The sequence below is a fragment of the Calonectris borealis genome, chromosome 22, assembly GCF_964195595.1.
Source record: "Calonectris borealis chromosome 22, bCalBor7.hap1.2, whole genome shotgun sequence".
NCBI classification, from domain to species: Eukaryota; Metazoa; Chordata; class Aves; order Procellariiformes; family Procellariidae; genus Calonectris; species Calonectris borealis.
In genome coordinates, this window is record NC_134333.1 from 9,230,875 (window position 1) to 9,490,562 (window position 259,688).

The 259,688-nt window shown below is 58.6% G+C and overlaps 18 protein-coding genes, 1 long non-coding RNA gene and 2 other non-coding genes across 39 annotated transcripts; 12 read left to right on the forward strand and 9 right to left on the reverse strand.

Annotated features, from left to right (window-relative positions):
* The first annotated feature begins 3,543 nt into the window (after positions 1-3,543).
* On the forward strand, positions 3,544-11,306 carry LOC142091943 (uncharacterized). The gene is made up of 4 exons (XR_012676919.1): positions 3,544-3,864; positions 6,000-6,104; positions 6,355-6,470; positions 8,165-11,306. It is a non-coding gene; the product is annotated as an uncharacterized LOC142091943 (long non-coding RNA).
* On the reverse strand, positions 11,033-29,628 carry PLXDC1 (plexin domain containing 1). Its single transcript, XM_075171549.1, has 14 exons — positions 29,541-29,628; positions 27,706-27,854; positions 24,437-24,580; positions 23,994-24,063; positions 23,472-23,594; positions 22,994-23,112; positions 22,687-22,786; positions 20,774-20,869; positions 18,666-18,747; positions 16,318-16,375; positions 15,268-15,403; positions 13,645-13,680; positions 12,338-12,498; positions 11,033-11,169 (listed from the first exon to the last, which is right to left on the reverse strand). The coding sequence occupies exons 1-14, from the start codon at positions 29,611-29,613 to the stop codon at positions 11,050-11,052; spliced, it is 1,467 nt and encodes a 488-aa protein (XP_075027650.1). The 5' UTR covers positions 29,614-29,628; the 3' UTR covers positions 11,033-11,049.
* A 1,359-nt stretch (positions 29,629-30,987) lies between these two features.
* Positions 30,988-31,059, reverse strand: TRNAC-GCA (transfer RNA cysteine (anticodon GCA)). The gene has a single exon. It is a non-coding gene; the product is annotated as a tRNA-Cys (tRNA).
* Positions 31,060-33,375: 2,316 nt separating this feature from the next.
* Positions 33,376-33,466, forward strand: TRNAI-UAU (transfer RNA isoleucine (anticodon UAU)). Its single transcript is given in 2 exon segments — positions 33,376-33,413; positions 33,431-33,466. It is a non-coding gene; the product is annotated as a tRNA-Ile (tRNA).
* A 2,901-nt stretch (positions 33,467-36,367) lies between these two features.
* CACNB1 (calcium voltage-gated channel auxiliary subunit beta 1) lies at positions 36,368-47,792 on the reverse strand. The gene is made up of 15 exons (XM_075171872.1): positions 47,691-47,792; positions 45,920-46,006; positions 44,145-44,264; positions 43,479-43,601; positions 43,227-43,363; positions 43,060-43,136; positions 42,604-42,749; positions 40,966-41,046; positions 40,824-40,882; positions 40,146-40,255; positions 39,766-39,774; positions 39,147-39,298; positions 38,929-39,024; positions 38,244-38,429; positions 36,368-37,013 (listed from the first exon to the last, which is right to left on the reverse strand). The coding sequence occupies exons 1-15, from the start codon at positions 47,775-47,777 to the stop codon at positions 36,561-36,563; spliced, it is 1,923 nt and encodes a 640-aa protein (XP_075027973.1). The 5' UTR covers positions 47,778-47,792; the 3' UTR covers positions 36,368-36,560.
* Positions 47,793-51,476: 3,684 nt separating this feature from the next.
* Positions 51,477-54,548, forward strand: RPL19 (ribosomal protein L19). The gene is made up of 6 exons (XM_075171550.1): positions 51,477-51,725; positions 52,169-52,275; positions 52,725-52,847; positions 53,087-53,207; positions 53,545-53,655; positions 54,358-54,548. The coding sequence occupies exons 1-6, from the start codon at positions 51,721-51,723 to the stop codon at positions 54,479-54,481; spliced, it is 591 nt and encodes a 196-aa protein (XP_075027651.1). The 5' UTR covers positions 51,477-51,720; the 3' UTR covers positions 54,482-54,548.
* Positions 54,549-56,424: 1,876 nt separating this feature from the next.
* Positions 56,425-59,882, reverse strand: STAC2 (SH3 and cysteine rich domain 2). Its single transcript, XM_075171873.1, has 11 exons — positions 59,799-59,882; positions 59,124-59,316; positions 58,938-59,035; positions 58,545-58,626; positions 58,334-58,431; positions 58,188-58,257; positions 58,046-58,095; positions 57,677-57,774; positions 57,527-57,578; positions 57,231-57,368; positions 56,425-57,104 (listed from the first exon to the last, which is right to left on the reverse strand). The coding sequence occupies exons 1-11, from the start codon at positions 59,880-59,882 to the stop codon at positions 57,009-57,011; spliced, it is 1,059 nt and encodes a 352-aa protein (XP_075027974.1). The 3' UTR covers positions 56,425-57,008.
* A 1,032-nt stretch (positions 59,883-60,914) lies between these two features.
* LOC142091801 (transcription factor CP2-like protein 1) lies at positions 60,915-64,757 on the forward strand. The gene is made up of 15 exons (XM_075171155.1): positions 60,915-60,997; positions 61,090-61,241; positions 61,322-61,395; positions 61,894-62,119; positions 62,197-62,303; positions 62,413-62,565; positions 62,848-62,958; positions 63,045-63,142; positions 63,215-63,269; positions 63,401-63,494; positions 63,581-63,671; positions 63,796-63,875; positions 63,950-64,095; positions 64,289-64,340; positions 64,414-64,757. Exons 1-15 carry the CDS (start codon positions 60,915-60,917, stop codon positions 64,449-64,451), a joined length of 1,560 nt encoding a protein of 519 aa, XP_075027256.1. The 3' UTR covers positions 64,452-64,757.
* A 3,224-nt stretch (positions 64,758-67,981) lies between these two features.
* On the reverse strand, positions 67,982-111,153 carry FBXL20 (F-box and leucine rich repeat protein 20). Of its 6 annotated transcripts, XM_075171551.1 has the most exons (17): positions 110,928-111,153; positions 104,045-104,142; positions 100,919-100,973; positions 94,345-94,406; positions 87,020-87,074; positions 84,585-84,659; positions 82,063-82,157; positions 81,586-81,654; positions 81,299-81,394; positions 79,872-79,998; positions 77,790-77,864; positions 75,946-76,076; positions 74,451-74,511; positions 73,868-73,912; positions 72,719-72,775; positions 71,463-71,675; positions 67,982-70,573 (listed from the first exon to the last, which is right to left on the reverse strand). In XM_075171551.1, the coding sequence occupies exons 1-17, from the start codon at positions 110,967-110,969 to the stop codon at positions 70,466-70,468; spliced, it is 1,464 nt and encodes a 487-aa protein (XP_075027652.1). In that variant the 5' UTR covers positions 110,970-111,153; the 3' UTR covers positions 67,982-70,465. The 6 variants fall into 6 exon arrangements, with proteins under 6 accessions (XP_075027652.1, XP_075027655.1, XP_075027653.1 ...); XM_075171554.1 differs by lacking the exon at positions 100,919-100,973; XM_075171552.1 differs by lacking the exon at positions 84,585-84,659.
* Positions 111,154-111,770: 617 nt separating this feature from the next.
* MED1 (mediator complex subunit 1) lies at positions 111,771-128,581 on the reverse strand. Of its 5 annotated transcripts, XM_075171561.1 has the most exons (18): positions 128,402-128,581; positions 126,361-126,467; positions 125,440-125,518; positions 124,930-124,984; positions 124,669-124,801; positions 123,884-123,912; positions 123,430-123,501; positions 123,049-123,123; positions 122,397-122,470; positions 121,956-122,045; positions 121,112-121,223; positions 120,664-120,788; positions 120,332-120,450; positions 119,487-119,688; positions 119,189-119,284; positions 118,976-119,081; positions 117,989-118,129; positions 111,771-117,811 (listed from the first exon to the last, which is right to left on the reverse strand). In XM_075171561.1, the coding sequence occupies exons 1-18, from the start codon at positions 128,427-128,429 to the stop codon at positions 114,880-114,882; spliced, it is 4,575 nt and encodes a 1,524-aa protein (XP_075027662.1). In that variant the 5' UTR covers positions 128,430-128,581; the 3' UTR covers positions 111,771-114,879. The 5 variants fall into 5 exon arrangements, with proteins under 5 accessions (XP_075027662.1, XP_075027659.1, XP_075027661.1 ...); XM_075171558.1 differs by having other exon boundaries at positions 111,771-118,129; XM_075171560.1 differs by having other exon boundaries at positions 111,771-118,129; positions 127,740-128,459.
* A 750-nt stretch (positions 128,582-129,331) lies between these two features.
* CDK12 (cyclin dependent kinase 12) lies at positions 129,332-159,432 on the forward strand. 3 transcript variants are annotated; one of them, XM_075171563.1, is made up of 14 exons: positions 129,332-130,755; positions 136,907-137,791; positions 141,738-141,914; positions 143,463-143,602; positions 144,258-144,428; positions 145,269-145,458; positions 146,363-146,419; positions 146,982-147,083; positions 148,435-148,512; positions 149,004-149,120; positions 149,733-149,864; positions 150,661-150,875; positions 152,657-153,106; positions 155,639-159,432. In XM_075171563.1, the coding sequence occupies exons 1-14, from the start codon at positions 129,704-129,706 to the stop codon at positions 156,325-156,327; spliced, it is 4,455 nt and encodes a 1,484-aa protein (XP_075027664.1). In that variant the 5' UTR covers positions 129,332-129,703; the 3' UTR covers positions 156,328-159,432. The 3 variants fall into 3 exon arrangements, with proteins under 3 accessions (XP_075027664.1, XP_075027665.1, XP_075027667.1); XM_075171564.1 differs by having other exon boundaries at positions 155,666-159,432; XM_075171566.1 differs by lacking the exon at positions 155,639-159,432 and adding an exon at positions 153,998-154,436 and having other exon boundaries at positions 129,334-130,755.
* A 17,771-nt stretch (positions 159,433-177,203) lies between these two features.
* On the reverse strand, positions 177,204-178,277 carry NEUROD2 (neuronal differentiation 2). The gene has a single exon (XM_075171874.1). The coding sequence runs from the start codon at positions 178,275-178,277 to the stop codon at positions 177,204-177,206; it is 1,074 nt and encodes a 357-aa protein (XP_075027975.1).
* A 13,085-nt stretch (positions 178,278-191,362) lies between these two features.
* Positions 191,363-195,838, forward strand: PPP1R1B (protein phosphatase 1 regulatory inhibitor subunit 1B). The gene is made up of 8 exons (XM_075171876.1): positions 191,363-191,552; positions 192,482-192,542; positions 193,033-193,055; positions 193,592-193,667; positions 193,814-193,942; positions 194,867-194,935; positions 195,148-195,297; positions 195,381-195,838. The coding sequence occupies exons 1-8, from the start codon at positions 191,472-191,474 to the stop codon at positions 195,467-195,469; spliced, it is 678 nt and encodes a 225-aa protein (XP_075027977.1). The 5' UTR covers positions 191,363-191,471; the 3' UTR covers positions 195,470-195,838.
* A 650-nt stretch (positions 195,839-196,488) lies between these two features.
* On the forward strand, positions 196,489-217,740 carry STARD3 (StAR related lipid transfer domain containing 3). The gene is made up of 15 exons (XM_075171567.1): positions 196,489-196,590; positions 202,690-202,969; positions 205,894-205,971; positions 206,258-206,335; positions 206,425-206,478; positions 206,581-206,698; positions 207,803-207,901; positions 208,641-208,696; positions 209,512-209,604; positions 211,055-211,117; positions 212,182-212,277; positions 212,838-212,917; positions 213,322-213,426; positions 214,762-214,855; positions 216,704-217,740. The coding sequence occupies exons 2-15, from the start codon at positions 202,754-202,756 to the stop codon at positions 216,806-216,808; spliced, it is 1,335 nt and encodes a 444-aa protein (XP_075027668.1). The 5' UTR covers positions 196,489-196,590; positions 202,690-202,753; the 3' UTR covers positions 216,809-217,740.
* A 972-nt stretch (positions 217,741-218,712) lies between these two features.
* On the forward strand, positions 218,713-219,771 carry TCAP (titin-cap). Its single transcript, XM_075171877.1, has 2 exons — positions 218,713-218,861; positions 219,503-219,771. Exons 1-2 carry the CDS (start codon positions 218,713-218,715, stop codon positions 219,756-219,758), a joined length of 405 nt encoding a protein of 134 aa, XP_075027978.1. The 3' UTR covers positions 219,759-219,771.
* Positions 219,772-221,073: 1,302 nt separating this feature from the next.
* PNMT (phenylethanolamine N-methyltransferase) lies at positions 221,074-223,508 on the forward strand. The gene is given in 4 exon segments (XM_075171878.1): positions 221,074-221,190; positions 221,192-221,384; positions 221,608-221,815; positions 222,953-223,508. Coding segments are annotated over 4 exon segments (915 nt in total). The 5' UTR covers positions 221,074-221,112; the 3' UTR covers positions 223,389-223,508.
* Positions 223,509-223,873: 365 nt separating this feature from the next.
* On the reverse strand, positions 223,874-227,892 carry PGAP3 (post-GPI attachment to proteins phospholipase 3). Of its 8 annotated transcripts, none has more exons than XM_075171570.1 (8): positions 227,694-227,892; positions 226,698-226,795; positions 226,474-226,596; positions 225,950-226,012; positions 225,743-225,804; positions 225,473-225,609; positions 225,177-225,381; positions 223,874-224,516 (listed from the first exon to the last, which is right to left on the reverse strand). In XM_075171570.1, the coding sequence occupies exons 1-8, from the start codon at positions 227,890-227,892 to the stop codon at positions 224,453-224,455; spliced, it is 951 nt and encodes a 316-aa protein (XP_075027671.1). In that variant the 3' UTR covers positions 223,874-224,452. The 8 variants fall into 8 exon arrangements, 5 of the variants coding, with proteins under 5 accessions (XP_075027671.1, XP_075027669.1, XP_075027670.1 ...); XM_075171568.1 differs by having other exon boundaries at positions 226,474-226,626; XR_012676922.1 differs by having other exon boundaries at positions 223,875-224,516; positions 225,743-225,818; positions 226,474-226,626.
* A 1,486-nt stretch (positions 227,893-229,378) lies between these two features.
* Positions 229,379-239,827, forward strand: ERBB2 (erb-b2 receptor tyrosine kinase 2). The gene is made up of 27 exons (XM_075171574.1): positions 229,379-229,486; positions 232,282-232,433; positions 232,509-232,695; positions 232,970-233,107; positions 233,214-233,282; positions 233,828-233,940; positions 234,024-234,165; positions 234,237-234,353; positions 234,523-234,649; positions 234,736-234,809; positions 234,882-234,972; positions 235,062-235,261; positions 235,346-235,478; positions 235,832-235,922; positions 235,996-236,156; positions 236,247-236,294; positions 236,416-236,554; positions 236,660-236,782; positions 236,860-236,958; positions 237,040-237,225; positions 237,302-237,457; positions 237,558-237,633; positions 237,728-237,874; positions 237,954-238,051; positions 238,127-238,297; positions 238,501-238,774; positions 238,898-239,827. Exons 1-27 carry the CDS (start codon positions 229,414-229,416, stop codon positions 239,239-239,241), a joined length of 3,729 nt encoding a protein of 1,242 aa, XP_075027675.1. The 5' UTR covers positions 229,379-229,413; the 3' UTR covers positions 239,242-239,827.
* Positions 239,828-240,128: 301 nt separating this feature from the next.
* MIEN1 (migration and invasion enhancer 1) lies at positions 240,129-242,842 on the reverse strand. Its single transcript, XM_075171575.1, has 4 exons — positions 242,712-242,842; positions 242,010-242,107; positions 241,433-241,509; positions 240,129-240,991 (listed from the first exon to the last, which is right to left on the reverse strand). Exons 1-4 carry the CDS (start codon positions 242,795-242,797, stop codon positions 240,908-240,910), a joined length of 345 nt encoding a protein of 114 aa, XP_075027676.1. The 5' UTR covers positions 242,798-242,842; the 3' UTR covers positions 240,129-240,907.
* A 4,500-nt stretch (positions 242,843-247,342) lies between these two features.
* On the forward strand, positions 247,343-251,747 carry GRB7 (growth factor receptor bound protein 7). The gene is made up of 14 exons (XM_075171881.1): positions 247,343-247,488; positions 247,626-247,770; positions 247,875-248,031; positions 248,115-248,236; positions 248,354-248,428; positions 249,012-249,149; positions 249,219-249,329; positions 249,461-249,559; positions 249,896-249,976; positions 250,052-250,168; positions 250,248-250,308; positions 250,420-250,507; positions 250,872-250,965; positions 251,037-251,747. Exons 1-14 carry the CDS (start codon positions 247,343-247,345, stop codon positions 251,181-251,183), a joined length of 1,581 nt encoding a protein of 526 aa, XP_075027982.1. The 3' UTR covers positions 251,184-251,747.
* A 307-nt stretch (positions 251,748-252,054) lies between these two features.
* On the forward strand, positions 252,055-255,028 carry LOC142092144 (retinol dehydrogenase 8-like). Its single transcript, XM_075171882.1, has 6 exons — positions 252,055-252,151; positions 252,222-252,383; positions 253,577-253,756; positions 253,831-253,924; positions 254,006-254,189; positions 254,789-255,028. Exons 1-6 carry the CDS (start codon positions 252,055-252,057, stop codon positions 255,026-255,028), a joined length of 957 nt encoding a protein of 318 aa, XP_075027983.1.
* The last annotated feature ends 4,660 nt before the right edge of the window (positions 255,029-259,688 follow it).

Here is a 259,688-nt window from a genome sequence, read left to right on the forward strand (position 1 = left end):
AGGAATGCCAGAATAAAGAATTTCAGACTGCCATACTTGTTCATTTACGCCAATATCAATGTTTCTAGTAGTTACCAGGTGCCATTACTTGGGGAAAAAATATAATAAAACAGGGCGTATATAGAGTATCGTTCTTCTGGTACAGCTTTCTGGAGCCTGACAGCAGTTTAAGGATTTCCTGAGTCTGCAGCTACATCCAGGCTCCCATGTTTAATATGCGGTGGTGGACCTACATAAATACGTCTAACTACATAGTGGTTGGCATAATTAACGATAGCAACAGTGACACAGAGTTCTGCAATTTAATTGTCTTGTGGGGAAAAGTATTATCTTGTGTTTGTTTTAAATTGGTTGAATGAGTCACAGGGTGGTTTTTTTTTCATTTGAGGCTCTGTAATCTAGTCAATGTTTGTAAACTGTTCTGAGATGACAGGATGAAAGCTAATAAGAAAAAAAGTACAATTGAGTTGTTATAAAGTATGGTGATGGTTCTGCTAGAGCGCTAACTGCTTATTCTATGCATGAGTGGCCTTGTCTTGTGTACCTAATTTAACTTTGCCCTGCCTACGCCGAACGCGTGAGCAACATTATGTAACTGGTAAAAATACCAGCGGTGTCTCTGGTGCTCTGCTACTGTCAGTGGCAGGAACGGTGGCAACATTTAAATGACAAGAGCAGGACTGCGACGGAGCCAGTTTTTCAAATACCTCGGGTTTAGACGGCAGACAGTTGCTAGTGAGATTTTTCCAAAGAGCCCAAGCACGTCAGGCATCTAAAACCCATAGGAAGCCAGGAGGTAGCTGTAAATGTGCTGAAGCCGTGTTTAAGCATGTCATTAAATTCCTCTGCAACGGCCGTGTAGACAAGATCTAAATCTTTCGTGCTATTAAAACAGCACAGTTTTCAGTCATTATTTCATTAATCACATGTGTGATTTTTAGGAAAAACATGGGAGAGCCCTGCAACAGGAGCAGCACCTGTATGTAAATGTAGAGCTAGGTGCAAGTAGGAAATAAGAGTGGTTTAACAGAAAAACGAGGAAGCTTTTGTGCGTTGGGGTGGGGAACTGGGGAGGCCCCTTCCAGCCCAAATGGTTCCAGGGTCAGGGAAGGGGCTCTGCAGTCTGTCATGCCTGGACAAACTGCATCTGTTTTTGCAAGGGAAGGATTGTGTCTCGCTCCCCTCCGTCCTGCTCCAGCGAGCCTTTTGCATTTTCGACTCTGGGGGCAGGAGGTATGTGCCAAACCAGTATGTTCAGCCTCCCAAAACTAGCCTTATATATTACTAATTTAAGGTGTTCTTTTTACCTTTATTTTCGAGCATGCGTTCTTTGTGTCTTCAGATATTCCCTACCACAAGGGCTAGATGTAAATAACTAGAAAGCTATTGAGCAACAGGCAGAAAGCTTGCAGTTTCTTGAATTGAGCTGGGGCATTAAAAGAAATCACCAAATGTGGTGGGAGTCAAAAGAGCATGCTGGAAAAATTGCACCACTAGGACCAGCACTAATAAGAACAGCATCTAGTGCATGTAAACATTACAAAATGGAAATAATAATAAACTGCAGAAGAAGGACATAATGCTTCCAAGTTTCGTGTCACTTCATATGCAGTCTTAGGCAGTAAAATTTCTTCAGTACTTACTCTGTTTAAATCAAATTTTCCCTCATTTGCCAAATGTTTATTCTCTCCCGAGGTTTCACTGAAACTCTGAAATGTTATTAAGGAGCTCAGATGCAGCCTTTCATTTATACCTGAAGAAGCAGTTTAAGGCTTGTTAGAAAATGATAGAAGTATACAATTAGTGGGGATTGTTGACTCATCCAGCACAGGCTCTGCTATGCATTGTGCAAGGATATGGAGCGAATTAAGGGGCTGTTTTGTATCATCCTTCTTAATGAATTCTCAGGATAAAATCACCATGCCCTCCTTGGCTGGCACTTCTATTTAAGGACTGCTGGCAGAGTGTGGAAGTGATATATGGTACAGGGCTAAGAAGGGGCAGGAATGTATACCTCCAACGTCCTGGCCCAGACCTCGGAAACGGTTTGATCTGCTGAGAAGCTGATCAGAATTTTGATAACACAAAGTCCAATTTTAATCTTGCTTGCGGAACTGTAGAGCAATAGTAGTAGTAAGAGTAGTAATCACTTAACACGTTGCATGCACTGAAGGGCTGGGGTTAATCCGTGGCTGGCTGCTCTGATCCTCGCTGCAGTTTTGTGATGCTGCATCATCCATGTCCTCACTGCAATATCAAAACAAAGCGGCATCCTGTTGAAACTTAGGACTGCAGAAAACCACGGCAGGATCTTTGCTAATACACAGAATTTCCAGGTGTCCTCGTTGCTCTTAGGATCGTAAGTGTCTTGGTTTGGGGCATGTGGGGCAGAAGCGGATTTAATGCCAGGATTTGCCATTTTCTCCTTGCCTTTTCCACCTCATTTTGGACAGTGATCATGGCCGAGACTAATTAACAATGCTTTGACCTTCTACTCTGCCTTTCAACCAAGGATCTTAAAACGCTTTGTGTGCATTAAATCACAGAGCTGTGTAACGTGCCCTGTGGAGGAGGTGAGCCTTATCTACCCACGCTGAAGCAGGGGGAGCCGAGGGACTTCCTCAAGGTGGTTTGGAAGATACCGGAGGCAGAATCCAGAATCCTGACTCTTGCTTCCTGCCTCTGACGATGGCATTAAACGTTTGGATGGAGGAAATGTAAGACTGAAAGAGGCGAGGCAAGGAAGCAGGTGGATGAGGTGGATGCAAACGTAGTACAGGTTGGCACCCTGTGTATCTTGTTCATCCTTCATCAGATTAATTAAAGATTTACCTCGCATCAGAGCCGTTGCTCTGTGGTTTCCAAATCCTAGCTGAGGATCTGGCCTCTGGGTTTTCCAGTCTGCTCCTTCCTTATAAATATTCCTTATATTTTTCCTGTCTTCAGCTTTTCTCCATCTTCCAGTTTTGCAGAGTAATAGAGACCAGCACAAAAAAAGGAAGTGGATTACTAAGAATTCATTAGCATCTCAAATCAAGTTCCTCCGGTTTTCCGAAGAGCTGAGCGAACCTGTCAGAGTGTAACTGGTGCTCTTCCTTTCTGCTTCTTTTTAAGATGCAACGTTCAGCCCTAAACAGATGGGAACCTGTCAGCACAACATGGAGATAATTACCCGTTTGAGCCATGGGAAGCTTCATAGCAGATAGGAAGTTATTACAGCCAATACCACTCTGCTTTATGATCTTACCGGTTTTCAGAGCATATTGGTAGGCTCTATTATTCCTTTGAAGAAACACCAGGAAAAACCTTGTTTCCGTAGGGATGCAAATTCTCTTCAAAGTTGCAGAGCAAGTCCGTGGAAGCCAAGACGGCTGTCCTGTCTGGGGAGGGAAAATAATCTGGCCTGCAATAGAGGCATGGAAATACCAAGAAAGTGCAATAGCAAGGGATAGCATAAATGTTAAAGGAATTAACCTGATGATTGCTTCAAGCTTCTGTCTACTCTTCACTGCTGTGTGTTGAGCGGTCCCGTGTTCCCACTGCCAAAGCTCGTGGCACAGGTGTTTCTAGGAGATTCACGTACAAACTCTTGCATCTCTCTTGCTGTCAGACACCTCCAGGCATCACTTTTCCTTTGCCAACAGCGGGAGCTCTCGTAGATCTTCATTTCTTTGTGGATAGTCAGGTCGAGTTATCCCCACCTCCGCCAGCTAGCGGGGGGGAAAGGTGAAGGAGTTGAGAGAGTCTCACTGTGGGTTTTCTTATTATTCTGCCGGTCTGTAGGCTGGCAGAGGTAAAAATCCTTCTGCAGTGAAGCGGAGTCATCGAAATAACCCTCAAGAGCAGGCACCAGGAAGCCGGCAGGTACTTGCATGCAGCTTGTCACAGAGCGTGAAACCCGCTATTATTCTTAAAAGAACAGCAAACCCGCTCTTTTCAGTACTTAAAAAAAAAAAAACAAATATAAAAGGCTTTCTTCTTATCACAGCAATCCTGAAATTTTACTAGTTATTTTGTGCAGAGGAAAAGGGTTTTACATGGGTTCTGGCAGCACATGCTGAAGATTTGGTCAGGTTTTAAAAAAAGTAACAAAAGCAGCTGTCAATTTTTATAACTGTAGTTCAAGTTGAGGAGGGGATTGACAAAATTTGGCTCAGTTTTCCTGAGAAAAAGGACAATTGCTGCCTGCTCTGACCTACTTGCTAAGCAATCAGGATTTGTTGTGTAAAAAGGGAAAGAAAAGAAAAATAACCCCCAGCGTTTGGAAAATTTTCAGCATGTGAATTGGGCTCACAGGTTCTTCCTCATCCCTTTGTAATGAGAAAGTTGTGGGAGGAGGTGAAGGTTATTGCAGAGACCCTCTCTTGGTAGCTGAATGGAGACGTGCAGGTGTTTTCTGCTTCCTTACACCCAGCCTCTTAGTCGAGCCTTTTTCAGGAGCTGTGCTGATAATTGCCGTTTGAGAGAGCAGTGCGGGGCTTCAGGTAGCAATTTGTGGTGGCGGAAGCATGGCTTGAGCCGGTCGAAGCCCGGCTGGCGGACGTGCCACGCGCAGGGTGGAAGGCGCATCCGCAGGGGTTGGTGCGGCCGGCAGCTGCCTGCGGGCGGCGGTGGCATCGTGGCTGCAATTTTAGCATAGCCTTTGGATTGGTAATTTTATAATTCAATCTGATTAAGGGATGAAAAGAAAAGAGTTGCGCTGCAAGGTTTCTATGGAACTACCTGCCTGAAATAGCAATAGCCCTTGCTGCAGGCGCCAGCTGAGTTTCGTCCTGGCGAGCACCCAGCAGGTTCACGCGCGGGTGGTGTGGATGTTGAAGGCAGCGGTTGGCTCTTCCTGGAGCCCTGGTGACAGGGCGGCAGATGCAGCCTCCTGGGAGCGGTGGATGAGCAGCCGGTGAGGCAAATAGCTGGTGTGTCACAGCTAGAGAACGGTGCATTTGTGTGTGTGACAATACATTTCCCTTTGCTGAATGCAACAACAAAAAAATCTGTTTCTCACCTTCGTGGGCCAGAAATGTATTTTATGCAAACTAATAAAATTGTCTCACAAGGATAATAAAAACCCCAGCGTGATAATCAGCCTCATGGCTTCCCCCAAACCTATTTTAGGATTTGTGTGAGCCCCACTTTGGGTGAGTGCTGCTGCCCCACTCCCCAGCCGTGGTGAGCGTGAGCTTTATGTATTCTAGTCAGACAGGTTGACTACAGCAGCACCCGCTCCTCGTCTCTAAAGCTGACTTGAGAAGATTTCTAAATTCTTTTAGTGAGCCTAAGAGATGAAAAAAACAGCTTCTGAGATGGACATGTGTATGATGCTTGCAGTCACCTTAGCAAGTAATTCCACTTCCCCTTGAAAACACCTTTCCCCTGAGCATCTGTAAGTATCTTACAAATAGCAAATTTACAATTTGTTTGTGAGAAAGGAAATTATTCCCATCCTTCCTTTCTAGGTGAGGCAACCCAAGGCATAAAGACATTTAATATACAACCAGGCGAGGACTTCAGGAGCCTTAATTCCCTGCTCGCAGTCGTAACCGAAGCTTAATTCCACAGCACTTGTAAAATGCAGATTCAGAGCTGTGCATCTATTTGAGATTTTATTCCACCACCCACAGGCCCTTTTGTAGCAATCTGCTCCCGCCTTGCTTTCAGTGCTATTAATTATGGTTCAGCATGCTGTTGTACCTGAGGTTGCAGTTGCATTTCTAGGGTATAAACCCTTGTTTAGTTGCATAATGGCTAAAGTATTCTCCCCCGTTTCTGGGATGTTGTTTAGTATGAAAACTATTTGTTCAGGAGAGCTGACATTTTTGCATATTTATATATTATAAAGTATTTGCTTTTGTGTGTGTGTATATATAAACATAGGGAGAATATATATATATTCCAATTATATATCTGCTACATCTCTGCTCGGAAAAATAGAACAAGGCATTGGGAGAGTAGAATTCTTGTATCATGTTTAAATTAACTTACAGCTGTTTGTGTTGTGTTAGCACAGTTCTCCCAATCTGGAGAAGACTCCTGGAGAAGAGAGGATGAACAGGGTCATCCCCAAGCGAGGGGCTTGGGGAGGTGAAAGGGAAAATGAGAAGAAGCAGGTATATTACTTCTTTTCCCAATATTGCAACATGGTCATAGCCATTGAAAGGAGGTACAAAAAAACGGTGACATTCACTTCAGGAGGGCAGCAGGGACAAAGTTATGCTTAGAAAATTATGCGTTTAGCTCCTCGAGCAGAATCAAGGCCAAGAACAGTACACATACATGTTATGAAACAGCCCCAGGCTGGGGAGTTTACAATTTAAATAGCCACAGGCAAAACACGGTGTTACTGTTCACATATTACAGACGAGCAGCTGAGATACCAGGAGATCTTTTACTATCGGAGACTTGCATCTCCTGGACCACAACCCAGCACCTTAACTACAGCCCCGTCCTGCCTCGGCGACCATCCTTCCATCTCGGTATGTCTCTAACGAGGCTCATACTTCCCTCTCGTAGGGGATGTGAAGCAGGACTGAATTGCTCCAATTTCTGTGCTGCCTTGGGTATTTCTACATGGTACAGCAGTTTGCAAGGGAAGTGCGTGGAAAGGGTTACGGGTAAGTCCTTGTTCTGGCTGTGCCCTTAGCAGCTACTCAAGGTGTAACACACGTGGAAGCAGTGCTATCAAAGCTCCCGTGGGAATTCATCTATTGATATCCGTATTTAATTGTAAGACGGGCCTCTTCCGAGAGTTCATCATCTCCTTTCAGTTACTGCGTCATCCGGATTTATACGTAATTTTAATGTACAATAGCAAAGCCTAAACCTGGAGGTGCTACCTAGAGGTCTCAGATAATGACCTTTAAAGTGATTTACGTTTTTGAAATAATTTGATGCTAGTGCAGAGATCAAAACGCTAAACCTTACTACTGTCAAAAAGTCAAATGGCCCGAGCAAACTTCATTGTTCAAGCTGAGAAGCCTGCAAAAAAAAAAAAAACTAAGCAAGCTGAGCAGAATAAAACTAGAAGAAAATTAAGTCTTGATTCAAACCTCAATTACATTAGTTTTTATCCTAGATATGTCCTGGGAACACCTCCTGATGTGATGTGTTATTACTAAGACAGAAAAGGATGTCTTTAAAAAGAATCCTTGTATTCTTATAGTGTCAATTAAAAGAATACAAGATAAAAATAATTCCCATCCAGTTTAGAAGTTCACATAACATGACCAATAACCTTTGCATGTTTTATTTTGAAAACAAAGCAGTCCAAAAGGAAGATTTTTTTTTTAATATTAAGACTGTATTCCATGCAGATAATCCATAGTAAATACATTGCATTAAAAGACAGTTAAAGTGCCTTTAGTCCCCCAAAATAGTCCAACTGTGCTGTAAATTCAAGTATGTGGAAAGTAGGCCTTTAGTTATTAAGAGAATATTTTTTTATCTGGGTCCTGCTCCCATTGATGTCAAAAATGAGGGCGTTAGCCCCCAACTTTCATTAGAGCAGAACCAACTTTGCATTGGTCTCTGATAAACCCTGTGCTGTGTTCTCCCAACTGCTGAACGTGGACGAGTGGCCGAGGAGCAGATACGTGGTGTCATTTTCTGCCTGATGACATCTGCCTGATGTCATTTTCTGCAGCTGCCCTACGCCCGAACGACACGCTCAGCAGTTGCCACAAACTGCCAGGGCACGGTGCTCGGAAAGACCACTGAGGAGCCGCAGCAGTTGTCTGTGTTCTGCATCCTCTTCTAACCAGCTGAGCAACGGACTGAGCACAGCTAACAGCCCCAGCCCGTCTTATAGCTATAAAATATACAGGTCCATATACACATGTACATTACGCAGTCTGCTTTGAAGCAAGCCCAAATCCTGGGTTCATCAGAATCCAGAGGAAAACCTCAGGATGTGGCTAGAGAAGCCACATGATTAAAAGCAAAATCAAACTCTTTTTATGTCATAGTCACCATCATCACGTTCTTGCTTCAGCACTCGAGACTAGCAAGATTAACCGGCATCTTGAAGTCAGAGTTACACAAATAAGAAAGGAATATTGATCCTGATGCGTTTGATTTGGCGCAGCATTATACCTGCACCCAGACTCTCCTATTCTCTTCAACATTAGAGCAGTACTTGTTGATGGTAAAGACATTTTTCTCTTTCTTCTAGGCATCGGCAACATTACCATTGGGTTTTCCAGAATTTAATAGACAACCTCTTCTCTTCCACTACAAAGCCATGTGCAAAGAATATTCAGAAAAGATTGCTCCCTGCTGACTTGTGAGCTTCCCAGATGTGAACTTCAAGTGCCCAGAGCTAGACCTCATGTCGAAAGGTAGGACAGAATATTTATTTTTTCTTCTCCTCCTTGAGACACAGCATCTCAGTGCCTTGCTTCTCCAGATGGGCAGTGGGAGATGCTGGTTGAATCCAAGCTTTCAGCTCCGAGCATGCACGTGACTATGGGCAGTAACTTCTCCATCTACTCTACCACAAGGTCTTAGGGATGACGAATTGGAGCCGTTAACGCTCTACCTGACAATACCCCAAACCATATTGCTCAGTAGAAGGTAGACCAAACATCTGTTGCACAGCTACAGAATAGAGAATAGTCTGGTTGGTTTTGTTTCTTTCCTTAAAGGAATAAAAAAAGCCTTTTTGACTCCAGGCACTTGGCATCTGCCCTGAAGTATAGGTGTTTTATGTATCTCAACCGTTTCTGTGCTATGGCAGTTGGATGTTGTTATTCTCCACCTGAGTATTGATCCCCTTCTGAATCCTTCTAAGATCCTGGCTGCAGTAATGCAGCAGTGATTTATACAGCTCAATTGCACTCTAAAGTCTGTTTTCTTTTAAATTCGCGGCATTTCAGAACTCTTGGATGTTACATAGCATTTCTAGGGGAAGAGGAGTACCCGAAATCTTGCTGTTATTGTGTATGCATGTTAAGAAAACCACTAAAAACAAGGCCATTATTTGAAAAGAGTTAAATCCAGAGAAAATTCCTTACCAGCTCATAACCATTTCAAAGGAGATCAGAACCTGGGCAAAAACTAGATGACAGCATCCCTTTGAATTCTTTCTGCTTCAGAGGAACAGGGGAAAAAACAACCTTCCAGTTGAAAGCTTTATTTGGGAATAAAGTTTATCTTCAAAATATGTCTGAAGAGAGACTGTCTGGGCCATAATAACTTGGCACGACTCAGTCTGACTTACCCTGTTTGAGCATTTTGGTGCCTTTACGCCATAATAAGATGCAGCAAAAGTCTCCCTAGTGGCTATGTATGAGAAAGTATAATCTGGGGTCTAAATGCCACAAAGCATCCATATTTATCTTTAATGGCTATATAAATTCAGCAGATGAGAAGGAAAACATTAATTAGACAGACCCTGCCTTTGGCAGTAATCACCACCAGTGACAGCTGAACCAGCCAGTGGATAAAATATGCACCAAACATGATTATCAGAATAAATAACTGAGGATCAAGAGAAAATTAAAAAAAAAAAAAGGAAAAAAAGCCCCATACAACCAACACCTTTTTTGGTGGGGGAAAGAAAACTTTACCTTACACTGGACTTCGACGCTCTCTTTTTTTTATATAAGCTTTCCTCAGCTTAGGGCCCAATCCTGCAGCTGGTGGCTGTGGAAGTAGGGTAGAGTATTTCTGCAGATTAGTCATGAATTCTGATTGCACAGAAGGAGTAGAAAACCCTGAGAGGTCTAGTGTCGAAGCCCTTAGTTAGGGTCAGATTCCGGAATCACGATATATGTACAAATCCAGTCCAGGGGCCTATCACAGACATAATAAAATAAAAAAAAGGAAAAAATTCCACTGACTCGAGTAGGCTCTAAAACCGACGATGTTAACAAGGTGATGTTTAGATTTTCCATGGTATCAAGGCATGTATGCCTTCACTCCTTATTTATGTGAAATGCCCATAAATGAGCTTGGATTTACTTCAGGATTTAGCCCGTGGGAGGACACTGCTTTTGCTAGTGCTCTGTCCCCATCCTCTTCCATCAAAACCTCCTCCGTTCCTGCTGGATTAGTGGCCACGCCACGAGGATGTATTTTGAAGGAATCTAAGATTTTTATCACACTCTATCTCCTTTAGGGTAAGGGTCATACTTAGTAATTTAGCAAACTAATTAGATGCCAAAAAGTGCATCAGAGCCCTTGGCTCACAAAGATTCTGAAGGTGAATCCTCCGCAGGGTTTTGCCCTTAAAATAGCTCAGGTTTCCCTTCCTCTGGAGCAGGGGGTGGAAGCTGTTGCTTTGAAGGGAGAAGAGGGCAGGGAGTTAAAGCCATGGTGGTGGAAGACCAACTGCAGGATGAAAAGACAAGGCCACGAGGCTTCTCGGCCATGAAGACAAAATTAAATGTTGCCCGCCCCAAAAGAAGGGGAAGGGGAGAGCAGAGAAAGGGATGGAGCTGGGGGAGAGGGGACGGGAGATAGGAGGTGAGCCCTGGAGAGCCAACCTTACCTCTCCTGGGCCACCAACAGCACCTGCCCCCAACCACCCAGCCTCTCCCTGGAGAGGGGAAGAGGCAACAGCCCGACTTTCCTGAGCGCAGGCAGAGCCAGTGTGCAGCAAGAATCCACTGTTTGGTGTCCCCAAGAGCCTGCTGCTTGAGGCGACTGCGTATTTTGCCTGTACCGAGATTTGTCCCCCCTTTGCTGCCCCTGTTGAGATTCCTGGTGGAGGAGGGAAGAGGTCAGCCACACACCACGGGGGAAAAACCCAACCACAAAAGAAAAAAAAACCCACGCCAAACCAAAACTTTGACTGCACTTTTTTTCTACCGCCACATCCAGGGCTTCGGTGCCGGGCTGCAGGCAGAGTCCAATGTCGCAACTGTCGCCGCCCCGTGAGGAATCCGGCCGAGTCCCAGCCTCACACCGCCCTGACTCGTTCTTTTCAAATGCTCCATTGGGTCTTTTTCCTCTACTTGCCATTTCTTTTCCGAGAGGGGAAAGACTTTGCGATAGAACAACAGAAGACTCCAACACTTGAGACACGGGAGGTTCCAGACGCAGGAGGAGAAGCGCTCAGCACTGTTCTGCCTCGACAAAGCCCTCCTTCTCCTGGCTGGCCGGCTCCACCTCCGAGTACGTTGCATGGTTGGTGTGATTTCGGAATTTCATGGCAGGCCAGTGATGTGGCCTTCGCTGCGGACAGAAACAAAGACCCATCAGAAGCTATGACAGAGCCTTTCACGCCAAGCCTGCAGGGAAATTGGAAGCTCAGTCCTGAAACAAAAATAATGCTGCCTTTGTGAAAGTTTGACTTTTTATTAATAAAAATAAATTTAAAAAAAATCGCTTCATGCTTAAAAGAGTTCATTACAATGCATCGATCTCACTGAGCTGACCCACTAATAAGGTTAAAATGGGGAGCGGGGAGGAAATGGAAATTTTAAGTGAAATCTCACTTAAACAAGGGTGGCCTGTGCAGCCGAGGACGGCCACAGGCTTCCCCTGCGACCCCAGACGTCAGCTCCGTGTCTCCTCTCTGTCTGCAAAACCGGGACAACTGCATTGCCCCTTCTCAGCCGGGTGTCGATAAATGCATCAAACATTGCCAAGTGCTCAGGTACTGAATGGTGGAGGCCATGTAGATCAATTCTCGGAAGCCTGTCTCTGCAAAGAGGACAGATGGAGGAAAGACAAGTGCTCTAGGAAAAAGCCGGCGAGCGATAAGGAAAGGCTGAGGGCTAAGTGTTGCTCACTCCCTCCGCAGCAGCTCCTGTGCCAGCATTCAGCCCACTTCTGACTGCCTCGGGATCCTACACCGAGCGGTCTTCTGGCTTTTAACAGCAGATGGAGATTGTTGGACCCCCTGTCTTTCCGAGAATTAAAATCTTCCATTTAGAGCATTCGCACCACCACTTACACAGTAGCTGATGGCATGACATCTATCAGTGAAGTCTGACGATTTTAGTCAACAAAATCCAGCTGGGCAATTCAAAAGGCAGCGATCTCGATTATGCCATAGCTCCAGCTGAGCCCTCCAGCCAGGCTGCGGGTGGACTGCTCATGCAAGCAGGTGGAAGAGTCTAACTTTGCACGGGGAAGAAAGGCAATGTGTGAACGGGAGCGTGTGAAAGGGAGCAAAATAAAACTGTGTGGGAGGGAGAGAGCCTAAGTTTAAAACATCATCAACTGGAGGTTGGGAGATGAGCTGTGACTGTAGGACCACGAAAAGAAACTCGGGTATGAACTCTATCAAAGTTCCTCTCTCCTCTTCTCCTTGCTCCCTGCTCTCCTCTAGAAGGTTAGGATTTGTGTTGATAGCAGAGGAAGAGAAAACTGGCCAGGGATAAGGTTCCCCACTCACCTCGATGAAGAACAGGGCGGCGCTGGAGGTGGGGTGGCTGTTGATGTAAATTCCAGCAAGGATAATAGCTGCAATGAGCAACACAGCCAGAACGATCCCCACGATAGTACCTGTGTGGATCGGGGCACCGGCCTTCTCGGAAGGCAGGCTGCTTCCCACACCTGCAAAAGAGGATTCGGTTGAGTCTTGAACTGTGCTGCGACCTCGGTGAAAGAAAGGACAGCAAAGCAAAGCAAGGCGGGACCTTTCGGAGCTCTGCACGTACTGAGCAGCTCAGCCTGCTACTGTCAGGCTCAGCGAGAGGGGCCGATGCAGCAGGGAGCTGTCGGCGCTCCAGCATCCCCTTCGGTGACAGCAGTAGCTGGTTTGAAAGAAGATTAAACCACCGCCACGCAGTAACCCCCCCTCCAATCCATATTCGTTATATATTGGCTGCTCGCTCTGATGGAAAGCCATTAGCCATATGCCGAGTGGGGTCCTCAGTGCGTCCTACCCCAGCCCGCCCTCGGTCCTCGGCTATGAATATGCAATTGCAGAGAGCCACAGAGGGTGTGTGTGGCATACATCAGCAGTGACATTACCAGCCATTTGGGGAGCAATTTGGCTGAAATTGGGAAGATCATGCATTTCAAAGGCCCCATGCCTGCAAAGGAACTGATCCTGCACCCAGTTTAGCCAGTTTAACTTCCCCGAGCTGCTTTCAGGTAAGAGGGATGGGCTTGTGCTTTGCATACGACTGCAGCTCTCGCAAATCTGACATCAGGGGAAGAGGGCTCGGATCCTTCCCACACTCCGAAATTAGTAAGGGCATTTCAGGAACAGTTCGGTTCCCTGCCCTTGGGGCTGCCAAACAAACTCGGACTGAGAGAGGACTCACGGGAACGGAGATGAAAAAGGCAGAGCTGGGCTAAGGACACTTTTTAAATCTGGATTTTACACTGCTCTTTGGCACAGCTGGGGAAATTCAAAAGAAAAAAGGACTTTGTGTCTATGCAAAAACTGCCAAGAAAGGGAACTACATGGAAAGAGAAAACTCATCATCTTAGTTTGCACAGGGACTAAGTGGGAAAAGGAGACAAACAGCATCAGGGTAAAACAGATTCGTCCTGACTCCCACTTTTCACCACCTGAAATGGTATTAATCAGGGTAGGGACAACAGGAGTCTCATCGTGATGACATCCCTCCACTCTCAGCTTCACCTGCCCACTCTGCTGACTGATCGCAGCTCCCCGCGGCATTTGATTTCAGCGTACCGTGTTTTCACTTGGAGCGACTGTGAGCAGGAGAGAGCAGGTTAAGGGCTTACCTTCCCTTCCTGCATACTGATTGAGCTTCGTATCATCTAAAAGAAGAAGACAAAGGCAAAAAAAGAAAGTTAGGAGCCTTCTAGGATATTCTGCGTGCTTCCCACCTGCTTTCATCCCTCTGTAACGGGGCCACTGACAGAACACACCTCTCGCACAGCATTTCCATGGCCAGTGACAGTTGAGGAAGGCACCCAGAAAACAGCAATACTGAAAGCATATGGCTTACGGTTTGTTGTCTTCCTTCACAAAGGTGGCACCTGGAGCACAAACATCTGAGGAAACGTCTTTAAATATGCTTAATGTGCAAAGCAGGGCAATACGTGAATGCTGGATGGGGCCCCAGCCCTTGTGGGTGTCTGTGTTCAGACTATGGCGTTTGCAGCAATACACGCCAACACCTCCCGAATAAATCAACGGGATCTTATGCTGTAGATGTCCTCCATGGGGGCCCAAAATCCAATTCCATTCTTCGGCTCGTTCTGGAAGAACCAGGACATATTGTACAAGACTTCATGTCTCGATGGTCTCCGCATCACCACCCTCACGAGTCCAGCTGCAATCCTGATCCAGAACCCTTCCTCCTTGGCTTACAGGTTTGCTAGGTGCAGCGCTGACACACGACCAGCAAGTCAGACGCGTTCACAAACATCTCCGTGAGCAGAGCCAGCGAGCTGGGCTGGCTGGGGAGGATGCGGAGGGTGGGTCCACTCCTCTGCTTTGCTTGTTCCTTTGCTGTGCTTCTCCAGCTAAAGTTCGCTGCCTGATGCAGCTGGCTGTTTCTTTCCTTCCAAGATTACAAATTGACTTCATGCTTGACTATGTCACAGAAAGCCTCTTGTTCTTTTTCCAAGAATTGGCGATGAGTTGGAAAATAATCTCAGTGGTGGTGTTACACTCCCCCTTCCTTTAATCGCTCCTTTCAAAGTCAACTCTGTCAGCCAGGCGCTCCGTTCCTCCCCCCAACCCCTTCCCATTGCTGAAGGACAATTACTAATGTTCCTTTCTATTTATTCTAATTAGCAGTTTGCGTTAGGGACTATTAAGCAGCAAAATTGAAGTGATACCTGCCGCTAGGATCTGAGGAGCCAGCCCTGTGTTAATAGGATTAGCAAGCTTTAGAACATGGGTGTCTCGAGGGAAACTCAGGTCCTTACGTGGAGCTTGCCTGTGCTGGAAGGAACACCGTTCCCGAGCAGAGGGCAATCACAAGCCTGGGCTGTATTATTGCCCGTCTGAGGGTACTGGCAGCCCCCAGCCACAGGTAGGACCAAGCACGTTGCAGGCACGAGCCCCTGTATAGGGTATCAACCTCTGTTACGATGCTGGCAGTCTGTCCACCAGGGACTAATTGCTCGTTGACCTTCACAAATGCGTAAAAAGGCTGCAATGCAGCTGTAAAACTCTGCACCGGGGGGTTTCATCTCTCCCCTCACCACATCGCTCCCAGTCTCACCTCTCAGGCTGCCCTTCCTTCTGCTTTCCACTGCGTCCTGCACTCACCCCTGCCCTTGGTTTGTTATTGTATTTATTTGGATATGCATTGGCTTTATGAAAGACCTCTCCAGGGAGAAGCGTGGAGGATGGGGTGTCCCTGCCCCAGCCCCTCACCCACCCGCCCCTACCTTCTGTAGTGAGGCTGTCGATGAAGAGCGAGGACGTGGAGGTGATGACGTCCTCATCCAGTGGTGAGAAAGAGCTGTCAGGAGGTGCTGAATAGTGGTCGCCTTCTGCTAAATCCTCGCAGGTCTTCTCATCTGACTGGAAAGAAAATGAAGAACAGCTACTTCTCCTAGCCCTCCTCCAGCAAGAGTGCCAGGGAGGCAGCGGTGAGGGCTGCGCTTCCCAGGCTTAGGGCTGCCAAGTCCCTGGGGTTCAAACGCTGGAGTGGAAGCAGGGGACATGGTCCAGAAGTGCCAGGAGAAGTACGGGGGGGGCGTGACCTGGAGGTTGGAGAAGAGGAGGAAAAGTTTGGGAACCACTTCAGTAGGACAAATGACAATGACCTGGCAAGGTCCTACAGTCCGACCTTCCTGCATCACTGAACGACCTTACATAGGTACTGTGACCTCTTTTTCCCTCACTCAACCTTCTTGGTTAACAGGGAACAAAGCTGAGTTTTCAGTGGGGAAAAAAAAAAACAACAAAAAAACCCAAAGCAGAAACAGATGTTTCGTTAGAGCTGATCTTTCTGAGACAAAGAAACTAGTTCATCCAATGTGGAGATAATTGTACTAACAAGGACAAAAAAAATCACAAGGGCTAATTTCTTCATGCTTGAGAGTGAGTAAGAGTCATGCTTCAGAAAGTGAAGAAAAAAAATATCCCCGCGTACTCAGATTGCACCATTTGGTAACTTATGGTGGTCTCTGCATCTTTCCTGAACATCCAGCACCGACCAGCACAGAAACAAGACTCCAGCAGGGCAAAGACGGGTAATGCTGGATTAGAGGGACTGCCTTTTAACTATTCCAATAGAGACATCCTCCATTAAGTGGTCCTGCTGTAGTGGGCAAGGGACGTCTAAAGGGATATTCAGCCTGTTCCAGAACAGCATGGGCCAAGCGGAGCCGAGAGTGAAGTTTTTGAGCTGGGATCTGGCCATTGCTTTTTCTGCCGTTCAGCATCATCCCTAGCAGAGGACCTAAGAGAAGTGATTCCCCTCTCGGTCTCACCTGGCCGCAGCCGTAGGACAGCCACTCCTCGCGGTATCGGTCAAAGCCGCTGGAACATCTGCAGAGAAGAGCAGTGTTAACCTGTGGCAGCTGAATTCCTGAGAGGCACAGCAACATCATGCCCATTTGCCCGCTCACGTGGGTGGCATTGCTCGTCATTTCTAAGCTGCCTAAGAGTCCCAAATGCTGCCCCGATGGGCGCTGCGTACAGATCCTTGGACAAAGAAAGATCTGAGGACTGGAAAGATTATGTACAAGTTGGCCTCCAAAGACATGGGGTTTCCAGTACAGCTGTGCTGGAAGGACCCAAATGTTCCTCTTCACAGAGGAGCAAAAGGTTCAACACCGCTTCTCCAAGGGAAACGGAGAAGCAGAAAAATAGGAAAAATATATAGACTGAGTTTGAATTTCCATTCCCTGGACTCTGTGCCAGGGCAAGGCCATGATCTTCATGAGGGTTTTTTTTTTCCAGCAACATCTGCACAGGAAAAACACATTGAAGAAATTACAAACAGCATCAGGAAAACACCAGCTAGAGAAATCTCGACAGAAGCAGAGGGAATGAAATAGCACTCCGACCTTTTGAAAGTCTCTGGGGACTACCAAAATATGAATCAGGGGTTCAGCTCATACAAGCACTAATTTACCCAACTACCAACCACTAAAAGAGGAGAAGCCACAAAACTTCAGGTCCCACTGAGTCACCGAGATCTTTGCTTGAAGTAAAGTTCCTGTAACGATTACGGGCTCAGCAAAAGCGAAAATACAAACTCCACTGTCCAAAAGAGAGCTAAGAGGTTAAATCGCTGAGCTGGACCCAGGGTGGAAGTTCAAACCCTGGAAGCCACCCTACCAACTTCCTCGGGAAAGATCACGTTGACTTTGCAAACCCAACCTGGTTGAAAGCCAACAGGACAGCGGTAGGCTTGCTCTAGCCTGCAGTTTCCTCCACGCTCGCCGTTTGTACTTTCCGTTTGTAACCTAAGCTCTTCAGGACCGAGCTGCCGATACGCAGTTCTGGCTGCCGGGCGCATGGCTTTTAGCCAACGCTTCAAGGAGTCACCGTACCATAAGTGATAAGAGCAACCATCAGCAACAGCGACTTGGATTTTGGAAGATCGGGTTTGCAAGCGCTGTGAAATTGGAAAAAGCAGAATGACGAAGTCCTTGAACCCTGGGGTTTCAGCCCAAACGAGATCCAGACTAAGCCACTGTATCCCAAGCTTGGTTTTGCTACCAAAGCCACATCTGGTTTCACGCATCTGCGAGAATATAATAGTCTCTGATCTGAAGCCACCACTGAGCAACTGTCATTGAAAAATGCTGTTCCCCTGGCTCGGGGTGTGTTCCAGCTCACTGGAAGGCAGTGCATCCACGCCGATTTATAGGGTCGCTCTGCCGATGTCTCAGGACCTTTCCCTGTCCCAGCTGCCCTGCTCATACCTTGCTGAAATTGCTGCCTGTAAGGAAAGGGTGCAAGTCTTGAGCGTAGCGAGAGAAGGGCTACAGAAAGGAGGGAAGGTGCCCGGGAGCGATGCCGGGGCGAGCCAAGGCTGCCTTGCAGCAGGGCCACCAGCCTGCCATCCTGGAGAGCCGGGCATTTCCCAAGCGCGGCTGTGCCCGTGCCGCGTGTGAGGATCTGTGTTATTGGGTCCTCTCCCCTGCCGCTAGCTCTAAATAAATATTTCAGCAAAATCTCATTAAACTCTCTCATGCTCCGTATCGCGCTGCTTGAGCTGAAGGAGAGGACGGAGCAGGGCTGCTGCATGGCTGGGGTCAGCCCCGTCCCCCCGCATCCTCCGTCTACCCCCAAAAAAGCAGCAAGTGCCCCCCACCCTCCTCCCCCCTGTGTCTCATCCCCGACACAGAGGGCCCGTCACCCGCAGCTTTGGGGCTGAGGAGCATCCCCGGCTCCGTGACCTTCCCGCTGCCCTGCAGACCGGAGCGTGTCCCAGCCGCCCTGCACTTCGGTCTGAAATCACGGCCTAAGTCAGGACAAGTTTTCCCCATGTTTAATCACACTGACAAAAAAATGCGAGTCTTGCTTCTGGTCTCAACTTGTTCCAGCTGCTGCAGCAAAACATTAGGACCAAGACCCCCAGCTCTGGGAAATGTCTCCTTTCAACGGCTTGTAACCGGAGATAGATCACCTCAACCATGGCCATGAGACCAGGAGAGCAGCACCCTAACTGAATCAAAAAGCAACAAAAAAAAAACAACAAAAAAAGGAAAATACTAATAAAAAACCAGCAACACTGATACAGGCATCAGACCTGGAGCTGCCCTTGCTCTCCCAGCTACAGAAACATTAGCAAGAGAAGAGGTGGGAAGGAAACCCATCCAGCTACCTCTGCAGGACATGACACCAGCTGCAGTTGAAGGTCAGCTCCGAGGTCACGCACATTTCACAGCTCTGATGCTGGAGACAAGCTGTAAAAGAGAGAGGAGAGACGTACCAGCGACACGCCAGCACCTGCACGGGCACGAGGGAGCGTGCGCTGGAAGCTGGTGGCATGGGTAGAACCAGGTAGAACCATGGTAGAACCATGGTAGAACTCGCACCAGGAGGCGAGTCCCCAGCCCAGCCTCTCTCTGCAATGGACCTGCAGGACAAGGCAGCACCTTCTAGCAGGGGTGGACTCCCAGTCCATCTGTAAATGTCCTCCCATTCTGTTTAGCCGGGAATTAAAACTCATCTGAGACTTACGCCGTGTCTTGTTGTACAGAGGGTGTTTCTCGGCAGGAAGGAAGCCATACGAACAGTTTAACCCTCTGTGTTGCTATGTCCCTACCAAGTAGTTTTGCAAGAACATCTCCACTGAGAGGACTAGCTGCTTGTAGAGTACCACCATTTGCTTGCCACCCTGTCTAGAAAAGATGGCCAAGAGGGCTTGTCTGCAAAAAAAGTCACGGAAGCCAGCAGTTCTAACAAGTCCCTCGGAGTCCCTGCCAGCCCGCAATGGCAGAGCCGAGAGCCGACCCGGCGCTGTGAAATACCGAGCGATGAAGGCAGAACACCAGAGGTTCACGTCCTGCATCGGTGCACAGCAGCCCCACCCCACCTGGGACGCCTCACCCAGACACCCCATCACTTCTCCATCCACGTTCTGCCCCTTGAGCAACCTCAGCACTGCTGCTACCCCAGACCTGGCTGCCCACGCTCTCCTGGTGTCCCCCGGTCCCGATCTCCTCCGCCCTCCCGTCCCGAGCCTTTCCCGAGCAGACTGCCATGTGGAGGCAGCGAGCAAGCAAGGACCTCTGGAGAAGAGGCAGAGGCTAACCCAGTTCATCCACTTCTGACCTGAATAAGGCTAAAAATTAAACCCCCAGAAGAAACGTGGAGTCTGGCTCTCTCTAGCTCTGTGGCTCCTCTGAAGACGCTGCTCTCAGCTACCCTAGCTGCTGGGGAAAAACAACATAGCAAGTCTTAAGGAGGAAAAAAATCATTGCAGAATGCTTATTTATGATCTGCTTTGCAGTAACCCTGCCTGCTGTTAAAATCGTCGTAAAATACCCTGGGGAGACCGTTTAAATGCATAACCTTGGTATCTTCGTGACGGATTTACTCTCCGCTCTGTATTTATGGACTGCATGACAACTTTCCCTCGTGCGCACATGTCCTTGGATCCGAACACTAAAAATGTATCTATTTAACAGGATCCTTAAGAAATCTCATCTGCGTGTGGAGGCGTAGAAAATGTCTTGTAGACAGACCTGAAGTGAACCAGTGTCCAGCAAAATTAGCTGCAGCTTATGGAGCAAAGGGGAGTTTCAGCAGCTGGACGGGTGGGAAGAGCTGTCAGTGCAGAAATAAGGAATCAAAGTACCGGGGCGAGAGGGGATCTACTGGTGAGCAACAAGAGCCACCGACTCAGCTGGGCGCAGGGAAGGTGCTGGCAGAGCAGCAGCTTGGGACCACAGCACATCGCTCCCAGGGACGCCGTGCTGGCACCGCTGCTCTTGTCACTTAGCTGGGAGCTGAGCAGACCAGGTAAGGGGTAGCTGCCCGCAGACCCCTCCTTTACCGGCTCCTCCCCTGCCAGCTGAGCTTTGCTGCATCCCAGGCTCCCATCTCCGCTACGGAGCGGCCAGGCTGGCACGCACGTGGGATTTGCTGTTGGCTGAGGTTGACTCTGAGCTGATAAACCCAGACAGGGCTGTACGTACGAGACGTTCAGCGACAGCCACCCACGCACCTTCTCACGAAGGCAGAACGGCTGGGGGAGCCCGGAGCAGGGGCGAGCTGCGCCCTGGCCGATAGCACGCCCTCCCTCCACGGCTCCGGCGCGCTGGGGGATCCCAGCCGTGATGGGTGGCAGCCACGCACCCTTCCAGCATACATGGAACCTGCCCCCTCCAGCCTTGGCTTCCCCCTTTGGCTGGAAATAGGAGTTGCTGGGTGAAACCATGGGAGGGAAACACGCTCCGGGGCACCATGCCAGTTTGTCCGACTTACTGGGCAGCGGGGTGAACTCCACGGCTGACATGTTGGTGATCTTGCTGGTATCCAGCTCCACGCGATGATATTCGTAGATGGTCCGTCGGCGAGACTCTGAAACACGGAGCCTTGGCTTTAGTCTGGGCACAAACTCACCCCGCACGCCCTTCCCCATCCCCTACCCCGCGCCTGAACCCCGGCGTGTGCGGGGAAAGCTCGGGCCGCTGCTGAAGGGCAAAGGTGGCCCCAGGTCTTGGGGTCGTTCCCGTGGGAGAGGACAGCGTGCGGCGGCCGTCAGGCTGCAGGAGGTGCTGGGGAGGAGGAGGGTGTTAGGGCGCAGATCGCCTCTTCTGGGGTTTGCTAGGAGGAGCTTGGAGCTCTGTCCCCCTCTCCCCGACCAGAGGCTCCCGAGATGGATGCGGTCCAGTCCTGCATCGCTCTAAACAAACACGAAGCTGCGCAACACATTGCTCGTCAGTGACTCACGGGGCCGCGAGCCTCCCCCGTGCGCAGCGCTCGCCCGGAGCTCCGCACCGCTCCCCGGGCTCCCGCTCGGCAGCCGCCTTCCCCCCAAAGCCTCCTCCTTCCCCCATCTCCCTCACGCCTTGCCCCCTTCATCCCAGGGGCCGGAGGGGTCTAGCCGGGATTCAGGCTTCTCCCAGATTTTCTCGCAGCCTCTGACGTGGTGACACCGGCCAAGACGCCTCTCTGGCTTCGTGCCTCTGCGAGGATATAATCAAACCTGTCCTTCCAGCGTGGCCACGGCTCCTCGCCGCTCTGCTCCGTGCTTGGAGACCAGCGGATGAGCAGGACAACACGCTCTCCCCTCCCATCCCCTCCTCTCCTTCCCTTCAAGCCTTGTTTCTTCACCTCATTAGGTTTTTTCGTGCCCACTTCTTGCATTTCTTCTCCACCCGCTCCCCCTCACAGCCCCGGGGGCGGGAGGTGCGGGCAGGGGTCAGGAGCCCAGGGGACGGAGGGCAGCAGCCCGGCAGGGGCAGGCTGGGGGGCGGGGAGGGAGGCACCATCCAGCCCGGCCGAGGTTTTTACACAAACTGTTGTAAACGGGTGATAAACGAGGGCCAGATGGCAGGCTCCATAAATAACAAGGAAAAGCACCCGCGCCGGGTGCAGCGTGGGGAGGCAGGAGCGAGGCTGGGCTCCTCGTGACAAGGGGGGACGGGAGAGGCTGGAAAAGCCTTTTCGCGAGCTCACCCCTGCCTGCAGCTCACGGCACGTGTGGAATAAGCACGCGGACATGTATGTAGCTGTCCCCATGTCCTGCCGACATAGATGTAGACCCCAGCCCTGCCCGCAGCAGCCATGCAGCACCTGCGCCATGCCACGCATTCAAGGACAGCCCAGAGCAGCAGCGGTGCGGCTTGTAGGCTCCCCTAAACCCGCGTGCCTATAGGAACGAGGCACCCAGCACCCCCCAAGCCTCTCGTCCATCTGCAGTCTCATTTGCAACCGTTCTTCCCCTCCTCCTCATCAGCTGGAAATCAGGGAGGCGATGGCTTGGCTGCTCACAGCGATTCTGAACACACTGGGCGAGAAGCACGAAGCCCTTGTGCCTGCAGCTCCTCGCCAAAGCACACGGCGCTCGTGGGCTGGGGCCACCCAGAGCACGAGGCTGCACCATGGTCTTGGCCAGAGAGAGATGCACCCCAAGAGAGATGCACCCCGAGAGAGATGCACCAGGGGACGTGGGACGCGGGGGGCATCCGTGCAGCCGAGCCCACACACCTCCTTTGCTCTCCAAGCAGTGCACCCTCGTGTCCTGAAGCACCCAAACGAGGACGGCTCATCTCTCCTTCCCCGTCTGCCCCCTCTCCCAGCCACGACGCCAGCCCTGGCATCCCCAAGGGAGGGATCAGCCGCTCCCCTGCCCCAGCCGCCGCCTCCCCCAATTCCTAAGCGCAGCGACTCACCAGGCACATCGGGAGATGGGTTGAGGATCATGAAGGCATCGGAGAGGCCAGCTTTCACGGGGTGCTGGGTGGCACTGATCTGTAGGACCGGCACGGGGATCTGCAGCCGGGGAGAGAGGGCGTGATGGACCCCAGCCCTGCCCCGGGCTCCTGGTGCTGCTGCAGAGGTCTCCAGTGCTTTGGTGGCACTGGGAATGCCCAGGCTCGGCACGTGAACAGTTAAAATACCAGCTCTCCACCCCCAGACCCACAGGGATCCCCCGCAGGGACCTCCTGCCGTGCCTTCCCCAGCAGAAACACCCCTCACCTCCTTGTACCCAAAGACGATTCTCCCGGTGCTGTGCAGGGCCGCCTGGAAGGTGAAGCTGCCCATGTCCTCCTTCCCCTGAAGATAGACCTTGTCCCACTGCACCACAAAAACTGTCCCTGGGGGAGAGACCAGAGCGGGTCAGTCCTCTCGTCTCTCCTCGCCCCCATCTCTACAGCCCGACCGGTCCTCTTCTGTCGGCGAAGCTCCGAGCCACCTCATCCCCCCATCTCCAGCACATTGCTCTGAGCAGACCCACGAACAAGCCCCCCCAAACATCCCAGCCACCCCCACCCAAAGCCCCCCCGGGTGCTGAACAGCCCCTGCTGCCCTGGGCTCCCCCTCCCCACACCCTCCCCTGGCTCCGGCCCCTCTGTTTGCTCCAGAGAGCTGAGCTTTGCCCAGTTTAGGAGGAAGGAGCGGGCAGGACGGCTGCCTGCTGCTCTGCACCTCCGGGGCCGGCCGGAGCAGGGCTCACCGTTGTCCAAGTACTGGACGGTGGAGTTACGGGAGAAGCTGGGGTTGAAGTTGGCCATGAGGGGTGCGACGTACTGCGTGGCCGTGAGCATCCGGTGGATGACGTCCCCCATGAAGATAAAACCTGAGCGAGCAGAGGAGAGTGAAGCCGCGCACGCTCCCCTCCACCGCCCCGGGATGCTCGCTCCCTCTTTCTGACCTCCCACCGCCCTGACCTGGCTCACCCATCCCTTTTTTTACCCCCAGCATCCCCCCCCGGCTTTCCTCCAAGCCTGTCTGTCCTCCCTGCATCCCCTCAACTGCTGCGGCACCGCAGCACCAGCAGCACCCGAGCACCAGCAGCAGGGCAGGGGTTAGACTGGGGGGGAGGAAGAAAGCTAGAAGGGCTGCAGCCCCTTCTCTGCCTGAGCTCCCTGGGCTCTGGGACGCGGGGTGAGGTTGGAGCCAGCCCCAGAGCCGTGTCCAGCCCCCCCACCGCGGGAACGCCGACGGAGCGCAGGTACCCCACCCCGCCCCGACTCACCGCCCGTCGCTATCGTGACCTGCCGCAGGAGGTGGCCGTAGAAGGGGAAGTCAAAGGAGAGGACGATTCTCTGCGGGAGGGAGACGGGGTGAGAACCGCGCTCAGCCCTTGGAAAACGCCTGCTGGGGATGCGGGGGGACGGGTCCGTGCCCACCGGCACCGGCTCTGCCCTGGCTTGGAGCAAGGTCCCGTGGCCGGTGCACGGAGGGGTGGGAGCGGGATGGGAGCAGGGGTCCTGCGGGTGCCCGGTCCCCACGGCTCATCCCCTTCAGCCCTGGACGGGGGGACACCAAACGCCTCCCAAGCCTCGGTCTCCACCAGGCTGTCACCGGGACGCGGAGGGGCTGCTGCCACCCCGGGCGAGGTGCCACCGTCGGGGAGTCCCTGCTGGGAGAGGAGACCCGGGGGACACCCCCGGCCGCAGAACAGCCCCGCGGGCTCACCGAGGCCTGCCGGTGCGTGTTGGAGAGGATCCCGTGGATCTTCACTTGGCTCCTGTTGGCCGCTGCCATGTCGACCCACAGCCCCCTCAGGCGGGCGTCCCCCGGCCCGTAGATCCGCGACACGTAGTAGCTGTGGTTGTCCTCCTGCAGCCGGGGGGGACGGGGTGACAGGGGACAGCGTTACCCAGCTTGCTCCGTGGAGATGCAAACCCCAGGCACGGCTCAGGGCAGCCGGGAGAGCCCGACCCCCATCTCAGCACAAAGCAGCAATAAAAGCAGCACAGAAAAACCCCGAGCAAAGCAGCAAAGGACGCTGAGCAGTTGGAGAAGGTGCAGAGGAGACCCACGGGACCAAGCGAGTGCAGAGAGGACGGGCTGGCCGGCGAGAGAGACGTGACTCACGAGAGGCTTCAGCAGATGCAGCCTTCCCGGGAAGAAACGATCCTGCTCCAGAGCCAGGGGCTGGAAGTTACAGCTAAAGCGACCACTAGAAGCGAAGCAAACAACTGGAGACATGGAAGCCCAGAGGAAATGATTAACCTTGGAACAGGCAGCTCGGGGAAGGCAGCCGAGCCACCGCCGCCAGCCCAGCGGGAGCGAGGGGCTGAGGCCGGGGGGACGTGGGGGGGGAGCGGGGCTCTGCGGGGCAGGGGCTGCTCCCCTGGGTGACAACCGGGGCGTGGGACGGGGCAGGGCTCTGCGTGAGCGATCAGACCCCCTTGCTATTCGCACACAGAGCAAGGAGAGGGACCCTGGGCGTCAGCCCCCAGGCTTCCCAAGCCGCCAGCAGCACCCCAGGCTCCCCGAGCCCCCTGTCCCAGCAAACCCGAGCGCGCATCAGGCAGCAGCTCTGCCAGGAGCCATCTCAAAGTGATCAGGGGTCTATTGGGGGACACATCCCGGCGGGGGACCCGCACGCGGCTCTGCGGCAGCTCCTGGGGGACAGCGGCGGAGCGAGTGATTTCCCGGGGCGCAGCCAGCCCTGCCCTGCCCGTGCCCTGGCCACGCTGGCCCCACCGCGCCCCTGCGAGGGCTCCGGCGTGCGGCCGGCTGGGACACGGCTGGGACACAGCTGGGAGCCGTCGCCCGTCAGGGGAGGCCGGTTCGCGCCGCGGGGGAGGACGGGAAGCATCTTAATTTTCCTTGGGAAAGTGCCGCTCCGCTGCTCCGTGCCAGCGCCTGGCGCGCCGCCACGCTCGCCGCTCGTCCCCATCTGCTGCGTTTCTGCTGCTCAGCCCCTTCTGACCCCCGGCCCCCCTCTCGCCCCCAGCATCTTCCCCCCCAGATCCCCCCTGCGGCTCCCCCCGCCCCGGCTGACCCCAGGACCTGCTCCCAGACCCGCTCCCTGCACGTGAGCCCGGGCGCCGGAGGCAGGGAAGGACCCACCAGCCCAGGATTTAACAGCTTGGAGGGGGTAAGAAAGGGAAAGCAAAGCCCCCCGCTTTGAACAGCCCTGCGCTATTCCCCAGAGCGTCACAAGGAATAAAGTGCTGTTACAAAAATCCGGTGTCATTTTTTTCTACTTCAGCAAAGTTCAGGGAGAGCCGCTGCACTCCTCTGCCTGAGGAAGCCCTGACTCCAAGGAAAGCTTTCCTAGCTCTTCCCTACAGCAATTATAGCTCCTTCTCCCTCCCGGAGCTCGGAGGGATTGCTGCAGCCCAGAGTCCTCCCTTCCCTATGGATGGGGAAACTGAGGCACAGGGAAGGCTGCGTCAGTACCTGCTGCATCCCAGCACACAGCGGGGGCTTTGGAAGCCCCCCCGGGACGCAGGGACAGGCCAGCGCTGGGTGACAAATGACAAAACCTCCCGTGCCCTCATGTCCCCGGGTGCGTCCCCAATAAACCGGGGGGGAAATAAGCAGGGCCGGGAGCGCGGAGGAGCTGGCTGCCGGGCTCCTGACCTCATCGCTGACTCACGAGGATGTCCTCATCCGTCACCTTGCTCTGGTTACAGCAGGAATTAAGAGAGGGGAGGGTTTGGACACGCAAACAAGTGGAGGGCGCAGCCGCCGTGGGGCAGAGCTCGAGGAGGGAGAGCGGCGCTGCCCAGCATCACACCCCGCTTCATCCTTCGGGTCCAGAGCTGCCCCTCTGCACCCCAAACCTGGAACATCTTGGGGGGAGAGAGGGGAAACCCCTCCAGACCCCGGGCTGGCACCTCCCGAGGTAGGATCACACCTTCTGCGGGTCGGACACGGCGAGACGCAGCGACGCGCGGGGGAGCAGCGTCCCTGACCTTGAACGTGGCCCCGCTCGCGGGGCGGGGGAGACGCTCCTCACCCCCCGACAGCGCCGAGCCCTGTGAAATTGCTGCCTTTTCCTCCTGGGAACCACAAGCACCATCACACCCTCCCTGCGGCATCCCAGCATCTCCAGACGCCGTGGTGGCCACTGGTGGTTTGGGGCTGGTTTGGGGATCTTTTCAAACACTTCCACATCAGGGACTTTTCTGGCTCCTGGCCCCTCCCCGTCCCCGAAGGTCAACGAGCAAGGCCAAGCTGGAGCTCGAGCGGCGTGGAAACAGCCAGAGCAGTTTCTCCCCTGCGCGCCGTGCCACGGCGGCACCAATTCCCCCGAATCCACGACCAGCTGCCGGCAAAAACGCCAGGACAAGTCACCACGGCCGGCGCGTCCTCCACCAGAAACCACCTGCAACCACCCAACCCCCCCACCCCATCCCAAGACCTCAGAGCTGGGCAAACTCCCCCAGCTGCCAAGGGACCCACAGCCCCGCCACAAATAACCAGGAGCTAATTGAGGGCGAGTAATTAGGCACAGCCGGGATGTGAGAACCAAGTCAGATCTCCCAGGAGGTGACACTGCTGCGATGGGAGCTCGTTAGCAGCAGCCCAGGCTGCTGCCTTCCCCAGCCGGAGACCACCCCCGCTTCCCGCACAGCCCCGAGCCCGCTCAGCCCCGATAACCTTGGCAGCATCAGCCCCGCTGCACACGTGGCATCGCGGCACGCGAAGCATCCCCGGCTTTTCAGCCCAGGGACGGCCCTGGCGTGCCCCTGGGACGTGGCCGGGCTCACGGGCAGGGACGGCCGCAGGGCTCGGAGCAATCCCCAGGGCACCGCCGCCTCCGCACTGGGCTGTAATTACCCTCCGGGCTGCCGGGATCCAGCCCCACACATTAAATCAGAGCCAGCATCTCCACCAGCTCCCTGCCCAGCCTGGAAATAGCTCTCGGCGGTCAGGCGCTGGCCGGATCCCGCCTCGGGGCAGGCGGAGGGCAGCCGGCAGCAGCGGCGGGGGCTCCGACTCACCACGATCCGCGTCTCGTTGGCCGGCAGCGTGTCAATGGCCAGGCTGCCCCCCACCAGGTCCTGGCTGATGCGGGTCCCCTCGGTCCCCGGCAAGGTCTCCCGAGCTCTCCGCCGTCCTTCGCCCGCTGCTGGGCTCCCGGGAGGGTGTCCTGGGGGGGCACAGGGATGGGTCAGTGGGGTCCCACACTGGGAGGGCAACCGCCTCCGGGCTGGGATCAGCCCTCTCCTCCAGCAAGGCAGCTTCTGCTTAGGTGACACGAGTTTGGGGGGGTCTCAGCCCTGATAAGCAGCATCACCGTGATGATGGGGACGCAGGGAAGGGCTTCTCGGGTCAGGGATGGCCGTGGGGTGCAGGGACAGGTGACAGACACCCACGGCCAGGGGAGGAGAGCTGGGATGGAGGGGTGAAAGGAGGCAAAACGCCTACAACACCCCCCCCAAGCTCAGCACGCACCCCGCACATGCCAGCGCACGGGGAGGAGCGCGGGGCCCTGGGGATGGGGAAGATGCGGCTTCAGCAACGAGGCACCAGCGTGGCCATGTCCTCGATGTCCCCAGCCATTGGTCCCCTCCTCCGGGCTGGTTTGGGGTCCGGGTGCCGGGGCAGACTCCAAGCATCCATCTCCAAAAGAAAGTGTCCCTGGTCCCCTCCTGCCGCATCTCTCCCTGCCCAGCTCCAGCCCTGGGGAGGGAGCGGAGGCCAGAAACAGAGTGCAGGATCGGAGGGGGGGGTGAAAAAGCCGTTTGGGACCAAATCTGCAGAGATTCATGAGATTTCCTGGCAGCTCGGCACGGGCGGAGGCGGTGCGGCCGGCACACGCTCGCCCACGGGCAGGGACTGAGCCAGAACGTCTGTCCCCAGCGAGCGGGACAGCAAAAACAGCCGCCGGGGCCGCAGGCTGCTCCCCTCGCCCTTGGGAGAGCGCTCCCGCCTTCAGCCCGGGGTCCCCCGGGGAGAGGGAGCTAATTACTGCCTAACGAGCTCCTGGGCCCCTCCCGAGCTGTCCCGTGGAGCTGGTTTCGGTCCCCAGCGCCTCCGGGAGGGGAAACTGAGGCAGGGAGGAGCGGGGCTGAGCTGGCAGGAGCACGCAGCCGCCGGGATGCACCCCACTGCCGACGGGGAAAGGGGCTCCGTGGTTGGGGGTCGTGCTCACCTTCCCTGGGGGCACGGGGGGGGCCCCAGCCCCTCGCTGCTGCTGGGAGGTCTGAGGTGCCCCAGAGCCTTTCCCGCAGGCTCTAACGAGCCCCCACGGAGGCACCAGTGTCCTCCCCAAAATCTCGCCGGACGGCTGCGCCCACAGCCAGGCCACCACCAGCTGTGCCACGGGGCGCCCCGGGTGGGGGAATCCGGGGGGGGGAGCACCCCGGCAGCGGGGCCACAGCCCCCTCTCCGCCCCAGGGCTGCCCGGCATGGCTAGGAGGGGTCCGGGCACCCCACGGTGCCAGCACCTCCGCCACGGAGATGCCAGGGCTGCGGGGGGACGTGGGGCGGGGAGTGGGACCCCCACGGCAGGTCCCACACCGCAGGTGACCGCTGTGGGCGCAGCCGGCTGTGGGGTGCAGCGTGACACGCACCTGCGTGGCCAGGGGGGGCACGAAGACACCCCCAAAGCGCAGCCCGCTCCGCGGAGCGCGGCAGCCGAGGGGCACGCAGGCGGCCCGGGCAAGGGGTGACGCCTCCCGCTACCCACGCGGGACCGCGGACACAGCAACCGCCGGCGGGGTCCGGGCGGGCGCACAGGCCCCCGGGGCCGTGCACGGCGGTGCGCACCCGGGGCCCCCCTCGACCCCCACTCCCGGGGGGTCCCCCCACCGCCGCCCCCCGGCCCCCCTACCTGCGCCCCGCGGGCCCGGCGCGCCCAGCGCCCCGCGCAGCAGGCAGAGCAGGATCAGGCCCCCCCAGCGCATGGTGGGGGCGGCGGGCCCCGCTCGGCCCCGGCTCTGCTGGGGGGGGGCTCAGCGCCCCGCCATGGGCCGGCACCCCCGGGGAGCCGCGCACGGAGCCGGAGCGGGAGCGGGAGCCGGAGCCCGGGCGGGAGCCGGGGGTGGGGCCGGGGGTGGGGCAGGGGGTGGGGCAGGGGGTGGGGAGGGACGGGGATGGAGCCGGGGGTGCAGCGGGGATGGAGCTAGCGGCAGGACCCCCCACCCCGCGCTCGGGGGGCTCGCGCAGCGTCCCCCCGTCCCGGGCAGAGCTGGCGGCTGCCCCGAGCCGGGTCTGTCTCCCTCCCTCCCTGGAGGGAAATCGGTCTCCATGTGCTGACCCCCCCGCCCCGGCCCCCAGGAAGAGGGGGGGACACCAGCGAGGCTGGGGGGTCCCACCGCCCTGTCCTCACTGCGGGCAGCCCGGGGTCGGTGACCCTGCACCGGGCTGCAGGGGGGTTTGCTCGGCTGAGCCCCCCCAGCCTCACCGAGCCCCCCAGCCCCACGGGGGTACATGGCCCCCCAAAGCCAGCGCGTGGCCGCGCGTGTCCCCCCACGCGCCAGCTGCCGTCCAGTGACGAGCAGCCGGAGCGGCTGCACGGCAATCGCAGCCACCGTGTTTGGGGGTCCAGCGCCCCGTCCCACCCCTCGCCCCCCCGGGTTCCCCCATCAGCAAACCCGCAGGGGACGCGTCTCCGCAGCGCAGGCGTTCGTCGTCTTTCCACTCCCCTGGTTTTTCCCTTTGCAGCAGGAGCACTGGTTACCGGGGGGCTGGGGGTCGCGGGGTGGGGGGGTCGCAGGGTGGGGGGGTCGCAGGGTGGGGGGGTCCAACTGGCACTGCAGAGCCTCGGGAGCAGCCCGACGCTCCAGGCTGCCTCGGCCACACCGTGATTTGGGCAGCGCTTTGGGGGGCTCAGGCTGCACCCCAGCCCCTCCGTCCCTGGTACCCGGGAGGTGGCTCAGCCCCGGGTGAGGGGGCCCGGGGCACCCCGAGTGCTGGAGCAGGAGGAGGGTGCAAACACCCCCAGAGATGTGCCGCGTGCCGAGGGCCTGGGGAGCGATGCCGGCCCCCCCAGCCCAGCACCCCGGGTCGTGGGTGAAGGCAGGGGGTGCGGGAGTGGTGTGGGGCCCTTCAGCTGCTCTGAACTGAGGAAGCTGGGGGGTCGGCACCGCTCTGGGGGTCCCTGCCGAGAGCTAGATCCCTCCTTCTGCAAGAGAAAGCCCGCGGCAGGAACACCCGGAGGCTGCGGGGAGCAGGCGGCAGCAGGATGCGACCTCCCCTGGCTGCCACGGAGGCTGGGGAGCAAAAAAACGGGGTGGAAAAAAGAGGGATCCCCCAAGGGGAAAAAAAAAAACAAAACAAGGGGGCACCCGGATTTGAACCGGGGACCTCTTGATCTGCAGTCAAATGCTCTACCACTGAGCTATACCCCCGCTGCCGGCCTGCGCCGGGCGGGCTCTGATAGCGGCAGCGCCGCACGGCTGGGCCTCTGCACACCCACGCACACCCGTGCACACCCACGCACACCCGTGCACACCCACATGCACACGCAGCTGCAGTGCACACACACACTCCCCCCATCTGACCTGCCCCATGCAGCACACACGCGCCGTGTCCCCCCACCCCTGCCTGCGCAGCGGGAGGGTGGGGGGCAGAGGCAGGGTCCGGCCCCCACGCTCATCCCAGGCCTCAGCGGTCGGGGGGGACGTGGCACCAGCAGCCCCAAAACCCTGTCTGCAGAGAGCAGGATGGAGCCAAACCCTGAGTTTTCTGCAAAGCGGGGCCCAGGCCGTGGACCCCACCGCAGGGCTCAGGGGGCTGCAGGAGCACAAACCCCCCCCCCAGAGCTGCCGGGGCTGGGGGAGCCCTAAGGCTTTGGGGGAGCAGAGCTGCTCTGCAGGGCCCCCATGGTGCTGGGGGGGATTAGCCAGAGACGGCAGCGATGGGGCGAGCACCCAGCGGGAGACGGATGGGGGGAGCGGCCGTGATTGTGCCCGAGGAGCGAGGTCAATATTTGCTCCCTAAGCCGCTGTGCAAACGCGCGCAGGGCGAGCGGGGGCTGCACGCGGGGCCGGATCCAGGCGTCTTGGCCCGCAGCCTGCCCCGGGCACCGGCACCTCCTGGACCACGGGGAGAAAAGACATTTAGGGTGACCGTGGTGCAAGCAACCACGTTGGTTTTCCAGTCACTGGTCGAGGGCATGCCCTGTGTCACCCATCAGCCCCACCGCCTTCCTTTATATGGATGGGGAAACTGAGGCATAAAGGCAGGGGGAATTGCCCAGGGCAGCAGAATCCCAGCGAGGGAAACCCCGGGGGAGGATGATCTCCCTCCCTGCAGCAGGACACGTCCCTGGAGCCCAAAGGAGGGGAGATCCTGGTGCACCCCGCTCCCAGTGAGCCACCAGCTCCCGTCGTGCCCCGGCCACCCCTGGGGACAAAACCCACCTGGAGCATTGCCGCAGGCCCCGTGCCACCGTCCGGCAACTGGGAACCAGCCCTGGGGCGGCTCTTCGCTCTGCAAAGTGTATTGGAGTGGTTGGGGGGAGCATGGGGCGGCCCTGGCTTAGCCCCCCCCTCCATGTTTGGGGACGCGACGGTGGCATTGTCCAGGGGATCCGCTCAGGGGAAGCCATTTGCGGGTTTGCCCAGCGCCGGTGCCAGCTCAGCCGGGAGATAAGGGCCTGGACACGCAAACACCTCGTTTGCAAAGCCGTTAGGGAAGGTGCAAAGCCTGTCACCCCCGGGAGACCTGTGTGTGCACGGAGGGTGGGGGCAGATGGTGGCAGGGGAGTGGGGGTGACAAAATACAGGTCAGATGCCAACCATGTGCCCACCGCTGCCCTTCCTGGGGATCACAGCTTTTGCCCCCTGCTCTCTCCCCCCTCGTCCCCCCGCCCCAGGAAAGGGGGGGACAAACCCGGGAACCGAAGCCTGCACCGAAGCCCGCTCTTGCATGGAGCTGCTTGGTGCCTGGCAGGGCCCTGGCACCCACTGCCACCCCGAGCCGCGGGGGGACCCGAGGGGCTGGCAGGGACCCAGGGCACCCCGGGCTGCACCCAAGACTGGACGGGGATGGTGCTGGTGCCGACCAGGCGCCAGAGCCAGACTGCTCCGAGGGGGCCGTTTACTTTGGGGCTGTTGCACCCAGCGAGGGGAAGGCTGGCAATTATGTAAATCCCTTAACCCCTGATTGCCTCCTCCTTCCCCATTAGGTGGGCAAACAGTTTTAGCAGCAGGGGCCAAGATAGGCCGTGGGCTACATATACCCAGCGCCCCAGGCCCGAGCACCCAGTGCCACCCACCAGCAGCATGCCGATGTCCCCAGCCACCCTCTGCCTCGTCGCCTCGCTCCTGCCCGCCGCCTCCGGCTACCTCTGGGCCTGGATGTACTCCTTGCCCCAGCACCTGCCCGATGAAGCCGCGCTGGGCAGAAGCGCTGGCCCCGGGGACAACCTGGAGGAGGTGAGTGGTGGGTGCCCCCCTCCAGGGTGTGGGGTTCCTGGGGGAGAGGAAGAGGGGGTGCAGTTGCAGCAGGGGTGGGAGCTGAGTTTACAGCCAGGGTGAGAGCACGGTTTGCAGCTGGGGTGGGAGCAGGGGTGGGTACAGGAGCAGGAGCTGGGTTTGCAGCAGGGTGGGAGCAGGGGTGGGAGCTGAGCTTGCAGCAGGGTGGGGGCCGGGGTTGCAGCCGGGGCCCGGGGCGGGCGGCGGGGCCGGGAGGGAGCGCGGGCGCGGCGGGCGGCGCCGGGCGCTCCAGTGGCGCAATCGGTCAGCGCGCGGTACTTATAGGGCAGTACGCGGAGCAATGCCGAGGTTGTGAGTTCGAGCCTCACCTGGAGCAGGACTTTTACGGGCTCCGGCAGCCCCGCCGCCCCGCGCCGCTCCCGGTCCCACGGCCGCCCCCCCACCCCGCGTCGGGTTTTCTTTTCCCGAGAGAAAACCCTGGAGCCGCTGCGGGGGGTTTCCCGCAGGGAGGGGTCTCCCATCCCCGCTGTGCCCCAGCCTGGCCGGGCACTGCTGAGCTGCCCCCGGCCTTCGCCCCCCTACAACGCTCCCACACCCAGCCCTGCTTCGCTTCCTAACGTGCGACCAGACAGTTTTTGCCCCGTGCTGCTGTTTCAGACCTGTCCCGGGGTCGGGGATGGGGTCAGGGATGGGGCCCCCACCCCTGACGTGCGCTGTCCCCCCACGCAGGTGACGGCGTGCAGCCCCGCCAGCCCCTGCGCCCACGGGCGCTTCTGCGACGAGCACTTCGGGCTGTGCCTGCCCACGCGCCCCGCGGGGCAGTACTGCCGCCGCGACACCCACTGCGCCCACGGCCTCCTCTGCATGTTCGGGAAGTGCCAGGAGCCCGTCCCCGACGGGCAGGAGGGTGAGCAGGGGTCTGGGATGGGGTCGGGGGACACACACACAAGGGACAGCCCCCCCAGCCTCAACCCTGGGAGCTGGGGGACGCGATGCTGATGGGGTGGGGGGCAACCTCCAGCATCAGCCCTGATGGTGCAAAGCCAACGGGTGCTGGGGGCACTCAGCCCCATCCCTGTCCCCCAGCCTGGGGACGGGGTGGGGGTCCCCTCTCCCCTAACCCTGCTTTCCGCCCCGCCAGGAGCCCGGTGCCAGCAGGACGAGGACTGCGGCGCGGGCGGCTGCTGCGCGCGGCGGCATGGCGAGCGGGTGTGCCAGCGGCGGCTGGCGCTGGCCCAGAGCTGCCACGTGCCCCCCGGGGGTCTGGCCTTCAGCATCAACCAGGTCTGCCCCTGCCAGGCCGGGCTGGTCTGCCGGGCCACCGCGCCCGGGCGAGAGTGAGTACGGGGCTGCCGGGGACCCCCGAGCCGGGGAGGGGGAGTGGGGGACACCTGGGTCCTGCCCTGGGTGCGGGGGGGTGGAAATGTGGCAGGGACCGAGGTGCCACCGACGTCCCCGTGTCCTCTCCGCAGGAAGGCGTTCGAGTACTGGCCGGAGAAGAGCGAGTGGAGGTGCCGGCAGCCCTGAGCCGGCAGCGCTGTATTTATTCCCTGTAAATAGCGTCTCCAGAGCTGGCCGAGCGCCGCGCCGAGCCCGGCTGCCGCCAGCGACCATCACCCTGGCAGCGGGGCGGCAGGAGCCCCACTAACTCCTGCTTCAGGTCTTTGTCCCTCCACAGGAGCCGGGCAGGTCCCAGCTCCGTCCCTGTCTCGGCCCCGGCAGTGCCCCCTCCCCAGGCACCCGCTGAAGGCCCCACCCCAGGGAGAGACGTGGCGGTCACTGCAGAGACGAGTTGTGCCCGGTCTCAGCGCTGGCCCCGGCGGCTGCGGACCCTGTGCATCCCCCCCGGCGCAGAGCCCACCAGGCACGGCTGCGGGGCAGGTCTCACCGAAATGTTTATTACAAAGAACCAAGCGAGCGGGGCGAGTCCCCCCACACACCAACGAGAATAAATAAATAAAATACACTTTGTCGGGTTTTTAAATAAAGTTTGTGGAGTGACATAAATACGGGACGTCCCTCTGCCCGCGGGAGGGCCGGGGGGGTCCACTGCCCGGACCCCGGCCGCCGCGGGGGCAAGCACCGAGGCAGGTGGGTCTCAAAGCACTTGGCAGGCAGTGACACTGAGTTCCCCCCCCCAAAAAAAGGGGAAACTGAGGCACACAATGGGCAGAGACAGCTTGGCAGCGGCAGAGCTGGATGCCCCCGAGCCCCCCGACCTGGGCTGGCAAGGCTGGTGGTCTGGGTAAGGCAGTGACCCCGGGGACCCCCAGCATCGCCCCGGGGGGTGGGGGGGACAAGGGGCTGCCCCTTAAATGGGGCGAGCCTGGCCCCACGGTGAGGGCTGGATGTGGGGTGTCCCCACCCCACCCTGGTGTGGTCACCCCCTGCAGAGGTGGGGGGACGAGGGACACTCCGGGGCGGGCGCAGGAGAAGGCAGTGCCCCGGGGTGCTGGGGGGGGGGCGAAGGCAGCCCTGCTGGGCAGGGGGGGACGGACAGACAGGCTCACAGACAGACGGACAGAGCTGGACGGGGCGAGAGCAGACAGGCACGGCGGGGGGGTTGGCACAGGGGGGGTTGTGGGGGGGCAGGGGCCTGGCGCTGCCCGGCGCACCCCGGCGGTCCCAGGGAAAGGGGGGGCGGCGCGGGGCCCCCCAGGGCAGAGGGACCCTCTGGGTGCTGCCGCGGCTGCGGCAGGCCAGGGCTGGGCAGCTGTTAGCACGTGTTAGACCCCCCCAAACTGGCTCAGATTTGCCCCCACCCCCCCATTCAGGCAGAGCCCCTCCAAGGCAAACACATGCAAACTGCCCCCCGCCCCAGGCAGGCAGCACCCCAGGGGGGCACGGCCTGGGGCAGCGGGGACCCCTCCACCGCCTGGAGCACCCCGAAGCCCTGCACACACCACACACGCATGCACACCCCCCCGACAGCTGCTGGGGGGTCCGGGGGGTGCTGTGGGTCGCAGCCCTGCAGGGGTGCAGTGCTGGGCTGCAGGCACTGGCTGGAGGGGGGGGGCAGCTGGCAGGGACCCCCCCACTACCACCACCAGCTCAGGGGTCCCCCTGCAGCCGGGTGGCAAACAGCACCATGGAGAAGCGGGGGCACCCGGGGGGGGTGGGCAGCCAGCAGGCAGGGGCTGGGGGGGGAGCACGGCCCCCCACCCCGTGCCCAGGGGACGGGGACACGCTGGCCGCGGGCAGAGCCCCCGGGGTCCCCTTTGGTCACTTGCTCTCCCTGCCAGGCAGGGAGGGCCCGAGGCACCGCGAGATGCTGGGGGGCTGCGGCGAGGAGGGGAGACCCCCCCACACCAAGGAGTGGGGCAGGGGGAGCCCCCAGGGCAAAGCAGGGGCTCCCCATGGCATGGCTGGCTGGGCTCTAGGGGGGGCGCAAAGGCAACCAGCGGGGCTCCCCCCCACCCCAAAGCCAGTGCTGGGTGGGGGGGCCCATCCCCTGCCTGCACCCCCTCACCCTAACGGATGTAAACGTCCTGGCCCCAGCCCTCCACGTCGCTCTGGTCGAGGCCGAGGGTCTCCGGTGGGTCGGGGCAGTAGCGGTCCTGGCCCTTGGCTCGGCCCCGCAGCCCCCGGCTCTCGCGCCCGGGCTCGTCCTCGTCCCAGGCGCCGGGGCGCTGGTGGCCGGGGGGGACACGGGGTCCGGCACCGGGGGGACCCGGCGGCTCCTCCTCGCCGGGGTCCGTCTCGATGTCCATGCAGCAGGAATCGCCGGGCTCTGTGCCGGCCGAATCCCGGCTGCCCGGGGTCTCCGAGTCGAAGGTGTCCTGGCGGGACAGGCTGCGGGGGGCCGGGCGGGCGGGCGGCGGGGGGGGTCGGCCCTGCTCGCGGCCCCCCGCCTCGCCCGGGCCCTGCCGGAGGCGGCCGTGCTCCCCCTCGCGCGGCGGCTCCCCGGGCACCAGGTACGGACCCTGGTTAGGAGAAGCAACCACACCGTGCAAGGAGGGACGGACGGACGGACGGACGGACGGGGGGGTTAGTGGGGGGCGGGTTAGCCACGGGGCTGGCGGGGGGGCACATGCGCTCCTGCCCAGCCTGGCCTGCCCGCACCGCACCGCTCACCCGGGCCACCACGGCGGCAGGTCTCAGCCCGGCGCCAAACGGCACCGGTTTTGGGGGGGGGTCGCCAGGGCAGGGCCAGGGCAGGAAGGGGGTGACGGGGGGGAAGAGCTGCGGGGCGGGGGCTGGCGCGCCAGCGGCGTCCCGCTCGCTGGAAGAATTAGCGACAGACAACACAGGACAGACGTCCCTCCTCTGCCTCATGCCCTGGGTGGGTGCTGCGGACCCCCCGGGCTCAGCACCGTGAAGCCCACGGCGGGACAGGGCTCTGCACCCCCCTCCCAGCCGGCCCTCGCCCACACCAGGACACCCCAGAAGTCCTCGCCACCGCCGCGGCTCCCCCGAGATGCGTGAGAGTGGGGGCTCTGGCACCCCGGCAGCCCCGGGGAGGCACAGAGGGGACCCGCATTCCCAGGGGTCTTGGAGGGGGCAGGTTCCTGGGGGGCCCCAATCCCCAGGGGGGCTCCAGGCCTGGGAGGGGGCACAGATCCCCAGGGGGACCCCGACTCCGGGCTTGGCGTCAGTCCCAGGCAGGGAGCAGATCCCCAGGGCTGATCCTAGGGATAGCCCCAATCCTGGAAGGGGAGCAGAACCCCAGGGGTGGCCCCAATCCCAGGGGTGTCCCCAAACCCAGGACGGGGAGCAGGTCCCTGGGGGGGCGATCCCAGGGATGGTCCCACCCCAGGGGCCTGCAGTTCCCCAGGGCGGCCCCAATCCCAAGGGTGGCCCCAAACCTGGGGGGCTGCAGTTCCCCAGGGTGGCCCCAAACCCAGGGTGGGGAGCAGGTCCCCAGGGGAGGTGATCCCCGGGTCGGTCCCACCCCTGGGGGCTGCGGTACCCCTGGGGGGCCACAGGTCCCCACCAGGGCGATCCCAAGGATGGTCCCACTCCTGGGGAGCCGCAGTTCCCCGGGGTGGCCCCGATCCCAGGGGTGTCCCTGAGGGCGGAGGGGGGGGGAGGGCATCCCCGCTGCCATCTCACAGCGCGTGCTCCTCGAGGGGTCCGGGGGGGCTGGGGGTGGTCTCGGTGCCCCCGCGTCCCCAGAGGCCCAGGTTCCTGCGCAGGGAGGTGAGCACCTGTACCTGGAGGTTGGAGACGGGCGCGGGGCTGGCGGCCAGGGCGGCCGTGGCCATGGTGCGGTTGAGCAGCGGGTTGGGGGGGTTGCTGCTGGGGGGGTGCGTCGCCTTCCAGTAGGCCTCCAGGTACTCGGCCAGGTGCTCGCAGGCCTCCTCCAGCTGGTTCTCGTCCAGCACGATGTCGAACATCTCCTGGGGGCGGGAGGAGACCGTGGGCCAGGGCGGGGCAGGGCGGGGCAGGGCGGGACCAGGGCAGGGCTTCTGGACCCAGGGTGGAGGCTATGGGACAGGGCAGGGCCAATGGGACAGGGCGGGGCCTATGGGACAGGGCGGGGCTTCTGGACCCAGGGCGGAGCTTGTGGTCCAAGCTGAGGTGGTGGGAGGAGCATCTAGCCTGCTGGGGCGGAGTCTCTAGCATTGGAGGCTGAGCATCTGACATCAATGAGGTGGTGGGTGGAGACTCTGGCATCTAGGGGTGGAGCTTCTGGGCCACAAATGGGTGGAGCCTTACACCAGAATGAGGTGGTGGGAGGAGCTTCTGGCCTGCAGGGGTGGTGCCTCTGATGGGGTGGGCGGACCCAATGGCCGCAGGGCGGTGGCGGAGGCTGGGCAGGGGCTGGGGCAGGGTGGAGCAGGGCGGGGCAGGGTGGAGCAGGGCGGGGCAGGGCGGGGTGGGGCGGGGCGTACTCACAGGCGGGCACTGCGCCAGCTTGTCGGAGGCCACCATCTGCACGTTGAGGTGCTTCGCCTGGGACTTGCCCCGGGACTTCACCAGCCGCTGCAGCACCTGGGGCAGGAGAGGGCAGCCCGGGGTGGCCGCAGGGACCCGGCCCGCCACCGCCCGGCCCCCCCAGCACGGCGGGGCGGGGTCTGGGGCTGCCCCCCACCCGCCCCGGGGCCCACACCGACCTTGGGGGAAGTGATTTTGATATAGACGATGATGGGGGCCAGGGACGTCTTGGCCAGCTGGGCCGGGTGGTTGATGGTGTCGGCGTCCAAGGCCACCAGCTGCAGCGTCCGCGCCAGCTCGAAGATGCGCTCGGTCTCGCTCTGGACCTCGGCTGCCGGGGCAGGGAGACAGCGAGGGTCAGGGGGACAGCGCGGGGGGACGGGCGAGCACGTGGGGGCTGCGAGGACAACTGCTGGGAGATGTGACCAGAGGAACGGGATGGGGACAGGAGCAGGAGGGGTCTTGTACTGGGACTTGGCCCCTCCAATGCCACCCCAGCCCCAGGGACGGGGGAGTTCACTGCAGGAAGGAGGTGGCAGTGGGCTCCCAGCACTGGAGGGGTGGGTGAGGAAGGGGCAAAGCCCCCCGGGCCACACACACTTGGGGTGGGGGGTCAGACGAGGCTGTGTGACCAGGGTGTCCCCAGCCCTCAGACTCTGCCCAGGTGGCTGGACCCTGCTGCGTCCCAGAGCCTGGTCACAGCCAGGCAGGAGGACGGGGATCCAAGGGGACACGTCCCCCACTGCCCCCCGCCGGGCAGGGGGCTGCCAGGGGTCCCGGCGGGTCCAAGCTACATACCCAAGACATCTGTATCAGGAGCAGGGGAGGAAGGAAGCAGCGCGGAGGGGAGGAAACCCAAAGGAAAGGAGAAAAAGGAAAGGAAAGAAAAACACAACAGAGAGAAGATAAAAGGGGAGGAGGGGCAGAAAGACTGAGTCAAACCGACCGGGGGGGAGCGCAGGGCCCCGGGTCCCCCCCATGTTAGACACCCTGCGGCAGCGGACCCCACACCTCACCCCCACAAGCCGTGCCCCGGCACAGGCGGGACGAGCACCCCGGGACGGACGGGCTGGGGGACGGGAGGCTGCCAGGCTGATACAGATGGAGGCTTGGGGGGGTCGCGCTGCCTGGCCGGGCGGGGGTCAGCGCGGGGCGGCCGAGCCGCGGCGCCGCCTTACCCAGGCTGGAGCGCGTGCTGGAGCGCTCGATGATGGTGTGCTTGCTGGGGTTGTTCAGGACGGAGCGCTTGGCCAGGGAGATGTCAGCCGTCACCCGCGTGATGGAGATCCTGCGAGACGGAGAGGGCACGAGCGGGTGGGAGAGCAACAGAGGGTGCAACCTCCCCCCACGTACATACCCACTACTTTGGGGGGTGGGACGGGACCCTCCTTCCACCCCCTTCCTCCCACCCTGTGCACAGGGCTGCCTGGAGCTGGAGCCACAGGACTCCTGCTCCTCGGGGGAGAGAACCCACCCAACAGCAAGAACCACAGGGCAGGGCTGAGGGTCCCCCCACGGGGTTAGGGGTCCCCCGTGGTGTTAGGGGTCCTCCCGTGGGCTTAGAGGTCCTCCACGGGATTAGGGGTCCCCCATGGGATTAGGGGTCCCTCTATGGGGTGAAGGGTCCCCCTGTGGTGTCAGGGGTCCTCCCATGGGATTAGGGGTCCTCCATGGGGTTAGGGGTCCTCCACGGGGTTAGGGGTCCCCTATGGGATTAGGGGTCCCTCTATGGGGTGAAGGGTCCCCCTGTGGTGTTAGGGGTCCTCCACGGGGTTAGGGGTCCCCCATGGGGTTAGGGGGTTAGGGGTCCCCCCGTGGTGTTAAGGGTCCCCCAGCCATGCAGCCGCCTGTCTCACCTGCCATCAAAGCGATGCTTCAAGAAGTCGAAGAGGGCTTTCTGCATCATGTCCGTGACCTGGGGAGGGAGGAAGGCAGCGAGGGAGAGCATGGGGCCGGGGTCCCCCCCGTATCCCCCCTCCCATGCCCCCCACTCCTCACCTCGTAGCCCTTCAGCGACGGCCCCACCAGGATGATGGGCCGCATGGAGGGCACCACGTCGTACGGGGGCACGTGCTCGGCCTGTGGGGCAGAGCCGGGCGTTAGCGGGGCCGGGGGGGGACGACGCTGGGGGACGCTCGGCTTCGCCCCTGCGGGGGCAGCTCTGGGGATGGGGGGGGGGCTGCAAGCGGGGGGCACCCGCCCCCTCCCCGCGGGCCCTCCCGGGGGGTCCTGACGCTACTCACCGATTTCTGCTTCTGCTTCGCTACGTCCCGAGAGGCCGCGCGGGGCCGGGGGGGCGAGAGAAGACAAACAAGGCATGCGTGTTACCCGCGGGCGCGGGGAGCGGGGGCACCGAGCTGGGCTGGGGGGGCCCGGGGATGCGTGTGTCCCCCCCGGGGGGCTGCCCCAGGGGATGCGTGTGTCCCCCCCGGGGGGCTGCCCCACGAGACTGTTTCACATGAAGCAGCGCCCTGCTCTTAGTTAGATTTGGGGTGCAAGCGGGGGCTCTGGGGGGCTTGGAAACCGGGATGGGGGGCAGCGGGGGGCGGCTCGGCCCCCCCCGAGCCTGCTCGCCCCCACCAGCCCTTGGAGACCGCCCCGCCCCCCCCGCCAGGCTGGTTTGGTTGCGCCCAAAGCCCCCCAGCTTCTGCCCAGTTTAGGGGGGAGGAACAGTCCATTCCCATTCGCGGGGGGAGACGAGACACCGGCCGTGCTGGCACACACCATGCGCACACTGGGGGACCCCAGGCAATGGGGAGGGTGGGGGGGGCACGGACTGATCCATCCCACGGAACATGGGGGGAGGATCAGTTATGGACTGATCCATCCCATGGACCACGGGGGGATGTAGCCATGGACTGATCCATTCCATAGATCATGGGGGGAGGCAGCCACGGACTGATCCATCCCATGGACCACGGGGGGATGTAGCCATGGACTGATCCATTCCATAGATCATGGGGGGAGGCAGCCACGGACTGATCCACCCCATGGCCCACTGGGGGAGGCACCACGGACTGATCCATTCCATGGATCGTGGGGGGGAGGCAGCCACGGACTGATCCATCCCATAGATCATGGGGGGAGGCAGCCACAGACTGATCCATCCCGCGGAACACGGGGGGAGGATCAGTTATGGACTGATCCATCCCATGGACCACAGGGGCGATGTAGCCATGGACTGATCCATTCTATAGATCATGGGGGGAGGCAGCCACGGACTGATCCATCCCATGGACCACAGGGGGGATGTAGCCACGGACTGATCCATTCCATAGATCATGGGGGGAGGCAGCCACGGACTGATCCATCCCATGGACCACAGGGGGGATGTAGCCATGGACTGATCCATTCCATAGATCATGGGGGGAGGCAGCCACAGACTGATCCACCCTGTGGCCCACGGAGGGAGGCAGCCACGGACTGTCCCACCCCACGGTGCACGGGGGACACCCCCGTCCCCTGCAGACGCTCATGCCCATGCTGCGGCGCGGGGACACGCCGTGGCGGCGCAGGCAGGGTGCTCGGGCAGCGCGTGGCCCCCAGCACCCGGCGGGTGCCCCCGCCAGCCCTCCCAGGCAGTGTTAGGGCAGGCAGGGTGCAGCAGGCGAGCGCGGGGCCGGCGGGTGCCGTTACCTTCCTAAAGAAGGGGATGCGCTTGGTGTGGGCGGGGGGGGTGGTGACACTGCTCACGCTACTCTTAGGGGAGCGGTGGGTCTCCATGGCCTCCTCCTCCTCTAACTCATCGGGGTCAAAGGCAAAGCTAGGCATGTCCAGGGCACCTGGGGACGGAGGGGCAGCCGGAGCCGGGGAGAGGGGAGGGAGAAAAGAAGAGCGATAATGGCGATGGAAGAAGGGGAAAATGGAGGTGGGGGGGCTGGGAAGAGCAGGAGGGTGGTGGGGATGGGAGGGGGGAGAAGCAGGGGAGAGGGGGTCCCTGGGGGAGGGGGGGATGCACCCGCCTGCCTGCACCCGGGGCGGAGGGGCCAGAGCTGCGGATGAGGGGGGGGTTACCCGGGGGGGTGAAGGACCCTCCCAGGCTGGACCTGCCCCGCTCAGGCCAGGGGCTGCGGGGCCCCCGGACACTCTTACCGCTGGCCGGGGGGGTGGGCCGGCGGGTCCCCGTCACCACGTCGCCCAGGCTGGAGCTGGAGTTGTCCCCCGATTTGCTGGATGGGAGAAGCACAGAGAGGGGGCCGGGGGTGAGGGTGGGATGGAGGGGCCGGGAGGGAGCCGGGGGGGTCCGGGATGAGCCCCACCTCGAGCTCAGGCGGTTCTGCCTCATCTTCTGCTCCTGCAGCAGCCGCATGTTCTCCAGCTTGACGGGGCTGGGGATGAAGCCCACCTCGCAGCCCTCCTTCACCAGCCGCCCGATCCACCAGTCGTTGTTGTACTTCTGCACCGGAGAGGGGGGGAAACGCCTGAAACCCCCAACACCCACCCCCAGGGCTGCCACCCCCAGAGCGACCCCAGCCCCGCACCCCTGCCAGCCCCCCCAGCCCGGTCCCCACCTCCTTGATGTGCAGGAAATCTTTGGGCTCGAAGCAGATGGCCATGCCCTGCACCGGCATCTCGTCGCTGGCGGACGGGTTGTAGCCGACGTTCGTCCGCACGGCAAACGCCACCGGCTTCGTCTGCCAACGGGAGAGGGCTCAGCATCTTCCCCCACCCCAAACGGCGGAGACCCCCCTTGGGCCGGGCAGGTGCCGGTGTGACCGGCCGGCAGCCGGGCGGGCTCGGCTCCTATGGGCACCGCGACGCGGCCGCCCACCGGAGCCTGGGCTGGGGATATTGTGGCCACAAGGCCCCCGGAGCTAACGAGGGGCTCATTAGCTAATTGCCCTGGGCCTGCAGCTGAGGCACGGTGGGTGTTCAGTCAAGGTGAGAACCCAGGCATCCGGGCTCCCAGTTCCACCCAGTATACCTTACTGCCTTCCCAATGCCACCCAGTGATCCTGGGGCCGCCGCGTCAGGGGACGGGATGCCGCGGGGATGGAGAGCAGGGGCAGCGCGGGGGGGACGGGGGGGGTCCCTGTGCCTGGGCTCAGCCCCTTCCCGCAGCGGGTCCCATCCTGCCGGGGCAGGGCGCGCAGAGGGGCCGGGTGGGTGGCAGGGGTACCTGCCCGCACCGGGGGAGGCGAGGGCAGGCGGGGGGGTCTCCAGCCCAGCCGTCCCACCTTGGCTTTCTCCAGCTGCGCCATGGCCTGGCGCTCGGCCTCCTTGCGCAGCGCCTCCCGGTCCTCCTCCAGCGACACGTCCGAGTCCGAGGGGCGGCTGGTGTAGGACTCCGCCGAGCCCTGAGAGAGCGGGGAGAGGGGTCAGCCCGCGCCTCCTCCCCCAAAGCGGGGAACCCAGCCCCAAGCCCGACCCCGCAGCCGTTTCCTCCCACCAGGACCCTCTCACTAGGGCTGGTGCCCATCACCGTGGCCTCTGGGCACGCTGGGGAGAAACCACCCCCGAAAGCTGCCTCCTCCCCAGGCAGGGGCAACTCCTGCCCGGTGGCATCCCGGCGGGGTTACGGCAGGCCGAGGGCCGGCGCAGCTGTTCCCACCGCTCCGGCCGGGAACGTGATACCGAGCCGGCGCCTGCTCCCAACCCGCTGCCACCGGCCTCCCCGGGCCTCTCGTCAGAGCCGGGAAGGCAACGAGGACCCCCCGTGCCTGCCCGCCATCCCCCGGCTGTCCCCCACACGAGGGAAGGCCAGCGGGGACAGCGCTGTCCCCCCCAAGGGGTCCCATGGCAATGGGGAAAGGGTGGAGTGGGGCGACCCGGGGTCACCCCAGGACAAGGCTGCAGCTGGGGTGGGATCGGAGACCCCCTGCTCACCCCGCAGCCCCTGGGGCTGGAACCTGGGTGGGGGGCAGCGGGGAGACCCACGGGATCCCCCAGCTCCGGGGCAGTGGGTGCTGCGGGGGACAGCGAAGTCTGCTCCCCCCCAGCCCCTCTATAACCCCCTAAGCCCCACCGGAGCCCCCCGGGGTTGCGGGAGCCCCCGTCCCCGATTTGCCCCGTCCTTTCCAAAAACGAGGGAGGTGGGGGCTGCTCTCCTTCACACAGGCCCCTACCCCGGCCATGGGGCAGCAGCCCCCCAGGGGACCCTCTCCCCAAAAGCCACGGGGCAGGGACCAGCTGCCCCATCTCTTCCCGCCGCTGCTGGGGGTCTGGGCCTTCCTGAGCCCCCCAGCCCCATGGCGAGACTGGAGGGGCCTCTGGAGGGGTCACCCAGGGTCCAGGCACGATGCCCACACCCCGCAGACCCTGTGGGTCCCACCAGCTCCCGGGACCACCCGCTCCAACCCCCACGGAGCTGAGGGGGACCCCGCACCGAGGGCAGAGCCAGCAAGCCGGGACAGGAGGGTGCCGGGGGCCACGTCCCGGGGGGCTGCGGGGCGGGGGGGACGCTCACCGGGGCGGCGGGGTGGTCTTTGCCGGCTATCTCCATGGTGGCAGGGCTGGGGGCGAGTGGGTCGGGCGGGCGCTGGGCTGGGGCACCCGTGGGTCAGGTTTCAGCCCTGGGACGTTCGCAGCCGCCCCGGGTATATTTAGCCCGGTGCCGGGCAGGGGGTGGGGGCCGGGGGGGGCCACAGGGGCCGCTGCCAAGCCAGCAGCCCTGCCGGGTGGACGGGGCTGGGGAGGGTGGCTTTGATGCCAGCTGGGCGATGCCAGGGCTGCGTCCCCTGCCTGGCACCCCCAGGAGGGGCAGGGAACCCCTGGGGGGGCTACAGGACCCCAAATGCTCCCAATATGGAGGGGGACGACTCCCCCCAGCACCCACCGCAGGGCAGAGCGGGGACGGGGGGCACAGCCGGGTCTGGCTCGGCAATGCCCGCGCTCCCCCCAGGCCAGGCTCGGTTGCAGACCCCCTTCCTCGGTCCCTGGGGGGGACAAGGGACCCCGCAGGCAGGCAGGTCCCCCAGGACCCCCCAGGACAGCTGCCCCCCCCACCGCTCACCTGCCGGACGAAGCTGTTGGAGGTGGTGTCGGACGAGGTGCTGCCGTCCGAGCGCTTGAAGCGGCTCTTGCGCTTGCTGTACTTGCCCTGGGGAGAGGAGAAGGGGGGCAGGAGGGGAGCGCTGGAGCCCCAGGACACAGGGGACAGCTCCGGGCCCCCAGCCCCAGCTGCCAGGGATGCTCCGTCCCCCCCCACCCCTGCCCTGCAAGCAAACCCAGCTTCTGGGGGACAGGAGAAGGGAAACTGAGGCAGGGAGGGGACGGGGTTGCCCCCCTGCTCAGGGGCGATGCAGCCCCTTCCCCAGGGACCCGGCATTGCCGTATCTGGGGGGCTGGATCTCCGATCTCCACGGAGGGGAGAGGGAGCCAGCGGGGCTGATCGGATTTGGGGATAGCCTAGCCGCAGCCCCCGAACGCCGCGGTCCCCCCGGCCCCGGCAAAACCAGAGCCCAACCAGTGCCCCGGGGAGGTGGCTGCTATGGGGGCACCCCACGCACGCCCGCGTCCCCACGCCACCACCCCGGCACCCAAGCCCTGCACGCGCGTGTGCACACCCCCCCCCCCCCCCAGCATTTGCACCCTCCCTCACCCGTGCACGCCCCACGCCAGCCAGCACCCGCCCTGCACCCCCACGGGACCCCCAGCTTCCTCCAGTGCCTCCTGCTGGGATGGACTGGAGGAGACAGGGATGCCCCAGTGTCCCCCTGCAGCACCTCCTTGGGGTGGGGGGGGGCCCTGGGGGGGCAAGAGGCTGGGACATGCCGGGGCGAGCGGGGCTGTCACCTCCCCGGCGTCTCGGAGGGACAGCTGGGCCCAGCTGCCACCCAGCCCGGGGTTGGGTGGTCCCCGCACCAGGCAGCACCGGGTATTTTTAGGTCCTTCGCCCCCGGACCCCCCACTCTGGCCCCCCCACCCACCCCACCCGCCGCTCCCAGCAGGGGATGGACTTGGCTGGGGCTCGGTGGTGAAGGTCCCCAGGGTGGGGACGGTGGCCCCGCTGCCGGCGTGGGGTTCACTGCAGCCACCCAGAGACCCCCACCACCCTGGAGGCACGGGAGACACCCAGCACCCGGGCGGCTGGATGCGGCCAAGGCCTGTGTCTCCATCCCCTGTCCCCCCCCCAAACTGTCACCCCAACTGGTTGATGCTCCCCAGGCTGCCATGGAGGGGGGGGTTGTCCCCATGGGGTGTGCGGGGGGAGGGAGTGACAACACCCAGCCAGACCATGGGGATGAGGTCCGCGGTGCCCCCACCCCGTTGGGACCAGCCGGGGACACATCCCTTCCCCATCCCCCCCCCAGGGTGAAGGGGACGAGGCTGGGGGGGGCACCACACTGGCAGAGTTTTCCCAATTCCTAAAAGTTTCCCTGTGTGCACGACACCCCCAGCACCCACCTCCCCACCCTGGGGTGCTCCGGGTGGGCAAACCCCGGGGTGTGTGGGAGGGGGGCAGCAGTGACACAGCAAGCAGCACAGAGCCCCCCCCTCCATGAACTCCCCAAACCTGGGGGCTGGACACCCCCTTCCCCGGGATGCTTGATGTTATGGGGGGGGGGTGTGACTGCATTTGGGGTCCCTCCGCGGGTAGCTTGGTTATGGGTGGGGGGCACCCTGTTTTGCATGCTGGGGGGTGAAATCACCCCCGTTACGGGGTGTAGGGGTTGGGATGGGGGGATCGATGGGGCTCACCCCCCCGCCATGCACCCTGGGGCTGCGCGCGATGGTACCGATGCAGCCCCCCCACCCCGTCCCCAAATTCCCGGGGGTGTCACCTGGAGGGCGGCGTTGTCGAAGACGTCCATCTGGATGTCCTGCGTGGAGCTGTAAGGGGTTCGGGCCATGCCGCCTTCCCGCACCATGGAGCTCGCCGGGGTCGGCGGGTTTTGGGGTGGGGGGGGGACACACAGAGGGACAAGACGATGACGATGACGATGAAGTCCAGGCCTGGCCTCCGCCGTACCGGCCCCCGCGGTGACGGCGGCCCCGGCGTGCAGCGAGCGAGAGGAGGAGGAGGAGGAGAAGGAGGAAGGAGGAGTAGGGACGGCGGCAGGGGGGGCGAGGGATGGCGGGCGGCCGCCTCCGCCTCGGCCGCTCCCACCGCGTTCCCGGGAGGGATGGGGGATGCAGGGATGCGCCCCCCCTCCCCAGGTAGGGTACCCCCAAAGCAGCGCCTTCCCCTGGGGGAAAAAAGGGGAGGTGATGAGGATCCCTCCTCCCCAAATGGGGGGGGCACAGTGGTGCCCACTGCAGCTTGCACGCCCAGCCTTTAACCTAGAGCAGACTTGCTTGCTGGGGGGGGGACGGACCCCAAAAAGACATGAGGGGGACACAGGGCCCCCAGGCTGTTGTGTGGCTTGGGGGGGGACGTGCAGGGGCAGCCATGCCCCCATCCCCAAACGTCAGCACCCGGAGTGGGATGTGCCACAGTCTGGGGAACCCGGGGCTCCCTCAGGACAAGGCTGCCCCTAAACCTCCAGTTTCTCCCCCCCCAGACCCTCCCCAGCTGGGATCCCCGCAGCCTCAGAGGGACCCACGTCCCCCCCGAGCCCCTCTGCTCCCCAGGGTCATCGCCACCTGCACGCCCCGGGTGAAGCATCCAGGGAAAGGGCACCTCGGGGACCCCACAGCAATGGGGGGACACCCAGGGCTGATGGACCCCATGTGCAGAGGGGAAGGGGCTGCACTTGGCACCCACTGGCCCCCAGCGCGGCTGCAGGGACCCCAGCACCATCCCTGCCTCCTCGTGCCAGCGGGTGCGAGGGGCAGACCGCACGTGCCGGCGGGCGAGGGCTGCTGGCAGCCTGCACGGGTGCTGGCGCGTGCCGGGCAGGACGCGGCTTGCCTCTGCCCCCTCCCCAGGGAGCCCGCCGGCGCCGGGGCCCATCGCCTCCTCCCCAGGCAGGACCGGGCTGAGACCTCCCGCACTCATCTCACGGCAACTGCACCGCAGGAGCCGCTGCCGCCGGCTGTTGGAAAGTTAAAAATTCCTTGGGACCCCCCCGCCGCGCGCCAGCGGGTCTTTTCCTGCTCCAGTCCCAGCTCCTGCAGCTGTGGGACAATGTGCCCGGGGAAGCGGGACAGCTGACGCCACATTTTCCATTATTAGCCCCCATCCATCACCGGCACCGTAAGGTGCCTACGACGGCATCGGCGCACGCTTCATGGCAGCCGGGCAGGTGGAGACGGGAGGTTCGGAGGGGGATGAGCTGCCCAAGGTCACCCAGGCTGGCACCGCCGACCCCGGGACACAACCCCGGAGCCCTGACTGTGCCCAGCTCTGCACCGTGTGCCTGGCCAAGCTCCGGTTGTTGGGACTTCACTGACCCCCAACGCCAAAGCCTGCCCGTCTCCTGCTTTGCCCGCCTTGCCCAGGCCTGGGCCACGCGGCCGACGCAGGAGCTAAAGCCCCCGGAGGGTCTGTGGGGGGAGCAGAGGGTGGTGGCGAGGGTGTTTTGGGGAGGCAGAGAGGGTGCCAGGGCAGAGGCAGCGGGGGCCCTGCCAGCAGGGAGCCTGCCCGGAGGCGGAGGGCGAGCGCACCATTCCCCGGCAGCTGCGTGGGAGTGTAACGCAATTACGGCATCTCTCCCTTCCCGCTGCCAGGGCTCTGCTCCCCGGGCCCCCCCCGGCTGCCTGCGCTGCCAGGGGCACGGCGTGCCAGCACGGCCCCTCGCGGGGGCTCGCCTGGGGGGAGCGGGGCGCCCACCCTGCCCCTGCCCGCTGCTCCAAGCGCAAGCTCGGCAGGCACAGAGCTGCGGACGTGCCCGTCCAGTGCGGGATGCAACGGAGCAGGCAGAGGAGGATGGCGGATCTCCCCGGACCTCTCTGGAGGGGCTTGTGCACAAGCAGCAGCATCCCTGCCTGGGCTGAAACCTCTCCTCGAATTTGGGGCCAGAGCGGTCTCTTCATCCCTGCCCCCCTGGAAAGCATGGAGCACGAGGTGACACCTCCACAGGGCTCAGGGACACGCGCACCCCCGTGTCTCACGTGCAACCTCCCGTCTCCAGCCCACGCAACCGGCCAAAAGCTTTACAGGACATCGATTTCCAGCAGCAAAACCCACGAGCCACTCCTGGGCCCGTAATTAAAACCCAGCCACTCTCCTGTCTCAGGAGCCTCCAGATTTTGCTGTTTGTTTTATGAAAATGATGAGTCAGTTTTTAAACAGCAAAAGCCTGTGTTTATCTGTGTTTTTCTCTCAAAATGAACCAAAAATCTGTTGCCATCGGCTCCTCTTCTCACGCCATATGTTGACTGTGCTACGGCCGCCAGATTCAAAAGGAACCGTTAGCATCTTGTCTTGGGTGTTTAACGAGGCGCCTTTGGGGGCTTTCACTCTCCAACCACTCGCAACCTTCAGCGGTTGAAAGGAAGGAAGGAAAAGAATCGCTGCAAAATGATGCATTTGGGCACTATTTAACATTGGGGTGGTTAAAAAGCAACATTTCCGCTGGACAAGTTTGCTTTAAAGTTGGAATTCAGTAACGGAGAAGCTCCTGTGGTTTTAGGACAGTTACAATCTATATGTTATCATTTTGCAAGCTTTCCCTTCTTCCAAGAACTCTTCACCAATCTGTTCCTAGAGAGGCTCCAGCACTTTTCTGGGTCGTTTCTCCGACACGAAGGACGCCAGTTCCCACTGGGCTGATTTCAAGCCTCATTACGGCATTTTCTGGGGAGGCTGGGAGAGCCACGAGACGCCACTCAGCCTGTCCGTGCCTCAGTTTTCCAACTGCAAATGGTGCCACCGACACACCCAGACCTCACTTGTGTCTTCGACTGCAAATTGCTGGAGAGGTAAAACGCTCTGCCAACAGCAGCCCCTCCTGCAGCCGTTACCACACATGTTAATAGATTATTTCACAGGAAAACACAAGGCCCCCCTTTTCTCAGCAGCACCGTAACCCAATGACTGCAAACCAGGTGGAACCTGATCCACACGTGGAAACGAAGCAGGATCCGAGATCCCAGCTCACCACTCTCCTGCACCAACCTCTGGACATTCACACCACCCTTCGGGGTGACTTTCTGGGAAACAAGGAATGGCTGCAGATGAATGCTGGAGAAACAGAGATCCCACCTCTTGCTACGAAAAGCAACGCGACAAAGCTGATGTTAAAACTCTTCCTAACCTACAGCTTCCCGGGCTGGCGGGGAGGGTGAGGAGGGACAACCAGCGCCCAGGTTTCCTCGGGTCCAACAACGAGCCTGAACCCGGCCTGGGGACGATCCCCCGCAGCCCCCGGTGCGAGGGGAGGCCTGCGGCGAGGGCAGGGCTGGGCCCGGCGCCCCTCGGCCCAGCGCTGCCCACCCCACGCAGGCCCTCGGCGGGGAAGGGGCATCTCCCCAGCTCCCTGCAGCCCCCCGGCCTGCCTGCGCGGCCCCCGGGCGCGGCCCTGGCCCCCGGCCCCCAGCCCAGCTCAGGCCCAGCGCTCCCCAGTCCCCTCCCAGTTCACCCACCACCCACGTGCTGCCCACAGCCTCCTCCACGCCACCGCGCATGCGCCGAGCCCGCCGGCCCTGCCCGCCGCGCAGGCGCGGGCTGTACCACCCCACGGCGGGGGGGCGGTGCGGGGAGGGAAACGCGTCTCTTCCCCCACGTCCCGAGTGGGCCCCGGCGCCCCGTCTGACCTCCTCACCCGCAGTCCCACCGCGGCTCTTCTCTCGCCGCGCTTCGGGCCGCTCCGAGGCCGCGGGGACGGAGCGGGGCGGGCGCGGGGTGGTACGTGCCGCTCCCCGCGGCGCTGGCTGTGGGCGCGGCCAGGTCCGCCGCCTCTTCCTCTCCGCCCGGCCGCCGCCGCCGCCATGAGGTGAGGGGCAGCGCTCCGCCGCCCCCCCGGGCCTGCCCCGGCAGCGACGGGGAGAGGGGGGTGACCGGCTGGGTGGCCTCAATAGCGGGGGCTTCCCAGCCGCGCTGCGGGGAGGCCCCGGGCTCTGTGAGGCGGCTGCGGCCTCCTCAGGCCTCGGGGGAAAATGGCGGTGGGGCCGCGCGCTGGGGAGGGGGCGAAATGGCGGCCGGGGCCCGCGCCGAGGGGTGCAGAGGGAGGGCGGGGACCGCAGAGTGGGGCCGGCCTCGCTGCTCTCGGGCCCTGCGGCCCTTGGCTGCTCCCCCTTCCCCGCCGTGCAGTTCCAGCAGCGCGGCTTGCGTCCAGCGGACTCGCCGCGGGCTGTCCCGGGCTTTCAGGCGCTGCGAAAGCACCGTCCGGCCGCGGGAGCGTGCGTGGCGCTGAGCTGTGTGCGTGGTTCTCCGCAGTATGCTCCGGCTCCAGAAGAGGCTGGCCTCCAGCGTCCTGCGCTGCGGCAAAAAAAAGGTCTGGCTGGATCCCAACGAAACCAACGAGATCGCCAACGCCAACTCGCGTAAGTAATCATCTCTCACGGACACGGCCGTGCTACGCATGCCTTGTGTTGCCCTGTGGAAAAGGGATGCGTCAGGGGTACGGGAAGATGCTTTTTGACTAGCTAGGTAGTAATGAGGTTGGCTTAGGTAAAGTTCTGACACCTGGGCAACTGCTTTGCGCTTCAAAGTGGAAATGAGTCCATCAGCAGGATTTACAAAGTTCCCCAGCGCGCTGACAAGAACGTGGTGCCTGGTGAGCTCTTGGTAGTGGGTTTAGTACGTGGTGTCCTCCGAGATAACTAGTGAGGGAGAAATGGGAGGGGAAAACAGCAACTATAGCACCGTGGGGGAAGGTCGGGCTTATCCTTTGCATTGCATCCTTTTCACACAAGCCAGATTAGAGTCCGTACTTGAATAACGTGTCCTCTCGTTGCACATAAAATGTTGAACATGGAGTTTCTTTCTTTAGGTCAGCAGATCAGGAAATTGATTAAGGATGGTCTGATCATCCGCAAACCTGTGACCGTTCACTCTCGTGCCCGGTGCAGGAAGAACACCTTGGCCCGCCGGAAGGGCAGGCACATGGGCATCGGTAAGTGCTGGCTCCCCTCTGAGAACTGGAGAAATGTCTGTTTTCCGCGGTACGTGGTCCACCTACAAGCTTATATTGAGCAACAATCTCCAAGAGTCTTGTGGCAGGGCCTAAAAAATACACAGTTTGTATGTCAATAGTTTTCTTGAAGTAACAAGAAGGATTAAACACTCCAGCAAAAGCATGTTGTTCAACCTGCAGAAATTTGGCTTCATTCTCATCCTGTTTTCCCTCTCTAGGTAAGAGAAAGGGTACGGCCAATGCTCGTATGCCCGAGAAGGTGACCTGGATGAGGAGGATGCGAATTCTGAGGCGCCTGCTCCGCAGATACAGGGAGTCCAAGAAGATTGACCGCCATATGTAAGCCTGCCGTGCCACGTCCAGCTTTGGGTCGCGTGTCCACACACTTAGATGCCCCTTTCTTGCTGTATGCAACTTCTGCAGCCGGCTCCTTGGTGTGCAGGTCGGGGAACATAAATCCTCTCAGAGTAATACCCGGCAGTTCTCCAGGCAAGCGCTCTGCCTGCTCAGAGGAGGGAAGAGCCAGTGCAGCAGCTTCAGAGCGACGCTGCTCCTCACGGCACGCTTGTGTGCATTGCTGCTCGGTGCCAGGAGGGTGCAGGATGTCTGGAAGCTGCGCAGTGGTTTGATCTCCCGGGCAGCCTCGTTTACAGTCCCTTCCGTTCTGCTCTGTTAGGTATCACAGCCTGTACCTGAAGGTCAAGGGTAACGTGTTCAAGAACAAGCGGATCCTGATGGAGCACATCCACAAGCTCAAGGCAGATAAAGCTCGCAAGAAGCTCTTGGCGTAAGTGCTGCCTCACTCTTAAGCTTCGGTCTTGCGGGTTGTAGAATTGATTTTCGTTCAATAACTCTGCAGGCAGGTGATTCCAGGTGGCTTCTGTCGCTGGTGGCTCTATCTGGAGCCCTGGTGAAGAATCAAACCAAAACTGGGTAGGGCCGGCTTGAAGCAGAGAAATACGTAATCCCGCAGAGCTTTGTGCGTTCCACACGGTAGTTGCTCCTGCATCTGTAAACTGGCAGATCCACTGATCCAGCCACTTGGATCAGTAAATGATTGACAAGGGGAGGTGAGGAAGCGTAAGAGCCAGTGGATTTCAAAATCCTGCTGTGTTCTTGGTAGAAAAGCCGGTCTCTTAACCTTGGTCTCTCGCAAAGATGTCTGACCCCAGCCGGCCCGAACGGGGCGGTCCCCGAGCCAGGACCAGAGCTCCTCCTCGGGCAGAACGGAGAGCCCGGCGGCGGGGGGCAGGGAGGGCGGCAGCACCCAGCGTCCTCGCTCGGGGGGAGCAGGACCAGGTCGGCACCCCTGGGAACTGCGGTTAGGGCTGCGGACGGCACGTGAGCGCTGGAGCAAAGCCTGCCAAGCTGCGCTCGCTTCAGCGGCTGGTTTGGTGGACCAGGATCCTGCGGAGCGAGAGGAGGCCGGGGCTGGCGGTAAGGGTTTGAGGTGATCCCCGCGCATTCACGAACTCTTCACTTCTTGCAGTGACCAGGCCGAAGCTCGCAGGTCCAAGACCAAGGAGGCTCGTAAGCGCCGTGAGGAACGCCTGCAAGCCAAGAAGGAGGAGATCATTAAGACCCTCTCCAAGGAGGAGGAGACCAAGAAGTGAACGCTGGCTGTCTTGTGTACATAGTGTTTTCCATCCACGAGCATTCAATAAAACACCACATCCAGGACTCCTCCCCTGAGCCTTGTGCGCTCTCTCTCCAGGGTTTCTGGAACTGGGAGGGAAGGGCTGGGAAGGAACCGCCGCTCCCCGCCGTGGTGCTGGGTCTGCCCTGCTTGTTGGGAACCAGAGGGGTCGGTCGGGCGGTTCCTGGGGTGAGGGTGAGCCCGCGGGGCCGACAGCAGAGGGAGAACGTGGTCGGAGCGAGCCAGTCCTGCCGCACCGGCCCTCGTCCCAGGCCGGGCAGCCCCAGGGCCGGCTGCGGAGGGCGGTGCTGCGGGCAGAGCCCGGTTCCTGCACCCGCAGCTCTTCTGCGCGCAGCCGCGGCCGCCTTCTCCCTGCCGAGCAGGGCCACAGACACAGCGCAGCTCTGGCGGGAGAAGAGGGGTCTGGGGGCCGCCCGCCGCACCCCGGAGCCCTTCCCCGTGGCTCCCGGGCCCAGGGACAGGCAGCAGCTCCTCGGGGGCCGGGCTGGGCCTTGGGCACGTCCCTGCTCGGCAGCGACTCCAGCTGGGTCCCCCGCCGGAGGGGGCAGGAGGGCTTGGGGGCCGACGAGCGCCTTGGCCCCACCCTAAACCCCCAGGAAAGGGCCTGGCTGGGCCCCAGACACCCCAGCGAGTCACTGCACCCCGACGGGAGGTGGCCGATGGCAGAGCTGGGCTAGGCATGGGCACAGAGCCCTCAGCCCCCCCTTAATGGCCAAAACCCCCAACCCGCTCGCAGCCGAGTCCAGGGGTGACCTGATGCAATTCAGCCAGGGAAGGAGCCAACTGCGGTGGCCTCGGGGCTGGGGGGGGCAGCCGAAGGCACCGATGTGTCCCTGATGCCCATCAAGCAAACGGTGCCAAGATGCCCAGGGTGGGGGTACAGCCCCGGGAGGGGCTTCTGGCTGCACGTGCCAGAGCCAGCACCCTCAGGAGCAGGCCCTGAAGGAGAGCAGGTCCCCAGCCCTGCTGCAGACCACCAAGCAGGGGGACACGCTGCAGCCCCCACACCCCAGGCCAGGGCTGAGTGCCAGGGGAAGCTTCTGGGGGGGCTCTGCTCCCACAGCCGCCCCGTCAGCCCCTCAGGCAGCCCTCGGAGCTCAGCCGGGAGCAGCGCCAGGACGGCACCGAGCAGGGCAGGACTCGCAGAGGGGAAGGACAGACAGGGCTGGGTTGGGAAGGGGCGGGGGGTCTGCACACCCCCAGGCGTGAGGTAGCTGGGGCCAGAGCTCACACCAGGGAACCCCCCCAATCAGGTCCAGCCCCTCCAGACACCCCCCACTCACCCAAGCAGCTCCTTACCAAACCCACACGGGCAGGCGCTGCCATCCCCACACTGGGGGCCCTCCACACTGCGGGGACAGATGGGGACAGCCTCCCCAGGGGACAGCACACCCCCACAAGCTCTGCACCACCCCTGGGGCCAGCCGGGGCTTTATAAGCCGGGTGGGGGGTGTCCCCACCCACAGGAAACACAGCTGAGACCCTCCCACCTCATCACACATGTGATGGGACCACCTGGGCACAGGACTGGAGGGGCCGGTTGCCGCTGGTGCCCGGTGTGCGCGCCATGCCATGCCCACGCACCATGTCCCCACGCATCACCCCCCTGTGCCAGGACACCCCAACGTGCCCCCCGCGCCTGCTCCGTCCTTGGCCCTGCTGCTGGCTCCACCGACGGTGACTCACCGCAGCCGGGCACGGCGTGACTCACGCGGCCAGAAAAAAGCCCTGGTGTCCACGGTGGGTGGCACGTGGTACCCCACGGGGATGGCACCAAGCCAAGGGGACGGGCACCCCGGCAGCACTCGGGGGGGACCATCCACACCCCCTCTGCCCGGACACACGGCAGCACCAAAGCTCCTCCGGCCGGCGCAGAAAAATGACCTGGTGGCACCAACACCGCGGCAGCAGCAGCGTTTAATTTAGGATCTTGGGCTGGAGCATCCCGGGAGCGGGGCCGGGCGCTGCCCGGGCACGGGGGTTATTGCTTGGGCGAGCCGAGCGCGCGGCAGCCGGGCAGGGCACGTGCGTGTGGGGCTGCACACGCGTGTGTTAGTGCACAGATACAGGCGTGTGTGGCTCTGGAGTGTGCGTGCGGAGCTGCACCCGCGCGTGCACGGGCGTCTGCCCTGGTGTTCGCACGGGGATTTGCACACCCACGCTGCCATGCACGCCCCCCCCCGCCATGCACACCACGTCTGCACACGCCGACTGGCAGACATGGGGGTTTAGGAGCCGCCGTGTGGGTGCCCCGTCTGTGGGCAGTGCCACCCTGGGGGCCACCCCTGTGTCCCCTGTCCCCTGCCAGCCAAGCATGTGCCTCGGGCCGGACCCCGAGCGATGGGGACACTGGGGACAGGCCCTGGGCACGGCTGGGGGGGTCAAGTACCGCCCGGACGGGGCTTCCTGAGGTGCGGTGATCCAGGGGAGGTGGAGAGGCCGGGATGGGGACGGGGACACCGGTGGGGGCTGGATGCTGCCCCTCAGATCTCGGTCAGCGCCTCAGCGGGGACCAGCCCCCGCTTCCTCCCGCTGGTCACCCGGACAAGGCCCTGGGTCCTGCCCACACCGACGCAGATCTGGGACGGGCAGACAGACAGATGGATGGGCAGTTGGGCACAGCCCTGGCATCGCCCCGACGACGACGGACCCAACTCGGTGCACCCCAGAGCAGCAAGTGCTGGCACCGGCGGGGACCCCCCTACCTGGTTCTCCCTGAGGCTCATGCGCCCCTGCTCCTTGTCGCCCTGCACGGCCCGGCAGCTCCTCCAGACGCTCTCGCCGGGACGGACGCGCTGCACGAAGTTGGCCGGGAAGAAGCCCAGCCGGTCGCCCACCTTCCCCTGCGACGTGGCCGAGCGGCGGCTGAGACCCCCCGCACTCGCTGCACCAGTGGCCACCCTGGCATGCAGCAGGGCTGCGAACCAGCACTGGCCCCCGGGCTCCCGGCCACTCTGGCGTGGTCCCCCCGAGACCCCCCGGCCCCACAGCCCCCCCTGACCTTCCACCAGTCCTCGTTGGAGTCATCCACCAGCGTGACCCTGTCCCCGGGCCTGGGGGGAGAGAGGCGTGGGGCAACGTGGGGATGTCGTCCCTCTGCTGCCCCCGTGGGTCCGGCCCCCCCCACCCCGCCGACCCCCTCCCCACTCACTGCAGCGCCAGGTCCTGGTGCTCCTGGGGCACGAACTTGTAGAGAGCCACGTAGGAGAACATGGGCGCCCCGTCCCGCCGCGCCGGCCGCCGGGCAGCCTGCGGACACAGCCAGCCCTGCCCCACGGCCCCCCACCCTCTGCCAGTGTCCCATCCCTCTGCCCCACAGCCCCATCCCTCTGCCCCACGGCCCCATCCCTCTGCCCCACAGCCCCCTTCCAACACCCCATCCCTCTGCCCCACAGCCCCCTTCCAACACCCCATCCCTCTGCCCCACAGCCCCATCCCTCTGCCCCACGGCTCCGGTGCATCACCCGAGCCCCCCCCGTCCCACCCTTCCTCCCCATCCTGCCCCCCCCCAGACCCCCACCTGCTGCCCGGGGCTCTTCTCCACACTGTCCCTCTCTGCTGGGGTGACAGCTGCTGAGACAGACGGACAGGGGGACAGAGTCAGCCCTGACCCCCCCAGTTGGGCCCCCACCCTGGCCCCCACCCCAACGCCACCCCCTTACCGCTGCCGCTCGGGCTCCCTGCGCTGCTCGGGGCGTCCCCGCTCTCCTCCCCGGCTGCCGCCTTCTCACCCTAGAGCACAGGGAGGGCTCGGGGGGGTCCCACACCCCCACAGTGCCCCCCACCCCTCCCCAGTTCTGGGGGGTACCTGGATGCCGGGGGGCAGCTCCGTGGGGCCGGCACCGTGTGCCAGGGAGGTGCCGAACCGCAGCGCCTCGTACACCGGGTCCACCCTCGCGCTGGGGTCTGCGGGGGGGACGGGGGGTGTCAGGGCCCCCCCAGCCTGCACCCCGGGGAGAGGGTGCACCCCATGCCGGGTGCAGGCTGGCTCCGTGGTGCAGCCAGGGCAGGGGGCTCACCTGGGGGGGGCGAGCCCTGCGCGGAGCCCCCCTGCTCCGGCAGCAGCAGGGGCGAGCTGAAATTGCGGCGGAAAGAGATGGCCTGGGGAAAAAAAACAGGGGGTTTGGGGAAAAGGGGCACCCAGCACGGGGTGGGGGGCAGAGCTGGGGTGCTGGGGAGGTGCTGGGACTGAGTGTGCCCCCGGGGCCGGGGACCCCCGTGGGCATGGGGGGTGTGTGCTTGCACACGCGCCGACATCTCTCTGCCCACACACGCCCGTGGGCACGCATCCCGCTGCACACGCGTGTGCGCAGCCACGCGCCCCGGTGCCTGCAGCCCCCCCCCAGGGGACAGGGCTGTGGCAGGGGGTTGGGGGGGGCTGGCAGGGCTGTGTCCCCCCCCGCAGCACGTACCGTCTTGCCGGGGCACTGCTGGTGTGAGATCCCCTCGGAGCACCAGAGGTGCACGCCGGCCTTGCACGCCTTGCACCGCAGGCCCTGCCGCGAGTTGCCTGCAGGCAGCGAGGGGGGGTCACGGCCAGGGGCAGGGGCTGCCCCCCCCACCCCCCCTCACCCCCCCACCCTCCCCCAGGCACCCACCCGCGATGAGCTGCCGGCACAGCTCGCAGGGGCAATGCTTCTTGAAGACGTACTGCTGGAAGCCGTGTGTCCGCGGGGGGGACGGGGGGGTCCCGGGGCCCTGCACCCCCCCGCCCGGCCGCGGGAAGAGGCTCTCCACGCTCTTGCTCCGCAGCAGCGTCCGGAGGGACAGCGACCGCTTCAGCCGCTGCATCTGCCGGAGGGACCCCCCCAGGGGGGGCAATGAACCCCGAAGGGGCCAGGGGGACCCCGCAAAGGGTGGCAGGGACCCCCCGCTTAGGGATGGCAGGGACCCCGGGAGGTGCCGGGGGGACCCCGCAAAGAGTGGCAGGGACCGCCCCCCTTAGGGATGGCAGGGACCCCGAAGGGCCGAGGGGACCCCGCAAAGGGTGGCAGGGACCCCCCTCTCAGGGATGGCAGGGACCCCGGGAGGGGCCCCCCCGCTGCACCAGCCCAGTCCGGCCGGGGACCCCGGTCAGCGGCGCCGGGGTGGGGGGCAGCGGGGGGGCCGGGGCAGCTCCGGGGCTGAAGCCCCCCAGCGACACCCCAAAGCGGCTGAAAGCGCCCGGGACAGGGTGCACGGTCACCCCCCCGGTGCACGCACCCCCCCCCCGCCGGTGCCCACTCACACCCCCCCGTGCACAGAACCCCCCGGTGCCCACTCCCCCCCCGTACCTTGCTGCCGTGCCCGGCCCCGGGGCCGGCGGGGGGCGGCTCGGGGGGGCCCGCCGGTTCGCTCTCCCCGAGCGGCTCCGTCATGCGCCCGCCACGCCCCCCCCCGCTGTCGCGACAGCGCCGCGACCCGGTCACGACAGCGCCGCGCTCGAGCTGCCGCCGGCCCCTCCCCACCGGGGGGGGATGGAGAGATATGCTAATCGTTGGCTGCCCATTGGCTGCCGGCCCCCCTAGGGCGGGGCTTGCCCCCCCATCATGAGGCGTCGCATACGGGGGGGGCACTGGAGGAACCCCCCCATTGGCAGCCCGGGGCGGGCAGCACCCATGGACCCCCCCATTGACACTTGGGGGGCAGCACCCATTTCTCCCCCCCGATATCCCGGGCGGGGTCTGCGCTCATGTCCCCCCCCATTGCCCCCGCGGGGGGGCAGCACCCATAGACCCCCCCGTTTGCACCCTTGGGGGGGGAGCACCCATGGACCCTCCCCCTTTGACACTCCACTCACCCCCCCAACACCCAAGGAGTGGGGGGCAGCACCAATATCCCCCCCCCTTAACACCCCATACCCCTCCATCGACACCCGGGGGAGGGGGGACAGTGCCCTACATGAGCAAACCCCCCTTTTTCTGCCCAAAATGAGCCAAATCTGAGCGAATTAAAATGCAGCGGGGACCGCGGGGGCTGGCACAGGGCGGCCTTGGCTTCTCGCCCTGGACAGGGAGGACTGGAATGGCTGGGGGGGGGACAAGGGGGGGGTAGATGTCCTTGGCTGGGCTGGGACAAGGGGACAGGGCATGGCTGGAGGGGGGGACACACGGGGCTGTTCCCGGGGGGGGCTCCAGCCGGCTGGGAACCGGCCGGAGCGCCGCCGGGAACAGCCCCATGTGTCGTCCCCCCCCACTTTGTATTAACAACAAACACGGGGGGGGCACCCCCCACCCCACTATTTACTGTCAACTCCCTCCCCAAACTGGACCAAACTGGGCCAACTCCGCTTTCGCCATCCCTCCCTGCGCCTATAAAAGTGTGGGGGGGACACTAAGCTGTCCCTCCCTGCTGTCACCCTGTGTCTGTGTGCGCGTGTCCCCCCCCCCTCGCCGTTGGACACCCCCACCATGCTCTTCTGGCATGGTCAACCTGACCATTACTGGTCCAGTCCTGGGGAGATGTACCCCATCTCCAGCCCTGGGCTGCTCAGGTATGCCCCCCCATCCTAAAACATCTCTTTTGGGGAAACTGAGGCACAGCTGAGTGCCCACTCTCCCGGGGGGTGGGGGGTGTTTCTCGCAGGGACCCCCCCGTGCTGCCCTACCTGAAGCAGGAGGAACCCAACGGCATCTCCACCTCGCAGCCCCCCTGCCCGGCTTTCCAGTACGTGCTCTGCGCCCCCACTTCTCCTGCCGTCCGGCACCACGAGGAGACCCTCACCTACCTCAACCAGGGTGAGCTGGGGGCACCCCGGGGGGGTGGGACGCCCTCTCTGGGCGCTCAGCACCCACTTTTGCCCCCCTCCCCTCCGCAGGGCAGTCGTATGAGATCCGCATGATGGGGAACCCCCGGGTGGACCCCGGCGGGGAGGGACGGAGGATGCTCAAGGTGAGACGGTGGTGGGGACCCCCCCAAAAACCTGGCGTGAAGCCTCGGGGCAAACTCTGGGGCAAAGCTCTGTCCTGAAGTCCCAGTTCAGCCCCAGTTCAGTCCCAGTTCAGTCCCAGTTTAGCCCCAGCTCAGCCCCAGCTCAGCCCAGGTCCAGCCCCAGCTCAGCCCTGGTCCAGCCCCAGCTCAGCCCCAGTTCAGCCCCAATTTAGTCCTGGTCCAGTCCCAGCTTAGTCCTGGTCCAGCCCCAGCTCAGCCTCAGTCCAGCCCCAGCTCAACCCCGGTCCAGCCCCAGCTCAGCCCCAGTTCAGTCCCAGCTTAGTCCTGGTCCAGCCCCAGCTCAGCCCCAGCTCAGCCCTGGTCCAGCCCCAGCTCAGCCCCAGCTCAGCCCCGGTCCAGCCCCAGCTCAGCCCCAGTTCAGTCCCAGCTTAGTCCTGGTCCAGCCCCAGCTCAGCCCCAGCTCAGCCTCAGTCCAGCCCCAGCTCAACCCCGGTCCAGCCCCAGCTCAGCCCCAGCTCAGCCCCAGCTCAGCCCCGTCTCCCCGCGGGGCGAGGGGCCGTGGCCGTGGGCTCAGCCCGCAGCCGTGGCTGGTGGCTCGGGCCTGATCCTGCTGCGCAGAGCGTGGTGCGGGTGGTCTTCCACGACCGGCGGCTGCAGTACTCGGAGCAGCAGCAGCTGGAGGGCTGGCGGTGGAGCCGCCCGGGCGATCGCATCCTCGACATCGGTGAGTGCCGGTGGCGGGCGGGGGGCTGGGGAGGGGCTGGGGGGCTGCGGGGGGCCGTGCTCACCCCCCTCCCGCAGACATCCCCGTCTCCGTCGGCATCCTCGAACCCCAAATCCACCCCACGCTGCTCAACACGGTGGAGTTCCTCTGGGACCCCTCGAGGCGGACGTCCGTCTTCGTGCAGGTGGGAGCCAGGTCTGGCCGGGGGCTGGAGGGGTTGCGGGGGGCTGGGGGGGTGGGGGAGGGCTGGGGGAGCCACGGCGGCCGCCCCCGACCCCTCTGTCCCCGGCCAGGTTCACTGCATCAGCACCGAGTTCACGCTGCGGAAGAACGGGGGGGAGAAAGGCGTCCCCTTCCGCATCCAGATCGACACCTTCGGGGTGGGGGGCAAGGGGGACCCCCCCGAGCACCTCCATTCTGCCAGCTGCCTCGTCAAGGTGTTCAAGGTATTGGGGGGGGCACCAGTGACCCCAGGGCGACCGGTGCCCCCCGTTGCTGGCAAACCCCGCTCTGAGCATGGGGCAGCACCCGCTGCAGCACTCCGGGGGGCTGGATGCACGGGGGGTGGGTGCCATGGTGGGGGGTGGGTGCATGGAGGTCTGAGCACCCCAGGGGTCTGGGCGCCTCAGGGGTCTGGGTCCCCGGGGCTCTGGGATCCCAGGGGTCCGGGGTCCCCGCCGGCCGCCGTGGCGGTGGTCCCGGGGCCGCGCTCACGGCCCCCGGCGCAGCCCAAGGGGGCGGACAGGAAGCAGAAGACGGACCGGGAGAAGGTGGAGAAGCAGCCGGCGCCGGAGCGGGAGAAATTCCAGCCGGCCTACGAGAGCACCGTGCTGGCCGAGGTGGGACCCGGCCCTGGCACCCTTCCCTGTGGGTCAGGGTGCCCCCCGGGACCCTGCACCCCCTGACCCCCTCCCTCCATCCTCAGTGCGCCCCGTGGCCGGACGCGCTGGGTGCACCCAACAGCTCCCCAGGCACCCCGGGGCTGCCATCTCCTCACCCCTTCAAGCTGCTGAGCCCGGAGAGGTAAGTGGAACCCCCCCAGACCCCCACCCCACGCTGGGGTCCCCTGCTCAGCCCCGGCCCCTTTCCCCGCAGGGTGTGTGCGTCGCCCTCCTGCGCTGCCGAGAGCCCCGTGGAGAGTCCTGGAGAGGTGAGGGTGCCATGGGTGCAGCCTCGTGCCCCCCTGTAGCCCCCCATGGCCCCCCACGAGAGGCCGGCTGGGCTGAGAACGTGCCCGCTTGGTTCATGCCCCGGCTGAGGCTCCGCTCCCGCCGCCGGCAGGCGCTGAGCCCCTGCGCATCCCCCCTGGAGACGCAGCAGTGGCTGCACAAGCGCCGCTTCTCCGCCTACGCCCGCATCTTCGCCAGCTTCGCAGGTGAGGCCGCGGGCAGCCTGGAGCTGGGGCGGGGGGCAGAGCCAGCCCCCGCGGCTGTGACCCCCCCTGAGCCCCCCTGTCCGCAGGCGCCGACCTGCTGAAGCTCTCCCGCAGGGACCTGATCCAGATCTGCGGAGCCCCCGACGGCATCCGCCTCTGCAACGCGCTGACGGGCAGGTGGGCTCGGACATCCGCGGGGCACGGCGCTGCCTCCTTCCGGGGACCCCCGGGAGCCTCCGCGGTGACGGTGGTGCCCGGCCGGATCCTGCGCCCCCCGCCAGACCCCTCTCTGCCTCCGCAGGTGCCCACGTCCCCGGCTGACCCTCTACGTGTCGCGGGAGCCCGCCGGCGGGGCCGAGGGTGCGGAGGATGGATGCTCAGGTACGGGGGGCGGCGTGGGGACGGAGGGTCTGCAATCACTGCCCCCTCCCCGTCCTCGTCCCGTCCCGTCCCAGGGCTGTACCAGGAGGTGCACCTGGAGGAGCTGACGGCGGCCGAGCTGACCGGGAAGCTGGCCGAGCTGCTGGGGCTGCCCGTGGGCCAGATCCAGCGGGTCTCCCGGCAGGGACCCTCCGGCATCCACATCCTCGTCAGCGACATGGTAAGGACCAGGGGGGACACCGGGGCGGTGCTGGACCCTGCAGCCATCCCGGCCCCTCAGGGTCCCCAGCCTGCTCCCAGCGAGGCTCAGCCCCCGTGGGTGCCCCTCGCTGCAGCGGGACGGGGGTCCAGGCTCCGGGATGGGACACGCACCCCCAGCCTGGCCCCCCTCACCTCACCCCGCGGCCCCACAGATGATCAGGAACCTCCTGGACGAGACGTGCTTCATGGTGGCTGTCAGCAAAGGTAACGCAGTGGCCACGGGCAGGCAGAGCGGGGCAGGGGACGATGGCCCCGGCTGAGCCGCGTCCCTGGGCAGCGCATGGCCCGGAGGGGTATCGCCTGGTGCTGCGGTAGGACCCGGCCCCGGAGCTGCATCATCCCTGGGAAGGGAGATCTGCCGGTGCTGGAGTGAGCTGTGCGGGGATGGAGAGAGGAGCCCGAGGCTGGCACCGTCCCCAAGAGCCCACCCTGCAAGCGCCGTTCGCCCTCCCTCTGTGCCTGCCGGGCTCGACAGACCCCTCCTGCAGAGGGGCGAGAGGAAGGGGTCCCGGCCCGGCTCGCTGCTCTCCCTTTCTCCCTGTGCTGATGGCGGCTGCATCCCTGCACCCACCGTGTCGCCTTCGCCTCGTCCCTGTTTCGTATTAAAGGACGGAGAGAGCCAGCCCCGAGCACGGCCTCGTCCCTGCGGCGCCCGCTGGGGTTTGGGCGAGGGGTCCCCAGGGGTCCTGCACCCACTGCGGGGTGGGAGCAGCCCCGTGGCCTCGAGGAGCCCCTGGGCCAGGTTGGGGAGCGGGGCCGGGCACGGGGACAGCCCCTCTTCCCCGGGAGCCCCCGGCAGTCCTTGGGTCAGCGCGGAGGGAGCCCGGGCAGAGCAGGTCCTGCCCCACCCCGCAGGGACGGAGCCGGCCGAGGCACAGAGCCCGGGCAGCCCCAGCTGGCAAAACCCAGTAAAGCCTCATTTCTGCATTTATGGCTCGGGGAACGGGTTATTTTTAACACCGAGTCCTTTCCCCAAGCACCATCCGGTGCGGCCGCTGCTGGCACGGAGGGCAGGGCCGGGTGGTGAAGCGAGACGGGGGACGCCTTCGGGAGGAAACGACTCACAGGGCAAAGGACGGGTTTGGGATAAACAAGCCGGCGGCAGGTTTCCCCAGAGAGGAAGGATGGGGAGCGAGAGGAGCCGGAGGACGCGGGCGAGAAGCAGGGAGGGCACTGGGACATCCCCCAGACCGGGTCCGAGATCAGGGTGTTGGCAAACACAGACAGAGGGGACGGCGGAGACAGCCAGGGGCCTGCGGACCCACTGCTGGACCCAGGGTGGGGAGAAGGGAACACCCACGACCCTCCCCAAAACACTCACTGCCGAGGGGAGCCGGAGCTCGGTCCCGAGGCCTTTCCCGACCGTCCCCTCCGCCGCCGGACCCTCACTGCCCCCCTGCAGATCGCGTACAGTGTTCACACAGACGAGGGACAACTTAGCTACATATATATATATATTTACTTTTAGTTAATGGCATTATTATATCCACACAGTGTCAAGGAAAGCACAGATTACAATATCATTAAAATAATATTTTACAGCTCTCTCTATAATATATATATATAATCAAGGGAGCATATGACAAGGTTCCAGCTCGTGTGTCCAGTACATCAGACTGAACAGACATCGTGAGCCCACCCGAGTTTAAAAATACGTTAAAAACACCGAGGCGGCCAGCCCTACCCCCCAGCACGGGGGTCCGTGGGCACAGCAGCCCCCACGCCGACCCACGGGTCCTGCACCAGCTGGGCCAAGCAGCGAGATGGGAAAGGAGCTGGAGGACGAGAACACTGAACACTGGGGTTGCATAGAGGAGGGGGAATAACCCCGTTTTAGCAGACACTGAGATAACGGCTGGGGCCTGTGGCCAGGGGGAGAACCAAGGCGAGCTCCCAGGCACCTTCGGGGTGGAGGAAGGTTTGCGGCTGCAGCACGAAGAGCCCCGGGGAAAGGCAGGGTGCTGGGGGGTGCGGGGTTGCTGGCAGAGGGTGGCATTTCCACGGCCCCCCCCCGCAGCCTGCGTGCCCTCCCGGGGCAGGGCAGGGGCTGGCACAGCCTGGCCGGCCCCGCGGTGCCACCGGCGGGTGAGAGCAGGGGATGGATTTCCTCCTCTCTTAAAAAACCCCAACCTCCAAACCCCGGTGCAAGCGAGGGGCCAGCGGCCGGCCCGGAGCGCACGCACCGCCGGCTGCGGCAGGGGCAGCGCGGCCCGGCTCTGCCGAGCCGCCCGACTCACCGCGACAGCCGGAGCTGCAGGGCAGCGCCGGGGGAGCGGGGGCCAGACGAGGTGTCCCCGGTGACGGGACCCTGTGCCGAGATGTCCCCTCTGAACGGGGGCCCTGGTGACAGCAGCCGCCGGGGCTGCCGAGCAGTCGGCAGCCACCCGGGAGCGGTCCCCGGGGTGCAACCCAAGGGGGGGGCGAGGGGCCGGGCAGGGACGGCACAGGCTGCCCGAGCACGGACCGAAGCTTTGAATGAAAGAGGAAAGTGGCTTCTCCCCCCCCCCTCTTTTTTTTGGCCCCATGCAACTCCCTAAGCTGCAGCACGGGGACCTCGGCAGCTGTGAGTGGAGCTGGGTGCCCCTGCCCGCCTTCAGTGCGGAGAGAACAGAGACCTCGCACAGCTTGCTTGGATGCCAGAAAACAAGGCAAAACAGGAAAAAAAACCCCAAACAAACCAAAAACCCCCCAACCCCCCCAACCACGCAATCCTTCATCAGAAGAGGACAAGGTATTTTAAACCTCATTCTCGGGGCACAACCCCCACCACGGGACACTGTAGCGAAGAACCTTGTCATACTGATCTCCCGTCCACCCTCCCCCCCCCCCCCCAAAAAAAAAACCAACCCAAAAACCATGACACCATGGGCCAGCCATGAACAACACATTCAGAGTAAAATAAAAAAAAAAAGAAATTACAATGATGTTTAGAAAATAGGAATTTGTTAAAGTTTTTGTTTTAAATAACCATTGTGACAGCATGTTACACTTGCCACATTCTCATCCTCATCCGGAACGGTCACAGAATTGGGATAAAAAGTGCTGCTGTGTGTTTCAAAAGACCAGAAAAGCCCAATTTTTGGTTGCATTAGATCTCCTCACACCACCTCCCGGGAGGATCTCAACAGCACTAGTCCAGAAGGTCTCGGGCTATTTCGCTAGAGAGGTCCCTTCGCCTCTCCACCCCTCTGCTCGTGAAGTCCAAGCGCAGGTCGAGGCCAGGGCACTCACGGCCAGGGCACTCACGGGGCTGCGCTACCTGGCTGGGTAAGGTGCCGAAAGGCGGTTACAGCAAAACACTTTTCGAGGTGGTACCACGCGGTCCAGCCTCCGCTCTACGACCGTGGGACACAACTTCCACAGGGGGTTCTGGGGTGCACGCGGGTTCCCAAGGGAGGGCAAGGGAAGGGCCAATGTCCAGAGAACAGTCACGGTCTCAAATCAAGGACCTGATCTGCCTTGTCCAGCCAGTCTAGTGCAGAGGCTGGAAAAGATGCATTTGGCACAAGTAGGGAGCTTGCAAATTGATTTGATTTTCGGTCAGGGCTTGTTCCTCACTGAACCTTTCAGTAGAGCCACCATTTTGCATCACTTACCCCTCAAAACGACAGCACAAAGCCATTCCTCTAAAGGATGGGCCCTGAATCTCAGTGCTTGAAGCCTTCTGCAGCCACCACCTCAAACCCAGGGCCAGCGCCCGACCCAGCACCTAGCACTCCTCCAGCTCAGCTAGTCACCCTCTGCAGAGCAGAAACAGCGTTCCCAAACACAGCCCATGTCCGGTACCCTGCCACGTGCAGGAGGGTTTTTTGCTCTACAAAGGTATTCTTCTAGTAAGACACGGCTTGGAAAATGGTGTTTATTGGTATTTATAAATACAAACATAAGGAAGAGTCCATTTGAAGACGGATAATTGACTTAAAAGGACACTGTCAAGTAGTTTGAGCTACCTTAACGCTGTCACCCTGTTTGGAAAAAAAAAAATGCTTTGGGTTCTGTATTCTTGAGTTTTCCCTTGAAAACTCTGCTCTGTTACAAAGAAATCAGTCAGCCAACTACACCCTGGCTTGCAAATCCATTTTAGCTCTCCCCTGCCACAGTACAAACTAAACCAAGTGTTCTTCCCAGAGTTGTGCAAATACTGTGATCGCCGGGTGCTGCCCCAGGCACACCCGCCCGTTCGGAGTCAGTCTGTTACCATGGGAAGCACCATATCTTCTGCCACCCTGAAAATCGGAGAAAGGAGTTCTGCAAATGAAGTATAGGAACATGCTCGTTGAGGAGAGAGAGAATCCACAGCGCTAAAGAGGATTTGAATAAATATAACTGATTAAAAGCAATCTACAGGAAAGGAATTGACAGTATCCTTTTAAACACAGCATACTGGATTTCCTCCCAGCAGACTGTGCATCTGCAAGACTTTGTTAAGCATATACAGATGGGTTGGGAAAATTTCGGTTGTAGATGAAGGGGACACAGCTTCGGTGGTACTAAGTGACCCCTCTGACTGCCTGAATAGCTATCAGAGGGTTGGGAAGCAACACGCTGTCCTCAAAGCAAACCCACAGTGAAAAAACAAGCCCCTGGGACCCTAAAATAGCCATTCCTCGTGCTGCACCCCGCTCTTCCCCATCGTAAGATTCTTCAGCATAAAGGTGAAGCACCACTTCCTTGGCTGCTAGCAGCTAGGATGATTAACAGACTTGCTCCTCTCCGTCTCAGTCAGCTGGGAACCATCCATAAACACGTGCGCTCCCTTCCATCCCGGGGTGCAGACGGCAGGAAGAGCGCAATTACTTACACGTCAGCTCGTCCTCCACAAACCTGTTAGAGTTTGACCAAGTTCTGCCCCATTAAACCCTTGGCGTCTGCCCATCTGTTCACATGTTTCATACTGGGCATCTGGAACTGCCAGCATCAAGGAACCCGGAGTTCACAGAGCTGGCCCAGGCTGTCTACACTTCTCTGAAGCACCTGGGCTAATCCTGCCTGAAATGCCTCAAACCCAGGTGCTATGAAGACACCCTGACAGCTGGGAAGGACTGGCACATGGCAAACCCCCATTTCATTCAGATGGTTCCTTCTCCGGGGCAAGACACTTACCTGCGGAAGACGCAAAAGTCAGCAAAATCACCCAGCGCTCGCACCTCAGTGTACAACAACGTGACAATAATCAAGGGCGTGTTTTCAGGCCTGCTGTTCCTCCCGCTTCCATTAGCAAGTCATTATTTCTTGATCAGGGCAACAAGCAAAAAGCTTCTACTTTGCTTTTCCTTGGGGGCAGGATGAAGGGTTGGAGGGAAAGGACAGCAGGAGTAGGGAACTTACAGTCACTGGAACAGAGACTGTAACTTTTTCCCTACATCAAGAGTTATATTCTTGTCACTGGGATAAAACCTGAAATGCAAAACAAATTCGGACACCCAATCGCTGATAAAAAAAGGCCAAGAAGCCTACAAGAGCCTAGCCTGTAGCGCAGCTCACTTGCCATTTAAAAATCTTCCAAACAGATCATTACAGGCTCAGGCTTCTAACGGTAAGAAGTACCTTTTTTTAAATTTAAATTATTGATTCATAACTTTTGTTTGGTAAATCTCAAAAGATTACTGAATTAGAAATCTGTAAAAAAAGCAGGATGTAGGGAGGGTGAAAAAACTGAGCCTGACATTACAGATTTCAAGCTATATCACAACAACCTAGGAAGCCTCTGAGCTGGATGCTACAGAACACAGAAGAAACAGATGAACCTTCAATGTGAGCATGCTCAGGGTGGTCAGCAGGGACCGGGAAGCAGAGAAGCACAAGTAAATCATGTCTCACAACAGCTGCTGTTTCACTCCCTCACTGAAAAATGGACACAAAACTTGTTGGGATTTTCAGGCTTGTTTTCTTTTTTTTCTTCTGGACAACGGATGCAGGGTTAAAGCATGTTCCTTTCCTCTCCCCCTCTCCCCATTTCAAAGGATTTCAGTTACTATTCCAACCTCAACAGCAGCAACAGTCATTCTGGGTTCGCAAAAACCTCCCCTCCTTACCGCAATGATTTCATCTGAGCATGCCCAGTAGGAATGGTTCAGAATTATACCAATCCACCTACAGAAAACGCCAACACAGCTCCAGCTCCCGTACTGCAGAGTTCACCAGTTTGCTGGAACAGGTGGGGTGTGTATATGCATGTGTATGGGTGGCTACAGGGGCCTGGCACCACAGCCCTGCTCACTGGCCCTTGCAAATGACACTGGTATCGCTTTCCTTGAAGATACTGGTGTCCGCCGTAATTCTACAAGTGTAATTAAATACTCAGTTTGCAAGGATGACCACTTCCAGTGTCATAGGATGATGCAACATCTGCAGAAGCGTTGTCTGCTGCCCCCGACCGAAGGAGGTGGAGTCACAGGCGCGAAGTAGGCATGGACTTTAATATTGGGTAAATGGGTCTGAAAAGACAAACACAACGTGTGAAGTGACAAGGGTAGCGGCAGCGCAAGAGTCAAAGTTGAAATAGGCCTGGCTTACTTGTCTTCAGACTACAAACTAACACACGCATAAGAACTAGAGTCGAACTCTTCCAGTTCACCAGCGTGATTTCCCCACAGACTGTGGATTAGCAAGTTCTTTCTGTTACCGGAAAACAGAGTTACGGGGAGTAAGAAAAAATTACGCGCTTTCCTCCCCATTAATCCTGTGGTAGCCACGGGGAACAGAACAACATCTAACTGTATGGATCCGTGTTCTCTTTGCAAATAAAAGTTATCATTACTCCTCTTTTACAGATGAAGGAGGAGACTCAGGAGGGAATCACTGGGACACAGAGTGCCTTAGATGACCGGCAGCGGGTGACAGAGCAGCCCTGGCTCTGTCCCACTCACAAGGACAACATCCCCTACAGCAGACTGCCTCTATTACAGGATTAGCTTGAGTTACTTATATGGGAAGTATAAAGTGCACTACAATCTACGCTGAGCGTATAAAGTAGTCAAGAGGAGGTGCCATGCTACACTTTTGCTGTGGCACCAACTCTTGGTCCCGTTTAGAAGAGCACTGTCACGTATGAACGCCTGTAAAATGAGCACTTGCACGCTGGGTCTCCTCTGTTCCTTTCTGCTACTACTCAGCGGCCACAGCAATTATCTCTCTTCCCTACCAGCTAGCGTTCACTCTTCTAAGTACAGGACAGCTTTTAATTTCATAGCTTATGGTTCTCACAATACTTTTAAGAATAAGCACCAGATCATGAGGAATCTGAAACCTCAGCCCTCCCTCCCTCCTCACGGGATAAAGTGTTAAAGTCACAGCCTTAGCAGTGTTTTAATTTTTTTCTTTTACCCTGAGTCTCTTGATCCCTGCCCGCGTGATTTGCTGACAGTCGTACAGTTCTATCCTCTCCAAGCTGTGGCAGCTTTTCAGGTGCTCCAGGGAGGCGTCCGTGATCAAAGGGCAGTTGTCCAGCTCGATCACCTCCAAGCGGTCGTGTGCGCAGGCGCCGTTTCCCAAGTGACGAATCCCGTCGTCCGTGATCAGCTCACAGTGGGACAAACTCTGCATCCAAACAGAGCAAGTTAGCAGCCTCTGCCATCGGCAAGCAGAAGCCAACACCCTGCCGGGGAGCACTGTGGGACAAGGGAGAAGATGGCCCATATTTCCTAAGATTGGACTGGTTTGCCACACTGGTGTTTTGGACGGGTCTGTAGTCTCTCCTTGCGCTGGAGCCACTGCTGAGTTTCAGGCTCCAGGCACGGGGCTCCGCGGGCCTCCAACGACTAACGTGCCTGCAAGGGCAAAACTCACAGCTGAAGTGCAGCAGGAAAGGCAGCTGCTGAAGGATGAGATCCACAGGGCCAGGAGACAAGACGGCACAGAAACAGAATAAATGCCTCTGCTATCGAAGAAACCACCTTTGTAAAATCTGTGGCCTTACACATCATGGAAAGGACCCTGTCACTGGGTCCAGGAACCAGCAGAAATACAATGTCATCTACTTTTTTTTGGGGGGTTGCATCTGAAAAGTTCTCGAGGAGGAAACAGGGCTTGAGCTAGGACATAGCATCAGCCTGTGGCTTTGCTGAGGGACACAGCGTGCAGAAGGAATGGCTGCACAGGAGAACCCACCAACTGCATCCCCCCACCTCCCAGGACAGGTTTTCTCATGACGACAACGGAGCAGTACACACAGCGACGCAGAGGAGACCACCTAAATTCCCAGAAATTTAGACCACGAGGAACATTGCTTTCCAAAGCCAGCAAGCTTTCCAGCTCCATACTAAGATGAGAGGGGCTGCAGTCTCCTCCCCTACAGACGGACTGACAGCCCGCTTTGCAGACATTCTGCTAGGCTTGCTGAGGACAGCCAGAGGCTGGTACCAGGAGAATCCAGTGTCCTATCAGCTGTGGGTGCTTGGCGTAGGATTAATGCTAGCAGTAGGGGAGGGACAATAGGTTCTTCGGGGTCAAGTTTCTAGCTGAATTCTTCCAAGCCTTCGCAACATGTCTATGAAGTCAAAGAGACAAATCCCCACGGGTAGTGCTTAAAATCCCTTTGTTTATAGAAAGAAAATGCTGAAAGTCTCACTTATAATACTCACCAGAACCTGAAGCCGTGGACAGTGTATGGAAAGCTGGATTAGTGTACTGTCTGTTATCTGGAAAAAAAGAAAAAGCCCTTTCATGCTGGGTGCTTTGCACAAGGACTTTTTTCCTCCCTCCGAAAGAAAGACTGCAAACTTTTGCCTAGCTCTCATGAAATAAGCTCACAATTAAGGGAAGCAAGTGAGCAGACCTCTTCAACACCCCAATGACTCCTAAATGTTTGTCTCTGAAAGTACAAGAGGTGTTCAAATCCCCTTGTAAGAGCTTGGATTGCCGAATTGTTCCTCTTTATTCTTCAGGAAGAAAGAGACTCAACACAATGGACTTTCTAATCGAAAAGCATTCAGAAGGGAACTTGCTGGGCTGTCTTTGTTCAATGCAGTCAGCCCAAGGACACAGCCCAATTTTTCTTCTTCCTTTTTTGGGTTAACTTTAAATCACTTCCTGTCTGGACTACTGTAATTTCCTCTTGTGATCTCCTGAATTTCTGCCCTGTAAACATCAGGAAGTACAGAATACTGGGGTCACGCTGTTCTCATGGCAGGAAGCAAAATCCTGTTATCTCCACTGTCTTTATGTGAAACGATTTCAAATCTATCCTTAGGGTTAGAGATTTTTCACGGCATCTTGAGTAAATTCAACTATTTTCCCCTGTAAATGCTACCTTGAAATGGTTATCAGCTTATGGCACATACCCTACAGAACAGTGTGTATATATATGAGAGACCTTCTTAAAACTAAGAGAGGCAGCTGCAGCACAGGGTTGTAAGAGATTCAACATTAACAGACTCATTACATTACATCCCACTGCCTTTGGGGAAGGCTAATGGTAGCATGGGCACCCCAGTTTTTCAAGTTGTGGCCATGTCCTCTATAAAATCATTGGTGTTCAAACAAACCGGCTACGTTTTTTCAAAACAGAGGTAACTTTCAGTATTTCTAGCAATCTATGTAGCACAAACCTCCGCTTGCCTTATGCAGAGATCTTACTACAAAAGCAGTATTTTCTTATCCAAATATATCCAATCTTCTTGCTCAGGATTCTACATCAAGTTCTGATTTTGAGACAATCTACTTTTTCACAATCTTTCCACACTGCTGTGACTGTGCTAAAAAAAATAACAGCCAGAGGTGGCACCTCCTACCTGGACGCACTCTTCCAGGTCCATTTTTTCAAGCTCATGGCAGTTCTAGGAACAAACGAAAGATCGAACACACAAACTAAGTGCAAAGTTCAGACAGCAAATATAAACACAACTACAATAAAACAGTCCTTTCTGAAAAATGAAGGCTTTTCCTCCACGAAACATAGTGACTGAAAGGAAAGCTTGCTGCTTCTTTACAAACACCACCAAATATAGTAAAGGAAATCTAGCAATTTCACTCATTTAAAGGCACCGAGTTTTTTTATTTATAGAAAGTAAAGGAGGTTAAATTCAGGGTCAGTTGTATAGAACACAGATTAATCTAGAAAAAACAAACAGTAAAGTTTGTAACTCTCAAGTATTTAACATTTCATGTAGTTTGGATGCACATCCTCTTAGATGTGTGGGTCAGGACAATGCCAAAGATTACATACAACCTAATTTTTCTAACTTAGCTTCCACTTAAACGTCGAGATCAAAAGCATTACAAAAATCTACATTCAAAAGAAAGGTACTGTTTGTTCATATCTATCACAAAAAGAAAGCCAAGATACTTGATGAAAAAGCAGAAATGAGCACTTACCCTAGCTAGAGTGGTAAAGCCCACATCTGTTAGTTGAGAACACCTTGCAACTTCTAATATTCTGCACAGAAAGAATTTATAATAACCATGGTGGAGTCATTTTGCTTTTCAGAGTGTTTCATTAAAAGCTTCCAGCAACCCAGAAAAGTTTGACCCGGTTTAGGCTGTGCTCTCTGAGAGGATAATTTGCACAGAGCATCCACCCTCTATACCTGAGTGTAGGTCACAGGGAAAGAAAAAAAGAAGTCAGGCTAAAAGGGAACTCCAAGAGTCATCCAGTCCGCACCCCGCTACAAGGCGGGGAGGTCTATCCGACAAATGTTGGACTAAGGTGCTCTTAAAACCCTTCATTGCTGGACACTCCACAACCTCCCCAAGTGCTCTCTCTGGTTTCCACCAAAATACAGATCTCATTGTGAAAAGGGGTGTGACAACCTGGCAGATGGGCATGAAAGAACAAATATTTAATGCCATGATAGAAGAGTCTGAAGTCTTTTAAGAGGCGAACTGCTTGCTTCTGTGACAACAGATAAACTTTCTGGCAGACAGTTACTGCAGCTCTACAGAGGTTTGCTTCACAATGTTAACGTATTTATCTACCTTTATAGAAAAGAAAGCCAACTTGCCTAAAGTGCATTATGCATTTTACCATATGGAACTTAATACTGTAAAGCTGAAGCTGAACGTAAACGCAGAAACCATTTGAAACCAAAATCATGTTTTACCTTCCTCTTTCAAAACTGGTTTCCATACACTTGTATGCTGCACTTTGTACCCAGAATTCTTTAAATGAGCTTATCACAGAAAACAGTTGTGTTTTTTTTTCCCCTGGCAGACATGTATTTTATGCCATTTAAAAAAGGGCACTCAGCTGTTACAGATGTTAGGTAATAAAACTGTCTCTTCTTTCTGCACCTGGCCATTTTCTGAATTATAGCGAAGTCTTCCTGAAGAAACTTGTCCTAATTAAAAAAGAAGTCTTAAAAAATAAAGCAGCAAGCACCTGCAGAGATGTCACTGGAAGCCCACTCTGTCAAGCAGAGTGAAAGTTAGCACAAATTCCATCCGCTACAAAATCATCATGAAAACCCTGTTAACGTCACATGTCAGGAGGAAACAATGTTGTTTAAATGTGTTTTCAGTTCTCAATACAAAAGTAACCTAACCTCAACTGTTTTTCATAAAAGAACAAAAGTAGATACACAATGGTGTAAAAGGAGACTGCTACTGAGCAAGTCTATTGGCAGCGCACACCACCACGGCATGGAGCTCTTTTACCACTGTTTTACTTGCACAAGTTTAAAACCAGAAGTTTGGGTAAAACTACGATCATCCCACAGCAAATGCCTGGAAAAAACTCAGTGATACAAGATGCACTTTCAGAAAGACCTTCAGAGTCTAAAGTGGCTCAAATATTACGTGACCTTGTCACCACGATCCTTTGCTCAACACGCAACGGGTCACTGGAGCTCGGGTAACTGCAGTGAAAACTTACCTAAGCCTTGGGCAGTTCTGTCCCAGGGCGTTCAAGATGGCATCTGTAATGTTAGAGCAGCCTGAAGCACACAAGGATTGTAACTTGTGGCATCCTCTGCATATTGTAATGAGACCATCATCTGTTATTTGCTACGAGAAAAACAATAACAACATCACAAGCCATAACAACGTAGGTGGAGGTGCAAGGCACTGCATATTTTCCTTCTCAGACTTCCAACCAGCCACATGACTGAGGCCAAGTTATGCTTCTTTCAACCCAAAAATGCATTCAACTATTTCACTGGAGCAGCTGAAACAGGATAAGCCACATTGAAGTGACTTGTAAACATTCGGAAAGTGATTCCACATGCAGGGAAATGTTTCTGAGCTTGGGCCACGTGAGCGATGGGGGAAGGCACGGCAGCAGCAGGCCTAGACTCGGTCTCTTGCCTTCCTCTGCAACCCTTGCTCGTAAAGACCTTCTTGGCTGAAACTCAAGACAAGAAAGCACCTAACAGTCAGAGTTACCCACAAAATAAGCCACAGGTTGTTTTCACAGCCTTTTAAAAATACACTTCAGTGGTTTGGGACCACAACCTAACCGTGAGAGACAGGCTTACAGCCCAAATCACGTTAAATTCACCCCACGGCAGAGCAGCTCCATCGACCCGCTGCGTCCCCTGACACACAGGGTCGTCCGGCCCCACGTGCTCTGCTCACAAGTCTGGGATGGCAACAGTGCACAAATCTGCTCCAGATGTTTCCCCGCATGAGCGCAAGGGGCTGGGACTCAGCGTGGCTGTGCCAAGGAGCCGCTCGGGATCAAGAGCGACGCACGCAGTGGGGTGAGGGAAAAAGGGACAATAGGTGGCAGAGGCTGTGCATGCTGGAGGAGCAGGTTAAACCTCCCTCTGTTCTTAGGTTCTGGATTTTCAGAGGCAACCAGACTCAAATCCCAAAAAACCACCAACCTAGGCACTGGCACTGCTTCTTTTAAAATAGCAAACAGCAAGTCTGTGGGCTGGTAAGCCCAAGTGCTGGATGAAATAGAAACTGCAAAGAACTTGGTATTTTCAGTTAAGGCGATCAAAAACCTTATTAGTTTTCTTCTCTTTTCTGCCTGTTTGCCTCTCCCCTTCCTGCCTCTCCCTTAGACGCCAGACGCAGGTCTGGAACTTGCTAGCAGTCCAGCTCCTCCTTTGCAAGCATCCAGTCTCAGATGGATGGGCACCAGTCTCTAGCCCGTCGAGTAACTGGTAAAGCTACTCCTTAAACAGGACTGGGAGAGCTCAGCCCTGCAGCCCCCAAAGGCCTTGCCCACTTCCGTGGAAAAGGAAGAGACTGTCCAGTTACTCGCTGCGTCAGACTAACTGCATGATGATATGTACAAAGAGCCCATTCCAATTTCTTTTTTGGCATAAATATACATTTTTGGCACTGCAGAATAACTGGTTTAGAGCCCTTCTGTGCAGGGAAACTGCACTTCTTGGTTCAATTTTATAAAGAGACCGGAGGAACCGCCTGGCTAGATCACTACACAAACACTCCAGCCCGATGGAAAGAATTTTTCCAGCTAGTCCTGCAAATGAGTTTAGAAGCCCCGTGGGCAGGGCAAAGAGACAAACAATTCTGACAAAGTGAATGCTATGACACTGTTTTGGGGGCTTATTCAACATTACTGAATGCTACCAAAAAGCTGTTTTTCATCAACTATTTTTAAAAGTCTCGTAAATTTACAACTGCCCTGTCTGCACAGATGATGATGTTTCTGGGATGGAGTACATTCTGCATGGTTCCGCTTAGAGATGGCTTCTAAATGCACAATGATGGCCGAGTTGGGAAATCATAGGAAGCTTTACTTACTAAGCATGTTTGAAGGTTTAAAGTCACCAGTTCGGGACAATGTGCACCAATGTATTTCAGAGCTTCATCCTCAAGCTGGAAAGAAAAATTTAGAGACCAAAGCAACCTGTTAATACTTGAAGCAATCTTCAAAATAAAGCTTTGAGAACAATAAAGCATCTGTGGTTTGGATACCTATGGGGGAGGAGGGCAATGCACTGCAGTCTCAAAATACACAGCAATAACTGCATGCTTTTTTTTTTTGCCATCTCAGGAACAGAGTTCAAAGACCCACAACACTAAGTTACTGATTTAAAGAAAAGCTGACCTGATCAAACATGCATAATTAACAAAGCAAGTAGTGAAATCAGAAACTATTTACAGGAATTAAGGAAATGCTTCACTAGCGAGGGCCTGTAAGTAACACTATTTTTATATTGCAATATTGAAACACAAAAAAAAGTCTTATTTCAATGTGAAATTTCAATGTGAAACATATCCAGGTTGCTTTCTGATGATAAAAAAGCCTGCTATTCTTAAATCTATAAGAACAGATGGCAAGTAACTGATAACAAGGATGTATTGCCATCAATATTACTCACGACTCCATAAATTACTAGAAACTCAAGCTGTTTCTATGACCTGAATTCTCAAAATAGGCTGAGATTGTTCTATCTTTAATCAAGTCATTTTTACAGCCATGTATATCCATCTCACATATTAAAAATCCAACAGTAGTATAAATTTAGAAAAACTACTGACTACAGCCCTTACAGCTGGGCTTTCTTGTGCACACAAGGGTATTACTGCTTTGTGCACGTAACCAGTGTATTATTGCTTTGCTTATCATAATAAGCTTTCAGGACTTTCTGTGTCCACGCACAGGAGAAATACGCTTTTTGCAAAATAAACACATATAGCTGTTTATCTATACACAGCAGACAAAAATGGCACGTATTGACTCATACTTCAGGAATCCCTACCCCCAAGAAAAAAAACCAAATCCAAAACAAATAAGCACTGTTAATGTCCGGGTACAAGGACCTAACAGATCAGAGATCATTTTCCAGCTCTACCTTGAGGCTCTTAAAACTCTCGGGAGTCTCTGGGTCACAGGTTTCAACCCCGATGGGTCAGTTTTACTCTCCTTTTTCAAGGACAAGATTCTGAGATACACACGTTTGCTCCTTTCTAGCCTATCTGTCTGCATTAAAAAGACCCCAGCCCACTTAAGTGGAAAAAAAAAAAGGATTAGTCCCCACATTCTTTGTGAAATAGCTTTGCAAGGAGCTCTTACTCATTAAAAGAGTAATGCTCAAGGTTGATGTTCCCCATGTCCCCGTTCATAATTGATATAACTCCTTAGTAAAGTTGTAATACAGGGAAGTATTTAACATATTAAGCTTTTCAATGATTCACCAGGTAAGACAGTGAAGAAAGATTAAAAGAATTTAGTCTAAATAACAAAAAGTGTAACAAGGGGGCAAAAAAAACCCCTTTCAGCTGTAAGAGTTAGTGCACCATTTATCTATTCCAAAGTACAAGCACCACAGCCTCTGCAGCCTCTTCAGAATATACTGTCATAGCTCAAGAGCTATACAATATACTTGAGGGAATAGTACTATGTTCCTGAGTGGCTGCAGAGAAGTCCTTTCAAGGAGTCACGTACACGGTGATCCTCTTTGACTAGCTAGAAGACGCAAATGACACGTAGAGGAAATTCTATCACCAGCGCAAATGAAAGTACTGTCACGCTTTCTAAAATTTTCTGACCCTTCAGAAATGGATGGGTCTAGCCATGAATAACAAAGTTATCTCCTCTTTAAAAAAGTTTGCTCAATGTGTTCCCGATGGGGAAAAAAGAAGAATGATTCTACAGCTAGATATGCAATTTGTTCACTGTCCGACTATTCATGCTCAGCTCAAAGCTATTAAAGAATTTCAATAAAAGCAGTTAATCTCCAACAGACAGATTGTAAGTAATTTCAGTAACGTAACATTTCTGGAAATAGAAAAATCCACAATACTTCATCCCCATACTTTCAGTTACAGCAGAAATAAGCCAGATGTTATTCAATTTGAGCACTCTCCATAGAGCCGTACCTGCGTGCAGCCTTTCAGAAACAGGGCTTTGAGTCCACCACAGCCTCTCACCAGAGCCTGGATGCCATCCTTGGTCACTTGGTCGCACCAGGAGATATTCAGCTGTTCCAGCAGTGGGCATCCCTCACTTTGGAGGTGAAAGGAAAAGCGTGTGGAAACTTGGTTTTGTTTTGGAAAGAAATCCTGCTTCAAGCCAGAATCTAGGAAATTCCCATTTCTGGAACCCACATGAGCACAGATGTGCACCCGCACCCACACACCCACGGGGAACACTTCTGTCAAACATCATCTCCAGATGTGAAGAGCTCTCCAGAGGCAGTATCAGGAGCTCTAACACGGAATATTAGTAGGATAAACCACCACCGATTATCCTATTTTGGACACCTCCCAGCTTCCATACAAGGACAGACACTATGGGCTTTCTGGATCTGAATACAACCAAACCACCCTCAACAAAAATTTCTGCCACGCTGCTTCTAACTTTCCAGGTGTAACTTTGTATTTGCAAATAGCTGCCAGTAGGACTAACACTCAAGTGTAATTTGTAATTAGGAAGAGATATACAGGCTATCATGTATTTAAGATAGCTGCAGCACAAATCTGACCATGTGAAATTAGAGACAAGGATGAAGACCCTCAAGGGAATGAAAAACCAGGCTCGAAGTATTTTAATGTAGCTACAAAAATAATTTAATCATTCATTTGTTCTTTCAAATCTGTGTTTTCTTCTGCTGTCTAGATTCACCCTCCAGTATTTTTTTTTCCCATGATACAGCTTTCCTGTATTTTCTTTTATTCTACTGGTATATCACTTGAATTTAAATTTTTTTTTTATAGCTTGGCCTCTATTGTTACCTTTAGTGTTTTTTTTGCCTCCTTTTCTCTGTCCCAATATCTTCCCACCAATGTCTGTCTGTCCCTTCCTTTTCTAGATTACTTGGCAACTCCATTTAGCAGATTTAAGCAGTTATATGTCTCCTAAGCAGTTTAAAAAGACAAATAGTCACATGCTGGTGTTCACCTTCTAGCTATGTAAACAACTGCTAAGTACGCAATGGTACACTTACAATGAAGAAGTTGACGGTTAGTAAAGGAGCACTTTAAAAAGGCAGACTAAGACTTCTGTCTCCCCCAAAATCCCTCCTCCAAGACTTTAATAGAATATAATTCTTCTTCTACCAATAACCATCAGGACGGATACAAACAAGGTCAAGGGCAGCTTTTACCGAGTCCTCCTCCTCCTCCGTCTCGGCAAACCAGGAGGCACAATGTGTGAATGTTGAGCTCTGCTGAGGAATGCCTGAATTCTAATCACGGTCACACCTCAGCCTATGCCAGTCTCCTCCAAGGCACACGAGACCCACGGGGCATCAGTGGGGCACGCTATCTGGAACCAACCGGCAGAAGTCAGCGTCGTCGACTCCTACCTCAGTGCTTTCAGAGACAGGTTGGTTATGGAAGTGCAGGAGGCCAAATCAAGGTGCCTGAGTTTAGAGCAGAACTTGCTGAGGCTGGTACAGGTACTGAAAGAGAGCACACAAGACACACTCATGCAATAGATTTATTCTAAGTCACATACGTTTCATATGACATGCGTTATATTATCTACCGCACGCTCAAGCCTGGCCTTCCCTTAAAAAGGAAATGCAGAATATAACATGGTACACGCAGAAAAGGGGATGACAGCGCAAACAGAGATGAGAATGTTACTCACGCATCTGTGATCTTGGTACAGCCATTTAGGTTCAATACTTCAATATTTCTGCAGTTCTGTGCAAATGTCCTTTATTAAAGGAAAGGGAAAACATTTTTCAGGCAATAGATTTCCAGATGTTTTACAGCATTTGTTTTAACCATAACACATCAGATTCAATTTCACAAAGTTGTCTCAAGCAAAATAAGTAAATAAAATAAAGAATTTACGTTGCCTTGGGATTTCCCAGCCTAAAGGCAAAAGCTTGTAAGTCAGTGCCAATTACTGCTTAGCCTGTCGTAGCAGCTGATATTATTTTAATGAGAATTGAGAAAAATGGCTACTGTGTGAAGTTAAAAAATGATAAATTAAAAGGGCTTATATGTTACACAGGCTAAAGATCTCAGTGTTAAGTGTTCACATATTATTCCAATCCTCTGTTGTGGTTGAATAATTCTTTACATGACATTTAAGAGCAGAAAGAAGCCATACCACTACCTTAATGCATTGTCTCCCACTCCTAGACAGCCACGCAGGCTTAGCTTCCGCAAGAAACCCCCACATCTTTTAGAAATATTCTCAACTACTCGGCCCTGTCGGAGACAGAAAGAATTACGTTAAAATCCAAAAGTCACCTGATCATTCAAAAAGTTGAATTCAAAATTTTGCAGATTAACAACAGTTTATTCTAGGTAAAACAGTGCTAAGAAAACAAAAACGCCGTGATAATAATCTAAGGCAGGGAGAGGGAGAATTATTCAGCTTCTGAAGATGGAGAGACAAGGAACAATTACCTAAAGCCGCTCAGGCTAACGACTGAGGAATTTCCTCCAGTTCAGAGCTTCCAGACATCGATACAGACTACCCAAGAAAGATGAAAGAAGCAATGCCATTGCTTTTGTATTGCCATTGTAAGGTTTACAAATAAGTACAGTCAATGTACTATAAATGGATATACTTAAATTTCTATTCAAAATAGAGATGAGGCAGAACCAGCCCATGAGTTTTATTCTCACAGAAAAAGGGATTCAAACATTTGTGTTCAAGAGATCTAGAAAAATGCTTTTTTAATTTCAAATTTGTAATCAATGGAAGCCTCCAAAGACCCCACTACAAGCTAGCATTCACCCAGCTATTTCTCACTGTGAATGAAGTACAAAAACCATCGCGAGAATATTTGTATCAGTGTCCAGAAATTCAAAAGCCTTCCCCTCTACTTTAGCCTACATGGTTGTTCATCACAGAACAGGAACATCGCTCAATTCTTAAAGTACCAGTTGGCATTTAAGACCTCTATAATGATGAAGATATTCTTCTATCATCTTTTCCAGTCCAAAAAAAATCAAGCGTCAGGCTCGACACAACATAATACCACAATGAAAAAAGCTTAACTAGATCTCTGCACGAGCTCCTGGTGACATCTGGCCACTTGCTTTCCTGGGCTACGGGAGCAGCTCTATAGCTGCCGCGTGCCGCTGAAGTGCTGCCCTGGCTGAAGGCTGACGGAGGACTGAAGCTTGACCTGCACATCCCTGTAGAAGGGCTGGAAAATCTGAAACAGTCCGTGTGTTTTTGCAATTCCTCTAGCAAGCCTAAGAATTCATATGCTTGAATTAGAGGATTCAAACACGGTTATATACAGAATTTACATCAACTGATGGATTTACATTCCTTTAAAGCAAACAACATTTAGGACATCGGAAAGTCTAGCAGGTGCTTTTAGGTTAGGTACAATATATTCAAGCATTTTGTTTTAAAAGGGGAGGTCAGTGCTTATGCAAGAACATGTGTTTGATGTAGAGTGGCGTTAGAGAACAGAGAGACATTAAAACCATGCAAATACCACTCAAGAATGAGAAAAGCCTAGTCTGTATTCACAGCACTCCTGCCTCCCTCCCTCCTACACAGACCAACGACAGCAGCAAGGCTGAGCAGCTCCGTCCATGTTTCCCGCTACCTCCACAGACCAGGCACCCTGATAACTTTGCTCTACCTCTATGAAAGTAAATAATTATATGGGTCCAGAACTTTCAAGGCATGTTAAGAGATAAAGTATTTATTATCAAGAACAAAAATCACACCGTTTACTTCCTTCGAGAAGTCTCAGCCCCCTGCAAGCACGCAGAAGGCACAGTATCACAGGCCTGTTCCTTTATCCCTGCGTCTCAGCTGCTTAGATACACAGCTGGCAGAAAGAGATTATTTTAACTCTTTCCTCCACAAATGATGTGTGTATTTCCCACCAGTTCCCACAAGGTGTGAATCTTCAGTCATCGTCTGGTTTATGCCTCTGTCTATAACGAGTTAAAATGATACACTCCCTATCTCCCTCCTCCAACGTGTTTTAAAGAGGATATAACCTTAAATTTCTTATCAGAATGTTTTTTCCTTGTCCCTTTTCCTGATTAATGCAATTTTAATTTTAAGAACAGCATGACAACAGCATCCATTCCTATCAGTGCCGAGCAGTCAACATCTAACAGATTTAGAACAACTACAATGAAGCATTTCCAAAGCTGCATCTTTTAGGAACAATTCTGACCTCGTCCCCCTCAATCACCTTCACTTACATTTCAATTTTTTATATTAAAAGATAGACAGGAAAGGATAGACATATTGCAGGCCATGTTTCACGAGACATTCAGTCTTAATGGTCCAAGTCAGTGCTATGTTAACATTTCTTTGAGTGAAAGGAAAACTAGCCTGAATTCTGCTATACAGAAGCAGTATTTTCTGCAAGAACATACCTATTCTACTTATTTTTGTTTTCAGAACACACACAAAAATACTTTCCTTCTATTACTACCTTTAAGTCTTGATACAGATATGTAATTCTGTCCATTTTCAAAAGCTGAATGGATTGTCAAGACTTTAAAGACTCCCTGAAGCTAAGAAGAACTGAAATTAATGATTTCTATCTCCAGGGAAGGTAAAAAGGGTTACGCTGGGAGTATTAATTCATTCTAGGCTGTAATTACATTTTAACAAGAAAAATGGGTTTGTATGTCACTTAATTATACCTCAATATCCCTCTGGAAATCAAACAGGTCAATTCGCTGCCAGTTACTGCCATCCAGGGCCAGAACATTCCATGCCTTTATCGGGGGAAAAAATGTAAATGTGTTGTTAATATGAAAAAAAAAACCCGCCAGTGGGGACCTAGTTACAGTTTGTTCCTTTTAGAAACAACATTCTGTCTCAGATGTAAAAGCAACAAGTAATTACAGCCAACAAGGAAAACCGTGCAGTTACCAGAATCACTTGCTCGGACACGAGTCCCCTCACCTACGCGGCACGCTCTTCGCAAGTCCCCAAAACAGGCAAGCCCGCGGTGCCCCAGCCGCTTCTGCTCCCACGGGAGGCGTAGATGCTGAGCCCAGGACAGGAGGCAGTGCTGGAGCGTGGGCATCTTCACAGTCCTGGCTGGAACCTAACTCCCTCTGCAGCACCACCAGCTAAACCAACGCCTTTAAAGGCTGCTAGCAGGACCAACATGAAGATGAAGGATACCAGGACGCGGGCGAGTCCCAGAGCAGACCCTACACCAGGCATCTACGCTGGCAAGAGAACCGAAGCTAGTCTGAGGAGGACTCGATGGCGCTGGGACCGGGGACTATGCGGTGAGATCCCATGAGCGGTGGGCGAGGCTGTCATCTTGCACACCTTCTCTTGCCTCCGGCAGAAAGAGGTGGTCAAGGCAGTTCCACAGCCCGGTGCACGGGGTGCTGCGTCCCACAGATGGAGAAATTCAAAGCTTTGTAAGCTGAACAGATAACGCACCCAGCTCTTATCCGAGAACTATGCACCCCTGCCAGAGTGACAGTGTTTACTACCTCTGACTTAAGTGTTTGTTTCGGGTTTTTTTTTTAAACAAACAAAATCTCATGCTACAAATGAGAACCAGGAACTGCAAGTTAGTAATTCTGCCCTTAACGAATCAAAAAGGTTGTCAACACAGTACTATACTTGAAGCTTTAATTACATAATCAAAGTAAACAACTAGATCTCATAATAACCATGAGTCCATCATTATGAAAGAGTGCATGTATATAGGCATATTTTTATACTACATCTATTACATGCACTAAGCTACACCTCCATCACAATAAACTAGTTCTTGTGCAAGCCACGTATAGACTTAGAACAGCTGACAGAACTGTAAGCATTAACTGATTTTCTGCATTTTAAATCTCATTGCTGATATTTGTTTTAAGGTCTAGTTATTGCCACGATAAAAGTAATAGCTCCAGTGGAAAAGAAATGCATCAGTGGATGCAAGTTATAACACAGCATATTTTAATGTGTAATGTAGGCAACATTACACACAGCCTTCCTGTAGCTCTGTGCAGACACTTTAGTCCTTTACAATGCCTGCTGTGTCACATAATGACTAATACGTTCTCTGATGCCCCGTGGACTGTGTAAACAGGGCAAGTGACAAAAACGGGAGCACACCTTGACATTGGCAAGTATCTTTGACAGCCCTTTTTGGAGTAGTGAATTTCAGCTGGGAGATCTTTTACTAGAAGGCCTATGTTATTCAGAGAACATGGGATAACCGTAATGCCTTGACATCACGCAGGATATTTTTTAATGCAATTAAAAATGCTTAAGCATAGTCTTTTTTATTCTTATGTACTCTGAATAATGAAACAAGTTATGGTTCAAGTCTGAACCCAAGATTGATCAGTTTTGTACAGGTGTCACTCAGCACCGGCTCCGCCAGTACGGTGAACACACCGCCACAAACACCTTCCCGTGGAACCGACTTCCCACTCTTGCTGTTGTAATGCTTCCTCCGTGCGTCTTAGTAGATATTGGCAGGATAATGCATCTGAACATATCTGGTAGCTCTAGAAAACTGGACCTGCAGTTGGAAGAATTCTCCCAAGCGAATAACCCACGCTGGATTTCATTAGCTTCATTAGAAGCACACAAAACTATGAGCTACTTAAGGAAAAAAACATCCCTAAACAAAACAGACATTCATTTTTGTCTTCCATGCTTACTTCAACTACATCCAAGTAGGAAAATAAACTTTCATTGACTTTGCAGCATCTTTGTGAATCAAAATTTCTATATCCCCACCAAAAACCGCAAGATGCCATTTTAGACTCATCCAAGTTAGATATTTCCATCAGCGCAGGCCTCCCGAACAAACCCAGGCTGACTGGGGAGTTCTTGGGCAAAAAGTCAGCCACCTCCCCTTCGTAACCTGCTCAGGGCCTTGGACACCGGCAAAACGGCATTCAAGTTTTGAGTGCCCCTTCACTGGTGCCATCAGAAGTTTCTGGTATTGCAGCGTTAATACGGGACACTAAATAACGACTGAGTTGCACAAAGCTCCCCGGTATGAATCCTCCCGGTTTGACGTGCTAGGGAAGGCTGGAGCAAGAGCATTGTCACCCAAATAAATCAACTGTTAAAATCCACCAGCAAGGAGGAAGGTTCTTACCCTGGAAACTTGAGCACAACGACACAGAGTGACCACATCCAGGAAAGAGAAAATTCTGTAACGGAAATAAAAGATATCTTATTGGTTATTTACATTTAAAACAAAGAGGACACGGAAAACAAAGGAGAGAAAAAAAAAAAAAAGGACTGGAAACAGCAAAACTTCTTTGTAATTCAGTTGAAAGCTGAACTGTGAAAAGAAGCGCAGACCTAGCAGTTAACAAATGAAAGCAAAACACAGATACTGAGCCACTGTGAAATATTAATCTCACACCTTGTAGTATTTCCTGACAGTAAACTGAACGATTATTTATCAAAACAGACGCTTGCAGGTATCGTGTAGCTTAACAGTCAAACACTCAGTTAAGTCAGGATATGGCAGAACAAACAGTCACGCTGGGCTCTTTTGGCTCCTATTCGACACAGGAGCATCGCTGTGCCCAGCACCTCTGTTCAACAAAAACATCTTTAGCAACAGCTCTCCAAAAGCGGGCAGTGTAATAATTAACACTTAACAGATCAAAGCAACAGGACAGCCTGATTTCAGTGCATGGATTATTTCTCCTTTTTCACAGCTGTGCTAAATATGAAGTGTTGTTAACACAGTGGCAGGAGGAGTATTTTGCTCTGCAACACTGCAAAGCAACTCGCACAGCCAGATGATTTGTTCGATTGTGTCAGTACAGCGTCTCGGAGAGACGCGTTTAGGATGAAGCCGATGCGGTCACTCCTCTGTGGTATGTCATTCCTCTGCCAGGGCACACCCAAGTGTTCAGGCCAACACCCTGGTGTTGCCGTCCTATTTATTGGGATAAAGGAATTAGACAGTAATACTTTGCAATGCTATACTGGGCTAAGACATCCATGCTTTTATCTCAGGCATATACACCCCCGTCTGTGAACGCAGGAAGTACCAAGCCCATTTAAAGCTCCCAAATCTGTACCAATTTATCAATATGGTTATTTTATGGTTTATAGTTATTCAAACAATCATATGCCACAAAACAGAGCTCAAATGGACAGCAGAAAGATAATAAGGTCTCATTCTCTTTGATAGCAATTATAAATCCGCAGGATGAAATGTTTTTGCAAAGATAATACAAGTGTTTGACTACAAGAAAACACTTGCACATATGCTTTAATATTTTAAACTTGAAGACCACCAGAAAGAGAAAGCAAATGTTATCAGATGCAAGTGTTAAAAGGTATGGGGCAAGCAATTTTGTTCCGATGCTATGCACTATTTTATAAAATACTCTTGCCAGATAAAGTATGGTTGTCCAGGAGAAATTCTGAGAACAAACAAAACTCCACTGCTTCAAAACTCTCCAGACTTTCTCAAGAGAACAGTGTATGCCCAAATTAGCAATTGTTTGGATACCTGCAACACTTGAGTCATCTTTCCACAAGACTGTGGGCTTGAAGGGGGGCGTACGTAAGCTTTCCTATATTCTCAACAGACCTGCCTGTGCTGGAAGAGACTCAAATGAGAAGATGTTGCTGGCAGCATGTTCTTTTTGTGTGACTTACAAATTTAACAAACACCCTGTACTAACGTGTTACTGAAACTCTAATATAAAAACAAGAAAGCTGTATGATGTATGCATCTCCCCAGATAAGTACAAAGAATACATTTGAATAAATAGCACAGATACTGATAAAGCTGGGGGAAGAGGTGCTGAGAACAATGAACAAACATCATGTGCATCAGGGATAAACTGCACTTTGTCCTAGAGATAAATGATGAGGGGTTATCCAGGCTTTTGCTACCGACACCGAGGTTTGTGTGCATGTTAATATGTGCCGCGCACCTTCACAGACACCCATGTATTTGTATATTGTTATGTACAAGTAGCAAATCCCGGATTTTCAAATTTTAGGAGAGGACACAAGCAAGGCTAAGGTGATATGATACAGCCATTGCATGACCAAGCTTTCTTCATTAGCAGGTATATAAGAAGCACTTTAGAAACAATCAGTGTTGGTGGAAGAAGAGAAAAGGATGTTACCGATAGAGGATGAATGTAGATTATTTATCAAAACACAGATGCTTACAGGTATCACGTAGCTTAACAGTCAAACATTCAGCTAAGTCAGGATATAGCAGAATAAACAGCCACGTGCTCCCTTGTGTTTCTCTATTGCCCAAAGATACTCACAGGAGTATTCAAGGAGTTGGTTCAAGATAATTCCCCTCTGTTCCTTATGCATCTCATCATGAGACAAAATTTACAGTGACATGCTGAGATATACGCAGTTAAGAGGTCTGGAAAAGAGCTAATATGCACTTTACCATAACAGTGTTTTGGGAACCCACTTCTGGATTTCAGAGGCAGTTCCATACTCGCTTTCAACTGCTTATAGACAAGTCTTCCCCTTGAATTAAATGTCGTTTATTCATGCATGTATGTGAGCACTGAGGATTTATTTAGCACAATGTCAATGTACAACAATACAAGGAAAGCCTGGGGAAATGATAGAAGCTAGGGAAAATTCTTACTTTCACCCTGGATTCCCATCACGAGCAAAAAAAATATCAAACTCCATGGGAACAGTGGCTAGGTCAATAACTACACAAGCTTTCTATATTTTCATTAAAATTGCTTTCTCCATGGAAATCCCAGGCTATTAATAACTATCTCATCCCTCTATCAGGGCTATTAGGTCTTGGCCAAATTCTTTTCTACTTCCTGCTCCTCCCTTCCCAGTCTACCCACACGATAAAAGGGATGTCAACACAGCAAAACACGCGCCCCTCTCACCTCCGAGGTTAACACTGCTGAGCTTTGCCAGGAGTTCCCTTTTTGTCTAACTCGGGGACTTTGGCTCTGAAAAGCTTAAGAGCATTTTCTAGTGTTTTCTGAACTGCTCTTGCATTTGTTCAAGAATATTAGCCAATGATTCAGCAGAATCAGACTGCAAAAATTACTCTTTCAGCAGCAGTCACTACTGTGTTGTGCATTTTGGTCATTTCAGAATTGGCTCCAACTACAGCCCTTCACATGAACTGGAGAGAACAGCAGGAGCACAGTCAAAATCTTGCAGGCACAATGACCCAAGCTAAGTTTTCCAGTGCAGCCCTGAGGACAAGCTTTTTCTTCTCCAAGGAACTGTTGCGGAACATTCCAAAAAAAAAAAAAAAGCCAAATCCACAGAAAAGCTGCCCACATGGCAGTGATTGAGCAGACGTCGTCTTCCAACAGGAGCATAGTACGGGTCATAAATGCTGGGTCTCTTTTCAGCAATCTGCACAGTATAAAATAAAGTAAAGGTAATCTATATGTTCACTTGAAATAATATGCATTCTTGCTATTACCCTATGGCTCAATTAAAACTGGACTTGACAACAAGGAAACATACTGGGCTGACAGGAAATTTGCATGCAACTTAGCTAGTCAGCTCCAGACCCTCTCTCAGTAATAGAGGGACAACTCCTCCCGGAATTGTTCTAAAGCACCAAATCCTTAGAAAATATCTGCTGCTCTGGTCAGGTTCAGTTTATCTGGTGAAAGAAAGCAGAGAAGAGTAAGTAGCAGCAGGCTGAACAGTACTACTTGAATAATGGCTTTCCCGATTCTGCCTTAATAGATCAAAAGGCACATAGCTGGGATGTTTATTTTTACATCCAACACACAGGATTTCTGTTTTGCTCACAGCTGACTGCTGTGCTCTTACATTGGTCTTTTCACTCTTCAGAGTTGACAGTAAGAAAATAATTCACACCAATAACTTCATCATCAAACAGCAATCACAGGTGAAGGCAGACTAAGTAATCCAAACAGGAATTAAAACAAGTCTGGTATTGTAGCAGATTAAATTATTTCCCTGCAAAGTAACTCACTATGTTTAGGACTTTGCCTGAACAGGCCAGCACCAGACAGTTTAGCTAAAACACACTGCAGTTTGAGCATTTTTCAGGTTTCAACCTCTTAATCCACTCAGGGTTTTCTGGGACTCCTCACTTTCCCACTGCCACTCTAATTAGATTAGGGTCAAGACTAATGAAATCCCTGGATGCTGCAGGCTTTGAGGTGAGCTAGCTTAGACCTTTAGCCTTCTAAAATTACCAACACCAATTTATGTCAGTGACCCACCATTCAAGTTAAATGTTGCTCCATACTCATTTTATGCCGATGGGCTGGCCAGGAGGACAGAAACAACTTTGCTGCCAACTCACCAGTATCCCACATGCTCTGTTGCTTCCTTGTCCCAAGCAGAACTCAAGCTCCCGAGGAATAAATCAACACGGGGCTTGAAGGTCAGATGGCAAAGCCAGTGCCAGTGACTGGATGTGCTGAAAATGGGCTAGCAATCAGCAGGAGGTGGCATGAAGTAAAAGCCGCTTACGCCAGGAGAGAATTGAAAACTGCTTGACCTGCCCATGAACCAATAAGGAAAAGACGAACTCCCGCAGCCTGGTCCCCTTCACCCTGCCAAGCGTAAGCTGTTTAGCAGCCCCACGTCACGCTGAGAGTAAACCTTCTTCAGGAAACCAGCAGAGACCACCACTGCCACAGAAAATCCAGGCTTGTGGTTGGGGTTTGGCTTGCGGACAAAAAGCAACTGGCAGGCAGCCCTCAAAGAATGAATGCACCTTTTCAAGAGGGCATCATTAATGGCCACACAGGGAAACAGGGACATGATGCCCCTTCTGGGGAAACGACCACAGCCAGAGCCGACGTGGACCACGAATTCACCGTTCAGAGTCACCAAGCCAGACGCTGCCCAAAGAGGAGCTGGGAGCAGCAAAGGAACAAGGGCAGTGAACGGAACTCCACTTTTTGCTGGTTTGGCTCATTTTTAACTGTGTAAAGGTATATTCACGTATAAAGGTGTAAGCTCCTAGAAACTCAGCTGGCAGGAGACAAAGCTGAAGCAGGTACAGCAGTATCAGGACAAGGATTTGTGACCCATCGGCTATCCCTCTACCCACGTGCTGCAGGACAGCTTTAGTTGAGAGTCCTGCTCTCGGGGAAATGCAGGACAAACATCACCGCTACCAGCATCGTGGTAGGGCAGAACATGACATGACAGCTGAAGCACGGACACGTTTAAAGGAGAGATTTCTGAGGACAGCCCTCCAGAGCACTTTACACCTCCACCCCATCCTCCCAGACAAAAGTGTTACTGGATTTGCACATTTCTGTATCTTGGGGTGTGACAAAGGCTGCTGTTCGCCCCTTTTATACCCTCCTACTCTTTATTTTGCTCAAGTACAGCTTTCCACTTTGCAACCACATACATGAGACATCAATGCCATCTGCAGAATGAACAAACCAGAGAACAAGACATCACACAGTAGCACTGCTTAAACACATAAGTCTTTGTCTTGTAGACAGTGACACTCATTTACAGGAGATTCCTGCAGATAAATGCATCCAAGTTTCTCCTTCAAAGGCTGCACTGTCAATCCACACTAATTAATTTTCACAGTATGCTAACAGTGAATTCCAACTCTCAAAACCATTACTTATGAACTTTAACATTTATAAACTTCATCTCCTGATTTCTTCTAGGTTCCGCACAATCCTGAACACTTGCTCTGTTCTACAGCAGGTTAGGATGATTAGAGATATCAAGACATAAAAGACAAAAACATTTCCGCAGGGCAGAAGCATGCATACTGCTGAGAACTCAGCCACACTCTGCGGCTCGTACTGACGAAATTCCCTGCTTGGTGCAGGACCTTCCCTCCTACTCACCACAAATCCCTCTCCAATTGTCTAGTAATGTTCCTCAACACCAGCTACCTCCTACTGCCCAAGATGTGCTTATTGGTCCCACTCAGGATCATTCCACTTTGACCAATCTACCAGAAAGCTCACCCATGCTCTAATCAAGGTCCTGCTCCTTGGGAACCCAGTGACCACACACCTCTTCCCCTGAAGTCCATGCAAAATCTTAATAAATTCCACCCCCCAAACTTTTCCTCCCTACCAGATTCCCTGCCTTCCCTATGCCACACAAACTCCTTGCCTCACATCAGTGCTCTTCACAACCTGTCCCCAGCCTACCCATGTCTTATCACAAGGGCAAATCCTGTTTTTGTTGCATCTGCAATACCAGTACCTACTTGCTCCCATCAGAAAAAGAATCCCCTCTCAGAAAATCCAGAGACACATTTTTCTCACTTTTCAAATTCCCCTTTTGCTGCAACACATCCATACCAATAGCTCAGGGCAAGTGCTGGGTGAAGACAACTGCTGTCACCTGCAAAAAACTGTGCAAACTCACCTGGGCTAGGGCATCCGACCATTTGTTACTCCATCCCGCTCCTCCCACAGGTTGCTTGTCTCTCCCAGCTACCTGCTGCTGATTTTTACACAGCAATCTGTACACCAGGCTTAAAACCCAAATACCCACATTTTTAGCAAGGAGGGCTTTAGAAGTCATACAACTTGCTTTTGGATGAATAACACTGGAATAAAAGAAACTGCTCAGATTGGAGATACCATTACAGAGCACAGAGGCAGCGCAGTCAAAAGAAAAAAGAGTCAGACTTTTTTCCTATTAATTTTATTTCATAAGTGAGCTAGAAGCAGTTTTCTGTGTCAGAGCTCCTCTCCCCAGACTTTTCACTGCCATTAAATGTTGACAGTACTACACAGCTTCTTGCAGTGGAAGAATTTTGTTCGTGTTAGTAATTCAAGCTGCCACCTGCAACTGTCTTCACCGTTTACAGTCTAGCATCTCAGCTTAAAACACTGACGAACACGACTTTACTTCAAGACACCAACGTGTGATACTGAGGTACAATCACACGTACATCATTGCACTGGGGAAGGCAAATTTAAAAAGGTACACGTGTGTATGGGCACGTGGAAGGGCAGCACAGGGAGAGGGCAGAGTTGTCTGCCGAGACCCACAAAGTCTGATCTGTTTGATCTTTGCCAACAGGACCATCCTGCCAGGTGCTGAACATCTGTCTCTTATTGACAAGGAACAGGGCAAAGTCTGCTAGAGCATAACTGGAGCAGAGGAACTAACTTTTTTTTAAATGGAACACTTTAGAGAGAGGCAGAATCCTATTCTACACGTTAGCCTATACTTACCAGTTATTTTCATTAAGGACTTTAGTCCTACAGTTCTTCCATCTACAAAACAGGCAACCAGCAAATTAATTTAACATTTTAAAAAACAAAACCTAATAATATTTAGCATAAACTGCTGCTGAGCAGACCTTTGATCTGCTTCTGTTTGTCTATGGTTTTGTAAGTGACCCAATCCAAGCTCATGATTTATGAGCACACCAGCAAAATCAGCTACTGGCTGCAAATAACAATACACAGCACAGTCTCCAAGCTTACAAACTGAAAGAAAGCTTACCGAAGCAGCAGCTCTTTTGGAAGTTTTTTGTTGATCACAGCTTCATCATTGTTTGAGAACATCTGTAAACAAAAACAATTTAAACATTTTAGCCATATATTTTCATTAAGGAAACAAAACCTAGTTTACTCTAGGGAAGAAGCTGCTGGTTAACGAGGCCATTTCAAGAGAGACATCTGGCCCAATAAATTCTCAAAAGATAAACTTTGTGCTCAAGCTTTCAAACTCCTGGATTGGACCCTAGTTGGATAGAATACTACATCCAATGTAGTTCAAAAAAATGGTCCAAGAATGCTTTGTGGATTGATGGACTAAATATAAACTGAGATTTTTAATGTATCTATTAAAGAAAATGATAATTAGGAGGTCCTTGTGGGCTGGCACTGACTACAGGAAGGTATCACCTACAGCATTACTACAGGCTTCCATCTGTGCCACAGTTCTGTGAAGGTACACCAAAGCACAGGCACTTTAAAACCGTAAAGTGTAACTACGCATCAAACAAGCATATGGCAAATGGGCTGGAGGGAAAGGCTATGGCAAGAATGATCAAGCAGCCCTAACATCCAACAAACGGAGGCTGAAGATGCAGGCATAGCAGGACTGGTTTCCGTAACAGAAAAGGCCGCAGAGTGCTGCTGAACAGGAGCCGAAAGAAAAAATATTACAGTGCCCATATTGTTCTCGCAGCAAATTGTTTGAGAGCAGCCCTTAGGGGCCTAGGGGCAAACGATATATTTTTTAAATCATGAAGCATGGTTTAAAGGGAGAGGTGATCTTCGGTGCTGCATCAGGAGGAGAGACATGACTCTGGGAAAACACTGTCTTCTTCCAAGGCAATGAAGCCAGAGCTTTTCGTTGTATCCCATAAGCTTTTTCATGCCAAGCATTATCACAGTGGCCAACAATTTACAAATCTGAAATGGACTTTTGGACCAGGTAAAACAAGCCAGCTACCTGTAAGAGTGAGAGAGGCTTCTCTTTTCTAAGGAGTCCTAAGAAAAACAGACAGCAAAGCCTCATGTGCTTCTTAAGGAATATCTACATAAATTTAAAAGACTTCGTATTGTCTTGCCATGGTGAAAAAACAAACAAACAACCTCCACACACTTAGGCCTGTGGGAGGAATGATTAGAGTGATCTGTGAACTAAGACTGCCGAGCAGTGATGCCTCATTCCATTTGGCAGCATGCTTTCAACATTTCCAAAAGCAAAGCAGGCAACAATGAGCTTTAATTTCATTAATAAAGCTTCTCTTTCAACTCCTGGAACAACAAAGAGCTGATCTTCCTGAGCTACATACCTGGTAAAAACTGCTCCTGAAATTCAGTCCAAAAAAGCTGATTCTTATCGGTCGATTAAGTAGTCTGAATCAATTTAGTTGTATGTATGCAAAGCAAATAAAACCAGCATCAGCTAGGTCACTTAAGTGGCAGAGGATCAGATTAAGAGTTAAAAAAGGAAAGTAAGATCTTAGTGGCTTACGAAGCTGTAGGCTAGGCCTCACTGACAGACAACAGCTTCTCCAAGCAGCAAATATTCTGTACCTGAGCATCAATCCAACCCCATCGCCCATCAAAGAAACCATCATAGCTTAATGTGAAAAGCTAACATGCTGCCACTAAGTACCTTTTTAATACCCTCCAATCAGTGATAACCAACTGACAACAGAATAATGCCGTCCTTACAAGAGAACACTAAAAACAATGCTTTCAGAGGCAGTCAAACTTCAAAGCTGTGTTTCTAAATCACAGTTTGCTTTTTAATTATCTCAAGATACTGCAGCATGATGCTGAAGTGGGACACGAACTCTCCAGCATTCTTTCCCAAAATGTCACACAGAAGAAAAGTGTTGTTTTCCCCCCACAGACGCTTTTATCACTTCCCACCAGAAGATATCACAAGTTAGCAAGTCCTAAACGGTCCACTAGACAGGCAACTACTCAGCCCATTTTGCAGGTAATTAAAATGGAAGTTTTGCCATTTCCCCAGCTAACACAAATTCTGTGAAGTCTGTTCCCTCAGAGACTAGGGCAGAAAAGCATCTCCTCAAGTCAAGGACCGCGTTCAGACTCGGTCACGAATGCTATCTGACGCCTGGCAGACAACTGCAGAGTGCCACAGCGGGTCAGGACAGACATTGCCGAGGCTGCGAAAGGAGCTAACGCCTGTGCGCGTTCTGGGACTGGATCATCTAATTAGATGGCTTAGCTGATCAGCTGGGAAATCAAGGAAATTCTGGAGAAAGCTCTAATGAAGGAGGAACGCAGGAGGAATTATTCATGCGAGAATGAGACTATGATTTTTCTTCCCCCAGTTACAAGAACAACAGTAAACAGGCAGATCTATCCTCTTTCCTATTATTGTCCAGGCCAGAATTTTACATCCGAACCAGCACCCTCTCCCCCCCCACAAAAAAGGGCGACAGAAATTAAAGGAGCAAATCAGACAGCAGTAGGAGACTTCCGAAAAGGAACCAGACTGGAAGAGAACAGGCAAGGGGCAGGAAGTATTAAAATAGAGATTCCAGAAGCAGCCAGCCAGCCTTTTCTGTCTCATCTGTATTGGCAAGGCTTTGTCTGAACTCAAGTTTTACTGTGAGAATGCAGGCAACAGTCACTGCCTGTTGTTAACTGAGGCTGTACATCAAGGACGCTCACAAACACCTTTGTGCAAAACGCAGGTAACTTCTTGACTTCTGCCCATTACATTGCTCAGCAGAAAAACCTTACCTTGTGCAAATCAAAGCCTTAAATTGTTTTTCTGTAGAAGCTACCCTTTGACCAGTACTATACTAAAGGAAAGTTTGGGTTTTGTCTTACTAAAAAAAGTCCTTGGACCTAAACGTGACAGGGCGAAGGCAGGATGTGCTCCGTGGGAGAACCTCGGCTCTGGAATTCCCCCTCCACTGGAAGGCTGGGAAGTGCCAAGGTACATCACCAGACCTATTTTCTCAAGCCTTCCTTCAAAACTTGGTGCTCAGATGACAGAGGCTGGGTGAAAACAGGCTGGAATTGGGATACACTGCTAAGTTATGGCAGCATGTATAGCTAGTTAAATATACCAGTGGACATTTGATTTTCTGGCAAGTCCATACAAGAATAAAACTAGTCTGAAAAAATGTAAGAGGCTATTCCAGACTTCCAGGCTTTTGAAGTTACTTCTAGGGATAAAAACTAAGTGACATAAATTTGCTTTTCCTAACATCTCTCTCAACATCCTTTAACGTCAGGTGTTTTTCAGTAAGTAAGTTATTCTTGACAGGATATAGAAAAACATATCTTTCTTGTATGTAAATTTTGCAGTCTGTATAAAATACAGACTCTTCCACAAAGCATCAGGTTTGCTGCTGTGTGAAGCCACATCCCTTACACAGAAGAAATGGAGGGGGAAGAGGATGAAATTCCTCTTAGTCTTCCACCCATCCAGACGAAGCAGACCAGCAGTGCACTATTCTCTTTTGAAACAGCCTTTTCTAGCTAGAACAGAAGGGAGAAATCTAGAACAAACACCATGGAAGCAGATACTAGACTTCAAAACTTGTATTAAATTAGTATCGGTTGTTATAATCTGCTGCAAGGCGAAAGAAAACATGTCCTGCCAAAACACCAGAGCTGGACAAAGTTTAAAATAGAAAGTGCTCCATTTCCCGGTTACGTTACTATAAATCTCTTACTGGTCCTTCAGAGCAACATCTACAGATAGCGAAACTGATGGCTTAGCTGCCCTGGGCCGTCGGAGCTACGCGTTGCCACAGCACACACAGGATTTGGTCATTGCTCAGTTAAGATGATTTAATTTTCCTGCATATATTGCATTGCCCAGCTCTTCTACCAAAGCTAGGAAACGGGTAGAACCTGCAGTTTTCCAGCGCATATGTCTGCTAGCAGTTTTACACTTCACACAGAGAGACATTTTACAATCCATGAGATATGCTGCAGATACACACTTCAACAGCACTGCACATGCAAATACTTCCCCTATTCCAACAGGGGCTCAAAAAGGAGAACAAACAGGATCCATTTAATTGCAACTCCAGCAACTCCAACAGTTGGTTCAGCACCAACTTCACAGCCCAAAGAAATGACTAAACCAGGGGACTTAATCCATAAATCAATCCTTTATCTCGTAAAACAATTCAAATGCTCACAAACCGTTTACACTTACTATTCAATAGAAGGAGAACTGTAACTATTCGGCTCCCAGTTTAGAATAGTCCGGTCATTCAGCACTTGACAGGTGACCCAGAGGGGCCTGTTTTGCCATGTTTTCTTAGGAGTAGATGGCCAGAGGAGCTAGCAATGAAGACAAGGATGATCCAGCCTTCATTCATCCACAGGAACTTGCCAGGTGCCCCTGAATTCAAGTACTCTTTCCTGCACTCTCCCATACTAACTGGAAACCCCAGAGATTAAAACCCAAAAGACAAAAAAAATGCTGCTTCCCAGGATGTATTTATGGGCACTCCTGTGCTTCTCTCCAGAGCATTGTTGCCCAGAAGCATTCAAATCAAGCAAGTTTATGAAAACAAATGGACAAAAGCGATCAAAAGATACAGTTCTTGCAGCCTTACACTGAAGTCATTTAGCACAACATGTAATTTGTCCATTTGTTTTAATAACTCTTCCCTTGCCTTTCAGAATATTAAAAGTTTTGCAAACCGGCTCAATTCATCTGGTTGCACAGACCCGCAGCAGTCTGCAAGTGCTCTGTGCGGGGCTAATAAACAGATTTATCTACTGCGAGGCACTGCTAACAGCGTAGAAGACAGAGTTGCTATTCAGGCATCGGTCGTGTCAGCCATTCATCACAGGGCACAGCAATCCAAACTGGGTCATCTGTATGACATCAACACAGGATCCAGATGACAGCACGTTGCAGCTGAGTGTGCAACAGATGACAGCGTATAATTATGAGTGTCCCTGCACAAGAAACACCTACGTATGTACTGTACTCATCATACATGCAAAGAGGGACGTGAACAACAGTTGATGCAAGCTCTGTAAGTGAAGCAACACTCAGCAGGCATGCGGTATTTGAGTTAAAACATAAAGTAGAGTATTATGTCATTATTGCAGCCCTTCGTTTAGCCTTTGAGCAAGTCTTGCATTGTCACGGACCAGGCTTCAAGAGCCATACAAGCATGGAGACTCGTCTTGGCTCTCTCCTTCAGGTCTGGTGCCACACTATCCATCCTGCCCAGAGTGAGCTGGTGTGGGCAACATTTAGCACGTAAACGAGGTGTCCACAAGCTGGACTGATTCAGGTGCTGTGTTCACGGAGAGACTGCACAACTTCTCCCTGCTACATGACACAAACATATGTCACACTGGCAAATGCTAATACAGAAGGCAGTACAGCCAACACCTACAGCTCCTCTCAGGAAATCCATACTCAATATACATTTCGCTGTATTTTAGAAGTTTCCATCTGAGAAAAAGTTGCTGTATTAATATGGAGGTCTCAATACCAGGTTGATTGACATCCCACAGCAGCAAGTAAAAGCTTCTCCAGTGAGAAGAGTGTTTATTCAACAGTTTCTGCAAAATTTAAAAATCTTTGCTTGCAGAACAGTTACCAGCTCCCCGTAGCCCCAGTTCCACAGAAAGTCTCCAACACACATTGGCACAAAGCTGTCTTTCCCAGCTTACAGAGAGCCGGCAAAACTCCACATGAGCTGCTGCGGATCCCGGCTCTGAGCAGGCTCTTGGCTGCAGAGCTCTTCTGCGGTCTGGGCTGGCAGAGGGAGGGGGCAATGCTTTCCTGTAAATGTCACATCTGGCAATGGTTTTGATTTTATTGTTGGGGAAGGGCTGGAGGGGTGTTCCTATGAGGAACAAAAGTTTTGTTTTTCACTTTTTTGTGTTCGGAAAAATACACTTGAGAAGTTTCTAAATGAGTTATTTCAACATTTACAGTTTACTGGAAGTAATTAGGAATATTAACGTACAGAACACAAAGCACATTTATTGTACGTTACCCTAAATGCTCAAAACTAATCTCTGTAAGCAATTCTTAAGTTACTGGCTGCCTTTTTAAGAGAAAAACAGTTTACTCGTCTGACATACCAAAAAGACTTTCCTCTACAACAGCAGCAGGGACTTTTTTCAATAAAGTGCAGTTTAGACATAAAGACTTACCAGACTGCCTTGCCTATATGACAGCAGACTCTGAAAAACACCATCAATTTTCCCAACGTTTTGTTACACAGAACTTTGCCCACTAAAGAGACGAGGAGCAGAAAAAGGACAGAGTCAATTTGCAGTGTAACACGGCTGGTCTACAATTAAGGCGCATCTCCAAGATATACAAACACTCACATACTCCAAGCAGCTCCGATGCTGGAACTTCTGAACCTGAACCGAACAACATACGGTGCTATGTCCCAGCACTACCAAAATCCTACTTTGCCAACAAACACGAGGGAATTTACTGGCATGAAGTTTCAAGGTTGATCGCAAAGACTCATTCACTTTCAATTTGACTCTTTGCAGACCTTGTTTCTGCATAAAAATGTATATTGTTATGGGCCCCAAGGAGGAAAGGAGTACCACCGCTCTCTGTGCTCTTTTACCTGGACACAAACATGGTCATGCACAGAGGCAGAGGTCTTCAAGGCCTGTATCGTCCTGAAAAGTACCGAAGAACTTAAGTTAATAGCAGTATGTTCAGTTAGACAAGAAACACGCTACCATCAACATTAACAGGCTATCAAATAATTGTCCATGTTTGTACTTGATGCAAGCTAACACCGGCAAGCCAGCAGTGTAATACAGCTGCTGCATACATCAGCTAGGGTGGAAGTATTTACTGCGCTGCCGACAAACACAGCTGGTTTTCGGCCGAGACTGCATCTGGCATCAGCACGGGGAGGGGGATGGTTGGTCTTAAAAATATATAAAAATCACACGAGGCTTAACTTTAGAGGCATCAGTGCCAAAGCCAACAACTGAGCACGCAGTGTTAGCCTAGATGCGGACTTTGAGCTCAAACACTTTTCTTCTAAAGCAGAAAATTCAAAGCTCAATGGAGAAAAAGGGATGAAGGTTATTTGGAGCTTTATGGAATTAGTGGCTACAAGGCTAGCAAAGGCACTCGAATCAGTTATTACACCGAGACCCAGTTATCCACCTTAATGTTCACTCGAGTGAAAAATAACATGGGGTCTGACACACCCAGCCCCTTGAGAACGCAGACTGAAAATCCGAAACAGCCCAAGAAGCACTAACAAACCGCAGTGTGCGCTGCCATGGCCGAGGACATGATCAGTTGATGCAGAGAGAGGGAAAGAAAGACAGACAGACATCCATTTTCAGTACAAAAACCAACCAAGCAACAGAAAGACATCCATACAGGTGGGCAGCAGGAAATGAAAACTATAAACATTTCTGAAAGTAAGTACAAACACAACGAATAAAGTGTTTCATGTCTCTGTATTAAGCAAGCTTCATGCAAAATAAACAACACAATTTAAAAGCATACCCTCTTAAAAATCTATGAAATATTAGTAAATATTATAATTTTAAAATACTGCAACTTGTTTACTTGCATAACAGAAACTGTCTAAGACAAACTTCTTACAGCAGTCTTACAAACACAAAAGAAAAAGGTAACCATGTGCTGAGGGTGCAATTTTAGCTGTTGTTTAGACTTAGAGCTCACTATCCTTGGTCCACAAGCAAATGCTGGCCAGACCCTCCACAACTGCTCATAACCACAGGAAATTAAGCAATTAAAACCAAGACAGAAAACAGACTGCAATTATTAGAGAGTAAATAATGCATTCTGGAAACTGTTTTTAAGCCAGGAAAGGTGGGGAACCAAGAGTTGCCATCATAAATTATGGATTATATACGTAGTTGGCATATTTTGTCAGTTTACATCCCCACCCAATCTGTATCATCGAGACGCTTTGGAGATTAACCTTCAGAGCTATAAAAGAGCCTTTTGCTATTCTGAGGTGAAAGAAATGAAACATCTGTGCAAATTCATTCAAAGAGCTTAAATCCTGACAAGTCAGAGATGCTCTGTGAGGTGTTCTTCAGCTGTACAGCTGCTGGCTCACACTCAGAAATCTAGTATTACTGGTAGTATTTATACCACTTTCATCTGCTATGGTCCATATGGAGGAGGTGAACAAGCCCAGTACAGAGTCATTGAAACAAGACAAGACACACGCCAAACCTAGCTCACAGCACATAACTCCAATCTAGTAAAAGCAGCTGAGCATAAAACACAAAACAAAAAAAAAAAGTGGAATTCATTCTGTATTTCCTTTGGAAAAGCTCAGTGCAGCTTTGAAGTGACTTCTTACAAACACTGTCAATATATACTAACACCTCGCCTCTAGTTCTGCTCATTTTGGAAAAAAAAAAATCTACTACTGCTACAGGGCTCAAATAACTGAAACGTAAACGACATGCATTGAGTATTGGTTCAGAAGTGCTCCTTCCCCGGTACAAGATTTAAGGGGAGCAGGAGTTTAAGCAGGCTGAGCTGCCTTACCAGAGGCAACGGAAAAATTACGCTGCAGAGGTAAGTCACATAGAAGTGACAGTGAAATACAAGGCTCTTCGGAGGACACGATACAAAGCATAAAGTTGTTTACATCTACAAGAAGTTCAGATTGGGTGGATTTCCCTTCTATCCTTTAGTTACACAAGGACTTTTTTTTTTAAAAAAAAACCCATCCAGTTTAATCTGTGTTAAATCTCCAAGGAAAATGGCTGGCTGTCAAATAAAGCCGCTGCTGTGACAAGCTCCATCGTTAGCACTCGGGATGCTCCACGTCCTCCCGCAGCATTTGTGTCAGCAGAACCAGGGAAGGCGAAGCGGCCGGCCGCTCTCCTGTCACGCACCATGCCACAGGCACCCTCGCCCAGCCTGGCTCAGAACCGGGGCTCCACTCAAACAAAATCGTGACTAAGCAGTACAAAACCAAGACAAAATAGACCCTGGCCGAAAAGGCTTATTATAGGCTTAATATTCCTAAAAATAGCTCAATAGGCAATTTACTTGACATACACCATCAGATCACTTCTTCCTCATCTGCTCATCGTTGCTTTGGAAAAGCTTAAATTTCTGCTGGCAATAAATAGCTGGGGTATGGGTGAGCTACCTCTCTGTGCAGCCTGACTCTATTGTGCGTTCAGTAACAAAGTTAAATAAATAGCCTTTTTTTTTTTTTGAATCAGCAATGCTAAAAGCATGAGGCTGAACAAAAAATTAGTAAAGCCCTATAGAAATCAAGGCCATGATAAAGAATTGCCTGCTGCACCCACCTCTGACGTAGCAGTGTAATGCAGAAACTACCACAGAGAAGAAATTCATCAGGTGATTAATGTGCAAATAACAAGGTCATGTTGTTGCATTCAAAAAGTAAAACTTCAAAGTCATATATGCAGTGCAGGTGAGATACTATAAGACTACTTCTGATTTAAAACACACCATTTCAACTGGAAGTACCACATGTGCTATATCCTATTTTTTAAAAAAACTAGAAACTGCTGTCAGATACCAAAAGGGCACCTTCATACACTTTTTGTTCATCTGTTTTGTTCTTCTATCCCAGTCTTGGCTCCGACAGAGTCTTCCACAAACAAAGCATCCCACAACTACACCTAAAAGCTCACTGTGTTCATTCTTAAGTTGCAATTTAAAAGACACCACCAGCACTAGCCACTCTCAGCGTTTTAGTTACCCGACTTCTCCCGGCTGACACAGGCTGAAGGAGATACACATCCGAGTAGTTTCCACCGGACAGTCCTGGCAGGGCCGCAGGGCAAAACCTGAAGCAGCCTGGTGACAGATTGGGGAGGCAGAAGCTTGCAGTTAATCGGCTTTGTCTTTACCAGAAGTTGTATCTGGTGCTGAATGAAAAACACTCTCCGAAAACGTCAGCGGTAGCTCGCACATCCAAGAACTGCAGAGGTCAAAGTTAGTTGGCATTATAATAGATGGGGCAAGCAGTGAGAAGCAAAATACCACATATGCTGTCATCAAAGCTGTTTTTGGGAGTCTACTTTTTTTAGCTCCATTAAAAACCTCAACGTCCTACGAGTGGTCATCTGGGTATTTTATGACCTATTACAGATATTTGATTTAAAACGATGCTACTTTCTCACACACACCCTTCAAAGTTTTAAATATACACCGTTGCCCATAAAAACAACATCCAAGACCAACAGAGAAGGAGAATATAAATAAGACAAAGACTTCCTGACTTCACAGGGACACAGCCTATGGCCATGGACTGTGCCGTATAACACCCACCATCACTATTTATTTTTTTCTTTAGCCTTTTTAGCAGCACATTTTAGCAGGGTAGTGGTTTACTACAAATATCCTTTATTTAAAAAAACCACAAACTGACATGCTTCAATATTTTCAGGCCAAAAGTGAGACTCCTCTAGCTCTCCAAGTACATACCAAAGCTCATAACAATTCAGATAAGCTTCTTTGATAAACAAATTTCTTACAGGTCTGCCTCTCTCCAAAGCCTACAGTTCTACATTAGGGGTAATAAGTTTTTTTTCACTATTGGGTTTCTATTTAGCTATTATCAAAGAAATGATGGTGGTATTAGTTGGATATAAAGTCAAATGATGGTGTCTCAAAAAAACCCTACCTGAGATGAGGCGTGAAGGGCATTGGGCGAGTTTGCCACACGTACAGGATGGTCGATATGAAAGCATAACTGACGGATCAGCCAGGCATATACAACCACCAACCACACAAAGACTTGGGCCCCTCCACGCAGCTGTGCAGTTAAGTATTTCATACCAAATCAATAAGGCTAAAACATTTGTCGGGTTGACTTTTATAATGGTATGAGTCAAATGAAACACACAGCAAGGTAATCCAATGGTGAAAACAATAATTACCTGATCTATCCCAGGCCCCAATTAATAATGGTATCTAAAATAAAATGAGACATACCCTTGCATACAGGCTCTCTAACTCCCTTTCCTGTTATGCAAGCTGAGATGCAAGACGGACACAGCCCAAGCAGTCAAGTACCTCTCCTTGGGAACACGCACGGTCCCTGCGCCATCATCTGCGGCGGCTGCTCCGACCGGCAGCTCCAAGTGAAACCACCTTGGGGAGCCCCTGTTTCGGCACCGAGGCGGCGTTCACCTCGGTAACCTGCAAGAAAAGCCCTCACCAGTGCCGTACACAAACAACCCAAACACCATGCACTGCTCTTCACATAGCTCAGGCCAAATTAGTGACGAGTCCTTATCGGGTGCTGCCCCAGCATTCTTTACTGCACAAGTGTCAGCAAGGGACAGGGGAGGAAATACAGGTTTTCTGGCATTTCTGCTTATATTTCCTGGTGAAATTACTGTTTGCCAGGGCCAACGTTTCCTCTATTGCCCAACTGGCAAGCCCAACTCCTTGTAGAGAAAGAAGGAAAAAGAGAATCCCATTTGGGAAAAAAAATAATAAAAATTTGCAACACAAGCTTGGTCTCTCAGGTGACACGGGCTAAGGTCAAAGCACGCACACATAATCCAACGCTTGTAAAGCTGCTGTTCTACCTAATTACGGCAGGGACGTGCTCGTGGCTGCCTAGTACAAAGACTACAAGGTAAAAAAGCTGGGAGACTGAAACTTCCCCCCAGTGCCAATTTAACAAAAAGGTGCAAATGAAAAGCCATCAGAATTGGTTTCCGAAATATCTTTCCTTTACCAGTCAGTTCCCCATACTATGCCTTCTCTGGCTTTTGGCAACTTATGCGGCGCCTGTATGGCAAAATACAGCATGTACCTTGCAAAGGAGAAATTCAGAGCAACTAAGATTTACCACCATTGCACCCTCCTCCAACAAAAAGCTGCCTTCCTGTTTAATCCTTCCCAGTCTCCCTGTAGCCTGGGTCAAGTATCTTTTGCGCAACCAATTTGACTTTTGCTTCCAAACCTTTCCAAATTCCTCTCTCCTCTACTAGAGTACGGAGGACCAGCACAGTGAGGGTGTGAAACACAAGTTACGGTTTACGTTTCTTGCTATCTTAACATTTAAACAACCACTTTATACACAATAAAGTAACATTTTATTATTCATCTGCCAAAAAAAAAGTGCTGGCTTAAAAAGTATTACACGTAAGTGTGGCGTGAGATAACACCAAAAAAAAAAAAGGGGGTGGGGGGAGCAAGCAAGAGTATGGAAAAACCATCTGCTTTGACACCCCCCAAATCCACATTTTTTTATTTTGACAGTTTCTCATTACTTACGAGCCACATCATTAGATACCTGCCAAAACAAAACTATTTCTATTCAACTGCACTACGTCATGTCTTCACTGCGTTGCATCAGCAACAGTTTCTCTTGCCATATAAAACGAAATGCTGTGTTGAGTGTAACATCAGTTTTTGCAAGTTCCTGCTAGAACAGCAAGGACAGAGTTATCGATACTCCCCACCCGCTTTGTTTGTGTCCGTCTGTTTACACAACCTCCATTGCTTGAAATAATAAAGCCCTAACCAGAAGGACAGAAAGAAGTACCGGAGCAGCCCAGCAAAGGGAACAAAGACAACCCAAAGGGATCAGCTCCAAACCGTGAAATATGGAAGCAGCATTTAAGAGCCAGAAACCCAGCAGACTCAAAAGCGGGATTAGGGTACTTGAGATTATTCAATTCAGCTTTCTGAACAGGATTAATTATTAGAAGGCAACTCAATTTTGAAGCATTTTAAGTTTCTCATTTTGCTTTCAGCTTACCTCATTTCACGACAGCTCTAAATTCAAGCAAGACCTAGGAACTACAGTTCAGAAGAGTAAGAATTCCCTCACATTGATGATCCTGAATCCTAGGAGAGAAATGCTGTGAAAGGCACTGGATTGATGCATTTGTCCTGCTCGCAAGGCTCATACACACGCTTGTTCCTCAGATACATCCCTGGTGTTCACATTTTATTTTTTTTTAATAGGACAAACTGCCCCATAAAGAATTGCTTCACAGCCAGAATCAACTCCTGCTAATTGGAGGTTTTGAAGACTCCCTGAGGAAGCTGGAAAGGATGATGCTTTTTTTTGTGTTGTTGTTTTTGTTTAAGGATGTAGAGGAGACTACATGTATTGCTCACAGTCTGGGAAAAAAGCAACTATAATTATTTAAGCCTGACAACGTGGCTCAATGGAACACAAGACTTTGCAGAGCAAGAGATCCCTGCATGGGGAAAGCTTAAAAGCCAGGAGTCTGTTCATGCTGAAGATGTCTGCAACTTGTCCCCCGGTTGGGCCAATACCAAAGAAGCCACTGTTTGTATGAAACACCGCTCCTGACCATAGGCAGGTAGCTTTGTGCCGGATCATCTCTCTCAGCTCTGTGCACGCATCTCTAAGTGCTAACCATCTCAGAGCGGTGCCGCCCGACCACATCCACTCCACTCTGAAAGCCAGAAAGCTCAGAGGAGCGCTCTGCCCTCGAAGACGCTGTTTATGTTTTGATGATGAGTTAGTGAGAGCAGCGAGTTAGCGAAAGCGAGCCTAAGTCGCTCGGTCTCCAGATGACATCCCAGGCCAGAAGAGTACGGATGAAACAGATTAAAGAAGTGATGAGAACTAGGGCCTTTGGAAGATAAACAAGCTCTCAAAGAGCAGGGTACCAGTCAATCAAAAGCCTCAAGAGATGATATCCCCTCCTTTTTGCTATTATTTAGTTGCAGCTCATCAGGCATCACGTATTAGGTACGACAGGAAGCAGAGAAACCTCAAATGTAAGCCAGGATTGTGATCTGTCAGGGGATGTTCCATATTAAACTGACACCACAGAAAATTAGGAGTCAATCTGGGTAATGTTTTCCCTTTTTGTTTGCTTTGCTACAGTAAGTGGTTATTTTCTCTGTGGTGGCCACACCTCCTATAAAGGGACTTATTTGGAATATGCTCATTTGGCTGGGCATGCCAGAGTTCATTCTTTCATTTAAAAGAAAGAGTTCCACTCTTCCTAGAACAGACGGCTGGCTACACGTACGTACCAGAAACCCACATGCAAGTCAAATTTAAGAAGCTTAGCCCATATTCCATTACCATATCTTATTACTAAAGTAAGAAGAAATGATTATTAAATCCAATCTAGATTGGATTTTAAAATTACCCAACAACAATAATTCAGGAATCTGTTTACGTGGCTCAATAAAAGACAATAAGTCTGAAAACCCAAACCAAACTCCCCCTCAATAATTCACTTGTTCTTTAGAGCCTGAAACAGACACAATATACATCAGTCACAACTCTGCATCTCTTTTCCCCAAGATAAGACTCCAGACTTTCAAAGGCCCCACTTACCACTCCTCAGTCAGGGAAACTACCACGGCAGCCAGCTCTGTGTCTAATCCGGAGGTAATGCGGAGGCCTATGTAGGAGGAGTACTAATCACCGAGCATTCAACCCCGTGCTGTCTTCGTTGATCTTACAATATTCAACAACTTTGAATAGCAGCTTCCAGCCTCAACACATTTTTGCATAATTGCCCTTATGTCACATTAAATATGAACTATTACACGAAAAGGCACGCTCTTATCAGTGAATAGGACTTTTCCTTTTAGAGCAGAAACATTACAAACTGTTTTCTAGAAAGCATGGCTGAAATTCTACCCATACTTCCCCTCTGAAAAATAAATCTATCTATAAGTGTGAATACACTAACATTTTAGAAGCGTTTCAAACGCTTCTCACCAAAACATTCTCACTAGAAAACCATGTATTTAAAGCAAAAGAGTTCTAAACTCGTCCCTTCCAGGATATATAGGTGAGTGGGTCAGAGATAATCAATGCTAGGGCTAATAAAACCATGCCCTCGATTTACTAACCAAAACATATCCAAGAAATGCGATAGTGTTTAAAGGCACTTCCTGTAGCTCAAAAGCAAGCCTTTCTATAATGCACCAACTCTTCCTGTACAAATATAGACTAAAAAAAATTAATCTAGACCTCAAATAGTCTTTGAGCATTTTGCTTATTTTTGACTTGTCCATTTTTGACTATAGGAAGAAAGTAACACTCAATTCCAGCAGAAAACCCACCCAAACCAAACAAAACCAAAACTCTTCCCCACTCTTCTTCCACAATTAATCGGGTTAATCTTGTTTTGGTACAACCCTGATGAAAAGCTCTCTCAATACTGGAATGAATTCTAGTATTTCAAGACAAAGGCTAAGCAAGCAAAAAAAGGTCGTTGCCATATGAGAAGACATTTCCTCACAGGAGACTGCTACCAGCGTGTTTTTATTCTTTACTCTGCTCTGTAACCAGCCATTCTGCAGTAATAAAAAAAAGCTCTCAGAAAAAAAATAAAAAAATCTGTGCAGCCAAGAACAGACTAGAACGGTAAAAACAATAACCCCGGATAAAACATGTTACGCATGCAGCCTTCTCTTTCTGAGTTCCCAGGTTTAGTTCAGTGTTTGGATGCTACAGAAACATGGATGTTATAACACCATTTAACCTGAAACCATTTTAAATAGTCATGTTGCTACTTATTTACAGTGGCTGATACGGATTTGGTAGAGAAAGAAAATAATTTCATGTGCAATATCACAAAACCATTATTTTCTGCACCTTTCTCAACTCCAGGGCCAGTTTCCTGGGGAATTCAACGCTGTTCTCTGTGGAACCAGACACTCTTCAGTTTACCATTAGCCAGCATTTTCCCTTGACAGCATTCAGGTCCCCTCTCTACGAAGGGGGGACACAGCCACATCTTTACCGCTCCGGGCTCTTTTCCTCCCATGTTGTCCTCGTACACAACACAAGCCAGGCAGCTGAGAGAAGGAACGGGCCGGTATTTTCATCCTCCACAACAGCCCCTTACAGCGATGAAAAGTAAACCCTGCTGCTGCTCTCACTCCTGATACCAACCTCCTCCCCCACTCGGGGAAGACAGCTGTTACAACAATGCAGAGCTGGAAGCAGCCCTGGCTCCATAGGCTGCTTTGTGCCATATTCTTTGAATAGATCTTATTGTTTACCCTCTGCTCCTTCCGGCCTCTCCATCCCCCACCTCCCCGTAATCAAATTTTTTCCCGGCTACTGCCCAAAAAAGACGAGTCGGGGCCACCTTCCCCCGCCCCCCCTGCCCCTCCCGGCCCAGACCAGGCTGTCTTGTTTTCCAGGCTCTTTCCCACATCGCCTGCTCCATCATCAACTCCGCTGCCAGCGCTCGCACCCGCAGCAACACGTTGGCAGCAGCCCTGCCCCCCCCCGCAGCCCCCCGCGGCAGTTTACATCTGACGGGGGAACGCAAACACGCACCAAACAGGGCGGGGGGGGGGTGGGGGGAGGCAAGAAGTTTCACACGAACCCCCCCCCACACACACACCGCGGGTCACGGGCCCGAGCCCCCGCCCTGCGCACCCACAGACACGCGTGGCTGCAGGGCTCCCCCCGCACCAGGCCTGTGGTAAAGCCCCCCCAGCCCCATTCATACAGCCCCCCCCCCCCCCGGCTTCTCCACAGGGCCGCAGTGACCGGTTGTCCCGGGTGGTGGGGCCTCGCCCCACACCCTAACGCCGTGGGGGGACACGGACACAAACTGCGGCCTGGCCCCCCCCTCGTCTCCTCAGCCGGGCCGGGGCCTCACCTCAAAGCGGCTCTTAGTGACCCCGTTCATCTCCCTCCGCATGGCGGGGCCGGGGGCGGGCGGGGCCGGCGGGGAGAGGGAGGAGGAGGAAGAAGAGGGGAGGAGGAAGGTGGGGGGAGGAAGGCCGGCGGAGGGAGGAGGGCAAGGGGTGCCGGGGCTCCGCGGCCTCCGCCCGCCGCCGCCGCCGCGTCTCCTCCGGCCTCAACTTCAACCCAAAACAAAAACACTCCGCACCTGCCAGCAACGCGCGCGCTCATTGGCCAGCGCCGGGCACGGCGCGCGGCGGCGGCGGGAGGGGGGGGAGCGGGAAGGTGGGGGGGGCGCGCGCTGCAGCGGGGACGCCCTGGGGGCGGGGGGAGAGGGGCGGGGGGCGGGGGGGGGGCTGCGCGCGCCCCCGCCGCCCCCACCTACCCCGCAGGCCGCCGCCCCCATCGCGCCGCCGCCAGGGTCCTCCCGCCTCCCGGTGCGACCGGGGGGGGCTGCGAGGGGCGCCCCCCCCTCCTCCCCGCGACAGCGGGGGCTGCGGGTGCCCGCCCCGCTGCACCGGGGGCTGCAGGACCCCCCTCGTGATATCCGGGGGCTGCGAGGATCCTCCCCCCGATATCCGGGGGGGCGCGCTCCCTCCCCGGTGCCGCCGCGGGGATCGGGGGTCCTGGGGGGGGGGCGTCCCCCACCCCTCCGCTCCCTTCCGGGAGGAGCGGGGAGGCCGCGGAGCTCGGCCAATCACGGGCCGGCCTGGCGTGGCGTCACAGTGATGTCATTCCCGCGGGAAAATCAAGCATGGCGGGGATCCCCGCCGCCTCCCGCCCCCCCGCTCCGTGGCCCCCAGAGACCCGAGACCCCTTTGTACCAAAGAGATTTATTTGCATGTAAATAAACACGTTCTTTGCAATATTTCCAAAAAGAATGCAAAAGGAGCCGGGGTTATTTACAAAAAAAGCCGATTTCCAGACAGGTATTTACATCACGCCCATTTAGGAAAGAACCATTTTCTTTTAATCTCCATGTACACTTCACCACCTGAGATTAAAAGGTTTGGCTTTTATTCTGTTTACATCTTTTATCTTTCCAATACTGAAAGATGTAAAATAATTGTCGAGAATAAGCAAAAATACTTTAAAAATAAAACATTTGTCAGAGACCACGCATTTACAGGTCAAACGTCTGTGCAGTCGCGTACCTCATCTCTCGTCGCGGTGACAGACGCGTGGCGCAGCCGGTGCCCGGCTCCGGTCTCTCTCTCTCACATGATTTACATCACGCAACGGGGAAGGGGACAGCGCACCAAAACGGGGCGAAAAGCTTTAAACCGCTGCCCCTGCGCCCCAGGACTCGCGCCTCTCGCAGCAGCGGTGCCAGGGAGGAGCCTCGGTTCCCGCTATTCCTGCAGGCGACGGCGATGCCCGCCTTCCGCAGGAGGAATTTAGGATATTGAACTTTGGTCTTGGGCGAGCGGAGAAAAGGAAACGTGTGCAGCTCTTTCCTTTAAAATGCAGTTTTGTGTTAATTATGAAGCTGAACAGTATTTCCTTCCAACTTCTACTGTGTTCCATACCGGTAAAACACGACTCTGATTAATGACAACTCCGGCAAACCATCCCCAGCCCTGGTTCAACTCGAAGAGCGCTTCTTTCCGACGGCTGTTTATGCTTCACACAATCCAGAAGGGATCAAAGGGCTTTTGTAAAACAAAACAATTTAAAAAAAAAAATGAAAACAGGTGACAACCTGCTGGAGTCTGAGCAGGCATCGTTTCCCAGACGCAGCCGCTGTAGCAGGGTCTCAAGATAAATTCAGCTGGTGTCGTGTTTCTTTCATCCTCTTCACAGACACCCCACAGTCATACGATTCTGATGCTGCGTAAGATAACGTCATTTGCTCCAGCTTTAGACTTTATTTACTATTTTCCTATCATCTCGGCACATGAGGATGGGAGCACTGGTGAGGGGGAAGCTACGGTACGCAGACCAGGAGGAGCAAAGGATGAACGGTGGAAAACACAAGGCAGAGTTCTCCAGAGCCTGGGGGGGGGCTTTGGAGAAATTCAGGCTCCCGCATTCTGCAGGAGCCCTGGAATTAAGCTGAAGGCAGGAGGAAGAGGAGAAAATTCCCTACAATTAACCGAATAGTTGCCACCCTACTGAAAAGACGTTGACCTTGCTATGGCTTTGAATGAGCCAGAAAAGAAACAGCTTGCCTGGGGTATCACTGGGGTCAGACCGTCAGCAGGACTGGAAATCTTTGTGGTTTAAAAGAAACTTAAATCCTTGACATCTTTTCAGACTGCATCCCCAAATGCGAAGTACAATCTCATTCCCACGGGGGAAATCCCGGCCTCCAGGAATCAATAGCAAAATCCAACAGGAGCAGGATTCTGCTCAGTACATAATTCAAAAGGAGATGTGTTGGCAGAACTCTTGATTTCCCACATTCCTCTTCAGTGGATCAGATTTAACTCCTTTTAAAAATAAAACACTCTCCTGAGTCTCTTTTCCTTGCAGGGACCACAAGATAAGGCCATAGAGGATGCCTGAGTCATGCTCTTAATTCCAGCCAAAAGGGGAAAATCCATCTTCTAAAGGAATCACTGCTTCTGCTGCAACTCCTATCCCAGATGAACCAGTTAGGGTCTGTTTTTCCAGCAGTGTCAGTGCTACCACCAGGACACGGCTGACTCACACCGCCAGGCTAACACTTCCCAGAGAGAGAAGGCAATGCCTGCGTGCATTACCAGAATTACTATCCGAGAAGTGCGCTGCAAGTTAAAAGAAAAAAAAAGCAAAAACCAAAAGGAAACCCTGAAGGGCTTCAGCAACAGAAACAGATTGCAAAAACAAGGCCCATTTTTTAACCATGAATGCACATTAGCTGTTCTATCGACATTAATGGAAGAATTCGTAGTGGATACATTAAGCACGGCTCTGAAGTGTTCGCAGGACCGGGACGTGCGCGGCTTGCAGTGCATCGCTTCACAAATGCAGCATCAGGGGACTCTGGGGAAGCTCTGTTTGCTTGGCTTAGAAGAAAGCAACGCTCGGGTGAAGACAGTGGAGTCCCTTTTCAATTTAGATTTGCTCCAACGCATGCCAGAACGTCACCAATTTCACCAAAGCTACAGTGGCTGCACATGTGCAGAGCTGCCCAAATCCACGGGCTCTACCCAAATTCCCAAGTCCCTTTGGGCTCTGCATCACACAATTAAAACAGAGACTGCGTGAAGACAAGCAGCACAAGGCATTCAGATACGGACATAAATAAATAGCTAAAACGAAAGGGAAGTCAAACATATGACAGCGATGCTTCATCACTGTGACCTGGAATAAAATGCTGATACCCATCAGAACACAGTGCCCTATTCTGCAGAGCAGCTCGTATCAGAGGAAGATGAAGTTCCTCAGCACCGCACTGAATCAGGCATTGAATGAAGAAATGCCACAAAAATAAAATATTAAAGAACTTTTTTCTTTCTTCCAACCACCCTTTTAAAAATAATAAAACCCAACCCTAAAACATGCCCTAAAATAATTAGTTTAAAACTTCCTAAAAACAAAAGCAACTTATTCTGAATGGGAAGAGGGGCAGAAGAACTCGGTCTCTCCCAGAATTGCCTATGTTTCTGTTTGCACCAGTTTGGGGTCCACTCCCACACTTACACACACACTCAGCTTTATACCCATTAACTCTAATGGAGCGATTAATACTTATAAATTAAGAATGTGTGTAAGTGTCCGCAGGATGAAGGCCACAGTCAGGAACCTGGCTTGCCGAATGAGCTGCTGGCACTCACACTTTCTCTTCAGACTTTGGAGATCCTTGGAAATACTTTTTTCCTCTTCAAACACACCCTGTAGAGATCAGCGTGGCAGGTTTGCAATGAATGCTTCCTTTCTTTCACAATCTCTAGAACCCGCAGGTCCTGCATACAGCTCATCTTGTAAAGACACTAAGAAAATTAATTGCCAATTAAAGCAACATCCATGAGATCGTCATCTTCTTCCCCGATCAAAAACTCAGGGCTAGCCCGGGATGGTCGCTCAGCCGAAAGGATAGCACTGCTTGTCATGGAGAGAGACTGGTCAGCTGAAATTGGGGACTTGGACCAGCTCTCCGGCTTCATGCTGTGAGATTTCTTCTTGTCTCTGTCTTTATCTCGATCCCGATCTCTGTCCCGGTCTTTGTCTTTCACTTTTTTCTTCTCTTTTTTGTGCTTCTTGTGTTTTTCTGAGCTATATTCAGGCAAAGGCCTAATGCCATCGTCAGAGCTGGGGCTGTTCTGATAGGATTTCTCTGCTATGGAAGAGCCCGACTCACTCTCACTGTCTATGTTTTGGGGAGTGTATGCTGGTGACTTACTGTGGCTGGGAGAGCAGCGTTCGTGTTTTGGAGTAGATCCACTGATTAGAGGGGACCCATAGCTTTTGGAAGAAGCCATCTGAGGCCTTAGGCTATCCCCACCTCCTTCCCCAGGTTTCTGCAAAGTTACTTTGGCTTTAATGCTAGGGGAACCACCATCGTGTTTGCTGATGATAATTTTGGCCACTCCAGTGCTTCCAACGTTTTTGGAATCTGAAGTCTTCTTGGAAGAGTCAACAGATCCTCCAGAAACAGAGACTTTAGATTTCTCTTTGTCACTCTTCTCACGCTTGCCCTGGAACTCACCTCCAGACATATTATGTTTGGAGGACATAGTATGGCTTGAGGAATTGGAACTTGGCCCCATTTGTCCATCCATTGGGTCATCTCCACCAGGCCCGCTAGTGACAACCCCATGTTTAAGTTTGTCTATGACTGCAGTCAGAGATGGCTTCTTGTTTCTGCTTGGAGACTTGCCTTTGGAACTTCCATGCTGGTTTTGAGAGGAAGACATGGAAGACCCACTAGACGAAAAGGAAGATGAAGATGCCGTCGAAGAATTTGATGAAGGAGGTGGTTTCTGTGACATGGACCCAGAAGATCCCATTCCTGAAGACGATTTCATACTTGAGCTTGATCCAGTCCCAGACATATGGGAGCCTCCGGAACCTGAACTGATAGGTGACTTTGCTTTAGATGATGGGGGAGTACCTGGGACAGGTTTCATGGGAGAAGCAAGCTTGTCAGAACCTCCTGAGGGTCTAGAATGAGACGGAGAGATGTTTGGTTTACTCATGGAAGGGTTCATAAGTGATGATGGCTTTCCTTGAGGTTTCATCTTGGTACTTCCAGAACCGCTGCTGAGGCCATGTTTGGTGATGGGGGAGGATCCAGGCTTTCCCACCGACTGAGCCGAGCTTTTGGACTGACCTGAACTTGAGCCGCCTTGGCTGGAGTAGAGGCTGCTGCTCATCTTTGAGCCAGAAGACCCTTCTGATTTGCTGCTCTTAATTTTGCCTGAGGTTGAAGAGGAGGAAGAGGAGGAGGAGGAGGAAGAATGGCTATGATGGCTTTTGCTGCTGGAGGAGGTGACGGAGCCACTACTTGTATACTGGCCATGTGAAGACGGTTTGCCAACAGTCACTGTTCCTTTTGGGATCTGAATGGTTATTTTTGGAATAGGAGGAGTAGCTACACCGGGAGGAGTCTGAGATCTGCCTGAACTCCCAGGAGATTTGGACCCACCTGTGCTTGCTGGTGGCGTGAAAGGCCTGTTTGATGAACTGTGAGATGGAGATTTCCCATCTGTCTCCTGCTTTTTCCGCTTTGGAAGTTTCTCTTTACTTTTACCATCACTGGATGGCGTCCGGCTGCGCTTCCCTGGCTTCCCGTCTATCCCAGGACCTGCCATGTTACTTCCAGAACCATTGCCTTCCTTTACGCGTTTCTGAGACTTTTCTTTTCCTAAATCCCCTGTACTCAGTAAAGGGCTCTGACCTCCACTGTGATGCTCCATGATGTCAGAGGACCCCAGTGCTTTGCTTGCAGCTGCAATAATACTAAAATCTACCGTATCGGACTGATTGCTCCCCTTAAATTTATTTTCCCCCCCATCAGCCCCCAAGACTTGCACCCCCAAGGTAGTTAGAGCCTGGGATGCATAGCCCTTGAAATCATCAGTGTCTCCACTCTGACTACTCTCATCAAAGTACTCCTCCCCAAAGCCACTTTGACTCTGACTGTTCAGCAAGTCAGGATTGAAATCTACTCCATCTGGAAAAAAATGGTTTGAAGAATCGCTGTTGGGGCTCACAGCAGCATCTGCTATCAGGTCTGCTGGATCTGTGTATGGGTTCTCGCTATTGTTCGTCTGAAAGACATCCGGGTCAAAGAGGGCACTTTGTGAATGTCCTGAACTAGAAGAGTCTCTTACTGGAGTACCAATGGGTGGACAGTCCTCATTAGTGGTGGGTAGCTTGGAAGCCTCCTCTGCTATATCCGAAAGGATATCAGTAACATCGGCTCCAATGCTGTCCGAACTAGAAAGTCGAACCATTCTCTGAATACTGGGCTGCGAGTGAGGTATAGGCTGTGGGTATGTAGTAGGAGGAGTGCTGCATTGGCTGGGTGCTGGAGTAATGTGAGGGGTGTCCAGGGTATCTGCAGTCATGTTGACATCAAAAATGGGATTCTGGGAGTCAACATCCATTGAAAAGAGCTCCCTCTGGAAATCATCCTCAGTCTGATGCTTGGGCTTGTCGGCCGGCATGCGGGATTTTTTTTTCTTTTGCTTATTCCCCCCAGGGCCCATTTCCATTCTGGGGGAGCCAGAGGAAGAGTTCTGCCTTTCGAGAGGGCTGCTCCCATACAGAGTGGAGAAATCCTGAGGGGGATTCTCTTTAAGAAGGTTCATGAGCATGGGGTGGTTCTTGGTGTTGCTTGCTGGTGAGGATACTGGTGGTGGTGTGTGATGGGGAGGGGTTGGACTTGAGCCAATGGTAGACCCCACATTCCCTGTGATCTGCAACAAACTAGTGAGAATAGGGTTCTGAGAGACCTTGCTGAAGTCCTCCCCATGGCCCACCGAGTCATGCCTCTCTTTCATGCTTATGCTCATGTTAAACAAAGTAGTGATGGGCCCCCCAGGAAAAGTGTTTGTTGGGGTAGTGGTACCACTCATTGGGTTGCTGCCTGTGGTCATGCCATACCCTGGGCTGCTGGCTGGGGGAAGATTTTTCTTCACCATATCTTCTACTGTCTCTGCAATGAGGGACAGGGCTGGTGTGTCTGCTTGAATCGTTTCTGCTTTTCTACGAATTGCTCTCATGGTGACAGGAATGGACATACATCTGCAAGACACAAGACAAAGGGTTTAGCGTGCATTTTGCTGCCCTACGGCAATGTTCACCGAAGACATTTTAACATCATCAGACATAAAGCAGGCAGTAAAGCTCTTGGGCACAAGAGAGCAACAGGTCCAGGCACTGTAAATGCCCTGCTGTTCTGCCTGTATTTACACTTATCCCATCACGCTTATCCAGCCACGAGACAACTGCACCTTTACGCATTGCCTTGCAATCACAAAGGGAAATTAATCAATCAATTAAGTCTAACAACTAATAGCTGACAGATCATGATCTTGTAGTTAAAGCACAGGATGCAATCTGGGTTGTTATTCTGATTCTGCCAGAAACCATCTTTGTTTAAGCTTGGCAAACCTAATTTCCTGCAACCCTGTAAAAATCAATGATAACGCCACATTCTACTCAAGGACGACAAGCCTATAATGTTCTGAAAGAAAAAATAGCTATTCTCACTCAAAAGGTCTGTGCTGTGCCTTGTTAACATTCTGCTGCATTCTGCTGGCGTGGAGGAACCTTGATAAAAGGCCTGTGTAAATGACAAACTGCAGGGGAGCTCTTCCACGTTTTACAGGACTTAGAAAGCAATCAACTACAGGAGAAGGCAAAAATAGGCAGGCACCTCGGACATACACCCAAAAATAAGCAGCTATGGTTCAGCATCCGGAATGGAATTTTCAATAGGGCTCCAAGCTTTTCTCTCTTCCAAACAACCACTACCAAAACTCACCCACAGACAGAATGGCTCCAAAACTGCTAGAATAAATATAAGATAGACACAGAGTTCATCTACATGATTTGGAGTGCATGGTGGCACAAAAAAATCCAGCTTACCTTTGAACAACTTTGGCAATGAAATCATCTGTACAGATAAGGGCATCGGACAGCCCTTTGTACAGCTTACAGTTCACGTGAGTAGAGTCTTGCACATCCATTACCACTAAAAGAGAGAAGGCATTTGGAACAGATCAAAATCCTGGTTACAGTGGAAGAAAACCCTGCCATCCTTCCCGTAAACACACTCATGCTTTTACCGAGTCCACTTACCACACACTAGGGAGTCATTCACAGGATGCTGAAAGGATACACTGAAACAGGAGTCAGAGAGAGGACAAACTTCAAACTGCAAGATCCCAGGAGAATCTGAAAGAGATGGGAACTGTTAAATTAGGGAATACAGGAGATGAACCAGGGGCACCAGCTCAATACCCCCATATAGAAGAAGGGGAGGGGGAAAAAAAAAAGGGAAAGCAGCATAGGCCTCATTTCTAATTCCCACACCTGGGAAAATTACCCAGGGTTTCTTATTATCCACACATTATATTCCACTAGATGCAGTACCCACCTTCTTTCAAAACTGTTCGCTTGACACAGCTGCCAATCAGTGTGTTGTACGCCACCTGATGTCTGATCAAATTGAGGATGAGAGGAACCCGTCCAGGGTGCTGGAAGGCGATTTTACTAATCAGAGTTCCTTGAAGGCTTCTTCCATCTGGGAGAGGAGCATCTTTGTTCAGAAAGTAACAGTGCTGCTGTCCTGGAAGAGCCTGACAAACAATTTCTGCTTTACTCCAACTACTGCTGGGTACAAGGCAATAACAGACGTCTAGGAAGGAAAGAGCAGGCCCCAGATCCAAGTGATGCCAAGCCACCTTTCTGGCTGAAAACCACAAACAATGAAGACACTTTGCTTCTAATCTGAACAAGCAAAACACAATTTTGCCTCCTCAGAAGTAGTACCGCCGAACAGTATTCACTGTCCCCACTAAAACAGTTTCATACGGTATGGCATCCCTCCTGAGGAAAAGAGAAATCCTCTAAAGTTAACAGGAGATCCGTCATTGACAAATTTAAGAACTAGGATTTCTCCCAAAGTGATGCGATTCATTCAGCCGCACATTACAGTCCGAACAAGAGGAAGGGACAGAACCTGGGAAGGCTCAGTCCCATACCTCTGCTATCACTCCTGCAGCTGCACTTCAACAGCAATGGATTTTTCATTACCTGATTTTCCCAATTACTGTGGTCATGTCTGTATCTGAATTCTAATGCCTGGATAGCATAGTTTTTGCCTATGAATAAATGCTGTACCAATTTCCTTTACGCTACTTGAAAGATACGTGAAACAGATGAAAACCCCCAAACTGCTCATCTACAAGCATAACGCCCTGGTTGTAACAACATACTTACTGCATAGAAGCGCATATTGTGGTTTAAAGGTAGAGGATCAGCCTCCTTGGATAATTCAAACTGTGTGATCAGCTCATACAAGGGTACAAATGTTGGTGGCGTGTCGAACAATGGAATACCTGAGGGAACAAGATGGCACAGAGTGATAGCACCTGGCAGCCAGAAAGAGATGGTGGGCCAGAGAAGGCGTTACCATCTGGTAACGGAAACCTATCCAGGTTTTGTGGAAAACAAAACACAAAACCTTGAGCAACTTTTCTGGCACACATTAAAAATTAGCAGTTTATTAATAAAAACCTAGGGGGTATCTGTCTGACAGGTCTGCAACTCACCTGTGCAGCCCTGAAGTTTCTGAATGAAAGCTCGAGACACTGGAATGGGACGTGGGAATTTCAGGAAGAAACAAGCTGGTAAGTCCACGCTGTTGGCACTGGTGATTGACGAGAAAGACGGAGTTCTGAAATATTGGGTTAATACAAGATCTTATTAGATGCAGGGCATGACTCTGGCTTCCTCTATGAGCGCCAGACATCCAATTTACTGTTTGCTCAAATACAAGCAGATTGTTATACCTTCTTAAAAATTAAGACACTCCTCAAAAGCACGTCACATGCCTGAAATACGTATTTCTTGGCTTAAAGACAGCGCATACGTGCTTTATATAATGCTATGACATCATGCAGTCATCTCCCCACTCTGACTTCAACAGAGGACCGAATGTTGAATTTGCATCTAAACGAGGCCGCTGAGAAAGGCCTGGCAGACACGTCCTGTGCTTACCCTTTGCTGTCAACTGGATGAGAGCCCATAATCAGTGGTGCAATTGGAAGTTTGTACATAGCCATGGTTCCCTCAACTGTTACTGACACATTCATACCTAAAGACCGAGGAACTGCAAGAGAAAGCAAGAAAAAAAACCAACAACATAGGCTGATGAAAAAAAACAACGCGAGCTTTATGAATTAAATATCACTACAGTGGAAATATCTTATTTCCTCCACAAGGCACAGTTTTCAGCGTTCACCTTTATCACTAAATGGACTACAGCCAAACTAGTTATGCTACCTAATGCTCTATTTTTTTCTTGCAAGGTAGACCAATTGCATAATTCTTAAAATACCAAATACATTTGCAAGTTTGCAGTATGCTCTTTACAAAGCAAAACAAATAATGATTTTGGACAATTTCACCCTCTTCTTTCCTGAGACCAGCCTCAATTTTAGTTGGTGCTTGGTTTTGTCATTTTAGTGAGAGACAGATGTCCACGTACATGCATAAAAAATAATCTTTTAGATGGCAGAGACACAGGTATTCCCACAATAAAACAAATCCCATGTTAACGATGAAATTCACCCTAAGGAAAAAGGCTCTGTCTGCAGACTGGCACCCCATCACCCTTGGTAGCAGTCCAGTTCAAACTCCAGAATAGCACAAGAAGTTCAAGAAGATGGTCAACTGAGCCAGCATTTACACATGGGCTTATTAAACCTGTGTCCTCTGTAAGTCAACCTATGATTTTCCTGTATTACAGGGTGACAGCAGAGGGGGGCTAGACTGCTGGAATTCTGCTTTCTTCTCTTCTTCAAGCAGTAGTATTCCACACTAGCTTCTAAAACTGACCTACCATTGTTCTCATGCAAAATAACGGGGGCTCCAGTGCCATCTTCAAATAAATCATAGGGCGAGACATAATACTTGAGATTCATCAGGAGACCTGTGGGAGAGAAGCTTTTGAACAGGCATCCTGACAATACAAGTTAACCCAATCATTATTAACCCCTGTAACCACACAATACTTGCACTGTAACACAGCACTGTGCAGAGCTGCTAATGCATCTTGAAAGAGTTGTTCTCTGACATAAAATTACTGTGTGTGGCTTGGTAAAGAAAAGCTGGCTTTCTGGATCATGCAGGACTTACAAATACTCAATCACCTTGTCCCTCTTTTAGTTTGATTGGCATTTTCCATCACTGCCATCAGTTAATGTGACACTAACGTCCATAAAGGGGACCCTGAACAAAGCAATTTCTGTTCTTTTCTTTTTGAAGTGTTAATCAAAAATACCTCCACTCCTGGGGGTGAGATAGCCAACACTGCCATGAAGAATCTTGTCGAGGGGATTTGCATTGGTGGCTTGCCTGCAAGAGAGGCAATCACAGGTCTGTAACAAGCCAGAGTCATACCTGAAGCCAAAATTCATGTGCTGATGGCAGTCTAAGATTTTAGCTCAATATACACACTTCTCGGTCACACAGAGGTAGCGATCTTAAACTTCACACTGTTATAGGCAAAACAAAAGCTACTTTACTCTCTACAGCACAGATGGTTTATCCACTGAATCTACAGCACTGAAAGGTGGTCAAATGTTTCTCAATTTCTTACTGTACAACACATTACCACTAATCCCTCTAGTTACAAACTTTTTACCTTCCAGACTTTCTTTCAATTGAATTCTGCAGTTAAAAAGAAATTGCTCAGAGAGCTCTAAGCAATTTTTCTAAATATATACATTATTTTTATATATATATAATTCCCTTGCTAGCACAGGCCTTCTATAGCCTCAGCATTGTACTCCTTAGCAAACCTGTCAGACTGTACAGGCACTGATGGGACTTCCTGGATATACAGTACTTGGCGTGATCAGAATCAGCCAATGCGATGCAGTGTTATTAAAAAAAAACCAAACCAACAACAAAAAACAACAAAATGTCCTTACCAGTACATCCCTGCCATTTTTGAGAGATCCAACTCTAAGGACTGCAGAGCTAAGTACATTTTCGTTTTAAGTTTGCTGGGGGAAAAAAAAACCAAAACAATATAAGAAAAATTGAAAAGAACTGTGCAATGAACTCCAACTCACAGAACTGCTGGCCGACAAGCTGCAGTACTTGCCGTCAGATTGAGCATTTAGAAATTGTAACTTTCCATTCTGCATTCCCACTTCACATGAAATCCACCCTACCCACTGTGTGCACATGCAAGCCATGGTGATGAAGTCAGTAGGATCACACACAATGTGAACGAACAAAAAGCTTGTAGATTTGTTTAATTCTATATATGTGGTTGTAAATAAATATAATACATATTCTAGACTTACTTGTCTCCTGGCAACTTATACAGGTTCACAAGCCCCCTCAGATGCTTAGAAAATTCATCAAAATTTTTCTCTCTGAAAGGAAGAGGGAGAAAAAGTAACAAGTATTCAAATTCGTAGCAGATAAGGTTTTGTTTTAAGAAGTTCTATTAACACAGACACTAAGTCACTTAAGAAGAGACTTTTGCTACATGAAAGCTACAAAACATGTTCTTTAAATGATCCAGCTTTGATGATTCTGATGAATGTTGTGCTGTGGCTTCCAAGATACCATGCACAACAGTCAGAATCAGAAGTATCTGAACCAAAGCCAGAAAATCCCCTGGAGAAGTAGAGAGACTTTGTGGGGAAGGAACAGTTATGAAACATTTTGCATTTCCAGACATATAATAGCATCAGATCAAGACTGCAAAGAGAAGCCTGTCAGAAAATGCTACAAACAACTCTTGTTGCTCACCTCAGATGTTGCACCAATTCTGGACAACTCTGAAAAGGAAAGAACATACAACGATATCAATGTCGAATGCAGCAATTTCAGTCTTTGTGCAGCACAGCAACTGTAAAATATTAGGACAGTAAAAGTTCTGAGCATCAGCTTTTCATGAGAAGCAACACAATGCTTACAACTTCACATTGCTCTGGTTCTAGTTCTGTTCGTCAAAATTCAAGCAATACTATTTCCTCTTAAACGACTGATTTGAAATAAACTTTTAAAATTGTGAAGCCTTAGGTTGAAAACCTATGATCTTATATAGAGATATTAAAAATGGTCTGTTTTCAGCAGACTGGCTAGGTCAATGTAAATAGCAAGTTCAAACTTTCATACATGTGCAGAGGAAGTAAAGCCATTTTCTTTCAGCATTCCACGGTTTAGTACTTTCCACTCACAGATCTAAGTTTTATAACATTAATTTCCTATCCTTCCTCCAGAAACAAAATTCTCAGAAACACAGCGATAACTTCCTCAAATAATTCTGCAAGTTATAAAACCACCCAGAATAAAGGAGAGACCATCAGTAAAATGGTCCTTGCACACGTACACTACATCAATCAGGTTAACCCACAAGAACAGACTGCTCCATGGAGGCTTTTGTTTTCCATTAGAACAAGCAGCAAAGGTGTAACGCTAGGTCTAGCGGAACATTAAATATAATCCGTTTCCTCTGCTCAAACAAAAGGAAGCCAAAATGGCAGTTCCAAAACCACAAAGGTATTACCCTCATCTTTGTCAGTAATACATACCACAGGGTTTTCTCCATGGTGAGCCACCTTGACATCACACAGCAGCCCTGTAGGATCTAACTGGACTTCCACATAGAACATGTCTGAAGTGATGTAACATTCAGTGCCATTTGCACTAAGGTGAGATCCAAGGCTTACATACAAAACAAAACAAAAATTGCTATGAGATGCACACAAAAAACAATCAAACCAGCAGTGAGATTACGATGTGTACAGATAAACAGGAAAAGCCTTTGCCATAAAATAAAGGAGACGACCTACCCATTTTGTCTAGCTATAGACTCCAAGCGATCTGTCATGGCAGGCAGAGAAGATACTAGATGGAGAGAGCAAAAAACAAGGCTTAGTGAAATGATTCGACATTTCCCCAGGAATAAGACATCAGCATTGAAACCAATCTCAACTAGTTACTCCCTCCCATGTCTGCTCACACCTTCATATGTGCAACTATATACATTACGTGTACTCAAAATACAGGCAGAACAATTTGCATAGAGAAAAACAATGTTCTCAGAACTGCAAAAAGAGAATGGATTTTCTTCCGCACGTGGAATTCAGGTATGGGCATTTACAACAAAACTAGCAGAGGCAATCTTGACTGGTACTGACCGGCACTGAGATAAGCGTGATTATGTTAAACGCGAGCACACATGCACTAGGAACACAGTGAAATGTGCTAGCAACAACCTTCCTTGTCTTTATGATTTGGAGTATTTCCATAGCATATCACTGTAAAGCCGTTTGTAAAGTGCATGCACAGAATGTACCAACCTTTTAATGCTTTCTGCAAAGTCTCCAAACAGCTCACCAGATGTTGGTGCCCCCCAGAGTTCATCACAGCTCGCTTTTCCTTAGTCAGAAAAAAGAAGAAAAACGTCCTTTTTGAGTATTACTCAGTAAGAGGGAATTATTGCAACTTTTGATCAGTCAAGTGAGGTTTATTTAGGTAATTAAAAGCAGATTAGATTTCATTCCAAAATTACATCCTCATTTTGATTCCTGTAGGAGAACAGTATCCATTTTGGAAGCAGGTAGCAAAGGCAGGCCTGGAATTGATTTATTTTCTTTTAAGCAACTTGCTCATCTGGAAGAACAGACTGTAGCAACTTTTTAATAGGTATAAGCTAAGAGTTATATAAGAGACAACAGAGAAATAACGAGACAGGCAAACTTTTAACATCACAATATAAGCAGAAGCCTTTGATGTAGCTCTCCCCTGCCCCCTTTTCCTCCTTCCTCCCATCCAGAGACCAATATTTCAAACCAATGTTTGACAAACTAACCGAGTTTTGAATATCACTGAAAGGGGAGCAAATTGCTTTACAAAACACAACATCCTGAAACAGCAAGTGGCAGAACGGCTTGGGCTTCTCATTGGGCAGAATGGCTGAAACCACAAGTTTGACCCTTTTCCTGGCGCTGAGCTGACAGCTGCCCGTGTCAATTAGGCTGCAGAGGGGGAGGCTGTAATTAGGGAAGGCAAAGGCGCACCAGACAGAAAGGGTACGGACACGACTCCCTCCCCTGCATGCTGCGGGGTGTGAGAACTGGCACGCCTCAACCACACTGGCCCAGGAGGAAGTCAAGGCTTGAACAAAACGTAAAGCACTGAAGAGATCTAACAAACCAACAACAACATTATTACTAAAGAAACTTCAGAAACCCTCCTGCTCAGATCCCAACAATTCTCACCATGACTTGACGGACTAACTTCATGGTTTCTGTCCAAGGCCTGTTTTGGTTGTACTTTGCGTGAAGTCTTTCTAAGAGGGTACTCATCTTATTCAGCTTCTCCGTTTCTGTAAGACAGGGGAATATTCAGAAAAGAGAACGAAAATATTCAGAATATTTGCAGTTTTACAAATAGAACAGTTTGGCAGGTGTAACAAAAACACTTTCCACCTTTAAGCTAAACATGATTTCAAAAAACTTACTTACTGCTGATTTATCCCTGCGACCTAGACCTTAACGTTAAGTAAATGTTAAGGATATATCACAAGCTATCAAAACCTAAAGGACATAAAATGCCTACGGGTCTGTTGGGAAAAGCCCAGCTCCTATTCTGCACGGACTCTGAATGACCTGGACCCATCAGGTTAAGTTCTGGCACGACAGGAATGTATCGGGACACTGTCCGAAAATACGGCAGTGTCTAAAGATGAAGCTTCCCCGGGACAGGAAACGGAGAATGTAGAAAACATTCTGTTAAAGAAAGCTTCGTTTCCTGGATTCCCCTTCACTGTTCTCCCAACTCCCCAACTTCTTGTGCAGTAAATATCTTCACAGACTCTTCCATCACCAAAAACTGCAACCAAATCGGTCCGATTGCCAGTTGTCACAAATTCTCCGATCAGACACACTCCTACCTCATGCTAGCTTGAAACCCGAGGGCTGGCGTCTCCTCGGTGCTGTTCTAGAACCAGGGCACGGCTCCGCACGCTGTGAGATAACGAAGCAGTGGACGACTGGAGGGGTCACGGATCTCTACCAACTTAGAACCTACTCAGCCTTTGCAAAACACCTCTCATATCCCACAGATTCCCATCTATTACCTGTGGTTCTGCATGCTCATTTCTGTATATTTTAGAAAGTTCCGCTGTTATGAATAATATCTCCCCGATGAGAGAAAAGGAGGGATACAGGATCAGTGACTGAGCAAAAAACTGGTGTTGGACAGTTTAGCTAAAAAAGTTCCAAGATTAAATGGTTCATTTTTTCCCTACTATCTAGTTGGACACGTGCACAAAGAGAATGCAGGGTTCAGGAGTACTATAATTTTGTCTTTTTTTGCTAAGAGACAGCTTTTTCTACACTTGCATTTGTCAAAAAATCCCAGCAGACATCACTGCCAAAATAAACCCTGTCACTGGCGCTAGCGGGTCCAAGGCAAACAGACGTCTATGACATTTTAACTGCCACGGCATGCAACCTGTAAGCCCTCAGCTGCAAAATTTCAAGGGTTTGTTTTCATTATTGATGCATGTACAGTTCACAGACCTAATGCTGACCCTATCAAATCCAAGCATAATAAATAAATAAATGTTTGCTCGACGTTTACAGACACTTTATACCTCTCAGCTACGTCAGCATCACAGAACAGTTGGGGCTGGAAGGGACCTCTGGACGTCACTGGTCCAAGCCCCCTGCCCAAGCAGGGCCACCTACAGCAGGTTGTCCAGGGCCGTGTCCGGACGGCTTCTGACCCTCTCCAAGGACAGAGACTCCTCTCTGTGCACCCTGTGCCAGGGCTCGGGCACCCTCAGGTGAAAAAGTGTTTCCCGATGCTCAGGTGGAGCCTCCTGCCTTTCAGTTTGTGCCCGTGGCCTCTGGTTCACACTGAAACGAGCCGGGTTCTCCCTCCAGGCATTTATGTACATTGATAAGATCCCGTTAAGCCCAGGGACAGTTCTGCCAGATCTCAGAAAAGTTAAGAGCCTCACGAAAATATTCGCCTTTATTTTCTTCAAAAATGGAACCACCCCGCAGCCAGCACGAAGACCCGGAGGCCCGGCCGGGGGAGCGAGTCACGGCGCCGGAGAAAGCCCGGCACGGTGCCACCGGCTGCGGGATCCTCGCCCTCCCGCCGGACCGCAGCCCCGCTGCCGCCTTTCGGGGAGACACCTCAGCCCCAGCCCGACACTGAGCCGCACCGACCACCGCACCGGTGCCTCGGAGACGCCGGGGCCCGCCCGTCTCCTCACAGCGCCAGCCGCGCCCCTCCGGCGGCACTCACCCTCGGCACCGCCCGGCGCCGCCTTCATGCCGCGGGCGGGGACGGGCGGCCCGCGGCGGGCCGCAGCGCCGGCGTCGCGTCGGGCCGGCAGCGGGGCGGGGCGGGGGGGGGGGGGTCAGCCGCGGCCGGGCCGCTGCGCGCCGGCCTCACACGGCGGCGGCCGCCGCCATCCCTCCGGCCGCGGCTGCGCTGCAGGCGCGCGGCGCTCCCGCCCTCTCGCGAGAGTCTCGCGAGAGGGCGGGAGCGCGCGCAGGGGTGGGCGGGGCATGTGGCGGCAGGCTCCGCCCCCCCAGCCTCCCTCAGCCGCGGTGGCTGTGCCTGGCGTGGAGCGGCCGTGCGTCCACCGCCCGGTTACCGGCCGCGGTCAACCCCAGCGCTTCGGTGAGCGCGCTCCTCCCGGGCAGGCCTGAGCCGCGAACAGCCTGAAAACTCAGCCCGGAGGAGCGGGCGGCGGGAGGCCGGGGCCGGCGCTGCGGGGCGGAGCGCGCGCCTGTCCGCCGGCGGCGGCGCCTCCATAAAGATTTGTTGAGGGGCGGGGCGAGGGGGCGGGGGGGTGGGCGGGCGCTGTCCCCGCCCGGCGCCCCAATAAAGTTTCACTCGAAGCCGGCGAGCGCGTCATCAGGGCGGTGCGCGCGGAGGCGGCCGGGCTCTCGCGAGAGGACGAGCACACCACCCCCCCCCCCCCCCCCCCGTCCCCCCAATCTCCTCCGCGAGGTCTCGCGGGATCGCGGGCAGCCGGTGGGGCGGAGGGCGGCGGCGCTCTCGCGAGAGGCGTCCGGGTCTCGCGAGAGTTGGCGGGTACCCCCCTTGGACGCGGAGCCGTTTCGCTTTGGGAAGTGAGCGGGGGGCGGCGGCGGGGCGCGTCGGGCCGGGCCGGGCAGGGCAGGGGGGGCGCGGGCGGCGGCGCCCGGCGGGCCTTCCGGCTGAGGGACCCGCGCGGCGGTCCGCGGGGCCCGGGCGCCCGGTGCTGAGGGGGTGGGGAGGGATCGCGGGCCCAGGCCCCGCCTTCCCGGGGCGCCCCCGCGGCGGCGCTGCCCTCCGGGCCTGGGCCCCTCGGATGAGGCGGTGAGGCCGGTGCCCTTCCCCCTCCCGGTTCTTGTCCCCCCCCGCCCCCTTCCGCCTCCGCCGGGGCCTCGCGGGGCCGCGCTCCCTGCCCCGCTCCCCATGTAGGAGGGGGTGTTGGCGGCAGGGAGGGCCAAGGCCCGGGGTGAATGGTGCGAGGAGCGGGCGCTGAGGAAGTTTGAAGTTTGGGGGTTTTGGAGGATTCCCCCCCTCCCCTCTCTCGAGCACAGTGGAGGAGGAATGCCAAATCCGGAGAGACATGGGGGCAAGAAGGATGGGGGCGGCGGGGGGTCCTCGCAGCACGCGCCTGGCAGCGGGAGTTCGAACAGCAAGGAGAGGCACCGGCTGGCCTCCAGGCACAAGAGGCATAAGTCCAGGCACTCCAAGGAGTCACCGCTGGCAGCCCAGGAGACGGCGGCACCCTTGGGCGCGATGATCAAGCCGCTGGTGGAGTATGATGACATCAGTTCGGATTCGGATACCTTCTCAGATGATGTGGCCCTCAAGCTGGACAGGAGGGAGAACGAGGAAAGGAAAGCGGACAGGAGTGAGAGGATACAGAAGCACCGGCATCACCAGCACAAGCGCATTCGTGAGCTGATGAAGAGCAAACAGGCAGAAAAAGAGAGGAAATTAGAAAAGAGCCTGGAGGCATCCAGCAGATCCGGGTCCACCAAGGAGAGAATATCGGGATCCTCCAAGAGACTCCTTGAAAGCGAGGAGCACCCCAAGTCACTGTCCTCAAAGAGTAGCAACAAGGAGTCTCGGTCAGCCAAAGCGCACAAGGAGAAATCCAGGAAGGATCGGGAGCTCAAGTCCAGCCACAAAGAGCGTAGTAAAAGCCATCGGAAAAGGGATGCTCCAAAAAGTTACAAAACAATTGACAGTCCGAAGCGGAAATCCAGAAGTCCTCACAGAAAATGGTCCGATAGCCCTAAATTGGATGACAGCCCCTCAGGAGCCTCCTACATCCAGGAGTACGATCTCAGCCCTCCCCGCTCTCACACATCCAGTAACTATGATCCCTACAGGAAGAGCCCCGGTGGCTCCTCGCGCCGGCAGTCGATCAGCCCACCCTACAAGGAGCCCGTGGCCTACCAGTCGAACACTCGCTCCCCCAGCCCTTACAGCCGGCGGCAGAGGTCCATAAGTCCCTATAACAGGAGGCGCTCCTCCAGCTACGAGAGAGGCAGCGGGTCGTACAGCGGGAGGTCACCGAGCCCTTACGGCCGGCGGCGCTCGAGCAGCCCTTTCGCCGCGAAGCGGTCTGTGAGCCGAAGCCCCATCGCCAGGTGCGTGCTCTCTGCATTGCCTTCCTTCCCCTGGGGAGCGGGGAAGCGTTTGGGGTGGTTGGGGTGGCTCTGGGCATGGGAGGGGTTAACCCCCTTCCTCATCTCGGTGGGGCCCAGGTCCCTGGCTGCCTAATTTGGCTGCAGAGTGATCTGTGTGGAATTGCTGTGGTCAGGTTCGTGGCAATTCCCTTTAAAATGGTGTTCGCACTTTGGAAAACACCTCCCTGACTGGCGGTAGGCAGCGTCCATGTTGGCTCTCAGCAGAGAGGCCTAGGGCTGAATGAGCTCCTGGGATTAAATTACACCCACCTCTGGAGGTGGCCCCCGCAGAAGGGCCGAGGCTCCTGGGGAGGGTTGTGCTCTCAGCTTCCGCGGGAGACGGAGCCGTTCAGCTCCTGATGCGGGATCTAATGCACTTCCCTGGTGAGAAGTTCAGCCAGGGAGAATGTTTTCACCTATTTCTGGAAGCCTTTATCTGTTTACTACATGTGGAAACTTGATCACGCTTTTCAGGAGGGTGGCTTGTTTTGAGTGTATTTTGCTCTTTCTGAACTGACTTTTCTTTTCTCTTCCCTTGAATTAGAGGTGACCACGTGTAAACTCCATCTTTCTAGCCTAAACTTTCTTTTCTCAGTACTAGAGTTTCTTGCTTCCATTCTGAAATCGGGGCATTCTGGAAGGGCAAGTAGGAACCAGCTATATTTTGGCTTAACTATAATTTTCTCTTTTTTTTTTTTCTTTAGTCAGTAACCTTGCTACAGAAGGAAACTATTATTTGAAGGTAGTTCTGTGTGTTTTATTTCAGATGTTCGTTAATCATCCTGTTATATGCACGAATCCATAGTCTAATGTTGACTCTTTTTTTTTCCTAGCTTCAGCTTATGTTAAGTGAGTTGCCAGTTGTCACCATGGGTGCTGTGAAGCTTTGGTTGTAGCTCCATGGCAATTAAGATGTGACCTGGAATGTAATCGCTATAGAAATGCTCTGCGTTGTGTTAGCTGTACTGCATCCCTGGTCCAAACAGGAGCTGCGAGTGAAGAGGCTGCCTCCGGAGCGCATTTATGTGATCAGTAGTTCCCAAAGAACTCGGGGCTTTTGGAATTTGGCCTTTGTTACTAGAGCTCTTCTCTTAACTTCAGGAATACTGTCTTCTGTAGTGGGCTTGAAATAGTGCCTTTGTCCTTGCTGTGAGAGAGGTGTATTAGTTTTCGCACCCTGGAAGCTGTTACGTAAACTCTACTTATTCTGCTGTGATTTTACATAGTGAAAATTTCCTTCAGGCTGTTTCTCCTCTGCCCTGTTTTCTCTGTGTACACCTGAGAGGTTCTGAGGGATAGTCCTTGATGTCTGTCTTCTCCCTCCCCTAATCCTGTTTGCCCTGGTGGCACTGCTCTTACACGTTATTTGCTAATGGTTTTGGAAGAGTAAGAATACAGTAGTAGAAAATGTATGTACACTTCATGATATAATTGTGTATTATGTTAAATGTCCATGTTCAGCCCTAACCAGGGAGAAACCATGTGGAAACTGGCGTGGTATACGAAAAGGCGTTTTTTCCCCAAGGCGAACCTGAAGCTTGCTCTTTCTGTAAACGGCTAGTTTCTTCTGACTGGAGAAATCAAGCAGTTACCTTTTTCTGATCCTAATTATGGGAGCAAATTTGAAGCACTTTGTGAACTTACATTCCCATGTAAGAAACTTTTTAAGGGCATCTTTGACTCACTGACAAAATGCTAGACCCCAAACCAAAATAGATTCCAAAGGTTACTTACTGTTTACGCTCAGCTTGTACTGAATTCTTTGAATCTCTGACTTCGATTGATAACCTACTACTCTTCTCTCTTTTCTGGGCAGATAAGTTACTGTGTGATATATTCTTTTAAAGCAGAACAAAAAATATGGATTACGCCTTCAGAAAACATCCACCTGAAGTGATTCTAGTAAAGGAACAGAGGGAATTTAATGTGTTTTCCATATGCTGGGCAAATTGTTGGTTTCGCTTCACTGAGCGTGCAGCCTGTACGGTGAGGCAGTTGGTGTAAGTCTATGGTCACACGTCTGCTCCAGAAGCCAAAGGTGGGGCTGCCCCTCTGCTGACGGCTGTTCAGGAGCTCACCTGAAGGAGTGGATCCGCTGCGCCTTCCTTGCCAGCTTCGCTGAAGCCAGCGTTGGTTGATCTGCTGCAGATGAGTGTGTAAATGGAGGCAGCTGACTTTGCACCAGGGTAGCTGGGGAGTGACTGTGTGATCTCTTCTGTTCGCTCCTGCGGAGGGGCAGGAACAGTTTGGGAGAGAAAATGTCTTTAACTGGCACACGCACTTAGGCAGTGAACATCTGACTATGGCTTAAATTCTTCAGAGGAGGTAACGCAGGCTTTTCTGGGACACTGAATTGTTTCCACTGACTGACAATACGGGGTGGTTTTTTGTGCATTCTGTGTTTTCTTTAATCTCCACGTCCAAAATACAGTGTTAGGAAACTGAATCAATGTGCTGTGCTGATTGGAGAAAATACAGAATGTTTGCATTTCAAATGGCTGTGCAAAACAACTTGCTTTCAATTTAGGAGGAAATGAGGATGATTTGGTCAGTAGGGGAAATAACAGATGTGGCTTGCCATTCCTTGCAGCAACTGTTGTCACTGCAGCTAAAACTAGAAGAAGAAATTCCAGAGTCCTTCAGCTTGCTGAAGGTGGGTCGTGCTCTGTACTAAGTATAGCAGCGAAGTGTGAGTGTGTGCACGTGCTGTAGTAGTGGCCACTGTTATGCAGGTCCTTGCCACGGCAAAAGGTCGTTGGGCATTCATAAATAAGAAACGCTGGCCTTCTGTTTGAGCTTGTTTCCTGAGTAATTAGAGCATGTGGCATGCGGTCAGGCTTCCCAATACTAGTCTGCACTTTACTCTTAACTTCTGTTGTGGCTTGGAGCAGGTAAAATATTCTAATGTCTGCAAATGTTCCTTGGAGTTTGTATAGTGGATAATATGGAAGTATATAGATGTGGGGCTTTGTTGTTCTAGCAACTGTTCTAGCAGAGGGTCACCTCTGCTAACGGCTATTAGCCGTGGTTGTTTTCAGCTTGAGGAGGTCTGGAGGGTTCCCTCCTCCAAAGACCATTCTAATCTTCTGACTGTACAGTTAAATTAATCTAATAATGCTTTTTTATTTGGATTTTTAGATGAGCCATCATCTCTGACTTCTTTATGTTAATTCACGCTCATCATGGTTAGTGTCTTGTATTTCTAGTTTCGAGTGCTAGAGAGACAACAAGGTGTTTTTTAATGCCAGAGCATTTCTATCCAGAAGAACAACTGTGTGTGAGACTGAATTGCCCCCCTGCCCATCCCCGATAATCTTAGCAAAGCAAGTAAGCTGTAGAGTGTTGCCTTAACGGACATTAAGGGTGAAAGGGGTAAAAGTGCTAAGTAACTGGCTGCAGGTAAAGCCACGAAAAGATCATTCCAGAGGACGGAAAGAGTATCTTTAAAAAGCAAACTCTGCCTGTGCATCTTCTGTCTTCTTGTATCTTTCTTGAGATATCCAGCAGTGATAAAAGCAAGTGTTGCTGTGGAAGACCGCCCCTCAGCAAGTGCAGTAGTGGTGTTGAGGCTGTTGATGGTCTAATGATAGGAGGTAAGATTTGTTGTAGAGTGGTCTATTACTGGTTACGTTGGTGTAGCTGGGAAAGCAGACAAGCTTCTGCATGCGGTGCCTTTTTCAGGTCTAACAAAGAAGCCGTAAACACCAAGCTGGAAAATAGGCTTAGAAACAACAGCTCTTTGTATAATAACTATAGGTAATTATCATTAGACAAGAGAAAAAGCGTGAGTGGTGCCGGAGGAGCAGAGAAGACTACTGGGAACGAATAAGTGGTTAGTCCTGGTGGAACGGAGGAGCGTGTATACTTGCTGATGGAAGGTCAGGGAGTCAGCCCCAGCCCTCATCAGGTTGGAAGCGCTGGTTCTGCGGTGCAGCTCCTTCCGCAGCCACCCTTGCGTAAGAGGGTCCTACCCTGAGCCGTGTGCTCCGTCTGCGCACCCCACTGCTTCCTCCAGCGTTACCTTTCCCTTGCTTGTGTCCATGCAGATGTCTTTGGTGGCTGCATTTCTAATGCAGCACTTAAAAATAAGGTAAAATTGCACTTTTGGAGAAGTTTACATTATGTCAGATCTGCTGAGTGATCTTGTTGAGAATGCTGCTCTGCAACCAGTTGAATTGGAATAACTGTTGGGAGGTAATCATGGGGGAGGATGGGAGACAGGGAGCAGGAAACTGAGTGTCGCAGCGTCTTAAACAATCTATCCTGAAAGAATTGTAATAGGGAATGCAAACCCCAAAACTATTTGTGGTTGCAGTAAACTACATCCTATAGGATTCATTAGGAATGTTTTCCTTAGCCTGCAAATGTCTTTGAGCATAGTGAAAACATAACGGCTTTTTCAGCTCCTGGCAACTTTGCCCTGGGATGCAGCAGGTGAACTGCTATCCAAATGGTAAACTGCGTCGGAGACCGTTAATTCACTAAACAGAAACCTTGGAAAAGAAAATGATCCTGAGGCAGCATTCCCGTTACAGAACAGTGTGCTGAAGAGGAAAATAGTTGAGTGACTTCAGATGACGCTTTTTTCCGCTTTCTGGTTGTATATTTATTTTGTAAGTCTAAAGGTAAGGACTACCTACAGTTGTAGTGTTCTTTGACCACCGTTAGCACGAGGTTTGGGGTTGCACTTCCTAGTGAGAGGGCAGAATGCTTGTGCTTGGAGTAGCAAGGCAAGAGGGTTCTGTTAAACTCCTCACCGCTGTGCAGCGAGACCCTTCACCTCCCGTGCAGTCACAACTGTGTCCATCCTTGAAGGTGCTGGTGGTGTCTGGCGAGGAACTTTGCATTGGTCTGTCTCAATTCTCCAGTTTATTTTCCAAGCGTTTGTTGTCTCAGGATAATACTGGGTAGCACCATAAACAGTTTAGATCTTGTTGTTAATTATATTCTGAGCATGGTTACAAGTGAGCCGGCATCTACTGTGTTTAAACCTGCTTGCTATTAGGTGTTTTTTATAACTACTGTGGAACTATGTTTTGAGAGAACTCCGTATTTTCAAAACTAGATATGTTCTGAGTAATAAATCACGGAATAAAAATAAACTTTGAGCATAGTTTCTATTATAGTATTCATAGGGTCTGATGTCAAAATTTCTCATTTTCCTGTTGGCTCACGCAGCTTCTAAACCCGTCAGAGCCTGCCATGTCTACAGTTAAAGTATGCTGTCTCATAGCCTGCAAAATCCTAGTTCCACCTGAAGTGGAGGAAACAGTTCTGTCTTGTCAGTAATTTTGACATGGACGCTGGAAGTACCAGTTTCCAGTTCCATTTTATTTTTTATTTTGTTTCCACATCAGTCTCCAGTGAGGTTGTGGTTACTGCCGTCTTCTGACTAGGTTCACCCCGTGCTCGCGGTGCGTACCTGATGGTGTGAGGTTTTTCTTGCCTTGCCTGTTGCTTGTATCGCAACACAGATTTTTCAGTGTAGTTTTTCATTTCTGCATATATACCTAATTTAGAGCCCATTTATTGTAGAGGAAGACTGAGACCCTCTGGACATACCACAAACAGAATTAAAATTCCTGTTTTTTTTTTCTTTTTCTGAATCACAATATGCAAATTTGAGTTCTGATGATAGTAAAAGAACCAGGGGGAAAAATTAGCTTGAAGTGAGATGTTTCCTGAGGTGGCATTCCCGTGAGGGCAGTCGTATTTTATCTATTGTTTCCTTTAAAGTTGTGCATAATTACTGTGAGAGATTTGTAAACTGCCAGCTCATCCTCTCGACTGAAGTCTTCTGTTCAGTGCGTGCATCTGTGATCTCGTCTTTACCTCGAGACTTGTCCAATCTTGATCCTTCGTTTCTGTCTTAACGGCATGATTGTGAGGGTAGTCCTGACATTGGAAGGCTGGATGATGACCTGAAACTTGTACTGCTTTAGTCAATAAACTCGTTTCAGTAGCTTTAGTCCCTCCTGACAGGTGTTACGGACTGTCTGAACTTAGTTGACGGGTAATGGATTCGAACTGTTTTCAAAGAGAGCTGTTGGTGAGTAGCTCAGAGGTTGAGAGGTGCTTCGTTTCATTTATCTTCTCCCTGTTCTCTCCACAGGAAGTCTGTGAAGTCCCGAAGCCGAAGTCCTGGGTACTCAAGACACTCATCATCTCACAGTAAAAAGCAGAGGTCTGGGTCACGCAGTCGCCATTCCAGTATATCACCGACACGGCTACCGCTGAACTCCAGTCTGGGGGCAGAACTCAGCAGGAAGAAGAAGGAGCGAGCGGCAGCGGCAGCAGCTGCAGCCAAGGTGGATGGGAAGGAGGCAAAGGGCTCACCTGTTTTCCTGTCTAGAAAGGAGAACAGCCTAGCTGAACTGAAGGAGTCTGGAACAGAATCTAAAAAGGTCATCAAAACTGTTAAATCTGAAAAATCATCTTCAGATACAGAATTAGTTAATCTACTGTATACGAATGCAGAGACTAAAGCCCCTGCAGAGACAACAAAAATCAAGGCAGAGGAGAACTCTGAGAGGAAACATCCTGTTCCAGTTAGAGATTCAAAACAGACGGGAACAAAAGACTTGAAGCCTGTAGCAGTGGTAGAGGACCTCCTATCTCCAAAAGAGACAGACGCAGCAGAGAAGGAGATTCCACCCCCACTACCCTCAATAAAATCACCTCCTCCACCTCTGCCGACAACCACACCACCACCTCCAACTCCGCCGTTGCCGCCTTTGCCTCCATCACCTGCTGTTCCACCTTTGCCACCATCCCAACTGACTCCCGTTCAGGTCCCTACTTCAGCCCCAACGTCTTTGCCATCTTCTTCTCACCCAAGGACGTCTACTTTATCCTCTCAGGTGAACTCTCAGTCCTCTGTCCAAGTCGCTACAAAAACACAAGTGTCTGTGACGGCTGCTATCCCACACCTGAAAACTTCAACGTTGCCTCCGCTTCCGCTCCCCCCTATTTTAGTTGGGGAAGATGACTTGGATAGGTAAGGTCATACGAGAGCATCCTGTTTGCATTTAGAAGCAAAACATTGAAATAAACAGATTCTTTTGGTTCGTTTGACAGTTCCTAGCTTATCCTGCAGAGTACACCAAGGGCTGTGCCGCTGGTATAAATGCATTATTGCACGGCTGTTCCTGGTTTTGGCCTTGTCAGGTTTATGTGGAGAGTTTTATGATCCTGTGCAGGTAGTTACATCTTATCTCAGTGAGAAAGAGAGGTTTGGCTGCTGTTTTAATGCTGGTTAGTGAAGGTTTTGCATCGCTCTTTGTTCATATTTATTACAGTAATGAAACATGGATCTGGAATTATGCATCCCTTTGCATTGCAGCCATTTGCACAGGCTTATTTTGAAATTGTTTTTTTTGTTTAATTCCTCCAAAACCTGTGCTTAAGTAACAGGAAACAGCTTAACCATTCCAATACAAGAACACAAACCAGAGCTATTCCTGTTCCAAATTCATCAAACATGCAGGCCATGCCCACGTATCAAAAGTGGCATTGGTTTAACTTAAGTATTGTCTTAATTATTGAATAATTAATACAATCCTTATTGCTTAAGAAGTAGGTACTGATTGTTTGAAAAAGTTTAAAAATGAAAGAGTGAAACTGCACCTACTTCAACTTTCTGTTTCCTATCATTTCTAATCAAAACATGCAGACTTAATTCTGTCCTGTAATTGTAGCTCTCGCTGCTCCGGGTCTTGGCTGGTGGTGGTCTTGGCTTCTGATACGGACTTGTCTGAAAAACCTTACTGTGGGTGTTTTCTTTTGGTGGGGGCGAAGAGGGGAAAGGAACAGAATATCCAAAATGGAGGTGGAGAAGAAGAAAAACAAATCTTTTTTTTTCTCCTTTTGTAGCTTAGTATGTTGTAGTGCTGTTAACGTAAGGTCTTTTTTTTTTTCTACTTGATCTGCTTAGCCTGTAGTTCCCTAACAATTTCTGTATCTTCCAACCATCGCTAAAGATGTACTAGGTATCTCATTGGCTAGTAAAGCATGTTTTTTAATGAATAGTGTGTTACATGATAGTTATGACTTAATATAATTACCCTGTGGTTGAAGTGAACACAGTATGTTACATATTCTGATTCATTTAATTGATTTTCATGGTTTGTCCTGGTATTGATGTAAATTAGGGTAATGTTGTCACTGTGATCAACATAAAAGTTAGGCTTGTGTATGTTTATGTTGCCCTTACTAAGCTGTGTAATATTGTTCAGCAAATATCTATTTAGTTTAAATGTATCTGTGATGAGCAGTAGCTTTTAACAGATTGCAGGTTTTTTCCAACTCAAATGCCAGTCTAAGCAAGATTCTGCTGCTGTGTTCCCTTATTTCCAGACACAGAAATTGTCCTGCAAATACCGTATTTTATTTTTTTAGCCACTCACACCTAGAGCAATTTTTTTACCACCCAGGTGTGGCTTAGTTGTGTAAAAGTGTGTGTTTTGTCTCTGCCATCACTATGAACTTAGGAGTGTGGGCTGGTTGCTAAGCTTAGTAAATGGATTTACAGTGACTTTTTCCCAATAAAAGGACAGGAAATCCCGCTTCATTTTGCTGAGTCTAGTGGCAGTTGCACATGGCACTGACTGTGTACAGAAGCTCACTCTTAATCAACTGCCTTCGTGTTTATGAACAAAACTTCTCTTAGACTTTCGTTTTCATGTGCTGAGACTGGGAGAACTCTCCAGCTAAGCATAGGGTTTGGAAACGTGCTTTGGAGTGTTTGAGTACAAAACACACCTCATTCAATTAGAGACTCTTTAACCTTCCTTGATGCTTGCCGAGCTCTCAAGGCTTATCGTCTGTCTGTAACGCTTTTAGACTTCGCAGTGGTCGAGGTGCACCGTGGGTCGCTTCACCTAGCAGGAGGAGGGGAGAAGCTGTTTAGAAGCAAGTGGTATAAACTTTGTACGTGCTTGATGTTGCGCACAGAAATTGCATAGCTTGCGTAGGTTCCTGGAAACATCTGGTTGACTGTTCACAGCGCTAACATAGTTAAAAATGCAGACCTGGCTGGTGGCGTTCCTGCCATTTTAGGAGAGGGGAAGAAGGGAGGTAGCTTCTAGGAGTCTTTGTTAGGCAGTCGGTGTTCGCACTTTGTCATTTTTCTGCTTGGGCAACTCTGAAGGGTCTGTTTAGCTTTCTCACTTTGAAAGAAATGCCTGGTGAAATGTCCAAATGTTCAGGACGTAATTAAAGTTACAGTAACCATCTAGTAGCACTAGTGCTGATATGCAAATAGATTAACTAAGCACAGATAACAGTGTGTCGGCAAGAAAATGGCAACTGTTTGGTAAGAGGAAGAGAAAGGACCTCCTGGAAGGCTGGACGCCTGCAGATTAAACCTGCAAACACACCTCACTCTTCCCGAAGTCTTGCAAAGAAGTTGGCTTTTGATGTGTGTCTGGAAAAAGGCTGAATCTTTTTGACAGGGTCAAAGGGCCCAAGCTTAGCATATGCTATTAGGTATTTAAATACTATCAGGAACAAATGAATTGCCAATTAGAAGTGGATTAAACGCAAAGTCAAATAAACAACTGCTTTTTTGTTACTGTGAATGTTCAATCTGTAAGAACTGGACGTTAGATCAGTGCTTCAAATACACATATGAAAGCCGTAAAGAAAGCAAAACCTGATTGATCTGCTCTGTTGGAACAAAGTCTCTTGCATCCTACATGCGGTTGTAGGCCCTGGCTGTCTAGATCCTGCTTTGAAGAACCTCTTCTGAGGCTTAACGTGGATTCTGCCTTGGTGAAGTGACCCGGCTGGGTATCATTCTGCAGATTAAGAATTTGCAGTTAATGGGGGGTGAGCTTCAGCCCGTGCAGCTCTCCCACTTCAGCTGTTTCTAGGATAGGTACCGCTGGTACCAGTGCCCGTCAGCGAGTGCTTTCCTCCAGAGGTCTAGGCTGACGTGACATGCGATCAGTTCTGCATCTGCGCGGTGACTTCTTAGCAGTGGGATAAGATTGTTCCCCCATCTTTTACAGAAGATGCCAGAGCTCAGTGCCAGAATAATATCCTTTTTCATCTTGCTTGTTCCTTAACTATATTCCACAAGAGATTTTCGTGCAGGTTAGGCAGTGTCCAATAAAAAAATTGGGAAAATGACCTACTTCCATCAGTTCATTTATGCGGAGTTCTCTGTGCAGAAGCGTTAGACCTGGTGATGCTGACAAACAGCAAACCTCCTGCTGGCTGCCCTAAAAATGAACCTTGGAAGGTTGTTTCGTATTTCTTAATCTTTTTCTTTTCCTGGTGAAGCGGCGATTTGCGTGGAGAAGAATTCCTGACTATTCAGACCTAGGAATTCTCCCTGCTGCATACATGAGAGAGAAATTAGGTTCTGCTTATGAGACTCTTGCCAGTCTAAACCAAGCTTCTGATGCCATTGGTAATTCGATTTTTTTTTTTTTAAGAAGTCAACTTTTGGTTTCTCAGCAATATTCACAAGTTAGAGCTACATTTCAGTCCTTGCTAAGAAGTTGTAGAGAGATTTAATGCTGGGTTCTTATTTATAGTGGTCCTTAACAAGTCATGCATTTAATTTCATTATGATAAAAGGACTAAATAGAGGAAGTAAGGGTCGGAAAGTGGGTGCTGGCTGATAACCTGACCTGTCTTACAGGAAACTCAGAATAACTACTTATTTGTGCAATTTGAGCAAATTCTAGTTGCAGAGAGCTGTGCGTTTATTTGAAGACAGTGCATTCAAACCTAACACTCTTCTCTCCTGATGTATTATCATTGTAAAATTCACGGTTGTTTTGTTTTATACTTGGCTATGCTAATTTTGGCACTTAAACTTGGGCTCCTAACTTTACGTTCTCAAATAGAGAGCTGTTGTCCTACAGTAGGCTTTTTTGTTTGTTAATTGGCTGTTAAGTCTGACTTTTGTATTGTATTAACTTTTCGGAGTTTAGTCCAAAAGAGATTCTTCCTCCAAAACCTGTGAAGAAAGATAGAGAGCAGAGACCACGACACTTACTCACGGACCTCCCGCTCCCTCCAGAGCTCCCTGGAGGGGATCCATCTCCTCCTGACTCCCCGGAACCAAAGGCAGCCACACCACCTCAGCAACCGTTCAAAAAGAGACCAAAGTAAGGCTGGCTTTCTTTTTTTCAGCTTTTCTGAGTTGGTGGGTTTTCTGTTTCTTCACACAGATGTCAGTCTAGGTTTCCAAAGCTTTACGTTTCGGTGTATACTGCAGCACTCCTGGAAGAGCTGACTGCATGCCCTATGCTCTGTGTGGAGACGGCGCTGTTGGAAATGCAGTCATTTTTTAAATTGAATCTGGCAGCTGCTTTGCCAGCTCTCAGCAGCCTCCCCACCCTTTATCGGATGGGGAGAACACTTAACATGCACTTACTTATAAATCTTTAGCCAGATTTAGTTCAGTTTTATAAATTCTTTTGTCCCAGACTCGTTTGAGTGCTGTCTTTATTGAGGGAAGTGAAATGTGGAGAAAAGGAGTTCATATTTTTGTTTTTTCTTATGGTATATTAACTGTTTCCTGTGGGTTGTTTCATATTTGGACCAGTCACAGTTGAAGGCCACTTGCCCTGTCTATTTGAGAATTAACAGTACAGCAGTTTAGGAAGAAGAGGAGGTTGTGTAAACTGTGCACCAAATAGAGATTAGGGATCGGGCATTGTACTGAAGCTGTGATGGATCCTGTTGTCTTCCCCTTTGACCCTTTCGATGGTAGAAGTTGCTGGAGTGTGTCATATCAATCTCCAGCCACATCTACCCTGAAAGCTCTCTCATCTTTTGATTTAGCCCATAGCCTGCAGGCCAGAGAAACCTCCTGATGAGTATCCCTATGTAAAACTCGTGGTGCTTCTAGGAATTGGTTATTCCGAGTAGGAGACATTCGCCTTTTCTTCATGCACAATTGAAGTATTAGTCATGTTGCATGGTATATACAACTTCCCCTGATAACAAAATTCATGCAATGGTCAAGCAAGCTCCCTTGGCGTTTTGTACACAGAGTGCTAGCTGCACTTTTTAAAATAAAAATCAAATGTCCAGTGTTTCTGCAAAAGATTGCAAACACCGATTTTTGTCCTACTGTAGCATAATTCTTTTGTATTTTTTAGGTAAAGATACTGGTTTGGTTCTCCTTCAAGCTACTCTCAGTTAAAAGTATATAAAGAGATCTTTGTAGAAATCTGTGTAACTAACTGCGTGCCCCGGGTAGGCTATAGCATAATGGTTCTGCTACCTCAAAGTCTGTAGAATCGAGGTGGCATAATATCCATTTTGCTTGTCTTTCCCACTCTTTGCACTCCCTATTTCCCCAGGAGGAACAATGTATTGCTCGTTAGCTGTATGCAGCTGATAAATGCATAACTGAAGTGAAAAGATCTGATAGTGGGAGTGTTCTGGCTGGCACACTTTAGTATCTGAATGAAATAGAAGGATAATATTCCTGTACGCAGTGCCTGTATCTGGGGTAGTTGAGATTATATAGCATAATTCATTAAACTCTACTGAACACTCCGTTGCTAGGAGTGTAAAGACAAGGTGCCTGACCTTTGCTTTTTGTTTTTAGGGTAAAGCTTAAAACAGTCGAATGGGCATTTGTTTGTGGGATGGCGGGTGAGGTGGAGCACTTGGGTGTCTAACAGTTCTCTTCCCTCTTTCAGAATCTGTTGTCCTCGGTATGGGGAAAGGAGACAGACGGAAAGCGACTGGGGGAAGCGTTGCGTGGACAAATTTGATATCATCGGGATTATTGGAGAAGGGACGTATGGGCAGGTGTACAAAGCCAAGGACAAGGATACAGGTAAGGATGGCAGGTGGCTTCAGGTTGACTCCGCTTCTTTAAGGCCTTGTTACTGTGGGTGTGCTTAAAACCCATTCCAGCGTTAGCGGTGTTGCCAGTTAATGACGAATACCTGTAGAACTAGAAATGGCTCCAGCCCTGAAATAAGCATTTACATTAGATGTTTTCAAAATGGGCAAAAGAACAGAAGCTCTGAAATCCTGGTAACTGTGAGTTAGTATTCAGCTGCCCTTTCTGCGTGTGAAATCCCGCGCCCTGCGTGTACAATTTGACACGTGGTCAGATGGCCATGGTAGGTATAGCTATGGCAGCCGTAGGTGCCAGCCGAACCCCTGCTTTTTGAATGTGCCTCTGCGGGACTTTGTTGTAGCAGAGCTTGTGAAAAGGACTGGAGTGGCTTCCAGGGTAAATTTAAGTTCACCTGTGTGACTTTCCTCTGAAGCGGATTAGGAGGAGCACGGTGCCGTCTGTCTTGAGTTGTTGGTGTGATAACTTCTGACAGAGCAATGTAACAAAAATTAGTAGGGCGGTAGCTAAAGCTGTTTCTTGGTGGATGTTGACTGTGCTCATAGCTACTTTCAACTTCCCCCTGGAAACCCGCAGAGCTGTCAGCAGCGATGTGTGCAGGGGCTGTGACAGTGGCTTGTTCTGGCAGGTGAACTGGTGGCTCTCAAGAAGGTGCGACTGGACAATGAAAAGGAAGGCTTCCCCATCACGGCCATCCGCGAGATCAAAATCCTTCGGCAGCTGATCCACCGCAGTGTTGTTAACATGAAGGAAATTGTCACGGACAAACAAGATGCACTGGATTTCAAGAAGGACAAAGGTAGTATCTGCTGCAGGGTGTGGTTTCAATTAGCCAAAGAGGTGGTGCAACTCCGCTTGTTTATTCTTAGTGTAAAACTAAAAATCTAAACTCTGCTGTAGATTTTCTTTTTTGCATTCCTCCTTGATACATAGTTCCAGCAAGTTTGGCATCCGGATTTGGCCTTACATCAAAGGATAGATTCCAGTTAAAATGAGTTGTCGCACTGCAGAGCAGAGGTAGAGACGGATTTAAAAGGATGCATTGGATTCCTGTAGAGTCACAAAAGAGCGGTCTTAAAGAAAAAAAGAAAAAAAAAAAAAGCCTTTACAGGGTCACTTTTACCACTGATTAGTGGCAACAAACGTACTAATAGTGTGAAAAGTTTTCTGTCCTCTGTCACCGTGGAAGAAGGGTGTTCTAGCACCCCACTAACTTTTGTTTGGGGCCTTCTTTTCCATGAGAGAGAAGGGAACAACACAAACATCAGTTCAAGCCATTCATAGCAGTAGCCTCTTCAACAAACTAGCTTGAAAGAAAAAACAAAACAGGTAGGTAAACCTGACCAGGATTTCGAAGGAATTTATTTTGGGTGCATATTTTGATTTCAGATGTCAGCTTGATGCATTAGAGGGGCTACTTAGTTGTTCTGGTTTTTTCTCCTCTTGAGGGGAAAAAAAAAATCTTCTAGGATGCCCAGTAAACCCTAAATATCACAAGATGGTGTTAAAGAAAAAGCCAACAGAACACACTCAACAGTGCACAAAAAAGAGTATTTCAACAATTGAATCTACTTTCATTCCTCCTTTTTCTTTGTCTCTCCTCTCTTGTTTTGAATCATTTCTCTCTTTATTATACCAGGTGCCTTTTACCTTGTGTTTGAGTACATGGACCATGACCTAATGGGGCTGCTAGAATCTGGCTTGGTACATTTCTCAGAGGACCATATCAAGTCTTTCATGAAACAGTTAATGGAGGGTCTGGATTATTGTCACAAAAAGAACTTCCTTCATCGAGATATTAAGTGCTCCAACATCTTACTGAACAACAGGTAACCTGGGAGAAGCTACAGTTCTGTCCAAGCTCTTCCCTGCGCTCTCTCTGAGCTCAGCTGAGAGCACACAGTTGTCCTCACCTTGGGCGTGCTTAGGAACAGAAGGTGATCCACTGCAGGAGTACAGCCCTGCATGTTTCCACCAGTGGTGCGATGGATGGTTGTAATTAAGCAGTGGCTTTCCTGGGTGCTGCTGCTGGCTGAGAACGCAGCTCCTGCTGCAAGGGTGAACAACCCTAACAACCTTCTACTTAACCTGCTGTTGGTAGCAGTCTCTCCACGTGAGGCCCTCTGCTCACTATTTTGCAGCTCCTTACAGTTAACTTTCTTCATGTTGACTTGAAGTAAACGGGTCTCTGTGTACGCTTGGTCTCCATGGTATTTTGGCAAAAATACTGTTTATTGGAAGTGCTTGTATGCAGAGAAACCATTGAGGGTTAAGGCAGGAAGTAGCAGTTCTCCATGAATGCGCTCTCTTCTCTAGATGGCAATGTTTGGCAGTAAGGTAGTTCATCACAGAATACATAACAATTATTCATTTGCTGTTAATTCTCAAGTCTTTATCTGGATACCCATAAGAAAACTTTGAGCCTGTGAGAATAATACTGCACATAATTGCATCCGCATGTCTGGTTATCCATCTAAAAAATTTCTCTGGGACATTGGTCTGTTGGGAAGGGTTTGTGATAGAGATGAGACTGAATTATTGCTTCCCCCCTCACCCCTCATTTCTTTGAAGCATTAAATAGGGTTTGAAAAATTAAGACTGGCATATCCAAAAGTACTTACTGCAAACATTGTTAGGCCTTTCTGCTACGTGGGGGGATTTCCTTACCTTTTACTGCTTGCAGCATGTGAGCCCAGCTGTGATTCAAGCCAGTGACTGTTTTTTGTCTTTCAGTGGGCAAATCAAACTTGCAGATTTTGGACTCGCCCGACTCTACAGCTCGGAGGAGAGGTGAGGCATAGCAGGGTGGAGGAAGGGGGAAACAGTCTACATAGGTGGGATGAGCTCCTTTCTTCTTAATGTCCACATAGTCCCTTCACTTGGAGGTCCTGGCATTGCCTGAGAAATTATTTCCATATGGTGTAAGTGGTATAACACAGCTCCAGCTGTCACAAAAAATACACTCCTGGCTGGTATTAATAGCCTTTCATTAGACAAACCAGCTGATAAAGGAACCAAAACATCTTCTCTGCTTGCCATGGACCACGTTTTGCTCTGAGATCAGTTGAGATCAGTCACTATTCAGTCGTGGCAGCCTGCTGCTGCCTGTTGCAGGTCAGGATTTTTCAGTCTTGGGTACCTACAATTTTCTGTCTTGTGCACACAGGCAGACCTGTAAAATCTGTAATATCTCATCAGCTTTGTTTAGCTCAGGCAGGAGCTACGGACATCTAGACACTTGAAAGCCCACTGCTTCTACTTACATGCCTAACTGCAGTTGGAAGTAATAATTACAGTTTGTAAGGGTTTTGTGGTTCTTGTCATCAGTTTATATTTGTACCTTGCATTCCAGCCGTCCATACACAAATAAAGTCATTACATTATGGTATCGACCTCCAGAATTGCTGCTAGGTGAGGAGCGTTACACACCAGCCATAGATGTGTGGAGCTGTGGGTAAGTGTCTGGTTTGTATCTTTTGTCCTGTTTGGGCTGTGAACATCAGCACATGAACAGAATAGTTCTAGTGGAAAGTAGTCTTTGATTTGTGCTAATTTCTGAAACTCTATCTGTTCCAGCTAGGCAAAGTGTGTTGTGATAGTGTAGTGCTTTGAGGAAGTAGGTGTGTGTCACCTAACTAAAGCTATACCACTTAGTAAAAACTCCTAGAATGAGACTTTTCTTAGTATTGACGTGTGAGAGCGTAAAAGGTACCTGTTCTCACTATTTAAAACCAAACCAACCAACCTTTGATAATGATGTACCACTAAGATCAGAAGCTTACTCTGTGCTGGTCATAGCTTCAGTGTATGGTTTTAATGACCTAATAGAGAGTTTTTCTGTAACCTCTTCAAATTGCTCTGTTTGTCACCTAATTTTTTCAGCTAAATCTAGGAAACATTTTAAACATTTAGAGATTTCAGGTTTCTAGTAGTGTAGGGAGCCTCATGAACAGGAGGAGTCTGGGCAGTTCAGCCACAAAGCTGGAACACTTTCCAAGTGATTCAGAACCAGAGACTCGGGATTCAGCATTCAGAAGTGGTGCTGGATTTCCCAAGTGTGCGCTTCCCATTCTGATATTCACAGGTAAACTTTCAGCAGAGCTTAGTACACAAACAACAAAGGTTTGTAAAAGTCAGGCCCTGATAATTACTTCTGGAGACTCTGGCCATGAAGTCCAGTTGCTGTTCAGCGTCCTGTGCCAAATGAGTGTGGTTAGCCCAGTTCCAGCAGACAGGTGCCTGTCTCTGACCACAGTTATATTTGGCACTGATTGTCATTCCTGTCAGAAGGCTTAAGGGTAGATGTTGAGGACTGAATGAGTCAGAGTTGTCCCCTCCCTCCTTCTTTTCTTTCCCTTCCAGCTCTACAAATGTTGTGTGTGCGTACAAACGTCATGCGTACAAGGCGATATCCTGCATTTGGCAATGACAAACAGTAGGCTACTGGCAGCTGAGGATAATTGGGGCCAGCAGATATCCCCCAAATTGTGACAGTAAAGTTGAAAAGATAAATAAATGGGCTGAATCTGTTTTTCTTGTCATGCTATTGACACATCCTCCGTTCCCTGCAAAGAGTTAAAGCGTGAAGCCTGTGACATGTTAACCAGCCTACCAGTGAATGTTATTTCCCAGCTGCGTAGAATTGGTGACTCTGTACACATAGGTTAGTTTGTCAGTTCTCAACTACAAGCCCTGATGCAAATAACTCTCCTCAGGCAAACCTGCTTCTGAACAGAAATGCTGCAGTGTTCAAACGATCATCCCAAGGGTTTGCTGTCATGACCTCTTGCTTTTCCTCTTTCCAGCTGTATCCTCGGGGAACTGTTTACAAAGAAGCCTATTTTTCAAGCCAATCTGGAACTGGCTCAGCTTGAATTAATCAGGTAAAGCATTGCACATGCATGCCTATGAGAAGAGGTACTGCAGAAACTGCTCATGCACACCGTCTTTGTGTTATAAGAGCCCTCTTACTCTAACCTGCCTGCAAAATAGGACCAGCAAATGACTGTAACTGCAAATGTGAATAGTTAGGCATTTAAGTGTCCATACCTGCCATCAAGTGTGTGGCTGCTAATGTATGCACCCTCAATAAACTTTGCTGTTGTTAGTCGAGTGCAAAAATCGTGAACCTAAATTACATCTCGCACTGAAAATTCATTGTGTTGGATGGTTTATAAACTCAAGGTAAGCATTTTTCCTCTTCCTGATACCTGCTTTTTAACCTGAGGGTTATCTAATCTTCATTGAAGTGTGCCCAGACCTAGGTTATTGGTCCAGTAAGTTGCTTAGAAAGGAAACGTTTTCACTCAGGTTGGTGACTCCTCTCCTAGCTGCGTTCCACCTGCTGATCGTACTCTGCTTTTCTGGTTCTCAGCCGGCTCTGTGGGAGCCCCTGTCCAGCGGTGTGGCCAGATGTCATCAAGTTGCCATACTTCAACACTATGAAACCGAAGAAGCAATACCGAAGGCGCCTGCGTGAGGAGTTCTCCTTGTGAGTTTTGTTAAAGAGAGGATAAGTGGCTGCGTGGGGGTTATGGCCTTCTGTTAAGTTGTGCGACTCATCTGCTATCCTTTGGCTCTAGCCTACCTGGCAGGATAAAGCAGTGCTTCCCCTTCTTGCCTTCTGCCCTCAGGCAGCCCTCTCCAGGAGGGCTTCTCCCATCTGGGGAAGTCTGGAATGGGGTCACTGTCCTCTTTCTAAATATCCAGTCTGCCACAGGTGCCTGCCGGAGGGGTTCCCTGCCTCTGCACGCTTGTGACACTTCTAGCTAGCGTCTGCGCTGGAAAGCACGCTTGACAGCGTGGCATTCTCGGAGTGCTGAGGCTGTTTGACTCAGAGACACGCTCCCTGGGGGGAGAGTGTAATTTTGTGATCATCTTGTGGGATTTGTAGCAGAGTTGTTCTTCATAAACGGCAAAAATTAGACTGCAAATATCACATATCTGATGCCTGTTCTGTTGATGTCTTTGAGCTGCTGCATCATGTAGTAATAAATTTTGACTGCGTGGATTTCTCTTAGGCCTGAGGTGTCTCTCTGAAAGTGGGCTTCTCCCCCTGTTCAGAACAACCCCTTAACTCAGCCATATTTCCAACTCTGCGCAGCATTCCTTCGTCTGCTCTCGACCTGCTGGACCACATGCTGACGCTAGACCCTGGCAAGCGCTGCACAGCAGAACAGGCCCTGCAGAGTGACTTCCTTAAGGATGTAGACCTCAGCAAAATGGCACCTCCAGAGTAAGTTCCAGCTGGCATCCTCCACCGCAGTGGGCTCTCTGCTAATGAGCTTTGGGAAGGAGCCACTGGCTTGGCCTTGGTTTTTTTCAGTCAGAATTAAGTTGTGATTTCTGGGTTCTTTTCTCGACTCTGCCCTTGCATTTTATCTTATGACTGAGCACACAGCTTTTCCTGTGCTGTTGGTTTTTTGCCTGATAACAGGCCGGTTTTAAAAAGCTCAGTTTAATGCTTGTAAGGTGCTCTAAAACTCTGTTGGAAGACATGCAAGGGTAGCATGTAGCATATCCCTGTCCTCTGTGCCGTGGAGGACTGGCCAGGCCTCATTTATGCTGCTTGTTAATTGACTAGAAGAGTGGCTGTTGAGCAGTGTCACACTGCAGCTCTTTTCTCCCACTCCAATCAAGCAGATTATAAAACTCTGCTCTAGCTGCTTTGTGTGCAAGTATTGCAGTAGCTTTTGAGATTCCCGTTTTCCTTCAGAGTGACTAAAGGCAGCTGCTTTCTTAAAGCCACCAGACTCTCAAAGCTTGGCGGACTTGCGCTCGTTGGGGCTTGTGTGTGTTGTAGCTAACCTAGTCCATTCAGGGATGAGATCCCAGTGCAAATTAAATGATTCACGTGCAATTATGCTGCCTTTTCTGGTTCTAGGACTTGCCCCTTCTTGGTTTAATAGTATGGTTGCAGTCAGAGGAGCACCTGTGCTTCTCTTATGGCACTAATAACTTTCTGTGCTCTTTGAGGATTAAATGGGTTTTCTTGCCATGATTCTTAACTGCTAAGTGTTGTCCTCTTCCAGCCTTCCCCACTGGCAGGATTGCCACGAGCTGTGGAGCAAGAAACGCCGACGGCAGCGGCAAAGCGGGATTGCAGTGGAGGAGCCACCATTGTCAAAAGTTTCTCGGAAAGAAACTACCTCTGTTACAAGCACAGACACTGTCAAAAACAACAGCAGTCCTGTGCACCCACAGCCTGCTCAGCTCAAAACAGAGTCTGGTGCTGGAGATGCAGTAGGTCAGTGCCCAGTCTGGTCTGTAAAGGGCTCCTCCTGATACGTTACCTCTCTGGTCTGGGTGTGGGAGGCTTTTGTCTATTTTCAAGCCCGTCTGGTTCTTTCACCTCTATTTCTACAGAAAGGGCATTCCAGAATCTTCCTATCCTGATTTTTTTTTTTCCTTTTTTTTTCTCTGCGGTGAAAACTATTGGCTGCAGAGCATTCTGGCTGGTCTTCAGAAGTCACTCACTGGCGAGCTGACTATGAATTTGTTCTGTGAGTTACGTTATTGGTTCCGAAGCAAGCTTTCAGAGAGAATAATGAAAGGAGTCATTGAGTCGCTTAAGCCAGCGAAGTAACAGATAATAGGCTGGAAGGTACAGCCATGTAAAGGGTGTGCAAATGAGCGGAAGTTTGATCTTGTTGATCAAATTATATAAAGATTAGGCACGGGATGTAACAGACTAGTGGCTGGTGGGCAAAAGTGTACATTATTGCACTTTGCTTATTGCAGAAAAGATCGCTTGGTCACAAAGACTTGCAGGACCAGGACTTGTGCACCGGTTCCAAAACTGTGACCAACCTTCTGGTGTTTAGAAAATAGTTGGGGGTGGAGGACGGACGGTATTTTGATTTCTGGGAACGTAGAGATATACAAAGCTGCCCAGACCACGCTGTTTGTTCTGTAGAAGCCTTATAAACACCCAGATATTGGCTAAAGCTTCCTTTGTGTCAAATGTTGTGCTGACAAGTAACAAGGAAGACAAGTTCTTGCTCCAGGGAATGCACAATCCATGTGTTCAATGAAACATGGCAGATAGACAAAAGATGGTGGTTGGATTAACAAACAGCTGAGAAAAGTGAGTGGCACGTTCTTAGTTGCCTACCAGCAAGAGGAGCTTAATTTTAAGCTTCTAAAACCACACCTTTGCACCCTTCTTCCCAAAAAGTTTGACTTACAAAGTCAGTGTCAGTGTGAAGGGACAGCCTTGTCACTTGTCACTCAGGAGACTCCGCTCAAGCATGGTGCAAAGGGAGGAGATGCCACTCAAGGGTTGTATTTTAGACTAACCTAGATACTTGCAGGTCAGGACAGAGTCCTCTGTGATCCCAGGCCAGCTTTCAGCAAGGAATTGCCTTCTGCTTGACCTGATTTCTTTTGCTGCGTCAGTGGAACACACCCTTCCTCCATCCCAAACAGCAGATTAGCTCCATCCCGGGAAACCTGCTTTCCAGTGCGGGAGGGAGTGCTTTTGATCTGCGGAGTGCTGCAGAGACCTTGGGAGGGGCTGAGCTGCTGTCAGACTTCCTGCTCCGATTACCGCTGAAGTGGGCTAAGGGTTTCCAGTCTTCATCAGGCATCCTCAGACTTGCTGCCGTAACTGTTGGTGTACTTGGTCACCGGTCTGATTCTTGGGATGCCCTCGGTTAGCTAACTCCACTGAGCTGATTTTGAGAAGCGACCGTGCGTGCGGTTATCTTGGTAGGTTTGAGAAGCTTCCCCCTGTGGCTAGCAGAGCAGTTCCCAGCGGTAGCCTTGGGTGAGTGCAGTGTGTGCGCAGTACCACGGGGTGCTGCTGCAGTGCTGTTCAGAGCTGATCACAGTCTGGAGGGGGCAAGCTGATGGTGGAAATCCGAGCAAACTATCCTGGAATCCTCCTCCCGGGGCCTCCGTACCTTCCCCCCTTGGCCCGGGGACACGGAGAAGAGGCGTTCATTGGTACGTGCAGTGTCACGATGGCAAACCAATGTGATGTTGCTTTGCCTAACCTTCCCGTGATGCTTCCTGTGTTTCCTGCAGGCCTTGGAGAAATCACCCAGCAGCTGAATCAGAGCGAACTAGCTGTTTTACTGAACTTGCTGCAGAGCCAGACTGATCTGAGTGTCCCACAGATGGCCCAGCTGTTGAACGTACACTCTAACCCAGAGATGCAGCAACAGCTGGAGGCTCTCAACCAGTCCATCAACGCCTTGACAGAAGCCACAACTCAGCAGCATGAGTCTCAGGCAGCAGCAGCAGCAGAGGAAGCCATAGAAGAGCCACCCGCGGAGGCCCAGCTACCGGAGGAGCAGGCGACTCCAGAAGCAGCCGGCGCTCAGGGAGATATGCAGAACGTGCTGGCCGTTCTGCTGAGTCAGCTGATGAAGAGCCAGGAGCCTGTTATAAGCCTGGAGGAGAGCAACGGGGAGAAGAGCAGTGAGCAACGGGGGCCAAGGAAAACCCCTACAATGCATTCAGAGGAAAGTACAGGTAAATAATCCACTCATGACCGTTGCTTGTGCATCTTGGATGCCGTGCACTTGTTTGAACAATTAAAGTATTCCATATGAATGCCTCTAGTTTAACTGCGGCCAGGAGGAACCAGGACATTTGAGTGTTGTGGCAGAGGGCGGCAGGGGGTGTGGATGGGAGGAGGAAAGGTGCTGGGTGCTAGAATGCGGTCGAGTCTCAGATTTCAAGACTGAGAAAGACACTGACCCACTCCCTGCGGTAAGTGCCGGGCTGCTCAGAAGGTTTTAACTGCAAAAAGCCAAAACAAAAATACTTGCTACGTCTCCAAAGCATATAAAATCCATTAGTGCTCCACTGTGAATGGGTCAGTGAAGATTAAAGGTTTTGTTTTTTCCCAAAAAAAATGAAGGGGAAACTTGGAGGGTCAGTTCTTCCTTTAATACCCCTAGTAATCAGTTTACACATTCAGGTAGGTTTTTTTGCACAGGCGATTGGATCTCTGCAGATTTTCCCATCTGGTATTTTGTCCCAACTCTCTCTTTCACCATTCCCTTCCAGCCCCCTCAAAAAGGGGGAAGAAAAAAAAAAAACAAACTGTGCAGAGATTATCTTAAAGAATACAAGAACTGAAATACGGGAGTGTGCTGGAAGGGAGGGATAGTGGCAGTTGTGTACATAAGAAACTTGTGCATCCAGCTCCGGTGTGCCTGGTTATACATAAAGTTGACTTTTATGAGTCCTCAAATTCAGAGACTTCTGAAGTTGAGCCAAACGGCTGGTTCTTGTAGAGCGAGTAGGAGGCATGTTTAAAAGAGCTGATTGTGTCAGTGAACTCTTGGATTTCCTTTTCAAAGGTGAGTGTAAATGTCTCCATGTCTTTTGTTTCTGTTGATTTTTTTGAATTATTAGCAACATCCTGTGACGACCTCACCAAATTCTAGAAGCGCCTCCTGAGTATGTCTCAGACTCTCCAGGGAGCCTCTTTTGGCCCGATACACAACTCCTCTGCAATGTAGCTGAACGTGCTGTGTTCTCGTGCCTTCAACACACCCGCCCACCACAAGCCAGTTGTGATCGTGCTTTTTTTATTTTTTTTTTTCCTTTTTTGCCCTAGTACTGGAAGATAACTAGGTTATTGTAGAGCAGATTCAATCAAATAACATTGTTCTCTGTTTATAATTATTTTAAATGATATGCTGTCCCCAAATCAGCTTGGCTTTAAAATTACCTGAAGATTGTTTTCTGGATTTAAATACAATCTAGTTTTAAAGTGGACTGACTGATATGGGTGGAGGGGTGGTCCTGGAAGACTACTGGTTTTCACAATAAAGTTTGACCTTTTTAATAACCAGTTTTGCAAATGATTTGAGGATCTGATTCAAACAAGGTGTTCGTGGCCTCTTATGTCATCGCCAGTAATAACTTTAATCACTGTGTAGCCAACCCCTTTGTCGATGAACGAGATCGAGTCAGTTCAGTTGTGTTGCTCTGCAGGAGTCAGGACTGGTTTTGTGGGAGAAGTCGGCACGCGAGGCGCCGGGAGCAGATCGCGTCCTTCGGGAAGCTGCGTCCCCCCCTCTGCAGTGTCATTTCTAGCCGAGGCGCTGCCTTAGCAGGGGGAGGGCCGGAGCTCTGCTCTCGCCTTCCCCACCGCCCAACCGGGCTGCTTTGTTCTGCTGCCGCCTCAAAAGCAGTAATACAAAGTAGTAAGAGCGTGGTGATGGTGGGGGTGTGTGAAGGGTGCTTTTGTTCTTGCTAGGAGGGGTCCTTTTGAAACAGAAACCGTTGTGACTTTAGGTCTGATTTGGAGTGGGGGGGCCTGGGAAGAAGGGGCGGGGGGGCAAAATTGTTTCCTCATAATCCAGGACAGTCTTACATTGCATGCAAATATTTGTGGGTTGAGATTGTTTTGGACTGTACGCTGGAAATGCACTTTGTAAAAAGGTCACAAACCAGGCGAAGCAGGGCCGGCTCTGGTGAGAAGCAATGAGGGGACACGAGAGGGTGTATCCACTCCCTTCAGTCTGTCGTGGGTGCAGTCAGGGTCTGGTATGTGCGGGTTTGGGGGTGGGTTTTGGTTTTGCGTTTTTTCTAAACCAATACATCGGGGCCGCGCTCCATCAGCGTGGAGCTGCCCGGCTGCCGGCGAGCCTGGTACCGGCGCAGTAAGGCACGGCGTCCCTCTGCAGCGGGAGACCCCGCTTTCGGGGAACACGGGCTGTCATGTGGCTCCGCATCTGTCTCCCGCTCGGCGTTAGCCTTTGATCCGAGCGCAGGAATTCCCTCCACGGGTGCCCATGTGTTAGGACAGCTGTTGCCAACTAGTTGGGAGCGTGGGGGACGGGGCGAGTACGGGGAAAATGTTAATGAACATGTGCATTGATCTTGCAACGAATGCCAGCTTTTAAAACTCTCCGCCTCTTTTCCAGTGCATCCTAGAGAGCGGACTGTCTCGGTAGGCTGTTTGGTTTTTTTTTTTCATATAAATGTATTTATATCTGTTCGCGTGATGTTTTAAGATGGTGTTTAAAAGAAGTAACCCTTCCACAGCATGTCCTCCTCGCATTCTCCCACCAGAGAAGAGACCCCCCGAGCCCCCCGGGCCGCCGCCGCCGCCACCTCTCTCCGAAGGCGATCTCTCCAGCGCAGCCCAAGAGTTGAACCCGGCCGTGACGGCTGCGCTGCTGCAGCTCTTTTCCCAGCAAGAAGCGGAGTCGCTCGGCCACGCAACGCACGAACACCAAGCCTCGAGAGCCGCGGACTACAGCAGGTCCCACTCCTCCAGGACTTACAGCGCCGAGGGCTCAGAGGGGGGATTTGGTGCCGAGGAGCTGAATTCGGGCCAGACGCTACTAGAACCCTCTGCCCAGCCTCTGGGGAAAAGCAGGACCTTCTTGGGCTCCGTGAGCCACCTCGGGGAGACGAGCAATTACCAGGGCACAGGATCTGTCCAGTTTCCAGGGGACCAGGACCTCCGCTTCGCCAGAGTCCCCGTCTCCATACACTCGGTTGGGCAATCTTTTACGAAAGCCGAGGGGAGCAACAACACGCTGGTACATCCAGAGGCCAAAATTCAAAACTACGGCGAGCTGGGACCGGGGAGCGCCGGCTCCAGTGGGGCAGGAACAGGTCACAGCTGGGGTGCCCCAACCCAGGCGACTTCTTCTTACGGGAAGGCGTACCGTGGGCCTGGCAGAGTGCCTCCGCGGGGGGGGCGGGGGAGAGGGGTTCCTTACTGAGAGATGCGCCTTTCGCGCCGGTCCTCCCCTCCCTCGCCTCTCCACCTTTAGCGACATGACTCTCTTGCCAGAGCAAGGTCTTGTCCGCATTTCAGCTGCTGCAAAGCTCCCTGTTGTACTCCTTGCTAGGCTGCCGGCGGGCGCCCCGTGACTTACTGTAGGGTCCCCGCTCGGGCGTCTCGCTGGCCAAAACCTCTCGCGCTTGGTTAGTGACAAAAAAAAAAAACACACCCCACCGCAAACGGCGGTGAGCTTTCTGCCCTGAGCCAGCAGAGGGGGGGAATTGTTTAAAAATAGGAGGAATGAAACAAACCCAACCACATGGGAAGAAGGACATAAAAAAAATGTTTCACAAGCTGGGCACCAGTGCTTCTCGGTGCGGGAAGCGCCGGGCAGCGTTCAGGTAGGGCTGGGGGAGAGTCTGGTTCCCAAAGCAATTTTTTTGGTGTTTTTTTTTTTTTTCCCCCCAATCCCCTTTAAAAAATAAAAATTAAAAAAAAAAAAAAAAAAAAAAAAAAAGAGAAGAAATAAATGGGAATATATTGATGCAGAGGCGCCTGGATCAGTTGTCCTGGCTGTGGAGACCCAGGATGTGGCACTGGCTTGTACTCAATTTATCCGACATCGCTTTCTTTCCATAAAGCGTCCGGCCGTCCCTCTCCTCTGGCTCCGCTCCGGGCTGTGAGCCCTGCCTGGGCGGCTCCGGGTCCAGGTCCTGTCTCTTTTGACGGTAGCCTTAGGAAATTGGCTTTTGTGGAGGGTCTCTTTGGGTTTTGTGTCTCTCCTGCCATAACTTTGCAGTGGGAATCGTCTTTTTTCTGTTGGTTTTTGGTTTTGTTTTTTTTTTTTTTAAGAGCCGAAGAGAACACCTCACTTAAAAATATGTATTTCTTTGTAATTCATAACTTCCAAAACACTTTAAGAATTAAAGAAAAAAGGAAAAAAAAAACCAACTTCTGGTGGGGAAGCGCCACCAGGCAGGAGTGTCTTTTGTACCCGGCATCCTTCTGGGCTGGTGTTGCGTGTCCTGACGGGGTCGGTCGGGCTCCCCAAGCAGCATCTCAGTACTTTGAGGCTTACCAGGCGTTAATGTACCATTTCTATAAGCATATATATTTTTGTTGTTGTCAAGGAAGTATTTACGATGAATTTTCTCCTCCCGCAGAACTTTGCGATGTTGTCCATTTCAATGAGACTTAAAAGAGATGAATAAAACAAAGGTACATATTTATGAGCTTTTTTTTCTGAGTAGGCCTTTCCTATGGAAAACATGGTTCTTCTTTTAAGTTTAGAGACGACAGTGTTCTGAAGTGTTAACCGGGTGGGAGTCCGGGGGGCCGAGAGACCTTCTTGCTACTAACAGGATTTGATTTCATTTCTTTTTATACAGAGAGATAAATTTTAAAAAAAAAAAAAAAAAAGCACCTGAATAGGTGGAGCTTCTCTAACTGGGGAAAACCTGCCTTACGCAGCCAGACCCGCGGCTGCACCCAGCAGCTTTGCTGCGGGAGGAAGGAGGGGAGAGAAAATAAATATATATATTTATATGACGTGGTAACGTGAGCAGGGAGCAGCAGCTCTCGTAGCATTGAGTCAGCACCGAGGAGCGGCACCGTTTGCAAAATTCCAAGTGTAAATTTGTTGGGTTTTGGCTGGTTTGTTTTTTTTTTTTTTTTAATTGCCAGTTCATGCCTGATGTGCAGAAAAAAAAAGAGCAGTTCTGTAAGATGCAGAGTGCACTAAATAAACCAGTCACCTCTTGAGGGGTTTTTTAATTTCTATATTTTTTCTTTCCACCGTGCAGCTGCCAGCTCTGGTCCGTGGTGGAGCTGTTGTTGTTGTTGTTGTTCTGGCTTTTCTTCCTGAGCCCATCCAATTTGGAAGGAAAAGTCGTGTTCCAGTGCTGAATCCTCTCAGGAAGCCGATGCCTATTTATTGTCTTTCCAAACTGGCAGATCCCCAGAAAAGCCTGCCGAGGAGCCCGCGGTCCTTAAACCGGCACGGCAAACCTGACCTTCTGGCAGGCTCTGCCTGCTCCTCGGTGCCGATCCCCCCCAGCTTTGGGGTCCCGCTCGTAGGTGCGGTTTAGGGTGGCCTGTCCCAGCTTTTGCAAAAGCAAAGCCGGTGCCGGTGTCCGTCGGCGTGCGGTGCTGCCGGAGCCCCGCGGGGCTGTGGCTGTGGGTCCCCGGAGCAGCCAGCCCCGCGGGGACGCTTCTCTGGCACCGGTTCATTTTGCAGCAGGGGCTGAAAATGTGCTGAGGACCTCGGAGGTAACGGTGACTGCGAGGGTGGACTCGGGTCCCTCTGTCCCACCTCGAGCAAAGGACAGACATCCCAGCCTTCTGTCCCTTGCTCTGGGGCTCGGGGTGGCCGGCGGCATCTGCCCTCTGTCCTCGTGGGGCCAGGCCACGCCAGGAGGTGCCTCAGCCCCTGCAGAAGGTGGTTTTCACCCTTCCCTCGTCCGAGCCCTCTGACTGCCCGGGGAGGTTTGGGCAGAGCTGCGGCGCTGGCAGGGGCCACTGCTCCATCTCCAGTGGCTTTTCTTAACTGGTCCCAGCAAGAGGCTTTCAAGCCCTGCAAGGGTGAAGGGAGCTGGGGGGGGGACCAGCCTGGCCAGGACACGGCCCCTGGTCGCAGGGCTGGGGGCTGAGGGGCCGCTCGTGTCCTCCCCAGCCCTCCCAGCAGCTCTTCTTTTCCTTTTTTCTTTTTTTTTTTTTTTTTTTTCCCCCCAAGGGTCTCTGTACAAAGAAGACAAAAGGATTTACTGGGGGGGGAATGTATGCTTTAAAAGGATTTAAAATGTGGTGCAGGTTACAGGCAAGTCATTAGATGGCAATTCGCCCCTCCTTTCTTCCTCCACACGGATCGGTTTTGGGTTTAATGCCAATGTCTAACACGCTGTAGCCAGTTACCCAGCAGAGAAGCCTCTGGTAAGACTCTTACTGTACCTCTCCTGAGTTTCGTTTTGAGACTGAGCGCGCCTTTTTTTGGTTGTACCTTTGTCTCTGTACAGATATTTTGTAATATATTAAATTTTTTCTTTTCAGTTTATAAAAATGGAAAGTGGAGATTGGAAAATTAAATATTTCCTGTTACTGTATTGCCTTTTGCTCCATTGCACTGAATTATTGCGCTGCTTGCTGTAGCCTTTACAAATTACACGCTAACTGTGTTTTTCTTTAAAAGCCTTTTTTCCCCTCGTCCTGCCCTCCCCGTGCCGTAGCTTGGTGCCCGGCAGTGCCGGTAAGTGAGCTCGGCCCTGGTGCCGCACCGGGGAGGGTGGCCAGCCCTGGGCATCGCCAGCCCCCTGCCCTGCGAGGCTGCAGCTGCCCCCGAATTTGTCTCTGCTCATGGAGAGCAGGGCCAAGCCCTCGTTAGCCCCTCGGCTGTCACCCAGCTCGCTGGTGCCGCAGCTCCGACGGGTGTCGGTGTCCGGCTGGGTGGGCGATGCCAGAGCTGGAGCACGGGGGGCTGCTTCGGTTACGGTGGGAGTAGGAAGGATGAAAGCTGGAGCTGAAGCGAAGCCAGGAGAGGAGACGGTGCCGTGGGGCTCAGAAAGGGAGGAGATGCAGTTAAGGTTTGTCTCCAAACCTTCCCCCAGCTCCTGGCAGCCCCCTGGGCTCGGGAGAGGCCCCCGGGGTGCCTTGGGGGACAGATTCTGCTCTTGCCCCGAGCCGTGAGGGCACGGGGAGGGAGCCGGGGCCGTGGCGGAGGGTCTGTGTCCTCCACCCATCTCCCTTCCTTCTCCACGCCGGTCCCAGCTCCAGCCTGGCTCCTGGGAGGGCTGGAGGAGGCTTTGCCCCAGCCCTCGTGCACGGGAAGGGGCCGGGGCAACGCGGAGGGTGCAGCGGGGGCCAGTCCTGCTCTGGGGGCTCCGTTTGCCCCCCAGCATCGGCTTCCTCCTGCTTGGTGGAGGCTCGGCCAGAGCTTCGCTTGCTGCTTTCGGTGACCCTGCCCGAGGCAGGTGGGGGGGCAGAGAGCACCGGGAAGGGGTGATGAGGGGGTGCTGGTGGGGTCTGCGGTTCTCAGTCCGGGTGTCCCCCCGTGGTGGGGGTCCCCACAGTGCGGCCATGCCTCCCTCTTGGCAGAGCCCAGCCGTCATCTCCCGTTCCAGCCCCGGCTTTCTTGCTCTCCTTTCGCCTGGTTTAGCATCCCTGCCGCTGACACGTCTTAAAATATATCCCTGTGCAGATGGTGGGGGGGGCGGAGGCGGCCGGGTGCTTTCCTCTGCCTTTGAAAGCGGGAGCGAGCCTGCGAGCAGCCCAACCTGGCCGCCCGGCCGCCCTCCCCCTGATTTATTAGCGGGGCAGCTGGGAGCCGTGCACTCGGCTGGGTAGCTCATCCATCCTGCTCCCTGCCCGGGGCGGCTCCCCTCGGCGCCGGGGCATCGCCCTGGCACGGCAGAAGGGACCCAGCCCAGGCACGACGCCGGCCCGGGCTCCACCACCTCCCACCTTCCCGCCGCGGGCAGACAAAGCCCCTGGGTGGCCGCGGCCGTCCCCGCTCCTGCGGCATCCCGCTCGCCGCCTCCACCCCGTCCCAAGGTGACCAGGGCGTGTTATTCTATTTAATTTATTTTTGCATTGAACTTCCCCGGCAGCAGCTGCCGTGCCAAATGGCCGGGGGCCGCGTGGCGCTCGCGGAGCCGGCGCTGTAAATCTCCGGCCCTCGCCCCTTCCCCATTGGGTTACGCTCGGCAGAGCCACAGCTCTCCCGGCTGCTCGGTCCCACCATTCCTGGCTCCTCGTGGTGCCGTCGGCTGGCCGGAGCCGTGGGATCCAGCACAGCCTTCCTTGCTCCCGCATCTTCCTGCGGGCAGCTCTCCCGCTCGTCCCGGCGCGGGGGTCGTGCTCGGGCTCCACACGTGCCCGTGGGCAGCAGCCGCCGGCGCATCCCGGCACCCCAGACATCGGCAGCGCGGTGAGCCCGGCACATGCTCGGTGCTCCTCCAGCATGGTGGTGGACATGGCCTGGCAAGGACTGGAAGAGGAGGAGGAGGAGGAAGAGGAGGAGGAGGAGGACCCTTCCCATGAAGGCCGCAGGAACTCGGCGCTGCCAATCACCGTGGGCAGCCGGATTCCCACGCAACCAGCCGCCCTCTCCCGCTGGACTCTCCACCCGCAGCAGCCGTCGTTACCATTCGGTGATCCGAGGCATCGGCGCCTCTTTGCAAACGAAAGCGAGCCTGCCGGACGGTCTTCCCGTGCCTCAGTTTCCCCACCCGCAAAAGCAGCTCTTGCTACCCCCTGTGTGTCAGCGTGCAGGCGGGCGTGTTTGCACCCACGTACGGGCGTATGTCTGCACGCTCACGCATGTGCACGCGCCCCAGGTGTGCGCACACGCGTGAACACGCGTGTGCGCACACCTGGGGCGCGTGCACATGCGTGTTCACGCGTGTCCGTGGACGCCAGTCACCAGGTGTCGCTCTCGGCACGGCCACCGCCTCCCGCCGCGTCCCCATCCTCCTCCCCGGCTATATTTGTCCTTCCAGCTGCTCCGGCTGTCGGCATTAAAGGTTTTTCTTGCAATTTCGACGTTTCCTTCCAAAAATCCGTTAACACCTTTCCTTGGCATTTGGGGGGGAAAAAAAAAAAGGATTGAAAAGGAACTTGGGGGGTTGGGGGGGGATAAAACGACCAAAAAAATATGGAGGTGTTGGAGGCCGCGATGTGCCGGGGAGGGAGGATGGAGGCGGGTGTTGGGGTTGGTTTTTGGGGGTGAAGGATGGGCGCGTGAGCCCCGATGCTTTCCATCCAGTGGGATCCGGCACTTTCCATCCCGTGGGACCGGGGTGCCGCACTGGGAACGTGTTTCCAGGGCAGTGGTGGCATTTCGGTTGGCGTCACCGGGCCATGGTGATGGCTTTGCGGTGGTACAGGGGGTGGATGATGGGGTTTACCGGGGGTGGGTGGGGCGGGGGGTTCATTGGGAAGGGTCCTGCCCTGTCCCCGCTCCTGGGGGGACAGCAGCGGGGTGACACGGTCCCTGTGCCACGGGGCCGCTTGGCCTGGCGAGCCCCCGCGCCCCCGCCCCGCCGCACCGCCAGCTTGATTAAAAAGGCGGCGCGGCACAGCTGGTGCCTCCTGCCAGCACCCCGAGCGGGAAGGCGCCCGAGATTAACATCTCCAATTAGCGGGAAAGCGAAGCCGCCGCAGCCCGGGGGGTTCCCCAGCCCCCGCGTACCCCCCGGTGCCACCTCCCAGGGACGCTGCAGCCGGGCTGGGCTGTGGCTGGCGGCCGCCCGGCGTGGCTCCAGCCCGTGTCCCCATGTCCCCACGCTGAGGCGGTGGCTGTGCCGGCGCTCCCGTGCCCCTCCGCCAAGCCGGGGCTGAGCACCTCTCATTTTTGGGGACATTCCCTTCCCGGCCATCGTGCCCACCGCCACCGCGGTCCCCTCCCGCCATGCCCTACGTGCCGCCCAGCCTGCTGGAGGGGGGGCACGGGCAGGGTGACCCCCCACCCCGCTGCACCCCGGGGACTGCAGCCGGCGCCGGGACGGGGCACTCAAGTGCACCCGGTGGCGGCGGGGCCGGGGCCCGGCACCGCACCCCGACCCGGCGCATCGCCCTCCCCGCCGCCGCCGGCGCAGCTGAGCCAGGGCGAGGGGGGGTGCCGGGGGAGGGCCTGCGCCTGCACGCTTTCACCTGCCATTTAATTGGATGTATTTTTAATTAATGGTGCCTCTGGGACCAACATGAGACAACATGATCTCTGAATAGGGGCAGGGGAGGAATTGGGGACGGAGGGAGGATTGGGCCGCGGGGTGCGCTTACCCGCCAAACGCTGCCATCAATCACCCCCTACTTTTCGGCTCTGGACTTTTGGCTGGGGCTCAAGGCGGGCGCTGGGGCCGCGGCCACCCCCTCGTGCCGCCTGGCACACGTGTGATGAGCGGCACGTCCTCAGCTGCGGGCGGCGGCGGCGGTGGCGGTGCCAGGGCGAGTGTGCCAGCGGCAGAGCTGCTCTCGCCGCGGCATTCGCCGGCAAACCCCGCTCCAAATCTGCTGCCCGTTGCTCTTGCTGGGACCCCCGGGTCAGGGTGGGGGCCTGGGGGATCCCGGACCCCCGGGGCAGCCCCCAGCCCTGTCCCGTGGCAGCAGCCCCTCTGCCCCCGGCCTCCCCCCCCCCGGGGGCTCTCGGTGCCCACCGCCTCCCACCCACCACCGTGCCCCCACTCTCACTTTGTTCCTCCCACCCAGCCCCGGGGAGGGGGGGGGGCACAGCTGGTTCAGGCGTGTCCCCCCTACACCTTCTGGCACAGCGCCGGGGGGGCCGGGCCGTGCGGTGGGGCCGGGGGGGGGCCGGGGGGGTTCGCCCGTGGCAGGTGCCGCGGCGCAATGTAGGGCAGGCATTAATATTTAGTGGCGCTGGGGGGGCCGCGCCGGGGCGGCGGCACAGCTGCCTCCTGCGCTGGAATGCGAACTGCAGCCTGCGGGGACGGCCGCCGCCGCCGCTGCCGGGCCCCCACGGCCCCCACGGCCCCCGTGCACCCCCTGCCTGCCTGGAGAAGTGGGGGGCACGTTGCAGGGGGGGGCACAGCCCCGGGCACCTGGTCCCGGCTCCGGGCATGTGGGAGGTGCGAAACGTGGTGGTGGCCAAGCCACAGCCCCTTGAAGCCACCGGCCACATGGGGGGGGATGGGAAGGCCCTGGGGGTTGCCAGCCCGGCCGTGCCGTGGCACTGGGCCGGCTCCCTGGTGCTTGGGCCACCGGCCACGATGCCACTGCTGTGTTGGGGCGATGGGGACAGCCGGTGGCACATCACACGTGGGGAGCGGCCGCCGTGTGCTGGCTTTGGCGTTCTGCAGGGAACCACGGCGTCACCAGACCCCGGCCCTTTGCCGCGCGGTGACGGCGGCGATGGCCAGAGGTGTTGGACCCTTTTGTTCCGGCATCCCAGGATGCTTCGCCGGGAGCAGCCGGGGGCCTGCGCTGCCGTCCCCGCTCCCTTGCGAGTGGCAGTGGGATGCTGTGCCCCGTGGCCAGACCCCTGCCACGGCCGGACCCTCACCCCGGCTGGACCCTCGCCTTGGTCAGACCCTCGCCATGGCCAGACCCCTGGCATGGCCGGACCCCCGCCCCGGTCAGACCCTCGCCGTGGCCGGACCCCCGCCCCGGTCAGACCCTTGCCGTGGCCGGACCCTCGCCGTGGCCGGACCCTCGCCCCGGCCGGGCGGCGCGGGCGCGGGTGGGTTTATTAGCGTTATTCCGGCATTGTGATGCAGAGATTGTCGGTGCACCAGCTGCTCCTGCCCGGGTGTTTATTGTTACCTAGAGACAGCCCCTGGCTCCCGCCCAGCTCCCCCCGCACATGCAAAATTTATAGCGCGGCGGGTCCCGCTTTAACTCTCTGCCTCCCGGGCGGGGGGCTGGGGGGTGCGGGGGGCGCGGGGCTGCCCCGGGGAGCCGGGCGGTGCTCGGCCCGGGGGCGACCGTGGCGGCTGGCGATGCCGCCTTGCTCTGTGCCACGTCGTGCGATGCCAGGCTGCGCCGTGCTACACCATGATGTGCCATGGCGTGCCGCACCATGCCGTGCCATGCCACACCATGCCGTGCTGTGCCACACCATGCCGTGCTGTGCTGTGCCGTGCCATGCTGTGCTGTGCCACGCTGTGCCATTCCACGCTGTGCCATTCCACGCTGTGCCATCCCATGCTGTGCCGTGCCATGCTCTGCTGTGCCATTCTGTGCCATGCTGAGCTGTGCCATGCCGTGCTGTGCCACGCCATGCTGTGCTGTGCCACACCATGCCGTGCTGTGCCGTGCCACACCGTGCCGTGCTGTGCTGTGCCGTGCCATGCCGTGCTGTGCCACACCATGCCATGCCGTGCCACCGGAGCCCCAGGCCGGCAGCGCAGCAGCCCCCGGGGAGTCTGTATCCATGGCACGGCTAATCCTCCGGCCGGGCAGGGTGCCAGCCCATCCCTGGTGCCCGCCTGTCACCCGGCCCGGCTGCTGGAGGGACGCAGCCCTGGTGCCCCCTGCCCTGGCTGCCCCTCGCCGGGAGGTGCCAGCCTAGCGCTGGGGGGTCCCCGGCAGGCCCCAGCCCTGCTGAAACCGCCGGCCGGGGGGCAGGAGGGTCCCCACCTTGTCCCAGGGTGTGATTAGGTGGGCAGAGGGGCCATGGCCGGGTGCTGAGGGGCTGCAGGGGTGGAACAGGGTCTCACCCCGGGCATCCACTTGGTGCCATGTGTCCCCCTCCTTTCTCCTGCCATGGCGTGGCACAGCACGGCATGGCACAGCTCAGCATGGCGCAGAATGGCACAGCACGGCATGGCACAGCTCAGCATGGCGCAGAATGGCACGGCACAGCATGGCACGGCACAGCATGGCACGGCACAGCGTGGCACGGCACAGCGTGGAATGGCACAGCGTGGCACGGCACAGCATGGCACAGCATGGCACAGCATGGTACAGCTCGGCATGGCCCGGCATGGCACACCATGGCACAGCACAGCATGGCACACCATGGCACGGCACAGCCCGGCACGGCTCGGCCCAGCGCGTGGGGGTCTCAGCACCACTGAGCGCAGGAAGCGGCCGGTTGTGACCCTCTGCCCCCGCGTGCCCCTCGCCGGGGTCGGTCCCTCCGTGTCCCCTCCCGCCGAGCCCCTGCCAGCCCTGGGGACACCGGTGTCACCGCCAGGGTGACGCGTCCCCGCCGCCTGCCCCCCAGCCCCGGCCAAGCACCGCACCCCACCGGGCGGCCGGATCCTGCCCCCGTCCCCCCGCCACCGTGCCCCGGCAGAGCCCCCGCTCCCCCCGCTCCCTCCACCTCTCAGCAAGTTTTTTATGTGATTACAGGCACTGCATGGTAATTAGTGCTAAACTCATTTGCACAACTACAGTTAATTGGCTACAACAATTAATTAATGTGTTGGAAATTTGGCACTGGGAAAAAAAAAAAAAGTTTGTCATCAGAGGGAAAAAAGGGGGAGACGGGGGGGAGGGGGGGTGCCCGCACCCACCTGCACCCACCTGCACCCACCTGCAGCCCCGGCCCCGGCTCTTCCCCAAAGTTTCCCCCCCCGCCGCCGCCGTCCCTGCCCTGCCCCGCGCTTTGTTTTCCCTTTTCTTCTCCCTTTTCCTTTTTTTTGTTTTCTCTCTCTGGTTTTCCCTTTTCTTTCTTTTCTTTTCTTGCTTTTTTTTTTTACAACTTAAGCAAACTCATTTCCCTGATAAAATATAGCATGACTAATGACTGAAGCATGTAAAAATCATTGGGAAAATGTCCTTGGAAGACGAATGCATTTTCAGCAGAATAATTAACTTAATTAACAAATTCACATGCATATTCATCAGGCTATTAATGTCTTCTCAGCTCAGCTTGACGAACATTGCGGTAATAACCATCTCATTTGCATATTGCATTCTACTGCTATCCAAAAAAAAAAAAAAAAACCCCCAAGAAGCGGATGCACACGCGTGTGCCCCCGCGCCCGTTCCCCGTGGGATCCCGCCGGTGGGTGCCGTGCGGTTGGCGGTCCTCGTGCGCCGGTGCCCGCGTGCCGGCAACCGAACGGCGGGAGGTGCGAGGCGGGCGCGGCGACGCCTGCCGCAGATGCCGAGGCCGGGAGCGGCGGTACCCGCCGCTCCCGGCCTCGGCATCTGCGGCAGGCGTCGCGGCGCGGGCGCGGAGGGGGAGAGGACCCGTAGCAGCTGTCGGCCTAATTCGGCTAACGCGCTGCTCGTGGGCGGCTTAGAAAAACAGATTAGGCGCCTGCGACAGGCACTGATTCCTGACATACGCTCGGGGTCTGCGTCTTTATCGCCCGCGCCCGGCGAGGAGGGATGAGGATGGGGAGGATGGGGAGGAAGGGGTGAGGGGGGGGAGGGGGGTGATGGGGATGAAGGGGGTGAGGGGGGTGATGAGGATGATGGGGAGGTTGGTGATGACAGGGATGAAGGGGATGAAGAGGGTGATGGGGGTGATGGGAGTGATGAGGATGATGGGGATGAAGGGGGTGATGGGGATGAAGGGGGTGAGGGGGGTGAAGGGGGTGAGGGGGGTGATGGGGATGATGGGGAGGATGGTGATGACAGGGATGATGGGGATGAAGGGGGTGATGGGGGTGAAGGGGGTGATGGGGGTGATGAGGATGATGGGGATGAAGGGGGTGAGGGGTGTGAAGGGGGTGATGGGGGTGATGAGGATGATGGAGATGAAGGGGGTGATGGGGATGAAGGGGGTGAGGGGGGTGATGGGGGTGATGGGGATGAAGGGGGTAATGGGGGTGATGAGGATGATGGGGATGAAGGGGATGAAGAGGGTGATGGGGGCATTGAGTAGATCCCCCCCCCCCCAAGAGCCCACTGCCCCCCCCAGCTCCACCCATCCCTGCCACACCCTGGTAAGTCCTGCCCATGGTGCCACGCCCAGCTTGGCCCCACCCACATCGGGGGGGTGCAGCCCTGTGTGAGCGCACAGCACACACACGAGTGTGCACACGCACACACGCGCACACGCACACACGCGCACACGCACACACGCACACGCGCGCACAGGCACCACCCCCCCCACGTGCCCACCGTGGAAAGGTCCCGCCCCGTGTCAGTGGGCACACCCCGGGCACACCCTGGGCACACCCAGGGGTAGACGGTGTCACCCAAAGGGGGGGCACACAGGGATCATAGGTCACCCAGAGGGGCTCCAGCTCACCCAACGGGTGTCACATGGGGGGTCCAGGTCACAGAGGGGGTTCTAGGTCCCACAAGAGGGGTGTCACCCAAGGGGGGCTTCCTGGGTCACCCAGGGGTGGGGGCCAGATCACCCAACCGGGTGGGCTGGGTCCAGGCTACACCGTGACACCACGGGGCGTGGAGCCTCACGCAGGGGGGACACGGTGCCCGGGGGGAGGGATGAGGGGTGGATGGACGGACGGAAGGAAGGTGGATGGACGGATGGACGGATGGACGGGTGGGTGGGTGGGTGGGTGATGGATGGACAGGCGGACGGATGGGCAGGCAGGTAGACGGACAGGGAGATGAGCATGTGGATGGGAGGATGGATGGACAGAGAGATGCATGGGTGGATGGATGATGGATGGATGGATGGACGGACGGACGGACAGATGGATGGATGGATGGATGATGGATGGACAGATGGATGGACGGATGGATGACGGATGGATGGATGGACGGACGGATGGATGGGTGGATGGATGGATGGATGACGGATGGATGATGGATGGATGGACAGAGGGACAAGCAGGCGGGTGGCTGGACAGACAGACGGATGCGTGGGTGGGTGGATGCAGAAGCAGACACACGGATGGGCGGGCGGACGGACAGGTGCCGTGCAGGAGGGCGGACAGACAGAAGGATGGCTGGGTGGGCAAGGGGACGGTTGGACAGACAGACACACAGGTGGGCGGACGGACAGACGGACGTGTGGGCGGGGATGGCTTTCCTTGGCCAGGAGCCATCAGGAGGGGCCGGTGGGGGGACCCATGTCCTCTGCTCTTGGGGGGGACAGGCCCCACTGTGGCCCCTCTGCGGGCACCCACCGACCCCAGTCCCACTGGGGACCCCCTGGGGGACACGGGGCCGTGTGACGGGGACAGGGACAATGGTGGTGGGTCCCCTGGGACACCGACGTCCCCAGCAGCAGGTGACCCATCATGGGGTGGCCACCGGGGACCACCCTGGTCCCAGGAATGGGGACAGACTTCAGCCAATCCCTGTCCAGCACTCATGCCTCCAGCCAATCCCCTGCCAAGGGCTTGCGCTGCTAACCAATCGCAGCCTTCCCTGCCCCTGGCCCCGCCCACCCTGGGTATATAAGCCCCCGGGTCCTTCCCCACCGCGATGTGTGTCCCCCCCTCCCCGCGGTGGTGGATGGAGGGGGGCAGGATCCAGCCCTGCCTGGCCGGGGGGTGGGGGTGCCCCCAGCACCCGCAGCTGTGCCCGGGGGTCCCTGCGCGGGGGGACACAGCCCTGCGGGGGCACCGGGCTCCCGGAGCATCGCGGTGGCAGCGGATGGGTCACCAGCGTTTGCAGGGGGGGGGACACCCTGCCTTCGCTCATGGCTGTGAGGTGCCACCAGCCCCTCTGGTCGCCCTGGGGACCTGCCTGTCCCAATGACCGTGCAGGCAGGCAAAAGCTGAGCCCTTCCCCATGGAGCAATGGGGAAACTGAGGCACGGGTCACCTGGGGCCGCTGCAGGGCCACGAGCAAAGCCACCCCTCGTCACGGTCCCCCAGGACCTCCCCATTGTCCCCACGGGGCGCTCACCCCCAGCTGTGCCTGGAAACAATCCCCCAGCGATGCACAAAATGGGGGAGACCCATGGGGAGGGGGGGGCCGGACCCCGCAGCACGGGGGGGCCGCGGGGCGAAGGTCAGGTGAAGGGCGCCGGCGGCACGCGAAGGGGCGGGAGCTGATGCGGCGCGCCGTGCCAGCTGTATCCAGAGAAAGGCAAATAATTCAGCGGCACCAACCGGAGAGGAACCAGCCCGCCGAGCCACGTGCCAAAATACCAGCAGTAAAGTAGTTAAATGAATCCAGCGCGGGAGCGCGGAGCCTGCGAGAGCCGGCTTGGGCCCCCATCCAAAGGAGTTAATGTCCCACAGTATGATCGATTAGTTGTCAGATGTGATTTCAAACCAATACAAGATGAATGGCATCATTTTCCTTCTCTCATTTTAGGCAGAATTAAGAAGCCATTAGCTAACACAAATTTTTGGCAACTTTAATAAAAAAGCTCCAATATACATTTGTAGTAAACGTTCCCCAAGGTAACTGCGAGGATGCAAATGACCTCCCGCGTCCTGCCCGGCTCCGCGTCCGCTGTGCTGCCGGTGCCGGTGCCGGTGCCAACTGTGCCCACCGGCTCCGGCACCGAGAGGAGACGCCGACGGAGGATTTTCTTCCCGCCGGAGCAAAGCAGCGGGGTGCCCTGTCCGGCCTACGGCGCTGAGCCCCGGCGCCGGCAAAGGTCTGGCATCACACGTGTGATGAGCTGGGAGGTCTCGGCTGCGGGCAGGCGGCGGGGGGCTTCGTGCCGGGGCGGGCAGCGCCAGGCAGGGGCGGCCGCGCGGGGACTAGTCAAGGACAAACCGCGCACAAGCTGCTCCTGCCCGCGTGCCCGCAGGCGCGGGGCCGGCGTGCCAGCCCAGCCGTGGCCATTACGGCTGCGCGCGCCAGCTGCGGCCGCCCGATCCCCCCCGTCCCCGGGGAGGCCGCAGGGGGGGCCTGGGCACCGTGCCACCACCCGGGCACCGGGGCAGAGCCACGGCTCCCGGCAGTGCCCGGCAAGGGGTGACGGGGTCGGACAGGGTGATGGGGAGGGCGGCTTTGGGGGCCGGTGGCCGAGGGCCGAGCCCAGCCCCGAGGGACCCCCCCGGGACCCCCCAGGCTCTGGGGTAACCCAGGGCAGCCCCAGGGCTGCGGCCAGCCCCGGCACAGCTGCCGGCAGGGGACGAGCTGGAGGGCAGAGACGGGCCGCGGCCGCCCCCCCGCCCAGCTTTCGCTGCCGGATCGCGGGATTTAGGCACCAAATGGTTGAATTAGGATTATTATCACAGCTGCTGTAAATGTAATTAGTTTTGCTCGGAACTTGTTTGCTTTGCCGGGATTACGGCACAATCCAGCCGATCCGCCCCGCGCTAACTTGAGAAAGGCTTTAATTACTCTAATAGAGCGGATGCCGGGTTAATGTGATGATTCCAAAGGTGTGTTTTTCAATTACATTTAACAAAAAGATTTATAGTCAGGTAAAATTTAATTAGGAGCGTGCAGGAGGGCCGGGCCAGCCGGGACGCTGCTCACCGCCGGCGGCCGTCGGGCCGGGACCTCGGCTCGGGCCCCGGCGCTGCTACCGTGCCCTACGCACCGACGGGGTCTGTCCGGGCACGGCGGTTGTCTGTCCTGCTGGGTGGGTGGATGGATGGATGGATCCCATCGGCCCCATCCTGGGGGGAGGTGGATGGAGGGGAGGTCCTGGCTGCGCTGGGGTGATGCAAAGCCACCCGCACACTGTCCCCATCCCCTGCCCGTGTCCCCTCCAGCCCCACAGCCCCAGGTGGACGTTTTGGGGGCGTTGGATCCCCCCCGTCCCACCGCCACACACGGGAGGCATTGCCCGGCGCTGCCGTCTCAGGGCCGTCGGGATCCACTCGAAGCAGATGGGATCCAGCTGCGAGCAGCAGCACGAGGACCAGGCTGGCGGGGGGAGCGGGGCCGGGGCCCGGGGGCCGCGGGAGGGGGCCGGGTGCTCCCACCGCCCGGCACAGACCTCCGGCGAGCCCGGCAGAGCCAGAGCTGCCAAGAGAAATGGGCAGATTATGGGATGAACGCAGGCCAAGGCAGGGCTGGGATGCAGCCGCCGTAAATCAGCTTTTAAGTAGCAACAAAATGGACATTTCCCATATGAAATGAGCCACCGCCTGCCACGGAGAGGGGGGAGAAGGGAGCCCAGCCGGGGTGCGGGCCCCCACGCACCGGGGTGGGGATGGGCAGGGTGGTACCCCCAGCTGGGGGCTCTGGAGGGGCTACAGGGATGGGGCTGGAGCCCAGGAATGGGGGGGAAAGGGAAGGGAAGGGAAGGGAAGGGAAGGGAAGGGAAGGGAAGGGAAGGGAAGGGAAGGGAAGGGAAGGGAAGGGAAGGGAAGGGAAGGGAAGGGAAGGGAAGGGAAGGGAAGGGAAGGGAAGGGGCCCGGCTGCCGCGGGGTGCTCAGGTGGGCACCACCTGCTCTCCGGAGCTCCCGGCCAGGGCTGGCCCTGCGTCTGCTGGATCCGGCCCCCCGCTGCCCCTGCTTGGGTTTTGCCCCTTTTCTTCCCCTGGGCCCAGGAGGGCTGGGGGGCAGGTTCCCCCCTTTCTGCAGGTCGGATCTCTGGGCTGCTCAGCCCCGGCTGCCCAGGTGCCCCCAGCCCTGGGTGACCCCTTCCCTTGGGTAGCACCTGTCCCCCCATTGCTGTCCCCCCTCCCAGCCCATCCATGCAGCCCCCCCAGCACTGGCCGTGCCTCACCGGGGCACAGGGGGTCTCTCCTCACCCCCCTGATATCTCCCACTGCCACTGTTCCCCCCCATGTCCCGGCTGGGGATGGGAGACAGGGCTTGGGGCTCGGCCCCACGCTGGCGGTGGGGCAGGGTGTAAATGGGGGGGGGACCCGACGCCAACGGGGGCCGGGGGGTCCGGGACCCCCTATATTGGGGCTGGTGGAGACACGACGAGGCCATGTACAGCTGGTGGGGACACTGCCCGGGGGCGCGCACACCCCCCTACGCCGCGGGGGGGGGGAGCAGCCGCCCTCCCTGCCCAGCCGGGCCAAGCACCCCCTCGCCCCGCAGCCACCGGGGCCGGGCCGGGCCGGGCCGTGCCCTGCGGCTGGGGGGGGGGGCCGGGCCGGGGGCCCCGGGCTGGGCTGCAGGCGGTGCCGCATTCCGGAGTACCAGCATTTGCCGGCGGCCGGTGCCAGCAGGCGTTGGCAGGTTTGGAGCTTCGCAGCGATTCCAGGCACAGATGTCCTTGTTTTAACTCCTCTGCGATGGAGCCTGGCAGGCCGGGCGGGGGAGGGGGCGGCTCGGCAGCCCCCGGTGCGGCGGGGACCGTTGCCAGCCCGGCCCGCCCCGATCACGGCTCCGGGTACCGCGGGGACCCCCCCGCCCCCCTCCCCGGGCGGCGCCCCGGTCTCCCCATCGCACAAAACCGGGGGCAGCCCCCCCCTTCCCCGGTCCGTCCCCCCCCGGACCTCCAGGCAGCCCCCGGCCCCCGGAGTGGGGCCGCCCGGCCCGGCGGCGGCAGCGGGGCCGCCTCCGCAGCGCGGCGAGCGCCCAGCGCCGGGAGCCTCCGTTTTTTTATGGTATCTGCAATTTTGGCAGAAATCTGTCTTTAATTTAGCTGTCCATATAAAAATCCGCACTGTATAATAATGAACAGATGCCATGAAATTTAAACTGAAGCAATGACTCCTCCTCCCCCCCCCGGCTGGCACTCGCCGGTGGCAGCGGCGACCCGGAGCTGGCGCTCGCCCCGCGCCCCCGCCGCGCTCCGCCGGGCCGGGAGAGGGGCCGGGCCGGGTCGGGCCGGGGGCACCGGGGGCAGCGGGGCGGGGGGGTAGGGAGAAACCCACCCCCCCATCTCATCCTGCCTGGAAAGAGGGGGGATGAGCCCAGGCGAGCCGCGACCGCGGGGTCCTCCCGGTGCTGGCCCCGCTCCGGTCCCCCCGGCCGAGCCGTGCGGGGTCCCCGGTAATACCCTCCCCTCCCCAAGATGACTTTGATCCCACGATCACGCAAAACCCTCGCAGAGCCCGGCTCCCTCTTCCCTCCTCGGGATCCGCCGGCCGCCACCGCTGAGCACCGGGGCCGCGGTGCGGGCCGACTGGGCACCGGGGCCGGGCACCGAAGCCTTGTACCGGGGCCAAGCACCGCGGCCGTGCACCGGAGCTCTGCACGGGGCCGCGCACCGGAGCTTTGCACCGGAGCCTTCTACCGGAGCCGTGCACCGCGGCCGTGCTTCGGGGCTTCGCAACGAAGCTGTGCACCGGGACCGTGCACCAAAACCTTCCACTGGAGCTTTGCACCGGAGGTTTTCTCCGGAGCTTTGCACCGGAGCCGTGCACCGAGTGCGGGGCCGCATTGCGGGGCCGGTCCGTGCCGGAGCAGCCGGGGGGTTCCCGCATCCCCTCGCTTCGGCGGGGCCGGGCGGGCGCCGGCGAAACAAAAATCCCGGGAATTGAACGTAAACCGCAGCCCCGGCCCCGGGGCCGGCACCCCCCGGCACAGCCAGCCCCCGGGCCCTTCCCGGGAGCAGATGTCGGCGGCCCCCCCGCAGCCCCCGGCCCCCCGCGCCCCCCTCCCCTCCGCCGGGGCATCCGCCCTTCGCCGCCGCATCTCCGGGCCGCGGCCCCGGTGCCGCCGGTTGCGGGTGACTGCCGAAGGGCCGCGCATCGCCCCCGCCGGCCCCACGGAGCCCCCGCCCGGCCCCCCACCCCACCCCCGGCGCGGCCCCGGGGCTTTTTCCCCGGAGAAACGAGGCCCTTCCCGGGCCGGAGCCGTCGGAAGAGGCTTCGCTCCTCTGCGGGGAGCGGCGAGCGGCGGGGCCCGGCCCGGCCGGGGGGTCTCGGGGGGACCTCGGGGGTCCCGCTCCCCCGCCCGGTCCCAGTTCCTCGCCGCCCCCTTTCCCGGGCCGGGCCCGGCACGTCGGGGCCGCGCTGGAGCCGTTCCCCGATTCCAGCCCCGGGCCCGGCCGGGCTTGGGGCGCGTCCCGGCCCGAGCCCAAACCTGCCCAGATTTTCCCCAAACGCCGCGGGGCTGTGGGGCGCGGGTCCCCCCGGCCTCTCCCGGGAAGGACCCGGGGGCTCCGTCCCCGCAGCCCCGGTGCTGCCCCGGCGCATACCGCCTCCTGCGGTGAACCGGCCGCCCGCGATCCCCGGGGCCGTGGGCAGCGGCACCGCGCGTCCGGGAGCCCGGTCCTCGTCTCTGTCCGGAGCCCGGGGCCGTCGGGTGGTGATGAACCCCGGTGGCGGGAACGGTAAATAAACCGACGCCCGTTCGCCTGGGGAGGCGGCGGGGCCCGGGCGCCCGTTCAGCACCGCCGCGGCGGACAGCTCCGCACCGGGCACCGGGCAGCGGGTACCGGCACTGGGCACCGCGCCGGGGCTCCCGGGGCTCCAACGGGCACCGGCACCGGGAACCGGCACCGGGCACCGAGCCGGGAGCCCACCGGGTACCGGGGCCGCTACGGACGAACCCGGCCGTGGCCACCGCCACCGGGCACCCTCGCCGAGGCCACCGGCACGGGGGGCCGGTGCCAGCTCTGGGCACCAGTCTCCCGGGGGACCCGAGCGGTGTCACCGTCACGCCTCGCGCGTGACGGCGAGGCCGGTACCGAGCCGGGCCGGCGCTCCGGATCCCGGTGCCTTTATTGGCGGGGGGGGGGACACCGCCTCCCCGGTCCCGGGGGGGACACCCGTGGGGCTGAGCCGCGTTATATCAGCGCCGCCCCACCGCGGGCCGCGCACTCGGGCGGCGAGAGCGGCGGAGGCACCGGCACCGCCGAGAGGTACCGGGGGCGGCCCCGGCAGCGGCGGCGGGCGCGGGGCGGGGGTCGGGCCGGTGCCCCCGGTGCCCCGGGGCGGAAGGAAAGCGGCGAAAGCGGCGGAGTCAACATTGAATATTTATTAATCGCCGTCGAAGGACGCTCGGTAATTACAGGTTCGCCGCGAATCGCACCGGCGGCGGCTCGTCACGGTCGACGAGTCCTGGCGGGGCCGCCCCGGCGGGGACCGGGCTGCGAGCGTCCAGCGGGGCCGGGGGGGGCCCCGGGGGAGGGGGGGCCGGTGCATGCAGTGTCGCCGGGCCCCCCGGCCCCGCGCCCCCGCGCTCCGCCGCCGCCAAGCAGTGTCCGGGGAGCGGGGAGCGGGGAGCGGGGAGCGGGGAGCGGCTCCCGGCGCGGGGGGGCTCTTGCATATCGTTGGCCATAAATATTTATTAATCGAAATGAAACGGAACAGAAACACGAAAGCACTTCTGGTGTCGGACAGGCGGGTCCCCTTTGCTACAACGGTTTGTGGGTTTTTTTCTTTTTCTTTTTTTGTTTTTTCCCGGTTTTTTTTTTTTGCAAAACTTTTTTTTTTTTCTTTTTTTCGTTTTGAAAACATTTCTCAGAAATCCTCCTCCTCCTCCTCCTCCCTGGTCTTTAAAAATGCTGGTTTCTCGAAGGTGGTGCGGGCAGGTTCCAAAAAAAAAAAAAAAAAAAAAGAAGAGAAAAAAAAGAAAAAAAAAGAGCGTTATCTCGGCTTTACGGCGTCTCCCGACCGGAGGAATGCGGCAAACCGGGGCGGAGACCCACGGGCCGGGCCCGGGCGCCGCGGGGGGGGCGCAGCCCCGCCAGCCCCCACGGAGCCCTGCTTGCATAGCTGCGGGCTGCCCTGCCGCGCCCGGCCCCGGCTCCGCCAGCTCGGGAAAACCGGGGCGGCTCCGCGGGGTTGGGGGTGATTTTTTTTTTTTTGTAATTATTTTTTTCCCTTTTTTTGGATTTTTTTTGTTTTGTTGTTTTTTTTTTTTTCCGTTTCAAGTTTTTAAAACAGGTAAAAAACGTCCTGACACACGCGCTGCGAGAGGAGCTCCCGGGGCCGGGAGCGGGGCCGGGGCCCCCCCAAAGCAAAGTGCATCTCTGAGCGTCCGCCGGGCCGGGCCTGCTTGCATAGATAGAAATGTGGGTTCCTCCCTTCGCCTCTTTATTGCTTCGGAAAGTTTCGCTCCGCGCCGCAGCGCGGGCTCCTCTCGCTCCCACGGGCCGGGGCAGCGGGTGTCCAATGCCGGGGGGGTGCGGGGGGGATGTGGGGGGGTCACGGCGGCGGAGGGGAGAAACGGCCCAAAACGGGGGGGGAGGGGGAGAGGGGAGGGAAGGGAGGGGGGGGAAACACCAAAAAATTAAATTAAAACGAATTAAAAAGGAAACGAGGCGGCTCGATCCAGCGGGCCGGGCCGGGCCGGGCTCCGGGGGCGGCTCCGCCGGGCGCTGTCGCCGCTGGCCGGGGGGGCCGGGGCCGCGCTGGGCGCCTCCCCCCGCGGGGGAAAATAATAATAATAATAATAATAATAATAATAATAATAATAATAATAATAATAATAATAATAACTAAATAATAAATAATAAATAATAAATAATAAATAATAAATAATAACAATAATTTAAGGAAAAGGGGAAATCCTCCCAAAAAAGCACTTTGTCCCCACGGGGCGCGGGGACCCGCCGCCGGGGCCGGGTCCCCATATTGCACCAAAGCCCACGGCGGAGCCCCGGGGGCCGGTCCGCGGGGCCGCCGCGGGTGGGGGGGGGGGGCGTGTGTGTGTGTATGTGTCCCGCCTCGGGGCCGGGGCGGCCGGGCGGGGAGGGGGCTCGGGGCCGGGGAGGAGGAGGGGGGGGTCAGTTGTGGAAGAAGGCGTTGAGCTCCTCGTACATGGGGCCCCGCTCGTGCGGGAGGTGCATGTCGTAGGGGAAGATGTTCTCGGAGTGGACCCCCCCGCGCATCCCCGCCGAACCGAAGACCAGGTTGTGGCCGGCGGGCCGGGAGCCGGGCAGCGCCGAGTAGTGCATAGAGTAGTGATAGCTTTTCTCGTGGTCGGGGGAAGAAGAGTCCTGCTTGAGGGAGAAGTTGCCGTTGATGCAGAGCGGGGGGCTGAGCCCACCGTCGTACTCCGAGCTGTTGTAGTCGGGGGACGCGTTGCCGTAGAGGCTCTCGTAGGCGGAGGCGCAGTAGCTGTGTGTCCTCAGCCCGTGGGAACCGGGACCGGCGGCGGGCGGGCACTGCGCCGCGGCCAGCCGCGAGCAGGGGTAGGGGTAGGGGTGCACGGCGAAGGAGGCGTTGGGGCCGTGGAAACGGCCACCCTCCTGCCCCTGCTCCGTTAGGAAATTGCGGGAATTGAGCTGCAGGCAGCCGGCCACCAGGTTGGTGGTGGGTTGCGACAGCCCCTTGCACAGAGTCTGCACGTAGGAAACCAGGTCGGGCCGTTTGCCCGAGCGCAGGATCTCGGAGAGAGCCCAGATGTAGTTCTTGGCCAAGCGAAGGGTCTCGATTTTAGAGAGCTTTTGGGTTTTGGAGTAGCAGGGAACCACCTTCCGCAGGTTGTCCAGGGCCGCGTTCAGGTCGTGCATGCGGTTGCGCTCCCGGGCGTTCGCCTTCTGCCGCCGCAGCTTGGAGCGTTCCAGCCGCGCCTTGGTCATCTTGCGCTTCTTGGGGCCGCGCTTCTTGGGCCGCTCGCCCTCCGCCTCCTCCAAGCCTTCCTCCTCCTCCTCCTCCTCCTCCTCGTCCCCGCCTAGCTCCCCTTCCTCCTTGCTCTCCCCCAGCGAACCCTCGGGCGGCTCCTCGGGGAGGGCGCAGCCCTTCCCCGCCCGCTCCTCCTTCTCGCTGCGGGCATCCTCCTCGCACTCCTCGGCCCAACCGGCGAATTTCGGTACTTCGGGGACCAGGCTGGGCTCGCTGAAAAGTCGCGTCAACATGGTGGCTGCAGCGGGGGGCAAAGAGCCAGGCGTTACCGGCGGCCCCGCCGCCCCCCCCGCCGCTCCCCCCCCTCCCCCCGCCCCGGCCGCGCTCCCCGGGAGCGGCTCCGCGGCGCCGGGGCCGGCGAAAACGAATTGGGCGCGGGGCCGCCCGCCGCCGCCGCCCGCCCCGGCCGCCCGACCCCGGGGGCACCGGGGCTCCCTCGGGGCGCGGCGACGCCCCCCCCCCGACGCCCCCCCCCGAGGCTCCCACGGCCGCCGCCCGCTCCCCCTCTCCTGCGCCCGCCGCTGCGGCCCCCCCCGCGCCCCCCGCCCGGCCGGTGCCCCCCCCGGTGCCCCGCGGGCTGGGCCCGGTGCCGCCAGCCCCTCTTTGACGCCTCCAACTTTTCCCCGCCGCGGGCGCGGGGCGGCTCCGGCCGCGGCTGCGCCACCGCCGTCCCGGGGCCGGAGCGCCGAGGCGCGGCTGCCGCCCCCCCGCCCCGTACCCCTCCGGCCCGGTCAGCCCCGCCCGGGGCCCCCCCGCCCCGGGGCTGCCCCCGGCCGCCGGAGCGCGGCCCGTAAAATGCGGCGGCATGAAACGGCGGCGCGGCGGGGGGCGGCGGGGGGCGACGGGGGGCGGCGGGAGGCGGCCGCGGCCGGGGCCCCCCCCGGGGGAGAGCAGGGGTCGCGGGCGGCGGCGCTGCTGGGGTCGCCCCCGGCGCCGGGCGGGGCGGCGGGGCGGGGGCCGGGGGCGCCGTGGGGGAGCGGGGAGGCGGCTCCGCCGGGTCGGGGCCCCCGGAGGCGGCGGCGCGGCGGCTCCGCGCCGATTTCGTTGATGCCGCTCGGCTGCCGCTGCCCGCTCCGTCCCGCCGGGACCGCGCTGCCCCGGGCGCGCCCAGCCGCGGGGGGGGCCGGGGGGCACGAAGCCCCAGCAGACCCCCCGGGGGGGGGCTCCGGGGATGGGGGGGAAAACCCCATCGGCGGGGCCGGCGGGGAGCGGGAGAACCGAGGGCCGGGGGAGAACGAAAGACGGGGGAAAAAAGGGCGAGACGTGGCGGAGAAACAAAATCAACATGGAAGTTGCCTTTTCTCCATTCAAGTTTCCTCCGCTGCCCTCCCAGCCCTCCACTTCTTACATAACTCACCTTCGGGCGGACCGGAGGAATTCTTATTTCATTGTTCCCAGCATCTTCTGGGACCGGGACGCGGCTCCTTGAGGTGCTCCAGCCTCCTGCAGTCCTCTATCCAAAAGGAGGCGAGAGTGGCATCTCTACCCAGCAAAGGGGGTACCAGCTCTGCTGCCAGTGCCATATGGTTGGCACGTCATGCGCGAGAGCTATCACATGAGAGCTAATGATTGACATGCGCTTGCATTCAGGGAGATTTGTCTCTCTGGGGAAGGAGGACTCGCCATCTGTCACTCTGTACTCAAAAAAAAAAAAAAAAAAAAAACCTCTTCCAAATCTACAGCTCTGCCTACACGCCGCAAAATGGGACCCGGGCGAGATGCAGGCGATGGCGGGGCCGGGCTGAACAATGGAGCCGGCGGCAGGGCGGCGGGGGAGACCGGCCATCCCGGCCTGGCCGAGCGTGTTGGGGGCGGCTGGCGGGCACCGGTGCGAGGGGGAGACGTGGCGGGGACCCTCGCTGGGAGCTGGCATCTGCGGCTCGCCGCAAAAATACCGCGGCGGCTCACCCAGGTCCGTCCCCACCCTCAGCCACCAGCCGAGCGGGGATGGCTGCGGTGCTGAGGGCCTGGCGCGGGCTGGGGGCTGCAGCCGGGCAGGGCCTGGGAGAGGCGGTGGTGGTGGCGATGCCCAGTTCGGCCGCACCGGCGCGGGCAGGGGGCTGCAGGTGCGGGCGTGGGCAGGGCTGGTGGCTGTGGGGCTATGGGTCCCCATGTGGGTGGCACATGGCCCCTCTGGCTGCCCACCGCCCCATGGCCCCCACTGGCACCCCCTCAGCCGCACGGCCGCACCAGCCCCGCAGCGCAGCCCGGCGCGCACAGACGCAGCCAGCCTTCGGCACACTCCTACGTGCACAAACACACGCACCCGCACACTTGCACACACACGCACACGCACACTTGCGCACACACGCACCCGCACACTTGCACACACACGCACCCGCACGCCCTCCCCGATGCACAGGGGGTCCAAGGCCCCCGCGGATGCGGGTCCCACGGTGGCGATGGCAGAGGCCCGGCCATGCCGTGGCGCAGCCGGTGAGGCCTTTGTTTGCCGGGTGCCTCCTGACCCGCTGCGGCCCCGCACCCCAGCCCAGCAGTGCCCCGTCACCCGCCGGCCTCCAAATCTGTCCCCGCCGCGGTGTGTGTGCACCCAGAAATGGCTGCTGCCGTTTCCCTCGTGCCTGCAAACCGGCAGCGGGCAGCAGCGGGGCTGGGGAGCCCGTAATGGGTGCGTTGTGTCCCTGGGAGCCAGACCCCATCACCCGGTGCTCCCCTCCTGGCTGCAGCCATTGGGACCGAGCCACGGGATGTCCCCATGTCCTGGATCCCTCTGTCCCCGCAAGCCTGGGGGGGGCGGGACCTGCCCGGCTCGAGGGGTGCGGGCAGGGGAAGGGGCAGCGAGTGCAGGGTGCCACACACCCGCATGTGCTGGCTGTGCACCGCAGGCAAGGGTGGCACGGCCATGGCGTGGGCACGGCAGGGACACGGTGGCAGGGGCTGCGCCCACACGCAGACAAAGGGCTGGCCGTGCCCGGCCGCCGGGTCTGTGCCAGCGGCATCGGCGTCGCCCACTCCCCCGGTGCAGGTGCTGGGGCTGGCACGTGACAGAGGGGCCTCCACCGGCGGCAAGCATCCCCCCCGCACGCTCCCGCTGCCGAACCCTCCGACTGTCACTCACGGCTGCGGCCGAGCAGATGGCACCTGGGCTGGAGCCGGCCCGCAGGGAGGCAGGGCCCACCCCAGCCGTGCCCATGCCGTGCCGGGGCACCGATTCCTGGGCAGCCTTCCGGCACATCGCAGCCCTTCCCCGCAGCACCGTTCAGCTCTCTCTGTTGGTGCCATCTTCATTTTGCAGGCGGGTGCCGGGCGGGCATCACCGTGCACCGGGAGCCCACCCTCGCCCGGTGCCCACGGCATGCTGGCGCTGCCCGTTCCTGCCAGCTCTGGGTAAGTCCCCACTCCCTGCCCTCGGTTCTCAGGCCGGGGGACCCCCAGCCCTCGGTGGGTGGCACGGTCCCGCTCCAGCCCGGCTGCAGCCCTGGCGTCGGGGCAGCGAAGCTGCCAGGGCACCGGCTCCTGGCACCGGGCTCGCAGCCTGTGGGGGAGCCACGGGGCACCGGGGCTGCCCGAGGCCGAGGAGATGCCACGGTGTGAGCGGCCGGGCTGGCCCATGCGGGGGGGACAGGGACGGGGAGGGGGGAAGCCGCGAGCCCCTGGCCCGGTGCATCCGTTACAGCCTAATTAGCAGCCGGCGAGCGGCAAGGGTGGGCGCTGGCGTAAGCCTCATCAGCATGCAGAGCGCTTGGAGGGAGAAGAAAGTGGAGACATGAAACAGGGAGAGGAGATGAAAGGGGAGCAGGGAGATGAAAACCCAAACCGCTGCATTGTGCCGGGGCCGGGGTGGGGCCGGGGGCCCCCGGCCGGCCCGTGCCGGGTCATGGCCCGCGGTGTGGGCAGGAAGAGGCATCCCAGGGCCACCCCCGTGCCGCGGCTGGTGATGGCACGGGGCAAAGCAGAGCAGGGGCAGCCCCATCTCTGGGTGCCTTTTTTGGGGGGGGGGCCATCCAGGGTGGTGAGTGGGGCTCCCCTGGGGAAATGGGGCTGCCCTGGGCAGCAGGAGGTCGGGGTGAACCCAGGAGCGGGCCCAGCTGGGGGGAGCAGGGGGGGAGCAGGGGCAGGGCTGGGTGCCGGTGCTTTGGGTGCAGGGGCTGGGTGGGGGGTTTCTCCTGCCCCAGGAGGTTGGGGCTGGGGGAGCTGGGTCTGGCGACCCCGGGGGCTCTGGTCCCCATCCTGCTGCTGGTCCTCGTGTGCAGGGTCCGGCTTTCCCGGCACTGCCACCTCCGGTCCCCGGCCACCCCAGCCAGGTCCCCGGGGCCTCGCTGCCCGGCGGGCGCAGCAGGGTGTTTGCCTGGTGCACGAAGCTCTTTCCTCCTCCAAAATTCATCCCCCGTGTCCCTTCCCCTCCCTCCGCCAGGAAGGCGATGGATGGGGATGGGGACCCTGCCTGGAGCGGCGGCTCCGTCCCAGAGGTGGGTACCAGGGGACACGTGGCATCCAGAGGGACACGGCGGGGGCACGGAAGCGGGTCGGCAGTGGCAAAGCCGGGGGTGGAAGCTGGGTGCTGGGTGGTGCTGGGACCCGGCTGGGAACCAGCTGGGCCTGGGGTGGCTCCGGGGGCCCCGCCTGGGGCGAGTTTGCCGGGGCTCAGCCGGCTGCCGCATCCCCAGCGTGGGGCCGTGCGTGGCACCGCAGCCGGCTGCCTCGGCGAGGCCACGCCGTCCCTCCCCAGCGTGGGCCGGGGGGCACCCGACCTGACCCCCCTCACCAGCGGGGTCCCCGTCCCCCCTCGACGGGGCCGAGGCATCCGGGGCCCGAGCGGAGGAGCCGGCTGCGGCGTCTCCCCGCGCGTGGCGGCGGGGGGAGGCGGGGGCCGCGCTGCCAGATGGAGCCGGCTCCGCGCTGCAATATTTCTGGGAGGTGAAGGCTGGGGAGAGATGGATGCGGTAACGCGCGGCGGAGCCACCGCCGGGGAATGTCAGCCGAGGGGAGGAGAGCGGCAGGAGCGGGAGCCCAGCCCGTCACCAACCCCGCCGCCTTTGGGGACGAAGTGGCCCCAGGCCGGGTCCCCGGAGCAGCTCTCCCTCGTGGGACCCGTCCCTGGGCATCTTCCAGTCACTGGGTGAGCAGGGCCCCGTCTGAGGGTGGGGGTCTCTGGGGGACAGGGACGGGGGTGTGGGTGCCCTGCCCGCCCCCATGTCCCTAAAGGTCCCTGCAATGGGGGCCGCAGGGTCAGGGCTGGGTCGGGGGGCCTGGGAGGAGGAAGCTGGCGGTAGAGGGAAACTGAGGCACGGAGGGAGGAAAGGGGAGGCCCTGACTCAGGCGGGATGGGGGGGGACTTTTGGCGACCCCTCTTTTCTTTTGCTAGAGGAGGACGGGGAGATGCTGTGCCAGCCCCGGGGCTGCGGTGCCGGTGCCAAGCGAAGCCCCCATCACGGCGGGGCGGCTGCTTCACCCACCCTGGCCAGATCCTGCCCCTGGGGCAGCCGGCCCCCCCGCCCGGCCCCCCACCCGCTGCCGCTCGCCGGCCGGGGACTTGCCGAGCGGTTTTTGAGACACACGCTGTTAATTAGGCAAACGACGCCCTGGGAATTGTCCGGTGGGAAACTGCTGGAGCCACGGCTGCGTGCGGGGCTGGGGATGGAGGGTCCCGGGGCAGGAGGACGGGTGGCCCCAGGGGACTTGTCCCCCCCTGCGTCCCCTTCGTCACCCGGCGGTCGCTCGGTTCGCCCCTGCCAGGGTCGGACGCTCTTTGGGGACAGCGGGGGGGCTGGGACAGGGGGACCCCGGCCCGGGATGCAGGGCCGGAGGGGGCTGCCATTGTGCCACCAGCAGAACTGGCTGCTGGTGAGGTAATAAGGCCGCCTTGTTGAGGTCACGACGGGCTATGACATCACAACTACTGGACTGTGATGTCACAAGAGCCCACCAACAGACAGGGGACCCCCTGTGGCCACAGCATCCCCCCCATCGCTGCCCCGGCCGGGTCGGGGGGAGCACAGGGGGCCGGCACGCAGCCCGGCGGTGCCACCGGCGTGGGCACGGCGCGGCGCGGCTGAACGAGCGCTGCTGGCACCGGCCCCCGGCCCCCCCGCGGCAGATGGCGTCCGCTTGGGCCTGTTTCAGGGAGCCGGCGGGGCGCGATGGCGGGGGGGGCGCGGTGTGCGGGGGCGGTGGGGGGCTGCCCGCAGCCACGTCCCCCTCCATCACCCCCCCGCCCCGCTCGCCTGCACCCCTCTGCGCTGATGTCCCCAAAGCGGGGGGAGGTGGCCCTCCCAGAAATGCACCGAACAGCGTCAGGCCTCAGCGGCGCGGGTGGGCACAGGGGCCACGGGCGAGGGGGGACTGGGGTGGCACCAGGGACAAAGGCGAAGGGCCAGATTCGGGGCTGTGGGGCTGGGGGTGCCAGACCCCCATCCTGGGGGGGCCTTGGGCCCCCAGCCCTTGGGGGCTGATCCAGCCCGGTGCTGCTATCGTGGGGCTCGGCTGTCCCTGCCAGCCCCAGGGCACTGGGGGGACCCCCAGTGTCGGGCACTCTGGGGCTCTCGCCCCCATCCCGGGGTGCTCTGGGGCCTCCCATCCCGGGGGATGTCGGGGACCCCCATCCCGCATCCCGGGTGGTTTTGGGGACCCTCAGCCTGGGGAGCAGCGGGGCCCCCATCCCACCACCCCGAGCCATCGAGGGGGGGGCCCGGCAGGGAGTGGATTTGGGGGGGGGGTGTCTCCATGGCGACAGGGTGCCGATGACGACAGTCGCCATGGCGAGGCTGCGTGGCCCGGCCCGTTGCCATGGCGATGCGCCTGGCACGGCGAGTCGCCATGGAGATGGCCGAGGGATGGAGCGGTCCCCATGGCGGGGGCCCAGGGCCAGGCCAGGGCTGGGGGGTCCCCGGGGCCGAGCATCCCCCCCACGCGTGGGGCCTCGCGCCCTCCCGGCGTGGGGCGGCGTGGGGCCGGTGCCGCCGCGTGCCGCCGCGTGCCCGCCGCCGCCGCCGCCGCCGCCCAGGTTCATTTGCACGAGGCTTTTCCACTCCAGTTCACACTACCATCTGACAAGCCCAACTTCTCATTTTCAGAGTAATCACTCCACTGCACTAATTGCACATGCAAATATGCAAATTCGTATTAATTAATTACTATACTAATTAGTTCTGTGGTATTTGCGAGTAATAAATCATTCGGAGGGAGCGGGAAGCTGGAGACCTGGCCCATTTACACTTCGCATAAAATTTTAATAGGCGCTCCGGCTGATCCGGGACAGCCGCGCCGCGCCGCGCTTAAAGGCGCAGAGCTGGCGTGGCACGGCCTGGCCACGCTGCCCGGCTCGGGGGGCACCGGCACCCCCGGCCCTGGCGCGTGGGACGGGGCGCGGGGATGCAGAATAGGGAGGGAAAGGGGAAAAGGAAGCAAAAGGCAATGGGGAGCAGGGATGCGGGCGGCTTGGGGGTGCGGGGCCGGTCCCCGGGGGTGACGCGGTGGTTCTGTGCCCAGTGGCTGCGGTAGCCCTGGCTGTCTCCTCTTGGGGAAACTGAGGCACAGACCGGGGTCCCCCCGGGAGGGGGTGCACGACGCTCCCCACTGCAGCACCCCACACCTGGGGGGTCTCCCCTCGCCCAGGACGTGGTCGCCCCCTCCTGCTGTGGGGAAACCCCCAGGGACGGGGGTGCTGGGGAGGGGTCACCCCACTCTGCAGCCGCTCCTGCTCCTGCCAGCCACCACCGCCACGCCGGCACCGCGACCACGCTGGCACCGCGACCACGCCGGCACCGCGCAGCCGCTCCCCGCCGCCACCTTTGGGGATTTTGCAAGCCTTTAATTGTCGTAAGCACAGATTAATTAAGCAGCGATAAACACAAACCCATGCATTATTGATGAATAAGGGTGAGTTCAGGTTGGTGCAAACGTTGTAATTAAATATAAACCTCAAGCTGCCCATTGTTAACGTACAAATTACATTACTATTGCGACACGTGTCGGGGCGCGCGCGGCCGGGAAGGGGCTCGTGCCCGGGCACTGCGACCCTGCTGCGCCCTCCGGCCCCGCGGAGGAGGAGAGGGGACGGGGGGCTGGGAGGGGACTTTGGGGTGGGCAGGAGTGGGGACCCCACCGCCCGGTCCCCTCGCCGTGGACGTCCCTGGTTTCGCCGCAGCACCGGGGCCAGGGGCCCTTCTGCATCCACGTCCGTCCTGGATCCACGTGCACCGGGGATGCTCCACGCCGGGCCCGGCGGAGGCCAAGGGACGTGGCACCGGCCCCCGGCCCCGTGGGGACAGCGGCTCCCCAAGGAGAGGCGGGGAGTCCCCGCTCGGCGCCTGGCCCTGCCGGGGTGGGGGCACACACAGGCACCCCGCGCACTGCTGTGCACGGACACAGGCACACGCGGGCATGCAGACGCACACACGCTCCTGTGCACACATGCACTGCCCTGGCACACACACACACGCGCGCGCACACACACTGCATGCACATACACGCGTGCACGCACATACACCTCCTTGGTGCGCACACACACGTGCACACACTCCTGTGCGCACACACACGTGCACGCACACACGCATGCACACATGGGTGCACACACCTGCACATGGCACATCCGTGCGTGCATGCACAGGCACACACACGCTCCTGTGCACACACATGCGCAGCCCTGGCACACGCGTGCACACCCAGGCACCCCCCCCAGCCCTGGTTCCCACCGCACCAGCACCCACCCAAACACCCCACCCTGAAGCAGGGCAGCCCCACCCGCAGGGACTTGTGTCCCCACATCCCCGTCCCCCCCTGCACGAGCAGAGCCCCCACCCGGGCACCATCCCCGGCCAGGCCACGCTTGCCCATACGTCCCTCCCTTATGGATTTGCACCTGACAGTCGCCTTGCCGGGACCCCCCTGCGCCGGGCGCCGTGGCCGTGCCACCCTCCCCGCGGGCACCGGGCTCTCCCTGGCCCTCTGGGCAGCCGCATCCCCCGGGGACCCCAGTGACACCCCCACCGGGACAAGTGGCAATGACACCGGGGGGCTGCGGGGAGGGCGGGTGAGCCCGGCTGGCTGCGCGTCCCTGGCTCCCCGCGCACCCCTCGCCCGGGCGGAGGGTGGGGGTTGGCAGCTGGTAGCTATTTATTAACCAGTCATGGTTAAATTGGTTTATAAATTAACAGATGTTTTAACTTTATTCTTTCTTCTGGGAATGGAGGCAGCAAACTGGTCTGTGCTGGCGGCCGGGCACAGGCCAGGCCCCCTCCCCGGGAGGGTCTCATCGACGGGGACGGCGTGGGGGGAGCGGGGCTGGCAACCCCCCCGCAGCCCACCCTGGCAGGGCACCGCGGGGCACTGGGAAGGGCTTTGCGGTCCCCTGGGGTCACATCTCCCCGGGGAAGGGGGCTCGGGCTGTGGAGGGCATGTGCTACAGGTGGGTAAACTGAGGCACAACCGCCACTGATGTCCCTCAGCAGGAGGAGGTGCCTCTCCTCTCCTGGTCTCACCGCTGCACCCCCTCCCTCCTCGGGACCTCCGGGCTTGCACCCCCCATATCCCCGCCGAGGTTTTAACTGTTCAGACCCCGGCACCGGGCTCCGTGTGCACGGACCCCCCCGAGCTGGCACATCCCCCTGCCCGGGTGGGTGCCCACCCTGGGGGTGCCGGGGATGTTGTCCCCGGTCCCCCCAGTGTCCCCAGCCCCGGTGGCAGCCCCCGGTCCCAGCCCGGCCGGGAGCACCCGGGGCGCGGGCGCGAGGCTTGGCGTGGGCTGGCGGCTGGCGGCTGCCAACCGGGACGGCTCCAGCCGCGGCGCTGCTCCGGCCACCCCGTGCCAAAGCCCTTGAGCCCGTGCCCAGGCCTGCGCTCGCCACGCGGCTGTGCCAGCACCGGGGTGGCCATGCCAGCCCGGCCATGCCAGCGTTGGGCACCACCATGCCAGCGCCGGGCACCGCCATGCCAGCCGCGCCGGGGATGACATCTGCCGGCAGCGTGCTGCAGCGCCGACGGGCACGGCCGGGCTGGCCAGGGCACCGGGGCCAGGCCTAGCCCAGGGGGACATGGGGACACAGCCCCCTGCCCACCCTGCTGGGGCGCGGGGATGGGACCCCTCCTCATCCTGCCGGGGTTGGGGGTCAAACCCCCCCGTCCCACTGGGATACGGGGACGTGTCCCCCCTCGCGGCGGGGCTGGAGTCCCCGTAGCTTTCCAGGGATACGGGGTGGCAGCCCCCCCCCGCCCCGTCCTGCTGGGGTTGGAGCTCCCCCGTCGTGCTGAGGACATGGTGGGGTTACGGGGTTGCAGCCCCCCCATCACGGTGGGGATTTGGGCTTGCAGCCCCCCAGTCCTACCAGCACTGCTCGGTGCCTCAGTTTCCCCATCGCACAGAGGGGGTGCCCCCCTCAACCCACCGTGCTGCCCAGAGCAGTGGGGTGCCACCGTGGGAGTGGCCAGGTCCCCCCCAACCCCATGCAGCCCCATTTGGGGAGGGGGCCGCCCCCAGGTCCCCCTTCCCCTCTGCAGCGCCCCAGGCTTGTCACTGGCGGGGGGGCTCCCAGCAGGGAAGGGGTTAAGGCCCCCGCGCCCTCCCCCCGCTCGCCGCCCCCTCAGGCTCCCACGCGCGCTCCCACGCGTGTTCCCACTCCCGGCACCTCCTCTGCGCCCGGGGGAGCACCGGCCGCCCCCGCGGCAGCTCCGGGGGGGGGCTGCTGAGCCGGGGGGAGCCGGGGGCCCTGTGCCCGGGGGGCTGCACCCATGGGGGGTCCTGGGGTGCGGGGGGGGCTCGGGGTGCACAGCCCGGGGAGGACTGGGGGTGACCCCGGGAGCTGGGGGGGGACCCCGGGAGTGACCCCCTGGAACCCCCCTCCCGCAGAGCCGGGCAGGAGACCCGGGCGTCCGGAGGGGGATACCCAGGGTGAGGGGCACTGGGGGGTCCCGGCACCCACTGACCCCCGCCCCGCTCGAGCCCCGCCCACCACATGGCCCCGCCCACTCCTCCGCACAGGCCCCGCCCCCCCGGCACTCACCTCTTGGACCGGGCAATCGGTGTCCCGGTGTCCTCCTGTCCCCACGGTGCCCCGTCCCCACAGCACCCTGTCCCCACGATGCTCCATCCCCAGTGTCCTCCTGTCCCCACGATGCTCCGTCCCTGGTGTACCCCGTCCCCACGATGCTCCATCCTCATGGTGCCGCGTCCCCGCGGTGGCCTGTCCCCATGATGTCCCATCCCTGCAGTGCCCCGTCCCCGCAGCACCCTGCCCCAGTGCTTCCCCATCCCCACGACGCCCCGTCCCCGCAGCCCCACAGACCCCAGCCCCCTGCCCCTCCGACACCGCGGCCCCGCCGAGCCCGGCCCCGCGGCCCCCTCGGCGCTCCACGAAGGCTCCCGCTCCTCGCCGGTGCCCGCGGGTGGGGGGCGAGGCGGCGAGCGCCGCTTCCCCGAACCCGCTGCTATTTTTACTCTCTCTGCAGGAGGATTCGCTGCTGCGTGGAGCTGCAGCCCCCGCCGCACGGCACGGGGACGGGCACGGCATGGCACGGCGCGGCACGGGCACTGGTGGCTCTGCCCCTGCACGCCGCGGAGCAGCCTGGGTGCCCACGGTGCCAGGATGGGGCTGACCCGGTGAGGAGCGGGGCCGTGTGCGGCACATGTGCGCCCAGAGCCACGTGGCACGGAGGGGACTCGGGCACCGCATCCCCTCCCCAGCACGGTGCCGGGTGCCAGGCCCAGTGCGGTACCCTCCTGTGCCGAGCTGCGGGTGCCACCCGCGGGCGCAGGCTGCGTGGGTGCGTGCGCGGGCAGCGCATGCCGCTCCCGGGGGGCTGCGGGTGCTGCCGCTGCCGCAGCGCAGGGAGGGGAGGGGGCCCGGCCACCCCCTCGCACGGCGCCTTTGCGGGCGGGAGGAACGGGAACGGCAGCGGGAAGGAGCCCGGGAACCTGTTGCCATAACAACTCGGGTCCCACGCCGGGATGGGGACAGGGACGGGGACGATGCTCAGAGCCTGGCACGGGGACCCCTGGCACTGGGCCAGCCTGGGCACGGGATGACCGAGGGACCCCTCACCGTGTCCCCCCTGGCCTGGCCTCGCAGTCCCCTCCATGGGGACAGGGGCTCTGCTGGTGCCCGTCCCTGGGCTGTCCCCACCCTGGGCACTGCCGCGTGGGGCTGCGCTGTGCCGCAGGGCCAAGCTTGGCTGAGCAGAGCCCAGCTTTGCCATGCTAAGCTGAGCTTTGCCATGCTTTGCCATGCTAAGCCGAGCTTTGCCATGCTTTACCATGCAGAGCCGAGCTTTGCCGCGCAGAGCCGGGCTTTGCCGTGCTTTGCTGCGTGGGGCCGGGCGGGCAGGAGGCTGGTCCATGGCACGGTGCCACTCGGGTAAATATTTTGCTGGAGCGGTGGCTGCTGGCCCGCGGCCACCCGCAGCCGTTGGAGCACCGGGAGATCCGGGGGCCGGCGCCAGCTCCCGGCTCCCCCTTCCTCGTTCCTCCTCAGAGGTGGCTTCCTCAGCCCCAAGGCCACCCACACGGCCCCGGCCCCGGCCAGGGCACCCCGCGCGGGGACGGGTGCCACCGAGCCGGCCGCCGGTGACCCCACTGTCCCCCTGGCAGGGCCGCGGCAGAGCCCAGCACATGCAGCACTGAGCACCGGTGCTGAGCGGTGCCCGGGCTGGAGGCTGTGCCTGGGGGGGGCCGAGCCCCCACTTTCCCAGGGGGAAACTTTGGGTTTTGGTGGAATTTTCCACCAGGAAAACCACCAAGAGCTGGGGCAGAGCCGGGGCAGAGCCGGGGCAGCCGGGCACAGCCCCGGGTGAGGGCACAGTCCCCTGCCTCCGGCACGCCCCGGTGTCCCCGGGGCTGCGGCTGGTGGCGGTGGAGGAGCCCTGGCACACAGGTGATGGGACGTTTTGGGGGTCCCGTGTGCCCGCAGATGTCCCCTGGCCATATCCCCTGGGGGATCCCACCCCCGAAGGAGCAGTGTCCCTGTCCCGGGGGGTGCCCGTGGGGCACAGAGCGGCCGGGGGGATTTTCCTGCTGCCCCTCCAAGGGCAAAAGTGCCCCTGTCCCCTGCCTGCCCAGCTTGCGGCTCTGTGGGGAAACTGAGGCACAAGGGATGTGGGTTCACGTGGAGGCACCCGTTCCCATCCCCGTCCCGTCCCGTCCCACCTGGCCACTGCGGTCGGGGGCCACCCCCTGGCAGGGAAGGGGTTAAGGGCCCCCCCCGAGTTGGCTGAACCCCCTCGGGGGGTCCCCGAGGGCTCATTACCGCGACCTCAGCCCCCCTGCCCGGGGGGATGAATAATTCAGCGGCTGGTAGGAGACGTGTCCTCCCTCCCTCTCCTTCCTCCTCCTCCTCCTCCTCCTCACCGGCTCTGCCTTCCCCACCTCCCGCCGCTCTCAGTCCTTGCCGTACTGAGCCCCGGGTGCTACCGAACTCTGCTCAGCACCGGCGGCAGAGACCCCCCTCCGGCAGCAGCGGTGACGCGCGGTCGAGGCCATGGACCCCAAGGACCGCAAGAAGATCCAGTTCTCGGTGCCGGCACCCCCCAGCCAGCTGGACCCCCGCGCCGTCGAGATGGTGAGGGTGGACATCAGGGTACGGGGTCACGCCGGGGGTCCCTCGTCGCCCCGAGGTCACCGGCAGCGCTGCCAGTGACCTCGGGGCGACGAGGGACCCCCGGTGTGACCGGGAGGGATGGGGGGGGACGGGGACAGACAGGATGGGATGGGGATGGAGTGGGACAGGAGGGATGGGATGGGACTGGGAGAGAAGGACAAGGGGAGTGGAGGGGACAGAGGGGACAGGAGGGACGGGATGGGACGGGGAGAGCAGCACAAGGGGGACTGGAAGGGACAGAGGGGACAGAGAATGGGATGGGAGGAACAGGCGGGACAGGACTGGATGGGGGGACAGGATGGGACGGGGGAGAGACGGGGCCAGAGAGCTCCCAGGTCCCCGTGTGAGCCGCGGTCCTGTGCGGAGGGAGCGTTGTGCAGGGGGACAGGGCAGGGGCAGGGACAAGGAGGGGACAGGAGGGGACAGGGATGGGACAGGAGGGAAGGGAAGGGATGGGACGGAGGGGACAGGACATGCTGGGGGACAGTGCAGCCGTCCCCAGCACACACCAGACCCAGAGCCCCCTGCGGAGGGGCCGGGAGGGACCGGGGACGTCGTGGGGACCCTGGGATGGGACCGTGGCCCCTCTGTGGGGCCCTGTGCCTTTCAGCGGTGCTGGCTCAGCGGGGACCCCCACCCCGGGGACCCCCGCCCCGGCCAGCGCTGGGTGCCCCTGTCCCCTGCTCCCCGCCGGTGGCCCCGGGCTGGGTGCTCCCCCCTGTGCCGGGTGGGTGCGCGGCCCCGCAGGCTCCCTGCCCGCACCCGGGCTCACACACACGCACACGCTCACACGCGTGCAGGCACGTGCACGGGGCCTCGGTCCTGGGGCGCAGGGCAGGGGACAGGGGACCCCGGGTGTCCCTGCCTGGTGACACCCCGCTGTGCCCCAGATCCGCCGGCGGAGGCCCACGCCGGCCATGCTCTTCCAGCTCTCCGAGCACTCCTCCCCAGGTGAGCGGGGCAGGGACCGGCGTCGGCCGGGGATGGGACACGGGGCAGGGATGGACGTGGTGGCAGGGGACGTCTGGTCCAGGGACGGGAGGTGGTGGCAGGGATGGGACATGGCGGCACCGATAGGATGGGGTGGCAGGGATGGGACGCTGTGGCAGGGATGGGATGTGGTGTCATGCACGGTATGGGATGTCTGGGATGGGAGGTGGTGGCAGGGAGGGGACATGGTGGCAGGGTGGGCTGCAGTGTCACCTATGGTATGGGATGTCAGGGATGGGGACATGGTGGCAGGGAGGGGACGGGGTGTACATACGGGATGGGGTGGCAGGGGTGGGACATGGTGGTGGGACAGGACACGGCAGCAGGTCCTGGCGGGCAGGGTAACCCCCCTGGAGCGGGGGTCCGGGGGTGCGCAGGGGCCTGCCCAGCTCCGTTGGGTGCCGGCAGCCCCGTCCCGCTCACCCCTCTCTCCCCGGCGCTGCCGACCCAGAGGACGAGTCCCTGCCCTACCAGGTGAGTGGGCGCCGGGACCCCCGGGGAGCCCCTCGCCCGTCCTGTGGCTTCCTGGGCATGGGGGGTTATTGGGGCGCAGCCCGGGCGCCCGCCACCCTGTCCCAGCCTGGCCCCGGTGCTTATCGGTTCCCTGCCTGGCACGGGCACACGGCGCCGGCGCTGCCGCGATGGGGACGGGGACGGGGACGCGGAGCTGAGCCAGGCTGTGGGGTTTGGCCGTGGCGCAAATGGCCTTGTGACCATCACGGGGACACCACCCCAGGGTCCCCAATGCCAGGTCCCCGTGGCGGGGTCCCCATCATGCCGTCCCCAGCACAGGATCCCCACTGTGGGGTCCTTGTCCCGGGGGGAGGGTGTCAGCCTTGGGTCCCCACTGCGGGACCCCCATCGCAGCATCCTCATCCCGGGGTCCCCATCGCAAGACCCCCGTCACAGCACCCAGCTCCCCAGGGGGTGCCTGGCTCCCCTGGGGCCGTGGCGGCCCCCGGCATGGGGGGACGCCAGGACCCCGTCCCCGACACCGCTCCCTCCCGCAGCGCGCCTCCGGCGAGGGCTGCCTGCTTAAACCAAAGAGGACCAACCCGTGTGCCTACACCCCGCCCTCGCTCAAAGGTACCGCCCGGCGCCGTCTGAATGGGGAAACTGAGGCACGGGGCTGTGCGGGGTGGGCGGGGGACACGGTGGACCCCCACGCCTCTCCCAGTGCCCCCAGTGCTCCCAGTGCCCGGAGCGGGGTCCTGACGCCAGCGCCTCCCCAGCGGTGCAGCGCATCGTGCAGTCCCACCTGGAGAGTGGCCTGGCCGGGGGTGACAGCTCCGACGGGGAGGCCGATGACGGGGAGCACGAGCTGGCCCGCGCCTGCGACCCCGACAGCGCCCTGGAGCCTGGTGAGGGGGACGGGGCTGCTGGAGTCTGGGGGGGGGCATGGGGACAGAACCCAGGGGACATGGGGACAAAGCTGCCAGAGCTGTGGGGTTGTGGGGATGGGGCTGCCGGAGCCCAGGGGACATGGGGACAAAGCTGCCAGAGCCGTGGGGTTGTGGGGATGGGGCTGCCGGAGCCCAGGGGACATGGGGACAGGATTGCTGGAGCCTGGGGGACATGGGGACAAAGCTGCCAGAGCCATGGGGACATTGGATGGGACTGCTGCAGCCCAGAGGACATGGGGACAGGATTGCTGGGGCCCAGGGGACATGGGGACAAAGCTGCCAGAGCCGTGGGGTTGTGGGGATGGGGCTGCTGGAGCCCAGGGGACATGGGGACAGGATTGCTGGAGCCTGGGGGACATGGGGACAGGATTGCTGGAGCCTGGGGGACAAGAGGATGGGGCTGCCTGGGGGACATGGGGACGGGGATGCTGGAGCCCAGGAGATGGGGGGGTGTGGGGATGGGGCTACTGGACCCCAGGGGACATGGGGTCAGGATTGCTGGAGCCCAGGGGACATGGGGACAAAGCTGCCAGAGCCATGGGGACGTGGGGAGGGGGCTGCCGGAGCCCAGGGGTGCAGGGACAGATGCCACTGTCCCCCACAGCCCTTGGGGACGGGGTGGGTGCCCGGGGGGGGGGGGGACACAGCCTGGCTGCTGCCGCTGCCGCCTGGACCTGCTGCCCGCTAGCCCCGGGCTAAGCGGGTCGCGCGGGGGCCACCACGTCCCCCCGCCGGGCAGTGTCCCCGTGCCCCGCCGGGGCTGCGCTGACGCCAGCCGGACCCCCGGCCGCTCGGCTGACGCGTCGGTTGCCGGCTCCGGCGGTGCCCCGGTGCCGCGCGTGCCTTCCTCTGCCCCCGGCTCATCGCCGCCCGCCCGAGAAGCCCCGGGGAGCCAGGCCAGAGCCGAGCGGAGCTTCTTCCCCGCCGGCCCCAAGGCGCACAAGCGGAAAGGTAACGGGATGGGCCCCCGGGGGGGACGGGGACGGCGGGGGGACGGGGACGGCGGGGGGACGGGGCTGCCCACCCGCCCGCTGCGGCCCCCTCGCCCAGGGATGCTGGGTGGGTGCCGGGGCTTGGGGACCTGCCCCCCCCCCCCCCGCGCTGCAGCGGGGTCACCCCGGAGCCGGGGGGTCCCCGGGGGCCACTGGCCTCGTTGCCCGCAGGCGGGCAGAAGGTGTCCTTCGCCGGCGGCATAGAGGAGCGCGGGGAGGACCTGAAGTCGCTGACGGTGTCGGAGATCCCCGAGGACCCCGAGGGAGCGGAGGGTGACGAGGAGGAGGCAGGACGGGAGCAGGAGGATGGCGGCACCGGGGGTACGTGGGGTGTCATCCCCCCCTCACCCGTGGCTGCGGTGCCGGTGGGCCCCACGCCCGACCCGCCGCCTTTCCGTCCCCAGAGCAGCGACGCGTCGGCTTCGCGGAGGTGCCCTCGCGCCCCATCGGCACCGAGCGCCACTCGCCCACCTTCCCGCTGGGCACCAGTTAGCCGGCACCGGGCACCGGGCACCGGGCACCCCGGTGACCCCCGGCCGCAGCAGCTTCGCCAGCGTCCCCCCGCCGCCCCGGCTGCCCCCTCGCCCGCTGCCCGCTCTGCCTGCGCTTCGTGTGCCGGGCCGGGCCCCCCGCATGGCCATGGCCGCCCCCGCCCCGCTTCGGTGCCGGGGGTCCCGTCCCCGGGGAGCCCCACGGGAGGGGCCGGCGAGGCCTCGCGTCCCCCCGGCTGCCGGGGCAGGAGCCGGGGCCGGGACCCCCGGGTGCTGGTGGGGTCTGGGGGCCCCCCCGGATCCTGCCCCCCGCACCCCCCGGCCCCCCATCGAGCAGAGCCCCCCGCCCGCAATAAAAGGCTGTACAGAGAGGCTGGAGTCTGCTTTGGGGGGTGCGGCCCTGGGGGCCCTGACCCCCGTGTCTGGGGGGGTGGGGCAGGGGACGGGCAGCTGGGGGGCGAGAGCAGGGAGCTATGGGGCAGGGCTATGGGGTCAGACCCAGGTGCCACCAGGGACACCCCCCGCCATGGGGAATGGTGCCTCCCCGCCCCACTTACACCCCCCCGGGGGGAATGGTCCCTCCCAGCCCCACTGACACCCCCCCCCGCGGGGAATGGTCCCTCCCAGCCCCACTGACACCCCCCCCGCGGGGAATGGTCCCTCCCAGCCCCACTGACTCCCCCCTCCCGGGGGGAATGGTCCCTCCCAGCCCCACTGACCCCCCCCGAGGGGAATGGTCCCTCCCAGCCCCACTGACTCCCCCCTCCCGGGGGGAATGGTCCCTCCCAGCCCCACTTACACCCCCCCGGGGGGAATGGTCCCTCCCAGCCCCACTGACTCCCCCCTCCCGGGGGGAATGGTCCCTCCCAGCCCCACTGACTCCCCCCTCCCGGGGGGAATGGTCCCTCCCAGCCCCACTGACCCCCCCCGAGGGGAATGGTCTCTCCCTCCGCCCCCGTTGGGCCTGTCCGCCCCCCCCCCCCCGCGGCCGGCCATGGTTGGCGCCGGCACAGGCTCGCGTTTCCCTTCCGGGGTCAAAGGTAGCGGCGGTGCCGCGCGCGGGACCGGAAGCGGCTCGCGCCGGGGTCTGCTTCCGGCGGGGACCGGCACCGGGCGGCGGCAGGTACCGCGGGCGGGCCCCGGGGTAGGCGGCGGGGCCCGGGGCGACCCAGCCCCGCTCCCGGGGCGGCCGGTTCCAGGCTGTGAGCGGGCGGCGGGCCCCGGCGGGGTGCGGGGCCCCGCAGGGGACAGGGCCGGCGGGGACTCGGTGCCGTCCCCGGGCCCGGCAGTGCCGCCGCAGGCGGTGACTGCCTCTGGGGGGCCCGTTTCCGGCTCCCCGGAGGGTTTGGGCCCGGGGAGCCCTGGGTGCCCCGTGGTGCGGGATCCCCCGAGGGCGCCGTCCCCAGGGAAGCCGCGGGTGGGCCGGGGCGGGAGCCGTTCCCCGGCGTGCCCTCTTCCCCCGGGTTCACCGGCGGGTCCGGGGCACCGGCTCTCCCCGGGAGCCCTTCGTGTGGCTGCGGCCTCGCTCCGAACCCCGCCGGGCGCTGGGCCCGGGGGCGGGAGCAGCGGCCGATCCCCGTCGCATCCTCCCGAAGCCGCCTCTGCGCTGACCCCCACGGGCACCCCCGTGTTTAAAGCTGCTCCGTGCCCGGGCACCGGTGTGGGGGGTGAACGGGAGCCCCCGGGCCACGGCGGCCGCTCACGGCAGTGGAGATACGGGCGGCTAAAACGCAGGAAACCTGGCGGAGGAATCCGCTCCTGCCGGGGGCCGGGGGGCGGAGGGGCTGCCGAGAGGGCGGAGGGGCTGCCGAGAGGGCGGAGGGGCTGCCGAGAGGGCGGAGGGGCTGCCGAGAGGGCGGAGGGGCTGCCGAGAGGGCGGAGGGGCTGCCGAGAGGGCGGAGGGGCTGCCGGGGGGCCTGGCGCTGCTCTCCCCTCAGTCCCTTGGCGTACGCTGACCTGAACGGCTCCGTCTGGAATATCCTGCGGTGATCCCAGAGGATCTCCAGAGGAGGCCACAAAGGTGATCAGAGGGATGGAGACCTCTGCTATGAGGAAGGGCTGAGAGCGTTGGGGTCGTTCAGCCTGGAGAAGAGAAGGCTCTGAGGGGACCTTGCCGCAGCCTTTCAGTACATAAAGGGGCTTATCAGAAAGACGGGGACAGGCTTTTCAGCAGGGCCTGTTGCGACAGGACAAGGGGGAATGGTTTTAAACTAAAAGAGGGGAGATTCAGACCAGATATAAGGAAGAAATTTTTTATGCTGAGGGCAGTGAAACCCTGGCACAGGTTGCCCAGAGAGGTGGTAGACGCCCCATCCCTGGGAACATCCAAGGTCAGGTTGGACGGGGCTCTGAGCAACTGATCTGGTTGGAGATGTCCCTGGCCACGGCAGGGGGGTTGGACTAGGTGACCTTTCAAGGTCCCTTCCAACCCAACCATTCTACGACTCCGTGATCCCAGTGCTTGTAAAACTGTGTTGTTTGCATCCCTCGAGGGGCTGCCGGGCTGCTCTGGTTTGGAGGTTCGTGCCGGCGGTTGGCTTGCGCCCTTATCACAGACACATCCCCCCTGCTTCGGGTCCGGGGTCTCCGTAAAGACCCCGAGCTTTATCCCCCTCCCGCAGGGGACTGATCCCCAGTGCGGAGCTGAGGCCTGGGGAAGGACGACGCTCCGCGGAGCACGCTGCTGCGAGGCTGGTGGCCGTCGCTGCCCTGCGCCAGCCCTCGGAGACCCTTCTCTCGCTGCGGCACGGGCAGCGCGAGGCCTCTCGCCACTCCACGGCGTCTCACGAAACCCGGCAGCGGCTGCGTGGGACGGGGCGAGACACGGCTGGGGTTTCTGTCACAGCACGAGGACACCAGACGCTGCCGGGGGGTCCCGCAGCGGCTCCCGGGAGCAGGACCCCTCCCGAATGTTCAGGCAGGCTGTGCCTCTCGCTGCCTTCCCGAGCTGGGGGGGGTCTGGCACCCACCAAGGGCCCCCCCGGGGGGGCAGGAGAGGGGCTGGGCCCTAAGTCTCAGCTGGTGCCAACGGGGGCTTCAGGCAGCCGCGTTGCTGTCGAAGCCTTCTGAAAATGGGCGTGATGGAGAGAAGCGCTAACGAGGAGGATGTGCGGGGTGGGGGTGTGGGCTGGGGGGCTGCGCCCCCACGGTGGGTGTAGAGAGGGGGCAGCTGGCGGGGGGAGGCAGCACCCGGCCTGGCTGCGCGGCACTGCGGGGAGCCACGGGCCTGCGGGGAGAGGCAGGACCTGGCCCCGGGGCTGGCTCAGCCCTTGGTGGGCAACGGCTCAACTCAACCGACAGGCAGGGCCGGGGGGAAGTGCGGGACGCTGGGGGGGGTTTCACAGCGCTTCCAGGGGGGGTTGCGGGCCGCTCCCCTGGCACGTCACGCAGGAGCAAGAGAGCGGCTCGGAGAAGCGATGGCTGGGACACGGCGAGCGTGCGGCTGAGCCGCTCCTGCCCTCGGCACACGGGCACCGAGGGGCTGCCGAGCCAGGAGCCCGCTTCCTCCGGCCCCCCAGGGCACGGCTCACGGGGGGAGAGACCGGGGCAGAGGGATTGCAAGTGAAAACAGCCGGTGGCCAGGCTGGCTCCGGGGAAACGCGCTGTTCACGCAGCCCTCTGAGTTTCCCCGTTTCTGGCTGCGGTGCCGGGGAGGGGAGGGGCTCCCGGGGGTCTCTGTGCCCGCACCTTGTGCACGCTCGGGCGCTGGACTTGGGCAGCGGCGGCTCCCGGCCTTTTGAACAAGTGGCTGCTCACGGCCAGACCGAAGCCGCAGCCCCGATCCCCCTCGTCGCTCTGCTTTACCACGGCCGTTGCCTGTCAGCCCCCCTCCTCTGCTCACTGTCACTTGTGCCACCAGCGCTGCCGGGAGCCAGCACGTAACGTGCCCGGCAGGGTGACCTTTCCGAGCTCGGATTAGCCCTGGAGGGTGCTTTAGGGAAAGCTACAGATGGGTGCGGGGACAGCTCGCTGCGGAGCTCCGCGCCGTGCCCTTGCTGCGGGATCACGGCAGCACCTGGGGGTGCTCGAAAACCAAACAGCCTTAGCCCCGCGGGGCCCCGGCCACGGGATGGATCACTTCATGGATTTTTTTGGAGTGAGGTTTAGTGTCTAATTTACTTTAATATTGACCTTTTTGTTTTAAAGGCATCTCTCCCTGCTAGGAAACTCGGACGCGTCTTGGCGTCTGGTAAAACACCCGCGGTTGGTGTCTCTAAAAGGCCCCGTCCCTCTCGTTCTCCAGGCGTTTTGTCTCCTGGTGCAGCGTTTGGTGCAAAGGCTGTAGCTCTCAGAAGAGGTGACATGAGAATTAGCTGTTGAAGTCGTCATGTGAGCTGAGAAGACACATTAATAGGAAGTCGGGGGCGCAGGAGGAAAGGAGAAGCAATGTCACAAGATGGAAAGGCTTCTTACTGTAAGACATGTCATTAACATGCAAACGTGCTAATGAGAAGCTTGTGATTTGAATCTAAAAGCAGAGAGTGGAAAGGGGTGACACTGGGGAGGGGGGTGACACCGGGGAGGGGGGTGACACCGGAGCTTTGCAGCCTTTCCCAGGGACAGGACCTGGGTCCGTTTTGGTGCCCAGTGTCCCGCTGGCGCGGGACTGGGATGCCAGCGTTTTGCTGCGTGGACCTCTGCGGCAGCGCTCACTGGGTATTGGCACTTAATGTTGTCTCAGGATTTCACCGGCCGCCTCTCCTCCGCGTTTGCTTCCCGCTGGAATTCACGAGCTCGCTGCCGACAGTGGCATTGCCTCTGGTCCCTGCAGCCCCTCTCGCCTCCTGCATCATCCTCAAAACAGGAGAAAGAAACCAAATCTTTCCTCTGAGTCTGGAGAGCCCCTTTTTTTTAACCAGAAAAGCCCTGAGGGGTCCCCGGTGCGGGTGCCCCTTCGGACTGCGTTACTGTCACCTGGGGAGTCCCTCTGGCCAGCGTGTGCCACTCACGCTTCCCCGGCCTGTCGTGTCGGCTGTCGGAGCTGTGCCGCTCGAGAGCCCCCGAAAGCAGCTCGTGGCTCGGCAGCCGTTGCGGCGCAGGCTGCGGAGGATGTCTGAATGCATAATACAACACCGGGGCGCTCAATAATTTATCTGTCACCCAGAAAAAGGCGCATTTAAACACGCTCAGATCCAGCCCCTGCTCTTTCTGCTCTGAGCTTTCTCCTGCCTGAGGGAGCAGTCCCAGTGGGGGGGCCTCATCTGGGCTTAAACTATTTCTGCAAAACCCTGCTCTGTCCCACGGTGCTCTGAAGGTAAAGCCCTTGTCACCGGTCCTTCCCCCGAAGTTGGTTATTGCTGGTTGGTTTGGGACGGGTGGGCTTCTGAGGCAGTGTTAAACCTCACCGGGAAGGCTGGGTTTTAATGGCGGGTGGGTTTAGGCTGGCTGAGCTGCACGAGGCCTCGCACCGGCTGCCGCGCTCTGCCGTGTCCCCGCGCTCTGCCGTGTCCCCGGCACCGCAGAGCGGCCCCAGCGCTGCCTCGGCGCCGGGGGAGCGGGGCGGGCGAGTCTCACAGGGTGATTTTAAAGCGCTGTGAAAGTTGCGGGGGGCTGCCTAAGTGCAAAGTGGTGTTTGAGGGAAGGAGGCAGTGACGCCCTGCCGTAGAGGAGGAGGCAGCCCGTGCATGAGGTGATGTATTATTTAGCGCGCGCAGATGTCTTGAACTTTTCTCAGTTTGAGATGGGCCCCTCGCTCAGAGCAGCGAAGGGCCGTGGTCGTTGCGGCTGATCCGAAGTGACAAGGCTTCCAGCTCCTTCTGAAGGGCCTCCGAGAGAGACTAACAGGGACTTGACAGGAGTCCAGCTTTGTTCCCTTTCCAGCCCTGGTGCTCCCCGGGGACTGGGACGCAGAAGCCGCTGGTGCAGGGACCCAAAATTGCCCAAAATCAGGCTGTGCTCAGCTCTTGGAGTTGCTCCAGCGTCCAGCGGGGCTCAGCAGCACCCCTGGCTTCGCCTGCCCTGTGGATTGCCCCTTCCCACAGGTCTGGGCACAGTCTTGGGGCTTTTTTCCTTGGACATTGCATGGCTGCAGCCTCCTGGATTTTGTAAGTGAGATCTCTAGACGAACAAACCTCGCTCAGATCCCAGAGGATGCAGAGCTGCTGGGGCAGTGGCTAAGGCAGCAAAGAATCTGTTTTTTTGGAGGCAAAATGTCCTTGAGCAGGAGTGTTTTGCAGAGAAGGGATTCGTAGCTGTGCCTTTGCCGTGGGTGACTCGGAGGTGGCAGAGCCAGGGGCTGACAGATCCCTGGCCCGACCTGTTTTGGCATCCTCTTTCCTTGTTTGTCTCCAGCGTGTGCTTAGTTGCACGGTCCATTAACATAGTGGCCTCCTTGTGCGGTGCTGACGGAGAGGAAAAATTTTAATACAATGGTTGGCACCGGCTGCGTGAAAACAGCCTTCGGACCTCGACACCTCGCTTGCGCTGGGGTTGTGTGCCCGGCGCTGCCAGCCGCCGCGGCCGGGACAGAGCGCAGCGCTTTCCCCTGCTGCCTTCCCGCTGCTCCGCTTGGCCGGAGTCGGGCGTGAAACCCAGCGTCCTGCTCCTGAAGTCGGCAGGCTCCTCTCTTGGCCCTGCGGGATGGGATCCGATGGGATGACGGGCTCCCGAGGCTTTGCGGTTTGCCTTGTGCAAAATGTCAAGCCTCTGGGAGCTTCGCATCCGTCCCCGCAGAGGAGGCTGCTGTAGCTCGGGGTGGCTGCGGGATCCTGGGGACTGCTCCCTCTCAGATCATGGCCTCCGCAGAAACACCCGGAGGCCCCTTCTCCTGCTGCCGCGGCACCTCGTGGGGTTTGCCATCTGCTGCTCTGGCCGTTGGCCGTAGCCGCCAGCTTGGCTCGCCGTGCTGCGAGCCTGTTCTGGGTGGCTGCCTCTGGGTCCCAGGGACACTTGCTGGTGGCTCCGCGGACCCCCCGCGCTCTGAGCCTTGCGCGGCCGATTCCTCCCTCCCTGCAGTGAGCAAGAGGGAAGGAGGGTCCCCGCCTGTGCCGGTGAACGTGGGGTGCCAGGGTGAGATGGGCAGGAGGGCGAGCCCTGGATGTCCTTGCTTCAGAGAGGGAGGCTCTTGGGCAGCCCAAAAGCCGGTGTTAGCCTTTTCCCTCAGGAGGTGTAGAAAACAGACAGGCTCTGATTTGGCAATAGGAGTTTTTGCCTTCAGAGGGGGAGAGGAGAAGGGGTATCCAGAGACCCGAGGCCTGAGGCTCCCCTTTGTGTTCCCGCGCAGGTGACGCACTGGCTTGGCAGATGTGGCCCCGACTGACGTAGGACCCAAGTCGCTTGGGCCGAGGATGAGCAAGCCGACAGACCTGCAGCACGACCTGGAACGAAGCCTCCCAGCCATAGCGTCCATCAGCACCTCGTTCTCCCAGAGCCAGGGCTTCTCCCCGTATTGCTACTTCTCTCCGGAGAAGAGGAAGGCCATCTCGGACGTGAGGAGGACCTTCTGCCTCTTCGTCACCTTCGACCTGCTCTTCATATCTTTGTTGTGGATAATTGAGTTGAATGTAAGTTGGGGGAAGCAAATCTGTGGAGCCTTTGCCCTTTTAAGCTGTGCTTTTTTAATTCAGTTCCCTCCGCATTGATTGCCGTGTTTCAGAAGTCTTGGGCCAAGTCTTTGTTTGTTCTTCCCAGCACTCTGCTGATTTGCGCTGGCTGAGAAACTGCTGCCCCGTTAGTGTAAACGAAAGTCCGGCTCATTTCCTGCAGCCGGGCTCTGTTGTGGCTGTGCAGGCTCGTTAACGCCGTCGCGTGTAGCGCTCTGTGTTGCAGTGTAACAAGATCTGGGGCCCCTGGAATCGCCAGGTTGAGCAGTTGGCCAAATTTCTCTCCTGCTCCCCTTGCCTTAAGTGAAGCTGCTCGCTGTGTTTGCCAAGCAGCTGCCAGCTTTGCTGCAGCGTCTCGTTCTCAGAGCATCGGAGGGGCGAGGTGGGATGTGCAGACCCCCCTCTCGCCCACCCAGCTGCTGGGCAGAGACAAAAAGGGCTTTGAGCTTCGGTCCCAACGTACTGCTGCTAATCTCAGCTTCTGAAAGGCGGAGATGCTGCTCCACCGCACAGGGGACTGGCGAAGGGGACTGTGAGGGTTTCGGTCCTCTCCGCAGCGCTGCCACACCTGTGCAGGCTGCTGCGCTCGCTCAGTGTCTCGACTGTTGCAATGACCGGGGAAATCCAGTTTATTTACCTCAGTCCCATCAGGTCGGAGTTACTCCCTGGGCTGTATTTTATTTTATTTTTCCTGAACTGGTCCCGACTGGTTTCAGCCGTGCCGGCGGCTGGTTTTAGGTACTACATGTCCTCCCATGGAACAACCTGAGCAGAGAGGCAAGATGAACAGATAGACCCCAGCGCTTCTGCGTGCAGCCCTGCCGGTGTCTGGCCTTTATTTATCAGCACTGGATCCTGCGCTCACTTAGCAGCTCTTATCTCTGCCCTGTTTATCTCCTGCGGTGTCTGCACTTAACAGATTGTCTCGGCCAGCAGCTCCCTTACCCTGCCCACGCGGTGTTGAGAGCCTGAAGAGACCCCTGCCCCCCCAGCTAGGAAAAAGCATCTCTCGGCCAGCATTCCAGCGATGCCGATGGTGTCCTGCGCGCCCGGCTTGGACCCCGGCCTCCTGCTCTTGACCCTGTTCTCTGGGCTCTCTGGAGAGGTGCTGTCTGCAAATCAAAATATCCAGCCCCGGGGAGATAATCTGCCAGCGCGGTCACCAGGGTGATTCTGAGCGTAGGTCTTGCAGGTAGCCATTAATGAGTGACTAACTGCTGATATTTGGACCCCGAGCCGAGATGCTGCATATTTAAAGCTATTAGGGCAGCTTATTTGCCTAGTTATGAAGAGCAACGATTTTATATCATGACTAATGCTTTTTTTATCAAATGGTTTCCTTTGCTGCAAGATAAGCTGAGCAAATTAGCCCTCGTTAAATGTCTGTTGCCTGCAAACTGTAATTCTGCGAGCTTGCTGCTCTCAGAGACAAGGAGATGCCTCAGACGGTTCTTCTTCCTTGTTCACGGCAGCAGCCTGTATTTAAACGGAAAACACCTCCCAGAAATCATAATCCAAAGCCTTCCCTGTGTCTCGTTCCTCCTGCAGCATCTCATAGCGGAGTCCTGGTGCGGGGAAGAGGCTTTCAGTGGCAGCTCAGCAAAGCTGGCTGGCGCAAGTCCGGTAGCCGCAGATCAGATAAAGCAATAGTGCAGAACTTTGCCCCCCTCTCCCTGAATATTAAGCACCAGCCCTGACCTAGAGGGACCGCTTCCCGATGGCTGCCTCTTCTGTCCTTGGACTGTCTGACAAGAGGGTGCCAGGACACCAGGCTGCCAAGAACTGGCCTGAGATCCACCAACTTGTTTCTCACAGATCATCAAACAGCTGTCAGCCTATACCAGCTTCCAGGCCAGCTGGGCTGTGTTCAAACCAATAGCCTAAAGGTGAAGCATTTGTTCCAGTTACCTGAGCCATCCGCTTCCTCATAAACGGCAATTCCAGGCTCCTGAGAACAGGATTTATAGTGGCAAAAGTAGCAGGGCTGTCGGGCCCCAGATTGTCTCGGGGTGAGACAAGAGAGCTCTTCCACGAGCTTTTTCCATGCTCCCATATAATATCCCAGAAAGCGGTTTTGCCTCTTTCAGATTTCCTTGCAGTCTGCCTGTGTCTGTGCATGTCCCTCGTCCTCCTCCCTCCTCCCCTTCGCCGGTGCGTTTGAGCCTGCCGGCTGAGTTCCTCCGTCAGATTTCCTGGAGGGCAGCTCAGCCCTGCTGTGAGCCGTGGGAAGCCAGCTGGCCCGGGAGAAAGGAGAGGGGACCCCTCCGTGCTTTGCACAACGAGGACGTTGTGCTCGTTGCAGCTTAAATTCCACCAGGTTGCTGAGTGACCCCTGAGAGCCCTCGCGGGGGAGACGTTTTGATTGTCCGTGGGAGATGCTTTCTTCAGCGCGTTACTGAAGGTGCTAGAGAAGCGGTTTCCTGTGGGTTTTCATTTTTTCCGCGTCTCCTCCCGTACAGCTGAAGTCTGTCACCTGAAGCCACGCGTGGAAGCAGTGGGCACGAGTGGGAGGTGTTGTCCGACCAAGGGCTTTAGGCTGTGAGAGTTGTGATCCGGTGGTGCTGGATGTGCTGAGCCAAAGGAGCGGCTTTTCGGTGTTAGAAAGCCCCCACGTAGAAGTGTTTAATGGCCCCGTGTGCTGCTCCAGCTCTGGCTGCCCGACTTGTGCTTCTCGGTGTGAAACCGAGGGTGAAATGGGCCGCTGCATCCTCCCGTGGTCCTGCGTTGGCCGACGAGCCCGTGTCGTGCGTGCGGCAGGCATTTGTATGCCTGATGCATAACCTGACCTGGCGGTAACCTCCGGTCACCGCTTGGCCGGGTTCTTTCCACCATTAGTTTCTTATCAGTGCACTCAATAGCTTTCTGGTTTCCTGTCTCCCCTTCAGACCAAGGATGGCATTCAGAAGAACTTGGAGAATGAAATCATCAAGTATAATTTTAAGACCTCTTTCTTTGATATATTTGTGAGTATCCCAGACTGCTGCAGGTGAGGAAACAGCTTTGGAGCTGGGGGTGGCGTGGCCGAAGGCTGGGCAGGGAGGGTCTGCGTGCCGGGGTTGGGGTCTCCCCGCAGCCTTGCCCCTCGCCTGGCGCAGTGAAGTTGGGCAGGTCGCAGCCCGTCCTGCGCAGCCTTGACCCCATCGGTCTAGGTGGCGAGGTCCTCGGGAGCTGGCCCGTGCCTGTGTCCTCCCAGCACCTGGCAGAGGGACGAGGGCAGTGACTGGTGTCAATGGCTTTTTGTTTTTAAAGGTCTTGGCTTTCTTTCGGTTTTTTGTGTTGCTGCTGGCCTATGCAATCGTAAAGCTGCGCCACTGGTGGGTCATAGCGGTAAGAAGGCAATTTTTGCTTCCTGTTTTTAGTTTTCTCTTTCCACCTACAATTTGCAGGGATCTGAGATACGTAAAATTATTTTTCAGGTTACTACATTGGTATCCAGTGCCTTCCTGATTGTGAAGGTCATCCTCTCCGAGGTTGGTTTCCCTGGGCTCGCAGGGGATTGCTTTGTGATTACTTGATGCTGCCGTTTTCCCGTTTGTGTAAACTCCCTGTGGTTTCTGCTGTCTTCCACGCAGCTTCTGACCAAAGGGGCTTTCGGCTATTTACTTCCTATCGTCTCGTTTGTCATCGCTTGGCTAGAGACTTGGTTCCTGGATTTTAAAGTCCTAACTCAGGAAGCAGAAGAGGAACGGTGTAAGTACCTTGCTCCTCTCTGGTGGGAGTTGGCAGATGAGACTACCAGGCCTGGGGTTTCTGCTGCTTTGGCAGCACCTTGACAGATATGACATTTATGGAGAAGTGATCTCCAGGCTGGCTGTGATGGTAAGTGCCTGACTCAATTCTGCTATGGTATATAAGTCCCTTCAGGGGAAGAAAATACCAGATTATAAAAAGCATCTTTTAATTGAGTGGAGAAAAACGTGCCAAATTCCCCAGTGTCTGGATCCTGAAGCCAGTCGTGTTGGAAACAGAGCTCACCTCCTCATCGGAGAAAATGTTTTGAAACAGTGGGACAAATGCCAGGCGGACCGTTGGACTCTCCATCTCTAGATGCCTGTCTTTGGATCTGGGCTGGAGACCTTTCAGAGAGGATTGCTTCAGTTGCAGACACGTTGCAGGGCCGTGGCGTGAGTTGTGGTGTGTGAGATTTTGCAGCCTCTGGTCGCTGAGGTCGGACTAAATGGAGATCGAGTCTGACCTAATGCTTTACAAATTACCCTGCAGTGCCGGGCGCCTGTAACTTCCAGGGGTCCTCCTAGGGAGCGGGTGCTCGGCCCGGACTGGCACGGCTGCCCATTCCTAAAGCAGCAAAAGGAGTTTGTCGCTCTCCCAGGCTTAACCGAAAGAGGACTGGGAAATGGCACGTAAATGAAGGAGTATTTGTCAAGCGGGGCTCGATCAGAAACGCACTGACTGACTGGAAAACACCAGAGGATGTTTGGGTCTTGCAAGGAGGCTTTAAGATGAAAAATGATCAAGTGTTTAATGCCTCTATTGGATTAGGCTCAGGTTCCAAATTGCTTCCAGGGGAAGCTCTTATTTAATTAGATGCTTAATCGCCTTTGGATTTGACAGGCAAAAGAGCCCATTGATCTCCATGCAGATAAAATGTCTCAAACAAAAGATGAGGCAATAGGAGCTGAAAAGCTTGTGGGCTGGCTGGTGTCAGTGCGAAAAGACCAGCTGTGTCTGGAAGAAAGCGGCTGGGAGGGTGGTTGAGTAGGGGTGGATGTGGTGGGGGCCCCAGGACCTCTTGGTGTTGAACACGTGTGTAAAACCTCGTGCTTTGGTTCGCAGGGTACCTGGCAGCCCAGGCTGCAGCCTCCCGCGGCCCCCTGCTCTACCCCCGAGCCCTTTCCGAGGGGCAGTTCTACTCCCCGCCGGAGTCCTTCGCAGGTAAGACGTGCTCCCCTCCCCTTCTGCCCTCACCTCGCTGGCAGCCAGGCTGCCTTGTTCCCCTCACGGCATTCCTCCTGGGTCTCCTCACTTCTATAATCGCCTGCTCCCCGAGCTCTGTCTCGTTATCCCGGCCCTTGGCAGCGGTGGGCGGCAGGGCCTCCAAGAACTGACACTGCAAAACGGGCTCCGCTCTCCTCGCACTGCGCCCGTGCCTGGGCAGGGGAGGCACGGCCACGCTCTCTCTGTGCCATCTGCGGAGCGGAGTCGCGCTCAGCCCCGCGCGCCTGGCTTCAGCTCTGTGGGAAACTGGAGCCTTTTGCGGTCTTGGGATTAAATGCTCTTAGCTGCGGCTAAACTACTTGAAAAACGCTGCCCTCGGGATGAGGGCACGGGGGCGAGTTGCCACAAGCAGGTGAAGATAAGAGCTGGCAGCATGCCACTGCCCTGTGACACCGCCTCGTGCCGGCTCCGGAGACCTCCCCTGCTCGGCAGCGAGGAGATGTCAGCCGGAGCAGTTGTCTCGGTGTAGCTGACACCCGCTTCGTGCTCAGCCTTCCGGAGAGCAGAGCAGCGCCTGGCAGCCGGCTGCGGGGCGGAGGCGTTTGGGGAGGCAGGGCCTTCCCGTCGGATGGGGCGCGGGGATCGGACGCTCTCTGTTCCCCATGGGAAGGTCAGAGGGAGATTGTACAAGTGGGGTCTTCATCAGCTGTGTGTTAATTGTGTGCCTCCATCCTAGGGTCGGACAACGAGTCCGATGAGGAAGGTGCAGGGAGGAAGGCGTTGACAGCTCAGGTAAACAGAGGCAGCGTGGCCTGAGGCCGGCTATCCCTGCCCGTCGGCTTCAGGCTGTGGGAGTCTCCGACAATCCTGTGGCCCCATCAGGGTGCTGTATCTGCAGAGCACCAGAGGCTGCTGTCCCTCATTTCACAGCCTTCTGTTCTGGGGACGTTTGGCTGGGGAGCTCTGCCTGCCCCTCCGCACCAGGCTGTTCCCCGTGTGCCTCGGGACCGGTGGCATCGTGGCCGCTGCAGAGGGGGTCCTCTGGGTAACAGCCGTCACTAACCCCCCTCCCCAGGGCTGCAGCGTCCACAGGGATGTGGTTCTGGCTCTGCCTCCTGCCTGTCCCTCTCTCCCCTTCCCTCTTTGGTCCCTGGTTACGCGGCCACGTACCGAGAAGGGCATCGCCTCAACCATCCCCGCTGAACTGTGGCTTGCGGGGCGGTCCTTCGCCTCCCCGACGCCTGGCTGGGCACAGGCTGCTTTGCGCTCTGTTCCGAGTGGTTCTGCTGCCGTTCAGCCCCGGTTCTGGCACCTCCGCAGGAGGAAGCGCTCTGCATCTCATAGCCCTTTGCCTGCTGGAAGCCCTTACGTTAAGGCGGGAGACTCGTTGGTAGATGCAGCTGGTGTGTGGATACAAGCCAGGGCGGGGAGCGTGACTTTGAGCTCCGAAATGAGGCCTCTGTGACCCGAATTAAGAGATTTCTGTGGTGCGGTGATGGGAGATATCACCTTTCCCCCGCCAGCCTTGGGAGAGGGGTAGCAAGCCTTGCACACGCACTTCAGGCTCTCTGCAAACCCAGCTAATGAAATGCTCTCTTCTCTCCTAGGAGAAAGAATATGTCCGACAAGGCAAAGACGCAATGGAGGTTGTGGACCAAATCCTCGCCCAGGAGGAGAACTGGAAGTTTGAGAAAAACAATGCAAGTGTCCCCCCGCCCCACCTGCCGGGCAGCGCTGCCGGCAGAAAGCACGGATGGCTTAGCAAAAACAGGAGGACAAATGAGGCTTTTGAAACCTCCTTGCGACATGAAAAATTAACAAGCGTTACAATTACCTGATTGAATTAGGAATCTATTCCAGTTCAGTTAAATGTAAAATCCCCTCTTATTTAATTAGACGTTTAATTGCCTTCCTGTTTGACAGGAGAGAGCCCATCACTCCTCCCTCTAGACGGCAGGCAGGCAGGGGCGGACAGCTCACCTTTGGTAGGCGTTGGGATGCGGCGCCGTGGCTGCTGGCGCGGGGAGGGGTGGAGGCGCGCTGGCCCTGCGGCGGTGCGGGAGGGCCCCGTTGCTGCAGCTTCTGCCCTTGCTCCACAGCAAGCTGCCTTTGGGCGTCCTGGGGAGACCAAGCCAAGCTGGGGTCCGGCCTTTCTGGCCAGCTTTGGCCCACATGGGAGCAGGAGAGTGTGGGGCACAGACTGCTCCTCCCACCCCAAAGCTCTTTGTGTCCCCCCTTCCCCGGGACAGGGACCTTGTGGGTGCTGGCCTGTAAATCGGGGATGCGTCTCTGCCTTACATCTTCCCGCTGCGGCTTTGCCAGCGGGGTCTGCGAGCCGCACCTCTTGCTTCAGGCAGCACGGAGGTGCACAAAGCAAAGTGGGCCCTGCCCTGCCTCCTTCCTCACCGTGCTGGTTCGTGCCCTGAGCTACAGCAGAGCTTTCTGGGGTACCTAGAGCTCCTTTCTCTCTCCAAAGGGTGGAGAGAAAGGGGCACTGTCTCTGCCCCCTAAAACCAACCTTGCTTTCTGCTTGTGGGCTTGCAACATGGGGTGAGAGTCCTGCAAACTGCAGTCTCATCTGGTGTTTAAAATTCCCCTGTCAAGTGATCCATTGTCTGATGCCAAACTAGCTGGGCAGATTGTTTTCTTTATCCAAAGGGGGATGGATTTAAATAGACTAATCAGAGTTTAACGCAGGGCTAACGATGAAAGGTTATCATCTGTCCATCCCTAACCCCTCCAGGGAGTCTCTCCTCAGATGTAGGTAACAACAGCAGTGTTGGCAAACTAACCCCTTTCTCTTACCCTGGTGTTGGTAGCTTGCTACAAAGAGAATTTGACCTTGACGTGGAGTTTGCAGGCTGGCGTGGGGCAGATTCTTTTTCTGTCTCATCACTGCTGCCGCTCTGGATATTGTTTTGTTTATGGAAATTTGTGCACGTGCATCTGCAATGTGCTCAGTGCAGCTCCCGTGTTGGGGTCGCTGCCTGGTGTGGGGGGACGGGGGACAGCTGAGGGCTGGAGAGGGTCCTTCCCACGCGAGGCGGGACAGCTCCTGCACCTGCAGCGCTTGCAGACTAGCAGACTTTACCCCAGATAGAAGCGATTTATTTTTGCTAAATAAATGTAACTTTCTTACTTCTTGCACAGGACTTCGGTGATGTTGTTTACACTTTTGAAATACCTTTCCATGGCAAGACCTTTATTTTAAAGGTAAGAACCTTCCTGGATCACTTCCTTAGTCTGTGTGGTAAAGGCGAAGAGCGACTGCTCTGCTCGGAGCCACGGCTCAGCTTTCACGCTCCCTCCTGGCCCCGGCAGGACAGGTCAGGCTGCAAAGCACGCTCTCGTTGCTTGAGACAGATGAACGGCACTGCACGCTCTAGGGAATCTCTCCAGGAAAGCCCCTTGGCTGGCAGACAACCTCCCCAGCAAATATGCTGGGCCCCAGTCTCTGCTGGTAGAAGTGGGAGCAGGTGACTGCAAGACTTGCTTCCAACCCCAGCATCTAGGACTAATCTGACCAAGGAGGCTAATTGCAACTAATTGCCAGCAAGACCAGGGCTGAGCGTGCGTCTGCTGCTGCCTGGCATTGAGAAGAGCTGCTCGGAAGTGCCTTGCTCTGTGCCCTCTCGCTGGAGTGGCTTGGCTGTAAACCACGCTTTAATGAAGCATTGGTGCTGCGGTGGCTTTTCTTTGTTCCAGTGCATATGTTGCCTCGCTGGCAGGAGCTGCCAATGGAGCAGCTCTGTATTCGCGAGAAAAAGCTGGATGGTCCCACTTTACTGCATTAACCATTTGCCTCCAAAGATCCCCTGTCCCACAGGGACGTGGAGAAATGAACGTTGTCTGTGCCGGAGCTCAGAATCGCTTTTCAGCAACTTCCCGAAGCAATCACGCATGCAGCAGAACCGCTGATAAAGCGGGGTGAGGGTGGGAGAGGAGCCAGCCTCAGGCAGCCCCGAGGTCCGTCTGTCTCGCCGTGTTACAGACTGGCAGACAGACACCGTGCTGGTCCTCCCTTGCACCAGCGCGGACCTCGGCAGGCAGCAGTTCCACGACTGCTGAAACCTGAGGTCTGCTCTGGCTCCACGTGTGCCCTCCAGGCCCCTGGGAACGAGCGCGCTGTGGCGGAGGGGTGACAGCCTTGGCTTTGCGTGCGCCGCTCCCCTCCTGTCTTATCCCAGTTGTTCTTTGTGATCTTCCCTGCGTTCCTCAAAAATAATCTTAGCAAAGCGGAGCGGAGGACCGGCTAACTGCTCTGGCTCTGTCCTCAGGCTTTCCTGCAGTGCTCTGCTGAAACAGTTTACCAGGAGGTTATTCTCCAGCCCGAGAAGATGATCCTGTGGAACAGAACAGTGGCAGCTTGCCAGGTGAGCGTGCTGGACAAAGATGGCTTAATCACAGGAGCTCCTTGGAGCGGAGAGTTGAAGCTTCCCAGTCCAACACCGGCTGTCGGCGGTGCCCAGGCCCTACTGGAGCTTAGCTGGATCCGAGTCACTGAGGCGTTAAATCTCCGCCGCTCATCCGTACGATCCGAATGCTCTGCGGTAGCCAGCTGCATGCATGTGCCTATCCAAAAGCCCATGAGGTGGGCAGGGAGATGGGCCAGCGGCTGAGCCAAGCCTGCTTTTGCTTGCTAGGGTTTGGGCGTTTTGCGCCGTTGGTGTGGCGGGGATCCGGAGGCAACGCCTGTGCCCCCCGCAGAAAGGCAGAGGGAGCGGTCCCAGGGCAGGGGACAAACCTGGGCACACACTGCCAAAGAGTTCGTTCCCCTCAGCCTCAGATCAGCTGCTAAAGACACTCCGGTTGCTTTGAATCCTGCTGCTGATTTAGGGGAGGGTCGGTATCGCCCAGCTCTTGGCACGTGCAGACCTGCAGGCACGGTCTGAGGAAACCTCTCTCCTCTTTTTTTCTTTTTCCCCCCGCCCAGATCTTGCAGCGGATTGAAGACAACACGATCGTCTCATACGACGTGGCAGCTGGGGCCGCAGGCGGTGTCGTTTCCCCAAGGTCAGTTTATTCCACTGTCTGTTTTGTACTGAGCCCCTGAACAGCCTCCTAAAATACGGAGAGAAGCGTCTGACTGTCGTGAGAGCGCTCTGCCCCAGCTCTGCCGCCCTTCGCTGGCTGGGAGCTCCCAGCGTCAACAAGGCAGGGCTGCCTGGCTGTGCGGGTAGCGCTCCCAAGGGCAAGGAGGCCCCGAATTCTCCTCCAGACGTTTCTGGCAGGAGCCTTGGAGCTCAAAATCTGTCTCAGTCAGTCAGTCGGTCTCCCTCATAACAGTGCTGCGCTGTGCTTTGTCCGTGTGTTGACATACCTCTGCCGCAGCCTTGCCCAGCAGTCTGGAGAGTGGGATCTGCTCCTTCAGAGTCCCATGCGCGTTTTAAAGCAGTCAGCGCCCTTTCTTTGCTTAGGGATTTTGTGAACGTGCGCCGGATCGAGAGAAGAAGAGACAGGTATGTTTCCTCAGGGATGTCGACCACGCACAGCCTGAAGCCTCCGCTCTCCAAGTATGTCAGGTAAGAGGCAGGTTCTGGTGTTTTAGCTGGTCTCTGACATACGCGCTCTGCTCAAGCTTAGGGCAGAGAGCCACTTAAATGAGAACCCTGCTGCCTTTCTGGCAGCGTTTGCAGGAAGCTAATCTATTTGTGGAACTAAACCTTGCTTCCCTTGTTCTTCTTCCTTTGTTAAAGAAACTCTCCGTGCTGTTCAGTGTTGCTCGGGCGTTTCCCAGCTCTCTGCTCAGGGGAGTGGAGGTGCCGACCAGTAACAGCACAAACCCCAACCCCGTCCGCATCCTGTTTATGTAACAGTGAATTCCCAAACAGGGCCAGCTGCCGTTTCTGAGGGGCAGTAAACAGCTGGCGGTGGCTCGCTCGGAGCCTCTCGCGTGCCTTTTGCTTCTCGTAAGCCAGTCACTTGCTGACTTTAAAAGCTGCGGACACTGAGAGATGGTCCCGTGGGTGAAACAAGCTGCGTCAGGATGGACTGGCTCCCAAACTGTCGGCAGGTCTTTGGCCTCTCCCCTTCCGAAGGGACAGCTTCGCCCGGCTGGTGATGGATCTCGGCGGGGTTAGTCTCGTCAAACAAGGACTCCTTGTTACTGTCTGCTCCGGTGCCTGGGGCCCAGCTGTGCCACTTCGCGCACTGACTTTGTTTTTCCTAATAATCTGGTTAAAGTAATTGACATTTTAACTCGGCGCCGTTATAGCTGCCTTAGTCTATTTAAGAGCTGGGGACTTCAGGGCCTAGAAAAATCTTTCTACAAATGTATGCAGCAAAAATAGTGTGTTCCTGAACAGGGAAGGGAAATCTGTATTTGGGCTGCGTGTGTGAGCGCAGCTCTTGTCTCTGAGACGGATCAGATGGTGCGAGGAAGGATCTGGGGGCTGTAGTGACGAGGCTCCCCGCGCCCAGCCTGTCCTGACTGCGCAGGGTTTCCCCGGCTGCTCGGCTTTCCTGGGACCTCTTGTTTGCACCCATTTCCACAGGGTTGTCTCTCGGAAACCTCCCCGCGGTGAAGAACCGGTGTCGGCGGGGCTCGCGCGGTCCGGAGGCAGAGGCTGCTTCTCAGCCTGCAGCCCTGCGGCAGCCCTGGCACCGCCGCTGCCAAGGCACCTGTGGGAAACCTGCCTTGCTGTGCTCGCTCGTGTGCCTGCAGCCAAAGCAGACACCTTCCCAGGCACTCGGCGCATCTGCTCTTACCCCGCCGGGCTCTACTCCTCGCTGCCAGGCGGAGGGGGTGGCTGCCGCTGCAGGAGCTAGCGCAGGATCGGTGCGGTGCACCCCAGAGCGTTAGAGAACGGCTTTTCAGCCGGCCCCGGCTCTGACTGCGTGCTCTTGGTTCCCCGCAGGGGTGAGAACGGGCCCGGAGGATTCATCGTACTGAAATGTCCCAGCAATCCCAGGCTCTGCACGTTCATCTGGATTCTCAACACGGACCTGAAGGTAAAGCCAGTTCTTCGCCGATGCGCGAGCGCTGCGGCCGTATCCCGTCCCCAGCAGAGCTCACCCGCAGGCTCCGACATCGCCTGCGTAGCGCAGGCTGCGTGCTGAGGACCCGCTCTGTGCTCCCAGCGGCTGCAGTCCTGCTGGCCGCCTCTGAAAGCGGCTCAGTATCAAAGGCCGCCCTAAAGGCACTCGAGTTTTGCTGGTGGAGGTTAAACGCTACCTGAAAATCACCCTCTTGCCCCCTGAAGCTGCGAGGTGGGGAAGCTCTTCCTTACCTGGCAGAGATCTCGCTTAGGGGTTTCGCATCTCCGTGCAGGCCTGGGGGAGAGGAGGTTTTTACCCTTTTTGGGGACCGAAAATAGTGGGGCATGTGAAGTGGTGTCTGGCTGCATGCTGCTCCCAGGACCCCGCTGAAGGGGTGGTTCCCTCGCCCCTGCGTGCCCTGCTCCCAGACCCTGCCACAACCACGGCCACCCTGGAGCGCGCGGGGCTGTCCCCGTGCCCGGGGAAAGGCTCCTCGGCCAAATGAGCCGACCCAGGTCTGGAGCTATTTGCGGCGCTGCGTGTCGAGTCCTTGCTGGTGGCCCAGACAAAAGGCAGCGCAGGAAGGGAGCCGGGGTCGGGCGGGTGGGGGGAGCGGGGCTGGCCCGTTTTCTTCCTCCGCTGAAGGTTGACGTGGTAACGGCGCTGCAGCAGCGAGCACAAAGGCTCCATTCATCAGCGCTCTGCTGCAAAGCTGCGCGGCCCCCTCCCCTCCCACGTCCCTCCCTCCCCACAAAGTGGATCAGCTCCCGCCTGCCTTCCAAACCCTTTGGAAAGGATTTGCAGAAGCGCTTGCCTGGGCAGCGAAAGCAGGGGCAGAGCGGAGCGCGGCCTCCTGCCCCTTTGCACTGGAGATGTTTTCTTTCGCGGATCTGGCTCCGATGCCTCTTCCGCCCCTCCGTAACGCGTGGGTTTGGAGGGATAACGAACCCACTCGGTTGTGCAAGATGGGGCTCAGAGAGGAGAGAGGTTCCTTGTGCTTCCCGGGCCAGAGAGCACTCGCCCACTGCCTGCCTCCGCTGCTGGAAGAAATGCCGTAGCGGCCGAGTTATTAATAACCCGCCTGTCAACGGCTTCCACCATCTTCCTGAAGGGCCCTGCTGGTGCCCAGACCCCTCTTCTGTGCCGCCTTGCTATTTCCTTTGGCCCTGAAGAAGTATTTATAGCACATGGCTCATCCCTCCCTGCGACGGAGGGTGAGAATTACACACGTGTGTGTTTGTGTCTGCGACGGAGCTTCGCCTCGGAGCTCGTTTCAGGGAGGTGTCTGAAATGGCCCCCGGACCAACGGTCCCAAATCTCCTGCTGCTGTGTCGCAGCAAAAACCTGCTCCGGGGAGAGATTTCTGCCCCCTGCTCTGCTGAAACACCCCAATCCAAGGGGGGGTCCTCCTCTGCCTGCCTGAACCCCCAGGATAGTCGCCTGCCCGAGCTGCCTGTGCCCAGGACCCCCTCTCTGCCCCGGGACCCTGCGCAAGCCCCCGGCGCTGCTCCCAGCCCTGCCTCAGCTCCCGTCCCCCGCAGAGGCAAGGATTATTTTTTTACGCATCTGACACAGCAGAGCACGGGCTGAGGCGGTTGGGGTTGAGTCGTGCAGGGCTTTTTAGAGAAATCAAAACGCGTTTCAGTTCCTCCCCCGGAGCAAGCTCCTGGAACGTGGCAGCTCCCCGCTGCGGTGCTTGTGCATCCCTCAGCCCGGGCTGACCCCGCCGGGTCGGGATGGGGCCCAGCCCCGAGCCCCAAACCCAGCGATGCCTCCGTGCTGCCCTGACTCACGGCTCCGTGCTCTCTGCTTTCCCCGCAGGGTCGCCTGCCCCGTTACCTGATCCACCAGAGCCTGGCTGCCACCATGTTCGAGTTCGCCTTCCACCTCCGCCAGCGGGTCAGCGAGCTTTCCGGCAAGCCGTGAGCAGCGGGGACCTGCCCTCGCCGGACATTCCTCTGCCCTCGCTCCTCTGCGGCCGGGGGCAGCCGGGAGAGGACCCTGCGGCCCCCAGGGCCTCGCCGCGACCCCCCAGGAGAGCCCCCCCTGTACTAACAGCGCTGAGCTGAGGCCCGGGGGTGCTCAGCTCCTTCTCCCACCACACTTCCCCCTAACTGGGGCCCTGGAACCACTGACTGTTGTGTGCCAAACCCCCGCCCTGCCCTCCTCTGGGTCTGACCTCCCCCTGCCCCTCACCCAGGGGCTGGGGGCTCATCTGTGACCCCCAGATTCCTGTACTTGTGCCCCGCTTCCATGAGAAAGAGGGGCTGGAGGAGAAGGCCACGTTAGGGGGAGGACACAGGTCCGTCCCCTCTCACTGTCTGTCCAGATGAAGCCCCGTGCCGGGCTCTGCCCCCCCCGCACGTGGGGGCAAAGGGGCAGCTCCTGGTCCCAAGGGCTGTGCCCCCCTCCCGGCTCCCTGCAGGAGGGGATGGGGGGTCCGTGCAGGGGACCCCTGCGGGGCTGTTCCCTGGTGCTTCGGGCTGCCCAAGCCTCCCCTTGGGGCTTGGCTGAGCTCGTCCCCCCCCCGCCTGCAGCTCCCAGCGGAGGCAGAGCACGATTTGCCTTAAGCAGAGACTTTTATCCTTTTGGGGGGGGTGGGATGCGGGGGCGACTGCGGTTTCTTTCTACCTGGGAGCGCCGGTGCCGTGTTCTGCACTATAAATGGAAGCAGCGCGAAGCCGCCCGCACGCGGGGGCACATGCCGGCAGCGCTGCGGGGAGCCGGGAGCGCCCACGCCGGGCCCCCCTGGGCTCTCTGCCCCCCCTCCCTGCCCTGGGGGTCTGGCCCCCCATGCCCGTGAGGGGCGACGCCTCCGGCCGGCACCTGTCGGAATAAAAAGCCTTGCACTGTTTGCAGTCCGTTGTCTCCCACGTGCCCTTTGTAACCTGAGCGAATAGAAGCGAGGAGGAACGCTGGCCCGACGGGGCGTGAGCGGCCGTGGGGCTGGGGCCAGCCCGAAGCCCCCCAGGCTCAAAGGACGGGTCCTCCAGGCCCCTTCAGCCACTGGCCGTGGGTGTCACTGTCCCCCATCCCGTGGTGGCACCGGCAGCTCCTGGGCATCGGCGCGGAGCGTCCGCACTGGTCACCCCGGGGCGAAGGTTTCCCCAAATGTCCCCCGGCCCCAGGGTGTTCCCCTGGAGCGGGACCACCGCGGCTGCGGGGCGACGACGCGGGCGGCTGGAAGGGGCTGGAGACCCGCGTTTGCCCGGGCAGCAGCCGCGGCCACGTGAGCCCCGGCCGCTGGCACCCAGCGAGCGCCCGTCTGTCCGCAGCCCCCATCTGTTGGCCCTACAAATAGCCCGGCCGGGGGGGCCCCGTGGCCAGCACCCGGCACAGCCTGTCCCTGGGATGGACCCCGATCGCCCTTCGAGAGCAGCAACGAGGCCACCACTGCCATGGGCCAGGTGGCACAGGGGTGGCACAGGGTAACGTGGCCACCGCCTTGGCAGGGGGCACCCGCAAAGCCATTAACACCTCTGGGGTCCATCGTGTTCGCACGGGGGCCGGTGCCAGCGCGGCGGCGGGTGGGGAAAGGCCAGAGGTGCCCTGGGCCGGGGGGGTCCTGCCTGCGCCATCACGTTGCCCCCCGGGGGGACACAGCCCGGGGCAGGGGGTGCCACCACGGGGTGGCAAGTCACCAGCGGGCACGTGGGGCTGAGCGTGGCCGGACGCACACGGGGTGACACACGTGTCCCCAGTGCCGCCCCCCTGCTTGCGCCGAGGGGGCCCTTGGCACCCTCCCGTCCCCGCGGTGCCAGCCACACGTCCCAAAATAGCCTCGGCGGGGCCATATAAGCGGGGCGGGCGGGCGGGGGGGCAGCGGCAGCATGCTGGGGCCGAGCGCGGTGGTGCGCAGCGGGGGGCTGCTCTCGGGCGCCCGCCTGGGCTGCCGCGTGCGGGAGGAGGACGTGGGGCGTCGCGAGAGCTTTAGCGCCGAGTGGCTGGACCTGGAGCTCAGCACCCGGCCTGAGGAGGGGTGAGGGGCACCGCTGCCGCTGGGGGTGGTGGTCCTTGGGGTGCTGGGGCCATAGGGGGGCACTGGGTGCTTGAGGGTCCCCAAGGGCCGTGGGGTTTCTATAGGGTCTTGGGGCTATGGGGGGCTTCAGAGATCCCGATGGCGCCATGGGGGATGTGGGGGGCTGCAGTGGTCTCTGGGGTCCCCAAGGGGCCGTGGGGGGCTCCAAGGGTCCCTGTGGGGTCATGGGAGCTCCAGGGAGGTGGGGAGGTGTCCAAGGGGGGGACTGGGAAGGTCTCGGGGGTTCCTGTGGGAAGATGGGGGTCTTCATGGGGCTGGGGGAGGCTGGGCATCCACATGGGGCCATGAGGGATGTGGGGGTCTCCAGGGGTCCCCCTGGGGTGGGGTGGTCCCCGTGGGGCTGTGCAGGTCCTGGAGGGTCTCTGAGGGTCCCCAGGGGCTTGGTGAGACCGTGGGGGGTCTCCAGGGTGCCAGTGGGGAATGGGGACCTCTGAAGGGTGGGTGGGCCCCACAGGGTGGTGTGGGGGGGTCCCCAGAGGTCCCCACAGGGTGGGGTGACCCCAGGGGGGCAGAGCAGGATGCGGGGGTGCCCATGGGGCGCTGGGACCCCGCTCCCGCCCCCACGAGCGCCCCGTGCCCAGGTGGTGCCGGCGGGAGGTGGACGAGCAGCGCCGGGAGACGCTGGAGCATCGCGGGGAGACGCGGGTGCTGGAGCAGCGCTCGCCCTGGGGGGTGCTGCGGGTGGGGTTCCTGGGGCAGCCCCTGACCCAGCACCTCCTGCCCTACGCCCGCACCCTGCCCCTGCCCCTCTTCGCCCCCCCGGACCTCCGCGGTGCCAAGGCGGGGGTCCCCCGCACGCTGTCCCGCTCCCTCTCCCACGAGGCCCAGCGGGGCTGAGGGTGGCAGCAGGGCCGGGGGGGGTCGGGGGGGGCAGGAGGCTGATGCTGGGGGGCGGCGGGGGGGCCCGGACACTTGGGCCTGCTCGGCCGCCCCGAAGAGGCAGCGCAGGAGGGTGGGGGCAGGTGGGGGTGGGCTCCCGCATGCCTGGGACCCCACCCCGCAGCGGATGTCGCAGAGGCTGGCGGGGACTGGGCGCCTGCCATTCGGGGGGCTCCCGGCAGCACCGGGCACGGGCGTGACTCAGTTTCCCTGGCAAAAAGAAGAGGGTGCGAGAATGGGGAGCGCTGAGACCCCCCCTGGGGCCAAACGGGGCCCTGGGGGGGCTGTGGAGGGGTGGGGGGGCTGCGGTGGGTCACTTTGCGGGATTGTACAAACCATGGTCTTTGTACGGCAATAAAATGCCCAGCCTGGCCCAGCAGCTTCATTTTGGGTAGGGGGAGAGGGGTACGCCCCCCCCACCCCCATGAGGCGGTGTGGGGAGGGGGCAAGATTTAGGGGGAGAAGGCCCTGCTGGGGAATGGGGGAAACTGAGGCACAGCGCCTTGCCGGCAGCTGGAGGGACCCAGGCATCCCACAGGTTTTGGGAGGGGCTGGGGGGGGGGGGGGGGTAATCTTCTGCTTATGTAACTGCCCCCCCCCTCCCCCCCATCGCCAGCCCAGCCGATGCCAGGGTCCGGGATGGACCCAGCGCCCAGATTAGCTGTTCCCACCCGGCTGGATCCTGCTGTCCCTGGGCCACCGCCAGTCCCTGTCCCCTCCCTGTGCCCGGCCCAGCCCCATCCCCTTCCCCATCCCGGCCCCTTTCCCCACGGGCCCCCGTCCCTGCTACCTTCGTCCTCCTACAGCCCCGGCACAGGCGGGATTCGGGATCTCTGACCCCCTTCCCTCTCCCCAGCCCCATAAGTGGGTCCCATCCTGCCCCTTATCGCAGGGTGCTGGGCGCACTGGGAGCACTGGGAGCTGGGAGGGTTGGTGGTGCCCGGCTCCTGCCAGGGGCTGGGCTGAGGTCCGGCACGCTCAGCTCACTGGTGATGGAGGCATCAGGGAGAGCCCCAGCCCCATCCCATCCTCTCCCCATCCCAATCCCGTCCCATCCTGTGGGATATTCCCGCGGGACACTCGTGGGCAGACCCGGTGCTGGGGGAGTCACGGCCAGGACACCCACATCCCGGGAGGGGGACAAAAGCTTCCGGACGTGGGGTCGGGAGCCAGGATTCCTGGATCCTGCCCCCCCCGTCCAGGGAGGGCCGAAGAGCGTTATCGCTCAGGCAGGGCCGGATCCGGCAGCGCCCGCGCCCAGCCGCGTCCCCCGGCCCCGGGGCGCTGGCGCTAACCCGGTTATCCGCGATGGATGGCGGCCGCCACCTCCGCGCCGGGCAGGGCCATCGCTCGCCGCGGCCCCCCCAGCCCGGCCGGGGATATAAGGCGGGTTTGGGGGCGGGCGGGCGCCGCCGCCGCAGCCCCTCGCCATGAGCAGCCTGGCCGCCCTCCGGGAGGGCTACGAGCGCTTCGACCCCCGCGCCTACCTGCAGAACAACTACCTGCCCCCCCGGGCCGACTTCTCCTCCGAGGAGTTCGTGGTGCCCTGGAAGCTGCGATGCCTGGCCGAGACCTTCGCCAGCGGTGAGGGGTGCCGGGGAAGCCCCCCCACAGCCTTGCGGCGGGGTGGGGAAACTGAGGCACGGCGTGGGAGAGCACCTCAGCACCCACCCTGCCTGCTGCCCACCCATCTCCCTTCTCCCTAGCCTCCTCCCGGGGTGGGACACCCCCCCCCCGTTGCCCCTGTACCCCAGCCAGTGCCCAGCTCAGTGTGGGACACCCCCCCCACCCCATTTTGCCCCCCCAGGTGAGATCCACGGGCGGACGCTGATCGACGTGGGCTCGGGCCCCACCATCTACCAGCTGCTGAGCGCCTGCGACCACTTCGAGGAGATCGTGGCCACCGACTACCTGGCGGTGAACCGGGAGGAGCTGGGGCGCTGGGCGCGGGGGGAGCCCGGCACCTTCGACTGGAGCCCCTTCATCCAGCACGTCTGCAAGATCGAGGGACGCGGGTAGGGCTGCGCGGGGGGGTGGGGGGACCCCGGGCGGTGGGGGACCTCGGGCGGTGGGGGACCCGGCGAGGGTGGGATCCCTGCGGGATTCACGGCTGCATGGCCCGTGGGATCACAGCCCCACGTCCCTGTGGACACTGGGCTGATCCCTGCAGGATTGTGTCCCCAGATCCCATGGGATCACAGCCCCACGTCCCTGCGGACACTGGGCTGATCCCTGCAGGATTGTGTCCCCAGATCCCATGGGATCACAGCCCCACGTCCCTGCGGACACTGGGCTGATCCCTGCAGGATTGTGTCCCCAGATCCCCACAGGATCACAGCCCCACGTCCCCGCAGATGCTGGGCTGATCCCTATAGGATCATGTCCCCAAACCCCACGAGATCCCAGCCCCATGTCCTTGTGGATGCTGCGCTGATCCCTGGAGGATCGTGTCCCCAGTCCCATGGGGTCACAGCCCCATGTCTCCGCAGACACTGGGCTGGTTTCTGTAGGAGTGTGTCCCCAAATCCCATGGGATCACAGCCCCACATCCCTGCAGATGCTGGGCTGATCCCTGCAGGATCATGTCTCCGAGTCCCCATAGGATCACATCCCCATGTCCCTGCAGATCCTGGGCTGGTCCCTAAAGGATCGTGTCCCCAAATCCCATGGGATCACAGCCCCACGTCCCTGACAATGCTGGGCTGATCCCTATAGGACCATGTCCCCAAATCCCATGGGATCACAGCCCCATGTCTCTGCAGATGCTGGGCTGATCCCTGCAGGATCATGTCCCCAGTCCCATGGGATCCCATCCCCACGTCCCTGCGGATGCTGGGCTGATCCCTGCAGGATCATGTCCCCGAGTCCCCATAGGATCACATCCCCACGTCCCCGCAGTTCCTGGGCTGGTCCCTAAAGGATCGTGTCCCCAAATCCCATGGGATCACATCCCCACATCCCCGCAGTTCCTGGGCTGGTCCCTGCAGGATCGTGTCCCCAGTCCCATGGGATCCCATCCCCACGTCCCTGCGGATGCTGGGCTGGTCCCTGCAGGAGCCCAGCCCCGTGTCCCTGTGCACGTTGATCCCTGCAGGATCCCACCCCCACACCCCTGCGGGATCCCGTCCCCGCTGACGCCCACCTCCCCGCAGGGAGCCCTGGCAGGAGAAGCAGCGCCGGCTGCGGGCCCGGCTGCGGCGCATCCTGCCCATCGACGTCCACCGGCCGGACCCGCTGGGCGCCCCGCTGCGCCCGCCGGCCGACGCCGTCCTCTCCGCTTTCTGCCTGGAGGCCGTCAGCCCCGACCGCGCCGCCTTCGCCCGGGCGCTGGCGCACGTGGGCTCGCTGCTGCGCCCGGGGGGCCACGCGCTGCTGCTGGGGGCCCTGGGGGAGTCCTTCTACCTGGCGGGGGCCGCCCGCCTGCCCGTGGTGCCGCTGGCGGAGGACGACGTCCGCGCGGCCTTGGCGGGCGCCGGCTTCGCCCTTCGCGACTTCCGCTCCTACGCCATGCCGCCCGCCCTCCGCACCGGCGTGGACGACGTCGACGGCGTCTTCTTCGCCCACGCGCAGAAACCGCTGGAGGCCTGAGGGACCCCCCGGGGGGGGGGGGTTCTGCCCCCGTCACCCCAAAAGCCAGATTTTGTGCCCCCGCCCGCCGCGGCCCCGGCGCCCCCCCCGCTGCCCCCAATAAAGCCCGAGCTGCACGGCACGGCCTGGCACTGCCTGGGGGCTGCCCCTGGGGAGGGGGCACCCATAGATCTGGGGGCTCAGGGAGCCGGGGGGGGGGCTCAGGACAGGGGGAGGATGGGGTGTGCAATGGGGGGGTGGCAGGGGGGATATGGGTCCCACCGAGGGGGGGGTTGGGGTGTACAGGGTGGGGTGCAGGGCAGGGGGGATATGGGGTGCACCATGGGGTGACAGCAAGGGGAATGGGGCACACTGGGGGGGGGGGGCAGGCTTGGGGTGCAAGGTGGGGCTGGGCATGGGGGGGGGGACACAGAGCGGGGGGCAGCGTGGCGGGGCACAGGGTGCCCACGGGGCAGGGAGGGGGCGTGGGGGGGCGAGAGCCTGGCACAGGTTGAACTCAGCTTTATTCACACCCCACAACACACTCAGGCGACCCGGGGGGGGGGGGCACATCCCGGGGGGGGGGGGGGGGGGGGGCACAGCCCCTCTGGCAGAGGGGGGGCTCCCCCAGCCCTAAGGCACCACTCCAGCCCCACACATTACCCCCCCCCCCCAAAAGCCAGCCAGCAGGTCCCAGCAAGGCCCCCCCACCATGCGCACACAGGCCCCCCCCCAGCCGCCCACGGCCCCCCCCGGCACCGCAGGCCCCAGCAGCCATTGCCACCTCGCGGCTGCCGGGCTCCACGGCAGGGAGGGCCCCTGGCTCAGCACCGGCAGCTGGGGAGGGAACCAGGGGGGGCTCGGCTGCCCTTGGTCCCTGTGCAACCGGCAGGGGGGGGGGCCCAGCACCCCTGCACCCCAGGGAGGGAGATGGGGGGTACAGGGGGGGGCATGGAATGAAAAGCAAACCTCGGAAGGCAACCGGGGGAAGGAGCCCAGGGCCGGGGGGGGCCAGGGGTTCACTTGGCACAGGGGCAGGACCCCGGGGGGGGCGCGCGAAGGGCTGCGCCCCCCCCCCAGCAGCTCTAGTCCGCTTTGAAGAGGTCGGAGTTGGCCTTCAGGAGGTAGAGGCTGTCGTCCACCAGGAAACTGTGGAGAGGGAGGGGCAGAGGTGGGGGCTGTGGGGGGGCCAGGGGGACCCCCTCCGGCTGCCAGCGCTGGGTGGGGAGGTGGGGGCTCGGGGGGGCCCCAAACCCCCCACTGAGCACAGCCAGACCCCGGGGCTCCTGGGGAGCAGCGGCAGGGTCCCTCCGGCACAGGCAAGAAGGAGGTCCCCAGCACCCCGATTTCAAGAGGGGGGCACTGTGCATCCCATGGGGGAGAGAGGGGTCCCCAGCACCCCGATTTCAAGAGGGGGGCACTGTGCATCCCATGGGCGAGAGAGGGGCCCTTCGCACCCCAATTTCAAGAGGGAAGCACTGAGAATCCCATGGACAAAAGGGGGGCCCTTAGCACCCAGATTTTAAGGGGAGGGGGGCACCAGCACAGCACGGGCAAGAGAGAGGCACCCAGCACCCTGTGGGCAAGAGTGGGGTCCCTAGCACCCCAGTTTCAAGGGTGGGACTCCCAGCACCCCATGGGAAACAGAAGGGCCTCCAGCACCCCAGTTTCAAGAGAGGGGCACTCCGCACCCTGTGGGAAAGACTGGGGCCCCCAGCACCCCTATTTTAAGAGGGGGTCCCCCAGCACCCCTACTTTAAGCGGGGGTGCTGCTCCACGCAGAGGGGTGCCGGGGAGGGGGGCACTGACCTGTAGAAGAGGACGTTGAGGGGGATGGTGCCGATGTGCCAGAGCGCGTGGGCGTCCAGCACCCAGAAGAGGGGGGGGAAGTCGAGGAGCTCCAGCAGCGCCAGCGCCTGCAGCAGCAGCACCACGGCCGCGCACTTCCAGACGTGGGGCAGGCGCGGGCGGTTCCGCAGGCACCACCGCAGCCACCACGCCAGGTTGAGGAGCCCTGGGGAGGGGGGGGGCACAGGGATTGGGGGCACCCGCCCGTGGGCACGGCCCCCCCACCCGGCTCCAGCCCCCCCTGGTCCCAGCCTCACCGATCGCCGCGTTCGCAGCCATGTTGTAGCCGTAGTCGAAGCGGACGAGGGTCAGGTAGGAGATGTGGCAGGCGAGGAAGAGGAGGAGGAAGGCCCTGAAGATGCTGATTAAGGCTGGCCGCTGCAGCCCCAGCGTCCTGGGGGGGGCGAGGAGGAGGAGGAAGGGGGTCGCTCACAGCCCCGGGGACCGGCCGCTGCCGGTGTCCCCGGCGCCCTGCCCCGCGGCTCGATGCCCCGCGGCTCGGTGCCCCGCGGCGTGGCGGGGCTCACCTGACGCAGCACAGGTACACGGAGTGCAGGACGACGGCCGAAGCGCAGAAATAGTCCAGTTTCTGGGGGAGCGGGGCTGGGGGAGCTGTGCCGGCAGCTCGAGGAGGGCACACAGCCCCCCCGCCCCGAGCAGGGCTGAACCACAGGACCCCAGCACGGGTTTGGGGACGAACCCGCGGTCACGCCGGGTCTGGGGGTGCCACTCACCTCCGTCACAGCCGTGTCCCTCGTGTGGAAAACGGTGGACCAGAACCAGGCGTTTAAGGAGACCTGCAGGAGAGGCGGGATGAGAGGCAGAAACCCGGAGTGGGGGGGAGAGGCTGAGCGGCCCCCGCTGCCAGCTAAGTGCCAGCTCCCCGCCTGGGTCACGTTCCCCCTCAGAAGCTCGTCAGCCTCATTAGGGAAGACGAGTGCCCCGAAAATTGGATGCGGAGGCGCCGGCGGCCGGGGCAGCGGCAGCAGCCGGAGCTGTGCGGGGTTTGCTGATCAGCTGGTTACGGAAAAGCCCTCGAGACTCCGCGCTCTGGCAGAGGATGCCCGGGAAGCGCTGCCAGCCCGGTGCCGCTCTGCCAGCGCAGGCTGTGCCCCCCAAAGCCCCTCCCCATCGTCCTGGGGGGGCCCTGCCCCTGGGGAAGACCACGGGGGCAACAAGAAGACCCCCCCAGACAGAGCAGCGAGGAGGTGGGCGCAGCACAGCCCCCCGGGGAGGGGAAGGGGGGGTGCCGGCTCACCCAGGCGAAGGCGACGCAGGTGGGGTACATGGGGGAGGCCGGGGGGACGGCGGCTTTGTAGCGCAGCAGCATGACGAAGCTGGCCAGGCCGTTGAGGAAGGAGGCGAAGGCGGAGGCCGGCTCCTGGAAGAACAGGAACCGCGAGAAGGGCCACTGCAAGGGAGAACGGCGGCGTCAGCGGGCAAAGGGGGCCCCCCCGGCCCCCCCCCGGCCCCCCCGCTCACCTTGCCGTGGAACTGGGGCACCCTGTGGCCGCCCTGGACGTAGAGCCGCACCGTCAGCCACATGCACTCGTACTTGCAGTCGTCGCGGCAGGTCCAGCCTGCAGCCGGGGAGACGAAGCAGCGGGAGGGGGCAGCCGACGCGGCCCCTGTCCTGGCCGCTGAGGCCCTCCCAGTCACTCCCACTATGGACCATCAGGCTGCATGGTCAGACCACGACAGGCGCTGGGAGTGGCAGGACCCAGCGCGGGTGAGGGTGAGCTGGGTGGGGTTCACCCTGCGCGGCTGGGGGACCCCCACTGTGCTGGGCGCAGGTGGGGCACCCGGGCTTTCCCCAAGTGGCTCCCAGCACCACGGCCCAGCAACCCCCAGTACAGCCCAGTGTCCCCCCAGATGGTCCAGTGACCCCCAAAATGGCCCAACAGAGGCCTCCAGCAAATTCCAGTGGCCCCCGGTATGGCTCAGTGTCCCCCCAGAATGGCCCAGTGATCCCCAGCATGGCCCAGCACAGCCCAGTACCCCATTACACAGCCCAACGCCTCCCAGAGTGACCCCAGAATGGCCCAATAGCCACCAGCACGGCCCAGTGCCCACCAGTATAGCCCGAGTACCCCCCACACAGCCCCAGCATGGCCTAATGCCCACCAGCACAGCCCCAGCACGGCCCAGTGACCTCCCAGTACAGAACTAGCATGGCCCAGCGCCTCCCAGTACAGCCCAGCACCCCAGCCTGGCCGTGGTGCCTCCCAGCTCAGCCCCAGTACGGCCCAGCGCTCCCCAGCCAGGCCTCAGGACAGCCCAGTGCTCCCCAGTCCAGCCCAGTGCCTCCCAGTACAGCCCTGTGCCTCCCAGCCCCGCCCGCCCAGCAACTCGGTGCGTAGGTGGGGCCTCTGCGAGGGGCGTGGCCTATGGGGGCGAGGTCTCCCCGAGGGGCGGGGCCTGCCAGCCGTGGGGGCGCGGCCCAGCCCGGCAGCCAATGGGCGCGGGGTGGGGCGGTACCTGTCAGGCCCATGTAGAGCGGCTGGCGGGCGCGGAAGTGCCGCAGCGCCGCCCCCGAGCAGTTCTGCCGCTCGCAGCGGCCCAGGCACTCGCGGTACAGCGGCTCCCGGTCCCCCTGCGAGCCCCGGGCCGGGCCCGGCGCCGCCGCTGCCCCCAGCAGCAGCAGCAGCGCGGCCCGCGCCGCGCCGCCGGCCGCCATCGCCGCCCGGCCCGGCCCCGCCGCTTCCGGCCCACCCCGGAAACGGGGGCGGCGCGGGGCACCATGGGATAGAGCGCCTCCACCAGCCGCGGGGATGATGGGATACAGTCCCCCAGGGCGGGAGGCTCATGGGATATATCCCCCCGGGGGGGGGGGGGGGGACACCCTCCGCAGAGGCTCATGGGATATATACCCCCGGGCACCCTTCGCAGAGGCTCATGGGATATATCCCCCCTGGGGGGGGGCTGCTGGGCCCGGGGGGGTTGCGGGGACCCCGGCGGCCTGCGGGGCTCGGGGCCAGGCCGCGGCCTGGGGGCAGCGTGGCCTGGTCTGCCTCCGCCTCGGGGTGGGCCGTGCAGGCCGCGGCCATGCGGGACCCCAGGCGGGGGCCGTGGGGCGAGGACCCCGAGGCGGCCGCCCTCCCGCGGGGTGCCAGTGGCTGGGCACGGTGGGGACAGGGGGGGACGTGGTGCCCCCAGCCCCGCTGTGCCGTCCCCCGGGGCGGCCGCTGTCCTGGCTTGGGGTGACGGTGACGGGCCAGCTCCCCGCTCCTGTCCCCGTGGAGCCGTCACCCCTGGGCAGACGGGGGTCCCGGCACTGGGGACCCCTTCTCGGCCTCGGGGGCACGTGTGGAAGCACGGGGCGGGGGCGCCGAGGGGGACATGGTGGGGAGAACCAGCCCCACGCAGGGATCCCCCGGCGTGGCTGCTCCCGGCCACGACGCCCGGCTGGGGGGGTCTGGGTGGGGCTGGGCATGTGTGGGGTCCCCATCGCGGGCTGCGATGCTCCCAGGGGACCCCACTTCCCAATCCCCCCGCTCCGTGCACCCACGGCAGCAGATGAAGGTGCCCAGGGTGGGGGACAAACGCCAGCTCTGGGCCACCTCACTGGGGACCCATCGAATGCTGCCAGGCTGTCCCCGTACCCCAGGACTGTCCCCGTACCCCAGGAGTCTCGGTGCCAGACGTGTCCCCCCCCCACCCCCTGGGACCGTCCTCATGTCCCCAGCCGCGGGAGCAGCGTTACCGTCCCCGTCCCCTGCACCGGTGACAGTCACAGCCGCAGCGGGGCAGGTGAGGGGACAGGGACGGGACTTGTCCCCCCCATCTGGGTGACCCCACGGCGAAGCCTCCGCACCCCGCTCCCTGCAGCCGGTGCACCCCCCCCGGGGCCGCGGCAGGACCCCGGGGCAGGGGAGCCCGAGCACCGGGGGGGCCTCGCACCGAGCGGGGTGCGCCGCAGCCGGGACAGCCCCAGCTCCGGAGCAGGGGGGGGATGTCCCCGGTGCTCCCGGAGGATGGGGGGGACCGAGGGCTCCCGGGGGGTGGTCGGGGCGGCGGGAGCGCGCGGAGGCGGAGGGAGCGCGCGCGGCGGGGGGGGGGGCGCGCCTTCGCCCGGGGCCGGGAGCGCGGCGCGGCCCCGCGAGGCGGAGTCCGGGAGCGGCGGGAGGCGGCGGCTCCGCACCGCAAACTTTCCCGGAGCGGCCGGCGGGGCCATGGGCCGCGGCCCGCGCTGAGCACCATGATCCCCGCCGGAGGCTGCCTCTGCGCCGGGCTGCTGCTCGCCGCCCTCTGCCCCGCCGCCGCCGCCGAAGGTGGGTCCGACCGGAGCGGGACCGCGGGACACCGGGGGGACACCGGGGACCGGGAGGACACCGGGGACCGGGAGGACACCGGGCCGCGGGACCGTCCCTCCGGCGGCGGCGGGACTTTGCGCAAAGTTTTGCACGGGAGCGACCGGCACCGGGGGGGGACCGGGGGAAACCGGGGGGCAGCGGGAGGGCACCGAGGGGGGCACCAGGCTGAGGGTCCGGTGTGTCCGGGGGCTGCTCGGTTGAAAGTGACGGGACCGTCCCCCCCAGTCCCTTCCCGGTCCCCCCCGGTGCCCCCCTCGGTCCCCCCCGGTTCTCCCCGCCGCGGGCAGCGCGTCGCCGGCGGCCTCGCTCCACGATCGCCCGCAGGGGCTGGGGGCCGGACTGGGCTGGACTGGGAGGCGCTGGGCCGGACGGGGCTGCCCTGCCCGCTGCGCCCCGGCCCCCCCGAGCGGGACGAGCCCCGGGTCCGCTGCCCCGGGAGGAGTTTGGGGGACCCGGTGCCGTCCCGAGCGGGGACCCCCCCGCCGGCTGCAGCCGCTCCCAGGGCTCCGGTAACGCCCGGGGAAGCGGGGACGGGGGGACCCCAACTTCCCGGGGTTCCCCTCCCGGAGCCGCGGGGAGGTTTCGGGGCGCAGGGCAGAGAGCCGCGGGGTGCTGGGGCAGGCGCGGTGCCCCACGGAGCGGGTGGGTGGGTGGGTGGGTGCGTCCCCGTCGCTCCCATCTACATTCTCGACGTGCCGCACCCTGCCCAGCCCGGGAGAGCGGCCGGGGAGGGAGCGGGAGCAGCCTGGGCAGGAGCCCTGCCTGCCCCGAGGCCTCGGCCGGGCACACGGGGACGGGGCAGGGGACGGGGACAGCAGGGTACGGGGCTGGTGGCCCCAAGGTTGGGCATCAGCAGCCCCAAAAGCGACTGACAGGGTTTGACCCCGCTGCCTGCTCGGGGCCTGCCTGCTGCCCCCGTGTTGGGGGGCACGTCCAGCACCGGGGGTTTGGGAAGCAAACGCCCGGCCGGGCTGAGCCGGTGCAGGGTCGTGGGGCAGGGAGATGGGGACTTGCCGGGTGCCCTCCGCTCCCGGCACCCCGTGGCTCACCTGCTCAGAGGGTCTGTGCCGGGGGAGCTCCCAGTTCCAGACCGGGGACACACCGGTGTGTCCCCACAGCCCCAACCCCGTCCCTGGGGCCGGATCCGTGTGCTGGCTGGGAGGGGATGACCGGCAGCCCCAGCTCGGGGAGCACCGGAGCCGGGGCAGCCCTGCGGGCACATGGCCGATGGGCTTTGCCGGACACCTCGGCGGCTGCCTGCAGGCACATGGGGCGATCCACGGTGGCACTGCCCGCGTAGCGAGCCAGGCAGGATGGATCATTGACTGCCCTTCCCGGTGCTCGGCCAGGGACCCGGAGGAGCAGGCAGGGCCGAAGCCCATGGGACAGAGCCGGGATCCCACCAGGATCTGGCCCTGCCGCCGCTACTCGCCCGTCCTGCCTGCCCTTCGCCCTGGGAAAGCCCGCGGCATCCTCTGCCCGCGCCGCGGGGCAGGTGGAGGGCAGACCTTGAGCTTTGGCCGCCCGCCGCGATGGCGCGGTTTCCTCCCGGGGGGACCCTCCGTTGCACAGCCGAGGCCACTGCGGTGGGGTGAGAGCTGAACCCCAAATTCGGGGGGCTTCTTCCCCCTCCCTGGCCATGCCCGGGGCGGTCTCCCTGGCTCGGCAGCCCTGGAGCAGGCAGCGGAGGCTGCCAGCCTGGTCCCCCAGCCATGAGGCCGTGCAGGCAGCTGCCGGCACCGGGGGCTGTCACTCAGCCGCGGCGCGGCCAGCAGCCCCCTCCAGCCGGGGACCGGGACGCCAAACCCCTGCCCTGGGCGGAGGGCAGGGCACGGCCGCCCGACCCCCGTGCGCTCGATGCCCCCCTGCCCCGTGCCCGCGGAGGGGACGGTGGCGGCTCAGGGCTGGTGGCACTGGGGCCGACGCTGGGGCTGTGCCAAGGCGGTGGCAGGGTCGGTGCTGGAGCCGTGCCGGGGTCAGGGTTGGAGCCGGGTTGGGGTCTGGTGTGGGGGGGGTGGTCCCGGCGTGGTGGCGGGGCGCCGGGGGCTGCGGGCGCGCCGGGGCTGGGCCGTGCCCGCCAGCCCTGCGTCACCGCTGCTCCCCAAACACGCCCGACCTGAAAAGGCGGTTCCTGCCGGGAGCGGGCGGCCGGGGGCCCCGTGCCACCCGCGGCCGTGACTCACCCGCCCGGCCCGGGGCCCGGGGCCCAGGGCGGGCTCCCGTGCCCCCCACCCTGCACCCCCCACCCGCCCCGATGCCCTGGGGATGGTCCCCCAGCCAGCAGCCCCCCGCGGGATGGGGCCGGCCGGGCTCCGGCAGCCGTTGCCGCTCAACAATCAGGTCTTGTCTCGGCGTGGCCCCCCCGCCGGCGTGGGCAGAGCATTCCTGCCCGCGGCCCCCGCTCCGGCCCCCGGCACGGCACGGCCGGCTCTGTGGGTCCCAACCCGGCCCCCAGCAGCACCCGACGCCCACCGTGGGCACGGGGCGACGTCGGCCCCCGGCTGTCCCTCGTGCGGGGCTGGGGCTGGGTGCCAAAGCGGGAGCAGCTTTGCCGTGTGCCGGGGCGGGAGCCGGGGGAGCAGCGATCCAGGAAGCCCATCGGAAGCTGTTGGGAGCAGCCCCGGAGATAAACGGCCGCCGCCGGATCCACGGCATTTCCTGCGGAGGCCGGTGCCGCCGGTGGCTCGGTTTCCCACGGGGGCGAGGACGGGCCGGGCGAGGGGACCCGCTGAGCTCCCGCTCCGTCCCCGCAGTCTGCACGGGGACCGACATGAAGCTGCTGCGTCCCTCCAGCCCCGAGAGCCACTACGAGACCCTGCGGCACCTCTACCAGGGCTGCCAGGTGGTGCAGGGCAACCTGGAGCTCACCTACCTGCCCCCCGACGCCGACACCGCCTTCCTCAAGGTGCATGGGGGGGAAGCACCCGGGGTGGGCATGGCAGGGGTCGGGCGGCCTCTCACCCCGTCCCCCTGTCCCCAGGACATCAAGGAGGTGCAGGGCTACGTGCTGATCGCGGAGAACCAAGTGAGCCGGCTGGAGCTGCAGAGCCTGCGCATCATCCGGGGGACGCAGCTCTTCCAGGACCGTTACGCCCTGGCCGTGGTGGGCAACGCCGGCCCCGCCGGCACGCCGGGGCTGCGCCAGCTCGGCATGCGGCACCTCACAGGTAGGGGACCACCCCCGCCAAAGGGTGGTCGCTCCTGGATCGGGGTGCTCGGGGCTGTGGGTTGCTGCTCCTGGGGCTGGGAGCTGCCGGGTCCTGCCTGGGGTGGGTGCACGGGGCTGCTGGCCCTGCCGGGTCCCTGCCTGGGGCTGCTGGTCCCTGCCTGGGACTGGGTGTCCCCATGGGGCTGCAAGTCCCCCCCATCCAGGGCTGGGTGTCCCCATGGGGCTGCAGGGCCCCCCCTCCCCGTGCTGACCCCCCGCCTGTCCCTGCACAGAGATCCTGAAGGGAGGGGTGCGCATCGAGAGGAACCCCCAGCTCTGCTTCCAGGAGACCATCCTCTGGTCCGACATCTTCCACCGGCACAACGAGCTCCGCAACGAGACCCGGGTGGAGAGCACCCGCAGCCGCAGCTGTGAGCACCGGGACCCCGGCGGGGGGGGGTGGGCTGCACCCAGGGAGGGGGCCCGGGGGTTGCCGGCCCCCGTGGCATCGCCAGCTCACGGCTTCCCCCGGCGCAGGTCCCGACTGCTGGGCGCTGTGTGCCGAGGGGCACTGCTGGGGCGAGGGGCCGCAGGACTGCCAGACGCGTGAGTATGGGGCCCACAGCCAGCCCTGCCCCCCCCCAGGGACCCCCAAAGCCCCTGCCCCACAGGGCTTTCCAAAATGGGGACCCCCCCCCGCATGTCCCTGCCCCACTGACCCCTACTTGTCTCCTAAATCCTGGCCCCAGAGACCCCCCCGGGCCTCCCACTTGCCTGCCCCCCCAACTCCCTGCCCCCTGGGCTCCCCAAAATGCCTGCTGTGGAGACCCCCGCTTGTCCCCCCAATCTCTGCCCCTTTGACCCCCTACTTGGCACCCAAATCACTGCCCCAGAGACCCCTAAAATCCCTGCCCTGGGGGCTTCCACTTACCCCCCCCCAACTCCCTGTCCTGGGGATCCTCACTCACCCCCACAGCTCCCTGCCCCGCCGCCCCCCACCTGGCACCCCAATGCCCACCACAGGGACCCCGCCAGATCCCTGCCCTGGGAACCCACCTACCCCCCAGCTCCTCATCCCGGGGACCCCGACATCCCCTGGGGGGGGGAGCCGGTGGGGTCCCCATCCCCACCGCGTCCCTCTCCCCCCCCAGTGACCAACAGCATCTGCCACGGCTGCCCGCGCTGCAAGGGCACGAAGCCGACGGACTGCTGCCACGAGCAGTGCGCCGCCGGCTGCACCGGCCCCAAGCACTCCGACTGCCTGGTGCGCACCGGGGGGGGGGCACGGGTGGTCCCGGGGGGATGCCGGGGTCTCACGCCAGCCGTCATCATCCGTCCCCCCCCCAGGCGTGCCTGAACTTCAACCGGAGCGGGATCTGCGAGCTGCACTGCCCCCCCCTCGTCATCTACAACTCCGACACCTTCGAGTCGGTGCCCAACCGCGACGGGCGCTACACCTTCGGTGCCAGCTGCGTCAGCCAGTGTCCCTGTGAGTACCGCGCCGGCGGGGGGGCCGGGGGGGCGAGCCGCCGTGGCCCTGACCCCCCTCCCGCCCCCCAGATAACTACCTGGCGACGGAGGTGGGGTCCTGCACCCTCGTGTGCCCCCAGAACAGCCAGGAGGTCACCGTCAACAACGTCCAGAAGTGCGAGAAGTGCAGCAAGCCCTGCCCGGAGGGTGAGCAGCCCCCCCGGCGCCTGGGGGGGCTCTGGGGACCCCAGGGGTGCGTGGGGGTGCTGGCCATGCCCTGGGGGGGTCCCTCCACAGCTGGCGGGGCGGGAGCAGTGAGTGTTTTGGGGGAGCGGGGGTGCCGGCGGAGCACCCCAGCCCCGCTGTGTCCCCACAGTGTGCTACGGGCTGGGAGTGGATTTCCTCAAGGGCGTCCGCGCCGTGAACGCCTCCAACATCCAGCACTTCGCCGGCTGCACCAAGATCTTCGGCAGCCTGGCCTTCCTGCCCGAGACCTTCGCTGGGTAAGCGCCTTGTCCCCCCCTGAGCCGGTGGGTGGCCACCGGGACCCCTGCCAGGACCCCCCCAACCCCCCTCCCGTCCCTGGCAGGGACCCCAGCACCAACACGGCGCCCCTGGACCCCAAACTGCTGCGGATCTTCGAGAGCCTGGAGGAGCTGACGGGTGAGAGCGGGGGGAGCTGGGGGCTGCGGCCGGGGCGGGGGGCACGGGGTGCTGACGCTGGGCTCCCCGCAGGCTTCCTCTACATCGCCGCCTGGCCACCCGGCCTGCGGGACCTGGGCGTCTTCCAAAACCTGCGGGTCATCCGGGGCCGCGTCCTGCACAAGTGAGCGGGGACGGGGACACGGAGCGGGGCGGGGGGGACGCGGGGACACGGCGGGGTCCGCACGCGCTCACCCGGCCGTGTCTCGGCAGCGGCGCCTACTCGCTGACGCTGCGGGACCTGGCGGTGCAGGCGCTGGGGCTCCGCGCCCTGCAGGAGATCAGCAGCGGGATGGTGCTCGTCCACCACAACCCCCAGCTCTGCTTCCTCCAGAAGGTGCCCTGGGGCAGCATCTTCCGCAACCCCCGCCAGCGCCTCTTCCAGACCCACAACAAGCCCCCCGAGCAGTGCGGTAAGCAGCACCCACGGGGGACGGGGGGCTGGGGGGGGGGCGGCAGACGCCCCCGCCCCGGTGGCTCACGGTGTCCCCCTGCAGAGAGCGAGGGGCTGGTCTGCTTCCACCTCTGCGCCCACGGGCACTGCTGGGGCCCCGGCCCCACCCAGTGCGTCGCCTGCGAGCGGTTCCTGCGCGGCCAGGAGTGCGTCGCCTCCTGCAACCTCCTGGACGGGTAAGCGGCGAGCCCCGGGGACGGCGGGCAGAGCATCCCCCCGGGGCGGGGGGTCCGGGATCCCTTCCTCGTGCCCATCCCCCCAGGGCAGGGGGTCCGGGATCCCTTCCCCATGCCCATCCCCCCAGGGCGGGGGGTCCGGGATCCCTTCCCCATGCCCATTCCCCCAGGGCGGGGGGTCCGGGATCCCTTCCCCATGCCCATCCCCCCAGGGCGGGGGGTCCGGGATCCCTTCCCCGTGCCCATCCCCCCAGGGCGGGGGGTCCGGGATCCCTTCCCTATGCCCATCCCCCCAGGGCGGGGGGTCCGGGATCCCTTCCCCGTGCCCACCCCACGGTCCCTTCGCCCCGCAGAGCCGTCCGGGAGCACGCCAACGGGACGCGGTGCCTGCCCTGCCACCCCGAGTGCCAGCCCCAGAACGGCACCGAGACCTGCTTCGGATCGGTGAGGATGGGGGGAGATGGGGGGCTGGGGGGCGGCCCCGGATGCCTGGGTCCCTCATCCCCCCCCCCCGCAGGAGGCGGACCAGTGCGTGGCTTGCGCCCACTACAAGGACGCGCAGCAGTGCGTGCGGCGCTGCCCCAGCGGCGTGAAGGCGGACGCCTCCTTCGTGCCCGTCTGGAAGTACCCGGATGAAGACGGCGTCTGCCAGCTCTGCCCCACCAACTGCACCCACTCGTGAGTCTGGGGGCGTGGGGTCCAGCCAGGCACGGGCAGGGGGTTGTGGGGGGCTGCTGACGGGGGGGCTGCGGCACACTGTCCCCCCAGGTGCACGATCCGGGATGAGGACGGCTGTCCCGTGGACCAGAAGCCAAGGTATGAGCGCGGGTGCCCTGTGCCACCCTGACCTCCACCCCTCTGGGTGCTGGGGGGCTCCTCCAGCTGGGACCCCACCCCGTCACCATCTCCCCCACTCCGGTCACCTCCTGTCCCGCAGCCAGGTGACGTCCATCATCGCCGGCGTGGTGGGGGCTCTGCTGGTCGTCGTCCTCCTGCTCATCACCGTCGTCTGCGTCAAGCGCCGGCGGCAGCAGGAGCGGAAGCACGCCATGCGGCGCCTGCTGCAGGAGACCGAGGTGGGGACACCGGGAGCTGCGCCCCTCCTGGAGGGGACGGACCCCCAGCGCCGGGGGGTGCCAGGAGCCCGGCCCCGGCCCCCCTCACCCCTCTGTGTCCTGCAGCTGGTGGAGCCGCTGACGCCCAGCGGAGCCCTCCCCAACCAGGCCCAGATGCGGATCCTCAAGGAGACGGAGCTCAAGAAAGTGAAGGTCTTGGGCTCCGGCGCTTTCGGCACCGTCTACAAGGTGAGGGGTGGGGGGTGCTGCCAGCGGGCTGGGACCCTCCCCGCTCCGCACCCCCTCACCCATGTTCCCCCTCCCAGGGCATCTGGATCCCTGACGGGGAGAGCGTGAAGATCCCGGTGGCCATCAAGGTCTTGCGGGAGAATACGTCGCCCAAAGCCAACAAGGAGATCCTGGACGTGAGTGTGCCAGCGGTGCCGGCGGGCGAGCGGTGCTGGCGGCAGCCCCCGCGCAGCCTGACCGCCCCCCCCCGCCCGCAGGAGGCCTACGTGATGGCAGGGGTGGGCAGCCCCTACGTGTCCCGGCTGCTGGGCATCTGCCTGACCTCCACGGTGCAGCTGGTGACGCAGCTGATGCCCTACGGCTGCCTCCTGGACTACGTGCGGGAGAACAAGGACCGCATCGGCTCCCAGGACCTGCTCAACTGGTGTGTGCAGATCGCCAAGGTAGGACGAGGGGGCTGCGGGGACCTGGGGGGGGACACGGGGGGCCGGGGGCCAGCCTGATGCGCGCCACCCCCAGGGGATGAGTTACCTGGAGGAGGTGCGGCTGGTGCACCGGGACCTGGCCGCTCGCAACGTCCTCGTCAAGAGCCCCAACCACGTCAAGATCACTGACTTCGGGCTGGCCCGGCTGCTCGACATCGATGAGACCGAGTACCACGCTGACGGCGGCAAGGTGGGGCTTGGGGACGCGGGGACAGAGTGATGGGGACCATGATGCCCCCCCTTGGGGACCCCCCCCAGTCCTGGTCACCTCTCCGTCCTCCCTGTCCCAGGTCCCCATCAAGTGGATGGCGCTGGAGTCCATCCTCCGCCGACGCTTCACGCACCAGAGCGATGTCTGGAGCTACGGTACGTCCGGGCGGCCCCATCCCCGGGCTCGGCACCAGGGAGGGGTGTGCAGGGGGGCCCGGGGCACCGCTCACCCCCGTCCCTGTCCCCCCAGGCGTCACCGTGTGGGAGCTGATGACCTTCGGGGCGAAGCCCTACGACGGGATCCCCGCCCGGGAGATCCCCGACCTGCTGGAGAAGGGCGAGAGGCTGCCGCAGCCACCCATCTGCACCATCGACGTCTACATGATCATGGTGAAATGTACGGTGGGGGGGCACGGGGACGGGGTGCCGCGGTGGCACCTCGCTCCCAGCCCTGACGCTGCCCGGCTCTGCCCCAGGCTGGATGATCGACTCCGAGTGCCGGCCCAAGTTTCGGGAGCTGGTCACCGAGTTCTCCCGCATGGCCCGCGACCCCCAGCGCTTCGTGGTCATCCAGGTACGTGGGTCCCTGGGGGTCCTGTCCCCCCGCCAGCACCCCGGTGCGGGCACTGACCGCTGCCCTCGCCCCCAGAACGACATGGTCGGGCTGCCCGGCTCCATCGACAGCACCTTCTACCGGGCCCTGCTCGAGGAGGAGGACATGGACGACTTGGTGGACGCCGAGGAGTACCTGGTCCCTCACCAGGGCTTCTTCAGCGCCGAGACCTCCACCACCTACCGCAGCCGCATCTCCTCCACACGGGTAGGTGGGCTTGGGGGGCCAGGCGGGAGCCCCCCTTTCCTGGCAGAGGCATGGGGTGACCCAGTGCTGGGGCAGCTCAGGGCAAGGCTGCAGCCGCCTCTGTGCTGGGGGGATGCGGGGTGCAAAGCCCCCCCTGCAGGCACCGGGACCGGCTCCTCGGTGTGGGTGCAAGTGCCCGACTCTGTGCCCTCTCCCACACCCAGAGCACGGCGGAGACCCCGGCCGACGTGGAGGAGGGTGGGGGCTTGGCCGCCTTCCCCTTCCCCTCGCAGGGCCTGGCGGAGGGGCCGGAGGGCCCCGTGCCGGAGGCGCCGGAGGGGGACGGCGGGGCCAAGGCGGCCCTGCAGAGCCCGTCGGCGCGGGAGCCCGGCACCCTGCCGCGGTACAGCGAGGATCCCACCGGGCTGCCGGCCGAGGAGAGCGAGGACCTGGACCCCGAGGGCTTCACCGCACCGGCCCCCCGCACCGCCATGCCAGGTAGGGAGGGGAGGGGTGGGACCCTGCAGGAGGGGGCGGCTGAGCCTGCACCCTCCCCGGGGGCTGCCCGCCCGCCCCATCGCCCGGCCCCGGCGGCCCCGAACGCATCCCTCGTCCCTGCAGAGTACGTGAATCAGGCCGGGGAGCGGCGGTCCCCACCCCGGCACCCCCGCGCACCCCCGTCCCCGCCGGACAAGCCCAAGGGGCACCAGGGTAAGAACGGGCTCATCAAGGAAGCCAAGCACCCCTTCCCGGGGCCCTTCGGCCACGCCGTGGAGAACCCCGAGTACCTGGCACCCCCCGGCCCGCCCGCCCCCGGCCCCTTCAGCCAGGCCTTCGACAACCCCTACTACTGGAACCAGGACCCCCCCAAGGCCGGTGGCCCCGAGGGCGGCCCCGGCACGACGCCCACGGCCGAGAACCCCGAGTACCTCGGCCTGGCCGGCCCCGACGACGCAGCTGCGTAGGGCTGGGCCGTGGAGAGACCCCCCCCCTTCGCCGAGGCAGCTTGGGGAGGGACGGCACGGCGAGCCGTGGACGTGGGGCCGGCGGCTGTCCCCTCTGCCTGCTGGCGTCCACGCTGACGCCGCAGGGCGACGCTGGCCACGGAGGGCTGGGAGAGCCCAGGACGCTGTGGGACAGCGCGGCAGCACGTGTGGGGACAGAGGGGGGTCACCCTTCGTGCCAGGTGTTGCTCTGGGCCCCCCCCAGAGCTGGGCACCGGCGGGGGTGACCCACGAGCCGCGCTGAGCCGGACGGTGCTCAGACTGCGACCGGGAGCAGCCCGGGGAGCTCGGCCCCAGCATAGCCTGGGCAAGGACAGCCGCCACCGTCACCCCAAAGGCTCCTCCGCCACCACCCACCTCTCCAGGGCTCTCCCGGCCCGGCTCATCCTGTGAACCTCGCCGCCACCCTCCTCCCCCGGCGCCCCAGCCGCGCCGGGACACACGGACTTGCACTGAGAGCAGACGGACGCCGGGCGCGCGTCCCGGCTCCTCCTGGATTCTTCTGAAGCCGACTGTATCGCACCAAGATGTATATTTGATAATTGTACATTGGTTTTTTTTTTTTTTCTACACCCCTTGTCTGTGTGGTTCCTCCTTCGTCGCTGGCGGAGGGGAGCCGGCTCCGTCTCCCCAGGACCTCCGTGTCCCCTCCCTCCTGGCCTCAGCTGCCACCACCCGAGCAGGCAGCGAGGGGCAGGACCCGCTTACCTGGAGGGTGAAAGTCCTGATCCCGCCTGGCCGCCGACCAAGGGCAGGGCAGGCAGGAGACGGGACCTGATCTAACCCCGCTTTTGCGCCTCGGTGCCCGTGTCCCACCCCCGTACTCGAGGGACACGAGAGAGGCCACGTTCTCCTCTGTCCTTTATTCAGCACCGGGCCGTTGGGGTTATACACAGTATAGAATAAATAGGGGGCCCCTCCGCCGGCTCGGCCGCCCCGTGGCGAAGGGCAGAGTCATTACAAGCGGGAAGCGAGAGCCGAGAGCCTGAGGAGGGGAGGGGGGGAAGCTCGCGGCCGTTAAGAAACCTCTTGGCCGTGGGGACGGAGCCGAGCCGGGGTTCCCAGGCCCGGCCGGGGCAGCCGGTCCCCGCTGCCCTCGCACCGGTTTAAACAGTGACAGGAGAGGCTAATCATTAACGAATCACGCTAAAGTTTACAGCGAGTGGTTTTTGCTCTGCATTAACCTGCTGGGAGGTCTGGAGCTGCAAAGTCCCCTCCAACGCCCGGGCTGGCTCCCCCGAGGGCTGGGCAGAGCATTTGTGGGGGGGCCCCCACGCCCCCCCTGCACTGCTGGGCGTGGGGGGAGGCAAGCGCAGAGGAAGGGGAAGGCGAAGGCAGGCAGGGGAGCACCCCACGCCGCAGCTACACCCCGCAGCGGGTCAGGCACGGCGGGGACGCGACCCGAAGGGACGGGCCAGAACGACCCCCCCGGCACGGCCGGCCCAGTGACACCAGTACCACAGCTCTGCCCATCCCAGCCCTCGCCCCCAGTTCCCCGGGAGGCTCCTTACGCTCTCGCATTCCCCCGACGTTCCCGGTCTCCCCCAACATGCAGGAAGGTAACGAAGGCAGCGAAGGGGCCGGGAGCTGGCTGCCGGGCGCTGGGAGATCCCAGCTGGGCGCGGGGCTACAGGATGACGCAGGGGGGGCGGCTGTTGGTGATTTTCTCCAGCGGTTCCCCATTCCTCGCTCTGCGAATCGCTTCGATCAGCTGAGGAGACAGAGGGGAGGGGGTTGCGCTCCGGGCCGGCCTCGCCACGAGGTCTGGGGGGGAAGGAGCGCTGGGAGGGGGGGATGCAGCGGTGGGGAGCACTTGGACGCAACGCGGGGAGGCCAGGCAGCACCAGGGGCCCAAATCACGGCCACGCTGAGGCAGGAGCTCCAGGAACCGTCCCCGCTCTCCCCACACGAGCAGCGGCTCAGGCTCGCATCGTATTGCAGCGGGACCTGGAACGGGTCCCGGCAGGGTGGCAGGAAGGGGAGCAATGCCCGACGGGATCGTGAGGCGTCGCCGGAGCTCGGGCAGAGCCAGTGGGTGATGAAACGGAGACGCCGAGGGAAAAAACCGGTCACGGGAGCTCACTGCAAAAACAAACCTCCCCACGGCCCCCAGCCTGGCTGACGCAAGGACCCTGCGGGGCCGGGTACTTACGTCCTTCTCGTAGGGAAAGCCTCCGTTCTCCAGCTTGGAGAAGACCAGCTGCCCGTTGATCTCAATCTCGAAGGCACCTTAAAAGCACACAGGGCCGAGCCCTAAGCCGTGCTCCTGCCCTGCACGGTCCCGCCAACCCCCCCACCCCTCCTGCAGCCGTTCCTGCCACACCGACCCCCGGCACAAGCGTCTGGGAGGCAGAAACACTGCGGTGGCACCCCCAGACCCGCCAGGCCGTACCCCCGGCGGCAGGACACACAGTGCACCCCTGGAGAGCCTGGGGGGCTCCTGCCTTTCTCCTGGCAGACACTCAGGCTCCAGGGTCTCTTCACCTGCCCCGAGACCTCGGTGAGGGGCAGCCCCTGCGATACGCAGCGCTCAGGCACAGTCTCGCTTGCAAGGTTTACACCAGCTCAGCCCCCTGCCCTCCCAAAGACAGGGCTGACACCCAGCACCGCAGCGGGGGCAGGCCGGGGTCGCCCCAACCGCAGTGCACCCCAGCAGTGACCCCAGCAGTGCACCCCAGCAGTGACCCCAGCACGGCGCCGGCCGCAGCAGGGCTGTCGTGGGCCCTTACCTGTGCCCCCCAGCCTTGACTCGATCTCGATGTCGGGGTACTCCTCCTTCACGGCGCTCGCCAGCTCCTGGTACGTGGGCTCGAAGCCGCAGGGCTCGCTGGGTGCAGGAGAAGCGGGTGAGAGCTGAGGCCTTGCGTGGGGACCCCCCGACAGCACCCCTTGCCCAGACACTCCCCGGCCAACCCCACCCCAAACTAAGGAGCCCCCCAGCATCCACCTCCCCTGTATCCCCAGGCCCTGCATCCCCCACAATAGCCCCCCCACCCCCTCCACCCCATCCCCAAAACCCTCCGACCCCCTACCCCCCCACAAGCCCCCCAGCTCCCTACACCCCTCAGGCCCCCCATATCCCATTAGCCTATGACCCACCTACTCCTCTGCACCCCAACTCCCCCCCACCCCTGCAGAGCCCCCCGTCCCCCTCCTTAGCCCCCCCTTCCCCCCCGGACCCTCACGTGCCTGAAAGTCCCCCCAGCACCCCGCATGCCCCGTCCCAGTTCCCCCAGTTGCTGCCCCCGGCACCCAGTATCCCCTTCCTCAGCGCCTTCCCACCCCACTGCCCCCTCCGGGTCCCTCACACGCCGAAGGCCCTTCGCCCCCCCCCACTCCTCCCGGTTCTTCGCCCCCCGGCCCCGCCGCGTCCCCCCGCAGGTGGCGGAGCAGCACTGGGGGAAGGAGCCCGGGCCCGGCGCGGCGCTCACCAGTACTCCACCACGATGCGGACCCGCCGCTCGGCCTCGGCGTCAGCCCCGGCCGCCGCCGCCGCCGCTTCGGCCCCGCCGCTCATCGCCGCCGGTCCCGCCGCCCGCCCGCCGCTTCCGGGTGCCCGCCACGTGACGCGGCGCTTCCGGCCGCGCGGCACCACGCCTCTCGTCTGCTCCGGGCGGCCGCGCCGCGCCACCTGCTGGCGGGAGGAGCGCGCAGCGGCGGGGCCGCCTCCGCCCGCCGGGTCCCCACGGAGCCCGCGGGGACCCGCACCGACCCCCCTGGGACCCGCACCGACTCCCGTGGGACCCGCACAGGCTCCCGTGGGGACCGCGGGAGCTCTACAGTCCCATGGGGATCCCCACAGACGCATAGGACCCCCACTGTCCCCCATGGGACCCCCACTGACCCCCCACAACCCCTCCGTGGGAGCCTACAGGGCCTTGGTGCACGTACAGACCCCAAAAGATCCCGCATGGGACCCCCATGGAGCCCATGAGACCCTCAGCATCCTCCACGGGGACCCCCTGAACCCCTAATGGGGACCTCTCTGGGGACTCTGTGGCCCCACGGGACCCCAAGCGCTCCATGGAGACACCCACTCCCCCTGTGGGACACCCACACCCCTTATGGGGACACCCACAGGCCCCACGGGGCCACTCACAGGCCCCACGGGGCTCCCACCGCCCTGTGGAGACTCCCCCGGCACCTGGGGGGGCACTTATTGCCCCACAGGGTCTCCCATAGCCCCATGAGGACACCCACAGCCCCCATGGAAAGCCCCACCCCCAGCACCCATGGGGGCCCTCAAGGGACCCCACCCTCTGCCGCCATGGGACCCCCACAGATCCCCTAAGGGACCCCCACAGGGCCCCCCCTGCATCCCATAGGGGCCCCTCCATGAGGACCCCACAACCCTCCAAACCCCAGGGCACCCTGCCACCTGCATGGGACCCCCACGGGACCCCCCACACCCCATGGGGTCCCCACCTGCCCCAGTCCCTGGGCTGACCCCACGGGGCCCCCCCACCCCATGGAGCCCTTCCAGCCCCCACCACGTGTGGGGTCCCAGGGGAGCCTTGACCCAAACCCCACAGCCTGGGGCCGGGGACCCCCGGGGGGGGCCGGGCTGGGCCATGCCGGACCCGCACCCCCAGGACAGCCACGGGGCCCTGGGTGCCCCCCAGCTCTGCCCCCCGCCCCGGCTCGGCCGCTCCTGGGGTCACCCCAGTGCATTGTGGGAAACTCCCCATCACCACAGCGGGGTCGTGGGATGGGGGTTCGGGGGGCTTGGACCCCCCGTGCTGGCACGGGGCCAGGCTGGATGCCCCATCCCGGGGCCGGGGGGTCGGGGGGCACCCCTGGGTGGTGGGGGGGGGCCGGGTGCCGGGCGGCCGGCCCGGGGCGGCATGATGTCAGGCGGGGGCGGGAGCTGGCGCAGGTAGATAAAGCCGGGGAGAACAGGAATCCCCGGTCCGGCGGGAGGGTGGCGGGACGCGGCGGGCGCCTGCAGGTAGGAGCGGGGCCGGGGTGGGGACCCCCCGCGCCGTGGGGCCGCTGGCCATCCCGGGATGTCGGCCCCATCCCACCTGCATGACCCTGGCCCCCTGCTGCGCCCCCGCCCCCTCCCTCCCACCTTCCTCCCGGCTCTTCCTCCTCCTCTGCCGCCCCGGCACGGCCTCGCCGCTGCCGCTGCCCCGCAGCCTCCGCACCCCCGGCCCTGCCGCCCCCGTGGCCCAGGGAGCCCTGTCCCACCGCCTCGGCACCCACCGGGACCCCTGCCCACAGCTGGGGGCCCTGGGACCCCGTCCCTTAGCCCTGGTGGTCCTGGGACCCTGTCCCCTAATCCTGGTGGCCCTGGGACCCCATCCCTTAGCCCTGGTGGTCCTGGGACCCTGTCCCCTAATCCTGGTGGCCCTGGGACGCCATCCCTTAGCCCTGGTGGTCCTGGGACCCTGTCCCCTAATCCTGGTGGCCCTGGGACGCCATCCCTTAGCCCTGGTGGTCCTGGGACCCTGTCCCCTAATCCTGGCGGCCCTGGGACCCCATCCCTTAGCCCTGGTGGTCCTGGGACCCTGTCCCCTAATCCTGATGGCCCTGGGACCCCATCCCTTAGCCCTGGTGGTCCTGGGAGCCTGTCTCCTAATCCTGATGGCCCTGGGAACCTGCCCTATAGCCCTGCTGGCCCTGGGACCCCATCCTATAGCCCTGGTGGCCCTGGGAACCCTGCCCTACAGCTCTGGTAGACCTGGGACCCTGTCCCCTAATCCTGGTGGCCCTGGGACCCCATCCCATAACCCTGGTGGCTCTGGGACCCTTCCCGTAGCCCTGATGGCCCTGGTCGCCCTGCCCTATAGCGCTGGTGGCCCTGGGACCCCATCCCATAGCCTCAACATCCCCCAGTCCCCCTGCCCCACAGTCCTGCTGGCCCTGGGACCCCATCCCTTAGCCCTGGTGGCCCTGGGACCCTGTCCCTTAAACCTGGTGGCCCTGGGACCCCATCCCTTAATGTTGGTGGCCCTGGGACCCTGTCCCCTAAACCCGGTGGCCCTGGTCCCTCTGCTCCGTAACGCTGGTGGCCCTGGGGCCCAGCCCTACGGTTCTGACACCCTCCGGTCCCCTGCCCCATAACCCTGGTGGCCCTGGTCCCCCCATAGACCCAAGACCCCGGTCCCCCTGTTTGCCCCAGACCCCAGGGACACCCTGTGTCCCCCCACCATCATCACCACCCCGTCAGAGCCCCGTCACAGCCACCAGGACAGGGCTGGCATCAGGGTGACCTGAGGCCACGGTGATGGGCTGGCAGGTTGGTGGCAGGGCTGTGCCACTGTCCCAGGGCCCCGTGGGGTCCCCATCTGTCACATCCCCTGTCAGTCCCTCCAGTGTCCCCTGCGTGGCTCGGCGTGACCCCGCACCGTGTCCCACCGTGGGCAGCATCACCCCACGTGACCCCTGGCTGTCCCCCGTGTCCCCTGGCCCAGGCACGGAGACCCCAGCCCGGCCCCTCCGGCAGAGCCAGGGCAGGGGAGCGGGGATGGAGCAGAGGGTCCGCACCGCTGGGACGGCCGGGGCAGGGACCGGGACGTGGCGGGGCCGGGGATGGGATGGGGATGGTGGTGGCAGCCGCGTGATGGCACCAGTCCTGCCTGGCCATGGACTTGGACCCCGAGCGGGCCGGGAGGCGGGGGACGGGGACGGGGACGGGGACAGGGATGGGCAGCGGGTGAATGATTAAACCGGCCCCGCGCGGCATCCCGGGAACGGCGGGGCCTGGCGTGCGCGTGCCCGCAGCCACCGAGTGCCGCCGGCGCGGCCGTGGGCGCCGCGCGTGTGTTACGTGTGCCACGTGCCGCCATGGCCGGGCTGCGCCTGCCCCTGCCTGGCCCAGGTGACCGGCGGTGGGGCCGGCCGTGCCGAGCCGTGCCGAGCCGTGCCGTGCTGTGCCATGGCAGGGCTGGCCCAGGGCCGTGCACATCCCGCAGCCCCGTTGCGAATCATTTTGGGGCTGAAACCGGAGCGCTGGCCGGTGTCCACGCGCCCCCCGAGCGCTGCAGCATGGCGTGGGCGCTGGCACCGGGCACCGGCGGCCGGGCGGGGGCGAGGGGTGACGTCGCAGCACGGGGGGCCGTGCCGGCGGGCGGGCTCGGGGCAGTTCCCACGGTGGGCGCGGGCGCCGGCTCCCTCGCCCCCGGCCTGCCGGCGCGGCCGCCCCGGCCCGGATGCCAGCGCGGTGAGGTGGAGCTGGGAGCGGCCGCCAGAACTGGTTTGGCCGGACCCGAGGAGGTGTCTGGGCTGGGCCGCCGCCACGCTCCGCTTCCTGCTCCCGCCGGCGCCGCGCTCGCCCGCCGCAGCTCAGCCCGGCGCGGCTCAGCCTGGCACAGCTCAGCCTGGAAGAGCTCAGCCTGGTACTGCTAAGCCCAGTACCGTTCAGCCCAGCATGGCTCAGCCTGACAAAGCTCAGCCCAGCGCAGCTCAGCCCAGCGCAGCTCAGCCCAGCGCAGCTCAGCCCAGCAAAGCTCAGCCCGGCTCAGCCCAGCTCACTTTGGCCCAATTCAGCCCAGCCCAACTCGGCTCCACCGGCCCCAGCCCGGCTCAGTCGGTGGCTCCCGGTGCCACCAGCCTCTCAGTGGTGACGTGGGGCACTGGAGGGGGTCCCGCGTGGGACGTGGCGGTGCTGGGGGATTCTCGGTTGTCTCGTAGGGGGCTGTGCTCACCACCGGGCTCACGCTCCCGTCCCCCAGCTCCTGCGTTGGGATGGGGCTGGAGGGACGGGGACACCCCCACCCTTGGCAGCCGCGCGGGGCTTGGCCGGACCCCCGCGGGGTGCGGGGGGCCGGGGGCAGGCGGGGCGGTGCTGAGTCACGCCGCCGCGCGCTGACTCACCGCTTGTCTGGGCGCCGGCAAAACACCACCCGGGCGGGTGCCAAGGGTGGGCAGCCCCTGGCAGCACCCCGGCACCGGCTGCCCGCGCCGGCGCGGCGGCGGCGGCTGGCGGCGTGCGGCCCACGTGGAGCCCGGCGTGGTGTCCCGTGGGGGCTGCCCGCAGACCCCCGGCCCTGCTGCCGCGGGGACGAGGACCCGGAGCCTCGTGGGGTGCAGGACCCGCTCTCTCCCCCCAGATAATGCCATGGACGGGGGGGCTCAGCAGAGCAGCCTCCGGGAGCCCCCCGGGCCGGGCGGCGCCGAGCAGGAGGGGGTCCCCGGCGAGTGGGACGGGGGCGAGGGGCCGCCCGAGGTCAAGCGCTCCCAGCCCCTCTTCATCCACGGCAGCAGGTGGGTGGGGGGCCCGGATGCCGAGGCTCTCCCGCGGAGGTTGGGGGGGGGCAGTGGATTGAGGGGGGTCACAGGCGTGGGGGCACAGGACCCGGTGCCAGGGGGTCTGAGGGAGCTCAGCCCCTCTCTGCCCGCAGCCGGCAGCTGCCGGAGGAGGAGCCGCGCGCCTCGTCGCTGCCCAGCATCCCCAACCCCTTCCCCGAGCTCTGCAGCCCCTCCAACTCGCCCATCCTCAGCAGCCCGGCCCTGGGGCAGGGGCCCCCCCGCGAAGGCGCCTCCCACGTGAGTCGGGGGGCAGGGGGCTGGGGGGGGGGGCTCGGCCCCCGGGGACGCGGGGTCCCCTCCCGCCGGGGGGCCCTGACGCCCGCCCTGGCGCGTGCCGGCAGGTGGTGAAGGTGTTCGGCGAGGACGGCGCGTGCCGCTCGCTGGAGGCGTCGGCGGGGACCACGGCGCGGCAGCTCTGCGAGACGCTGGTGCGGAGGACGCGGGCGCTGCAGGACCACAGCTGGGCCCTGGTCGAGCTGCACCAGCACCTGGCCCTGGGTGAGCCGCCGGCGCGGCGCGGCGCGGCGCGGTGTGGCACTGGGCCCCCCCCGGCCGCCGCGCTGAGCCCCGTCCCCCCGCAGAGCGGTGCCTGGAGGACCACGAGTCGGTGGTGGAGGTGCAGAGCTCCTGGCCCCCGGGCGCCGACAGCCGCTTCGTCTTCCGCAAGAACTTCGCCAAGTACGAGCTCTTCAAGAGCAACGCGGTACGTGGCCGCCAGAGCAAAGCCCGCGGGGACCCGCGTGTCCCACGGGGACCTGGATGCCCCACAGGGACCCTGAGCACCCCGCGGGTCTCCCCTGACCCCCTGTCCCCCCAGCAGTCCCTCTTCCCCGAGGTGATGGTGTCCAGCTGCCTGGAGGCGAATAAGAGCATGGCACACTCCGAGCTCATCCAGGTACGGGGCCGCCGTGCCCAGACGTGCCGTGGGGACCCCGCTGTGCCGTGGGGACCCCGCCATGCCGTGGGGACCCTGCTGTGCCGTGGGGACCCCACTGTGCCGTGGGGACCCCGCTGTGCCGTGGGGACCCCATTGTGCCGTGGGGACCCCACCATGCTCTGGGGACCTCTCTGTGCCATGGGGACCCCGCTGTGCCGTGGGGACCCCATTGTACTGTGGGGACCCCGCCATGCCGTGGGGACCCCACCATGCTCTGGGGACCTCTCTGTGCCGTGGGGACCCCGCTGTGCCGTGGGGACCCTGCTGTGCCATGGGGACCCTGCTGTACTATAGGGACCCCACCATGCTGTGGGGACCCCGCTGTGCTGTGGGGACCTCTCTGTGCCATGGGGACCCTGCCGTGCCGTGGGGACCCCACCGTGCCGTGGGGACCCTGCTGTGCCATGGGGATGCCGCTGTGCTGTGGGGACCCTGCTGTACTATAGGGACCCCACCATGCCGTGGGGACCCCACCTTGCCATGGGCACCCCGCCGTGCCGTGGGGACCCCGCCGTGCCCCTCAGCCCTCGTCTCCCCCCAGAACTTCCTCAACTCCGGGAGCTGCCCCGAGGTCCAGGGCTTCCTGCAGCTGCGGGAGGCCGGGCGCAAGGTCTGGAAGCGTTTCTACTTCTCCCTGCGCCGCTCGGGGCTCTACTACTCCACCAAGGGCACCTCCAAGGTGAGGGGGCGGGCGGGGGCTCGGCCGGGGGGCTGCGGCGGGGCCGGCCCTGACACCCCCGCCCCCCAGGACCCCCGGCACCTCCAGTACTTCGCCGACCTCACCGAGTCCAACATCTACTACGTGACGCAGGGCAAGAAGCTCTACGGGACGCCCACCGAGTTCGGCTTCTGCATCAAGGTGGGGACGTCCCCGCCTGGCTGGGGGGGCCGGGGGTCCCATCCCTTCTGTGCACCTTCCCCTGCCAAGGGGTCTCTGCCCCCCGAGAGCCGGCCGGGCTGCCCCATGACGGCTCCGGCCTCTCCCCGCAGCCCTACAAGGTGCGGAGCGGCGTGAAGGGCCTGAAGCTGCTCTGCAGCGAGGACGAGCAGAGCCGGAGCTGCTGGATGGCGGCTTTCCGCCTCTTCAAGGTGGGCCCTGGCCCGGCCGGGGCGTTACCGGCCCCGTGCCGGGGGATGCCGGGGGGGATGCTGGGGGAAGGCTGGAGGGATGCCGGGGGACACCGGGGATGCCGGGGATGCTCACATCCCTGTGCTGGGGGGTGCCAGAGGGATGTCCCCATCCCCGTGCCAGAACAGATGCAGGGTGGTGTCCCCGTCCCCATGCAGGGCAGATGTAGATGTCCCCAACCCCAAGCTGGGAGGATGCGGAGGTCCCCGTCCCCACACCAGGCGGGTGCTCCCCCACCCCGCTGTGGGACGGAGGCCCCGCGGGACCCCCCCAGCTCACGGGGCCGTTCCCCCCAGTACGGCATGCAGCTCTACCGCAACTACCAGCAAGCGCAGGCGCGGCTGAGCCAGCCCCCCTGGATCGGCCCCACGCCCCTGGTGAGTGCCGCCCCCCCGCAGCCCCCATCCCACGGGGAGCCCCCCGGTCACCCCCCCTCTCGCCGTCCCCCACAGCGAAGCGTCTCGGACAACGCGCTGGTGGCCATGGACTTCTCGGGGTGCACGGGCCGGGTGATCGAGAACCCCAGCGAGGTGCTGACGGTGGCCCTGGAGGAGGCGCAGGCCTGGAGGGTGAGTTGGGGTGCAGGGGTGTGAGGCGGGGGCCCCCCCGAGACCACCCTAACGCCTGCTCCTCGCTTTGCACGGCCAGAAGAAGACGACGCACCGGTACAGCCTGCCGGCAGCCTGCCAGAGCTCCCCGCTCAGCGCCGGTGAGCAGCGCCCAGCCGCGGGCTCCCATCCGGCAGAGCCGGGTCGTGCCGAGGGGGGGTCCCTGCCCCGGGCGGGGGTTCTCCCCAAGCCTGACGCCCGTCTCCCCGCAGCCATCCACCGCACCCAGCCCTGGTTCCACGGGCGCATCTCCCGGGAGGACACCCAGCAGCTCATCGGCCGTCAGGGCTTGGTGGAAGGGTACGGGGACCCCGGGGGGGTCGAGGTCCCCGGGGCTCACTGGGGGGACCCCTGCTGGGTACATGGCCCCGGGGGTTACAGGGCCCTGCGGTTCACGGGGTGATGCAGGACCCCTGGGGGATGGGGGGACACTTGCCGGGGGGGACATGGGATCCCAGGGGGGTTGGGACCCCCCAGGGTTTCTAGGGGATCTGCAGCCCCCAGGGGTACGGGAGCCTGGGGTTTGTGGGTGGGGGGACGGGATGCTGGGGCTCCCAGGGGAATACAGGGCTCCTGGGGGTACAGGAGCCCAGGGCTTGGGGGGGTACCTGGGACCCCGGGGGTGACACAGGGGCCAGCGGTGACACCCCCCCGGGGCTCGCAGCGTCTTCCTGGTGCGGGAGAGCCAGCGCAACCCCAAGGGCTTCGTCCTGTCCCTGTGCCACCTGCAGAGAGTCAAACACTATCTCATCCTGCCGGTGAGTGCCGGCGGCGGGGTGGGGGGCCGGGGGGGCCGGGGGGCGAGGGCCTGACCCGTGCCCCCCGGCAGAGCGAGGAGGAGGGACGGCTCTACTTCACCATGGACGACGGGCAGACCCGCTTCGCCGACCTCATCCAGCTCGTGGAGTTCCACCAGATCAACCGCGGCATCCTGCCCTGCAAGCTGCGGCACTACTGCACCTGCGTGGCCCTCTGAGCCCGGCGCCACCGGCACCGTGTGGCATGGCCGGCACGGTATGGCTTGGCACGGCCCAGCGCCACCGGCAAGGCTTGGCACAGCCTGGCACCGCTGGCACGACTCGGCACAACCCGGCACCGCCGGCGTGGCATGGCTTGGCACAGCCTGGCACTGCTGGCACGGCTTGGCACAGCCCGGCACGGGGTGGCAGGGTTGGGGCCAGCTCGGCACAGCAAGCACAGGGTCGAGGACGGTTCCTCCGCTGCCAGCCGCCCACCCTGCGCCCCGGGTGCCGGCTCTGCCCACAGGGTCCCGGGGTGCCAGCGCCGCCGGGCCCCCCCCCACTCAAGCACTTTCTCCCCCGCCCCGCAGCACCGGCCCCGAGTGGCCCCGAGTGGCCCCGAGTGGCCCCGAGTGGCCCCGGCACTCCTCACCCCCGGGCCAGGCGGGTTGGGGGTCCCCAGTCCCAGAAGCGGGGTCCTGGGGGGGTGGGGGGAGCACCGCCGCCTCCCCCAGCTCCCTGCGAGGCCAGTCGAACTGTGACGTGTTTTGTACCAAGGAGAATAAAGGTTATTTTTTCAGAGCTCCCGCCTCGCCTCCTCTAACGGAAAAGCCGGGGTGCTGGGGGGGTCCGTCCCCACAGCCCCCCGCTGTGGCGGATGCGCGGCTGGCAGCGTCCCCATGTCCTGCCGTGTCCCCGCGGTGCCCCGGGTCCTGCACAAAGGCCCCTCTGTGCGCCCCGGGCACCACGTGCGGCTCAGCCATGCGGCCGCCGGCAAATCCTGGTGGGATTAGCGGGGGGGGATTAAGGGCCTGGATTTGGGGGGGCCGGGGCCAGGCCAGCTGCTATTAAAGGCGGGGGGCCGGGGAGCGGGGCCGTGGCTGTGCCATGGCTCCCAAGACGGTGCTGATCACCGGCTGCTCCTCCGGCATCGGGCTGGCGCTGGCCGTCCGGCTGGCGCGGGACAAGCAGCGCCGCTTCCGAGGTGAGCGGGGTGGGGGGACCCCCCATTCCCGGGGAGACCCCGCGCGGGGCTGAGCCGCCTCTGCCCCCAGTCATCGCCACCATGAGGAACGTGGGCAGGAGCGGGGCGCTGGCGGCGGCGGCGGGGCCGGCGCTGGGCCGGACGCTGGAGATCAAGCAGCTGGACGTCTGCGACGAGGGCTCCATCCGCGCCTGCCTCGACAGCATCCCCGGGCGCCACGTTGACATCCTGGGTGAGCCCCGCGACCCCCCTCCCACTGCGTCCCCCTGGTGCCCTGCGCCAGGGAGCCCTGTGCCAGGGACCCTCTGCGCCGGGGACACCCCACGCACCAGGGACCCCGTGCACTGGGGACTGTCCACGCCACGTGTGTCCCATGCTGGGGACCCTCTGTGCACCCAGTGCTGGGGACGCCCCATGTCAGGGACACCCTGTGCACCAGGGACCCCCTGTCCCCATGTACCAGGGACCCCCCACGTCAGGGACACCCTGTGCACCAGGGACCCCCTGTCCCCGTGTACCAGGGACCCCCATGCCAGGGACACCCTGTGCACCAGGGACCCCCTGTCCCCATGTACCAGGGACCCCTCATGTCAGGGACACCCTGTGCACCAGGGACCCCCTGTCCCCATGTACCAGGGACCCCCATGTCAGGGACACCCTGTGCACCAGGGACCCCCTGTCCCCATGTACCAGGGACCCCCCATGCCAGGGACATCCTGTGCACCAGGGACCCCCATGTCAGGGACACCGTGTGCACCAGGGACCCCCTGTCCCCATGTACCAGGGACCCCCATGTCAGGGACACCCTGTGCACCAGGGACCCCCTGTCCCCGTGTACCAGGGACCCCCCATGCCAGGGACATCCTGCACCAGGGACCCCCTGTCCCCGTGTACCAGGGACCCCCATGCCAGGGACATCCTGTGCACCAGGGACCCCCATGCCAGGGACACCCTGTGCACCAGGGACCCCCTGTCCCCATGTACCAGGGACCCCCCACGTCAGGGACACCCTGTGCACCAGGGACCCCCATGTCAGGGACACCCTGTGCACCAGGGACCCCCTGTCCCCATGTACCAGGGACCCCTCATGTCAGGGACACCCTGTGCACCAGGGACCCCCTGTCCCCATGTACCAGGGACCCCCCATGTCAGGGACATCCTGCACCAGGGACCCCCTGTCCCCATGTACCAGGGACCCCCATGTCAGGGACACCCTGTGCACCAGGGACCCTCTGTGCACCAGGGACCCTCTGTGCACTGGGGACCCTCTGTGCTGGGGACACCCCGTGCACCAGGGACCCTCCGCACCCAGGGCATCCCATGCTGGGGACCCTCCATACACCTCTGCGCACCGGGGACCCTCTGACATGGGGCACGGGACCCCCCCTGCACAGGGGACGCCCCGCTGACGCCCCGTGCCCGCAGTCAGCAACGCCGGGGTGGGCATGGTGGGTCCCCTGGAGTGCCAGAGCCTGGCGGCCATGCAGAGCCTCATGGACACCAACTTCTTCGGCCTCGTCCGCCTGGTCAAGGAGGTGCTGCCCGACATGAAGCGGCGCCGCGGGGGCCACATCGTGGTCATCAGCAGCATCATGGGCCTGCAGGGTAGGGGGGGACGGGGTGCCCCGGGGGGACCAGCCCCCCCTCCCAGCCCTGACTGGGACCCCCCGCCCGTCCAGGCATCGTCTTCAACGACGTCTACGCGGCCTCCAAGTTCGCGGTGGAGGGTTTCTGCGAGAGCCTGGTGGTGCAGGCGCTGCGCTTCAACGTGGCGTGAGTGCCGGGGCCGGCGTGGCCCCCCGGGGTGGGCGGTCTGGGGGGTGCCGGGGTCCCCAGCGCCCCATCCCCGGGCAGGATCAGCCTGGTGGAGCCGGGGCCGGTGACAACGGAGTTCGAGGCGAAGGTGTACGAGGAAGCCGAACGCGCTGACTACTCGCGGACCGACCCCGAGACGGCCGACATCTTCACCAACCTCTACCTGAGGAACTCCAAGGACGTCTTCGCCAGCCTGGGCCAGAGCCCCGAGGACATCGCGGAGGTGACGGGCGGGCGGGTGGCCCCGCGGGGCTGGGGGCTGCCCCCTTCCCACCCCCCCGCCTGGCAGCCCCTGGCTGGGCTGGGCTGTCCCGAGAAGCCTCAATTAGCCCTAACGAGGAGCAGCGACCCCCAGCGTCAGCGGGGCAGGGGTCCCGCCCCGACAACTCCTTCCCCCTGAGCTCCATCCTGATGGTGCTGAGCCCAGCTGGGAACAGGGACAGGGACAGGGATGGGGCGGGGGATGAGAATGGGACGGGGATGGGATAGCACGGGATAGGATAGGGATGGGATGGGGACGGAACGGGGATGGAATGGGATGGAGACAGGGATAGGACGGGAAGGGGTTGGGGATGGAGATAGGGATAGGATGGGAATGGGAAGGAGAATGGATGGGAATGGGATGGGGATAGGATGGGATGGGATGGGAATGGGGTTGGGATGGAGATGGGGCTGGGATGCAGATAGGATGGAAAGGGATGGGATGGGAATGGGATGGAGATGAGGATGGGAGTGGGATGGAGGTGGGAATGGGGATGGGGATGGGATGGGGATGAGGAGGGGATGGGGACAGGAAGGGGACAGTAACGTCCCCGCGTGCAGCACACGCTGCGGGTGATCGAGGCGGCCCGGCCGCCCTTCCGGCACCAGACCAACGTGGCGTACACGCCGATGGCCGCGCTGAAGCACGCCGACCCCAGCGGCGCCCTCATGACCGACGCTTTCTACAAGCTGGTGTTCAAGTACGACGCGGTGCTGCGGCTCAGCCTCCGCGCCATCCGCCTGCTCCGCTGGAAGGCCCAGAAGGTGAAGGAGGGCGCCCGGCTGCTGGGCTTCAAGTAGCCCCCGCGGCCCCCGGCAGCTCGGGGCACCGCGCCGGCGCAGCCGCCCAGGCGCCCGGCTCCCTCGGGGGGCAGCTCGGAGGCGGGGGGGCGAGCGGGGCCGGGACCCGCGTGGGGTTTCGCTTCCTGCTCCCGGCCCGAAATAGCACCCGCCGCCGCTGTATTAAAATCGGGAGTGGTATTTTTAACCAGCGCCGGGTGAAAAAGCAGAGCGGCTTCCTCCGAGAGCGCAGCGACCGTGACGGGGCTGGGAAGGGCTGGCAGCTGCCCCCCGCCTGCCTCCCGCTCCCTGGGGACACCCGGCCCCCCCGGCCCCCTGCACCCACGGGCATGCGGCACCCCAGGGCCCAGGTCCGGTCCCCCCCGGCCACCAGTGACGGCTGTGTCCCCTTCCCCCTGGGCTCCGCTGCGGGGTCGGCAATGCCCCGTGGTGGGGGGGTCCCGCACGACGGACTGTGTCACCCCCCTCCGGCACCGAACCCCATGGCACTGGGGCAGCACAAGAGGCTACAGGGCACCGCGCCGGCGGCTCGGCTGCAGCGCTGGGTGCAGAGGGTGCAGGAGGTGGTGCAAGGGACGGGAGCGGGGTGCAAAGGGTGCACGGTGGGTGCACGGGTGCACAGTGGGTGCAAAGGGGCTGCAGGGACTGGTGCAGAGTGAGTGTGGGTTGCATGGTGAAGGCTGGGTGCAGGGTGCAGGGCTGCTGGGTGCAGGGTGGGTGCAGGAGTGCTGGGTGCAGCGTGCATGATGGGTGCAGGATGGGTGCGGGTCAGGCAGCAGGAGCAGGCGTGTCAGGGGGACCCCAGCACCCTGCGCTGCCCCGGGGCTCCCCTCCAGTGCGGGGGGGTGATGGTAGGGAGCGGGGTGCAGCCTGTGCCGCCCCCCAGGCTGGGCGCAGGGTGCTCGTGTGTGGGCGCCTGGCGTGACTGCGCCCGGGAGGTGAGAGCAGGGGGAAACCGCAGGGAGGCCCGGCATGATTCAACGCCGCGGGGCCGTTTCTCAGAAACCATCCTGGCTCCCACCGCGCTTCCCGGTGCGGCTGCACTGGAGCCGGGGATGCCCCGCGGCCTCGCCAGTGCCCGGGATGGAGGGTGCAGGGATGCATGTGCGGCACGGATGCGGGGTCCCTGGTGCAGCCCCCCAAACGCCTGCCAGGACCCCCAGCCCCACGTGCGAGGGGCTGGATGGCGGCTGCAGCACCGTGCACCGTGCAGCGTGCACCAGCCCGTGCCACGCACGTGGCCTCCCTGGGCCCGGCCGGCTCCAGGCACCTTGGGGACAGGATGGCGGGGGGGAGAGGAAATATTTTTGCATTATCCCCCCTTCTCGCACGAGTTAATGGCAAAGCGGCGGTGGGGACCGCGGCACCGGGGCTATGGCAACGGCGCAGCACCTGCGGGACGTGCAGGGGTGACATCAAAGCGGCGGTGGAGACGCAGCCTCCCCCCTGCTGCGGTTTCTGCAGATTTGACTAACTTTCTCCGCTCCAGGGCGCAGGGACGGGGGGGCTGCGCCCGGCCCCGGGGAGCAACAAAGGGGGGGGGCCCGGCTGCGGCTCAGGCCCCCGGCACAGAGCCACAGCCGTGGGAAACGGGGCCGAGGGAGGACAGGACCTCCCAGCCCCCCGCCAGCCCCACGGTGCCCCCCAGTCCCCAGGGAAGCAGCAGTGGGGAGCAGGGGGGGAGCAGGGGGGCAGCAGGATCGTCCCCAAGACTCACTGCAGAGCAGGGGGCAGCGGGTGTCCGGGGGCAGCAGCGCTGCGATGGCCTCAGCCCCGCTCACAGCCCATCTCACCAACGCCCGCGGTGGGAAGGGGGTCCCGGGCAAAGCTGGGGGGAAACAGGGAGCTGCTGTGGCCTGGGCTGGGTGGGGGGCTCCTCCACTCAGGCTTACGGCTGAGGAGCATCGTCTCCAGCCTGGGAGCATCCTCCCTGGTCGTGGAGCACCATTGCAGAGCCCAGGAGCATCATCCCCATCCCGCCCTTCGCCGCAGCCCTGCCGGGTGCCGGGGTGGAGGCTCTGCCCGAGGGGCCGAAGCCGCTGGGGTCGGAAGCAGGTTTTTCTAAAAACAATTGTCTGCCGGGACTTTCCTTTCCCCGGCGAGGCCGCATGTGACAATTGCCAGCCGCTCCCCGCGCTCTCGCTCCCCCGAGGATTTCGCTCGCCGCCCAGGTGCGCCGGCTTGCTGCGATGCAAATGTGGCGCCAGATATAACCCGCCGGAGGGAATGGCTCGGTGGCGCGGGAGCGCGCGGCTCCCCGGGGGCTTCACTTCCCTCCCGGCGAAGCGAGGGGGGCATCAGGCGTGACGTGAACCTGCTGCCCCCGTCGTGGTGCCCCGGTGAGCGCCGCGGCCCCGGCCCAGCTTTGCTGCCTGCACCCGCGAGTCCTGTGGGGTGTGCGGGAGGGAGCCCCGGGGCTGCAAAGCTCCCCCTTCGGCGCTGCCAGCGTTGGGCACGCGGCTCCACGTGGGGGGCACGTGCGAGGCCCCCCAAGGGAAGTGCAGAGGTGGCCCCGTGCCCCGCTCACGCTTTGCCCCCCACCTTTTGGGGGCAGCGGGAAGCCCGCACCCTCCGGGGGCAGTGGCCGCCCAGCCCACGCGGCAGGCTGCGGAACGCCAGCGGGTCCTCGGCGGGACGGCGCGGAGGAGCGTGACTCAGTGAAAGGCTGGAGAATTGGGACAAGGAGGAGGTGGCGGCGGTGACTCAGTCCTCCCCCACCCGCTCTCCTCGCTGCCCTCCCCTCCCGGCACTTCGGGTGCTGGACCGATCCCCGAGGGGGAGCGGGAGCCAGCCGGGATGCTCCGAGGATGCAGTTCAGCACCCGGCAGAGTTTTATAGGATTTTTTGTGCGTTACCAAGCGTGTTTCAACACGATGGGGGAAACGAGTTCCTCTCTGCTCTATCATAATTACAGCATATCAGCAGATAAGGATCTCTCTGTCATAACACCAACCGAACGTTTTTATAAGCCTGGTGCTTTAAAGGGGTTTTGGTTCCAGATGAGGGCTGAGGGGGTTTTTAGCATCAAAACAGCTCTTATTCAGGGAAGAGCCAGGCTGGGGACACGCTGTGGGATTCGCTGCCCCCCGGCCCCGAGCCCCCCTCGGCTGGCCCGGGGCTGCGAGCGCTGGCAGTTTCACCCAGACCTGCAGAGTTACCTGGCAGCGTCACAGCGAGGGGAAAATAACTCTCGGCGCTTGCGTTTCACCCAGGCTAGGAAGGAAGTGAAGGTAAAAGAAAAAAAAGGATCCTCTGACTTTCTTTTTTTTTCTTTCTTTTCTGTGTTTCAAGCGTGTCCAGCTTCTTGTGGTAGAAGGTGTCAGGAGAGTATGAAATAAGCGTGAACAATGTCAACCTGCTAAAACAGACGCTGAAAAAGGGCTGCGGGAGGGTTGGCGTGAGCCTCCACCCTCCCCGCCTGCCGGGATGTTTCCGTCTGACTGATGTGCTCCGGCACAGTGGGCGCAGCCCCCGTCACCCCATGGAAACCCTGAGCCCACCCCGCGCCCGCCGGCGCAGCCGTGCTTCAAGCGCGTCCTGGAGCGGGTCCAGGCACGTTGGGGCTGAGCGTTGCCTTCACCCCTCGCTTCCGCAGGGGGAGCAGACCTGCAGATCACGGGGACACCGGCCATCGACACAGGCCTTGCCAGGAGGAGCGGCAAGAGCGTGGCTGCATGGGGAGGAATTTGAGGGGCACGTGCCCCTTCCACCACCCCCTTCCCAAATGCTCCTCTCCCCCGCGCTGCCTGCAAGGGGGACGCCCTGCCAGCCTGCGAGAGGGCAGCGTCACTCACGCACGCCCGGCATCACCCGCAGACGCCTGGGATCCCAGGCGCAAACCCGGCCGCAAGCATTTGCCCGCGCTGCGGCTCAGCACCCGGCCAAGGCCGCTGCCGACACGCACATCAGGGCTCCTCGCTCCTCCGCGTCTCTACCGGAGGCCGGTTTCGCTATGACTGTGCTCGGTAACACCAGGGCGAGGAGGACGGGGCTTCGTGACACATCACGTCGCAAGGAGCGAGTCCCGAGGCTGGGAGCTGCTGCCTGCCCGCACGCTCGGGCAGGCGCCCAGGGCATCCCGCGGGAATCGCCTCTGTTCTACCGGGGCAAATTTGGGCCGATCCCCTCCCTCGAACGCTTGTCCTGGGCTTGCTGGGGAGATTAGGAAAGCCACATCATTCATCTATTAACCAAAACTAAAGACCGATGCCATTTGTCAGCAGTCAGAGGAGCAGACTACGTTCTCTTTGAATCTCAGAGCGTATCAGCACTGCCCTGAGGAACCAGTGGGTGCTCTGCCAACCACAGCCACGGCCATCAGCGCGGCAGCCCCGAGTGGAAGCACCACGGCTACGGGCTGGTGACAGGTTTCATCACATCTTTGTGATTTACAGATCCCAGAGGCGAGAGACGCGCGCAGCTCCCGCCCCGGCACCCGGGACCGCTCCCCCGAGCTCGCGCCTGCTCATCGGCCAGCACTTGCCCTTCCCTTTCCAGCTCTGTGACCGCCTCTGCTTTCCCGGCTGTAAGGAACGAGCTTCGGCGTGGGAGAGCAGCGAAGCACCGCGCAGCACCCAGAGTCCCTTCAACTATTACGTACACGAGAGTTTATGGAAATTTTTAAAAAATTCAATAAACGTTTAAGCACAAGAGGCTCGTT

Excerpts from the sequence above, each read along its gene's own strand:
- PLXDC1 (XM_075171549.1), bottom strand. The coding sequence starts at position 29,613 with ATGCGCTGGGGGGGCCTGATCCTGCTCTGCCTGCTGCGCGGGGCGCTG. Across the intron at positions 24,581-27,705 it reads CCAACGAGACGCGGATCGTG|GAGGACAACCACAGCTACTA; the intron begins GTGAGTCGGAGC and ends CCCCGGCTGCAG. Across the intron at positions 20,870-22,686 it reads CCCATCTCCCGATGTGCCTG|AGTCTCGCCGACGGACCATC; the intron begins GTGAGTCGCTGC and ends TCCGTGTTTCAG.
- CACNB1 (XM_075171872.1), bottom strand. The coding sequence starts at position 47,777 with ATGGTGCGGGAAGGCGGCATGGCCCGAACCCCTTACAGCTCCACGCAG. Across the intron at positions 40,256-40,823 it reads AAGCATCGCTTTGATGGCAG|GATCTCCATCACGCGGGTGA; the intron begins GTGAGACAGGCG and ends TCCGTCTCGCAG. Across the intron at positions 38,430-38,928 it reads AGCTGGCGCAGTGCCCGCCT|GAGATGTTCGACATCGTGCT; the intron begins GTGAGTACGCCC and ends TCCCGCCCCCAG.
- RPL19 (XM_075171550.1), top strand. Across the intron at positions 53,208-53,544 it reads AAGAAGATTGACCGCCATAT|GTATCACAGCCTGTACCTGA; the intron begins GTAAGCCTGCCG and ends CTGCTCTGTTAG. Across the intron at positions 53,656-54,357 it reads GCTCGCAAGAAGCTCTTGGC|TGACCAGGCCGAAGCTCGCA; the intron begins GTAAGTGCTGCC and ends CACTTCTTGCAG.
- STAC2 (XM_075171873.1), bottom strand. The coding sequence starts at position 59,882 with ATGACGGAGCCGCTCGGGGAGAGCGAACCGGCGGGCCCCCCCGAGCCG. Across the intron at positions 59,317-59,798 it reads GGGCCGGGCACGGCAGCAAG|ATGCAGCGGCTGAAGCGGTC; the intron begins GTACGGGGGGGG and ends TCCCTCCGGCAG. Across the intron at positions 59,036-59,123 it reads GTGCCGGCAGCTCATCGCGG|GCAACTCGCGGCAGGGCCTG; the intron begins GTGGGTGCCTGG and ends CGCTGCCTGCAG.
- LOC142091801 (XM_075171155.1), top strand. The coding sequence starts at position 60,915 with ATGCTCTTCTGGCATGGTCAACCTGACCATTACTGGTCCAGTCCTGGG. Across the intron at positions 61,396-61,893 it reads AGGGACGGAGGATGCTCAAG|CCCCAGCTCAGCCCCAGCTC; the intron begins GTGAGACGGTGG and ends ACCCCGGTCCAG. Across the intron at positions 63,270-63,400 it reads CCGTGGAGAGTCCTGGAGAG|GCGCTGAGCCCCTGCGCATC; the intron begins GTGAGGGTGCCA and ends CGCCGCCGGCAG.
- FBXL20 (XM_075171551.1), bottom strand. The coding sequence starts at position 110,969 with ATGCGGAGGGAGATGAACGGGGTCACTAAGAGCCGCTTTGAG. Across the intron at positions 74,512-75,945 it reads CAGAACTGCCCAAGGCTTAG|AATATTAGAAGTTGCAAGGT; the intron begins GTAAGTTTTCAC and ends CTTTCTGTGCAG. Across the intron at positions 71,676-72,718 it reads GTCCACGGCTTCAGGTTCTG|AGTTTGTCCCACTGTGAGCT; the intron begins GTGAGTATTATA and ends GTTTGGATGCAG.
- MED1 (XM_075171558.1), bottom strand. The coding sequence starts at position 128,429 with ATGAAGGCGGCGCCGGGCGGTGCCGAGG. Across the intron at positions 126,468-128,401 it reads GGCGCCGGGCGGTGCCGAGG|AAACGGAGAAGCTGAATAAG; the intron begins GTGAGTGCCGCC and ends CCTGTCTTACAG. Across the intron at positions 122,046-122,396 it reads TCTCACCCCCAGGAGTGGAG|GTCTCCTGATGAATCTCAAG; the intron begins GTATTTTTGATT and ends TCTCTCCCACAG.
- CDK12 (XM_075171563.1), top strand. The coding sequence starts at position 129,704 with ATGCCAAATCCGGAGAGACATGGGGGCAAGAAGGATGGGGGCGGCGGG. Across the intron at positions 137,792-141,737 it reads GGGGAAGATGACTTGGATAG|TCCAAAAGAGATTCTTCCTC; the intron begins GTAAGGTCATAC and ends TTCGGAGTTTAG. Across the intron at positions 146,420-146,981 it reads CTCTACAGCTCGGAGGAGAG|CCGTCCATACACAAATAAAG; the intron begins GTGAGGCATAGC and ends CTTGCATTCCAG.
- NEUROD2 (XM_075171874.1), bottom strand. The coding sequence starts at position 178,277 with ATGTTGACGCGACTTTTCAGCGAGCCCAGCCTGGTCCCCGAAGTACCG.
- PPP1R1B (XM_075171876.1), top strand. The coding sequence starts at position 191,472 with ATGGACCCCAAGGACCGCAAGAAGATCCAGTTCTCGGTGCCGGCACCC. Across the intron at positions 193,943-194,866 it reads CGACAGCGCCCTGGAGCCTG|CCCCGGGGAGCCAGGCCAGA; the intron begins GTGAGGGGGACG and ends CCGCCCGAGAAG. Across the intron at positions 195,298-195,380 it reads GGAGGATGGCGGCACCGGGG|AGCAGCGACGCGTCGGCTTC; the intron begins GTACGTGGGGTG and ends TTCCGTCCCCAG.
- STARD3 (XM_075171567.1), top strand. The coding sequence starts at position 202,754 with ATGAGCAAGCCGACAGACCTGCAGCACGACCTGGAACGAAGCCTCCCA. Across the intron at positions 206,479-206,580 it reads TGAAGGTCATCCTCTCCGAG|CTTCTGACCAAAGGGGCTTT; the intron begins GTTGGTTTCCCT and ends TCTTCCACGCAG. Across the intron at positions 212,918-213,321 it reads GGCGGTGTCGTTTCCCCAAG|GGATTTTGTGAACGTGCGCC; the intron begins GTCAGTTTATTC and ends TTCTTTGCTTAG.
- TCAP (XM_075171877.1), top strand. The coding sequence starts at position 218,713 with ATGCTGGGGCCGAGCGCGGTGGTGCGCAGCGGGGGGCTGCTCTCGGGC. Across the intron at positions 218,862-219,502 it reads AGCACCCGGCCTGAGGAGGG|GTGGTGCCGGCGGGAGGTGG; the intron begins GTGAGGGGCACC and ends CCCCGTGCCCAG.
- PGAP3 (XM_075171568.1), bottom strand. The coding sequence starts at position 227,892 with ATGGCGGCCGGCGGCGCGGCGCGGGCCGCGCTGCTGCTGCTGCTGGGG. Across the intron at positions 225,805-225,949 it reads GGGACACGGCTGTGACGGAG|AAACTGGACTATTTCTGCGC; the intron begins GTGAGTGGCACC and ends CCGCTCCCCCAG. Across the intron at positions 224,517-225,176 it reads CTCAACGTCCTCTTCTACAG|TTTCCTGGTGGACGACAGCC; the intron begins GTCAGTGCCCCC and ends CCCTCTCCACAG.
- ERBB2 (XM_075171574.1), top strand. The coding sequence starts at position 229,414 with ATGATCCCCGCCGGAGGCTGCCTCTGCGCCGGGCTGCTGCTCGCCGCC. Across the intron at positions 232,434-232,508 it reads CCGACACCGCCTTCCTCAAG|GACATCAAGGAGGTGCAGGG; the intron begins GTGCATGGGGGG and ends CCCTGTCCCCAG. Across the intron at positions 238,775-238,897 it reads CCCCCGCACCGCCATGCCAG|AGTACGTGAATCAGGCCGGG; the intron begins GTAGGGAGGGGA and ends TCGTCCCTGCAG.
- MIEN1 (XM_075171575.1), bottom strand. The coding sequence starts at position 242,797 with ATGAGCGGCGGGGCCGAAGCGGCGGCGGCGGCGGCCGGGGCTGACGCC. Across the intron at positions 242,108-242,711 it reads CGCATCGTGGTGGAGTACTG|CGAGCCCTGCGGCTTCGAGC; the intron begins GTGAGCGCCGCG and ends TCCTGCACCCAG. Across the intron at positions 240,992-241,432 it reads GCTTTCCCTACGAGAAGGAC|CTGATCGAAGCGATTCGCAG; the intron begins GTAAGTACCCGG and ends CTGTCTCCTCAG.
- GRB7 (XM_075171881.1), top strand. The coding sequence starts at position 247,343 with ATGGACGGGGGGGCTCAGCAGAGCAGCCTCCGGGAGCCCCCCGGGCCG. Across the intron at positions 247,489-247,625 it reads CTCTTCATCCACGGCAGCAG|CCGGCAGCTGCCGGAGGAGG; the intron begins GTGGGTGGGGGG and ends CTCTGCCCGCAG. Across the intron at positions 248,237-248,353 it reads AGCTCTTCAAGAGCAACGCG|TCCCTCTTCCCCGAGGTGAT; the intron begins GTACGTGGCCGC and ends TCCCCCCAGCAG.
- LOC142092144 (XM_075171882.1), top strand. The coding sequence starts at position 252,055 with ATGGCTCCCAAGACGGTGCTGATCACCGGCTGCTCCTCCGGCATCGGG. Across the intron at positions 253,757-253,830 it reads CAGCATCATGGGCCTGCAGG|GCATCGTCTTCAACGACGTC; the intron begins GTAGGGGGGGAC and ends CCGCCCGTCCAG. Across the intron at positions 254,190-254,788 it reads GCCCCGAGGACATCGCGGAG|CACACGCTGCGGGTGATCGA; the intron begins GTGACGGGCGGG and ends CCCCGCGTGCAG.